General features: G+C 46.4%; 5 protein-coding genes across 7 annotated transcripts; 3 read left to right on the top strand and 2 right to left on the bottom strand.

Moving 5' to 3' along the window:
- The first annotated feature begins 57,072 nt into the window (after nt 1–57,072).
- LOC141098292 (beta-microseminoprotein E1-like) lies at nt 57,073–89,956 on the top strand. The gene is made up of 4 exons (XM_073585948.1): nt 57,073–57,163; nt 69,000–69,108; nt 87,567–87,672; nt 89,602–89,956. The coding sequence occupies exons 1-4, from the start codon at nt 57,161–57,163 to the stop codon at nt 89,723–89,725; spliced, it is 342 nt and encodes a 113-aa protein (XP_073442049.1). The 5' UTR covers nt 57,073–57,160; the 3' UTR covers nt 89,726–89,956.
- Nucleotides 89,957–108,707: 18,751 nt separating this feature from the next.
- Nucleotides 108,708–111,293, bottom strand: AP5Z1 (adaptor related protein complex 5 subunit zeta 1). Its single transcript, XM_073585831.1, has one exon. The coding sequence runs from the start codon at nt 111,291–111,293 to the stop codon at nt 108,879–108,881; it is 2,415 nt and encodes an 804-aa protein (XP_073441932.1). The 3' UTR covers nt 108,708–108,878.
- Nucleotides 111,294–111,345: 52 nt separating this feature from the next.
- Nucleotides 111,346–129,608, top strand: DNAJC9 (DnaJ heat shock protein family (Hsp40) member C9). The gene is made up of 5 exons (XM_073585832.1): nt 111,346–111,678; nt 114,272–114,412; nt 122,512–122,766; nt 125,622–125,708; nt 125,785–129,608. The coding sequence occupies exons 1-5, from the start codon at nt 111,496–111,498 to the stop codon at nt 125,899–125,901; spliced, it is 783 nt and encodes a 260-aa protein (XP_073441933.1). The 5' UTR covers nt 111,346–111,495; the 3' UTR covers nt 125,902–129,608.
- Nucleotides 129,609–151,328: 21,720 nt separating this feature from the next.
- FAM149B1 (family with sequence similarity 149 member B1) lies at nt 151,329–219,341 on the bottom strand. Of its 3 annotated transcripts, XM_073585828.1 has the most exons (15): nt 219,214–219,341; nt 218,066–218,150; nt 217,847–217,957; nt 214,530–214,653; nt 212,026–212,168; nt 210,343–210,459; nt 191,472–191,636; nt 184,227–184,414; nt 178,585–178,718; nt 175,652–175,764; nt 174,114–174,332; nt 167,528–167,648; nt 161,685–161,766; nt 159,794–159,913; nt 151,329–152,319 (listed from the first exon to the last, which is right to left on the bottom strand). In XM_073585828.1, the coding sequence occupies exons 2-15, from the start codon at nt 218,110–218,112 to the stop codon at nt 152,279–152,281; spliced, it is 1,725 nt and encodes a 574-aa protein (XP_073441929.1). In that variant the 5' UTR covers nt 218,113–218,150; nt 219,214–219,341; the 3' UTR covers nt 151,329–152,278. The 3 variants fall into 3 exon arrangements, 2 of the variants coding, with proteins under 2 accessions (XP_073441929.1, XP_073441931.1); XR_012234182.1 differs by lacking the exons at nt 151,329–152,319; nt 159,794–159,913 and adding an exon at nt 165,938–166,009; XM_073585830.1 differs by lacking the exons at nt 151,329–152,319; nt 159,794–159,913 and adding an exon at nt 165,955–166,009.
- On the top strand, nt 219,297–284,970 carry ECD (ecdysoneless cell cycle regulator). Its single transcript, XM_073585827.1, has 14 exons — nt 219,297–219,435; nt 221,436–221,654; nt 232,264–232,381; nt 235,305–235,392; nt 235,937–236,112; nt 238,774–238,966; nt 239,077–239,205; nt 246,618–246,743; nt 247,148–247,233; nt 247,788–247,894; nt 249,536–249,710; nt 280,906–280,973; nt 283,325–283,533; nt 283,960–284,970. The coding sequence occupies exons 2-14, from the start codon at nt 221,450–221,452 to the stop codon at nt 284,179–284,181; spliced, it is 1,902 nt and encodes a 633-aa protein (XP_073441928.1). The 5' UTR covers nt 219,297–219,435; nt 221,436–221,449; the 3' UTR covers nt 284,182–284,970.
- The last annotated feature ends 3,388 nt before the right edge of the window (nt 284,971–288,358 follow it).

Below are 288,358 nucleotides of genomic sequence, written 5' to 3'. Positions count from 1 at the left end.
AAAGGCTTTGCTCATATGTAAAGGGGGTGCTGTATGTACTATGTGCCTTTCCCTTTAATTGTTGTATATATATATATATATATATATATACAGTTGTGGCCAAAAGTATTGAACCCCTGCAATTCTGTCAGATAATACTCAGTTTCTTCCTGAAAAAGATTGCAAACACAAATTCTTTGGTATTATTATCTTCATTTGATTTGTCTTAAATGAACAAAAACACAAAAGAGAATGAAGCAAAAAGCAACACAATGATCATTTCACACAGAACTCCAAAAATGGGCCAGACAAAAGTATTGGCACCCTCAGCCTAATACTTGGTTGCACAACCTTTAGCCAAAATAACTGCGACTAACCGCTTCCGGTAACCATCAATGAGTTTCTTACAATTCTCTGCTGGAATTTTAGACCATTCTTCTTTGGCAAACTGCTCCAGGCCCCTGATATTAGAAGGGTGCCTTCTCCAAACTGTCATTTTTTAGATCTCTCCACAGGTATTCTATGGGATTCAGGTCTGGCTCATTGCTGGCCACCTTAGAAATCTCCAGTGCTTTTTCTCAAACCATTTTCTAGTGCTTTTTGAAGTGTGTTTTGGGTCATTGTCCTGCTGGAAGACCCATGACCTCTGAGGGAGACCCAGCTTTCTCACACTGGGCCCTACATTATGCTGCAAAATTTGTTGGTAGTCTTCAGACTTCATAATGCCATGCACACGGTCAAGCAGTCCAGTGCCAGAGGCAGAAAAGCAACCCCAAAACATCAGGGAACCTCCACCATGTTTGACTGTAGGGACCGTGTTTTTTTCTTTGAATGCCTCTTTTTTCTCCTGTAAACTCTATGTTGATGCCTTTGCCCAAAAAGCTCTACTTTTGTCTCATCTGACCAGAGAACATTCTTCCAAAACGTTTTAGGCTTTTTCAGGTAAGTTTTGGCAAACTCCAGCCTGGCTTTTTTATGTCTCGGGGTAAGAAGTGGGGTCTTCCTGGGTCTCCTACCATACAGTCCCTTTTCATTCAGACGCCGACGGATAGTACGGGTTGACACAGTTGTACCTTCGTACTGCAGGGCAGCTTGAACTTGTTTGGATGTTAGTCGAGGTTCTTTATCCAACATCCGCACAATCTTGCGTTGAAATCTCTTGTCAATTTTTCTTTTCCGTCCACATCTAGGGAGGTTAGCCAGTGCCATGGGCTTTAAACTTCTTGATGACACTGCGCACGGTAGACACAGGAACATTCAGGTCTTTGGAGATGGACTTGTAGCCTTGAGATTGCTCATGCTTCCTCACAATTTGGTTTCTCAAGTCCTCAGACAGTTCTTTGGTCTTCTTTCTTTTCTCCATGCTCAATGTGGTACACACAAGGACACAGGACAGAGGTTGAGTCAACTTTAATCCATGTCATCTGGCTGCAAGTGTGATTTAGTTATTGCCAACACCTGTTAGGTGCCAAAGGTAAGATACAGGTGCTGTTAATTACACAAATTAGAGAAGCATCACATGATTTTTCGAACAGTGCCAATACTTTTGTCTACCCTCTTTTTTATGTTTGGTGTGGAATTATATCCAATTTGGCTTTAGGACAATTTTGTGTTTTTTCATTTAAGACAAATTAAATGAAGATAATAATACCAAAGAATTTGTGTTTGCAATCATTTTCAGGAAGAAACTGAGTATTATCTGACAAAATTGCAGGGGTGTCAATACTTTTGGCCACAACTGTATATATATATATATATATGCATATATATATATATACACACACAGTGCCTTGCAAAAGTATTCGGCCCCCTGGAACTTTTCAACCTTTTCCCACATATCATGCTTCAAAAATAAAGATACCAAATGTAAATTTTTGGTGAAGAATCAGCAACAAGTGGTACACAATTGTGAAGTTGAATGAAATTTATTGGTTATTTTAAATTTTTTGGGAAATTCAAAAACTGAAAAGTGGGGCGTGCAATATTATTCGTCCCCTTTACTTTCAGTGCAGCAAACTCACTCCAGAAGTTCATTGTGGATCCCTGAATGATCCAATGTTGTCCTAAATGATTAATGATGATAAATATAAACCACCTGTGTGTAATCAAGTCTCCGTATAAATGCACCTGCTCTGTGATAGTCTCAGGGTTCTGTTTGAAGCGCAGAGAGCATCATGAACACCAAGAAACACAACAGGCAGGTCCTGAAACTATTGTGGAGAAGGTTAAAGCCGGATTTGGATACAAAATGATTTCCAAAACTTTAAACATCCCAAGGAGCACTGTGCAAGCGATCATATTGAAACGGAAGAAGTATCATACCACTGCAAATCTACCAAGACCCGGCCATACCTCGAAACTTTCATCTCAAACAAGAAGACTGATCAGAGATGCAGCCAAGAGACCCATGATCACTCTGGATGAACTGCAGAGATCTACAGCTGAGGTGGGACAGTCTGTCCATAGGACAACAATCAGTCGTACACTGCACAAATCTGGCCTTTATGGAGTGTCAAAAAGAAAGCCATTTCTCAAAGATATCCATAAAAAGTGTTGTTTAACGTTTGCAACAAGCCACCTGGGAGACACACCTAACATCTGGAAGAAGGTGCTCTGGTCAGATGAAGCCAAAATTGAACTTTTTGGCAACAATGCCAAACGATATGTTGGCATAAAGGCAACACAGCTCATCACCCTGAACACACCATCCCCACTGTCAAACATGGTGGTGGCAGCATCATGGTTTGGGCCTGCTTTTTTTCAGCAGGGACAGGGAAGATGGTTAAAATGTACAAAGGAATGGTTCACAGATAAACGTATCCAGGTGTTATAATGGCCAAGTCAAAGTCCAGACCAGAAAACAATCGAGAATCTGTGGAAAGAGCTGAAAACTACTGTTCACAAACGATCTCCATCAAACGTCATTGAGCTCGAGCTGTTTGCCAAGGAAGAATGGGCAAGAATTTCAGTCTCTCGATGTACCAAAACTGATAGAGACATACCCCAAGCGACTTTCAGCTGTAATCGCAGCAAAAGGTGGCGCAACAATGTATTAAGTTAAAGGGGCCCAATAATATCGCATGCCCCACTTTTCAGTTTTTGAATTTCAGCAAAAATTTAAAATAACCAATAAATTTCATTCAACTTCCCAAATGTGTCCCACTTGTTGTTGATTCTTCACCAAAAATTTACATTTGGTATCTTTATGTTTGAAGCATGATATGTGGAAAAAGGTTGAAAAGTTCCAGGGGGCCGAATACTTTCGCAAGGCACTATATATATATATATATATATATATATATACAGTATATATATATTATGTGTTGTTTTAATGACAAAGTAATGTAGGGACAGCATAGGTATGTAATTAGGACATTGGGACACTGGGGGGCACTATAGGGTTAGAATGTAAGTTGTTGCCCATAGGTATAGTGAAATAGGTTAGACTGGTGGGAGGAGCAGTTTAGTTGCAGTGAAGTGTGAAAACAGGCAAGATGTGGTACAGAGGTCTGAAGAAAGTTTGGAGTTGCCTTCTGGGGAGCACTCTCGGGGAGAGGCCAGGAAGAGAGTCTCGGGTTAGCATCTGAGGACACCGTCTGGAACTGTCAGGGACCTAAGGTCCAATTGAGGCTGCAAGCGGCAGTCTGGTTCTTTGCTGAAGATGGGAAATGTAGACGGGGAGCATCCAGTGACTGCTAATAGGAGGATTCTGCAGGCCTTGGGTTCGGAGAACATGCAGGACAAGAAGTGGCAGGGTCAGACCAGGAACTGTGCAGGAGATGTCATGTTTGTGTCTCATGAGAACGGATAGACTGTAACTATGTTGAGAGAACTTGTTCCAATTAAAGCCTTACAGAAAACGTACAAGAATTCTGAGGACATTTCTGTGTGTTCACAGTCCCATAGAACACTGTAACCTGATGAGACTCCGGTCTCGCAGGTGGGTGACAAAATGCACACATACCACACCAATGCAAAGGAACACTCTAAAGTTGTAGTAACGGAGCGTCCGGGTGCTGAAGAGTTAAAGCCCCTCATCACAGCTGGCACCCGGGGCCCCTTACACATAAATAATTTGTATGCCAGCTACCACCACGTTTAGGAGTTTTAACTCTCTATGCCAAAAAAACTGAAGCTATCCAATTTCCACTCATGCTGTTCTAAAAAATGTCTGACGGCTCCTGAATACGTAATATTGATGTTATAAATGTGTTCAGAAATTCTTTTTTTCAATTTACGGCCAGTGCACCCTATATATTTGATTTTACAAAGAGTACATTTAATACAATATACTGCATGGCATGTTTCATAGTTTATGAAGGAATTAATATTATGGCAATCATCTAATTTTACAGTTTTTTTAGCATATTGACACATTGCATTTTTTGCAAAAACATTTGAAAAGCCCCTTTACTGTCAACCATGTTGCGTTATTTGTTATTTGTATGTTAACTCTCTGACCGAGCACTCCACCCTTCAACATGTGGTGATTTTAACTATAGCAGGATCCTACCTACCCATAAATATTGGATTTGCTAAGAGAGGTATCCACATTCACCCAGGAATTCAGACTTCAGCCTAAGAGAGGTATTCACACTAGACATGCAGGGTCCCAGCAGCGTGAGACTACATTGTCGTTGGTTGCTCGGCGTGCATGAATTGGCCAAATTATGTGCTAAGTGTCTCAATTTTTTCTTATTATCCAGAGCAGAATTGCTATTCATATTTCATATATTCCATGCCTACATGCTTTAGCACGATAGAGTGCAACTTTTTGTGTATATTGTATATATGGTGTGAAAAGGGTGGCAGCTGTCTGCACGTAACGGCGTGTTGCCACTGACTGGTTTACGAAAAAAGCAGCATGTCCCTTTTTTGTTTTTACATCACGCCTGAGGGCAATATCAAGAAATTCTATGATGTTGCCAGGACCAATGAAAGTAAAACCCAAATTATGGTCATTGCGATTAAGATAGTGGATGAAATCTGGTATGGTCGCCACGTCACCGGACCACACGAGGAGCATATCACCCACGTAGCGACCATACCAGACCAAATCATCAAAAAAAGGATTTCAATGAGGAAAAAATGTAATGTTCTTCCCACCAAGCAACATACAATATTGCTAAAGAGGGGGGAAAGCACGACCCCTCAGGGGCTCCTCTAGTCTGGAAAAAAATTCTCTGTTGAAAACAAAAAAGTTATGTTTCAACAAAAAATCTGTAGCCATGTGAATGAATTCTTTGAGTTCTGCCGGATATGTGCTATATCGATCTAGATGAAAAGAAGTGGCTTGTAATGCTAACTCATGTGGGATACAGGAGCATAAATTCTCTATGTTACAAGATATAAAGATGCAATTGTCTTCCTATACCGTATTATCAAAGGCTTGCAAAACTGCGGCACTATCACGTTGAAAACCAGGTGTTCATAATACTAGGGGTTGGAGATGTTGGTCAACCCATGGACTTAAACCTTCACTTAATGAATTAATATGTGAAATAATAGGGTGACGGAAAGGTGGAAATATTTGTTTGTGTAGTTTTGGCAAGTCATGAAATATGGTAATCATACGATGATCTCTGATGATAACGTTTTTGATTTTACCATCAATTACTCCACTGCTTTCCCCATCTTGGATTAAATGCATTAATTTATTCTTGCAAATACTTGTGGGATCCGTGGGTACTCTCATATAAATGCTGTTATCATCCAAAACAGAATAAACCTGATTCTCATATAGAGTCACATCTATAATCGCAACACAGCCTCCCTTGTCAGAGTTTCTGACTATAAAATTGGAATTGCTGTTTAGATTTTTGATAGCCATCTGTTCAGACTTGTTAGGTTGCTGCGCTGTGGTTTGGATGAGGCAGTGGTAGAGATTAGAGTTGAGCGAAACGGGTCGAAAAATTTCAAAAGTCGCCGACTTTTGGCAAAGTCGGGTTTCATGAAACGAAACCCGACCCTAGGATGAGGTCGGCCACGAGGTCGGCGACTTACGCGCCAAAGTGGCGTTTCAAAAGTTTGTTTTGCGCTCATTTTCAGCCAATCAGGATCCACGGAAACTGTGGGCAACGTGATGACATAGGCACGGGTCACCACCATCTTTCAGAAGGGCATGCAAGTGATTGGCTTGCTTTGGTGGGCGTCACAGGGGGTATAAAAGGGCGTGCACGCCGACCGCCATCTTACTTCTGCCGATCTTAGCATAGGGAGAGGTTGCTGCTGATTCTGTAGGGAGAGCGTTAGGCAGGGAAGAAGAAAAAAAAACTGCTTCTGCTGCTAGCGATTGTGCCTGTACAACACACCAGTCACTGTGTGTGCAATGCAAGGGGAGGCTATATTGTGGTGTATCAGTGGTGTTGGTTGTTGGGCTGCCTTCTAAGGCTTCCTGACAGCTGCATTGCTGTTTACCCACTGCTCTGCAAACTGCTTTTTTAAAAGCAATCCCAAATTTTTTTTTTTGTCCTGCTGAGGTACTGAGCTGCAAACTGCTTTTCTAAAAGCAATCCCAATTTTTTTTTTTGTCCTGCTGAGGTACTGAGCGTGCATTTTTTCACACCATACAGCGGTGTACGCTCCTCACACAGTACCGTGTAACGGCTGTTATCACAGCCACAGTGAAGCTATCTGTGTCACTCTGTGACAATAAGTCGAGGACATGTTCCGTTCTTACAGACCTGCACTCTAGGGAGATTCCTACTCTGCCCAATTCTACATACACCTTGTAGTTTGTGATACACTAGCGAATTTCTGCCTGTGACATAGCGCTGTGATATTCAGTGGGCCTCACACAATCCAAAAGTGTCCAGTGTCCACAAGTGTCTGCAGAAATTCAAAATCTCCCTTATCCTCTAGTCAATTTGGTCACAGCTGTGCCATCGACCCTGTGACATAGCGCTCAGATATTCAGTGGGCCTCACACAATCCAAAAGTGTCCAGTGTCCACTAGTGTGAGCAGAAATTCAAAATCTCACTTATCCTCTAGTCACTTTGGTCACAGCTGTGCCATCGAGCCTGTGACATAGCGCTCAGATATTCAGTGGGCCTCACACAATCCAAAAGTGTCCAGTGTCCACAAGTGTCTGCAGAAATTCAAAATCTCACTTATCCTCTAGTCACTTTGGTCACAGCTGTGCCATCGAGCCTGTTACATAGCGCTCAGATATTCAGTGGGCCTCACACAATCCAAAAGTGTCCAGTGTCTGCAGAAATTCAAAATCTCACTTATCCTCTAGTCACTTTGGTCACAGCTGTGCCATCGAGCCTGTGACATAGTGCTCAGATATTCAGTGGGCCTCACACAATCCAAAAGTGTCCAGTGTCCACAAGTGTCTGCAGAAATTCAAAATCTCCCTTATCCTCTAGTCACTTTGGTCACAGCTGTGCCATCGACCCTGTGACATAGCGCTCAGATATTCAGTGGGCCTCACACAATCCAAAAGTGTCCAGTGTAAACTAGTGTGAGCAGAAATTCAAAATCTCACTTATCCTCTAGTCACTTTGGTCACAGCTGTGCCATCGAGCCTGTGACATAGCGCTCAGATATTCAGTGGGCCTCACACAATCCAAAAGTGTCCAGTGTCCACTAGTGTGAGCAGAAATTCAAAATCTCACTTATCCTCTAGTCACTTTGGTGACAACTGTGCCATCGAGCCTGTGACATAACGCTCAGATATTAAGTGGGCCTCACACAATCCAAAAGTGTCCAGTGTCTGCAGAAATTCAAAATCTCACTTATCCTCTAGTCACTTTGGTCACAGCTGTGCCATCGAGCCTGTGACATAGCGCTCAGATATTCAGTGGGCCTCACACAATCCAAAAGTGTCCAGTGTCCACTAGTGTGAGCAGAAATTCAAAATCTCACTTATCCTCTAGTCACTTTGGTCACAGCTGTGCCATCGAGCCTGTGACATAGCGCTCAGATATTCAGTGGGCCTCACACAATCCAAAAGTGTCCAGTGTCCACAAGTGTCTGCAGAAATTCAAAATCTCCCTTATCCTCTAGTCACTTTGGTCACAGCTGTGCCATCGAGCCTGTGACATAGCGCTCAGACATTCAGTGAGCCTCACACAATCCAAAAGTGTCCAGTGTCCACTAGTATGAACAGAAATTCAAAATCTCACTTATCCTCTAGTCACTTTGGTCACAGCTGTGCCATCGAGCCTGTGACATAGCGCTCAGATATTCAGTGGGCCTCACACAATCCAAAAGTGTCCAGTGTCCACAAGTGTCTGCAGAAATTCAAGATCTCCCTTATCCTCTAGTCACTTTGGTCACAGCTGTGCCATCGAGCCTGTGACATAGCGCTCAGATATTCAGTGGGCCTAACACAATCCAAAAGTGTCCAGTGTCCACTGGTGTGAGCAGAAATTCAAAATCTCACTTATCCTCTAGTCACTTTGGTCACAGCTGTGCCATCGAGCCTGTGACATAGCGCTCAGATATTCAGTGGGCCTCACACAATCCAAAAGTGTCCAGTGTCCACAAGTGTCTGCAGAAATTCAAAATCTCACTTATCCTCTAGTCACTTTGGTCACAGCTGTGCCATCGAGCCTGTGACATAGCACTCAGATATTCAGTGGGCCTCACACAATCCAAAAGTGTCCAGTGTCTGCAGAAATTCAAAATCTCACTTATCCTCTAGTCACTTTGGTCACAGCTGTGCCATCGAGCCTGTGACATAGCGCTCAGATATTCCGTGGGCCTCACACAATCCAAAAGTGTCCAGTGTCCACTAGTGTGAGCAGAAATTCAAAATCTGACTTATCCTCTAGTCACTTTGGTCACAGCTGTGCCATCAAGCCTGTGACATAGCGCTCAGATATTCAGTGGGCCTCACACAATCCAAAAGTGTCCAGTGTCCACAAGTGTCTGCAGAAATTCAAAATCTCCCTTATCCTCTAGTCACTTTGGTCACAGCTGTGCCATCGAGCCTGTGACATAGCGCTCAGATATTCAGTGGGCCTCACACAATCCAAAAGTGTCCAGTGTCTGCAGAAATTCAAAATCTCACTTATCCTCTAGTCACTTTGGTCACAGCTGTGCCATCGAGCCTGTGACATAGCGCTAAGATATTCAGTGGGCCTCACACAATCCAAAAGTGTCCAGTGTCCACAAGTGTCTGCAGAAATTCAAAATCTCCCTTATCCTCTAGTCACTTTGGTCACAGTTGTGCCATCGAGCCTGTGACATAGCGCTCAGATATTCAGTGGGCCTCACACAATCCAAAAGTGTCCAGTGTCCACTAGTGTGAGCAGAAATTCAAAATCTCACTTATCCTCTAGTCACTTTGGTCACAGCTGTGCCATCGAGCCTGTTACATAGCGCTCAGATATTCAGTGGGCCTCACACAATCCAAAAGTGTCCAGTGTCTGCAGAAATTCAAAATCTCACTTATCCTCTAGTCACTTTGGTCACAGCTGTGCCATCGAGCCTGTGACATAGCGCTCAGATATTCAGTGGGCCTCACACAATCCAAAAGTGTCCAGTGTCCACAAGTGTCTGCAGAAATTCAAAATCTCCCTTATCCTCTAGTCACTTTGGTCACAGCTGTGCCATCGAGCCTGTGACATAGCGCTCAGATATTCAGTGGGCCTCACACAATCCAAAAGTGTCCAGTGTCCACTAGTGTGAGCAGAAATTCAAAATCTCACTTATCCTCTAGTCACTTTGGTCACAGGTGTGCCATCGAGCCTGTGACATAGCGCTCAGATATTCAGTGGGCCTCACACAATCCAAAAGTGTCCAGTGTCCACAAGTGTCTGCAGAAATTCAAAATCTCACTTATCCTCTAGTCACTTTGGTCACAGCTGTGCCATCGAGCCTGTGACATAGCGCTCAGATATTCAGTGGGCCTCACACAATCCAAAAGTGTCCAGTGTCTGCAGAAATTCAAAATCTCACTTATCCTCTAGTCACTTTGGTCACAGCTGTGCCATCGAGCCTGTGACATAGCGCTCAGATATTCAGTGGGCCTCACACAATCCAAAAGTGTCCAGTGTCCACTAGTGTGAGCAGAAATTCAAAATCTCACTTATCCTCTAGTCACTTTGGTCACAGCTGTGCCATCGAGCCTGTGACATAGCGCTCAGATATTCAGTGGGCCTCACACAATCCAAAAGTGTCCAGTGTCCACAAGTGTCTGCAGAAATTCAAAATCTCCCTTATCCTCTAGTCACTTTGGTCACAGCTGTACCATCGAGCCTGTGACATAGCGCTCAGATATTCAGTGGGCCTCACACAATCCAAAAGTGTCCAGAGTCCACAAGTGTCTGCAGAAATTCAAAATCTCCCTTATGCTCTAGTCACTTTGGTCACAGCTGTGCCATCGAGCCTGTGACATAGCGCTCAGATATTCAGTGGGCCTCACACAATCCAAAAGTGTCCAGTGTCCACTAGTGTGAGCAGAAATTCAAAATCTCACTTATCCTCTAGTCACTTTGGTCACAGCTGTGCCATCGAGCCTGTGACATAGCACTCAGATATTCAGTGGGCCTCACACAATCCAAAAGTGTCCAGTGTCCACAAGTGTCTGCAGAAATTCAAAATCTCACTTATCCTCTAGTCACTTTGGTCACAGCTGTGCCATCGAGCCTGTGACATAGCGCTCAGATATTCAGTGGGCCTCACACAATCCAAAAGTGTCCAGTGTCTGCAGAAATTCAAAATCTCACTTATCCTCTAGTCACTTTGGTCACAGCTGTGCCATCGAGCCTGTGACATAGCGCTCAGATATTCCGTGGGCCTCACACAATCCAAAAGTGTCCAGTGTCCACTAGTGTGAGCAGAAATTCAAAATCTCACTTATCCTCTAGTCACTTTGGTCACAGCTGTGCCATCAAGCCTGTGACATAGCGCTCAGATATTCAGTGGGCCTCACACAATCCAAAAGTGTCCAGTGTCCACAAGTGTCTGCAGAAATTCAAAATCTCCCTTATCCTCTAGTCACTTTGGTCACAGCTGTGCCATCGAGCCTGTGACATAGCGCTCAGATATTCAGTGGGCCTCACACAATCCAAAAGTGTCCAGTGTCTGCAGAAATTCAAAATCTCACTTATCCTCTAGTCACTTTGGTCACAGCTGTGCCATCGAGCCTGTGACATAGCGCTAAGATATTCAGTGGGCCTCACACAATCCAAAAGTGTCCAGTGTCCACAAGTGTCTGCAGAAATTCAAAATCTCCCTTATCCTCTAGTCACTTTGGTCACAGCTGTGCCATCGAGCCTGTGACATAGCGCTCAGATATTCAGTGGGCCTCACACAATCCAAAAGTGTCCAGTGTCCACTAGTGTGAGCAGAAATTCAAAATCTCACTTATCCTCTAGTCACTTTGGTCACAGCTGTGCCATCGAGCCTGTTACATAGCGCTCAGATATTCAGTGGGCCTCACACAATCCAAAAGTGTCCAGTGTCTGCAGAAATTCAAAATCTCACTTATCCTCTAGTCACTTTGGTCACAGCTGTGCCATCGAGCCTGTGACATAGCGCTCAGATATTCAGTGGGCCTCACACAATCCAAAAGTGTCCAGTGTCCACAAGTGTCTGCAGAAATTCAAAATCTCCCTTATCCTCTAGTCACTTTGGTCACAGCTGTGCCATCGAGCCTGTGACATAGCGCTCAGATATTCAGTGGGCCTCACACAATCCAAAAGTGTCCAGTGTCCACTAGTGTGAGCAGAAATTCAAAATCTCACTTATCCTCTAGTCACTTTGGTCACAGCTGTGCCATCGAGCCTGTGACATAGCGCTCAGATATTCAGTGGGCCTCACACAATCCAAAAGTGTCCAGTGTCCACAAGTGTCTGCAGAAATTCAAAATCTCACTTATCCTCTAGTCACTTTGGTCACAGCTGTGCCATCGAGCCTGTGACATAGCGCTCAGATATTCAGTGGACCTCACACAATCCAAAAGTGTCCAGTGTCCACAAGTGTCTGCAGAAATTCAAAATCTCACTTATCCTCTAGTCACTTTGGTCACAGCTGTGCCATCGAGCCTGTGACATAGCGCTCAGATATTCAGTGGGCCTCACACAATCCAAAAGTGTCCAGTGTCTGCAGAAATTCAAAATCTCACTTATCCTCTAGTCACTTTGGTCACAGCTGTGCCATCGAGCCTGTGACATAGCGCTCAGATATTCCGTGGGCCTCACACAATCCAAAAGTGTCCAGTGTCCACTAGTGTGAGCAGAAATTCAAAATCTCACTTATCCTCTAGTCACTTTGGTCACAGCTGTGCCATCAAGCCTGTGACATAGCGCTCAGATATTCAGTGGGCCTCACACAATCCAAAAGTGTCCAGTGTCCACAAGTGTCTGCAGAAATTCAAAATCTCCCTTATCCTCTAGTCACTTTGGTCACAGCTGTGCCATCGAGCCTGTGACATAGCGCTCAGATATTCAGTGGGCCTCACACAATCCAAAAGTGTCCAGTGTCTGCAGAAATTCAAAATCTCACTTATCCTCTAGTCACTTTGGTCACAGCTGTGCCATCGAGCCTGTGACATAGCGCTAAGATATTCAGTGGGCCTCACACAATCCAAAAGTGTCCAGTGTCCACAAGTGTCTGCAGAAATTCAAAATCTCCCTTATCCTCTAGTCACTTTGGTCACAGCTGTGCCATCGAGCCTGTGACATAGCGCTCAGATATTCAGTGGGCCTCACACAAACCAAAAGTGTCCAGTGTCCACTAGTGTGAGCAGAAATTCAAAATCTCACTTATCCTCTAGTCACTTTGGTCACAGCTGTGCCATCGAGCCTGTTACATAGCGCTCAGATATTCAGTGGGCCTCACACAATCCAAAAGTGTCCAGTGTCTGCAGAAATTCAAAATCTCACTTATCCTCTAGTCACTTTGGTCACAGCTGTGCCATCGAGCCTGTGACATAGCGCTCAGATATTCAGTGGGCCTCATACAATCCAAAAGTGTCCAGTGTCCACAAGTGTCTGCAGAAATTCAAAATCTCCCTTATCCTCTAGTCACTTTGGTCACAGCTGTGCCATCGAGCCTGTGACATAGCGCTCAGATATTCAGTGGGCCTCACACAATCCAAAAGTGTCCAGTGTCCACTAGTGTGAGCAGAAATTCAAAATCTCACTTATCCTCTAGTCACTTTCGTCACAGCTGTGCCATCGAGCCTGTGACATAGCGCTCAGATATTCAGTGGGCCTCACACAATCCAAAAGTGTCCAGTGTCCACAAGTGTCTGCAGAAATTCAAAATCTCACTTATCCTCTAGTCACTTTGGTCACAGCTGTGCCATCGAGCCTGTGACATAGCGCTCAGATATTCAGTGGGCCTCACACAATCCAAAAGTGTCCAGTGTCTGCAGAAATTCAAAATCTCACTTATCCTCTAGTCACTTTGGTCACAGCTGTGCCATCGAGCCTGTGACATAGCGCTCAGATATTCAGTGGGCCTCACACAATCCAAAAGTGTCCAGTGTCCACTAGTGTGAGCAGAAATTCAAAATCTCACTTATCCTCTAGTCACTTTGGTCACAGCTGTGCCATCGAGCCTGTGACATAGCGCTCAGATATTCAGTGGGCCTCACACAATCCAAAAGTGTCCAGTGTCCACAAGTGTCTGCAGAAATTCAAAATCTCCCTTATCCTCTAGTCACTTTGGTCACAGCTGTGCCATCGAGCCTGTGACATAGCGCTCAGATATTCAGTGGGCCTCACACAATCCAAAAGTGTCCAGAGTCCACAAGTGTCTGCAGAAATTCAAAATCTCCCTTATCCTCTAGTCACTTTGGTCACAGCTGTGCCATCGAGCCTGTGACATAGCGCTCAGATATTCAGTGGGCCTCACACAATCCAAAAGTGTCCAGTGTCCACTAGTGTGAGCAGAAATTCAAAATCTCACTTATCCTCTAGTCACTTTGGTCACAGCTGTGCCATCGAGCCTGTGACATAGCACTCAGATATTCAGTGGGCCTCACACAATCCAAAAGTGTCCAGTGTCCACAAGTGTCTGCAGAAATTCAAAATCTCACTTATCCTCTAGTCACTTTGGTCACAGCTGTGCCATCGAGCCTGTTACATAGCGCTCAGATATTCAGTGGGCCTCACACAATCCAAAAGTGTCCAGTGTCTGCAGAAATTCAAAATCTCACTTGTCCTCTAGTCACTTTAGTCACAGCTGTGCCATCGAGCCTGTGACATAGCGCTCAGATATTCAGTGGGCCTCACACAATCCAAAAGTGTCCAGTGTCCACAAGTGTCTGCAGAAATTCAAAATCTCCCTTATCCTCTAGTCACTTTGGTCACAGCTGTGCCATCGAGCCTGTGACATAGCGCTCAGACATTCAGTGAGCCTCACACAATCCAAAAGTGTCCAGTGTCCACTAGTATGAACAGAAATTCAAAATCTCACTTATCCTCTAGTCACTTTGGTCACAGCTGTGCCATCGAGCCTGTGACATAGCGCTCAGATATTCAGTGGGCCTCACACAATCCAAAAGTGTCCAGTGTCCACAAGTGTCTGCAGAAATTCAAAATCTCCCTTATCCTCTAGTCACTTTGGTCACAGCTGTGCCATCGAGCCTGTGACATAGCGCTCAGATATTCAGTGGGCCTAACACAATCCAAAAGTGTCCAGTGTCCACTGGTGTGAGCAGAAATTCAAAATCTCACTTATCCTCTAGTCACTTTGGTCACAGCTGTGCCATCGAGCCTGTGACATAGCGCTCAGATATTCAGTGGGCCTCACACAATCCAAAAGTGTCCAGTGTCCACAAGTGTCTGCAGAAATTCAAAATCTCACTTATCCTCTAGTCACTTTGGTCACAGCTGTGCCATCGAACCTGTGACATAGCGCTCAGATATTCAGTGGGCCTCACACAATCCAAAAGTGTCCAGTGTCTGCAGAAATTCAAAATCTCACTTATCCTCTAGTCACTTTGGTCACAGCTGTGCCATCGAGCCTATGACATAGCGCTCAGATATTCCGTGGGCCTCACACAATCCAAAAGTGTCCAGTGTCCACTAGTGTGAGCAGAAATTCAAAATCTCACTTATCCTCTAGTCACTTTGGTCACAGCTGTGCCATCAAGCCTGTGACATAGCGGTCAGATATTCAGTGGGCCTCACACAATCCAAAAGTGTCCAGTGTCCACAAGTGTCTGCAGAAATTCAAAATCTCACTTATCCTCTAGTCACTTTGGTCACAGCTGTGCCATCGAGCCTGTGACATAGCGCTCAGATATTCAGTGGGCCTCACACAATCCAAAAGTGTCCAGTGTCTGCAGAAATTCAAAATCTCACTTATCCTCTAGTCACTTTGGTCACAGCTGTGCCATCGAGCCTGTGACATAGCGCTAAGATATTCAGTGGGCCTCACACAATCCAAAAGTGTCCAGTGTCCACAAGTGTCTGCAGAAATTCAAAATCTCCCTTATCCTCTAGTCACTTTGGTCACAGTTGTGCCATCGAGCCTGTGACATAGCGCTCAGATATTCAGTGGGCCTCACACAATCCAAAAGTGTCCAGTGTCCACTAGTGTGAGCAGAAATTCAAAATCTCACTTATCCTCTAGTCACTTTGGTCACAGCTGTGCCATCGAGCCTGTTACATAGCGCTCAGATATTCAGTGGGCCTCACACAATCCAAAAGTGTCCAGTGTCTGCAGAAATTCAAAATCTCACTTATCCTCTAGTCACTTTGGTCACAGCTGTGCCATCGAGCCTGTGACATAGCGCTCAGATATTCAGTGGGCCTCACACAATCCAAAAGTGTCCAGTGTCCACAAGTGTCTGCAGAAATTCAAAATCTCCCTTATCCTCTAGTCACTTTGGTCACAGCTGTGCCATCGAGCCTGTGACATAGCGCTCAGATATTCAGTGGGCCTCACACAATCCAAAAGTGTCCAGTGTCCACTAGTGTGAGCAGAAATTCAAAATCTCACTTATCCTCTAGTCACTTTGGTCACAGCTGTGCCATCGAGCCTGTGACATAGCGCTCAGATATTCAGTGGGCCTCACACAATCCAAAAGTGTCCAGTGTCCACAAGTGTCTGCAGAAATTCAAAATCTCACTTATCCTCTAGTCACTTTGGTCACAGCTGTGCCATCGAGCCTGTGACATAGCGCTCAGATATTCAGTGGGCCTCACACAATCCAAAAGTGTCCAGTGTCTGCAGAAATTCAAAATCTCACTTATCCTCTAGTCACTTTGGTCACAGCTGTGCCATCGAACCTGTGACATAGCGCTCAGATATCCAGTGGGCCTCACACAATCCAAAAGTGTCCAGTGTCCACTAGTGTGAGCAGAAATTCAAAATCTCACTTATCCTCTAGTCACTTTGGTCACAGCTGTGCCATCGAGCCTGTGACATAGCGCTCAGATATTCAGTGGGCCTCACACAATCCAAAAGTGTCCAGTGTCCACAAGTGTCTGCAGAAATTCAAAATCTCCCTTATCCTCTAGTCACTTTGGTCACAGCTGTACCATCGAGCCTGTGACATAGCGCTCAGATATTCAGTGGGCCTCACACAATCCAAAAGTGTCCAGAGTCCACAAGTGTCTGCAGAAATTCAAAATCTCCCTTATCCTCTAGTCACTTTGGTCACAGCTGTGCCATCGAGCCTGTGACATAGCGCTCAGATATTCAGTGGGCCTCACACAATCCAAAAGTGTCCAGTGTCCACTAGTGTGAGCAGAAATTCAAAATCTCACTTATCCTCTAGTCACTTTGGTCACAGCTGTGCCATCGAGCCTGTGACATAGCACTCAGATCTTCAGTGGGCCTCACACAATCCAAAAGTGTCCAGTGTCCACAAGTGTCTGCAGAAATTCAAAATCTCACTTATCCTCTAGTCACTTTGGTCACAGCTGTGCCATCGAGCCTGTGACATAGCGCTCCGATATTCAGTGGGCCTCACGCAATCCAAAAGTGTCCAGTGTCTGCAGAAATTCAAAATCTCACTTATCCTCTAGTCACTTTGGTCACAGCTGTGCCATCGAGCCGGTGACATAGCGCTCAGATATTCCGTGGGCCTCACACAATCCAAAAGTGTCCAGTGTCCACTAGTGTGAGCAGAAATTCAAAATCTCACTTATCCTCTAGTCACTTTGGTCACAGCTGTGCCATCAAGCCTGTGACATAGCGCTCAGATATTCAGTGGGCCTCACACAATCCAAAAGTGTCCAGTGTCCACAAGTGTCTGCAGAAATTCAAAATCTCCCTTATCCTCTAGTCACTTTGGTCACAGCTGTGCCATCGAGCCTGTGACATAGCGCTCAGATATTCAGTGGGCCTCACACAATCCAAAAGTGTCCAGTGTCTGCAGAAATTCAAAATCTCACTTATCCTCTAGTCACTTTGGTCACAGCTGTGCCATCGAGCCTGTGACATAGCGCTAAGATATTCAGTGGGCCTCACACAATCCAAAAGTGTCCAGTGTCCACAAGTGTCTGCAGAAATTCAAAATCTCCCTTATCCTCTAGTCACTTTGGTCACAGCTGTGCCATCGAGCCTGTGACATAGCGCTCAGATATTCAGTGGGCCTCACACAATCCAAAAGTGTCCAGTGTCCACTAGTGTGAGCAGAAATTCAAAATCTCACTTATCCTCTAGTCACTTTGGTCACAGCTGTGCCATCGAGCCTGTTACATAGCGCTCAGATATTCAGTGGGCCTCACACAATCCAAAAGTGTCCAGTGTCTGCAGAAATTCAAAATCTCACTTATCCTCTAGTCACTTTGGTCACAGCTGTGCCATCGAGCCTGTGACATAGCGCTCAGATATTCAGTGGGCCTCACACAATCCAAAAGTGTCCAGTGTCCACAAGTGTCTGCAGAAATTCAAAATCTCCCTTATCCTCTAGTCACTTTGGTCACAGCTGTGCCATCGAGCCTGTGACATAGCGCTCAGATATACAGTGGGCCTCACACAATCCAAAAGTGTCCAGTGTCCACTAGTGTGAGCAGAAATTCAAAATCTCACTTATCCTCTAGTCACTTTGGTCACAGCTGTGCCATCGAGCCTGTGACATAGCGCTCAGATATTCAGTGGGCCTCACACAATCCAAAAGTGTCCAGTGTCCACAAGTGTCTGCAGAAATTCAAAATCTCACTTATCCTCTAGTCACTTTGGTCACAGCTGTGCCATCGAGCCTGTGACATAGCGCTCAGATATTCAGTGGGCCTCACACAATCCAAAAGTGTCCAGTGTCCACAAGTGTCTGCAGAAATTCAAAATCTCACTTATCCTCTAGTCACTTTGGTCACAGCTGTGCCATCGAGCCTGTGACATAGCGCTCAGATATTCAGTGGGCCTCACACAATCCAAAAGTGTCCAGTGTCTGCAGAAATTCAAAATCTCACTTATCCTCTAGTCACTTTGGTCACAGCTGTGCCATCGAGCCTGTGACATAGCGCTCAGATATTCCGTGGGCCTCACACAATCCAAAAGTGTCCAGTGTCCACTAGTGTGAGCAGAAATTCAAAATCTCACTTATCCTCTAGTCACTTTGGTCACAGCTGTGCCATCAAGCCTGTGACATAGCGCTCAGATATTCAGTGGGCCTCACACAATCCAAAAGTGTCCAGTGTCCACAATTGTCTGCAGAAATTCAAAATCTCCCTTATCCTCTAGTCACTTTGGTCACAGCTGTGCCATCGAGCCTGTGACATAGCGCTCAGATATTCAGTGGGCCTCACACAATCCAAAAGTGTCCAGTGTCTGCAGAAATTCAAAATCTCACTTATCCTCTAGTCACTTTGGTCACAGCTGTGCCATCGAGCCTGTGACATAGCGCTAAGATATTCAGTGGGCCTCACACAATCCAAAAGTGTCCAGTGTCCACAAGTGTCTGCAGAAATTCAAAATCTCCCTTATCCTCTAGTCACTTTGGTCACAGTTGTGCCATCGAGCCTGTGACATAGCGCTCAGATATTCAGTGGGCCTCACACAATCCAAAAGTGTCCAGTGTCCACTAGTGTGAGCAGAAATTCAAAATCTCACTTATCCTCTAGTCACTTTGGTCACAGCTGTGCCATCGAGCCTGTTACATAGCGCTCAGATATTCAGTGGGCCTCACACAATCCAAAAGTGTCCAGTGTCTGCAGAAATTCAAAATCTCACTTATCCTCTAGTCACTTTGGTCACAGCTGTGCCATCGAGCCTGTGACATAGCGCTCAGATATTCAGTGGGCCTCACACAATCCAAAAGTGTCCAGTGTCCACAAGTGTCTGCAGAAATTCAAAATCTCCCTTATCCTCTAGTCACTTTGGTCACAGCTGTGCCATCGAGCCTGTGACATAGCGCTCAGATATTCAGTGGGCCTCACACAATCCAAAAGTGTCCAGTGTCCACTAGTGTGAGCAGAAATTCAAAATCTCACTTATCCTCTAGTCACTTTGGTCACAGCTGTGCCATCGAGCCTGTGACATAGCGCTCAGATATTCAGTGGGCCTCACACAATCCAAAAGTGTCCAGTGTCCACAAGTGTCTGCAGAAATTCAAAATCTCACTTATCCTCTAGTCACTTTGGTCACAGCTGTGCCATCGAGCCTGTGACATAGCGCTCAGATATTCAGTGGGCCTCACACAATCCAAAAGTGTCCAGTGTCTGCAGAAATTCAAAATCTCACTTATCCTCTAGTCACTTTGGTCACAGCTGTGCCATCGAGCCTGTGACATAGCGCTCAGATATTCAGTGGGCCTCACACAATCCAAAAGTGTCCAGTGTCCACTAGTGTGAGCAGAAATTCAAAATCTCACTTATCCTCTAGTCACTTTGGTCACAGCTGTGCCATCGAGCCTGTGACATAGCGCTCAGATATTCAGTGGGCCTCACACAATCCAAAAGTGTCCAGTGTCCACAAGTGTCTGCAGAAATTCAAAATCTCCCTTATCCTCTAGTCACTTTGGTCACAGCTGTACCATCGAGCCTGTGACATAGCGCTCAGATATTCAGTGGGCCTCACACAATCCAAAAGTGTCCAGAGTCCACAAGTGTCTGCAGAAATTCAAAATCTCCCTTATCCTCTAGTCACTTTGGTCACAGCTGTGCCATCGAGCCTGTGACATAGCGCTCAGATATTCAGTGGGCCTCACACAATCCAAAAGTGTCCAGTGTCCACTAGTGTGAGCAGAAATTCAAAATCTCACTTATCCTCTAGTCACTTTGGTCACAGCTGTGCCATCGAGCCTGTGACATAGCACTCAGATATTCAGTGGGCCTCACACAATCCAAAAGTGTCCAGTGTCCACAAGTGTCTGCAGAAATTCAAAATCTCCCTTATCCTCTAGTCACTTTGGTCACAGCTGTGCCATCGAGCCTGTGACATAGCGCTCAGATATTCAGTGGGCCTCACACAATCCAAAAGTGTCCAGTGTCTGCAGAAATTCAAAATCTCACTTATCCTCTAGTCACTTTGGTCACAGCTGTGCCATCGAGCCTGTGACATAGCGCTCAGATATTCAGTGGGCCTCACACAATCCAAAAGTGTCCAGTGTCCACAAGTGTCTGCAGAAATTCAAAATCTCCCTTATCCTCTAGTCACTTTGGTCACAGCTGTGCCATCGAGCCTGTGACATAGCGCTCAGATATTCAGTGGGCCTCACACAATCCAAAAGTGTCCAGTGTCCACTAGTGTGAGCAGAAATTCAAAATCTCACTTATCCTCTAGTCACTTTGGTCACAGCTGTGCCATCGAGCCTGTGACATAGCGCTCAGATATTCAGTGGGCCTCACACAATCCAAAAGTGTCCAGTGTCCACAAGTGTCTGCAGAAATTCAAAATCTCACTTATCCTCTAGTCACTTTGGTCACAGCTGTGCCATCGAGCCTGTGACATAGCGCTCAGATATTCAGTGGGCCTCACACAATCCAAAAGTGTCCAGTGTCTGCAGAAATTCAAAATCTCACTTATCCTCTAGTCACTTTGGTCACAGCTGTGCCATCGAGCCTGTGACATAGCGCTCAGATATTCAGTGGGCCTCACACAATCCAAAAGTGTCCAGTGTCCACTAGTGTGAGCAGAAATTCAAAATCTCACTTATCCTCTAGTCACTTTGGTCACAGCTGTGCCATCGAGCCTGTGACATAGCGCTCAGATATTCAGTGGGCCTCACACAATCCAAAAGTGTCCAGTGTCCACAAGTGTCTGCAGAAATTCAAAATCTCCCTTATCCTCTAGTCACTTTGGTCACAGCTGTGCCATCGAGCCTGTGACATAGCGCTCAGATATTCAGTGGGCCTCACACAATCCAAAAGTGTCCAGAGTCCACAAGTGTCTGCAGAAATTCAAAATCTCCCTTATCCTCTAGTCACTTTGGTCACAGCTGTGCCATCGAGCCTGTGACATAGCGCTCAGATATTCAGTGGGCCTCACACAATCCAAAAGTGTCCAGTGTCCACTAGTGTGAGCAGAAATTCAAAATCTCACTTATCCTCTAGTCACTTTGGTCACAGCTGTGCCATCGAGCCTGTGACATAGCACTCAGATATTCAGTGGGCCTCACACAATCCAAAAGTGTCCAGTGTCCACAAGTGTCTGCAGAAATTCAAAATCTCACTTATCCTCTAGTCACTTTGGTCACAGCTGTGCCATCGAGCCTGTTACATAGCGCTCAGATATTCAGTGGGCCTCACACAATCCAAAAGTGTCCAGTGTCTGCAGAAATTCAAAATCTCACTTATCCTCTAGTCACTTTGGTCACAGCTGTGCCATCGAGCCTGTGACATAGCGCTCAGATATTCAGTGGGCCTCACACAATCCAAAAGTGTCCAGTGTCCACAAGTGTCTGCAGAAATTCAAAATCTCCCTTATCCTCTAGTCACTTTGGTCACAGCTGTGCCATCGAGCCTGTGACATAGCGCTCAGATATTCAGTGGGCCTCACACAATCCAAAAGTGTCCAGTGTCCACTAGTGTGAGCAGAAATTCAAAATCTCACTTATCCTCTAGTCACTTTGGTCACAGCTGTGCCATCGAGCCTGTGACATAGCGCTCAGATATTCAGTGGGCCTCACACAATCCAAAAGTGTCCAGTGTCCACAAGTGTCTGCAGAAATTCAAAATCTCACTTATCCTCTAGTCACTTTGGTCACAGCTGTGCCATCGAGCCTGTGACATAGCGCTCAGAAATTCAGTGGGCCTCACACAATCCAAAAGTGTCCAGTGTCTGCAGAAATTCAAAATCTCACTTATCCTCTAGTCACTTTGGTCACAGCTGTGCCATCGAGCCTGTGACATAGCGCTCAGATATTCAGTGGGCCTCACACAATCCAAAAGTGTCCAGTGTCCACTAGTGTGAGCAGAAATTCAAAATCTCACTTATCCTCTAGTCACTTTGGTCACAGCTGTGCCATCGAGCCTGTGACATAGCGCTCAGATATTCAGTGGGCCTCACACAATCCAAAAGTGTCCAGTGTCCACAAGTGTCTGCAGAAATTCAAAATCTCCCTTATCCTCTAGTCACTTTGGTCACAGCTGTGCCATCGAGCCTGTGACATAGCGCTCAGATATTCAGTGGGCCTCACACAATCCAAAAGTGTCCAGAGTCCACAAGTGTCTGCAGAAATTCAAAAACTCCCTTATCCTCTAGTCACTTTGGTCACAGCTGTGCCATCGAGCCTGTGACATAGCGCTCAGATATTCAGTGGGCCTCACACAATCCAAAAGTGTCCAGTGTCCACTAGTGTGAGCAGAAATTCAAAATCTCACTTATCCTCTAGTCACTTTGGTCACAGCTGTGCCATGGAGCCTGTGACATAGCACTCAGATATTCAGTGGGCCTCACACAATCCAAAAGTGTCCAGTGTCCACAAGTGTCTGCAGAAATTCAAAATCTCACTTATCCTCTAGTCACTTTGGTCACAGCTGTGCCATCGAGCCTGTTACATAGCGCTCAGATATTCAGTGGGCCTCACACAATCCAAAAGTGTCCAGTGTCTGCAGAAATTCAAAATCTCACTTATCCTCTAGTCACTTTGGTCACAGCTGTGCCATCGAGCCTGTGACATAGCGCTCAGATATTCAGTGGGCCTCACACAATCCAAAAGTGTCCAGTGTCCACAAGTGTCTGCAGAAATTCAAAATCTCCCTTATCCTCTAGTCACTTTGGTCACAGCTGTGCCATCGACCCTGTGACATAGCGCTCAGATATTCAGTGGGCCTCACACAATCCAAAAGTGTCCAGTGTAAACTAGTGTGAGCAGAAATTCAAAATCTCACTTATCCTCTAGTCACTTTGGTCACAGCTGTGCCATCGAGCCTGTGACATAGCGCTCAGATATTCAGTGGGCCTCACACAATCCAAAAGTGTCCAGTGTCCACTAGTGTGAGAAGAAAATCAAAATCTCACTTATCCTCTAGTCATTTTGGTCACAGCTGTGCCATCGAGCCTGTGACATAGCGCTCAGATATTCAGTGGGCCTCACACAATCCAAAAGTGTCCAGTGTCCACAAGTGTCTGCAGAAATTCAAAATCTCCCTTATCCTCTAGTCACTTTGGTCACAGCTGTGCCATCGAGCCTGTGACATAGCGCTCAGACATTCAGTGGGCCTCACACAATCCAAAAGTGTCCAGTGTCCACTAGTGTAAGCAGAAATTCAAAATCTCACTTATCCTCTAGTCACTTTGGTCACAGCTGTGCCATCGAGCCTGTGACATAGCGCTCAGATATTCAGTGGGCCTCACACAATCCAAAATTGTCCAGTGTCCACAAGTGTCTGCAGAAATTCAAAATCTCCCTTATCCTCTAGTCACTTTGGTCACAGCTGTGCCATCGAGCCTGTGACATAGCGCTCAGATATTCAGTGGGCCTCACACAATCCAAAAGTGTCCAGTGTCCACTAGTGTGAGCAGAAATTCAAAATCTCACTTATCCTCTAGTCACTTTGGTCACAGCTGTGCCATCGAGCCTGCGACATAGCGCTCAGATATTCAGTGGGCCTCACACAATCCAAAAGTGTCCAGTGTCCACAAGTGTCTGCAGAAATTCAAAATCTCCCTTATCCTCTAGTCACTTTGGTCACAGCTGTGCCATCGAGCCTGTGACATAGCGCTCAGATATTCAGTGGGCCTCACACAATCCAAAAGTGTCCAGTGTCCACTAGTGTGAGCAGAAATTCAAAATCTCACTTATCCTCTAGTCACTTTGGTCACAGCTGTGCCATCGAGCCTGTGACATAGCGCTCAGATATTCAGTGGGCCTCACACAATCCAAAAGTGTCCAGTGTCCACAAGTGTCTGCAGAAATTCAAAATCTCACTTATCCTCTAGTCACTTTGGTCACAGCTGTGCCATCGAGCCTGTGACATAGCGCTCAGATATTCAGTGGGCCTCACACAATCCAAAAGTGTCCAGTGTCTGCAGAAATTCAAAATCTCACTTATCCTCTAGTCACTTTGGTCACAGCTGTGCTATCAAGCCTGTGACATAGCGCTCAGATATTCAGTGGGCCTCACACAATCCAAAAGTGTCCAGTGTCCACTAGTGTGAGCAGAAATTCAAAATCTCACTTATCCTCTAGTCACTTTGGTCACAGCTGTGCCATCGAGCCTGTGACATAGCGCTCAGATATTCAGTGGGCCTCACACAATCCAAAAGTGTCCAGTGTCCACAAGTGTCTGCAGAAATTCAAAATCTCCCTTATCCTCTAGTCACTTTGGTCACAGCTGTGCCATCGAGCCTGTGACATAGCGCTCAGATATTCAGTGGGCCTCACACAATCCAAAAGTGTCCAGTGTCCACTAGTGTGAGCAGAAATTCAAAATCTCACTTATCCTCTAGTCACTTTAGTCACAGCTGTGCCATCGAGCCTGTGACATAGCGCTCAGATATTCAGTGGGCCTCACACAATCCAAAAGTGTCCAGTGTCCACAAGTGTCTGCAGAAATTCAAAATCTCCCTTATCCTCTAGTCACTTTGGTCACAGCTGTGCCATCGAGCCTGTGACATAGCGCTCAGATATTCAGTGGGCCTCACACAATCCAAAAGTGTCCAGTGTCCACTAGTGTGAGCAGAAATTCAAAATCTCACTTATCCTCTAGTCACTTTGGTAACAGCTGTGCCATCGAGCCTGTGACATAGCGCTCAGATATTCAGTGGGCCTCACACAATCCAAAAGTGTCCAGTGTCAACAAGTGTCTGCAGAAATTCAAAATCTCACTTATCCTCTTGTCACTTTGGTCACAGCTGTGCCATCGAGCCTGTGACATAGCGCTCAGATATTCAGTGGGCCTCACACAATCCAAAAGTGTCCAGTGTCTGCAGAAATTCAAAATCTCACTTATCCTCTAGTCACTTTGGTCACAGCTGTGCCATCGAGCCTGTGACATAGCGCTCAGATATTCAGTGGGCCTCACACAATCCAAAAGTGTCCAGTGTCCACTAGTGTGAGCAGAAATTCAAAATCTCACTTATCCTCTAGTCACTTTGGTCACAGCTGTGCCATCGAGCCTGTGACATAGCGCTCAGATATTCAGTGGGCCTCACACAATCCAAAAGTGTCCAGTGTCCACAAGTGTCTGCAGAAATTCAAAATCTCCCTTATCCTCCAGTCACTTTGGTCACAGCTGTGCCATCGAGCCTGTGACATAGCGCTCAGATATTCAGTGGGCCTCACACAATCCAAAAGTGTCCAGAGTCCACAAGTGTCTGCAGAAATTCAAAATCTCCCTTATCCTCTAGTCACTTTGGTCACAGCTGTGCCATCGAGCCTGTGACATAGCGCTCAGATATTCAGTGGGCCTCACACAATCCAAAAGTGTCCAGTGTCCACTAGTGTGAGCAGAAATTCAAAATCTCACTTATCCTCTAGTCACTTTGGTCACAGCTGTGCCATCGAGCCTGTGACATAGCACTCAGATATTCAGTGGGCCTCACACAATCCAAAAGTGTCCAGTGTCCACAAGTGTCTGCAGAAATTCAAAATCTCACTTATCCTCTAGTCACTTTGGTCACAGCTGTGCCATCGAGCCTGTTACATAGCGCTCAGATATTCAGTGGGCCTCACACAATCCAAAAGTGTCCAGTGTCTGCAGAAATTCAAAATCTCACTTATCCTCTAGTCACTTTGGTCACAGCTGTGCCATCGAGCCTGTGACATAGCGCTCAGATATTCAGTGGGCCTCACACAATCCAAAAGTGTCCAGTGTCCACAAGTGTCTGCAGAAATTCAAAATCTCCCTTATCCTCTAGTCACTTTGGTCACAGCTGTGCCATCGAGCCTGTGACATAGCGCTCAGATATTCAGTGGGCCTCACACAATCCAAAAGTGTCCAGTGTCCACTAGTGTGAGCAGAAATTCAAAATCTCACTTATCCTCTAGTCACTTTGGTCACAGCTGTGCCATCGAGCCTGTGACATAGCGCTCAGATATTCAGTGGGCCTCACACAATCCAAAAGTGTCCAGTGTCCACAAGTGTCTGCAGAAATTCAAAATCTCACTTATCCTCTAGTCACTTTGGTCACAGCTGTGCCATCGAGCCTGTGACATAGCGTTCAGATATTCAGTGGGCCTCACACAATCCAAAAGTGTCCAGTGTCTGCAGAAATTCAAAATCTCACTTATCCTCTAGTCACTTTGGTCACAGCTGTGCCATCGAGCCTGTGACATAGCGCTCAGATATTCAGTGGGCCTCACACAATCCAAAAGTGTCCAGTGTCCACTAGTGTGAGCAGAAATTCAAAATCTCACTTATCCTCTAGTCACTTTGGTCACAGCTGTGCCATCGAGCCTGTGACATAGCGCTCAGATATTCAGTGGGCCTCACACAATCCAAAAGTGTCCAGTGTCCACAAGTGTCTGCAGAAATTCAAAATCTCCCTTATCCTCTAGTCACTTTGGTCACAGCTGTGCCATCGAGCCTGTGACATAGCGCTCAGATATTCAGTGGGCCTCACACAATCCAAAAGTGTCCAGAGTCCACAAGTGTCTGCAGAAATTCAAAAACTCCCTTATCCTCTAGTCACTTTGGTCACAGCTGTGCCATCGAGCCTGTGACATAGCGCTCAGATATTCAGTGGGCCTCACACAATCCAAAAGTGTCCAGTGTCCACTAGTGTGAGCAGAAATTCAAAATCTCACTTATCCTCTAGTCACTTTGGTCACAGCTGTGCCATCGAGCCTGTGACATAGCACTCAGATATTCAGTGGGCCTCACACAATCCAAAAGTGTCCAGTGTCCACAAGTGTCTGCAGAAATTCAAAATCTCACTTATCCTCTAGTCACTTTGGTCACAGCTGTGCCATCGAGCCTGTTACATAGCGCTCAGATATTCAGTGGGCCTCACACAATCCAAAAGTGTCCAGTGTCTGCAGAAATTCAAAATCTCACTTATCCTCTAGTCACTTTGGTCACAGCTGTGCCATCGAGCCTGTGACATAGCGCTCAGATATTCAGTGGGCCTCACACAATCCAAAAGTGTCCAGTGTCCACAAGTGTCTGCAGAAATTCAAAATCTCCCTTATCCTCTAGTCACTTTGGTCACAGCTGTGCCATCGACCCTGTGACATAGCGCTCAGATATTCAGTGGGCCTCACACAATCCAAAAGTGTCCAGTGTAAACTAGTGTGAGCAGAAATTCAAAATCTCACTTATCCTCTAGTCACTTTGGTCACAGCTGTGCCATCGAGCCTGTGACATAGCGCTCAGATATTCAGTGGGCCTCACACAATCCAAAAGTGTCCAGTGTCCACTAGTGTGAGAAGAAATTCAAAATCTCACTTATCCTCTAGTCATTTTGGTCACAGCTGTGCCATCGAGCCTGTGACATAGCGCTCAGATATTCTGTGGGCCTCACACAATCCAAAAGTGTCCAGTGTCCACAAGTGTCTGCAGAAATTCAAAATCTCCCTTATCCTCTAGTCACTTTGGTCACAGCTGTGCCATCGAGCCTGTGACATAGCGCTCAGACATTCAGTGGGCCTCACACAATCCAAAAGTGTCCAGTGTCCACTAGTGTGAGCAGAAATTCAAAATCTCACTTATCCTCTAGTCACTTTGGTCACAGCTGTGCCATCGAGCCTGTGACATAGCGCTCAGATATTCAGTGGGCCTCACACAATCCAAAAGTGTCCAGTGTCCACAAGTGTCTGCAGAAATTCAAAATCTCCCTTATCCTCTAGTCACTTTGGTCACAGCTGTGCCATCGAGCCTGTGACATAGCGCTCAGATATTCAGTGGGCCTCACACAATCCAAAAGTGTCCAGTGTCCACTAGTGTGAGCAGAAATTCAAAATCTCACTTATCCTCTAGTCACTTTGGTCACAGCTGTGCCATCGAGCCTGCGACATAGCGCTCAGATATTCAGTGGGCCTCACACAATCCAAAAGTGTCCAGTGTCCACAAGTGTCTGCAGAAATTCAAAATCTCCCTTATCCTCTAGTCACTTTGGTCACAGCTGTGCCATCGAGCCTGTGACATAGCGCTCAGATATTCAGTGGGCCTCACACAATCCAAAAGTGTCCAGTGTCCACTAGTGTGAGCAGAAATTCAAAATCTCACTTATCCTCTAGTCACTTTGGTCACAGCTGTGCCATCGAGCCTGTGACATAGCGCTCAGATATTCAGTGGGCCTCACACAATCCAAAAGTGTCCAGTGTCCACAAGTGTCTGCAGAAATTCAAAATCTCACTTATCCTCTAGTCACTTTGGTCACAGCTGTGCCATCGAGCCTGTGACATAGCGCTCAGATATTCAGTGGGCCTCACACAATCCAAAAGTGTCCAGTGTCTGCAGAAATTCAAAATCTCACTTATCCTCTAGTCACTTTGGTCACAGCTGTGCTATCAAGCCTGTGACATAGCGCTCAGATATTCAGTGGGCCTCACACAATCCAAAAGTGTCCAGTGTCCACTAGTGTGAGCAGAAATTCAAAATCTCACTTATCCTCTAGTCACTTTGGTCACAGCTGTGCCATCGAGCCTGTGACATAGCGCTCAGATATTCAGTGGGCCTCACACAATCCAAAAGTGTCCAGTGTCCACAAGTGTCTGCAGAAATTCAAAATCTCCCTTATCCTCTAGTCACTTTGGTCACAGCTGTGCCATCGAGCCTGTGACATAGCGCTCAGATATTCAGTGGGCCTCACACAATCCAAAAGTGTCCAGTGTCCACTAGTGTGAGCAGAAATTCAAAATCTCACTTATCCTCTAGTCACTTTAGTCACAGCTGTGCCATCGAGCCTGTGACATAGCGCTCAGATATTCAGTGGGCCTCACACAATCCAAAAGTGTCCAGTGTCCACAAGTGTCTGCAGAAATTCAAAATCTCCCTTATCCTCTAGTCACTTTGGTCACAGCTGTGCCATCGAGCCTGTGACATAGCGCTCAGATATTCAGTGGGCCTCACACAATCCAAAAGTGTCCAGTGTCCACTAGTGTGAGCAGAAATTCAAAATCTCACTTATCCTCTAGTCACTTTGGTAACAGCTGTGCCATCGAGCCTGTGACATAGCGCTCAGATATTCAGTGGGCCTCACACAATCCAAAAGTGTCCAGTGTCAACAAGTGTCTGCAGAAATTCAAAATCTCACTTATCCTCTAGTCACTTTGGTCACAGCTGTGCCATCGAGCCTGTGACATAGCGCTCAGATATTCAGTGGGCCTCACACAATCCAAAAGTGTCCAGTGTCTGCAGAAATTCAAAATCTCACTTATCCTCTAGTCACTTTGGTCACAGCTGTGCCATCGAGCCTGTGACATAGCGCTCAGATATTCAGTGGGCCTCACACAATCCAAAAGTGTCCAGTGTCCACTAGTGTGAGCAGAAATTCAAAATCTCACTTATCCTCTAGTCACTTTGGTCACAGCTGTGCCATCGAGCCTGTGACATAGCGCTCAGATATTCAGTGGGCCTCACACAATCCAAAAGTGTCCAGTGTCCACAAGTGTCTGCAGAAATTCAAAATCTCCCTTATCCTCTAGTCACTTTGGTCACAGCTGTGCCATCGAGCCTGTGACATAGCGCTCAGATATTCAGTGGGCCTCACACAATCCAAAAGTGTCCAGTTTCCACTAGTGTGAGCAGAAATTCAAAATCTCACTTATCCTCTAGTCACTTTGGTCACAGCTGTGCCATCAAGCCTGTGACATAGCGCTCAGATATTGAGTGGGCCTCACACAATCCAAAAGTGTCCAGTGTCCACAAGTGTCTGCAGAAATTCAAAATCTCCCTTATCCTCTAGTCACTTTGGTCAAAGCTGTTCCATCGAGCCTGTGACATAGCGCTCAGATATTCAGTGGGCCTCACACAATCCAAAAGTGTCCAGTGTCTGCAGAAATTCAAAATCTCACTTATCCTCTAGTCACTTTGGTCACAGCTGTGCCATCGAGCCTGTGACATAGCGCTCAGATATTCAGTGGGCCTCACACAATTCAAAAGTGTCCAGTGTCCACTAGTGTGAGCAGAAATTCAAAATCTCACTTATCCTCTAGTCACTTTGGTCACAGCTGTGCCATCGAGCCTGTGACATAGCGCTCAGATATTCAGTGGGCCTCACACAATCCAAAAGTGTCCAGTGTCCACAAGTGTCTGCAGAAATTCAAAATCTCACTTATCCTCTAGTCACTTTGGTCACAGCTGTGCCATCGAGCCTGTGACATAGCGCTCAGATATTCAGTGGGCCTCACACAATCCAAAAGTGTCCAGTGTCTGCAGAAATTCAAAATCTCACTTATCCTCTAGTCACTTTGGTCACAGCTGTGCCATCGAGCCTGTGACATAGCGCTCAGATATTCAGTGGGCCTCACACAATCCAAAAGTGTCCAGTGACCACTAGTGTGAGCAGAAATTCAAAATCTCACTTATCCTCTAGTCACTTTGGTCACAGCTGTGCCATCGAGCCTGTGACATAGCGCTCAGATATTCAGTGGGCCTCACACAATCCAAAAGTGTCCAGTGTCCACTAGTGTGAGCAGAAATTCAAAATCTCACTTATCCTCTAGTCACTTTGGTCACAGCTGTGCCATCGAGCCTGTGACATAGCGCTCAGATATTCAGTGGGCCTCACACAATCCAAAAGTGTCCAGTGTCCACAAGTGTCTGCAGAAATTCAAAATCTCACTTATCCTCTAGTCACTTTGGTCACAGCTGTGCCATCAAGCCTGTGACATAGCACTCAGATATTCAGTGGGCCTCACACAATCCAAAAGTGTCCAGTGTCCACAAGTGTCTGCAGAAATTCAAAATCTCCCTTATCCTCTAGTCACTTTGGTCACAGCTGTGCCATCGAGCCTGTGACATAGCGCTCAGATATTCAGTGGGCCTCACATAATCCAAAAGTGTCCAGTGTCTGCAGAAATTCAAAATCTCACTTATCCTCTAGTCACTTTGGTCACAGCTGTGCCATCGAGCCTGTGACATAGCGCTCAGATATTCAGTGGGCCTCACACAATCCAAAAGTGTCCAGTGTCCACAATTGTCTGCAGAAATTCAAAATCTCCCTTATTCTCTAGTCACTTTGGTCACAGATGTGCCATCGAGCCTGTGACATAGCGCTCAGATATTCAGTGGGCCTCACACAATCCAAAAGTGTCCAGTGTCCACTAGTGTGAGCAGAAATTCAAAATCTCCCCTGTTCTATAGACACCTTGTACCTTGTTTTACATTACTATACAGTTTGTTGGATTTTGTCTACATTTCTACCAAAAATGAGGAAGGCTGGTGGAAGAGGCCGTGGAATTGGGCGGGGGTTGGCAGCTGTCACGCCGTGCTCACCTGGGGGCGGGACCTCGGTCCCGACGTCATCTCTTCCGGAGCTGCGGTCACTCCGGGGGTCCCGTAGGGTGCGCACGCGCAGCTCTCGTCCCCGGGCCTCCTCCTACATGTCACGTTTGCGCTTGCGCGCTCCTGTCAGTGCTGTATAGGGCTCGGTCCTCTCTATGGTAATGGAGGACCTGACCCGGAACCTGTAGTGGTCATGTGCTTTCTGGCTAGGTCCTGACCCGGAACCAGTAATAGTCATGTGCTATATCAGACGACCTCCCCCTAGGGGAGGTGCCTGATTATTGTTGTGCTTCCTGGCTTGGTCTGCCGTGTCCCTGCCTGGCTGTGCGCTGTTCTCAGGTCCTCTGCCTTGCACTCTGTTGTGCCTCTTGGCACACGCTCTGAATCTGCACTCTGCTTTGTACTTGGTTGTGCCTCCTGGCACACGCTCTGACCCTGTGTTCTGTCTCGTACTCGGTTGTGCCTCCTGGCACATGCTCTGACACTGTACTCTGTCTCATACTCGGTTGTGCCTCCTGGCACACGCTCTTACCCTGTACTCTGTCTTATACTCAGTCGTGCCTCCTGGCACACACTCCGATTCCGTGCTCTGTCTTATACTCAGTTGTGCCTCTGGGCACACACTCTGATCCTGTACTCAGTCTCTTACTCTGTTACACCTCCTGGCACACCTGCTGCCTGACTCAGTGCTCTGACGTGCTCCTTGCACGCTTCCTGCTTCAGTCACACCCGGACGAACGAAGTCTCTGTATACCACGTGTTCCCGTGTCCACACTTTACATGTTCCTGCAGACACTCTCACCCACTCGTGTCTCCTGTGAGCCGGCCGCCTGGTGCCAGCAGTCGTGGTGCCTCACCCCCTGGGGCTTGCCCCTGACACTCCCTGTATAGGGGGTGGTCTTCACTAGGTCAGCTCGCCCTGGGAGGGTTGGTGTCACGACCCAGAGGGTCCACTCCAGGAGTCGTCACAGTATAATCAGGCCATGGACCCCGCTGGTGCCACCACCTCCATCCAAAAGGAACTGGTGTTCCTACGGGAGAGTCAGACCAGGATTATGGTCTTTTTGAAATCCATGGAGTCTCGTTTGTCGGCCATACAATCCGTTTCTGCCCAGTCCTCGGCCCTGCACCCGATGCCGCGCCTCGGCAAGCCACCCCGATATAGCGGGGACCCTAAGTTTTGTCGAGGATTTCTGAACCAATGCCGGTTACATTTTGAGCTTTTGCCGCAGCACTATCCCACTGAGCGCGCCCAAATTGCCTTTATTGTTTCACACTTAGAGGGGGAGGCATTAGCATGGGTGAACCCCCTCTGGGAGCGCAATGACCCACTCGTCTCTCGGCTTTCCACCTTTTTGGACACCTTCCGCAAGGTGTTCGATGAGCCGGGTCGGTTGGCCTCTATCACCGAGTCCCTCTTTAACCTCCATCAGGGTACGCTACCGGTAGGACAGTATGCCATCCGTTTTCGTACCTTGGCCTCCGAACTCGGTTGGAACAACGAGGCTCTCATAGGGATCTTTTGGCGTGGCCTGTCCAGTCGGATCAAAGACGTACTGTCAGGTCGGGATACTCCCACCTCTTTAGAGGATCTCATCTCACTGGCGACACGCATCGACCTGCGGTTTCAGGAACGTGCCCGTGAATTAGCCAGAGAGAGGAGCTCCTCTCACCTCCTCCGTTCCTGCTCCAAGAAGCCGGGAAACTTCTCCGCCTAGGGTTGATAGGAGAGGCCTCCCTAGGTGTACGTGATTCCTCTCCCCCCCTGCTCGTGTCCGTATTATTGAATCTCGGTGCCAAGCGTTATTCTGAGGAGGCTTTCCTGGATTCTGGCTCGGAGGGGAATTTTATCACACTCGAGGCGGTTAAAAAATACCGGATTCCTGTCAGATCCCTGGAGACTCCTCGGTCGATTGTTTCGGTCAATGGTACGTCCGTGCTGGAGTCCGTTACCCAGGCCACCGAAGAGATCGAGCTGCAGATCGGAGCCCTGCACCTGGAGAAGATCTCCTTCCTCGTCTTGTCCACCATGTCTCACGCACTTCTTCTAGGCCTCCCTTGGCTACGGACTCATGAGCCAACCCTGGACTGGCGGTCGGGCGAGATACTCCGGTGGGGACCGTTCTGTCAGGAGAAGTGCCTGTTGCCCGTCCGTCTGATGAACTCTGCCAGTCCATCCCCGGCACCTACAGGTCTGCCGTCGGCTTACTGGTCCTTTGCAGATGTTTTCGACAAGAAGGAGGCCGAGACTCTGCCCCCCCATCGGCCATATGACTGTCCGATTGACCTCATTCCTGGTTCTACGCCACCCAGGGGTAGGATATACCCACTATCCCCTGCTGAGACCCAAGCTATGTCTGACTATATCCAGGAGAACCTTGCTAGAGGTTTCATCCGTAAGTCCTCCTCGCCCGCGGGAGCGGGATTTTTCTTTGTAAAAAAGAAGGACGGCTCCCTCCGTCCTTGCATAGTCTACCGAGGCCTGAACAATATCACGGTCAAGAACAAGTACCCATTGCCATTGATCCCGGAGCTCTTTGACCGACTTAGAGGAGCTCGAATTTTCACCAAACTGGATCTTCGTGGGGCCTACAACTTGATCCGCATTCGTTCCGGGGATGAGTGGAAGACCGCCTTTAACACCAGAGACGGTCACTACGAGTACTTGGTCATGCCCTTCGGCCTCTGCAATGCCCCAGCGGTTTTCCAGGAGTTCGTGAATGACGTCTTCCGGGATATGCTGTATTCCTGCGTGGTAGTGGTAGTCTATCTGGATGACATCCTCGTTTTTTCTCCAGACCTCTCCGCCCACAGAAAGAACGTGCGTCAAGTCCTCCAGCGCCTGAGGGAGAACCGCCTTTATGCCAAGCTCGAGAAATGTGCCTTCAAGCAAACGTCCCTGCCATTCTTGGGGTACATTATCTCAGAATCAGGTCTATGCATGGATCCGGCAAAAGTGTCCGCCGTCCTCGATTGGCCACAGCCCCATGGGGTGAAGGCAATCCAACGCTTCCTTGGTTTTGCGAACTACTACCGACAGTTCGTTCCTCATTTTTCCTCGTTGGTTCGCCCCATCTCGTCCCTTATCTGCAAGGGAGCTAACCCAAAGGCTTGGCCCTCTGAGGCTGAAGAGGCCTTCCAGTCGTTGAAACAAGCCTTCGCCGCTGCTCCGGCGCTTCACCGACCTGAGGTTAGTAGACCTTTCACTCTCGAGGTAGACGCATCCTCTACTGGGGCTGGCGCAGTCCTTCTGCAGAAATCCTCTTCTGGACGTTTTGTCACCTGTGGCTTCTTTTCTAAAGTATTTTCCTCCACTGAGCAGAACTACTCCATTGGCGACAAAGAGCTATTGGCCATTAAGTTGGCCTTGGAGGAGTGGAGGTACTTACTGGAGGGTGCCATACATCCATTCAAGATCTTCACAGACCATAAGAACCTGGCGTACATCCAGTCCGCACAGAGGCTCAATCCTCGGCAAGCCAGGTGGTCCCTATTCTTCGCCCGCTTTGACTTTGAGCTACATTTTCGGCCCGGCGATAAGAACGTTAGAGCGGATGCGTTGTCAAGATCATTCCTGTCGTCTGATGCAGAGGAAGAACCCTCTCATATCATTGATATATCCAAAGTAATTACTGTGGCTCCTGTCAAGTTAACCACGTTACCTCCGGGAAGAACCTTTGTGGCTGAGAATAACCGAAAACGAGTGCTAAATTGGGGACATTCGTCCAAGATTGCCGGCCACGTTGGTGTCAAAAAGACTTTGGACTTAATCTCTCGCCATTATTGGTGGCCTTCACTCTCCCAGGATGTTAAAGACTTTGTAGCATCTTGCCCGTCCTGTGCCCAGAACAAGATACCCAGACAACCACCCTCCGGTCTTCTGTTCCCGCTTCCCATTCCGTCGACTCCATGGCAGCACATAGCCATGGATTTCATTACTGATCTGCCTTGTTCTTCCGGTTGTACTGTGGTCTTGGTGGTTGTAGACCGATTTTCAAAGATGGCTCACTTCATTCCTCTTCCCGGACTACCCTCTGCTCCTGACTTGGCGAAGATCTTCATTTCCCATATCTTCAGGATTCACGGCTTCCCCCAGCACGTCGTGTCGGATAGAGGGGTCCAATTCACCTCCCGGTTCTGGAGAGCTCTATGCGGACTCATGAAAGTGTCATTGGATTTCTCTTCCGCCTATCACCCCCAAACCAATGGGCAGGTGGAACGTACCAACCAGATCCTTACATCCTATCTCCGGCATTTTTCTAATGCTCATCAGAATGACTGGGTCGGTCTACTTCCTTGGGCTGAGTTCGCCTACAATAATCACTCCAGTGAATCGTCTACCAAGTCTCCTTTCTTCATCGTCTTTGGACAGCATCTCAATGTGCCTCTACCGGTACTTCCTGTCTCGGGGGTACCTGCTGCCGATTCTCAGTCTGTGGAGTTCTCCAGGGTATGGCAGGAGACCAAAACCGCTCTCGAGAAAGCACGGGACAGAATGAAATTACACGCTGACAAGAGGCGCCTGGACGTTCCTCCATTTCTCCCTGGTGACAAGGTGTGGCTCTCCACCAAATACGTCCGCCTTAAGGTACCATCTTACAAACTGGGTCCCCGTTACATTGGTCCTTTTGAGGTCCTTAGGCGGATTAATGATGTTGCTTACAAATTGAAGCTGCCTCCTTCACTCCGTATTCCCAATTCCTTCCATGTGTCTCTCCTAAAACCTGTGGTTCTTAACCGATTTCATCCTTCTCCAGGCCACACACCCCAGCCTGTTGGCTTGGGGGATGAGTTTGAGGTGAATGACATTTTGGCCATGTGGAAGGTAAGAGGGAGAACCATGTTCCTGGTCGATTGGAAGGGTTTTGGCCCCGAGGAGAGGTCATGGGAACCCAGGGAGAATATCCACGCACCCCAGATTTTGTCTAAGTTCCTCTCCAGTTTTAGAAAGAGGGGGCGTAAAGGGGGGGTACTGTCACGCCGTGCTCACCTGGGGGCGGGACCTCGGTCCCGACGTCATCTCTTCCGGAGCTGAGGTCACTCTGGGGGTCCCGTAGGGTGCGCACGCGCAGCTCTCGTCCCCGGGCCTCCTCCTACATGTCACGTTTGCGCTTGCGCGCTCCTGTCAGTGCTGTATAGGGCTCGGTCCTCTCTATGGTAATGGAGGACCTGACCCGGAACCTGTAGTGGTCATGTGCTTTCTGGCTAGGTCCTGACCCGGAACCAGTAGTAGTCATGTGCTATATCAGACGACCTCCCCCTAGGGGAGGTGCCTGATTATTGTTGTGCTTCCTGGCTTGGTCTGCCGTGTCCCTGCCTGGCTGTGCGCTGTACTCAGGTCCTCTGCCTTGCACTCTGTTGTGCCTCTTGGCACACGCTCTGAATCTGCACTCTGCTTTGTACTTGGTTGTGCCTCCTGGCACACGCTCTGACCCTGTGTTCTGTCTCGTACTCGGTTGTGCCTCCTGGCACATGCTCTGACACTGTACTCTGTCTCATACTCGGTTGTGCCTCCTGGCACACGCTCTTACCCTGTACTCTGTCTTATACTCAGTCGTGCCTCCTGGCACACACTCCGATTCCGTGCTCTGTCTTATACTCAGTTGTGCCTCCGGGCACACACTCTGATACTGTACTCAGTCTCTTACTCTGTTACACCTCCTGGCACACCTGCTGCCTGACTCAGTGCTCTGACGTGCTCCTTGCACGCTTCCTGCTTCACTCACACCCGGACGAACGAAGTCTCTGTATACCACGTGTTCCCGTGTCCACACTTTACACGTTCCTGCAGACACTCTCACCCACTCGTGTCTCCTGTGAGCCGGCCGCCTGGTGCCAGCAGTCGTGGTGCCTCACCCCCTGGGGCTTGCCCCTGACACTCCCTGTATAGGGGGTGGTCTTCACTAGGTCAGCTCGCCCTGGGAGTGTTGGTGTCACGACCCAGAGGGTCCACTCCAGGAGTCGTCACAGCAGCTGGTAATTATGGTGTTGGTGGTGGATCTGATGGTAGTGGCAAGAGCAAAATAGGACCGAATGCAGGAGGTGTTGAGCCTGCGTCATCTTCTGGCTCCATAAGGCCTCGAAGGCTTAGTTTTCTAGGAGTTGGCAAACCGCTTTTAAAGCCAGAGCATCAGGAAAAAGTTTTGTCTTACATTGCTGACTCAGCCTCCAGCTCTATCGCCTCCTCTTCTTCAGTTGTAAAAAGTAAAAGCACTGAGTCGTAATTGGAGGCTCATGTTCATGAACCACACCTTTCCTTGTGTCCTTCACCCCAACCAAGATTGAAGGATGACGCAGGCCATACTACTGATTACTCCATGGAGCTGTTTTCACATACCATGCCTGGATTATCAAGTCAAATGGTGAATTACCCAGGCCAAGATGAATCTGACATGGAGTGCACTGATGCACAGCCGCTGATGGATGATTCTGCTGGTACATTCACTCAGAGCACTACATTGTCCTCGCAGTGTACAGAGCCAGATTCTGACCCTGATGAGACTCAGGTGCCCCTTCCCACACACTATACCACCATACACGGTGACACAGAGGAAGGTGCACATGACATTGAAGAGGAGGTGATGGATGACCCAGTTGTTGACCCAGATTGGCATCCATTGGGGGAAGAGGGTGCTGCTTCCAATAGCTCAGATGAGGAGCATCCACAGCAGACATCGACATCGCAACAGCTGTTATCTGGCAGGCCCGGAACACTCCAAAGACAGGTTCCAAAAATCAAAAGAGTTGCTGGACAGCTTGTCCAGAGGGTCAAAACATCACAGCGTGCTAGGCCGCAAAATGTCTGCCAAAGTAGGAAGAGTGCAGTGTGGCACTTTTTTGAACAAAATCCTCATGATCAGGCCAAGGTTATCTGTAAGAAGTGCGCAAAGACCTTTAGCCGAGGGAAAAATCTGAAAAATTTGAATACCAGTTGCATGCTTAGACATTTAACCAGCATGCACTTGCAAGCGTGGACACAACACCAAACCTCAAGTGCCACATGTGCAACTGATCACAACGAAGGTAGTCAGCAACGCTACATTGTTTCCCCCACTGTAAGCCCACCGGTTAGCACAGCAGCAAATGTTGAGGTGTCGTTGCAAGACCACAGCAGTCAGGGAATCCCACTGTTATATCAACGAAAGACTGATTCTAGGCCATCAGAAAGAACACCAACTCCATCACCATCATCAACCCTCTCTCAGTCCGCCCTGTCCACCGCTACTTCCACCATATGCAGCTCTCAAGTCCAGCTCACCCTCCCAGACACTATGAGTAGGTCAAGAAAGTACTCAGTCTCTCATCCGCGTACACTGGGTTTGAACGCCCACATTGCCAAACTAATCTCGTTTGAGATGATGCCCATTCGGTTGGTGGAAAGCGCAGCTTTCCGCGAACTCATGGCCTATGCAGTACCATGCTATGACCTACCCAGTCGCCACTTCTTCTCTCGCCAAGCCATCCCAGCCCTCCACCATCATGTGAAAGACCGCATTGTCCATGCACTCAAGCAGTCAGTGAGCGGAAAGGTGCACCTCACAACTGATGCATGGTCCAGTCGGCATGGCCAGGGCCGTTACGTGTCCATCACTGTGCACTGGGTTAATGTGGTGGATGCAGGGTCCACAGGGGACAGCAGTGGTGGGACAGTGCTGCCTAGCCCACGGTATAGGAAACAGTTGGCTGTAGGCGTTCGACCCTCCTCCTCCTCCTCTAGAAGCAAAAGCTCGTCCACAGAGCACAGTCGTACGAGCACTCCATCTGCAGCTGCCACTGTTGCACACGAGGTGTCCCCCTATCGAGCAGCTAGTGGAAAGCGTCAGCAGGCTGTGTTGCAGATGATGTGTTTGGGCGACAGACACACCGCCGAGGTGCTGGCCGAGTACTTGAAGCGACAAACTGAGTCATGGCTGGGCAGTGTACATCTTGAGGCAGGCAAGGTAGTTAGTGATAACGGCCGTAATTTTGTGGCAGCCATAGCCCTTTCAAAACTCAGCCACATAACTTGCTTGGCTCACACCTTGAACCTGGTGGTGCAGTGCTTCCTCAAAAATTATCCGGCGTTAACAGCCCTGCTCCAGAAGGTGCGAAGACTGTGCGCGCACATCCGCCGGTCGCCTGTACACTCCGTTCGTATGCAGAAGCTGCACGATTGCTCCACCTTCCCAACCACCGCCTCATTATCGACATTGCAACAAGGTGGAACTCCACCCTGCACATGGTGGAGCGGCTGTGCGAGCAGAGGCAGGCCATAATGCATTTGTGGGAGGATACACGGCCAGGCACTTTGAGAGCAGACATGGAGTTGACAGGTGTGCAGTGGTCGAAGCTGAAAGACCTTTGTAAAGTCCTTCAGTGTTTTGAGGAATGCACACGGCTGGTAAGCGCAGACGACGCCATCCTAAGCATGAGCATCCCACTTATGCGTCTGCTCATGCAAACTTTGACGCACCTTAAGGAGCAGGCTTCTGCAGCCAATGTTGATGAGGAGGAAGAGGAGGAGGGAATCCTTGATGACATTCAGCCATTGTCTGCTCAGGGACCTCTCCTGGACGAGGTGGAGGAAGAGGAGGAGGAGGATGATGGGGATGATTACTTAGGGGAGGAGGATGCATCTCGTGGGGCAAGTGAAAATGTTGGCGTGGCAAGGTCTGGTACAGGGTTTGTGCGTGACTGGAGGGATGTGGATTTGCCAGAAAGTGCTCCTCCAACCAGCACTCGCAGTGCATCATTGACACCGGGAACATTGGCCCACATGTCAGATTATGCCTTGCAGATCCTAAAAAGGGACCCCCGCATTGCGAAAATGATGAACGATGACGACTACTGGTTGACCAGCATCCTGGATCCACGCTATAAAGGCAAATTACAAAACATCATGCCTCAGGAGAACCTTGACCTAATATTGGCTAATAAACAAGCAACTCTGGTAAATCGGTTGCTTGAGGCATTCCCAGCACACAGCAGCGATGATGGTTCTCACACGAGCCGTACGGGCCGGGGTCAGCTTGTAAGAGGTGTTCGTGGTGCACACAGCAGAAGTGGCGTTGGAGACAGGGGTTTCATGACAATGTTGTGGACTGATTTTTCAAGTACCGCTCACACAACTGGTAATACTGCATCGATGGAAAGTGACAGGAGACAGCAGTTGTCAACTATGGTTACAAACTACTTTTCCTCCCATATCGATGTTCTCCCACACAGGTCATTCCCCTTTGACTATTGGGCCGCTAAACTGGACACCTGGCCTGAATTGGCACAATATGCCTTACAGGAGCTCGCTTGCCCAGCTGCAAGTGTGCTATCGGAAAGAGTCTTCAGTGCAGCTGGATCAATCCTGACAGAAAAAAGGACCCATCTGTCAACCCAAAATGTGGATGATCTAACCTTCATTAAAATGAACCACGCATGGGTTTCCAAGGATTTTGTCCCACCTTCCCCTGATGACACATAGGGTGACAGAAAAATGGCTTGCTTTGGTCCACCTCTTCCTGGGACTTGACTTATTTCACCTTTTGCATCAGCTGAATGTCCAACATCAACATATGCCACTTTCTAAAACTCCCTAACTGTGCTGCCTCCCCCCCATGGCCGGGGTCACCACCTAGCGCACGACACCGTGCGAGTGCCGTTGCCCTGGACAGGTGGGTAGGCCGACTCTTGGGCGTGGGCACTGGCACAGGGTCCCTCACAGTGCAATCAAGTGTCTCTGACGGTGGTGGTGCACACCCGCCGTCAGACACACCGCCGTACTATGAGGGGCCCAGTGCCAGTACCGACGCCCACGAGTGGGCCCCCCTTGCTTGGGCAGGGCCCCAGCATTTGCAATCTTTACCTCTCCCTGCTCCTCCGCTGTGTAGTCTGGGCCATCAAATCCATACTGTGCCTGACACCGTTTGAGCCTGCCTCCTGATGTATAGACATATATTTTGAATGTGTACACTATCCATACATGTTATCTGGGGATACGGTACCCTTTCTAACCTTTGTGCAATCACGTGCAATCCATACTGGGCCTAACACCGTCTGAGCCTGCCTCCTGATGTATAGACATATATTTTGAATGTGTACGCTATCCATACATGTTATCTGGGGATACGGTACCCTTTCTAACCTTTGTGCAATCACGTGCAATCCATACTGGGCCTAACACCGTCTGAGCCTGCCTCCTGATGTATAGACATATATTTTGAATGTGTACGCTATCCATACATGTTATCCGGGAATACGGTACCCTTTCTAACCTTTGTGCAATCACGTGCAATCCATACTGGGCCTAACACCGTCTGAGCCTGCCTCCTGATGTATAGACATATATTTTGAATGTGTACGCTATCCATACATGTTATCTGGGGATACGGTACCCTTTCTAACCTTTGTGCAATCACGTGCAATCCATACTGGGCCTAACACCGTCTGAGCCTGCCTCCTGATGTATAGACATATATTTTGAATGTGCACGCTATCCATACATGTTATCCGGGGATACGGTACCCTTTCTAACCTTTGTGCAATCACGTGCAATCCATACTGGGCCTAACACCGTCTGAGCCTGCCTCCTGATGTATAGACATATATTTTGAATGTGTACGCTATCCATACATGTTATCTGGGGATACGGTACCCTTTCTAACCTTTGTGCAATCACGTGCAATCCATACTGGGACTAACACCGTCTGAGCCTGCCTCCTGATGTATAGACATATATTTTGAATGTGTACGCTATCCATACATGTTATCTGGGGATACGGTACCCTTTCTAACCTTTGTGCAATCACGTTCAATCCATACTGGGCCTAACACCGTCTGAGCCTGCCTCCTGATGTATAGACATATATTTTGAATGTGTACGCTATCCATATATGTTATCTGGGGATACGGTACCCTTTCTAACCTTTGTGCAATCACGTGCAATCCATACTGGGCCTAACACCATCTGAGCCTGCCTCCTGATGTATAGACATATATTTTGAATATTTTGAATGTGTACGCTATCCATACATGTTATCTGGGGATACGGTACCCTTTCTAACCTTTGTGCAATCACGTGCAATCCATACTGGGCCTAGCACCGTCTGAGCCTGCCTCCTGATGTATAGACATATATTTTGAATGTGTACGCTATCCATACATGTTATCCGGGGATACGGTACCCTTTCTAACCTTTGTGCAATCACGTGCAATCCATACTGGGCCTAACACCGTCTGAGCCTGCCTCCTGATGTATAGACATATATTTTGAATGTGTACGCTATCCATACATGTTATCTGGGGATACGGTACCCTTTCTAACCTTTGTGCAATCACGTGCAATCCATACTGGGCCTAACACCGTCTGAGCCTGCCTCCTGATGTATAGACATATATTTTGAATGTGTACGCTATCCATACATGTTATCTGGGGATACGGTACCCTTTCTAACCTTTGTGCAATCACGTGCAATCCATACTGGGCCTAACACCATCTGAGCCTGCCTCCTGATGTATAGACATATATTTTGAATGTGTACGCTATTCATACATGTTATCTGGGGATACGGTACCCTTTCTCACCTTTGTGCAATCACGTGTAATCCATACTGGGCATGAGAACGGCTGGCGAGCTGTTAAGCAAGCTACAGCACCTGTGGTTTGCACACGTAAGTTTTTCATTTTTTCAGGAATGACGGTTAGGCCTAATTCCGGAACTGCGGTTGACCTGCACTTACTGGGAAATCATTGTTCGCGGGTAATAATTGTAATCAGTGATCCCCATCACTAACGTTGTTCAGCGGGTTATCTGCACCTGTAAGCGACAAACGCTGGCCTTTTCAGTGTAGCGCACATGCAGCCACGGACATGTAAGGGCATTACACACCAGTTATTGGCCAATCTCATGTGCCAGAGCCTCACGTGTCCCTCTAGTAAGCCGGACTCGGACCGCGGGGCATGACGGAGTCTCGTTCGTTAACGGAATTAAGCTTGCAATGTGTGCATCTGTTCTGTAGCTGGCATAGTTGAGGTTTCCCAGGTGGAGTCGAATTTAACCGTAGGCTCCACTCCTGGTGGTGCCCTTCTGGACATTCCTTTAAGGTTCAGCTTTGCAACCATACTGCCCACGTAAAACAAACACTTTGCCTTCATGAACGCTGTTTGGAGGGTCATGACTCGTGGGAATAACGCCGCCCAATCAGTTAACCTGCTAGAGAGATCGTTCGTTGCTCCCAAGCATGACATCACACTCCCTAGGAAGAAGGTAATGCCACTGTGGCGACCGTACTCCTGGGGGAGACACAAGTGCACTGATGCCCAGCCACTGCTCGATGAATCTGCTGGTACATTGACCCAGACCACTACATTCCCCTCGCACGCTACACGGCCTGAATCTGACCCTGATGAAACTCAGGTTACCCTTCCCATATACAGTTCCATCTTACACGGTGACAAAGAGGAAGTTGCAGATGAAACTGCAGGTTCGGCCCACCCGCCATCAGACACACCACCGTACTATCAGGGGCCCTGTGCCAGTGCCGTCGCCAACGAGTGGGCCCCCCTGCTTGCTCAGGATCACAGCACTTGCAAAGTTGAAATACTGTGCAGTGAGATGGAAGATGGGGACGACGAGGAGTCCAGACATATACAGGGATTCCCTAGCGAGGAGACTTATTTGATTGTTTTCAATGTTGGGACAGCAATTTTTGGGGAGCACTATACTCTGGAGAACGATAGATGGGGCCCACCATACACTGGAACATTCCAAAGGTGGACATCAGACACTGGAGCAGCATTTACAGGGCCCATTATACACTAGAGCATTAGAAATGGGGCCCATTATGTTTGGAGCATTATTTGGGCCCATAAGACAGTGGAGCTTCATCCATGGGGACCAACATATACTGTAGCATTATGTGGAGCTCATCATATACTGTTTCAAACATTATATGGGACCAATGATTCTGTATGGAGAAATACAGTTGTGGCCAAAAGTATTGACACCCCTGCAATTCTGTCAGATAATACTCAGTTTCTTCCTGAAAATTATTGCAAACACAAATTCTTTGGTATTATTATCTTCATTTAATTTGTCTTAAATGAAAAAACACAAAAAGAATTGTCCTAAAGCCAAATTGGATATAATTCCACACCAAACATAAAAAAGAGGGTGGACAAAAGTATTGGCACTGTTCGAAAAATCATGTGATGCTTCTCTAATTTGTGTAATTATCAGCACCTGTAACTTACCTGTGGCACCTAACAGGTGTTGACAATAACTAAATCACACTTGCAGCCAGTTGACATGGATTGAAGTTGACTCAACCTCTGTCCTATATCCTTGTGTGTACCACATTGAGCATGGAGAAAAGAAAGAAGACCAAGGAACTGTCTGAGGACTTGAGAAACCAAATTGTGAGGAAGCATGAGCAATCTCAAGGCTACAAGTCCATCTCCAAAGACCTGAATGTTCCTGTGTCTACCGTGCGCAGTGTCATCAAGAAGTTTAAAGCCCACGGCACTGTGGCTAACCTCCCTAGATGTGGACGGAAAAGAAATATTGACAAGAGATTTCAACGCAAGATTGTGCGGATGTTGGATAAAGAACCTCGACTAACATCCAAACAAGCTCAAGCTGCCCTGCAGTCCGAGGGTACAACAGTGTCAACCCGTACTATCTGTCTGCGTCTGAATGAAAAGAGACTGTATGGTAGGAGACCAAGGAAGACCCCACTTCTTACCCTGAGACATAAAAAAGCCAGGCTGGAGTTTGCCAAAACTTACCTGAAAAAGCCTAAAACGTTTTGGAAGAATGTTCTCTGGTCAGATAAGACAAAAGTAGAGCTTTTTGGGCAAAGGCATCAACATAGAGTTTACAGGAGAAAAAAAGAGGCATTCAAAGAAAAGAACACGGTCCCTACAGTCAAACATGGCGGAAGTTCCCTGATGTTTTGGGGTTGATTTGCTGCCTCTGGCACTGGACTGCTTGAAAGTGTGCATGGCATTATGAAGTCAGAAGACTACCAACAAATTTTGCAGCATAATGTAGGGCCCAGTGTGAGAAAGCTGGGTCTCCCTCAGAGGTCATGGGTCTTCCAGCAGGACAATGACCCAAAACACACTTCAAAAAGCACTAGAAAATGGTTTGAGAGAAAGCACTGGAGACTTCTAAGGTGGCCAGCAATGATTCCAGACCTGAATCCCATAGAACACCTGTGGAGAGATCTAAAAATGGCAGTTTGGAGAAGGCACCCTTCAAATATCAGGGACCTGGAGCAGTTTGCCAAAGAAGAATGGTCTAAAATTCTAGCAGAGCATTGTAAGAAACTCATTGATTGTTACCGGAAGCGGTTGGTCGCAGTTATTTTGGCTAAAGGTTGTGCAACTAAGTATTAGGCTGAGGGTGCCAATACTTTTGTCTGGCCCATTTTTGGAGTTTTGTGTGAAATGATCAATGTTTTGCTTTTTGCTTCCTTCTCTTTTGTGTTTTTTCATTTAAGACAAATTAAATGAAGATAATAATACCAAAGAATTTGTGTTTGCAATCATTTTCAGGAAGAAACTGAGTATTATCTGACAGAATTGCAGGGGTGTCAATACTTTTTGCCACAATTGTAGATGGGCCTCGTCAAGAGATGTAAAAAGTGAAGTATTTTTCATTGTACTATACCGCTATTTCTCTGCCGTATCGGAGCATTATGAGTTGTGGTATGTGTTAAAGGGGCGCTCTTTCGCCCAGGGCTCATGAAAACCTGGAGCCAGCCCTCCCCCCCCACAGTCTGTAGCCAAATAACCCCCATTTTTCAGTGCGTAACTTGTATTATGAAGTTAATTAAGGTTGACAAGCTTAAGTAAGAAGAATTGATGCTTTTGGCATTCAAATGGGCACTGTAGGTGTGTTTCCTGTCCTCTTCTCACTGCCGACTTTTATTCCCCATTGACTTACATTGCGTTTCGTGCTTCGGGACGACCCCGACTTTTCCCTATAATCGGACGATCTTGCTCGACCCGACTTTTGGAAAAGTCGGGTTTCACGAAACGAAACGCGACCCTAAAAAACCAAAAGTCGCTCAACTCTAGTAGAGATTAAATTTCTTAAATCTTTCTCCACAAGGGAATGAAAAAGATCCAAAGTAGGAACTCACAATTTTGGGGGGTAATATTGTGGATTAGTTGTTTTAACATTTGAGACAGATCGTTTTTATCAGTGTTCTCCCTTAATAGATCATCCGAAATCTATATGGCATATTGCTCTTTGAACAAAATATCAGGGTGAACATTTTCCTGCAAAGAAAAAAGGTTAGTATTATTGTCAGTCTGAGTTGTAATGCCATTAGTGGTGAAAAAATGTCTTTTGATCGTCTGGGCTCAGGCAAAATTATTCACATCCAAAAATGTCTGAAACAATTTCTGGGTAGGAACACAGTTCAGACCTTTGGATAATATGCAATCTGCTGGCTGGTCAGGATAGTGGGAGTAAGAACTACTATATCATCTTGTGCAGACATTGAGCTAATATCAATATTTCCTCCTCCGTCATGGATATCTCCTTCTGAAAAGTCGTCTAGATTTGTAGTACTTGCCTTGGAAGCCTAATGTAATAATGTGCAGGTGCTTGGTATGTCACCACGGAACAGAGACAGACCAAAAGTTAAAGGGTTTATTTACAAGGGTCTAAACCTCCTCACAGGGCCAAAACAGTGGGGGTTAAACTGGCAAGAGAATAATGAAATAACGATTTATGAAAACTAGGCAAAGTTATCAAACAGTCAAGGAAAAATAACTGTAATTAACGGGTATTCGTGAAACTTATCAGTCTGAAGAAATCTTGCTTGAAGGGTCGTATTCTTCCACATAGGTGCCGACAGCAGTGGCACTTGTAGTCTCTGTAAATGCTGTAGTCTCTGTTAGATGGTAACCAGGTCTCCAGGGTTAAGGTGGAAGGCTGGAGGACACTGGGACAGATTGGGTCTCCTCTGCTCTGAGTCTCTGCTTCCAAACTAACAGTCTCTCCGTCGGAACAATGTTCAGTCTTTTGTTAACCCTAGAACGCTTGACCATAAAAATCTACACTTTTACACACCTGGGGCCTTTTAGGCCCGTGTTCAAATAACATGGAATAACTCAAACAAAAATAATTTTCAAAGTTTATTTGAAAATTGCAAATAAGGATGCATTCCCACTAGTGCTGGTGTCTGCCAGGAGGAGATCTGTAATGGATCTGACCTCCTGGTGACCCCAGCTAAGGCTGGCAGAATCCCGGCATTCCAGCAGCCTTAACTGGAGTTACCAAGAGATCAGATCCATTACGGATCACCTCCTGGCAGACCCCAGCGCCAGTGGGAACACAGGCTAAGATGTGAATAATTCAAAACATTACTATGTGCAAAAAAAAACAAAAGAGTAACTGAACGGGCTTAAAACGCCCAATATACGCATTCGATATAACTCTTTATAATAATGTTTTTTTGTCTAAAAGTTTTTTATATAAAAGTTGCAGCAAACATGCTGCAGGAATATCTCTTTTCAAATGTTCCTTTTCTACTTTACTAATGACCGCAACAACTGACAGGACGAGTTCTCTTGTCATCAAAACGAAGGCTTCACCGAATATCCTCAAATCTATTGACTGACATTGTAGCTTTGTAATGTGGATCTGAAAAAGGGTTCATAAAGAGTTCTCTGATAGGAACATCGTATGATTTTGTACTCCCTGCCAAAAGAGTAAGGCCAATATAAGCATACAGTTCCTCTTTTGTTATATTTTTGCATGTTTTTTTTCTTCCTGAAGCGATATGTTTTCCTTCTAAGTTAGTACACAAAACTACCTCATCTACAATATCATCTGAAAAAAATTTACAGAACATATCTCTTTTGGACAAGAATTGTGGAATTCCTACAGTTCCTTGAGCAACTCTTACAATATTATGTGATGGGTTCGTCCAAAAAAATCAGCAGTACTGTTCCAATAAACATTAGTTTTGGATGTTCTATTTGTACGTTCTGCTGGATCCATTACTTCTTCATCATCTGAAGAATCACTGGACGATGAAGTAGAGACATTAGCTGGTGGCATGTACTCTTCATCAGACAAAGAAAGTTCACTGTCTTCATCACTATCAAAAACGATTGCTTCGATTTCTTGGTCAGTCAAACCCCTGGATGTAGACTGTGCCATTGTAACCTTAGAAGTCAGTAAACTAAAATGAAAAAAAAAAAAATTACAATCAGGGATGTACACTCTTTGTTAGTGTGTGTGCTAAGGGTAAAGCGCAGACCCCTCCTCTCACCTTCAGCAGGTCACCACTTTCTTTTAGTTGCAGTAGAAGCTTTTGGATTTTTGGAACTCAGAAAGTTTCTTTTTCAAGAAACAAGAAAGCTTCCTCCAAAGTCTCTTCAGCAAGTAGCACACAATGAACAGTGTTCAGGACCTATGATGATGTCAGAGACGCATGAAGTTGTGAGGGAGCCTCCTTCCCAAGATCACATGACCATGTAGTCAGGCAGAATTCACACTCTTCATAGCAACAGCAGAGTCATAAAGACTGAGTCAAAGTCTTCCCCAGCAACAGTGAAGACAAAAAGACTTAGGATCACATGTAAACCTAGTACGGGCCTAAAAGGCCCCAGGTATGTGAATATGGGGTATTCACAAAAATGAGTTGTTATACCGAAATGCCTGTAACATAAAAATAAATGAACAACTGGAAATGACAAACAACTATATACCTGAGGAATACCTAGAGTTTCAAAATTCTAACTAAAGTAATCTTGCAGAAGATATAAAACAATTAACAGGGCGGGCCTGCGAGGCCCAAGGTATGCGTTCTAGGGTTAAGCTTCTCTGCTGGAACGTTCCTCAGTCTTTTGTCAAGTCTCTCTGCCGCAATCAGGGGCTCTGACCTGTCACCGCGGCCACCGTGACTATGTGTGCGGTTCTCTGTCAGTAGGACGTCTTCCTCTAATCACTGGGGACTCTGCATTCACATACTCACAGACAGCAGTCAGTATGTCCCGTCCTCCTGTCTTATCTCTCTGGACGGGAGTTCTCTCTCCTCTCCTGCATGCAGCTGTGACCTGCTCTTTCTCCTGCACACGCTGCTCTGACCTGCGCACTCTCTCTTCACACCTGCTGTGCAGCTATATGGTTCCGGACACGGAGCAGAGGAGGTAACCGCTTTCTGGTTCTTCTTGTGCTTCACCCCCTTACACTAACACCATCCCAACTGTGAAACATGATTGTGGCAGCATCATGTTGTGGGGTTGTTTTGCTGCAAGAGGGACTGTTGCACTACACAAAATAGATGGCATCATGAGAAAAGAAGATTATGTGGCAATACTGAAGTAATATCTCAAGACATCGGCCAGGAAGTTAAAGCTTGGGCGAAAATGGGTCTTCCAAATGGACAATGACCCGAAGCATACTGCCAAAATGGTAACAAAGTGGCTTAAGGATAGCAAAGTCAATGTTTTGGAGTGGCCATCACAAAGCCCTGATGTCAATCCTATTGAAAATTTATGGACAATGCTAAAAAGGCCAGTGCGAGCAAGATGACCTACAAACCTGGATCAGTTACACCAGATTGTCAGGAGGAATGGGCCCAAGTTCCAACCTTCTATTGTGAGAAAATTGAAAAAGGGTATCCCAAATGTTTGACCCAAGTCATTCAGTTTAAGGGCAATGGTACCAAATACTAATGAAATATATGTAAACTTTTACTTTGCAGTAATAAAAATGCCTTAAAATATTCTCTCTCTCTCATTATTCTGGCATTTGGCAAATATTAATAATTATGGTAATCCTAATTGACGTAAAATGGGAAAAGTTTAATCTGATTTCATGTCAGATATTGAGAAAAACACGCACATGTGTCTTTTTATATAGAGTATGCAAACTTCTTGTTTCAACTGTATGTGTGTGGCAATATATATACGTATATATAAGTAGCTTTGTTGCCATAAAAGGAGGGGGGCCCAAACACATATCTTGCACAAGGGCCCCAAGCTGTCAGTGTCCGCCCTTGCTATTCATAGCACATGGATTGCCATATGATATAATCTTGCCTCATGAAACTAACAGTGAGCACATGTTCTGTTGCAATTAAAGCTATTGTAACACAAGTTATATAGATTTCTTGTTCTGTGTTTCCTCTGTTAGAATGAAGGTATTCACAACAGATAAGTATAAAATAGAATATATTGCACACTCTTAAAAAACTCAGTCTATAATTTTCAGTATAAAGACAGTGCTTATAACCAGCGTGAAGAATCTAAGGGATTTTGAAGTTTCAGGATGTTAAGGGGGTTTTTAAGTATACACACATGGTCAAAATTGTTGGTAACCCTCGTTTAATGACAGAAAAAAGCACAATGATCACAGAAATAACTTGAATCTGACAAAAGTAATAATAAATAAAAAATCTATGAAAATGAACACATGAAAGTCAGACATTGCTTTTCAACCATGCTTCCAAAGAAATTTAAAAAAAAATAAAACTAATGAAATAGGCCTGGACAGACATGATGGCACCCTTAACTCAACATGTTGTTGCACAACCTTTTGAGGCAATCACTGCAGTCAAACGATTCCTGTAACTGTCAATGAGACTTCGACACCTCTCGACAGGTATTTTGGCCAACTCCTCAAGAGCAAACTGCTCCAGTTGTCTTGTGTTTGAAGGTTGCCTTTTCCAGATGGCATGTTTCAGCTCTTTCCAAAGATGCTCAATAGGATTTAGGTCAGGGCTCATAGAAGGCAACTTCAAAATAGTCCAATGTTTTCCTCTTAGCCATTTTTGGGTGTTTTTAGCTGTGTTTTTTGGGTTATTATCCTGTTGCAAGACTCATGACCTGCAACTGAGACCAAGCTTTCTGACACTGGGAAGCACATTTGTCTCTAGAATCCCTTGATAGTCTTAAGATTTCATTGTACCCTGCACAGATTCTAGACATCCTGTTCCAGATGCAGCAAAGCAGCCCCAGAAAATAACAGAGCCTCCTCCATGTTTCACAGTAGGGACAGTGTTCTTTTCTTGATGTGCTTTATTTTTCCATCTGTGAACATAGAGCTGATGTGCCTTGCCAAAAAGTTCAATTTTTCTCTCATCTGTCCTTAGGACATTCTCCCAGAAGCTTTGTTGCTTGTCAGCATGTAGTTTAGCAAATTCCAGTCTGGTTTTTTTATGATTTCTTTTCAACAATGGTGTCCTCCTTGGTCGTCTCCCATGAAGTCCACTTTGGCTCATACAACGACAGATGGTGCCATCTGACACTGAGGTTCCTTGACCTTCAAGTTCACCTTTAATCTGTTTAGAAGTTTTTCTGGGCTCTTTTGTTACCATTCGTATTATAAATCTCTTCGAATTGTCATCAATTTTCCTCCTGCGGCCACATCCAGGGAGGTTGATACAGTCCCATGGAGCTATAATTTCTGAATAATATGTGCAACTGTAGTCACAGGAACATCAAGCTGCTTGGAGATGGTCTTATAGCTTTTACCTTTAACATGTTTTTTCTTTCTAATCTTCTGAGACAACTCTTTCCTTCGCTTCCTCTGGTCCATGTTGAGTGTGATACACACCATGTCACCAAACAGCACAGTGAGTATCTGTAGCCCTCTATACAGGCCCACTCACTGATTCCAAGATTGTAGACACATGTGATGCTAATTAGTGGACACACATTGATTTATCATGTCCCTTTTGTCACATTATTTTCAGGGGTAACCATCATTTCTGTCCAGACCTATTTCATTAGTTTTATTTTTTTTAAAATTCTGTGGAAGCATGGTTGGAAAGCAATGTCTGACTTTCATTTGTTCATTTTCATAGATTTTTCATTTATTATTACTTTTGTCAGATTCAAGTTATTTCTGTGACCATTGTGGGTTTTTCTGTAATTAAACTAGGAGTACCAACAATTTTGACCACGTGTGTAATTATTTTAGGCCAACGTGTTTCCTCTAGGTGAAAACAATAAATGTAATTGTTACTCACCTTTGCTTGCTTTGTTTCTCTGGCACTGCATTCATCATTTTTGATAGGCATCACAACTACATCACATGTGACCACTGAAGCTAATCACTGGGCCTTGCAGTCATGCCGATGTAGACCACATGAGACCACTGATTGACCTGCCCAAAATACATTAAATTTAAATTGTTTAAACCCACTAACTTGAAAACATAGAATGTGTGGTGGAGCCTATCAATTCTCCCCCTTTGGTTTTGGGGAAGATAAACAATGGTCAGGGGTGTCTCTAAGTGACTTTTACCACTCTCACCATTGAAAAGATGACTGCTGAACCAAGAAGAATGTTCATATGTATGGGGAAATTGGGAGAGACAGCTGCCAGACAGTTATCTAAGGTGTTTGGTTATTTTTATTCAGAAATGGAAGATATTTTATTCTAGCACCTTTTCGTCAAGACCAGAAAGATTTTTTGAAAAGGGAAACTTGGCCTAGATAAAAGTAAGGAGCAACTACAAAACTCTACATGAAATGAGATGAAAAACTTTTAACTGGAATACTATCCATTTTGATTCAACATACTATATTCTAATTTGCATTGAATAGATTTGTGTTTCCGTTTGGATAATTACATCTATAAACAATAACATGTCTCTGCCCAGCCATTTTGTTCCCCAAAACCAGTTGCACAAGTAAAGAGAGGGCAAGAATTTGTGTTACTCACTCTGGGCTGAATGTACAGAATGAATTTTAAGACCAATCGTTTATGCTAATTTTATTGTTATATGACTCAGATTTATCACATTTTTACAAGTATTAAATGTGCATAAAATATTTGTAGGTGTCAAAATTTTCTACCTAAAGAACCTTATTCAGGGTTAAACTCCGGTAAACCAGCACTTGTAGGAGCAGGGCCGTATTTGCCATTAGGCACTCGTGGGCACGTGCCTAGGGTGGGACTCTGCGGGGGGCGGCACCTGAGCAAGGTATTTTTTCTTTTTTTTTTTAGTCCGGGGTTGGCCCTCCTTCTCGTTCCCCCCATCATACTCACCTCCTCCAGCGGTGCCTGTGCTGCAGCTCCGATGGTCCTGCGTTGATATCTGTTCTTCCTGTGTGAGTGCGCGGTCACACATGGTACCGCTCATTAAGATCATGAATATGGAAGCCACTGCACTCTCATAGGCGTGGCGCCCATATTCATGACCTTAATGAGCGGTATCACGTGACCGCGCACTCACACAAACAGAAAGAACTAAAGATACCGGCGCCTGGCTAGACTAGAGACATGCAGCAGCAGCATGGAATGGACCAAGCCACGGCACAGGTGAGCCGGATGGAGAATGAGCGGCGGAAGGGGAAGAATGAGCGGAGCCTGCACTGGGGAGATGGCTGCACTAGGGAGATGGGTGCACTGGGGAAATGGGTGCACTGAGGAGATGGGTGCACTGAGGAGATGGGTGCACTAGGGAGATGGCTGCACTGAGGAGATGGCTGCACTAAGGAGATGGCTGCACTGGGTAGATGGCTGCACTGGGTAGATGGGTGCACTGGGGAAATGGGTGCACTGAGGAGATGGGTGCACTGGGAAGATGGCTGCACTGGGGAGATGACTGCACTGGGGAGATGACTGCACTGGGGAGATGACTGCACTGAGGAGATGGCTGCACTGGGGAGATGGCTGCACTGGGGAGATGGCTGCACTGGGGAGATGGCTGCACTGGGGAGACGGCTGCACTGGGGAGACGGCTGCACTGGGGAGACGGCTGCACTGGGGAGACGGCTGCATTGGGGAGACTGCTGCACTGGGAAGATGGCTGCACTGAGGAGATGGCTGCAATGGGGAAATGGCTGCACTAGGGAGAAAGGCTACTTTCACATCAGCGATTTTTGCCAAAGTGTCTGCATTAGTCATACTCGCCAATGGGGGAGGCAGCACTTAAAGTGCCTAGGGCAGCATAAACTCTAAATACGGCACTGTGTAGGAGGATTCTGTACAAATATGGGGATAACAACTTCTGGATATCCTTGTATACATATATACGTATTACAGTATTTGATTGTGGATATACAGCTCCCGATCCACTGTACATTTATTAGAGGATTTGTCACTGGATCCTATTCTCAGGAGCACACTGTTCCCCTGCCTTCCAGGTTTCTGCTTGCTGCAGGCTCCTGAAGATTGACAGTTTTGCTCGGCAGCATGGCTGAGCCTTTAGCCCAAACTTTGCAGGCTGTGATGCATTAGAGAAGTGCAGGGGCACTGAAGCAATTCAGCAATCCGGGAAGCTTCAGACCAGTGCTTGCAAGCACACTGTAATTGCTCACGAAACTGGCCACGTCCGGTAGACGGCAGAAGTGGCAGGTAATCTTGCCTAAGAGCTATAAGGTATAAATTACCGTATATACAGTAATTCAGTAATTAAAAATCCCTCCATTCTTAAAAACAGAGATTTTTAATGAAGGGTAGAATGAAAAATCGCTCATCTTTTACAAGCACTTGCAATTTTATCAATTTAAATAAAAAAAATTATCAGCAGGTTTTTTACTAACTCATCTGAGAGCAGCATTATGTAGGGCAGCGCCTCCGGTGTGGTACCACTGATGCGGACCAATGAAAAAGTGTACAATATTATATACTACATACCTCCAAGCAGTTTTCCTCTGGGCACAACACCACAAGGGAGTCCTTCATGCACTTCTGCTTTTCATGCCAGAATTCTGGTGTGAAAGCTCTGACCTATTGGGTCCATACTTATCTTTGCTGCAGATCTAGCAGATCTTAGTTGTTGAGCTGTGCACAATCTTGCTCACACCACAGCTTTCTGTGTACATTGTACAGTGACAGAGCTGCTAATCAGTGCTAGGATTGGGGTTGGACTAAAATGCACAAGTCCAGTTGTCCTGTAGTTATAATCTCCTGCTGATAAAACACTATTTTTATTAAAATAACAAAACACTCTGATCCTACATCATGGTGATCTCAGTTTGCATATCAAAAACCTGCTGACTTAGGGTACCGTTACACCTAGCGATGCACCAGCGATCCCCACCAGCGATATGACACGGTCAGGATCGCTGGTACATCGCTAAGTGGTCGCTAGTGAGCTGCCACACAGGCAGATCTCACCAGCGACATCGCTGGGGACGGGGGTCGCTACTTACCTGTCAGACGCGGCGATCCTGCGTCCTCCCGCCCGGCTCCATGCGTCGCTCGTCGGCGCCGCAGGAAGCGCCCGACGAGAAACGGCCCAGGAGCTTCTCGCACAATCAGCGATAACCAGCGGGGGAGCCGGTCGGAGGTAAGTATCACATGTAGCGATATCGCTAGCAATATCGCTGCTACGTCACAAAATCGGTGACTTTACAGCGATATTGCTAGCGATATTGCAGTGTGTGACGGGGGCTTTATTCTCTTCAATAAATTAGTTTAAAAGATAACATTCTGGCTCACAATCTAAATTCCCTATCAGTATGTCTTTGGAGTATGGGAGAAAACAAAAAGTACTCATACTAACACTAGTATTATGCTGTACATTGAAATTCTGCCATTAAGGCCAGGGTCACGCAAGTCTATCGCATCAATACCCGGCACTGCAGCCAGCACTCAGGATCGGAGTGTGCGGCTACATGTATTTCTATGCAGGTGCCCGCTCCGGTCCCGAGTGCCGGCGGCAGTGCCGTGTATTGATGCGAGAGACTTGCGTGAGTTTCTCGCATCACACTCGCAAGTGTGACCACAGCCTAATGCATTCACTCAGGAGAAGAAACACGCCATGGGCCTTTTAATATTTAGGCTGTGTTCACATGATCTCCCAAAAAAATGATCTCCCACCCACCAAGTGGACATCCCCTGAGGAAGGAAGATCAATCCGAAACGTACGTCAGGGTTTGCTGAGTCTGGGGTCCAGTGTCCTCCTCCCTGGTATGTGTCTGTAAAATTCCCGGTCTATGTAACTTTACTCCTTGGAACATGGCTGTCCACTTGGGGATTATACCCCTTACTATATCTTAAACTGGCCTGCTAGCTCTTCTTAGTGGTGGCTGGGAGATCATTTTAATCTGATTCTAGGCAAATAGATAATTTTTCCATCTTTATTACCAGGAGTTATAATACGTGATTTTGGTTATTGGGGCCTTTTAGACACTGTATACCTTGCAGCTCTGTTTTTTGTATTGTGTCACCCTTTTGCCTGCCATTTGTGCCAATTTTAACCTGTGCTGTTTAATAAAAATACTTGTGATTTAACACCATATTTTGGACGTCTATGCACTGATTTCTCTTCTCTTTGTATATTCTTTTTGGTTTGCTTTGGTTGTGCTTTAACATATATTAAACAATGAAAGCTCTTTCCATGAGTAATGCACAAATGATCACCTACCTCTAAGAATCATAGGCGTGCCACAATTCTGCGTCTTAAAGCCACACCTTTTATCTGTTGCTCATAATCACATTATAAATACTATTCACGTTGCAAACCTCAAGAACAGAAACCTGTTTCCCTTCTGTAGGATACTAGTGTCATCTTTTAGTCGTGTACCAGAAATTGGCAATGGTAAGTACGGTAACTTATTTTCTTTTTTCTTCAAGAAAAACTAATGTTATAATGTGTGACTTCATACAGAAAGTGCATGAAGATTTAGATACCTGGATCAAGATTTGTGATGATCTTGTGGTTTATCAATTATACTCAAAGTTTGGATTTGCATATTGCAATGGTATGTAAATATTGCTAACTGAAAAGCTTCATGATATGGTTGGTGGGACGGCAAATAGCAAATTGTCTATAGGGGGATGATTGATGTAAAAAGGGCTGTAATGGGTCAAATTTGAAAAGTTTTTGTTCTTCTCTTCCTCTGGCTACTTTCTTGAATATGCTGTTTCTTTGTTTTGTTTGTTTATTATAACTCCGCAGTATGGATTCAAATATATGGGCCTTTAAAGTTAGTGCTGGTTTTTATGGTCTTTACAAAGAGCGTGTGGATAGGGTAATTATGCAACTCCACAGAGGCTCATTGTAAAGACCATAAAGATTAGTAGTTTAAAAGAATCATATTTCTAGTAATAGCAGATTTTAAAAAAATGACAGCAGCGTGAATATGATAAGAGCAAAAACTGGCCACTGTTGACTTAGCAACATTTCATCTCTAAAGAAGCACTATTATATTTTCTTTTCCTTATAGAGTGGAGACAATTATTAAAGAATAATGTAGAGCCTTTTTGTATGACTTATGTGTAACTGTTTTGGTTGATGCACCATGTCTGAGTTGCCTGCCATATTGATTTGTTATTTCCCTCTGATATGATTCCACTAATGCTCTTCCTCTTATATAATGGTAGTCAATGATAGATAGTAATATATCAGGAATATTGAGCTACTGTGCCCAAATGTGTACAGTATACTCTCAATAAATCTTGTGTCATGTATACAACAAAGTGTCAGTGTATATTATGTGATTTATAGAGCAGAGTTTTAGTGCATCCCATGTGATGTCTATACAGCAGTCTCAGTGTATCCTCTGTGATGTATATACAGCAGTATCAGTATATTATATGTGATGTATTTGTAAGGAGGAAGACCAGGCTGCAGGTGCCTGTACTGAGCTGGGTCCGGAACTGTCGAGGCTGCATCTCATGTTGCCCGGGGGCAGCAATAGGTGTCACGGGGGCTTAGTTCAACTAAGGCTGTAATTCCCGGGCCCCTGTGATGTCCCTATAACTAGGGAAAACCCTGTCTGACCCTCAACCCAGGGTTTTTGCTGAAGGTGCAAATGCCTGAGCCTCCGACCTTTCCTTATCTCCTGCTCAGCCCTGCACTTAACCCTCCACCCAGTGAGGAGTCACACCACCAAAGCTCCCACACAAATAATGACAGACAGGGAGAACTTAAACTGCACTGCGCCGCACACACACAGGAATATACAGTAATGTGAACAGGGCACAACTAAACACAAATATGGGAAGGAGAAAGGATAACGACGGATCATACGACACCAGATACGAATCTCTCTCTCTCTGCAACACCTCCACTCCAGACCGGAACCACTTGGTATGAAACACAAGCTATAATCGGCGACGCCCATATGCCAGTATGACTATTTAAAGACCGTGGGCGTGACTAACCTTCCAACCTGGTCTCCAGCAGGATTAACCCCCGAGAGCCTGAAGATCAAGCCGGCGCCACTGAGGCTATAGTGGCTGGAGGTGGAACTACCTCTGCCTGCCGGACGCTGTGGTGTGAACAGCGTCCGACATGACAGTACCCCGTCTTCTGCGAGGGACCCCAGGGCCCTCAAGACTCATAGGACCCGGCTTGTCCGGATGACGACGGTGAAAAGAACTGACCAGCCGATCCGCATGTATGTCTGAGGCTGGAACCCAAGACCTCTCCTCCGGACCATACCCCCGCCAGTGCCCCAAATACTGAAGAGTACGGCGTACTACTCGAGAGTCCACTACCTTGGCGACCTCGAACTCTAAATCGCCATCCACCATGACTGGAGGTGGCATCGGCGTCGTGTCCACCAAGCCTACCACCTTTTTCAATAAAGCCCTGTGAAAAACGTTATGTATTCTGTACACCGCAGGAAGTTCCAACCGATAAGCCACTGGGTTAATGATGGCAGAAATCCTAAAAGGCCCAATAAACCTTGGACCCAGTTTTAAAGATGGGATTTTGAGTTTTATGTTCTTCGTAGCTAACCACACCCATTCACCCACACACAGGTCCGGACCTGGCACGCGTCTACTGTCAGCCACCCGTTTGTACCTGGCACTCATGCTCAACAAACGCTGTTTCACCCGCCTCCAGACTGATGACAATTGGGCTCCTAGCTGATCCTCCTCCGGGACACCCCCGGAGTCACCCTGACGTAAGGTACAAAACTGAGGATGTTGACCGTACACACAAAAGAATGGAGACTCTCCTGATGACTCTTGGCGGTGATTATTTAACGCGAATTTGGCCAGAGGAAGGAAAGTAGACCACTCCTCCTGGTTGTCGGACACAAAGCATCGTAAATACTGTTCTAGATTTTGGTTCATGCGCTCAGTTTGTCCATTAGACTGTGGATGAAACGCCGATGAATGTGACAACTTGATCCCCAACCTTGAGCAAAAAGCTTTCCAAAACCTCGCCACAAATTGCGTACCCCTATCAGATACTATGTCAGACGGTACTCCGTGGAGTCTGACCACCTCCTTCACAAATAACTGAGCCAACGTCTTAGCATTGGGCAAAGAAGACAACGCCACAAAATGCGCCATCTTTGAAAAACGGTCAACCACCACCAGGATGACCGTGTTCCCTGCCGAGGCTGGCAAGTCAGTGATAAAATCCATGGAGATTTCTGTCCATGGCCTATTGGGTACCCCCAGAGGCTGTAGCGTGCCAGCAGGACGGGTTCGGGGTGACTTAGCCCTAGCGCACGTGATGCAAGCTGCCACGTACGAGACCACGTCCTGCCGGATTTTGGGCCACCAGAAACGACGCGATACCAGCTCTAAGGTGCCCTTCACCCCTGGGTGACCAGCCAGTACCGAATCGTGGTGTTCCTTCAACACCTTAAGCCGAAGATGCAGGGGTACAAATGATTTGTTGGCGGGAAGACCTGGTGGTACCTCCTCTTGGGCCTCGGCAATCTCCGCCTCTACCTCAGTCGTGAGAGCCGAGACCACTACCCCTTTCTGGAGGATGGGTACCGGCTCTTCCCGAGGTTCTCCCCCCGGAAAACACCTAGACAAAGCATCCGCCTTGGTGTTTTTAGCCCCGGGACGGTACGTCACAAGAAAATTGAAACGAGTAAAAAACAATGCCCAGCGAGCCTGCCTAGGAGACAGACGCTTGGCCGACTCCAGGTAGAGCAGATTCTTATGGTCGGTGATAACTGTGACATGGTGAGCCGCCCCCTCCAAGAAGTGTCGCCATTCCTCAAAAGCCAGTTTGATGGCCAACAACTCCCTGTTGCCGATATCATAATTCCGTTCGGCCGGCGACAGCTTATTGGAGAAGTAGGCGCATGGATGCATCTCGCTCAAGGACGAGCCTTGAGACAGTACTGCCCCCACTCCCACCTCCGACGCATCAACCTCTACCACAAAAGGTTTAGACACGTCTGGTTGCACCAGAATGGGGGCTGAAGCAAAACTATTCTTCAGACGCTCAAATGCACGTATAGCCACCTCAGGCCAGTTCGCCAGATCGGCACCCTTTTTTGTCATGTCCGTGAGCGGTTTGGCGACAGTCGAAAAGTGTTTTATAAATTTCCTATAATAATTCGCAAACCCAAGGAACCGCTGGAGTGCTTTCAGACTCTCTGGCCTCTCCCATTGCAGCACCGCTTGCACCTTAGCGGTGTCCATTTTAAAACCGGCTGCGGACACAATATATCCCAAAAAGGGCAACTCCTGGACAAAAAATAAACATTTTTCCAGCTTAGCATAGAGCTGGTTCTCCCAGAGCAACTGTAACACCTGCCTAACATGCTCCAAATGAGTGTCCCGATCGCTAGAATAAATGAGGATATCATCCAGGTATACAATCACAAATCTCCCCAGGACATGAGCAAATACATCATTAATAAAATGTTGGAAAACGGCAGGCGCGGTGGTCAACCCAAACGGCATAACCAGACTCTCAAAATGACCCTCAGGAGTGTTAAACGCCGTCTTCCACTCATCCCCCTGACGGACCCTTATGAGGTTATACGCCCCCCCTGAGGTCCAGCTTAGAAAACCATTTCACCCCCGCTACCTGGTTGAACAAATCCGGGATCAACGGCATTGGGTAGGGATCACGGATAGTAATCTGGTTTAACTCTCGGAAATCCAGACACGGGCGTAACCCCCCATCTTTCTTCTTAATGAAGAAAAACCCCGCGGCTACAGGCGAGGACGAAGGCCGGATGTGACCTTTGCTCAGACTCTCCGCGATGTAGTCTTTCAGAGCTTGTCTCTCAGGACCAGAAATATTAAACATCCTGGCCTTAGTTAATTTGGCCCCGGGTTTTAACCTAATCGCACAGTCATAGGCTCTATGTGGAGGCAGTTCTGAGCAACCCTTCTCAGAGAAAACATCCGCGAAATCCTGCAAAGCCTCCGGCAGGCTGGGCGTCACGGCGGACACACATGTGGCCAAGCAATTGTCTTGGCAGAAACCACTCCATTGTACTATGTCCTGAGTTTTCCAATCAATTACCGGGTTGTGCCAGGACAGCCATGGAAAACCCAGGACCATTTGAGCTGGGAGATTACGGAGGACCCTACATGTAACCGACTCAGAATGTAGGACCCCAATGTGGAGTTTCACCTCTGCCACAAACTCAGTAATCTCCCCTTGAGGGAGGGGAACAGCATTAATGGTCACCACCTGTATGGGGTGAGGAAGTTTTTCGATCTTAAACCCGGCGGTGTGTGCAAACTCCTCATCTATGAGATTGGTGGCGGAACCGCTATCCACAAACACTGATATAGGTAGCTCTCTGCCGGCGATAATAACCTTGGCAGGGAGCATACATTGAGATACCATCATGGAGGATATGCATACGCTCAGTTGGGTCTCCTCCATACCCTCTGAGCTTAACAGTTTTCCGCCGGTGTGACCCTCTTGGGTAGTACCGGGCAAACGTTAACATAATGACCTCCTTTACCACAGTAGAAACATGCTCCGGGCTTCCGGAATCCCGGAGCACGAGGCTGAACCTGTGCCACGCCAGCAATCTGCATAGGTTCAGGGGACTCATCTACTTCAACCACACCTGCACCTCTGTTTTCCCCCAGAGGTAGCGTCTCCTGTGCCCCCTGACGAAAACGGCGATCAATACGTATCACCAAACTCATGGCAGACTCCAATGATGCCGGAGTCTCATACATCAGGAGGGCTTGTTTCACCCTCCCTGATACCCCATGAATAAACTGGCTCCGCAGTGCTGGGTCATTCCACTGTGTGTCTACAGCCCAGCGGCGAAATTCCGAACAATAGTCTTCTGCCAAGCGCTCCCCCTGGCGGAGGGCGTGGATTTTAGATTCCGCTAGAGCCAGTCGGTCAGGGTCATCGTAAATGAGCCCGAGGGCAGAAAAAACATTATCGACCGAATGAAATGTAGCAGAGTCAGCTGGTAAGGAAAATGCCCATGCTTGGGGGTCACCACTCAGTAATGACAACACCAGCCCTACTCGCTGGGCCTCATTACCTGAGGATATTGGCCGCATGCGGAAGTATAATTTGCAGGCCTCCCGAAATACGACAAATTTGCTGCGATCGCCTGAAAATCGTTCTGGCAGCGGAAACTTCGGCTCTGCACCGATACCTGCAGATGCCGTTTGCACCTTTGCTACTACCAGGCCCTGCTGCTGAACTGCCCCTTTCAACTCGGAGACCTGTAAGGACAGCGCCGCCAACTGGCGGGTTATGGAATCTAATGGATCCATGGACTCCTGAAAAAATGTGGGCCGATTATAATGTCACGGGGGCTTAGTTCAACTAAGGCTGTAATTCCCGGGCCCCTGTGATGTCCCTATAACTAGGGAAAACCCTGTCTGACCCTCAACCCAGGGTTTTTGCTGAAGGTGCAAATGCCTGAGCCTCCGACCTTTCCTTATCTCCTGCTCAGCCCTGCACTTAACCCTCCACCCTCCACCCAGTGAGGAGTCACACCACCAAAGCTCCCACACAAATAATGACAGACAGGGAGAACTTAAACTGCACTGCGCCGCACACACACAGGAATATACAGTAATGTGAACAGGGCACAACTAAACACAAATATGGGAAGGAGAAAGGATAACGACGGATCATACGACACCAGATACGAATCTCTCTCTCTCTGCAACACCTCCACTCCAGACCGGAACCACTTGGTATGAAACACAAGCTATAATCGGCGACGCCCATATGCCAGTATGACTATTTAAAGACCGTGGGTGTGACTAACCTTCCAACCTGGTCTCCAGCAGGATTAACCCCCGAGAGCCTGAAGATCAAGCCGGCGCCACTGAGGCTATAGTGGCTGGAGGTGGAACTACCTCTGCCTGCCGGACGCTGTGGTGTGAACAGCGTCCGACATGACAATAGGGGACCGGACAGTTTCCATGACCCGGAAGGAGGGGGCCCGGGTGAACCGGAAGCTAAGGGGAAGGCACGCAAAGGCAGACAGTTTCCCACCATCAGGGAGAGTGCAGAAGGGTGAGCAGCGCGCACCGCACCCCCAAGCGCCAGTGTTGTGATGAATTGCAGTTGACAGCTCCCGATACCGCTAGTGAGACAGTGTAAAGAGCGCAGTGTACCCAGTGACAGTTAATACCGAGTCTCAGAGTATCCTATGCAATGTATAAGGCCAGGATCACACGGTTGTCAAACTTTATCAGAGTTTGATCCGAGTGTCAGTGCACTGTGCTCCGATTTTCTAACATCGTAATTTCACAATTTTCTCTATTGCTTGTGTCCGCAGTAATTGCACTGCACTCGGATGGCATCCTAGTCCAGTCCGATGTTTTGCACACAACCATAAACTTGTATGTGTGCGTTGGAACCAAGTCTCAAAGCCACTTGCAACATGCTGTGATTGTTTTCTCATGTCGGATCGACATGAGGAAAAAATGGCAGATCTTAGCTGCCCCATAGAATAACATAGTGCTATCTGATAAAACATCGGATTGTACTCAGCCTTGTTATATTCTCATGTGAGCGAGCCCACAGCAGTCTCAGTGTCTCCTATATGTTGTATCCAGCAGTCTCATTGTATACTATGTGATTTACAGTATATCCTTAGTTTTACATAAACAGATGATTAGTGTATCCTATGCAATGTATATACAGCAGTGTATTCTGTGTGATGTATTGAGCAGTTTCAGTGTATGCTATCTGATATCAATATTTTTTAAACGCAGTCTTTTTTTTATTTCTTATACTTTAATATGAGTGCAGCCATCTTGCCTGAGATATTGTTAGCAATATTCACAGCCACAGATATTAAACATTTAGGTATTTAAAGGATGTCACAGCTGGTGTGTGAGCCAGAGACCATCAGCCCACTATGATGCAATCGTGGGGTGCTGATGAGTTACTGTGCCAGCCGAGTGCCCCCATCACTGCCATCTTGGTACTCCAATGAAAGTTCAGCTATTTGCACAGTTTCAAAGAAGATCCTGATTTACAGTGTATTCTGCAATACTGTGACATTGCTGTATAGAGAATAAGCGATTAAACAATCGCAATTTCAAGTTGTTAAAGAGAAATAAAAAATAAAGTTAAAAAATTATGTATTTAAAACATTTAAAAAAAAGGCAAAAATTCAAATCACCCACTTATTTACATTAAAAATAAAGATTAAAAAAAAAATCTTTGATCTCGGTATGTCCGTAAAGGTTTGATCCATAAAAATATAAAATTAATTAACTTGATCCAAAAATGCCATAAAATTTAAAATATAATAACAGTGGTTTTTCAGTCACCACACTTTCTAAAAAAAAATACAATAAAAGTAATCAAAACGTCTTTTGGATCTCATAACGGTATCAATCAAAACTTCAATTTGTCACCCAAAAAAACAAGTTCTTACTCAGCTTCAGTGATGAAGAAGTAAAAATGTTACGGTCGTATATTCAGACTACGCTCCAGCACGGTGAGACACAGACATTACACAGTACACAGCGGGAGAACATTTACAAGATTATCCTAGCACAGAAACATTTTTTAAACACAGCCAATTGTAGAAATTTTTATTATTCTAAGGCTAGTTTCACACTTGCTTTTTTTTGCAGCGCGTTTTTCCCGCAAAAAAACGCATTGAAAAAACGCATACAAAAGCATACAACTGCTGCGTTTTTTTCAAGCATTTTTATGAGCATGCATGAAAAAAACGCAGCGTTTTTATGCGTTTGTATGCGTTTTTAGTGCGTTTTTACCGCGTTTGCGTTTTTTTCCAACATTAGGTGGCCCCTCACACTAACCCAAACCATGACTTTACTAACCCTAACCCTGACCCTAACCCTAACCCTAACCCTAACCCTGACCCTAACCCTAACCCTGACCCTAACCCTTAACCAAACCATACTTAACCCTAACCCTGACCCTAACCCCAACCCTAACCCTGACCCTGACCCTAACCCTAACCCTAAACCCCCTTAACTAACCCTAACTCTAACCCAAACCCCTAAATTCCATGGTTAAAAAAAAAAACGCATGTGCAAAAAAACGCATACATGAGCATGCCAGTGCGCATGTATGTGCATCCCTAGGCTATAATGGCCATTTTTAGCGCAAAACGTGCGCATATGTGCGCATGCGCTTTTTTGCAGGGCCAAAAAATGCAACATGCTGCGTCTGGAAAATCCAAATGCACACCCCAAAAAAACGCAGCGCATGAAAATCGCATACATGCGCTTACCAGCGCGCAGGTATGCGCACCCATGTTAAATATAGGGGAAAAAACGCATGCGCAGGTATGCGTTTTTTTCCAGCGCTAAAAAACGCAAATGTGCAACCAGCCTAAGATCTATTGAGTAAAATGCAGTTTAAGTAAAGTCTAACTGCATATTTAGCTGATCAGAAAGTCAAAGGTAGTCTGTCACCTTGAAAATGCTTTCCATACTACTGGCAGTATGTTACAGTGCAGGAGAGGCTGAGAAATTGATTGATATTATTTAGAGGGAAAAGACGTTCTATACTTAGGAGTCCAGTGGGCGGTCTCACTCAATGACTGACCACCTTCCATGTGTAAGTGTACATACACAGATAAATGTATATCACTGATGAAGAGCACTAACTGGATTTCAAAGCTTAGGAATATAAATGAATAAACTCAATAAAAATATTTATTAGTATTCCAAATATTTCCTACTCTGTGCAGTCATGGTCGAAAGTGTTGGCACCTTTGAACATGTTCAAGATCATGAAGTATTTATTCTAGAAAATTATTGCAATTACACGTGTTTTGCTACACATGCTTATTTCCTTTGTGTGTATTGGAACAACAGAAATAAAAAAGAGAAGGCAAATTGGACATAATTTCGCATAAAACCCCCCAAAAAGAGCAGGACAAAATAGTTGGCACCCTCAACTTAATATTTTGTTGCACACCCTTTGGAATTAATAAATGAAACCAATTGCTTCCTATAACCATCAACAAACTTCTTACACCTCTGAGCTGGAATTTTGGACCACACTTTAAAAACTCTCCACAGGTGTTCAACGGGATTTAGACCCAGACTCATTGCTGCCACTTCAGAACTCTCCTGTTTCCATCAATCCAGGGTGCTTCTTGAATTCTAAGCCTTGCAGCTGCTTCTTTCCATGGACCCATTGACCGATTTATGTTTGTTGCGGCTTTTTGTATGCAAAAATTCTGCAAAGCAGGCAAAAATAATGGATTTAATGTGTCCATTCACAGATTCTCTCTACCATCTGTATGTAAGAGGTAACAGTGTGACACTTGATGCTACTGCAGCTGGAATTACCACTTCTGAACTCTCGAGTGCATTGTTTCCAACTATTTCTGATCTCCTGGAAGACCCATGACCTAGAAAACTCAGCTTTCTGACAAAGGGTACTACAGAGTGACCCAAAATCCTTTCAGATCTTCAGATTTCATGATTCACACAATCAAGGCACCCGGTGCCAGAGGCAGCAAAACAACACCAACATATGTATATTTGACTGTAAGCAGGGCCGTATATGGCATTCATTCTGCCCTAGGTACTTTAAGTGATCACTCCCCTTACTGATAAGTCAAACTATGAGTATGAGCACACAACATCTATTAAAGGCAGATCTGCTATGTAATTCACCTGATAAAGTGCCAATTAAAAGCTAAAAAAATGAATATCTGCACATTCTGCACATATGCAACCAGCAGACGCTTCCTCCCCCATCATTCTGCCTCAGCGTCTGACGAATCAGAGCAGCAGGTGCGATGATGTCATTACAACGCCCCCGCTCTCCTGAGATGTGGGGCACTTCACACCACATGCCCAGGAGACCGAAGCATCGGGTGCAATGAGGAGAGGTGAGTATTGTAATTTATTTTTTTTAAATCAGTGACTGGTGGCCATAAAAGAGCATGGGGGACCATGAGGGGTGCATTATATCATATGGAAGAACATGGGAGTGCATTATATTTTATGGAAGACCATGGGGAATTCATGATATTGTATGGAGAACCATGGGGAGTGCCAACGCTACTACTTCTGGAGTCAATCAGCTCCCTGTGTCCATGGTTTACTTGTATTTACGTCTTAAAGATGCAAATACAAATGAATGGAGTTGCATTCTGCCCTTCCTCCAAAAAAGACAGCGGATTTATCACACTGTCTAATGGAGGAGGCGAGAGGTAAAAATATATATTTTCCCTCCCCCTCTGTGCCGCCCCCTGCAACACGGTCTTCCGGTGCTTAATGGCAAATACAGGCCTGACTTTAGGTACCATGTTCTTTTCTTTGTAGGCCTCATTCCGTCAACAGTAGAATGATGTGCTTTACCAAAAAGCTCTATCTTGGTCTCATCTGTCCACAATACACTTTCCCAGAAGGATTTTGGCTTACTCAGATACATTTTTGAAAATTGCAGTCTAGCTTTGTTATGTCTCTGTATCAGCAGTGGTGTCCTCCTCAGTCTCCTGCTATAGCATTTCATTTCAGTAACATATCAACAGATACTTTGTGCTGATACTAATGCACCCTGAGCCTGCAGGACAGCTTGAATCTTTTTGGAACTTACTGACCATACTGCATTGCAACCTTTCATCAAATTTTCTCTGCCATCCATGTCCAGTGAGATTAGCTACAGTATCATGGGTTGTAAACCTCTTGATTATGTTGCACACTCTGGAGATGGATTTGTAATCTTAAGATTGTTGATATTTTTCAACAATTTTTGGTTCTGAAGTCTTCAGACAGTGCTCTTCTCCTCTGTCTGTTCTTTGTGTTTAATGTGGGACATACAGGCACACAATGCAAAGATTTAGTCAACTTCTCCCCTTTTTATCTGGTTTCAGGTGTGATTTTCATATTGCCCACACCATTTATTTGCCACAGGTGAGTTTGAACGAGCATTACATTAGCATCCCTAATTTTTGGACAGGGGCCAACATTTTTATGCAGCCTATTTTGGGGATTTTGTGTAAAATGATGTCCAATTTGCTTTTTTATCTGTTTTTCTGTTGTTCCGATGCACAAAGGAAATAAACATGTGTATAGCAAAACATGTGTAATTGCAATAATTTTCTGGGAGAAATACTTCATTTTCTGGAACAATTTCAAGGGCGCCAACACTTTTGGCCATGACTATAACTTGATGCCCAAACAGATTGTTCAATATAATAGGTTCCCTTTTAAATGTCATGTATCTGTTATTTTGCAGCATTAAAAGTCTTTCACTCTTTTACTTAATTTTTCAGAGCTGTCTGGTGTCTTTTCTACTTGGTTACAGCTTCCTGGTGACTTTATCCAATGGAGCATGTATTGACAAAGAACCAAGACTTTCAAGTACAGGCGAAAAACCAGATGGTAAGTATTAAAGGAAAGTTTACTTAGATAAATGGTTAAGGCTTCGAATACATGTCCATACAAAAAATTATTGGCGCTACATTCCCAACCGGTGGCCTAGATCACACATTTGATGAACAAAACTGTTCTGTCCTATGTCTTTAATTACACATTGTGATCCTGCAAGGTTTGCCTAGTGGTTTCCCTAAACATAGTTAAGATTTTTAAAACATGGCTGAAATTGAAAAAAAATAGTTGGGTGCCCCAACACTAGTTGTGTACCCATTTATGCTGTTAAATCTCTCATTCATGGCAGATTTCTACCTCTATGCTAATAGGGCACCGTATCAGTTTTCCATCCTATTGGCATTTTGAAATGCTAACGGTGAAAGGCATAAACAGTTTTGTGCAAAACAATAGCAGTCTAGCATTATTAATGTGTTTAATTACTGTTTTTTTGCCAGAAAAGTTCATACAACAAGGTAAACAATACATGACTAGGTGTAGTCATGTATGGGCAACCAACAGAATCAACACTCATGTCATACATTCTGCTAATTAGGTGTAATTGACTCTTTAATGAAACAGGGTGTTCTAATTAATAGCAACGCTTCAATTAGTTAGGTAATTCATTCAGTGAAGAAACGTGTCAATTATGCTCCTTATTAAAGAAGGAGGGTAGCAAATGTTGTACCTGCTGATTTTAGCCCTTGCTTAATGAGTAAAATGGGTCCTTCCAGACATTGTACCAAAGGAGAAAGAACTTTGATCATAAAGTTGATTGGAGAAGGGGAAACATATAAAGATTTGCAGACAATAATACACTGCTCAGCTAAAAAGATTTCCAATGCTTAGCGATCTCGAACTGTATTGTTTTTGTTTCGTACCCAACACCTAGTGTCCATGCACAGACCCCGAACACAGACTTTTCCTTGGAAGCCCATCATAATGTTCGAGTTCACCAGTCAAATACTGGCATGGCTGTGATTGGCTGGTGCACCGTGTGACCCTGCCTGTATAAAGGCCAGGTCACAGGTTGGCGGCCATTCTGTACCTCGTGCGATGTCAGTGTGATTCTCTGTGCCATATCAGCCTCATGTTGTGTGCCATATACCGTATTTTTCTAACTATAAGGGGTACCGGACCAAAAGACGCACCCCAAATTTTCAGAATGAAAATAAGGAAAAAAAATAATGTGTCAAATGGTGGTCCGTCTTACAGTCCGAATTCAGCTTACCAGGGGGATTGGCACAGGTGGAGGAGTGGTCACAGGGGTTGTTCGGTGGTCCATCCCAGACTGGTGCGGCGGTGGTGCTCTGGGGTTGCCGGTGGTTCTGCCGGTATTTTGCGACAGGTGCAGTGGTGGTGCTCTGTGGTGCAGCGGGGCTCCGCCGGCATTGTGCGACAGGTGCAGCGGTGATTCTCTGTGGTGCGGCGGGGCTCCGCCGGCATTTTGTGAAAGCCCAGAGGCCCCTGCAAATCCAATGCTGCAATGCGGTGGCCTCCGGGAAAATGGCCGCAGGGAACGGCACATGCTCAGATTGAGATCTCGGCAATGAGATCTCGTCCCAAGATCAATCTGAGCATGCGCCGCCCCCAGCAGCCATTTTCTGGGAGGCCACCACATTGAAGCAATGGGCCTCCGGGCTTTCAGAAAATGCCGGCTGAGCCCCCCCTTCCCCCGCACCACAGAGCACGACTGCCACACCAAAGAGCACGAGTGCCGAGGGCTGGATTCAAGAGGTGGGTGGCCCGGGGCCCATTTTGGAGGGAGGCCCATTTTTCAAGGTGTTGCAATGTGTAATGCAAAAATACAAAATGAAACGAATGCAAGTTTATTTACAAAAATCATTTACGCAGAGTAATTCAGGTAAAATCATTCATTTTTTACAATCCAGGCACTTTCCTTGATTTTCGTGCTGCAAAATCACTAATGATGTCAATAAAGTCCAATTCACGCAGTATATCTGACTTGATGCTCATGATAGCCAGATTTACAAGTCGTTCCTGCTTCATGAATGTCCTTAATTGGTTTTCAACTAATTTGAGTTTTGAGAAGGAACGCTCAGCACAGCAGTTTGTTACCATCAAACACTGCTGCTGGGCTCTATATGCTGCTGAGCTGTATATGTATGAGAGGCTTCTGCTGGGCTGTATATGTATGAGAGGCTTTTGCTGGGTTGTATATGGGTCACCCTCACACCCAGGGCTGTGGGGTACTCGGTACCGGGCCGGTGTCAGGGGGAAAGTATCACGGCAGCTGCGACCCGGTCCGTGGCCCTGGGCGCCCAATGTCAATGGTGGTGTGTGGTTAATGGAATTGAATAGTTTGTGACGGAGCTGTTAAGCCGACGCTGCAGACAGATCCTCTGGGACAGATGGTGGGATGCAGCAATGGTGGTATAGCCCTCCACAGGCAGGGCTGTTGTCCCAGGGCTGTGTAGATGTGGGGACACCTTGATGGTGTAGTGTCAGGCGCAGGGAATGTAGCAGTGCTGGCGGACACAAGAAGGAATGGAGGACACCAGGGCTTGCAGTTTCAATGCTTTACTCACAGTTCTTGGTAACCACTGGTGCCCGCTTCCGTGCCGTGTCATCCGGGGCAGAGACTCAATCAGCCTCCCGGGCAAGTCAGGCATCTCCTCTCCAACACTCCGCCAACATGTACCTGTCCTGAACGACTCCGCTATTGCGCCTTTTAGTGTGAAGCACTCCAGTACCGTGGTTACTCTGAAGTTCCTCCTGTCAGATGTTCCTAACAACTCTACTTGTACGACAGACAGCTGTAGCCTAATCAGGGACCTCCTGGATCCCGGCTCTCTATCCGTGTTGCTGTTGTGTCCCAAGTCTTGAATGGGAGTAGTGCATTTACAGCCAACTACTCCACCGGTGTCTGCTGCAGAACCATAAGTGTCCATACAACCTCGGAGACTGGGCCCCAGCCTTGCGCTGAGAACCTATAGGCAGGGTTCCTCTTCCAACCCACAACTCCTCTCTGTTCTCCTACTCCTTCATTCCGTGCTGTTCCTTCTCTCTCTTATGGAAGCTTAGGTTGCAGTTCTATGTCTTTCTCCTTCTGTTCCTTTCCCGTGCCAGCTGGCTCAGGTCACTGAGGCAGTTGCAGCACTCCTTCCTCCATCCTTCCTTCTAGGGCTCCGTCCTCAGTCTCTCCTGACTGACCCCCTTGTCTCCTCTCTCTCCACTGACTTCCCATCAGACTGACCTGTAACTCTCAACTTTCCCACTCTTTTATACCTAACTACACCCACCTCCCAGCACATCTCGTGTTACGAAGCAAGGACCCAAGAAAGGTTCTCTGCTACCCTCTAAGCATGGAGCCGCAATCTGGTCCATTGCTGAACTATCCTGTGTGTGGGTGCAGGTGTTGGAGTGTGGAAAGGAGTTCCCAACTTACCTAGTTGGTGGGGCACTACACCTTAGGAGAAGGTGCAGTACCTCTGTGGCGACTGAGCCTCAGGGGCGCCACATATATGTATGACAGGCTTCTGATGCGCTGTATATATATACAAGCTGAAGAGCCCGGAGTTGCCTGGGCATAGTAACCAACTGTGGTTAGTTATAACAAATTATAATGATTATATTGCACATAAAAACATTTCACATCATATATTCAACAATACAGATTTGCAACACAAATTAACTAAACGATTACCCAAGTATTGATAGCATTTTATTTTCAACTCATTCAAGAGCCTTTTGCTAAAAAACATGTTTGGTTTTTCCTTTTGGTGCAAAGATGAACAGATTTTTTGGCAGTTCCAACTCTTGAACAGATCACGTAAAGTTGACCATGAGAAAAGCATGAAGATTGCAAATCGATCCCTACTACTTAAATCGATCCCTACTACTTTCAAGAACTGTCCCTTAGCATTGTTAATGGACATTGCAAATAGCAGTTGAACTGGAAAATGAAGGCGTTTAAAATCAAAAAACAAATCAGATGAAATGAGTGGAATTCTTGGAATGAAAATGTCCTCTCCTTTGGCACATCTTGTTTCTGAGCTGTGTATCTAACCCTATCCTGTGTGATAATGTCTGCTGAGCTGTGTACCTAATCCTCTCCTGTGTGATACTTTCTGCTGAGCTGTGTATCTAATCCTATCGTGTGTGATACAGACTGCTGAGCAGTGTATGTAATCCTATCCTATGTGATACCGTCTGCTCAGCCGTGTATCTAATCCTATCCTGTGTGATACTGACTGCTGAGCAGTGTATTTAATCCTATCCTGTGTGGTACTGACTGCTGAGCCGTGTATCTAATCCTATCCTGTGTGATACTGACTGCTGAGCCGTGTATCTAATACTATTCTGTGTGATACTGACTGCTGAGCCATGTGTCTAATCCTCTCCTGTGTGATACTGACTGCTCAGCCGTGTATCTAATCCTATCCTGTGTGATACTGATTGCTTAGCCTTGTATCTAATCCTATCCTGTGTGGTACTGACTGCTGAACCGTGTATCTAATCCTATCCTGTGTGATACTGACTGCTGAGCCGTGTATCTAATACTATTCTCAGAATAGTATTAGATACACGGCTAAGCAGTCAGTATCACACAGGATAGGATTAGATACACGGCTGAGCAGTCAGTAACACACAGGAGAGGATTAGACACATGGCTCAGCAGTCAGTATCACACAGAATAGTATTCTGTGATACTGACTGCTGAGCCGTGTATCTAATACTATTCTGTGTGATACTGACTGCTGAGCCATGTGTCTAATCCTCTCTTGTGTGATACTGACTGCTGAGCTGTGTATCTAATCCTATCCTGTGTGATACTGGGCTCCCCCTGCAGTCTGTGTCAGAGGATGGTCTGTGTTGGCACGGTAATAAATTGTGTTATTTCCAGCTTTACAGAAGGATGATAACACCATAGAAATGATAAGAATAATAGGCCTCAGTTACCACAACTGTCTACAAAGAAAACTGTTGCTGATAGTAACCAATCACAGCTCATTTTTCATCTTTTATACAGCTCTGGGACAGCGTGGCGAGCTTTGAGTGGCGACTTTTGTGTTTGACTTTTATGTGGCGAGGTTGGTGTATGTGTGGTGAAACGTGTGCTGAGGGTGGTATATGTGTTGAAGCACATGGTAGTGTGTGGCGAATTTTGTGTGTGTGTTCATATCCCTGTGTGTGGTGAGTATCCCATGTCAGGGCCCCACCTTAGCAACTGTATGGTATATACTGTTTGGCGAAATCGCTCTCATTCTTTAAGTCCCCCTTGTTCACATCTGGCAGCTGTCAATTTGCCTCCAACACTTTTCCTTTCACTTTTTCCTCATTATGTACCTAGGGGCAAAATTGTTTGGTGAATTGGAACGCGCGGGGTTAAAATTTTGCCTCACAACATAGCCTATGATGCTCTCGGGGTCCAGACGTGTGACTGTGCAAAATTTTGTGGCTGTAGCTGCAACGGTGCAGATGCCAATCCCGGACATATACACACACACACACACACACACACACACACATTGAGGCTTTATATATTAGATTTGGGACTGCTGCTGGGCTGTATATATTAGAAGCTTCTGCCGGGCTGTATATATCAGAGGCTGTTTACCTGGCTGTATATATCAGAGGTTGTTGCTGTGCTGGCTGTATATAAAATAGAGGCTGAGGGGCTGTATAAAGTGTATATGGGTCGCCCTCCCAGGGCTGTGGGGTACTCGGTACCGGGCCGGTGTCAGTGGGATGTGTCACAGCAGCGGTGACCCGGACCGTGGCCCTGGGCGCCAAGTAATGGGGGAATGTAGTTAATGGAATGGAATAGTTTGTGACGCCACCTGTGTTGTTCGGCAAGGGAGGTGTTAAGCCGACGCTGCAAACAGATCCTCCGGGACAGATGGTGTGGTGCAGCAATGATGGTATAGCCCTCCACAGGCAGGGCTGTTGTCCCAGGGCAGTGTAGATGTGGTTGGCACAGGAATGTAGCGGTGCCGGAAAGGTAGGAAGCAGACAAGACACAGCGGGGTGCAATTTCTGTACCTTTACTTGATAACTGCAGTCCAGGGTCCTGATTACAGATGGTATTCGAGTAGGCTAGCCTGGAAGCAATTCAGGGATTCTCTCTCAGCAGACGGGCTGTGCAGTCTCCTTCCTAGCGCCTATTTGAATGAAGTACTCCAAGCACTGAGTTACACTGAAGTTCCTCCTGTCAGATGTTCCCAAGAACCTTACTTGCACGGCAGACAGCTGTAGCCTATCTCGAGGGCTCCTTTCTCCTGAGTCCCAGCTCTCTATCCAAGCTGCTGTTGTGCCCTCAAGTCTTAGATGGGAGTAAGGCATTTACAGCCTCCTACTCCTCTGGTATCTGTTGTAGGACCGTTAGTATCCGTACAACCGTGGAGACCAGGCTCCTGTTCATGCGCTCTCACTGTGAGGGAGCTCTCCTTTCCTAGCTCAACCTTCAGCTTCTCTCTACACGTCTGCACACTTCACCCTCCGCAGACTAACTGACCACTCCTTTCTCTTAGCCCTCAGAGAGCACTCCTCCCCTTAAGCCCGGTTCAGAGTTCCCCCTGCTGGCCTGAAGTGGAACTGTGTTGCATGTATGGATTGACTGCGAGAGAGACCCATCATTGCCTCCAAGCCTGGCATTACCCTCCCCTGGAGGAAGGCAAAACCACTGTGGCGGCCATACTCCTGGGGGCGCCACATATACACAGCACTATACTGTAAACAGGTCCTCACAATATACATACAGTGTACACAGACACACTGTAATGTAGGATATAGTATGGACCTGTATATACAGTATGGTACTGTGTAGGACAGGAGCTGCAAGAAAGATACACAGACAGACACACAGAGAGACAGAGATCATACTCACCCACCGCGACACTGTGAAGACATAAATAAGAAAGAAATAGAGTAAAGCCAGCTCACCTGTTGTGGTGTGTTGTCAGCATGGACTGCAAGGACACTGCTTGAAAGCAATATAGAAAAAGGAAATGTCCGGCTGATAAAAAAGGCTATTTATTGAAAAAATTCAAGTTAAGATCAGCATCCCGCAGACAGTTAACGGTAACGCAGCTACGCGTTTCGAACACTGCATGCGTTCTTTGTCAGAGCTCAGTGCTGACAAAGAACACATGCAGTGTTGGAAACGTGTAGCTGCATTACCGCTAATTGTCTGCGGATGCTGATCTTAACTTGAATTTTCAATAAATAGCCTTTTTTATCAGCTGGACTTTTCCTTTTTCTCTACTGTGAAGACATGACATGCTTAGCATGTCATTCTCCTCAAGGAGAAATGATACTTCTTGGATAACTGTGAAGACTGAACCACTTCACTCTGGATCTTTAGTGACTGAAGATCCAGAGTGAAGTCCTGCTGCGCTCCGTGGTGGAGAATCCTCTTCTCGCGCCGACATCGTGGCTCAGCCTCCTTCCTCGAAGGGAGCTGAACTGAACAAACTCTCATCTGATCTAATTCGAGAAGCTTCTGTTGGGATCGGAGAAGGCTGCCGCATGCCATAAGCAAAGCATTAGGTACAGGAACTAAGGAAGTCTGGCTAGCCAGGTCAGTGGATGCTGACGCAGGTGCCATGACTCTGCCGCTCTGCGCCAGCCACTGAGATATAGGACCGTAGCCAGGTCCCTACACTTTCAATAGTTTCTCTTTTGTTAAATGTTCCTTATCATTAGAAACAGGTCATAGCAAAGAGAGACGTGTATTTTACATGTTTTGAGACATTTATCCCTATATTGGTGGGTGATCCAGGGCCCGGGCCCCTTGGCCCCCCCTAAATCCGGGCCTGTGAGTGCCACACCACAGAGCACAACCGCCGCACCAGCCTGGGAAGGGAGGCTACATCACCCTGCAGTGTCGGACCGGGACCGCCGCCACAGTATTTTGTATGTATATGCCGACTATAACGCAACCCCATTTTTCCCCAAAATTTTTGGTGAATAAAGTGCGTCTTATGGTCTGAAAAATGTGGTAAACCTTGTGCTCTGTGCTCGAAAAGACTGTTCCCCCATAGGAGTATATTGCAGCCCCTCATAGGAGTATAATGCCGCCTCCACAGTAGAATAATGCAGCCCCATAGGTGTATAATGCAGCCCCCCATAGAGTATAATACAGCTCCCCTATAGGTGTATACTGCAGCCCCCATAGAAATAATAGAAGTATAGTGCAGCCTCATAGACTATAATGCAGCCCCCACAGGAATATAATGCAGACCCACAGGCTACAATGCAGCCCCATAGACTATAATGCAGCCCCCATAAGAGTATAATGCTGCCTCCACAGTAGTACAATGCAGCACCATAGGTGTATAATGCAGCTTCCCCATAGGAGTATAATGCAGCCCCATAGACTATAATGCAGCCCCCATAGGTGAGAAATGCAGTCCCCCATATGTATATACTGCAGCCCCCCATTGGAGTATAATGCAGCCACATAGGAGTATAATACAGCAACCACAGGAGTGCAATGCAACCCCATAGGAGAACAACCTCATAGGAGTATAATGCAGCCCCCCTAATAGAGTATTATGCAGCACCCATAGGAGCATAAAGCAGCCTCATAGAGTATAATGCAGCCCCATAGAGTATAATGCAGCCACCCCATAGAGTATAATTCAGCTGCCCCATAGAGTAATAATAATAATAAATTTTATTTCTATAGTGCCAACATATTCCGCAGCACTTTACATTTCAGAGGGGACTTCTACAGACAATAGACATTACAGCATAACAATAATCACATAGATCATAACAGATACCAAGTGGAATGAGGGCCCTGCTCGCAAGCTTACAGTCTATGAGGAAAAAGGTAGACACGAAAGGTGGGTGGTAACAATTGCCCTGATTGTATGGACCAGCCAGACACAGAGGGCTAATGGATGCATAAAGCATGTGGGAACATGATGTGGGGAACCTGGTTATGGTAAAACTTTTGGCTGTGCCACACAGGGATAGATTAGGTTAATGTGTTAAGGCAGTAGGCCAGTCTGAATAAATGCGTTTTCAGGGCACGTTTAAAATTGTGGGGATTGGGGACTAATCGTATTGACCTGGGAAGTGCATTCCAAAGAATTGGCGCAGCACGTGTAAAGTCTTGGAGACGCGAGTGAGAGGTGCTGATTATTGAGGATGCTAACCTCAGGTCATCAGCAGAACGAGGGGCGCGGATAGGGTGGTATACTGAAACAAGGGAGGATATGTAGGGTGGTTAGCCATGGAGAGGTATGTGGGTGAGGGTAATAAGTTTATACTGAATTCTGGAGTGGATGGTAGCCAGTGTAATGACTGGCACAAGGTAGAGGCATCGGTGTAACGATTGGCGAGGAATATGATCCTGGCAGCAGCATTCAAGACAGATTGGAGGGGGGAGAGTTTGGTAAGAGGGAGACCGATTAGAAGAGAGTGTTAGGGTGCCCAAGGGTGAACCCACTGGACCACGGCAACGAACCTCCCCTGGGCGAGTGGACCAGGTGGACCACCCCCTATACAGGGAGTGTTAGGGACAGGCCCAGGGAAGACTATTACCGCGGCAGCTGGTACCCAGACAGCCGAAGACACAGGGTAGAATGGCCAGGTGACCGGATACTGGACCGGGGTAGCACGGCAGGAACACAGGAGACTGGACCAGGGTAGGACGGCAGGAACACAGGAGACTGGACCAGGGTAGGACGGTAGGAACACAGAAGACTGGACCAGGGTAGGACGGCAGGAACACAGGAGACTGGACCAAGGTAGGACGGCAGGAACACAGCAGACTGGACCAGGGTAGGACGGCAGGAACACAGGAGACTGGACCAGGGTAGGACGGTAGGAACAAAGGAGATTGGACCAGGGTAGGACGGTAGGAACACAGGAGACTGGACCAAGGTAGGACGGCAGGAACAGAGCAGACTGGACCAGGGTAGGACGGCACACTGCAAACACAGGAAATAGAAGGTAACAGCGCCGGGAGAAGGTAGGCAGGCGCCACACAGAGGAATCAGAAGAGGACGCCAGCAAGCGTGGGGCCAGAGTCACGGGGAGTACCAATGACGATCAGGCAATGTCACTAGGGAGCGACGGCCTGATGTAGGAGAGTGGGGAGGGCTTCCGGGTCAGGGACCTCCTACCAGCAAGAGAGGCGACGGTTCAGAGAGGCAGTGCGCGCGCCCGTCGGGACCCACGGGGAGCGCGCGCCCGGGAGGCCACAAGCGCCACCAGAGGAGCAGAGGCACCGACGGGAACGCGCCGGGGAGCGGTGGCCCGGTGAGACGGATGGGACGCGGGCGGCGGTGAGGTGACAGTACCCCCCCTTACGCGCCGCCCTCCCAAGGTTGGAAAGAAATCTTGCCAAAATCCGGGGAGCCTGAATGTTCTCCCGAGGTTCCCAAGATCTCTCTTCAGGGCCGAAACCCTTCCAATCGACCAAGAAAACGGTTTTTCCCCTAAGCCTCTTCATGGCGAGAATGTCTTTAACCTCAAAGACATCATCGGCGGAAACAGGCTGTGGAGTGCGGGTGGTAGAGGCATGGAACTGGTTGAGGACCACAGGTTTCAAAAGAGAAACATGAAACGAATTGGGGATGTGAAGCGAGGCAGGGAGCTTTAACTTGTAAGAGACATCGTTGATGCGGGACAGGACCTCGAAGGGTCCAATAAACCGGGGACCAAATTTGTGTGAAGGAAGCCTAAGGTGGATGAACCTGGAGGATAACCACACTCTATCGCCAGGATGGTAGAGAGGTGGGTCCAAGCGCCTCTTGTCTGCGTGTCTCTTCATCTTAACCTGAGCTTGTTCGAGGGCGGTTTTGGTCTCCTGCCAGATCCTGGAGAACTCCCCAGACAGAAGATCAGCGGCTGGCACACCCGAGACAGGAGGAACCGGTAGCGGTACGCCTGGATGTAGACCATAGACAATAAAGAAGGGAGATTTGGCTGAAGATTCGTTAGCATGGTTGTTGTATGCAAATTCGGCCCAAGGGAGCAAGTCTGACCAGTCATTCTGGTGAGCGTTGGAAAAGTGACGGAGGTAATTGACCAAAATTTGGTTGGTACGCTCTGCTTGACCGTTAGTTTGAGGGTGATATGCGGAGGAGAAATCCAGTGTGACGTCCATAAACTTGCAGATCGCCCTCCAAAATCGGGAGGTGAACTAGACTCCTCTATCAGAGACAATACGTAGAGGAAGCCCGTGGAGACGAAAAATATGGTGGACAAAAATCTTCGCCAATTCAGGAGCCGAGGGTAATCCAGACAGAGGAACGAAATGAGCCATCTTGGAGAACCTGTCCACGACGACTAAGATGACCGCATATCCAGAGGAACGAGGCAGGTCAGTGACGAAATCCATGGCAATGTGCTGCCAGGGTGCCGAAGGGACTGGTAGCGGGTGCAGAAGACCAGAAGGTAATTGCCTGGGGACCTTGTTTTTGGCACAGGATGGACACGAGGCTAAAAAATTACGAACATCCTGGAGAAGAGTAGGCCACCAATAGTAGCGCGAGACCAGAAGAAGAGTCTTTTTCAACCCCACATGGCCTGCAATCTTAGAAGAGTGGCCCCAATGCAAGACTCGTTTCCTGTTGGATAGCGGAACGAAGGTCTTACCCGGTGGCAGGGTAGACAGAGTGAGAGGAGCCACCGTGATGATCTTGGAGGGATCCAGGATGTGCGCAGGGGCCTCCTCAGTGTCGACGGCAAGAAAGGATCTGGACAATGCATCAGCCTTAAGGTTCTTCCTACCCGGGCAGAAGTGCAGTTCGAAATTGAAACGGGCGAAAAACAAGGACCATCTTGCCTGTCGTGGGTTATGTCTCTGTGCCGATCGGATGTAGGCCAGATTTTTATGGTCCATGTAGACTTTAAAAGAATGCACTGCTCCCTCCAAAAGGTATCGCCATTCCTGCAATGCCATCTTAATGGCCAAAAGCTCCCTGTCACCAATAGAGTAGTTCCGTTCGGGAGCAGAAAACGTTTTCGAGAAGAAGCCACAGGTGACAAGATGCCCGGAGGGGGATCTCTGAGAGAGTACGGCTCCAACGCCGATGGCAGAGGCGTCCACCTCCAAAATGAAAGGTTTGTTAGTCTCTGGGCGGTGAAGGACTGGAGCAGAAGCAAAGGCTCGCTTTAGGGCTAAGAAGGACTCCTCGGCCTCAGACGACCAGACGTGCGGGTTGGCCCCCTTACGAATCAGACAGGTGATGGGAGCAGTCAAGGAAGAAAAATGGGGGATGAATTGCCGGTAGTAGTTGGCAAAACCCAGGAATTGTTGGATTGCCTTGACTCCATGCGGTTGTGGCCAGTTGAGTACGGCTGACACCTTCTGTGGATCCATGCTCAGGCCGGAATATGAAACAATCTACCCCAGGAACGGAAGAGAGGTCTGTTCAAAGGAGCATTTCTCCAGTTTTGCATAAAGGTGATTCTCCCGTAGGCAAGAGAGGACCAGATGAACACTCCTCCTATGGGCCGCCAGATCCGAGGAAAAGACAAGAATATCGTCCAGATATACCACCACACAAGAGTAAAGGAGGTCTCGGAAAATGTCATTCACGAATTCTTGGAACACTGCGGGAGCATTGCAGAGGCCAAAGGGCATGACCAAATATTCATAGTGACCGTCCCTGGTGTTGAACGCGGTCTTCCATTCGTCACCAGGGCGAATGCGGATAAGATTGTAGGCCCCACGCAGGTCTAGTTTGGTGAAGATTCGTGCCCCCCGCAACAGATCAAACAGCTCAGGAATGAGAGGAAGCGGGTACTTGTTCTTGATAGTGATGTCATTCACTGTCGATGCACGGGCGAAGAGTCCCATCCTTCTTCTTCACAAAAAAGAAGCCCGCACCTGCGGGTGAAGTAGACTTCCAAATAAAGCCTTTATCCAGGGCCTCCTGGACGTACTCGGACATGGCTTGAGTCTCCAGAGGATTCAACGGATAAATTCGGCCCCGGGGTGGAGAAGAGCCCGGAACGAGGCTGATGGAGCAGTCATAGGGACGATGGGGTGGCAGGCATTCGGCACCCTTCTTGTTGAAAACGTCAGCGAAGGACCAATAGGCAGAAGGCAAGCCCACGGGCGCCACTGGAGTTCTAGGAGACTTGATGGGCAGAACGGGAAGAAGACACGAAGAGTGGCACGACTGACCCCACCGAAGGACGTCTCCGGATCGCCAATCAAGAACGGGTTCATGGGTCCTTAACCATGGGAGGCCTAAGAGTAACGTGTGAGAGAGCGAGGGCAATACCAGGAAGGTTATCTTCTCCCGATGTAGAGCTCCGACTTGTAACTCCACTTCTCCGGTGACCAATGTTACGACCTCCCGCAGGGGAGCACCGTCGACAGAAGCTAACTGCTGAGGAGACGCCAAGGATCTGACAGGTATCCGCAACTTTTCGACCGCCTCGAGCTGGATGAAGTTCCCGGCAGCTCCCGGATCAATGTAAGCCAGAGCGGACATGCGGGAGGTACCCAGATGGAGTAGGACAGATAGAGTCAAGGGTGGAGAGGTATCTCTAACACCTAGGAGGGCCTCTCTTACCTGTCCTAGGCGGAGCCATTTCCCGGCCTCACGGGACATGAACGCAGAAGATGGGAAGAGCTGCCGCAGTAGAGACAGAGACCTTTGTCGAACCTCTCCTGGCGACGTTGCTCTGCCGGTTTGAGACGATCTACCTGCATGGGTTCCGAAGCCAGGGCAGCGGAGGTAGAGGCAAACCGTGGAACGGAAGGACTGCGGGTTGCTAGGGAAACACGGGGAAATCTTCTCTCCCTGGCGGACTCGCGGGAGCGCTCCTGGAAGCGCAAGTCAATGCATGTCGCCAAGGAAATGAGATCCTCCAGGGTCGTGGGAGTGTCGTGACCCGCTATCTCATCCTTAATGCGAGGGGATAGGCCGCACCAGAATGCTCCCACCAACGCCTCATTGTTCCAGCCGAGCTCCGAGGACAAGGTGCAAAACTGGATAGCATATTGCCCTACAGAAAGAGTACCCTGGCGAAGATTAAAAAGGGACTCCGTAGTTGAGGCCAGGCGTCCAGGTTCGTCAAAGACCTTGCGAAAGGTCTTGAGGAACGTGGAGAGCTGGGAGACGACCGGGTCATCCCGCTCCCAGAGAGGGTTTACCCAGGCCAATGCCTCACCCTCCAAGTGGGATATGACAAAGGCCACCTTGGCACGGTCCGTAGGATATTGGTGAGGCAGCAATTCGAAGTGCAATTGGCACTGATTGAGGAACTCCCTGCATAATCGGGGGTCACCGCCATACCGCGGAGGCTTAGCTAACCGGGGGGCTGGATGTGGAGACGGGGCCGAAGCAGGGACAGCCGCAGCAGACTGGAGCGCAAGGAGTCGGTTATCCACCGAAGCCATATAGTTTAAAATATGACCCTGGGTATCGCGTTGCTGGGCGAGCTCCTGCTGGAGACTGGCCAGCTGCGACGCACTTCCGGGATCCGAGGGCTGTAGGGCTGATAACCGGGACTCCATGGATTTTAGGAAGGTCATGATCCGGGCCTGATTGTCTCGGAGGGTTGCTAGCTCCTTCTGGGTGGTTGCTGAGGTACCAGCGGGATTCATGGCCTGATCGTACTGTTAGGGTGCCCGAGGGTGAACCCACTGGACCACGGCAACGAACCCCCCTGGGCGAGTGGACCAGGTGGACCACCCCCTATACAGGGAGTGTTAGGGACAGGCCCAGGGAAGACTATTACCGCGGCAGCTGGTACCCAGACAGCCGAAGACACAGGGTAGAACGGCCAGGTGACCGGATAATGGACCGGGGTAGCACGGCAGGAACCAGGAGACTGGACCAGGGTAGGACGGCAGGAACACAGGAGACTGGACCAGGGTAGGACGGTAGGAACACATGAGACTGGACCAGGGTAGGACGGTAGGAACACAGGAGACTGGACCAAGGTAGGACGGCAGGAACACAGGAGACTGGACCAAGGTAGGATGGCAGGAACACAGCAGACTGGACCAGGGTAGGACGGCAGGAACACAGGAGACTGGACCAAGGTAGGACGGCAGGAACACAGCAGACTGGACCAGGGTAGGACGGCAGGAACACAGGAGACTGGACCAGGGTAGGACGGTAGGAACAAAGGAGACTGGACCAGGGTATGACGGTAGGAACACAGGAGACTGGACCAAGGTAGGACGGCAGGAACACAGCAGACTGGACCAGGGTAGGACGGCACACTGAAAACACAGGAGATAGAAGGTAACAGCGCCGGGAGAAGGTAGGCAAGCGCCACACAGAGGAATCAGAAGAGGACGCCAGCAAGCGTGGGGCCAGAGTCACGGGGAGTACCAATGACGATCAGGCAACGTCACTAGGGAGTGACGGCCTGATGTAGGAGAGTGGGGAGGGCTTCCGGGTCAGGGACCTCCTACCAGCAAGAGAGGCGACGGTTCAGAGAGGCAGTGCGCGCGCCCGTCGGGACCCACGGGGAGCGCGCGCCCGGGAGGCCGCAAGCGCCGCCAGAGGAGCAGAGGCACCGACGGGAACGCGCCGGGGAGCGGTGGCCCAGTGAGACGGATGGGACGCGGGCGGCGGTGAGGTGACAGAGAGTTACAATAGTCGAGACGAGAATGAATAAGAGAAACAGTAAGAGTTTTTGCGGAGTCAAAAGTAAGAAAAGGTCGAATTCTACAAATGTTTTTGAGGTTCAGATAGCAAGAGCGAGCCAGTGATCGGATGTGGAGGGCAAAGGAAAGCTCAGAGTCAAGTATGACCCCAAGACAGCAGGCATGTTGCTGGGGAGTAATAGTGGAACCACACATGAAAATGGCAAAGTCGGGTATAGGTACATTAGTAGCGGGAGAAAACACAAGGAGTTCAGTCTTTGACAGGTTCAGTTTCAGATATAGTGAGGACATGATGTTAGATACAGCATTTAGACAATTGCTGGTGTTTTCTAGAAAGGCTGGCATGATGTCATTAGAAGAAGCGTAATATTAGGTTTCATCAGCATAGAGATGGTACTGGAAACCAAATCTACTGATTGTTTGACCAATAGGGTCAGTGTACAAAGAGATCCTTGAGGAACCCCAACAGTAAGGGGAAGATGAGAGGAGGAGGAACCAGTAAAAGACACAGTAAAGGAGCGGTCAGAGAGATAGGAGAACCAGAAGAGAAACAGTGTCCTTGAGGCTGAGGCCAATGGAACAGAGCATAGTGAGGAGGAGCTGATGATCCACAGTGTCGAATGCCGCAGAGAGATCCAAAAGAATTAACATGGAGTGATGACCATTTGATTTAGCTGTTAGTAGATCATTAGAGACTTTAGTGAGGGCAGTTTCAGTAGAGTTTAAAGAGCGGAAACCGGATTGGAGACGGTCGAGAAGAGAGTTATCAAAGATATAGCAGATAAGACGGGAGTGGACCAGGTGTTCCAGGAGTTTAGAGATGAAGGGAAGGTTAGAGACAGGTCTATAGTTAGCGGCACAGTTTTGGTCGAGGAATGGTTTTCTAAGTAGTGGATGTATGATGGCATGTTTAAATAAGGAGGGAAATGTACCAGAATAGAGAGAGAGGTTAAATATTTTAGTTAGGTGAGGGGTGACAGCACGGGAAAGGGACTGGAGAAGATGTGATGGAAATGGGTCACTGGTGCAAGTGGTTGGGCAAGAAGATGCAAGGAGCCTGTTTACTTCTTCTTCTGTGACTGGTTCAAGATCAGAGTGTCACGTCGCCATCGGATGCAGGGACTGCTGTTCCTGCTTCAGCCACTAGGAGGCACTAGACTGGCACGTCGCCATCAGACCCGAGCTCTGCTATTCCGGTCTCGGCCTCTGGGAGGCGCCGGACTGTCATGTCATGGTCAAACTCGGGGACGGCTGTTCCTGCTCGGCCACTGGGAGGCGCTGTGGTCCGCCCGTGGGTACTGCTAACAGGGAGGAGGCTCCTCCGCAGGCATCTGGCGGCCGCAGGCTGCGCTCCTCTGTCGGTCATGAAGGGGTTGGTGCATCACCATCTGGCCTGGTCCTGGGGGCGGTCCTAATGACGTTATCAGACCGTGAACCTGTGAGGGATGATCTGATCCCTCAAATACCTTGGGACTGGTCTTGCAGAACGCCAGATATAGTCTTGGTTTCCCCAGTGTGCTAGTTTGTTATTTGCTATCTTTGATTCTGACCTTTGCCTGGATTTCTGACTCTGCTCTTGCCTGACGATTTTGTACCTCTGCCTCCCTCCCGGTTTATGACTCTGACCTTGGCCTGGATTTGACTGCTACTGTCTGCCGTTTTTGTACCTCTGCTGCCTGCCTGGTTTAAACTTGGATTCCTGACTATGCTTTTGGTCCCGTTTTTTAACCCCTTTCTGGCGACCGTCCTGCTCTGGTCCGCTGCTCTTATTCAGACAGCTACCTCCTGGGCTCTGCTGTAAATCCAGATCCCTGTATAGGGGTAAAGGGTATCGGGGTTGCTCGGGGAGCTGTCTTACTGCAGCCGAGACTCGCAGACGGACGTCACACAAAGAGTGAGCTAGATGCAGTGGGGGAGTGCATAGTATAAGGTGACTGGGAGATAATTTCCTGTAGGATCTGGTCAATTTTTTCTTTGAAGTAATAGGCCAGATCATCAGCTTGAAGCTCCGTGGTTGGGGCCTGTACTCTTGGGTTGAGTAGAGAATCAAAAGTGTCAAAGAGACGTTTAGGGTTATTGGACAGTGAGGTGATGAGGGTGTTGAAATAGGTTTGTTTTGAGAGGTGAAGGGCAGTGTTGTATGTTCTAAGCATAAACTTATAATGGATGAAATCTTCGTGTAGATTGGATTTTCTCCACAGACGTTCGGGGCACCTGGAGCACCGCTGCAGGAAACGTGTTTGCAGGGTGTGCCAGGGTTGTCGCCGTCTGTGTTGTGGTGTTCTATTTATAGGAGGGGCAAATTCATCCAGGGCACTTTGAAGTGTTTCATTGTAATGCTTCAATGCAGAATCAGATTTCAAAAACTGACCGTCACATCCAAGCATAAGCATAGTGTGAACAGGTGCTTAACCTAGAGTCACCAACTCACATACATTCAAGCATTTTTGCTTCAATGCAGAATCAGAACATGAGAGGGAGGAGATAGGGGCCAATGAAGACTGCAAGTTCTGTGCTCTGAACTACACACTTCGAAAAGGTTGTTACAGCAATCAATCAGGGTCTTAGGATCCTGACTCCCACTGATCTGCTCAGAATAAAATTGTCCTAAAACACGTAAAAAAAAACTCCCAAAAGTTTAGGCACTAGGGTTTATTTCTATCTTTACGACTTGTACTTATTAAGGTTAGGGTGGTTCAACATGACTAACCGCCCCACCTTTCTCTTTCCAGACAGTTTCTTCCAGGTGTGGCCCAAATATGTACAAGATGATATTGAGCAAAAATAATTATTACTCATAAGAGGATCTGAATGTAAATAGCAAAATGGCAATCTTTGGGTCATGGCTAGTTTTTCTTCAGGATTCCACTGGTAAAAACATTCCACTCATTCCAATGTTCTTCCTTGACCATAGGGTGCATGGATGAGGACATCAAAAGAGCTTTAAACTCAACCTGGTTTAAGGAAGAATGCTTGATGTGTACTTGTGACTTGGATGGCAATATGGACTGCTGCAGCAGGTGAGGCTGTATATTCTCATTCATAAATAAGTGAAGATCAGTTGTGGACCACAATCACGACCAAAAGTTTTGAGACTGAAATATAATTTGGTTTTCACAAAGTTTGTTGCTTCAATGTTTTTTTTTTTTAGATCTTTTAGTCATATGTTTCTAGAGTCACTGAAGTACAATTATATGCATTTCATAAGTTTTTAAACTTTTCTTCACAAATACATCAAGTTTATGCAAAGACTCAATATTTTACGGTGTTGACCCTTATTATTAACCCCTTGGTGACCGGGTCAGTTTTTTTAAAAGCTGACATGTGTAACTATGTGTAGTAATAACTCTAAAACGCATCAACATATCCCATTGATTTTGAGATTGTTCTTTTTTTGTGACACACCATACTTTATGATAATGGTAAATTTAGGTTGATATATTTTGCATTAATTTATATAAATATTGGACATTTGACAAGCTTTTAAAAAATGTTGCAATTTTCAAACTTTGAACGATTATTTCTTTAATCCAGATAGTCATATCACTGAAAAACATTTCCCTCATGTCTACTTATATTAGCACTATTGGTAAAATGTTGGGGTTTTTTTAGCATTTTAGAAGGTTTCAAAATGGAGCAGTCATTTTTCATTTTTTCAATTTACAAAACTTATTTTTTTAGGGACCTGTTAAGTTTTGAACTGTGCTTTGGGGGTCCTATATATTATAAGCCCCCAAAAGTGACACCATTTTAAAAACCACACCCCTCAACATATTCATAATTACGGGCTCACTAACACTTTTGCCTAACAACACTACTGTGAATAAAGAATGGGATCTAAACATCCTAGAACAGTAAATTCGCCCAATGATCCAGGAAAAATTTAGTGATGAATATTGCCTTCTCCAGCATGATGGAGCACCATGTCCCAAGGAAAAAGTGATAACTAAGTGGCTCGATGAACAAAGCAATTAGAGCATCGGATGCGATATGCTAATGACCCTCGGCTCCTGCTCTGCTGCGAGTGGGAGCCGAGTGTCAAGCGTCTATGCTCCGCGCCCCTCGCACAGTGCGGATCGGAGCACAGCTGCGGAGGAGGCGGAGAAATTAATTTCTCCATCTCCACCATTGCCGGGGTCAGCGTATAGTGCACAGCACTTGGATGATATCTGAGTGATGTGCGCTGTGTCACTCTCACCCATAGACTTATATGCGTGCGAGTGAGCTGAGACTCGGCCGAGTGTTGGTGACAATCTCAGCATGCTGCGATTACACTCTATAATGGAAGTCTTCAAACAGAGGCTGAACAGACATCTGACTGGGATGATTTAGCGAATCCTGCTTTGAGCAGGGGGTTGGACCAGATGGCCCAGGAGGTCCCTTCCAACTCTACGATTCTATGATTCTATAATGTTGAAAACGGCCGAGAAAAAGAGCGCTGATGGGAGCTGCCCCATAAATGAATATTGTTCCGCGTGCTATACGATGTTTTATCACATAGCACTTGTACGTATTCATTGCAAGTGTGACCCTGGCCTTAGGTGATTTGAACTTGAGCGAACCAGTTCATTAAAACTAAATGTGTTCAATCTTCACCCTCGAAGCCTTATTACTGATAGCTGCAGCTTGTACAGAACAGCATGAGATCTTATCAGCAGCAGGGCAGAAGGGTGACGCTGAGGAGCTTGTCAATCAGGCCGGATAGGCAAAGCAGCAGTAGGAAGGAAAGACTCTGACGAGCTGTCAATCAGATTAAGACGAGTTTAAGCTTTCAAAAAGAACATTTGGACATAAATTTTCAAAGTACACCAACCTCATCATGTTTGTTAAATCTAGTTTATGGTCTATTTCAAATATTTTAGCAATTAGTATAGATATCCTCAAGAAGAGCAGTATGTTGCTTGCAATTGTAAGATTACATGACTCACTAACCATTCATTTCTCCATAGGACGCTGAAGCCAGTCCTGAAAGACCCGGCTTGTAAAGCCAATCTGAATAAAACTTCTTGCACATACATTATTCACAGAACAGACAACTCTGCTGCACCATGTGAGACGATGGCTTTAATGTGATCACGCGGAACATCAAGGTCAAGCTGATTTGTGCTCAGATGGATTTTTTTTGACCAGTTATATATTGAATAAATGTGACATATTACACCGCGCTCAGAGCAGCACTGTTCTTACCTTCATTGTACTGTATATGTGAACTGCAACATTTGTACAGTGGTTTATTGAATGTCCTACAAGTTGTCCTGGACTCTGTGCACCATTTTATAATAAATCTAGCAGTTTGTAAAAGTTCTCATTAATTGGATTTACATTATTATTATTATTATTATAAAGTTTGTGAACCTGTCAGAATTTTCTGCATTTCTGCATTAATATGACCTAACACTACATCAGATTTTTACACAGTCATAAAAGTAGATACAGAGAACCAAATAAGACAAATGAATAAAAAATTAGACTATTTATATCTTTTTTTGAAATAAGGAAAATGATAAAATATTACATGTGTGTGAGTGGCAAAAGTATGTAAAGCTTTGCTTTTAGTATCCGGTGTGAACCCCTTGTGCAGCAATACGTGAATCTAAATGCTGCCAACAAGTGTTGATGGCCCCTAAACATCGGCTTGAAGGAATTTTAGCTTGTTCTTCCTTATATCAACTTCAGCTTTTATGTTGGCGGGTTTGCTCCCATGAACTGCTGTTTTCTGGTCCTTCTACAACATTTTTATAAGATTAAGGCCAGTGTTTTCACTTGGCCATTCCAAAACTTTAAAGGGCTTGTCTGGTATTAAACTACAAGTGTGCAGTTAGGGTGAGTGCACACGTTGTGGATGGGGCTGCGGATTTTTCCGCGCGGATTTGCCTAAATCCGCAGGTAAATCCGCAGGCCAAAAGACCTGCGTTTTACCTGCGGATTAGCCTGCGGTTTTCCCCTGCGGTTTGACACCTGTACAATGGAGCAGGTGTAAAACCGCTGTGGATTCCGCACAAAGAATTGACATGCTGCGTATTTGAAACCGCAGCAAATCTGCGCGGAAAAATCCGCAGCATGTGCACTGCGGTTTTTAACTTCCATTGATTTTAAAGATACTGTACCAGGCAGCAAAATCTGCTGTGGATCCGCAGGGCCAAAAACGCTGCAGATCCGCAGCAGAATCCGCAACGTGTGCACACAGCCTTACTCTATGTGACTGCAGACTTGTGACGCCTCACACCGCACGCACTGTACATTGTTAAGATTCCTTGGTTCCGGTAACAGGCGGTCATGTGACCTGCAAGTATGCAATATGCATACTCCCTGCCACAACCTGATTAGATTGGTGTGGTCTCACTCATACACTTTGCTGAAAAAAAGAGAGAGGACAGCACCTCCAAAAATTATACAATGATCTAATGCCGCTAGGCAAAATTATATAACTGAACAGAAATGGGAGAAATGGGCTAGACCCATTATTTTGCAGTCTCCTGCTATTTAAAATCACCTGTGCCAAATGGGAGGAGTGCACATCCAAAGAATAAAAAAGGACAGATCATGCAATATGCTAAAAAAAAGAAAGATAACAGCACCTCCAAAATCATACAATGTTCTAATGCCACTATGCCGCAAAATTAATGGGTCTAGCCCATTTCTGCTCTCACTGAAGAGCTTGATGGAGGTGAGTTTCTTTGTCCCTTACATTTGATGTGGTGCTGTGCGGTGGCCATTGTGGTTCTGTGCTGGTGGGGCGGCACGGACTGGAGTCATGGGAACTCTGTCTTGCAGCATGGTTACTGTGAGACATCAGGACGTCTACCTTGCCGCTGCCTTTCCACGGTGGCGGTGGTCGGCGTGTGGCTCCATTCCGTGGGAGCGATGGGGACTCCTTTCATTTGGTGTTGGTGTGATGGAAATATATATTTATTTCTATATGTATTGCTGTGTGGCGGCCATTGTTGCTGTGGTTTTGTGCTGGTGGAGCACCATTATGGTGCAGATACAATCTTTTGATCACCTGTTATTGCATTTTAATGCAATGTCACGGCGACCAAAAAAACCTAATTTTGGCGTTTTGACTTTTTTATCGCTAAGCCGTTTAGCGATCAAGTTAATCTTTTTTTTTTGTTGATAAATTAGGCGATTCAGAACACGGTGATACCAAATATGTGTATGTTTGATTTTATTTTTATTGTTTTATTTTAAATGGGGCGAAAAGGGGGTGATTTGAACTTTTTTTTTTTTATATTTTTATAAACATTTTCTTTTTACTTTGGCCATGCTTCAATAGTCTCCATGGGAGTGGGAGCAGGTTGCGGGATACAGTAACGGAGAAGAGGCAGAGCAAGGGTTAACAGTTTTTACTATGAAAAGATTTGTACTCCACGCAGGGAGAAGAAAAGTAAATGGGGTGATGCAAGGTATGGGTATGCAAAAGTAGAATATGATGCAGGTAGACAGGAGAGCAACAAACAGTTATTAAACGTGTAACTTATCCGATCCAGGAGACTGCCAGAATGGAATGTCCACAAGCACAAGATGGCGCCAACAGCAGTCAGCATGCAGTGAATCCGGTGTAGTCCTCCAGACGTGGATGAGCAGGGTCCTGAGGGAGCGGCGAGTCCTTGCTGTCTATCGCGGGTTCCAGGTTCCGGGAAAGCAGGGTTGGAAGAGGAATACAGTTCAGCATCTGGCCGGAGCTCAGTGTGGCCTGACTGGTATGGACCGAGGTTTCAGGGTACCGATAGCGGGCCCAATCTTTTTTAAGTGGAAAGCTCGCGGCACTTACGGGCCTGGAGTCTCTGTCACTTCGCATTTCGGGAGGCAGCGGACATCTCCCTACAGCATCTGTGGAGCTCAGTCACAGTGATCTTGAGGTTCTTCTTTACCTCTCTCACCAAGGCTCTTCTCCCATGATTGCTCAGTTTGGATGGACAGCCAGGTCTAGGAAGACTTCTGGTGGTCCCAAACTTCTTCCATTCAAGGATTATGGAGGTCACTGTGCTGTTAGGAACCTTGAGTACTGCAGAAATTCTTTTGCAACCTTGGCCAGATGTGTGCCTTGCCACAATTCTGTCTCTGAGCTTCTTGGCCAGTTCCTTTGACCTCATAATTCTCATTTGATCTGACATGTGTGGCGCCCCTGAGGGATCAGTCGCCACAGAGGTACTGCACCTCCTCCTGAGGTGTGGTACCCCACCATCCAGGTAAGGTGGAGACACCTGACCACGCTCCAACACCTGCATCCCACACAACATAGTAGTGTAGCAAAGCACCCTTTGGTGGCTCCCTGCTTGGAAAACGAAGCCTGCTGAGAGGCAGGTGGAGTTTAGTCTGCACCAAAAGAGCGGGAAGAGTTTAGGATTTAGTCAGTCTGACAGAGTTGGTGGAGGAGTGAAGATCCCCTGAGTGGGATGGAGGAAGGAAGTGCTGCAGCCGACCTCAGTGACCTGGGTCTGCAGGCACAGGAAAGAGACATTGATGGGAAGCCTGACTCTCTCCATAAGAAAGAAGGATTAGTACGGAACGTAAGGAAAGGAGGACTAAGGTTCAGGGTTAGAGCAGAACCCTTCCCAAGTTCACAGCGCAAGGCCGGGGTCCGGTCCCCGAGGTTGTACGGATACTAATGGTCCTGCAGCAGACACCGGAGGAATAGAAGTTGTCACCACTTTATTCCCACACAAGACTTGGGGCACAACAGCAACGATAGTGAGCTGGGACTTGGTAGCAAGAAGTCCCCGAAGCAGGCAACAGCTGTCTGCCGTACAAGTAGAGTTCATAGGAACATCTGACAGGAGGAACTCCAGTGTAACTCAGTACTGAGAGTACTTCACTATAGGCGCAAAAGGGAGACGTTCAGGAAAGGCACTTATGTTGGCAGAGTGTTGGAACGGAGTACTTCATCTTGCCTGGTGGTTGGCTGAGCCCCTGACCTGGAAGACACGGCACCGAGGCGGGCACCTGTATGCATCACAGACTGTGAGTAAAGCTTTGGAACTATATGCCCTGGTGTCCTCCACTTATTCCTGCGCCAACATACTCAGTACTGCTACATCGCTGTGCCTGACACCGCACCATCTACGTCTCCTCCCTATCTCTTCACCTACACTGCCCTGGGACTACTGCCCTACCTGTGGAGGGCCACAACATCATTGCTGCACCACATCATCTGTCCCAGAGGATCTGTCTGCAGCGTCGGCTTAACATCTTCATTGCCGAACATCACAGGTGGCGTCACGAATCACTCACTACTAAACTTTAATCATCATCCACACACTCTACATTCCCCTTTTACAATGGACGCCCAGGGCCACGGACCGGGTCACAGCTACCGTGACAACTCCCATTGAAATCCACCGGGCCCGGCTCCGAGTACCCCGCCGACCTGGCGAGACCCTGAAGTCGCTCCATTTCTGGTGTCACGAACAGGATGACGAAGCCCAGTGCCACCGGGTTTTGTGTGCCTGAATGCTATTGGACTTAAACATTGCTGAAAATGTGCAGAGTAACCAAATTGATAGACTGTAAAATGGACTCTCAAAATGGCCGCCAGCGCGGTGAAGAAGGGCGTGACAACATGGGTGGTCCTAAGAAAAGACTGCGTACTGTCCTGGGCCTCCCCTGCCTGAACTTCTATGCAACTGCAACATGGCCCACCCCCCGAGGGGTTCGGATACTGGCCTGGTATGGAGGAGTAGGAAGAAGACGCCGCCCCCACAAGGAGGAGCGAGAGCCGGTGGCGGGAAAAGAGGCTGTGAAGAAGGAGGAAGAGAGCGAGAATGCCATATTGGGAGAAGGAAGGAGGCCCGAAGAGCGCGAGGAGGTTGAGTTGAACTTCCCCGGCACAATGGCTGAAGGCTCCGAACTTGCTTCCACGATGGACCGCCGGCAGCTGGAGGACGAGATTGCCCAGCTGACACACTGCCTGCGGCTGAGACAGGAGGCTCTCTGGACTCTGAACTGGCAGCGCGCCCAGGAGGGGCCTAAACCATCGGTACCTCCATTACCGGTACCCTCACCATTGGTACCCGCCGCCGCTGCTATATCACCGGTACCTAGCCCACGGTACCTGCACCACCGGTACCCACCGAGGATGCCCGGGTCCTCCCTCCGGTAGCACTTGAGGAACCGGAGGCTGCTGTGATGCCATCGGCAGCGCCTGTCACCATCTCCCTGCTGCAACCGCCACTGAGCACCGCCTGCACGGAAGAGGCACCGGAGGGCCCGGGAGCCGGGCAGGAAGAAGCTGGACTCCTGCCTGGACCTAGCGCGGCTGCGCAGGTCCCACCGGGAGCCCCTGCGGACCCTAAGACGCCATCGGTTCCACCACCTTCTCCCGCCTCTGACCGGGCAGCTCAAGCCACCACTGCTGCCAACGGCCGCCACCCGATGCCTGAACCGGAGTAGACACAACAACACCGGGAAGCTACATGTATGTCCGCCGCCCCTGCAGCTGGGAAGGCCTCAGGGTGCACAGTTGCTACAGCGTCCGGGCAGGTCGTGTTGGACCTGGTCTGGGACCGGGATTCGAGTCCCTGGGGGGAAACACCTGAACCCCTAGCGGTAGTGCCCCTGTCCACTGTGGGTAGAGGCTGGTCCTGGGAGGAGGAGACGGAGGCCAGATGCCAACAGACTATCCGCCAGCTGGCAGCCAAGCAGAGGGAACGGGAACAGCGGAGGCTGGCAGTGCTGGGCCCTGACATGGACCGGAAAGAAAGGGTCCATGCCGGTCACTATGGTGGGACTCAGCAGGATGGGGTCAGGTCCTGAATGTTAACCAGGAGCGGGGGTTTGGATTTATCTCAGACTCCCAGAGGATCTCTGACCTCTTCTTTAGCAGGAGGGATGTTGAGTCTCACCTCCGGAGGGGTCACCCTGCTCGAGACTTGCACCTGGGGGAGTATGTAACTTTCACCCGACATGAGGGACTCCGTGGCTGGTACTCCATGAATGTGCGTCACATCCCAGAAGACTTTATTGCGGCCTACAAAAAGGAGAAAGTGTACGTTCCCCGGCAGGATTACCTCCCACCGAGGTAGTTGTTCCTGCAAAAGTCTGGCAGGTCACGGCCATTGAAGTGCAACACCCCAAGATACCAGCAGCTGCCCCTGCGGTACCACAAGCAGTCATCCCCAAAATTCCTGCTGACTACCGACAATTCATTAATCCGCCAGGAGGTGGACATCCAAATCTTATCCCCTGGAAGCAGCCAAAGCGACCTGCTTCTACCACCCCAGGAGGGGATCCCCAATAAAGAAACACTAACTGACTAATTGTTACCCAGGAGGGTATTTGCACCGTTGCACCTTCTTTTTGTTATCATGTTTTCTTTGGTTTTACAAGTTTTTGCCTAGCTGCGTTGGCAGCATATTTTTCATTGAACTGCAGAGATCATGGACAGTGAATGATCCACAAACTGTGTTTGTAAATAGTTGCACCTCTTAAGGTGCCCTCTCTTGGTTTTACATAGATCTTTTATGAATAAGAACTACCTCATCATGGAGCATAGCTCCAATCCAAGGACACTGCAAGAAATCCCGGCTGGGAGCAGTGTCCAGCACGTGCAAGAATTATTGATGTCTTAATGTGAAGTATTGTGTGATGTGTCTTGTAAAAATGTTGACAGATTTTATAGAGAGCTTACTTGATAGTAGTATTTAGGTATTTGATTAGGAATGGATATTTTACAGAATTTGATAATGTTGAATAAAGATTTGAATGCAGGTGACGAACCAGGCATCAGTGGTTGTCACCCATGTCTAACAGAGACAGTAAAAGAAAATGTCAAAGATAAAAAGAAAATTGTGTTGATGATAGTACTTGAACTGGTAGTAAGTTTATTCATAGCACTTTAAAATTAGGTAATTATGGATAGTATGTTAAGTTGTTTTGCAACGTTCAAGATTGAGTGCCTCTCACATTGGGAAGTTTAGATAAGAATTGTTTATCAGCATTCAAAAATGTTTGTATGTTCCTTTGTTTGTCTAACTTTGTTTCACTTGCAGCCCGCGGACGTGCTGTGTTTAACGGGGGGGTATGTGGCGCCCCTGAGGGTTCAGACGCCACAGAGGTACTGCACCTCCTCCTGAGGTGTGGTACCCCACCAGCCAGGTAAGGTGGAGACACCTGACCACGCTCCAACACCTGCATCCCACACAACATAGTAGTGTAGCAAAGCACCCTTTGGTGGCTCCCTGCTTGGAACACGAAGCGTGCTGGGAGGCGGGTGGAGTTTAGTCTGCACCAAAAGAGCGGGAAGAGTTTAGGATTTAGTCAGTCTGACAGAGTCGGTGGAGGACTGAAGATCCCCTGAGTGAGATGGAGGAAGGAAGTGCTGCAGCCGACCTCAGTGACCTGGGTCCGCTAGCACAGGAAAGAGACATTGATGGGAAGCCTGACTCTCTCCATAAGAAAGAAGGATTAGTACGGAACGTAAGGAAAGGAGGACTAAGGTTCAGGGTTAGAGCAGAACCCTTCCCAAGTTCACAGCGCAAGGCCGGGGTCCAGTCCCCGAGGTTGTACGGATACTAATGGTCCTGCAGCAGACACCGGAGGAATAGAAGTTGTCACCACTTTATTCCCACACAAGACTTGGGGCACAACAGCAACGATAGTGAGCCGGGATTGGTAGCAAGAAGTCCCCGAAGCAGGCAACAGCTGTCTGCCGTACAAGCAGAGTTCATAGGAACATCTGACAGGAGGAACTCCAGTGTAACTCAGTACTGAGAGTACTTCACTATAGGCGCAAAAGGGAGACATTCAGGAAAGGCACTTATGTTGGCGGAGTGTTGGAACGGAGTACTTCATCTTGCCTGCTGGTTGGTTGAGCCCCTGACCTGGAGGACACGGCACCGAGGTGGGCACCTGTATGAATCGCTGTGCCTGACACCGCACCATCTACGTCTCCTCCCTATCTCTTCACCTACACTGCCCCGGGACTATTGCCCTACCTGTGGAGGGCCACAACATCATTGCTGCACCACACCATCTGTCCCAGAGGATCTGTCTGCAGCGTCGGCTTAACATCTTCATTGCCGAACACCACAGGTGGCGTCACGAATCACTCACTAATAAACTTTAATCATCATCCACACACTCTATATTACCCTTTTACAATGGACGCCCAGGGCCATGGACCGGGTCACAGCTACCGTGACAACTCCCATTGAAATCCACCGGGCCCGGCTCCGAGTACCCCGCCGGCCTGGCGAGACCCTGGGGGGCGCTCCACATGCACTGTGAGCTCTTATATAGACAGGTGTGTGCCTTTACAAATCAAGTCCTATCAGTTTAGTTAAACACAGCTGGACTCCCATCAAGGAGTAGAACCATCTCAAAGAGGATCACAGGGAAATGGACAGTATGTGACTTAAATATGAGTGTGTGAGCAAAGGAATACTTATGACCATATGATATTTCAGTTTTTCTTTTTTAATACATTTTCAAAAATTTCTTAATTTCTGTTTTTTTTATTCAGTCAAGATGGGGTGCAGAGTGTACATTAATGAGAAAAAAATGAACTTTTTTGAATTTACCAAATGGCTGGAATCAAACAAGAAGTGACAAATTTAAAGGGGTCTGAATACTTTCTGTACCCACTGTACACTGTGAGCCTCATATAGTATTTTATATAAACCCTGAGTCCTCACATAGTCTCCTATATACAGTATACGCCCCTGGAAGAAGCAACTAGCGAAACGGCGCTCGTTGGGCAGGGGAGAGCATTGCCAGCTCCCATTGCCTTGTGCACAACACTCTACAGCACGGTGGCTCAGTGGATAGCACTACAGCCTTGGAGTCCTGGGTTCAAATCCCACCAAGGACAACATCCTCCAGGTACTCCGGTTTCCTCCCACACTCCAAAGACATACTGATAGGGAATTTAGATTGTGAGCCCCATCGGGGACAGTGATGATAATGTGTGCAAACTGTAAAGCGCTGCGGAATATGTTAGCGCTATATAAAAAATAAAGATTATTATTATACAGTACTTGTCTCCAACCTCATCCATAAGAAAATTTGAATATACCTCCAATATATATTTATTCCATCTTTACCTCTTTGGATTGTGCCCCTTTCCCCTAGGCAGTTTCTTTAATGGTATATGTCAAAATAGTGGTTCTTAGCCCAATAAGCAAAAATTTGCTATTGCTAAGTTTGCATTGCACCAGCCTATAATTGAAGGGTTTTAGGAATTTGGAACACTAAGATCCTGTTTTTTCTTTGGGATATAACTCACTGTGCACCTTAATTATTTATCTATTTATTGATTAATTAACATCAATATTGCATTATCTCTATTTCCTATTGTTACATACTGTATATTGTGGTCATCCTCCCCTTTCTATTGGAGGTCCCTTTGCCCTGTCTTTTCATATTAATTTTTTTTAAATTATTAATTAATAAAGATTCCATTTTTTTATCATATCCTTTGTTTTACTTCACTTTTCTATCCTTTATGGCACCGTTTTCCATAACAGATTATGCTTATGATGTATAATTGAAGTGACCTCTGCCATCATTAAAATAGGACTATGGGAATAATGAGCACCACATAGCCTACTATATAGTGTGAGCAACACTGCCCCCTTGTATACAACATTAGAACCCAAACAGCCACCTATATACAGCATGAGCTCTCACATAGTCTCCTATATACAGCATGGGCCCCATATAGCCCCCTTATACAGTTTGAGTCCCCACATAACCTCATATACACAATATGAGCCCCAACATAGCCTCCTATATACAGCATGAGGCCTCAAACCGCCTCCTATATACAGTATAAGCCCCCACATAGCCTTTTATATACAGCATGAGGCTTCATATAGCCTAGTATATGCAGTATTAGCCTTCAGATAGCCTCACATATATAGTGTGACCCCCACATAGCCCACAAAGTACAGCATGAGCCTCCATACAGCCTTCTAATCTATATACAGTATGAGCTCTCACATAGCTTCCCTATATAGAGAAAGAGCCCTCACATAGCCTACTATAGAAAGTGTGAGTCTCATATAGCCTCCTATATACAATATGAGACCTAATGTAGCATACTATATACAGTGTGAGCCCAACATAGCCCCCATATTTAGTATTAGCCCCCACACCGCCTCCTATGTACAGTGTGAGCCCCATTTACCCTATTATATATAGAATGTACCCCCACAAAGCCTCCTATTTACAGTATGAGCCCGCATATAGCCTCATATATACAGTGTGAGCACCACATAGCCCTCTATATACAGCATGAGCCCCCACAGAGCCTCCTATATACACTTTGAGCCCCACATGGCCCCTTTTTACTGTATGAGCCCATTCATAGCCTCATAAATGCAGTGTGAGCACCACATAGCCCCTAATATACAGCATGAGCCCCCTATATACAGTATGAGTCCTCACATTGCCTCCTATATACAGTATGAGCCCTCATATAGCCACTCTATATACAGTATGAGCCACCACATAGCCTGCTATACACAGTATGAGCACCCAAATAGCCTCCTATATACAGCAAGAGGCCTCACACAGCCTCCTATACTTGGGTGAAAAAGTGTTTGCCCCCTTCCTGATTTCCTATTATTTTGTATGTTTTTCACACTTAAATGTTTCAGATCACCAAATAAATTTAAATATTATACAAAGATAACACAAGTAAGCACAAAATGCAGTTTTTAAGTTAAGATCTATTATTATTATTATTATTATTATTAAGGGACCCTGTGTGAAAAAAGTGATTGCCCCGTTAAAACATAAATTAACTTTGGGAAGCTGAGTTCAAATTCCCTAGCCACACCCAGACCTGATTACTGCCACAGTCACACCTGTTCTCAATCAAGAAATCACTTAAATAGGACCTGCCTGACAAAGTGAAGTAGGCTACAAGATCCTCCCAAGCTAGATATCATGCTGCGATCCAAAGAAAGTCTGGAACAAATGAACATATCTGCTATGCCAAGACTACAAATCCAATTACAATAAAATCTAGTTCTTTTAAATCAAAAGAAATTGACATCTGTCACTCTAATGACAATAAAAAATTTCCACTTTCGATATGCCAGCTATTGATGCTCTTGCAACAAAAGAATATCTAAGGAACTCCTGCTCCACTGCCGCCTCCCAGATAAGCTAAATTCGGACTGTAAGAGGGAATCCCATTTGTCACATTAAACTGTTTTCTTCATAGTATCCTCCTCAAAATTTGGAGTGCGTCTTTTGGTCTGATGAGTCTTTTAGCCAGCAAAATACAAAACTTAGTGTTTCCTCCCCCCTCTTTCCCCCATCTATGCATCCCTCCAGGCCCGGATTGCTAATCTGCCCATCCGGGTAGATGCCCGGTGGCTCTGTAATACATAGTGGGCCGCTGCTGCCGGTCCTTTAAAACAGGGGTGGGGAACCTCCGGAGCATTGCGACTCGCAGGCAGGTCCTCGGAGTCTGCAATGCTCCGGGGGGGTAGCCCTGCCAGCTGCCGGCCATTTAACCCCCAAGTGCACGCAGCGTTCATTACAGAACACTGCTTGCACATGAATGATTATGTCTTTGGGGTGGGCGGGGTTAGCGCCCAATGCTCTCCCATCCTCCTGTCCCAGAAGAGGAACTGCTGCAGTACAAGAGAATCCAGAGCGATCTCTGTGCTGGCAGCTCAGTGCCTGTCTGGCTGTCTCCTGGTAATTTCTGTGACTTTCTGTTGGTGATCTTTGCCCCCCAGCTATGTGCCCAAGTATAATCTCTGCCCCCAACTATATGCCCCCCTGTGATCTGTGCCCCCCAGCTATGTGCACCCCTGTGATCTCTGTGGCTCCCAGCTTTCTGCCCCCTGTGATCTATGTGCCCCTCTGCTATGTACCTTCTGTGATATTTGTACTCCCATGTGATCTGTTCCCCCAGCTATGTGCCCCCCCTCCATGATCTCTGTGCCCCCCAGCTATGTTCCCCTCCGTGATCTCTGTGTGCTCCAGCTATGTGCACCCCTGTCTTCGTGCCACCCCCGGTGATCTCTATGCCCCCCAGCTATGTGTCCCCTTGTGATCTTCATGCTCCCCCTGTGCTCTCTGTACCTCCTCCTGTGATCTTTGTGCCACCCCCCGTTGACCTCTATGCCCCCCAGCTATGTGTCCCCTTATGATCTCTGTACCCCTCCAAATGATCTTCATGCCACCCCCCCCCCCCCCCGGTGAACGCTGTGTCCCCCAGCTATGTGCCCCCGTTATCTCTGTGCCACCCCCCGGTGATCTCTATGCCCCCCAGCTATGTGCCCCCCTGTAATCTTTGTGCTCCCTCTGTGATCTCTGTGTCCCCCAGATATGTACCCCCCTGTGATCTTTGTGTCCCCCCCAGTGCTGTATATCCCACTTTTTTGTTTTCTGCTCTACTTACCGCCCGAGCCAGGGACCCGCTCCTGTGCATGCCCGACGATGGACATGCCACAGCTGTTCATCCTCCCCGCCATCTCCATACCCGGGTGAGTCTCAATATGGAAACTTGGTTTTATGTATGTACAGTACTTGCACTGAATACTGTATATAGACTGCTGTGTATACAATATATAGGTGATACTGGCTGCTAAATCTGTGTAATCACAGTATCACCTATATAATGCATATACAGCAGTCTATATACATCGTATAGAGGATACTGTGACTTAGGCCAGTTTCACACTAGCGTGTGTGATGCGAGAAACTCGCACGAGCCTTTCGCATTAACACTCGGCACTGCCGTTGGCACTCGGACCGGATTGTGCGGCTGCATAGAAATACATGCAGCCGCACGCTCCGTTCCAAGTGCCGGATGTTGATGCGAGGCACTCGTGCGAGTTTCTTGCATCACACACGCTAGTGTGAAACCGACCTTATAAATACAATATATGGGTGATACTGCTGTATATATGTTACATAGGTGATACTGCGACTATACACCACAGTCACAGTATCACCTATATAATGTACTAGCTGAAGAGCCCGGCGCTGTCCGGGAATAGTGACTAACTAGGGTTAGTTAGAACAAATTATGATTATATCTATACATATAAAACTGAGTGTATAGCCCCGCCCACTCCTCATAGCCACATTCACTATAATATCCCACATCATCCCGTCAGCCAGAGCCACCGGACTACTACCACTAATATCCCACATCATCCCTTCAGCCAGAGCTACCGGACTACTACCCCTAATATCCCACATTGTCCCGTCACAGCCGCCGGACTACTACCACTAATATTCTGCATCATCCCGTCAGAGCCACCGGACAACTACCCCTAATATCCCACATCATTCCGTCAGAGCCACCGGACTACTACCCGTAATATCCCACATCATCCCATCAGAGCCGCCGGACTACTACCCAATATCCCACATCATCCCGGCAGCCAGAGCCACCGGACTTCTACCCCTAATATCCCACATCATCCCGGCAGCCAGAGCCACCTGACTACTACCCCTAGTATCCCACATCATCCCATCAGCCAGGGCCACCGGACTACTACCTCTAACATCCCACATTATCCCATCAGCCAGAGCCACCGGACTACTAACCCTAATATCCAACATCATCCCATCAGCCCAGGGTCAGAACCAGAGCGCTGAGTGGAATGGTCCTAACTTCCATACCGGGGATCCCTTTAAGAGAGGCCTGGCGTCAGAACCAGAGCGCTGAGTGGATTTGCCCTGACTTCCATACCAATGATCCCATTAATAGAAGCCTGGGGTCGGAACCAGAGCGCTGAGTGGATTTGCCCTGACTTCCATACCAATGATCCCTTTAAGAGAGGCCTGGGGTGAGAATCAGAGCACTGAGGGATTTGCCCTAACTTCCATACCGGGGATCCCTTTAAGAGAGGCCTGGGGTCAATACCAAAGTGCAGAGTGGATTTTCCCTCACTTCCATACCGGGGATCCCTTTAAGTGGGGCCTGGGGTCAGAAACAGAGCGCTGAGTGGAATTGCCCTAACTTCCATACCAATGATCCCTTTACGAGAGACTGTGGTCAGAACCAGAGCACTGAGTGGATTTGCCTTTACTTGCATACCAATGATCCCTTTAATAGAATCATGGGGTCAGAACCACAGTGCTGAGTGGAACGGTCTTAACTTCCATAAAGGGAATCCCTTTAAGAGAGCCTGGGGTCAATACCAGAGAATTTGAAGGCAATTGCCCTGACTTCCATACCGGTTATCCCTTTAAGAGAGCCTGGGATCAGAACCAGAACGCTTGAGTGGAATTGCCCTAGCTTCCATACTGGGGATCCCTTTAAGAGAGGCCTGGGGTCAGAACCAAAGTGCTGGATGTATTTGCCCTGACTTCCATACCAATGATCCCTTTAGTAGAAGCCTGGGTTCAGAATCAGAGCGCTGAGGCATTTGCCCTATCTTCCATACCGGAGATCCCTTTAAGAGAGGCCTGAGGTCAGCACCAAAGCGCAGAGCGGTTTTGCCCTCACTTCCGTACCAGGGATCCATTTATGAGACCCTGGGGTCAGAACCAGAGCGCTTAGTGGAATTGCCCTAACTTCCATACTAATGATCCCTTTAAGAGACCCTGGGGTCAGAACCACAGTGCTGAGTGGAACGGTCCTAATTCCATATCAGAGATCCCTTTAAGAGAGGCCTGGGGTCAGAACCAGAGCGCTGAATGGATTTGCCCTCACTTCCATACCGGGGATTCCTTTAAGAAGGAAGATGTGCCTATGGTATGGAGATTGTGTGATGGGGATATGGGCAGGGAGGGGGTGATTCATTTCTGTCCTGTGCTCTCTGCTCCTTTCTGGGGGGCAGACAATGGCTGGGAGCTTATGTTCCCGGGGATGCTAGATTTCTCCCACCATGTCAGTGTCTGCTGAGGTGTTGTCGAGTGGGAAAACTGTTGCTCATAGCAACCAATCACAGCTCAACTTCTTTTAAACAGCTCTGGTGAAATGAAAGATGCTTAGTGATTGGTTGCAAGGAAAACTGTTGCTCATAGCAACCAATCACAGCTCAGCTTCTTTTGAACGGCTCTGGTGAAATGAAAGATGCTTCGTTATTGGTTGGTGATACACACATACAGTACATACATTTAAATATATATATATATATATATATATATAAAAATATACGGCAGTCACCTATATGATGTATGCAACATAATATACTGCTCAAAAACATAAAGGGAACACTTAAACAAAAGAATATAACTCCAAGTAAATCAAATTGTCCACTAAAGCGGGAGTCACACATAGCAATCTCGCTAGCGAGATCGCTGCTGAGTCACAAGTTTTGTGACACAACAGCGATCTCACCAGCGAGAAAGCTGTGTGTGACAGCGATCAGCGACCGGCCCCCCTGCGGGGATCGCTGCAAGAAACCTCTGGACATATTTTTCGTCGCTGGTCTCCCGCTGGCCAGCACGCATCGCTGCCTGTGACAGGCGGGAGACCAGCGATCAGCTGTAAAAAATAATAAAAATTAAAAATATTGTTATTCTCACCTTCCGACGTCCCGCACAGCCATCCCGCCTCTCTCCACGCTCCGGTCCCAGTGATCCTTTGCACGAATGGCCGCGAGACGTCGCGCTGCCGCGAGACCGTGACATTCTCACGGTCATTCTCGCAAAAGATTACTGGGACCGGAACATGGAGAGAGGCAGGATGGCTGCGCGGGACATTGGAAGGTGAGAATAACTATATTTTTTATTTTAATTCTATTTTTTTTACAGGGATATGGCATCAGCGCTAACGAACACAGCGATGCCACACGCTCGGCGTCTCTGATGCTGATCGCTGGTGAAGCTGTCTGTTTGACAGCTCACCAGCGATCACATAGTGACTTACCAGCAATCCTGACACGTTGATATCGTTGTCGGGATCGCTGGTAAGTCGCTATGTGTGACTCCAGCTTTAGGAAGCAACACTGATTGACAATCAATTTCACATGCTGTTGTGCAAATGGAATAGACAACAGATGGAAATTATTGGCAATTATCAAGACGCCCTCACAGGTTGTAGAGTCCGTCTCATGCTACCACGAGTGTGAAAGCACAACCAACATTCAAAAGTGACCAAAACATCAGCCAGAAAGCATTGGTTCTGAGATGTGGTCCCCACCTGCAGTCCCACTCCTTTAGGCTGTGTGCACACGCTGCGGAATAGGTGCGGATTCATCCGCGCGTATTTTGTAAAATCCGCACGTGAAACCGCAGGTCAAAATACCTGCGGTTTTACCTGTGGATTGCTCTGCGGTTTTGCCCTGCGGTTTTTCATCTCCACAATGGAGATGGCAAACCGCAGGAGAATCCGCAGAAAGAATTGACATGTCAATTCTTTCTGCGGATTGAAAACCGCAGATAATCCGCGCGGAAAATTCTGCACCGTCTGCATTGCGGTTTTTGATTCCCATAGGGAATCATGCTACTGTACACCGCAGCAGAAACTGCTGCGGAACCGCAGCAAAATCCGCAGCGTGTGCACACAGCCTTATTGAGGGTGTCTTGATAATTGCTAACAATTTCCATCTGTTGTCTATTCCATTTGCACAACAGCATGTGAAATTGATTGTCAATCAGTGTTGCTTCCTAAGTGGACAATTTGATTTCACAGAAGTTTGATTTACTTGGAGTTATATTCTGATATTCTTAAGTGTTCCCTTTATTTTTTTTGAGCAGTGTGTATATATATATATATATATATATATGTGACAGGATCCCTGATAACGTATTACAGGAGGAGGTATGCATCACAGGTTAAGGGGTATGATTTTTCTGTATTTATTCAGAACCCCTCTGTGAACCGATTAACCCTTTAGGCATTTGTATCTATGCATCTATCTTAGCCTCTCTGCATGTATGTTTGCCCTTTACCTGCATTACTACTTTAGTATGCACAGTATCTGGAACTGTGGCGCCACCTTGTGGTTTCCCACTTAAATTTTCTATGTTGTACGTTTCTGTATTTTGATATACTATTAAAATTGCGAGTTAATTTGTTACACACTTTGGTCCTTATGTACATTTTTTCTATATATGATTGGATCTGGGCATGTACTGCACCAGGTATAAATGCCCATGCAGAAATGTTTTCTGGCATAATTTTGGGGCTTTATGTATTATGATTAAAGATGCTGTGCTTGTGAACCTACTATATAGCGAGAAAAGTGGGAGCAATCACAGCAGAATCTAAGATACCTGTGGAGCGGCTGGGCCCCCATGCAGCTAAAGGGTTGCACATTTACTATGTCTATCCCTGTCTCTTCTAGTATGGCAGAAACATAGCAGTGCAACTCCGGAACGCCAGCACTAGTGTGCCAACCATACATGAAGATGTACCACCCCATAGATTAGTGCCTGTAGAGTGATCCAGTCACAAGGAAAAAAAATTGTTTGTTTTCCTGAAATTAGTTTTCTGAAATTCCACTGAACAGAAAACTGCTTTGACAAAAAAAAAAAAGGAATTGCTTTGTTCCACTGACCTTAAATAAAAAACAGGAACAGAAACATTTACTGGAATGCAGTCTTTCACTATGGTATGGAAGAAAAACACCAGACAGACGACATTATGATTAAAGTGATTCCAAAATTTAAATTTGTATTTATTTCACAGCTTGAGAAGCCAATATGATCCACTAAAACCAGAAGGATGGATATAAAGGGCAGCATATAAAATGTGCATAACATAAATGACCTCCAGGAGAACAGACTATTAGAAGAATGGAGGTCCCTTTAGTCTGCAGAAAGCAAGAGAGTACAGCCCCGATTCATCAAGACTGGCATTTTTTAATGGAGGGACATGGTGAAGTCAGACGCTCCTGATTCACGAGTAGGTGCATGGCTCTCCATGAATCTGGAGTGTCTGTTGGTTGATGGGCGTCTCCAGGGATTGGGATGAGGTTTCCAGCATAGGGAACACCACAGCTTGTCATGAATTAGATGACCTGATGACCTGTGGTGTCATAACCCGATGCGCCATAGTCCCATCCCAGCTCCACCCACATTCCAGCGGAGCTGAAAGTACCGGTTAAATGCTTAACGTTGCAACATGTTTGGCTTAAAGCAAACCTACTGCTCCATTCACAGTGAATCCCCTCATTATTTTGATTGGGGCCCTTCGGTCAGACCCTCAGTGACCATACGTTTATCACCAATCCTATGGCTGGGAGATGCAAAGTTGTTTACGGCGAAAACCCGATCCATAAACTTTTCACTTTAAAGGCTTTTATGAATCGGGTTTGCGCCATAAACAACTTGCATCACCCAGCCACAGGATGAGTGATAAACGTATGGTCACTGAGGGTCTGACTGAGGGACCTCCACCAATCACAAGAATGAATGGGACGTGGGGGGGTTCATTGTGTGAATGGAGCAGTAGTGAGCATATTCAAGGCCATGCTTTATTTAACGTCAATAGGAGTGGTGGTTAACATGCTTACTAGCATTCCATCCACACAGGGGACTTTGGAGGTCTAAGTAGCCAGAACTCTAACAATCATACTCTTACTACCGATCCTGTGAATGAGTGATACATGTTTGTTGTTTTCTGACTTTTTTATGACTAAGGATAATTAAACTTGTTATTCCACCTGAAAGGGACCCCCGTCTGCAGTTTAGTGTGCACCACCAGCATGTTGTCACACCGCTGAAGTCAAAAGTCTGTCTTTGTGTTAGTGTGCAAAACCTACGCTACCCTGTGCATCTAGTTCTCTGGTAAAGCCAACGTATTGTGTCAGCACGTCAAGAGTTTTCCAGGATTTTGATAGTCTATTCTTAAAATAGGTGATGAATATCTGCTTGGTGGGTGGAAGCCGCTGGGCACCGACAAAGAACAGCTGTAGGCCTAAGGCAGGCAGAGGAAAAGTTTAGATAGAACACCACTATGTACTTTTAGTGGACATGGTAACAACTGATCGGCTGACGAGCCTGATGTTTGACCTCCACAAATCTGATACTACTGACCTATGGAAAAAGGCCATAAATAACCCGTACAACTCCTGCTTCATCTGCAATTTCTTAGTCCTTCCAGAAACTACAATTCATTTTCATATCAATCCATTTTCACCAAGAATGATATTTCTGCCACCTCTAAAAACAAAGACAAAGCCATTAATGTAGATATCATGTTTAATACATAGCAGATTTCCAAAAATAAAGTATTAACTTTCAAAACTTTTTTTTGTCTTTGTCATATTTGCAAGAAAAAAAGTCTACCCGTGATGCCCAATAAATGGTGATTGGAATACGAGGACAAATGTATGGTCACCATCACAGTTCCAATCACTCATCCAGGTAATGTCCGCTCTCTTAGCAACATATAACTCGAGGTACGAATAGCAAGTGGCAGAGAGGAAGTTGGGTCATGGTGAAAACTCGGCTTGGAAACCTCAAGAGGAGGAGTGAGAACAAACTGTGCCACACTGGGCACCTTCAATAGGTTCAGAAGCTCTGTGGCCCGTATAAGAATCTGTTCGCTGTCCTCCTCCCCGTATGTAGAGATCATGGCTGAACTCTGTACACACGATCTCATCTTGGACAAGTAGAGAGAAACCCTTGGGATGAGGTCCTGGCTGCGGGATGCTAGTTTGGCAAGGGTAGTCATAAGAGTTGTTATAACACGAGGTGAAGAGATTGGTGCACTGGAAGAACCACGGAGTTGTGTGATCTCAAATAATAACGCTTCTAAAACCTCAAAGAACCGATTGATTTGTTCTACGGTGCACCTCTTGTCATAGGATACCGACAAGTATTCTCCCATAGCCCAGACCACATGAACAAATAATGGTTCCCTGTTTTGGATGTTACCGACTGTACTTATAAAGTCTAACAACTCACGGGAAAGTTCTACAATAACAGAAGGGTACAGGCGGCACAGATTAGGAAGCTGATCGCCGAGGACTCTCTGGACCTCAGTTTGGAATGAAGGAGAGTCATATAAGTGAACACTGCGCTCCAGGAAAGTTAGAACTACTCTACTTACAAGACCACCATCCGCAAATTTTGAGACAACATTGACGTAAAGCTGGAGAAGGCATGGAACAATCTGGGAACATTTTTGGACACGGGGTGACGCGTTCCTGTCCGCAAGGACCTGGCGGAGTTTGACAAATCCTTCTGGAGGTGTCCCATTCCAAGCCTCAATACGTAACAGATAATGGAAGAGAGCACTGTAAACGGGATGACGATAAGCCTCTAAAGAAGATGAAGGCAACACAGAAGCATCTAGATTATACTTCTCTACAGAAGATGCAACAATAACGTGGACCTCCATTGCTGCTGTAAGGCAAGGCAGATCCAACAATGCATGCAGAATCTCAATAGCAGATTCTGGAATGATAAGCACAGGAAGAAGAGTCACAAAGTCTGATATCAGTGATGCAGCATGCCATGCCAGGAGCTTCAGTATGCTGGGAAAGCTTCCTCTGAATGCCTCAGCGTTCTCTGCCAGAAAGGAGCCGTTAATTGTGCAGAATCGGACAAACTGAAAAGCAAACAGCGGCTGATCAAACATGTCCGAGGGCACTTTGGTGAACAGATGCCGGTACACTGCCTCCGATTCCACTGCAGCAGCTTCACTGTGGTTGAGATAGAACTGAGCAACTGGGAGGAGCACGGGGGCCAAAGGTAGGTCCGAACAAATCCTTGTGTGCAGGACCTTCATGAGAGGTAAGGTGCGGTACAGGAAGGACACGTCCTGCTTACATAGGACATCTATCACAGACACCGCTTCTACCAGGCACGCCTTCTGCAGGTCCACATCGGACCTCTTCTGGGGTTTTCGGCTGCATTGCTCTATTAGCCTCAGACAGTATTCAAATCCCTTCTCCCTCAGCCGCTCTCTTGGCGGCAGGAGGCGACTTGACGTTGAAGAAGCAGAGACCATGGAGACCACAGAACCCTCCACTTCGGACTTGTCCTCAGAGCCGGCAGTACCGTTTGTGCCGTAATGAAGAAGCCACTGACGCAGGACGGAGAAGCCCTGGATATTCATCCATTGGTCCTCGGTATAGCTCTGGCTGTGGTTAAGGACGGTGAAGAAGTCTGTTGCCATGGTACCGTCCACCTCCGAGATTAGACTGGGCTGCTTCACTCGTGGGCTGGAGAAGAAGCCTCCGGAGGCAGTGGCGCCCACTTGTGGGACGGTGGCGTATCGCAGCCAGTCTGTCAGCTTCTTGTTCACTATGCTGACCTGTTCTTCCTGCAAGCTCTCAGCACTGACACCAACTACCCTCAGCAGTGCTGGCAGGAGGGCTCTCAGGCTGTGGCCCTCAGGGGCCCGCATCTCCAAGGCTCGGCAAATACGTGGACCTAGTTCCATCACGTCACTGGTAGAGGCCTGGGCCAGCAGGATGGAGAACACGGGGCCACAGGACTGCTCTGTGGGAGCCCACGACACTGTCACCAGCGGGCAGGGGCACAGCTGGCACAGGATGGCAGCACACACAGTCTGAACCTGAGCTGAAGTCTGCTGGCAGCACAGAGCTTCTTGTATTTGCTTCACCAGAGCAGAATCCAAACGGCGGCGACCCCTGCTGGCAGAGAGGATGAGGTGCAGCCTCCGCAGACTGTCTAAGCTCTCCACGTCCGCGCTGAGCAGCTGACTCAGAGCACGGGAGCAGAATTTCTCCAGCTCCCCGTCACCGAGCTCCCGGGCCTGCCGGAGCAGATTGTCCGCGGCCGTGGTGGTGAACGCCGCCATGTCTGGCAGAGGAGCTGCTTGTACACAGGCAGCTGGATGGGCTGACGGGAAGTGACGTAAGGGGTGAGAACGCCACCGATGACAGGCAGTGACGTAACACCGGATTAGCCAATGAGCGCCGCTCTCCTCTAGACGCGCCAAAATCTGTCACGTGCGCGTGTTATTATCGCGGCTCCTTCTGGTGCGCGGACTACTCATCATCATGCCCGGCCTGCTGCAGGACTGTGAGCGCCACTTCGGCAGCTCGGACCTGTACACTGTCCTGGGGGTGAGGAGGACGGCGGGAGAGGCGGAGATTCGCCGCGGGTATCACAAATCCTCACTAAAGGTGCACCCGGACCGGGTAGCGGAAGAGGAGAAGGCGCAGGCCACGGCCAAGTTCCAGGTAAGGCTGAGGGGAGGCTCGTACCACGTATAGGGAGGGTGTGTGTGTGTGTGTGGCTCGTGCCACGTATAGGGAGGGTGTGTGTGTGTGTGTGTGTGTGTCTCGTGTCGCGTATAGGGAGGGTGTGTGTGTGTGTGGCTCGTGCCACGTATAGGGAGGCTGTGTGTGGGGGGGCTCGTGTCGCGTATAGGGAGGCTGTGTGTGGGGGGGCTCGTGTCGCGTATAGGGAGGCTGTGTGGGGGGGGGCTCGTGTCGCGTATAGGGAGGCTGTGTGTGGGGGGGGGCTCGTGTCGCGTATAGGGAGGGTGTGTGTGTGTGTGGCTCGTGTCGCGTATAGGGAGGCTGTGTGTGGGTGGGCTCGTGTCGCGTATAGGGAGGCTGTGTGTGGGGGGGCTCGTGTCGCGTATAGGGAGGCTGTGTGTGGGGGGGCTCGTGTCGCGTATAGGGAGGCTGTGTGTGGGGGGGCTCGTGTCGCGTATAGGGAGGCTGTGTGTGGGGGGGCTCGTGTCGCGTATAGGGAGGCTGTGTGTGGGGGGGCTCGTGTCGCGTATAGGGAGGCTGTGTGTGGGGGGGCTCGTGTCGCGTATAGGGAGGCTGTGTGTGGGGGGGCTCGTGTCGCGTATAGGGAGGCTGTGTGTGGGGGGGCTCGTGTCGCGTATAGGGAGGCTGTGTGTGGGGGGGCTCGTGTCGCGTATAGGGAGGCTGTGTGTGGGGGGGCTCGTGTCGCGTGTGGGGGGGCTCGTGTCGCGTATAGGGAGGCTGTGTGTGGGGGGGCTCGTGTCGCGTATAGGGAGGCTGTGTGTGGGGGGGCTCGTGTCGCGTATAGGGAGGCTGTGTGTGGGGGGGCTCGTGTCGCGTATAGGGAGGCTGTGTGTGGGGGGGCTCGTGTCGCGTATAGGGAGGCTGTGTGTGGGGGGGCTCGTGTCGAGTATAGGGAGGCTGTGTGTGGGGGGGCTCGTGTCGCGTATAGGGAGGCTGTGTGTGGGGGGGCTCGTGTCGCGTATAGGGAGGCTGTGTGTGGGGGGGCTCGTGTCGCGTATAGGGAGGCTGTGTGTGGGGGGCTCGTGTCGCGTATAGGGAGGCTGTGTGTGGGGGGCTCGTGTCGCGTATAGGGAGGCTGTGTGTGGGGGGGGCTCGTGTCGCGTATAGGGAGGCTGTGTGTGGGGGGGCTCGTGTCGCGTATAGGGAGGCTGTGTGTGGGGGGGGGGCTCGTGTCGCGTATAGGGAGGCTGTGTGTGGGGGGGGGCTCGTGTCGCGTATAGGGAGGCTGTGTGTGGGGGGGCTCGTGTCGCGTATAGGGAGGCTGTGTGTGGGGAGGCTCGTGTCGCGTATAGGGAGGCTGTGTGTGGGGGGGCTCGTGTCGCGTATAGGGAGGCTGTGTGTGTGTGTGGGGGGGGGGCTCGTGCCGCATATAGGGATGCTGTGTGTGTGTGTGTGTGGGGGGGGGGGGGGGGGGACTCGTGCCGCATATAGGGAGGCTGTGTGTGTGGGGGGGGGACTCGTGCCGCATATAGGGAGGCTGTGAGGGGGGGCTCGTGTCGCGTATAGGGAGGCTGTGTGTGTGGGGGGCTCCTGCCGCGTGTGGGGGGCTCTTGCCACGTATAGGGAGGCTGTATGTGGGGGGGGAGGGGGTCGTGCCGCGTATAGGGAGGCTGTCTGTGGGGGGGGAGGGGGTCGTGCCGCGTATAGGGAGGCTGTCTGTGGGGGGGGGGGGGGCTCGTGCCGCGTATAGGGAGGCTGTGTGTGTGGGGGTGCTCGTGCCGCGTATAGGGAGGCTGTGTGCGTGGGGGGGCACGTGCCGCGTATAGGGAGGCTGTGTGTGTGGGGGGGGGCTCGTGCCGTATGTAGGGAGGCTGTGGGGGGGGGGGGCTCGTGCCGCGTATAGGGTGGCTGTGTGGGGAGGCTCGTGCCGTGCATGAGGAGGCTGTGTGGGGGCTATCAGCATATTTAATTTTCCTCAATATTAAGTGATACAATTAATATTAACATAATTCTGTTGAGCAACATGAATTTCAGCCTATTGGTTTGGCCTCCACAACAGTTGCGGTCTCATGTGGCCCCTTGGGATAATTGTCCATCCCTCTCTAGTTACTTCAGTGGGTCACAGGCTGCAGCACTCTACAAAGTTTCACAACTTATGGTAAATGACTGACCACCTCTGATCATTAACAGCCAGACTCTCCACAGCACTTTAGATTTTGAAAGGATTGGGTACCGATTTATCACTGCTAGTGATGAGCGAGTATACTCGTTGCTCAGGCTTTCCTGAGCATGCTCGGGTGTCCTGGAAGTATTTTGGCGTGCTCAGAGATTTCGTTTTCGTCATCTCAGCTGCATGATTTGTGGCTGCTGGACTGGCTGAATACATGTGTGGAATGCCTGTTTGTTAGGGAATTCCCACATGTATTCAGCCTGTCTACAAGTCGCAAATCATGCAGCTGAGACGACGAAAACGAAATCTCCGAGCACGCCAAAATACTCGGGAGATCACCCGAGCAACGAGTATACTCGTTCATCACTAACCACTTCTCTTCCATGTGTGTCAGTGTTCTTTTTATTATCCTAACCTAAAATCTTCTGTTTCTGTGTGCAGGTTCTTGGAAAAGTGTATTCAGTTCTGAATGACAAAGATCAAAGAGCTTTGTATGATGAGCAAGGAATTGTCGATGATGAGTCTGACACAGTCTCCGAAGACCAGAACTGGGAAAAGTTCTGGCAGCTGCTGTTTAAGAAGGTATTTTTTACCCATGGTTTCTCCCTGCATAGTATATAATCAGTATTTGTGCAAGTCTTGCTTGGATGGTGTTGAATACCATCATTTGTTCATCAAGCACACATGATTTATAATAAGTCATATGTAAAGGAATATGCAGCTGAATTAATAATGTCAAAAACAGATCTCACCTATTGTGTTGCCTTATCCCCTTAATGTCCAATGACGTGCACAGTCCGTCATCAGACATCTCCCCTGCTTTGATGAAGGCTCCAGCGCTGAGCCCGCGTCAAAGTTGGGACATGTCAGCTGTTATGAACAGCTGACATGTGCCCGCAATAGGCGTGAGTGGAATCGCCCTCCGTCAGCGCCTATTAACTAGTTAAATCCCGCTGTCAAAGCTGACAGCGGGCATTTCCGGCCGCCGGGCCGGAAATGACCTCATCGCCGACTCCCGTCACGTGATCGGGGGGGTCGGCGTCATGTTGCCTGGACAACCAGAGGTCTCTATGAGCCCTCTATGGTTGTTGCAGGCATATGGCTTTCAGTGCCACCCGGTGGTCGGCGCTGAAAGCACAGCAGTAAATCTGCTACATATGGGCAATCTGCTCATCGCCCATATGTAGCAGAGCCAATCGGGTTGCGCATGCTTCTAGCCTCCGCTTTTGAAGCATGCCAAAAGTAAAAAAAAAATGTTTAAAAATAAAAAAAAATTTAAAATAACCTAAAAGTTCAAATCACCCCCCTTTCCAGGACGTCCACCTGACAGCTCCATGGAGGACGTCCTCCTCCTCCTTACAGGGACAGGAAAGCACACGAGAGGTTAAAAGGCCATGTCCCACCCCCTTTCCCTCAGTGTTTTTCCTGTCCCTGCACGGAGGGACACACGAGAGCTTACCGGAGGGGCTCAGGGGATCGTGCGGCCAGTTCCTTCCCCTGTCAAGAGGTCCTGGGGCCGAAACTCCCCGATGGGGAGTCCCTCGGCTCCAAAGGCCAGGAGCAGGACGACGCTCCTGGGGGGAGCCGTTCCTCCCGGTGGGGGGCTCTCGGCTCCAGGACGTGTCGGCTCCCCGCAGGCGGCTGGCCGAGCGGGCACCGACAGAAGAGGCAATCGGGGCTGCCAGGCGGGCCGAGTACCCGCAGGACGGCGCCGACAGCTGGCGAGGTCAGCACTGGGAGGCCTCCAGCGGAACACCATAGCAGGCGGGGAGGCGGCTCCCTGCAGGCGGCGGCATCGGGGAACCGAGCGCGGTCGCGCGCAGAAGCCCGGCAGGAAATGGAGGCGCGGCTTACCAGCGTCACATCCGGTGACGTCAGACGCCGGTTTCAAATCCAGGGCGCGCGCGCTCCTGGACCACAGCGCTCTCCAGAGTCGCCACAGGTCGTTCTAGGCTGTGTGACTGCATTGGTCGCCTGGAGCAGGATGGAAGGCAACGCTGCAGCTGGTGGAGGGGTAAGTGTGCATAGCGCAGACCACCCTCCCCACCCATCCCCACAGCCCAGATCTGAATAGGTGCCCCTTATGTTATTAGGAAAAGGGAATCCCGGCAGAGTCCCCCTCGGGGAAGGACCCGGCAAAAGCCACCTCCAAATCGGTCAGATGTCCGGTGTGCAGAGCAAAGCTGCCAGACACCTATAGCAAGACCCTATGCGGTCCCTGTACCTCCAGGGTCATAGACGAGGAACAGCCATCTCTCCTTTCCGAAATGAGGTCGCTGATAAGGGAAGAGATTCAGGCCTCTACAGCCCGGCGTCAGTCCCCCAGCCCTGGGCCAAGTCGCAAGCGTCCAAGGTGGGAACCAGACCCAGTATCAGAAGCGAGCCCTAGCGAGGAATCCGATTTCCGGGACTCAGACCAGGAGGAAGAAGGTGAGATCCTGGGGGATAGACAGGATCAGAGCAGGAAGTACCTATTCAGACTGGAGGATACGGACGAGCTGGTACACACGGTCAGAAATACCATGCAGATGGAAGAAGTCCATAAGCCACAGTCCAGACAGGACTTAATGTTTGGAGGACTGGTGTCCCGCAAACAGGTGGTGTTCCCTGTAAGCGAACACATCAAAGCAATGATCCAGGAGGAGTGGAAGGAAGCAGAGCGTCGGTTGACACTCTCCCGAGACTTTAAAAATAGACTGCCCTTCGATCCCGAGGAAACTCGGGCGTGGGAAGAAGTCCCTAAAATCGACGTCCCAGTCGCCAAAGTTACTAAAAAGACGGCTAACCCATCCGAGGACTCATCAGGTCTTCGAGACCCGATGGATAGAAAGGCGGACGTCTTGTTAAAAAGAGCATGGGAGACGTCGGCGGCCCTGATTAGAGCCAACATAGCAGCCACCTCGGTGGCCAGGTCTATGTTCTTGTGGTTGGGGCAGTTGGAGGAACACCTAACCAACAAGACCCTGAGGTCAGAGATACTAGCATCTCTTCCTCTCTTGAAATCAGCCACGGCGTTCCTGTCGGATACGTCGGCAGAATCAGTAAGGTTTGCGGCCAGAAACAGCTCCCTCTCTAATGCGGCCCGGAGAGCAGTCTGGCTTAGATCCTAGTCGGGGGATAACCCTTCTAAAGCAAAGCTATGTGCCATCCCTTTCTCGGGCCAGAGGGTGTTTGGTCCAGCCCTTGATAATATCCTTGAGCTGGTGTCCGATAAGAATAAGGGATTCCCGGAAGGAAAACCCAGGCGGCCCCAGTCCTTTCGGAGAGGCTCCTTCAGAGGACAGACGGAGTTTAGGGGTCGGGCGAGGTCTAATAGAAGCTCCTACAAAGGCTCCTTCAGCCAAAGTGGGAGGAACAGAGGTCCCCCATTTGCATCAACATCTAGATCGAGGAGACAATGACGCCATAGGCATTGGGGGGAGACTTCGCCACTTTGCAGCAAACTGGTCCCGAGTCACCAACAATCAGTGGGTCCTCAGAACCATCAGGGAAGGCTACAGGATAGAGCTCTATTCTCCTCCCCCCGACAGATATATTGCCCCCACCGTCGTCCGGGAGGACTCCGCAATGTGGTCGGATCTTCAGGACATGTTAGACTCAGGGGTCATAATACCAGTTTCACCGTCAGAAAGAGGGAGAGGGCACTACTCTTCCCTGTTTGCAATCACAAAGAAATCAGGCGAGACCCGCACCATCATAAACCTGAAGCCACTAAATACTTGGGTCAGATACAGGAGGTTCCGGATGGAATCAATCCGATCCGCAATTCCCCTAATAGACAGGGACGCAGTTATGTGCACCCTAGACCTAAAAAAGGCATACTATCAGGTTCCTATCCATCCCTCATCCCAAAGCCTACTAAGGTTCGCGATCAGCTCACCAGCCCGGACCTGCCATTTCCAGTTCCAGGGTCTTCCATTCGGGTTGGCCTCAGCTACCAGGATCTTTACGAAACTGGTGGTAGAGGTGGTGGCCTACCTGAGAGATCAGGGTATTGTGATTGTTCCGTACCTGGACGACTTCTTACTGGTGGCAAGATCCAAAGAAGCGCTCATCCGAGACAGGATCCGAACAACTACCGTAATGGAGTTCCTGGGCTGGGTGATCAACTGGGAGAAGTCGGACCTCACACCAGACACCAGAAAGGTATTCCTGGGAGTCCTCCTAGACTCAGCCGACAGAATATCCTTGCTACCCGAGCAGAAGCAGAAGTCCATTCAGGCCAGAACCAGAGGCCTGTTGAAGCGTCAATGCTCTATAAGGGAAGCAATGGAGGTCCTGGGCCTCATGACGGCCTGCATCCAGTGCGTCCGATGGGCCCAATTCCACTCGCGATTGTTACAAAGAGAAATCCTCGCGAGGTGGGACAGGAGTCAGGCGTCGCTAGACAAACCCCTAAGGCTCTCAGGACGAGTAAAGGAGTCCCTTCGCTGGTGGTCACAGTCCAGGAACCTTAAGGTGGGCGTGCATTGGACAACCTCTCCATACGTGGTAGTCGCCACAGACGCAAGTGCGTGGGGATGGGGAGCCCACATAGAAGGGAAGATCTTCCAGGGGAAGTGGCCAGCAAGCATCAATGCCAGATCCTCCAATTTCAAGGAACTCTTCGCGGTCTGGGAAGCGTTGCGGAGAAACCGGTCGGTACTAAAGAGTCGTCATGTCCGCATATTATCTGACAATACAACGACAGTGGCATTCCTGAAACACCAGGGAGGAACCAGACATCAACCACTACAATGAAGAGGAGGATGAATGAACTCATGGAGATCAACATCCAACACTGCGGAGACACCATCACGTGTTTCTCAACGCAGTGATTCTAGAGCACTGCCCCCATCCCTTATGGGAAATATGTAAAACATGCAAAACAGAAGCCGCGGAGACACCATCACGTGTTTCTCAACGCAAGCAATGACCAGCCAGGTCTTTGCCCAGGAAGGAACAACCACGGGAAGGGCAGTCTCCAATGAAGGAAACCACCTATGCCAAAACATGGTATCCATCCACATACAGCTGTTTCGGGGTATTGCCCCTCATCAGTGTGGAGTAGGAAACTGGCTGGTAGGAGCAATGCCTAGTAAAAAGACTATGAAGAGGAGGATGAATGAACTCATGGAGATCAACATCCAACACTGCGGAGACACCATCACGTGTTTCTCAACGCAGTGATTCTAGAGCACTGCCCCCATCCCTTATGGGAAATATGTAAAACATGCAAAACAGAAGCCGCGGAGACACGATCACGTGTTTCTCAACGCAAGCAATGACCAGCCAGGTTTTGGCATAGGTGGTTTCCTTCATTGGAGACTGCCCTTCCCGTGGTTGTTCCTTCCCGGGCTAAGACCTGGCTGGTCATTGCTTGCGTTGAGAAACACGTGATGGTGTCTCCGCGGCTTCTGTTTTGCATGTTTTACATATTTCCCATAAGGGATGGGGGCAGTGCTCTAGAATCGCTGCGTTGAGAAACACGTGATGGTGTCTCCGCAGTGTTGGATGTTGATCTCCATGAGTTCATTCATCCTCCTCTTCATAGTCTTTTTACTAGGCATTGCTCCTACCAGCCAGTTTCCTACTCCACACTGATGAGGGGCAATACCCCGAAACAGCTGTATGTGGATGGATACCATGTTTTGGCATAGGTGGTTTCCTTCATTGGAGACTGCCCTTCCCGTGGTTGTTCCTTCCCGGGCAAAGACCTGGCTGGTCATTGCTTGCGTTGAGAAACACGTGATGGTGTCTCCGCGGCTTCTGTTTTGCATGATCAACCACTACAGGCACTGGCGGAAAAGATATTCACGTGGGCAGAACGAACAGTCCAATCCGTGACCGCGGTACATCTAGAGGGTTCCCAAAACGAAGTGGCAGACTACCTGAGCAGACAACACATCCACCCGACAGAGTGGGAATTGAACGTAGAAATCTTCGACCAGCTTTGTCAGCGCTGGGGGACCCCCAGTATAGATCTCTTCGCAAGCCGGAAGAACTCGAAGGTTCCCAGATTCTACTCCCTAAATCCGATGGACCACCCAGAAGGCGTAGACGCCCTGAGTCAGACTTGGGGAGAATCCCTCTCTTATGCGTTCCCACCACTGGCCCTCATACCGGCAGTGCTCAGGAAGATACGCGAGGACCACGCAAGAGTGATATTCATAGTGCCATACTGGCCGAGGAGAAGCTGGTTTCCCCTTCTAGGAGCCATGGCAGTAGAAGATCCAGTCGAACTGCCCCTGTGGGAGAACATCATCCACCAGGGCCCGATCCACCACCCGGACCCAGCAAGACTCCATCTATCGGCTTGGATCCTAAGAGGGACATCCTGAAGGCAAAAGGATTGTCGGAGCAGGTCATATCCACCCTACAGGCCAGCAGGAAGCCGGTGACGTCGGCAATTTATCGGAAGATATGGAAAAGATTCTGTCTGGAGGGGGGCAGGTCCGAGCTCGTGGCAGGCACCCCTGATCTCCCTAACATACTAGGGTTCCTGCAGGCAGGTTTTAATAAAGGCCTCAAGCCCAGCACTCTAAAAGTCCAGGTTTCAGCCTTGAGCGCCTTCTTTGATTACCAGTTAGCTGCACATCCCTGGGTGATGAGGTTTATAAAAGCCACACAGCGCCTGCGCCCAACGATTAGGCAGCTCACCCCGCCATGGGACCTGGGCCTGGTACTTCGGTTCCTCTGCTCGGACACTTTCGCCCTTAGTGAGAAGATAGCCATCCCTGCTCTCACTCGTAAAACGGCCTTCCTAGTAGCCATTACCACGGCCAAAAGAATAGGGGAGATCCAGGCCCTATCCACGAAGGACCCATACCTCCAGATAAGAGAGGACCGTATAATCCTAAGGTTAGACCCGGCATTTACCCCGAAGGTAGCCTCTACAAGAAATCTGAACCAGGAGGTAGTGTTACTCTCTTTCTGCGATAATCCCCGAAATGAGAAGGAGCGGCGGCTCCACTCGCTAGACGTGAGGCGCGCAGTTATAGAATACCTAGAGGCCACCAATAGTTGGCGTGTCGACCCGAACCTGTTCGTCCTCTTTGGAGGTAGGAATAAAGGGAAGAAGGCCTCTAAGGCGTCCATCGCGCGTTGGATTACCTCAGTAATCTCGGATGCCTACAAGGCTGAAGGCGCCAGCCCGCCAGATTCCTTAAAAGCCCACTCTACGAGGGCGGTATCGGCCTCATGGGCCGAGCGGGCGGGAGCGTCAGTTGATCAGATATGTCGATCGGCAACCTGGGCTAGTCTTAATACATTCTGCAAACACTACAAACTAGATGTGTTAGGTGGTCAACAAACCGCATTTGGGAGAAAAGTTCTCCAGGCGGTAATCCCACCCTGAGGAGGTGCTTTGGTACTCTCCATGGTGCTGTCAAGTGGATGTCCTGGAAAATAGGTATTAGACCTACCGGTAATGATTCCAGGAGTCCATCCTGACAGCACGGGTAGTTCCCTCCCGGTTGTGTTATACTGCAATGTATTATGTCATGTCATATGCTGTAATATGATCGTTTCATTAAACCGTTTCTAGTATCATCCACCTTGTGGTACTTGTCAAATCACTGAGGGAAAGGGGGTGGGACATGGCCTTTTAACCTCTCGTGTGCTTTCCTGTCCCTGTAAGGAGGAGGAGGACGTCCTCCATGGTGCTGTCAGGATGGACTCCTGGAAACATCATTACCGGTAGGTCTAATACCTATTTTTGCCCCAATCAAAATAAAACCGTAAAAAGAAAATCCCACATACACATATTGGGTATCGCCACGTTCAGAATCGCCCGATCTATCAATAATAAATAAAAAAAAAAAGCATTAACCCAATCGCTAAACGGCGTAGCGATAAAAAATTCAAAACGCCAGAATTACGTTTTTTTGGTCGCCAAAACATTGCATTAAAATGCAATAACGGGCGATCAAAAGAACGTATCTGCACAAACGTGGTATCATTAAAAACGTCAGCCTGGCACGGAAAAAATAAGCCCTCACCCGACCCAAGATCATGAAAAATTGAGACGCTACGAGTCTCGGAAAATTGCGCACTCTTTTTTTTTTTTTTTTTTTTTTTTAAGCAAACTTTGGAATTTTTTTTCACCACTTAGATAAGAGGACATAGACATGTTTGGTGTCTATGAACTCGTAATGACCTGGAGAATCATAATGGCAGATAAGATTTAGCATATAGTGAACCTAGCAAAAAACAAGTGTGGGATTGCACTTTTTTTGCAATTTCACCGCACTTGGAATTTTTTTCCCGTTTTCGAGTACACGACATGGTAAAGCCAATGGTGTCATTTAAAAGTACAACTCGTCCCGCAAAAAAGCCCTCACGTGGCCATATAGACGAAAAAATAAAAAAGTTATGGCTCTGGAAAGAAGGGGAGGGAAAAATGAAAATGCAAAACCAAAAATACCCCTGGTCATTAAGGGGTTAATAAATGGCACATGGCTGTCTAATATGTGGAGTTTGGGGTCCCCACTGATCCTGAACAAAGACCTAACCGCTGCTGTATCTGCCTAGTACAACACAGAAATGAAGGGGCTCTCTTTATTTGCCCATTGGCTAATGTCTGGAGATGTGTGTAGGTAAAAATAAAAACACTTCAGTGGTGTTACTGATTTACACCATATTGCCTACAATTTTAAAGGTCTTTGCATATAGAATGAACAATATCCTATTTTTTATTTTAGATAACTGTAGAAGACATAAAAGAATATGAAAAAAAATATAAAGGAAGCGAGGAGGAACGAGCTGATATAATACAAGCTTATATGGACTTTGAAGGAGACATGGATAAGATAATGGACTCTGTTATGTTTGCGGGAATTGATGATGAACCGAGGATCAAGGAGATTATTCAGAAAGCTATTAATAAGAAAGAGGTTCCAGCTTATGATGCCTTTGTGAAAGAATCCAAAAAGAAACGTGAACGGCGCAAGAAAAGGGTGAGACTCCAAATATAGAATGGTAGCACCAAAATTCTGGAAATATTAGGCATAGCCCAACTGATGTACTGAAATATTATCTCCCGTTTCTTCAATGCCAAGCATTAATTCTCTTATGACTGCATCTGTTGACTTGCAAAATGTCTTGCCTGTCTCTTCAAGTAGAGGTCATGTAAGCAGGATTGTATGGGTGTGTTCACACGTTGCGGTTTTTGCTGCGGCTTTTTCCGCAGAAACCGCAGGGTGAAATATTCCTGTGGGGGAGAGATTTTGTATGTCCCGGAATGCAGCTGCGGTTCCGCAAAAAAGTGACATGCAGCGGAAAATAAACCGCAGCGAATCTGCGCTTAATTTTCCGCAGCATGTGCACAGCAGATTTGGTTTTCCATAGGTTTACATGGTACTGTAAGCCGCATGGAAACTGCTGCGGATCCGCAGGACCAAATCCGCTGCGGATCCGCAGCAAAAACCGCAGCGTGTGCACACACCCTAATACTGATGTCCATAGACTTGGGCCACTTCATATTGGTCTCTCCATGTAGTAAATACAACTGTCACCAGCTTGTGTGCATGATGCATTTGCTGTTGTAAAATATTAGTTTTATTAAAGAAAATTCCCAGCTAAAACGCTTACCTACTGAATAGTTGCAGGTCCCACATCAGTGTGATGAAACAGTCTCCTTGTGAGGCGATGCTGTGTGTGTCATGGGACTTGGGGAAACAGCTGACCAAATATGCCCTGCTGTTTTTGTAACTTTAACTGAAGTTTTTGGAAGGTGGGTGGGGTTACCGCTACCTCTTCACCTGAATGAAGCAGCCATCGGCCACCTCAGGAGATGGGTCAAGGGGCCCTAGTGGGCTTTTGTAAAGGACCCACAACTGTATCTTGTGGATGTGCTATGAGATTAAGCCTTTAAAGCTCTATCAATAAGGGCTGTCTAATATTTTGACAAACGAGGATAATGAAGCACCTATACAAATGGACTAGGGCAAGTCAAATATAATTTATAGATCACTACATTTTTTTTTTTTTAAATCCGTCAATAAAACACATCAAACTGGAACTTAAAAAAAATCACTGCAATGATATGAAAACCTTACCCAGGGTCACAAGTACATAAAGAGCATGACATTCACAACACTTTAAAAGGAACCTGTCAAATAAAAAAAAAAATCTATTAACCTGTATCTATGGGGTTAATAGTTTTGTTAACCTGCTCGGCGTTTGCACTTAGACCCACGCTGCCGGGGAGAAAATAAATGTAATTCTTCCCAGCAGCGCTCGGGCTCCAGTCAGAGAGGCAGAGCCGGCGCAGGTTCAGTCATCACACTGTGCGAGGAGAACGTCGGCTGTAACCATGCCCCTCGTACTGACAGTAGCTCAGCATTAGAGCTTAATGTCAGTCAGTGCAGGGTGTGCCGTTAGTATAGAGAGCGGTGACTGAACCTTCGCCGGCTCTGCCCTTATGACTGGAATCCGAACACTGCCGGGAAAAATAAGGAATAAAGCTAATTTCCTCCCAGCAGCGTGTGTCTTAAGTGCCCGGGCAAGTTCACAATGCTATTATCCTGCAGATTAATACCATATATGCAGGTGACAGGTTCCTTAAAGGGAATCTGTCACCCCTTTTTTCAAAAATGAGCTGCCGGCCAGCCATCAGGTGAGTTAGATTATACTCACCCAGGGGCATTCCAGGTTCAGTCCGGAAGGAGTCGCGGTCCGGCGCCTCCCATCTTGCAGCGATGACGTCCTCTTCATTCCTGCCAGTTGTGGCTCCGGCGCACTGCTCTGCCCTGTTAAGGGCAGAGCAGAATACTGCAGTGCGCAAGCGCTGGACCTCTCCCGGCGCCTGCGCACTGCAGGATTCTGCTCTGCCCTCAACAGGGCAGAGCATTGTGCCTGTGCAGGAGCCACGACAGGAAGGAAAGAAGAGGACGGCATCGTATGAAGATGGGAGGCGCCAAACCGAACGCTGGGGTGAGTATAATCTAATTCTTTTCTTATCTTTCAGGTTACATCGGGGCTTATCTACAGCATTACAGAATGCTGTAGATAATCCCCTGATGGCGGTGCCGGCAGCTCATATGCGAAAAAAGGGGTGACAGATTCCCTTTAAATGCTGCAAAAGTGCATGAATCTGAAGTCTCTCCAGAGATAATGGTAGCCATCAATTATAGATTGCAAACACTTTGTACTGAGTGATCTTTACAGAACATACAGGATGCCTGATGTACGCTGGCAATTTGACCCCAGAAGTAACTATTACTACTCCTTTTGCTTAATTTCTGTTCTTCAGTTGAAGGCTCCTTTCAGCACCTGGATGAGATATGTAAACATGGTAGAGTGGTGACTTTTGCTTCCAGTGACATGTTACCCTATGTGTTTGCCTTCTTGGCTTTCTCCCCCTGCATCCATTGTATTCAGAGCAGATGCAGGATTTGGTATGGGCAGTAGTGGGCATTGAGCTGAAGTGCCGTGTCATCAGGAGCCCTATCCCCATGAAAAATCCAATCTGCAGGCATCATGTTGTAGAGCAGATTGATATATAATTTTGTGGGAAAAGATTCAGTGTAACCTCTCATCATATTACCTCTGCTCTTTTTGTAATTTTTTTTTCCCACTGAATGGTCCTACGAGTGACTGACAGTTATCTTTTTATGAGCGTGCATACAGAGAGCTGTCGGTCACTGGAAAAAAGAATTGCAGAAGTGATTTCAGTTTATAGTGGGATGGTACCACGGCTTTGTCAGCCAGGTGTTCCACAAAGAATGAATTTAGCCCCTGCCCATGGGATTAAAATATTGCAATATAGTCACTGGGATAGAGCGCTGCTTACAACTTATTTTTATTGCAGGCTCATGAAGAAGCCGTGGAAGCGGAAGCATTAAATAAAGAAATGGGGCTTGGTGATGGAGAGGATGATTTAAAAGCTTTGATACAAGTAAGAATGTATCCATATCATGCAATTTCTTATTACATTGCTTGCTTTTTATAGCTGATTGTGCTTTACCTTTCAGAAAAGGAACCAGGAGGAGGAGTTTGATGGCTTTATGGCACAGCTGGAAGCAAAGTACTGCAACAATACCAAAAAGGGAGGGAAAAAGTCTACAACATCAAAAAAAGGAAAAAAGTGACCGGGTGATTAAAAGGGTCGAAAACTGTCCATTCCCAGTGTTTTGTCCTGATTTATAAATGTATTCTTTGAGGAGATGGCTCTGCAGTCCTGAAGATATATACTGTAGTAGGAGATGCTACTATTCCCTCTGTTTGCCTTTTTTTTAGCCAAGGGGATCTATCAGCATGATTTAACTTTCCAAATGTAGCTTTTTCCAAAACAAGTCCAACAATACCTTTACACTTTTGAATGGATATGAAATTGAGGCTGAAGTTATTTGTAGATCTGAAGCGTCTGTCACTCCACCTCTATTCCCTGCCAGTACCGCCATCTGCTTGACTGACTGCTCCTTTGCCTGAAGTCGCACACCATTTGACTGTCAGTCAAGGAGAGAGGGAGGCATGGGACTAGAGCTGGAGTGATAGAGACTTTAGATATACAAATAGTTTTTCAGCCTCATTTACATATCCATAAAAACTGATCTCTCAGTAATGGAGGATCAGACTGGCCATGTACCGGTATGGCTGGACATGTCTTTGAAGGAGCTACATGCACATATAAATAGTTTCAGAAGTGAAATCCTGCTGACATTTTTTTTTTTTTGTCTTGTGGTATGTAACCTTTTCGCAAATTCTTCAAATTGGCTCATGTGGTTCATGAATTTTGGGCAAAGCTGGTTTAAATTTGTTTAAATTGTGCAAGTTTTTAAAGGGTAGCAATTGATGAATCACTCAACAATATTGGGAAACCCCACCCTCAATAGCAAGCATAATTGAAAAAAAGGTGAAAACCTAAAATAGCCTGGTAAAAAATCGGTGGGAAAATGGCACAAATAAAACCTTTTCATCTGACCCTTTTCTGAATATTTTCTGCCTATTGTAGTAGTTAACAAAAAAAACAAAGAATAACCAATAGCGCTGCTAAGTTATAATGGGCAGAATATTAATATCAGGTTTATTCGGGCACCATGTTTTAACACTGAATTGGCCTGAGGAAGGAACTCATCTGGTGCCAACAGATGTAGCCTGCTTTAGCCTAAATAAACCTGATTTTGCTATTCTGCCCATTGTAGGTCACCAGCGCCAATACTTTCCACATTGTTTATAAAACAAATATTGTCCAGTTGGCACTTTTGACTGGTAAAATGATCGCAGCTTGACACAATCCCAAACCGGGACCGACCTCTGCCATCACCAGTTAGCAAGAAAAGTTCATTCATATGGCTGCAGCTTATTTGCCTTCATGTCAAATTTTCTTTACGCTTAAATTTTAAAGTATTGCATTATATTGCACACTTATCTTATTTTAATGTTGTGCTTTCAAGGGAGTCTGACCCTAAAAATAGTGATCGCACCAGACAGGTGTTAAGCATACCTTTCTTAGGCTATGTGTGCACGTAGTTTTTTGGGTCTGCGGATTTTGTAGAGAAAACCACAGGTAAATCCGCAGGACAAAAGTCCTGCGGTTTATCTGCGGTTTTGCCTGCGGTTTTACACCTCATAATGGATGAGGTGTAAAACTGCAGCATTTCTGCACCAAACAATTGACATGCTGCGGTTTAGCAAAACCGCACGGAAAAAACCGCAGCATGTGCACAGCTTTTTTTTATTTCCATAGGAAATAAAGGTACTGTACAACACAGCAGAATCTGCTGCGGACCCGCAGGTGCAGAACCGCAGCAGAATCCGCACCATATGCACATACCCTTAAGGGTTTTGGTAGCAGCTTTTATTTTGTACATGCTGTGTCCCCAAAGGCTATCGAGGTAATCTCTAAGGGTTTGACACGTTGCGGTTTTTGCTGTGGGGAAAAAAACGCAATGTGCTAGCAAAATGAAGGAGATTTCTGAAATTTTGTGCACATGCTGTTTAAGTTTTTCCTTGCAGATTTGAGCCTTCAAAATATTTTACATCTGCAGCAATGTCAATTCCATCAGTGTTTTTCACGCACTCAAATGAATAGGAAAAAACACTCACATTTTATGCAGTGTTTTTCTTGCCAACTCTCTACCATTTGCAGCACATTTTTCTTCTGCAAAAAACAAACGCGTACACAAACCCTAAAGCAGCTTCACGCGTCACTGTTTCGCAGTCCAGACCATGATGTATGGTCTGGCGGCAGCTCTCATGATCCAAGGACTATAGCCATAGGCATATTTGAGGGTGCAGAGTTCGGGTCAGGAAACCTGCTGCCAGGGCGCATACATCATGGTTCAGATGTGGACTGCGAAACGCTGAAACCCACTGAAGTGCTCTTTACAGTAAGTGCTCCAACCCCTATTTTTGCTCTTAAAAGGGGTTTCCCAAGATCAAAGTTAATTTATTCAATATTTAAATTAATAGAACTTTAAAACAATAACAACTTCCTCTATTGCATGTGTTTACAAAAAAAAATATATATATATATATATATATATATATATATATATATATATATATATATATATATATATATATATATATATATATATATAAAAAACATCCAATTGTGGGACTTATTTATTCCAAAATCTATTTGTTTGTGGAAAACCTCCATAAGGGCTGGCTATAGTGGGCTCCTGGTTGGCCACTGAAGTGCAGAGGGAGAAGGTGGTGTTCAGCGCTTTTTTGAAAAGCGTCAAGAGCACTTTAGCTTTAGTGTTACTACATGAATAACACATGCCAGATTATGCTATACACATTAATGCAGCTTCTAAAATCCTGTAAAGTTATTTTAAATGTCTGTACACCTTTCCTATTGAGAGCAGTCGTTCTTACAGATGCAATACTGCTGAACAGCTGATCCATTTGACTAGAAGTGATCTTGTAGTCAAAGTTGGGCTAAGTACACGCTGCTTTTGTGCCCGCTGTCAGTTGTATACACCACCCAGTGGTGATTTTTGATTGCTGTGTCCTAGCATTGATATCCATTCTAAAAATCTGTACACTTGTACCCAGCTATACACAGGTCAATTTATAACACTTTTGGCCTCCACATAAGTGCACTTAGCATGATCAACTTTGTATAATGTAAGCTATTTGACGGCTGACTTAAAGGGAATCTGTCACCCCATTTTTCGAGTATCAGCTGCCAGCACTGCCATCAGGGGCTTATCTACAGCATTCTGTAATGCTGTAGATAATCCCCCGATGTAACCTGAAAAATGAGTTAAATTAAACTTACCGGGGCGACGGTTCGGTCTTGGGCCGATGGATATTGCGGTCCGGTGCCTCCCATCTTCTAACGGTGACGCCCTCTTTGCTGCCTGTTGTGGCTCCTGTACAGGCGCACTGCTCTGCCCTGTTGAGGGCAGAGCAGTGTCCTGCAGTGCGCAGGCGGCAGGAGAGGTCTGGCGCCTGCGCACTGCAGTATTCTGCTCTGCCCTCAACAGGGCAGAGCAGTGCGCCTGCGCAGGAGCCACGACAGGCAGCAAAGAGGGCGTCACCGTTAGAAGATAGGAGGCGCCGGACCGCAATGCTGTAGATAAGCCCCTGATGGTGGTGCCGGCAGCTGATACTCAAAAAATGGGGTGACAGATTCCCTTTAAAAAAGGAATTCTTATGCGGACCTTGTTTTTTTTTTTTTTGTTTTTTTTTTCCTTTTTTTGAGATTCTGTTGAATTTTTTATTTGCCATAACTTTGTAGTTACCTAAGCAAGAGTTTATTAACCCTCTACCCCTCAATGTTTTGCAGTGTAACTTTGCTTGTTTGTTAGACTTTTCAATAAAGTAACAAAAACACTTCTAATTTTTACTTTGTATTTTCAAGTCTAAAAGTACATGTTGTAGTAAAACTGGTTCAAAAAAGTGTTTGCCATGGGCATCTATTGCAGTCAGATGCTATTATTTTAAATCAAATTTGAATGGCAAAAAAAGTCCAGCCTCCAAATTACTGTATCTTCTTTAAAAGTCCTATTGGTAGCTTGGGTGGAGAGGGGTCCAAAATCTTTGACCCCTTCCAAGGCTATTAATAACCCACAGCAGTCTGTTTAGCCTTTGCTGGCTTGAATTTATAGGGGGATCCTGCGTAACTTTTTTTTTTTTTTTTTCCTCCCTCCCCCCTTCACCCATGACAGCACACCTGAGAGGGATCTGCCCTGCCAGGACAGGAACCTACTGACCTCTCCCCCGCTACAGTTGGGTTCCTGTCCTGGATAGGAATCCCGTAACGGTGGTGGTGCCGGTCATAGGCGAAACAAACAGTATTTTTCTCACAGCAGAACATTTTCTGTCCCTGACGGCACTACACATAAAGGGGGCGGAAAACATTGAAGCAGATTCCCTGAGCCACAACAGACTAAGATTGGGGGAAATGGGCCTTAAATTGCAGAATCTTTCAGCAGATAGTGCACCTGTGGGGAAAACCAGAAATAGATTTGTTTGCCAACAGGGGCAACAAGCAGGTAGAAAAGTTTTGCTTGTTAAACCCAAGAGAGGCCGTTTGCGGTAGACTCCCTGCAAATTCCTTGGGACTTCAAGATGGCTTACTCATTCTCTCCAGTAACTCTAATTCCAGCAGTGGTGAGGAAAGTCAAAAGGGAGCAAGCAAGAGTGATTTTTGATTGCCCCATTCTGGCCAAAAAGACCCTGGTTTTTCCTGTTGCGGACAATGTCGCTATCAGAACCATGGATCTTGTCAGAGATCTCAGACTTTCTCAGTCAGGGTCCAATATTCCATGCACAAGTGAAGGATTTCCATCTTGCAGCATGGAATTTGAAAGGTCAGGGGGCCAGGAAGGGTTACGGAGGGTCAAAGGGGACCATTGCCAGATGGATTAGGATTAGTGTAGCATACTCGGCTAGTGGTATTCCAATTCCTGATGGCATCAAGGGTCATTCCACCAGAGCTGTGGCGACCTCCTGGGCAGAGAAAGCGGAGGTATCAATTGACCAAATTTGTAAGGTTGCTAACTGGGCCTCACCATCAACCTCATTTAGGCACTATAGGTTGAACCTATCCTCAGCTGACTTGACCTTTTGGTAGAAGGGTGCTGCAAGCGGTGGTCCCTCCCTAAGGTGTTTCGAAGTCTCCAAAAGTCTCTCAGGTGTGCGGTCATGGGAGAAGGGAAAACTGCCAAGGTTACTTACCGGTAGCTGGTTTTTCCAGAACCCATGACAGCACCAGTATATCCCCCCTCCTTTTCACCATATGGGTGTGCACGATAGTTGGGTGTATTTGTGATGTGGTGTTGGATTAAATCTGTAACAAACCTGGAAATCCTCTCATACTCTGTAACCAACTGAAGCAGGGGAGAGGTACCGCCCCTTATATTTCAGTAGGGTCCTGGCAGGGGCGGATCCCTCTCTCAGGTGTGCTGTCATGGGTTCTGGAAAAACCAGCTACCGGTAAGTAACCTTGGTGGTTTTTCTGGCATCTTTCGTAATTCACCAGTAAAAGCTAAACAAACAGCTGTGAGCTGTTAATAACCTGGGAACCTTTTGGGATATTGCTCTTTTCCCAGATTGACATCAGTCCCCAGCAGTGGGCTTTCCCTCTGCTGGTTATGAAAATTACATAGCAGCCCATGCCTGTTTTTTTTTTTTTTGTTTTCTTTAATTCTTTATTTTACACAGCTGCACCTGAATACAACTCCCATCATTGTTGCCTGGTTGCGCTGATCTTACTGTAACCAGGAGCTAATGATGCGAGCTGCCTCAGCAGCCATTGCCTGAGATCAGCACGAACTGTACCACTTCTTCCCAGGCGCCGGTACATGTCACCCTGATGATACACGAATGTCATCAGCACATTTTGTCTGTGCTGATAAACTGACGTGTATGCAAGTTTTTCACTCGTGACTAGTGATGAGCGAATTTGTTTGGAAAACTATTGCCAACATAATTTGGCACAAATATGGCACATCTGGCTTTGTGATCAGAAACACGAGCAAAATTTTATAAAATCTTAGAAATTCGGTAAAAGTGTGGGAATATTCACTGCTCAAAAAATAAAGGGAACACTTAAACAACAGAGTATAACTCCAAGTAAATCAAACTTCTGTGAAATTAAACTGTTCACATGCTGTTGTGCAAATGGAATAGACAACAGATTGAAATTATTGGCAATTATCAAGACACCCTCTTGTGTGAGGTGGCATTTCTTTGGAGGGCTGCACAGTGTTGGGCTGTGAGCACAACCCCCATCTGTGGACGTCGGGCACTCAGACCATCCTCATGGAGTCAGTTTCTAACAGTTTGTGCAGACACATGCACATTTGTGGCCTGCTAGAGGTCATTTTGCAGGGCTCTGGCAGTGCTCCTGTTCCTCCTTGCACAAAGGCCTAGGTAGCGGTCCTGCTGCTGGGTTGTTGCCCTCCTACGGCCCCCTCTGGCTCCTGGTGTATTGGCCTGTCTCCTGGTAGCGCCTCTAGCCTCTGGACACTACGCTGACAGACACAGCAAACCTTCTTGCCACAGCTCGCATTGATGTGACATCCTGGATGAGCCACTTGTGTGGGTTGTAGAGTCCGTCTCATGCTACCACGAGTGTGAAAGCACAACCAACATTCAAAACTGACCAAAACATCAGCCAGAAAGCATTAGTACTGAGATGTGGTCCCCACCTGCAGAACCACTCCTTTATTGAGGGTGTCTTGATCATTGCCAATAATTTCCATCTGTTTTCTATTTCATTTGCACAACAGCATGTGAAAATGATTGACAATCAGTGATGCTTCCTAAGTGGACAGTTTGATTTCACAGAAGCTTGATTTACTTGGAGTTATATTCTGTTTTGTGTTCCCTTTATTTTTTGAGCAGTGTATTTGCATTGCTACAAAAGTATTTTCAGCACTTTAGCAACGATAATGGTGTGTCATGAGCATTTGGCACGTGTTTAATGAACGGGGTTGCAGAGCTTAAGAGGCCCGGCGTTCTCGTAAATCTTTATTTCTGAACTTTGGCTAGCTGCAATGTGCACACAATGTCCTGACACAACGAGTAGCGTCAATGGCTGCTGAAATCACATGTCCTCCATATAAATAGCGGACATCTTGTGCCATTTTGACACTAAGCACAGAGAGGCTGGCACTGTTAACAGCAAGATTTTAGCTAGTTATAACAGGAAGATGGTGTAGGGAGCTGGTGTCCAATGTGGCTGTTAAATTTACCTTCCAGCACTTTTTTTTTTTTTTGCCATTACTGAGGTCCACAGACAAAGCCAGCAGGGCACAAGGGTGTTGTGCAAGGGTGTTGTGCACTGCTTCAATTGTGTTCCATGCAACAGTATGGCATTCTAAATAATATTACTTCACTAGCTAAATGTGAAACAGCCTGCTGTATCCCACTTTGTCATTTAGTGCTGTGGTGAAATGAAACAGTCCCATTGCGCAAAAATGCGAACCTCAACAACCATAAGCTGCCCAATCAATCGCATCTGCTGCTTCCTCCTCTGTTACCGTGCCAACTATTGAGATGCAGGTCTACAACCGCAGAACCTCGGGTTCTTTACCTGCTCCAGTCACGCTGACTGTGAGCCTGCCGTCAGTTGTAACGGAAGTGGACATGCCTGCTGTTTTTCACAGATCTCAGAGAACGAGTACACCACAAGTTTCTCGATCCACCGTAACATCTCTGCATGCACCTCTGTCCAGCAGTTTGCCCGGTTCACTGTACTCCGCCCTCTCTCAGCACTGCAGCCAGCCCACGGTTCTGCAGTTGTGGTCACATAAAAGTTTGTTTCCTTCTACGCATAACAAACCTAAGAGGTTGAACTCCACCATCTCCAATCTGTTGGCCCCGGAAATTATGCCTTTACGCCTGGTAGATACAGGCGGTTTCCGAAAGCTGAAGGCTGTCGCAATCCCTCAGTACCAGTTGTCCAGTTGCCATTACTTTTCTAAGAAAGCTGTGCCTGCACTACACCAGCATGTTGCAGACAACATCACCCGTTCCTTGACTAAGTCTCTGCCAGGGTGCATTTCACCACAGACACTTGGATGAGTAAGCATGGCCAGGGGCGTTACATCTTGCTGACTGGGCACTGGGTGACTCTGGTGGCTGTGGGGACAGGCGCTGCTACACAAGTCTTGGAATCCCGAAGGCTTGCAGGACAAACCTCTACATTTAACACTTCCTCTACTGCTTCTGCCTCCTCTAGGACCTGCACCCTCAACCTCTGCCTTAACGAGACGTGCGTTCCAACAGTGCAGAGGGAATCCCCACCACCTCCGTACTGTGCAGCCAGGGCTCACTGCAATCAGGCAGTAAAAAAAAATGATATGCCTTGGACATCACAGTCATACAGCTGAAGAGTTGTGGACAGCTCTCCAGGCTGTTTGATCAATGGCTATCTCCGCTGAACCTGCATCCAGGAAAAGCTGTGTCCGATAACGGTGCAAACCTGGTGGCGGCCCTATGGCGAGGCAAGCGCGCACACGTGCCTTGCATGGCTCACGTCCTCAACCTGGTGGTTTTCTCCGCCACTATCCTGGCCTGGGACACTCATACTGTACTGTATGGTGGTATAGTATGCGGGAGGGGGCAACTGAGTTTCATCAGGGTCAGATTCTGGCTCAGTACACTGCGAGCACAAGTAGTGCTCTGAGTGAATGTACCAGTAGATAAATCTAGTAGTGGCTGTGCATCAGTGCACTCCATGTCAGTTTCATCTTGGCCTGGGTAATTCACGATTTGACTTGATAACCCAGGCATGGTATGTGAAAACAGCTCCATGGAGTAATCTGTAGTGTGGCCTACCGCATCCTTCAATTTTGGTAGGGGTGAAGGATACAAGGAAAGGTGTGGTTCTTGACCATGAGCCTCCAATGACGACTCAGTGCTTTTTTTTTTAAAACTTCAGAAGAGGAGGCGATAGAGCTGGAGGCTGAGTCAGCAATGTAAGCCAAAACTTGTTCTTGAAGCTCCGACTTTAGAAGCGGTTTATCTACTCCCAGAAAAGGGAGCCTTCAAGGCCTTGTGGAGCCAGACGATGACGCAGCCTCAACACCTCCAGTATTAGGTGCTATTTTGCTTTTGCCACTACCAGCAGATCCAACACCAACACCATCATTACCAGCTGCCAACCCCCGCCCACTTCCACCACACTTCCTCATTTTTTGGAAAAATTTACCCAAATTTACACCAACTCTCTGGTACTGTAAAATAAGGTACAAGGTGTATATAGTACTGGGGAGAATTGGAATGTCTCTACACTTCAGGACACTGCGGGATTCAGTCAGGCCCAGTTTATTTAACACCGCAATATGACAGTCAGATTCTCTATGCTGTTAGAAAGGTTTATAGAGGACTGTGGAGAATTGGAATGTCTCTATACTTCAGGACACTGTGGGATTCAGTCAGGCCCTGTTTATTTACCACCGTAATATGACAGGCAGATTCTCTATGCTGTCAGAAGGGTGTATAGAGGACTGTGGAGAATTGGAATGTCTCTACACTTCAGGACCCTGTGGGATTCAGTCAGGCCCTGTTTATTTAACACCGCAATATGACAGGCAGATTATCTATGCTGTTAGAAGGGTGTATAGAGGACTGTGTAGAGTTGGAAAGTCTCTACACTTCAGGACACTGGGATTCAGTCAGGCCCTGTTTATTTAACACCGCAATATGACAGGCAGATTCTCTATGCTGCTAGAAGGGTGTATAGAGGACTGTGTAGAATTGGAATGTCTCTACACTTCAGGACACTGTGGGATTCAGTCAGGCCCTGTTTATTTAACACCGCAATATGACAGGCAGATTCTCTATGCTGTTAGACGGGTGTATAGAGGACTGTGGATAATTGGAATGTCTCTACACTTCAGGACACTGTGGGATTCAGTCAGGCCCTGTTTATTTAACACCGCAATGTGACCGGCAGAATTTGCCTAGTGTATGACAAACTACAAGGTGTATATAGAATTGGGCAAAACTGGAATTTCCCAACAGTGTAGGTCTGTAAGAATGGAACAACTCCTCGAGTTATCCTTACAGAGTCACACTCAGATAGCTTCACTGTGGCCGTGATAACAGCCGTTACACGGTACTGAGAGAGGAGCATACACGGCTGTACGGTGTGTGAAAAATGAACGCTCAGTAACTCACAAGGACAAAACAATAAAATCTGGATTGCTTTGAAAAAAGCTGTTTGCTCAGCAGTGGGCACACAGCAATGCAGCTACCAGGTAGCCTTAAAAGGCAGCCTAATAACCAACAGAGCTGATGCACCAAAATATAGCCTCCCCTTGCACTGCACAGTGACTGGTGTGTTGTACAGGCAAAATCGCTAGCAGCAGAATCAGTTTTTGGTATCCTCTTCCCTGCCTAATGCTCTCCCTACAGAATCAGCAGCAGCTCTCCCTACTCAGAGATCAGCATGAGTAACATGGCGGTCGGTGCCCCCGCCCTTTTATACCCCCTGTGATGCCCCACAAAGCAAGCCAATCACTTGCATGCCCTTCTCCAAGATGGTGGTGACCGCTGCCTATGTCATCATCACGATGCCCACAGTGTCCGTTCTTCCTGATTGGCTGCAAAAAGGGCGCTCAAGCATCTTTTGAAACACGGCTTTGGCCCTAAAATCGCTGACCTCGTGGCCGACCTCACGCTAAGGTCGGGTTTCGTTTCATGAAACCCGACTTTGGCGAAAGTCGGCGACTTTTCAATTTTTTTCGACCCGTTTTGCTCAACTCTAGTTACTAGTGCTTTTATCTGTCATAATCCAGCATGGATCATGACACTGGCGCTGCCCGGTACCTGGAGCCTGGCTGGACCTGCTTGATGTTCTGCCGGTTTCCCTGATGTCCTGCCGTTCTCTGTCTGGAGCCCACATATCCTGTTTTCTTCCTAGATGTCCAGCCTGTGTCCAGATATCCAGTCCGTGGTCCTGGTGGTGCATCCTGTGTTTCAGTCGGTCCCACTTGTGTTCCTGGATGAGCGACATCAGCGGAATATGCAGAATTGCCGGCATGAATGCTTTGTGACCTCTGTGTGCCAGCAGAGATCGGCGGCAGGTAGAGCAAGCAGGTTAGCAACTACTTGCCTGTTTGTGCTTATGCCCACAGTAACAAAATAATGATAGTCCTGAATAACCCCTTTAAGGTCCCCTATACACAGTAGACTAACGTTGGCTGCACTCGCTGATATCAACGGACAGCTCACAGTCTAAGGCTACATTCACACTTAGCGATGTACCAGCGATCCCGACCAGCGATATGACGCGGTCAGGATCGCTGGTACATCGCTAAGTGGTCGCTAGTGAGCTGCCACACAGGCAGATCTCACTAGCGACATCGCTGGGGTCGGGGGTCGCTACTTATCTATCACACCAGGCGATCCTGCGTCCTCCCGCCCAGCTCCACGCGTCGCTCGTCGTCACAGCAGGAAGCACCGCATGAAGCTGACGACGAGAAACAGTCCAGGACGTTCTCGCGCGATCAGCGATAATCAGCGGGGGAGCGGGTTGCTGGTAAGTATCAGACACAGCGATATCGCTAGCAATATCGCTATAATGTCACTAGTTATAGCGATATTGCTAGCGATATCTCTTAGTGTGACAGGCGCTTAAGGCTACGTTCAAACATCTGTGTGAGTTACAATTAGAGATAAATGGATCACTTTTCTCATGTATCCTCCTAGTTGTATCCTAGTTGCTTAGTCACTTCTGTCTGTAGAGGTGCTTCCTTTCAAGCCAATAATAAAATCTTTTGGAAGATCATGTTTTCTTTCAAGTTCATCACTAAGCAACAAATCTGTGGTACAAAATGGAAACAAATCTGAAGTCTCTGATCTGTATCTCTGCCTCACAGATCCGTATAGACTAGAGTGGCCAAGTCTGATCCACAAATCAGATCAGAATAGGACATGCTCTGAGCAGAGGTATATCTAGGTTTTCTGGCACCCGTGGCAAGAATTCAATTTGGTGCCCCCCCACCCCCAAACACATACGCGATTTGTACACTTTGGCCGGAGTCACACTAAACACACTAAATGTATGAAAAATCGGTCCGAGTCTCCCTGCCGATAGTCGCAAAAGTGTAATACAAGCGTCATGTGAGTACAATCTGATTTTTCACACCTAGCATCCGATTTACATCCGAATGTAGTGTGATTGCTAGCTGACTGCAATGTGATTTTAAAATGAGCTTCTACATAGAGAAATTCTCTGTCATTTACACATCGTTTTCAAAGGAAATACTCGAAAAGCCGGCAATTCATGTGTTACAGTAAAATCAGAGTAACAGGTTAGAAAAGATATATACACATAGAATACATAGATATATATATGTCAGTGATATGTGTATGTATATATATTGTGGTGCAGTGACCACTGTGTCCGCTAGGGGGCGCTGTGTGGGTGTCCCAGGACAGCCGTATAAACATTTCCATTGCCCTGATAGGTGTAGGATACTGAAAGATCATAATGATCAGCAGAGGTACTGCTGACTAGTACGTTCTGTTACAATGTGTCAGGGAAGCCTGTGTGTGGTTGTCTGCAATAGGACCTTGGGTGAGGTCATAGCCATGTGATCACCTGTGGGTGTGGTTATGGACCATATAAGGTACCTGAGGTCTGGTCACATGTGGGTGAATGCTGGGACCTGATTGGTCCAGTTTGGAAGGTCCCGTGAGGAGAAGGATCGCCTCACTAACAGCAGCCTGTGGAGCGGCTGTGTGTGTAATGGCGGCCAGTATCTGAGAGTCCCTGAGGAGTGAGTGGACTTCTGCGGCCTGGAGAAACAGCCATATGGGAACCCTGACGTGGGTGAGATAACCCTGGGGCTAAATAGCCTGTATAATGGACGCTCTCCTGTAATGCTGTGTATATTGCTGCTGGAGGTTTATGAAGGATGAATAAACCTCATAGACTATGATTTGTTGGAAAATCCTGTGCCGGATGTGTTTTCGATCGCTGCAAGCGAGAACCCCTTACTTACATGACAGCGCTACCTCACAAATGGTGGAGAATGCAGGCAATATAGGAGCCTTGTTGCTGGGGGCAACGGAAAAGGACTGCCAAAAAAAAAAAAAAAAAAAAAAAACTTTGTTGCTAAGGGCTGCGGTTCCAACAGCACATGTTGCTAGGGCGCCTCTGCGGATAAGAGGTACCCGAGGACCTGTGTGGCCGACACAGGTAACGACAGGTGTTCGTTGTTGTACTGACCTGGGTTAGTGAGCAAGGTCCTGGAGGGTCAGTGTTGGGAAGTTCTGGGAGAGGAATCGGATCCCTGGAACACGTGATATGACCTTGGACCTGGTGAAGCCGGTGTGTTGGGAGACCCTGGGAGGAGGGTTGGCTCCCTGAATAGCACCCGGTGTGCCCTGTGTGTTGGCCGGTCTCAGGCGGAGACGGTACGTCCTGGATAGCGCACAGACAGGATACGTGAGGTTTTTTTGGAGTTTTTTCGTGCATGTGTTTTTTCTTTTTTTCCTCTGCAAAACCTGAAGGTGCTTGCTGTGGCTCAGTGGGGTCACGAAGATCTCGCAGCACAGGGACCTGGTGTTTTTTCTTTTTTTTGGGATCTCCTCTTTCAGCATTGGTAGCAGACGCTGTCTGTCTACACCATCCTGCTGCAGCTTTATTGCATATGACTAAGCGGATACGGTAGTTGTGGCTTTACACAACTATTAAGGGTGAGTACCCTGTATTATTTCTTTATACCCATTATACCTGCACTGGTAAGGCCCTATGGGCGCGCTTTTGTGGTTTCTTTTATCTTCGAGGGTGACAAGCGGCTTCCGGTAACCCGGCGGGGTTACGAAGGGGACAAGCGGCTTCCGGTGGATCGGCGGGTCCACGAAGATGGTGCAGCAGGAGCTGCAGTGACACCAGCAGCTGTGTGTGAACAGCCGCCGGTGGTGCCGGTGATCGGTGACAGCAGGAGCTGTGGTGGTGCCAACAAATACTTGTGTGGTATCGGAAGAGACACAAACTGTGTGGTGTGAACTGTGGTCTGAGAAGACCAGTATAACAGACATGGGGAGATCCTGAAAGGGGGTGGAGTCCCAAAAGGGGGAGGTGACCCAAATCGGGGTAGTAGCACAAAAGGGGGTGGAGTCCCAAATTGGCACGGTAACCCAAAAAGGGGTGAAGTCCCGGGAGGGGGCGGCAACCCAAAGTGGGGTGGTGGTCCAGAAAAGGGCCAAGTTTGAAGAAATGACAGAACTAGATGACTCAGTGGGTATGTCTGGAGTACCGCAGTGTGTGTATGACTTGGTCAGAATGTGGGATATCCTTTCCGGATAGTGATGATGGGCCGCAGGTGTGTACCGTGATGCTGCATCGGGAAGGAGTCCCTGGCAGGCTGGACTCAAAGAGTCAGGTGACTCTCACAGGAACTCCGCTCGTTTTAGATCTGACCGAGGAAAACGTCAGAGTTCGCTGCCTCCACGGGGTCATCGTGAATTATAAGGTGGACAGAGTCCTAATTGAGATGACAAAGGGGGAGTGCCAAGGTGGTAGTATGCCACCAAACTTAGTGCATACCTTTGAGAGGCGCCGGGACTTTGTCATGTTTAAAGATGTGGGGCAGGAGGATAGAGACGTTTTTACTGTAGGGCTAGCAGACACTGAGACGCTGACGCCTCCTAACGTGGACAGGCCAGACGTAAGGGCGACCGGAGAAAGAATTGCGTCAGACGAATTTACTGACCTGATGTCACCTGAAGCGTTCCACAGTGTGAATCAGAATGGTGTGGTAAACAAAAAGAGCGGAGCTGACACATGGATAGAGAGTGTCTTGGGGGTTCACCGTACGGTGTGGTGTGACTGTGACATGTTATTGCCAGTAGCCACCACTAGGACAGAATCTAATGCTGTGCTGACTGAACCTCATGACAGGACTGGTGGTAACCTGTTCGAGAGGATAACGGGAATAGAAACACAGTCAAGGGTAACCGGGAGGTTCACTCGACTGATAGGACTGACTCAGTGGTACCCTTTGACGATATAGTTAAAGAATTAGTGGTGCGACATGTGCTGGCCAAAAGAGAACAAGATCAGGAGATACAACTAATAAAAGAGACAGTGGAAGAACATGTCAAACAAGAGAGAATCTTGAGACAATTGGCCGAGCACAAGGTGGATGGGCTCGAGAAAGAAGTCTTGGAGCTCAGAGGTCACCTGTCCACCTGGCAAAGTGTGAACAAGAGCCTTAAGGAAGAGATTGAGGAACTCAGAGGAGTAGTAGAAGGTCTTCTGCGGGAGAAGAGCTTGGACGGAGATGTGCAACGGATGGGTCCGAGTGATAACAAGACGGAACTGCCGGTACCTATCTTGGCAAAGGCTCGCGAGGAGGTAAAATCTAAAGTTGGTGAGCAAAGAGCCGAAGAAGACAGTCACCCGGTCGGGTCAACTGTAGTGAGGGAAGTGCCCGTGGTAAAGCCAGAGTCTTCTGTCCAGGAAGAGAGCAAGACCACGACCTTCAAATCTGTGATCGAGGTACCCGAAGACATGCAAGAAGCCTGTGCGGAGGAAGGTGTACATGAGGCTTTCAAAGAGGCAGTCAAAGCGTGTGAGGTGCACTGGGCACCTGAGACTCGGCAGCTGGTGACAGTATCAGCCAGGGAAGATACATCAAACCGAGTAGCTGTCCTGAAAGAGATGCATTTGCAGTGTCTGCGTGTCAAACAAATGGTTAGGCAGAGTAATATGAAGGCTGCTCGACGCCTAGAGATAGCAAGAGAGGCTATGGATCGGTTGGGTTTGAGGAAAGATGTGGTTCCGGTACCCAAAGCTCTGATTGGGAGAATCATTGGAAGGTCCGGGAAGGTAATGCAAGACCTTGTGAATATCTCTGGTGTGGTGAGGGTGAGGATCCCTCCTGATGATGAAGGCCAGGTATCCAGGGAAGTGGATAGGATTTCCATCATGGTGGTTGGCTCCGTGGAAAGCCTGAGAGAATTTCGGATGCTCGTGGAGTATCGAGTGGAGTACCTGCAAGAAATTGAGCAGTTGAGGCTGGACCGTCGGCGAATTAATAAAGAAATACAGAATACCAGGTGGCGGCCGCCTCCAACCTAAGATGTAAGGACCCGAACGGTTCCTCCAAGAAGCGACAGGGCAGAGGGCAGAAGAGTGTCAGCAAAAGGTAGTTCGACTGGCAGGATGACGTTGAAAGACCATACTTCCTGTGAGACGCTGACTGAGTCAGACTCAGACCAGACAGCAGGCTCTACTATGACTTATGACCGCACCAACCGAGAGAGACGGTCAGTGAGAGAAAGATCAGGTGACGAAGCGTACTGCAGACAGGTGGAGACTAGAGAGTGTCTGATGATGCAGACAAACCGTGACTGGAGGGTCAAAGACAATGACCGGTATTATGACCGCTGGGAGCGGAGGCCGTATGACAAATGGAGACGGTTCTCTCGACCTGGTGGGCAAGGTGTAGTGAGTGCCCAGTCTCGAGAGCCGGGGGTTATGCTGTGTGTTCAACCCCACAGGTTTGAACATAGGGGGGAGGTATGTGGTGCAGTGACCACTGTGTCCGCTAGGGGGCGCTGTGTGGGTGTCCCAGGACAGCCGTATAAACATTTCCATTGCCCTGATAGGTGTAGGATACTGAAAGATCATAATGATCAGCAGAGGTACTGCTGACTAGTACGTTCTGTTACAATGTGTCAGGGAAGCCTGTGTGTGGTTGTCTGCAATAGGACCTTGGGTGAGGTCATAGCCATGTGATCACCTGTGGGTGTGGTTATGGACCATATAAGGTACCTGAGGTCTGGTCACATGTGGGTGAATGCTGGGACCTGATTGGTCCAGTTTGGAAGGTCCCGTGAGGAGAAGGATCTCCTCACTAAGGCCGGTTTCACATTAGCGCTTTTTCAGCGCGCGCACGGCCGGGGGTAGCTCCGCCCCCGAGCCGGCTCTCTGCCCGGCGTGCCCGCCCCTTGCTTGTAGCGCCGCCTACTAGCGGACAGCGGCGCCTGCGATCGGCGCACCCTATCTTTAGCATAGGGTGCGCAGATCGTGCGCAGGCCGTGCGCTAGTTGCGCTTTGACCTGCGCTGCGCACTTTTGACGGTGCGCCGTGCGCGCCAAAATCAAACTTTTCGGATTTTGGCGCGCACGGCGCACCGTCAAAAGTGCGCAGCGCAGGTCAAAGCGCAACTAGCGCACGGCCTGCGCACGATCTGCGCACCCTATGCTAAAGATAGGGTGCGCCGATCGCAGGCGCCGCTGTCCGCTAGTAGGCGGCGCTACAAGCAAGGGGCGGGCACGCCGGGCAGAGAGCCGGCTCGGGGGCGGAGCTACCCCCGGCCGTGCGCGCGCTGAAAAAGCGCTAATGTGAAACCGGCCTAACAGCAGCCTGTGGAGCGGCTGTGTGTGTAATGGCGGCCAGTATCTGAGAGTCCCTGAGGAGTGAGTGGACTTCTGCGGCCTGGAGAAACAGCCATATGGGAACCCTGACGTGGGTGAGATAACCCTGGGGCTAAATAGCCTGTATAATGGACGCTCTCCTGTAATGCTGTGTATATTGCTGCTGGAGGTTTATGAAGGATGAATAAACCTCATAGACTATAATTTGTTGGAAAATCCTGTGCCGGATGTGTTTTCGATCGCTGCAAGCGAGAACCCCTTACTTACATGACAGCGCTACCTCACAATATATATATATATATATATATATATATCTGTCACATGAACTACTAACAGCTAAATCTAATGGTCTTTACTCCATGCTAATTCTCTTGGATCTCTCTACAGCATTCGACACTGTGGATCATCAGCTCCTCCTCACTATGCTCCGCTCCATTGGCCTCAAGGACACTGTTCTCTCCTGGTTCTCCTCCTATCTCTCTGACCGCTCCTTTACTGTATCTTTTGCCGGTTCCTCCTCCTCTCACCTTCCCCTTACTGTTGGGGTTCCTCAAGGATCGGTTCTAGGCCCCCTCCTCTTCGCCTTGTACACTGCCCCTGTTGGTCAAACAATCAGTAGATTTGGTTTCCAGTACCATCTCTATGCTGATGACACCCAATTATATGCTTCTTCTACTGACATCACGCCAGCCTTTCTAGAAAACACCGGCGATTGTCTAAATGCTGTGTCCAACATCATGTCCTCACTATATCTGAAACTGAACCTGTCAAAGACTCAACTCCTTGTGTTTCCTCCCTCTACTAATGTACCTATACCCGACATTGCCATTTCTGTGTGTGGTTCCACAATTACTCCCCAGCCACATGCCCGCTGTCTTGGGGTCATACTTGACTCTGAGCTTTCCTTTGCCCCCCACATTCGATCACTGGCTCGCTCTTGTCATCTGCACCTCAAAAACATTTCTAGAATTCGACCTTTTCTTACTTTTCACTCCGCAAAAACTCTTACTGTTTCTCTTATTCATTCTCGTCTCGACTACTGTAACTCTCTTCTAATCGGTATCCCTCTTACCAAACTCTCCCCTCTCCAATCTGTCTTGAATGCTGCAGCCAGGATCATATTCCTCACCAATCGTTACACCGATGCCTCTACCTTGTGCCAGTCATTACACTGTCTACCCATCCACTCCAAAATTCAGTATAAACTTATTACCCTCACCCACAAAACCCTCCATGGCTCAGCACCACCCTACATCTCCTCCCTTGTTTTAGTATACCACCCTACCCACGCCCTCCGTTCTGCTGATGACCTGAGGTTAGCATCCTCAATAATAAGAACCTCCCACTCCCGTCTCCAAGACTTTACACGTGCTGCGCCAATTCTTTGGAATGCACTTCCCAGGTCAATACGATTAGTCCCCAATCCCCACAATTTTAAGCGTGCCCTGAAAATGCATTTATTCAGACTGGCCTATCGCCTCAACACATTAACCTAATCTATCCCTGGGTGGCACAGTCAAAAGTTTTACCATAACCAGGTTCCCCGCATCATGTTCCCACATGCTTTATGCATCCATTAGCCCTCTGTGTCTGTACTGTTACACACTTAATATTATGGCTGGTCCAAACAATCAGGGCAAATGATGCCACCCACCTTTCGTGTCTACCTCTTTCCTCATAGAGTGTAAGCTTGCTAGCAGGGCTCTCATTCCTCTTGGTATTTGTTATAATCTATGTGATTATTGTTATGCTGTAATGTCTATTGTCTGTACAAATCCCCTCTGAAATGTAAAGTGCTGTGGAATATGTCGGCGCTATAGAAATAAAATGTATTATATACACTCACTGGCCACTTTATTAGGTACACCATGCTAGTAACGGGTTGGACCCCCTTTTGCCTTCAGAACTGCCTCAATTCTTCGTGGCAGAGATTCAACAAGGTGCTGGAAGCATTCCTCAGAGATTTTGGACCATATTGACATGATGGCATCACACAGTTGGCGCAGATTTGTCGGCTGCACATCCCTGATGCGAATCTCCCGTTCCACCACATCCCAAAGATGCTCTATTGGATTGAGATCTGGTGACTGAGGAGGCCATTTGAGTACAGTGAACTCATTGTCATGTTCAAGAAACCAATCTGAGATGATTCGAGCTTTATGACATGGCGCATTATCCTGCTGAAAGTAGCCATCAGATGCCTGTTCTTAGCTGAGAGGAGTGGTACCCAGTGTGGTCTTCTGCTGCTGTAGCCCATCTGCCTCAAAGTTCGACGCACTGTGCGTTCAGAGATGCTCTTCTGCCTACCTTGGTTGTAACGGGTGGCAATTTGAGTCACTGTTGCCTTTCTATCAGCTCGAACCAGTCTGCCCATTCTCCTCTGACCTCTGGCATCAACAAGGCATTTCCGGCCACAGAACTGCCGCTCACTGGATTTTTTTTCTTTTTCGGACCATTCTCTGTAAACCCTAGAGATGGTTGTGTGTGAAAATCCCAGTAGATCAGCAGTTTCTGAAATACTCAGACCAGCCCTTCTGGCACCAACAATCATGCCACGTTCAAAGGCACTCAAATCACCTTTCTTCCCCATACTGATGCTCGGTTTGAACTGCAGGAGATTGTCTTGACCATGTCTACATGCCTAAATGCACTGAGTTGCCGCCATGTGATTGGCTGATTAGAAATTAAGTCTTAACACACAGTTGGACAGGTGTACCTAATAAAGTGGCCAGTGAGTGTATATGTATGTATATACAGTGGGTACAGAAAGTATTCAGACCCCTTTATATTTTTCACTCTTTGTTTCATTGCAGCCATTTGGTAAATTCACAAAAGTACATTTTTTTTTTTTCTCATTAATGTACACTCTGCACCCCATCTTGACTGGGTAAAAAAAAACCCAGAAAAGTAGACATTTTTGCAAATTTATTAAAAAAGAAAAACTGAAATATCACATGGTCATAAGTATTCATACCCTTTGCTCAGACACTCATATTTAAGTCACATGCTGTTCATTTTCTTGTGATCCTCCTTGAGATGGTTCTACTCCTTCATTGGAGTCCAGCTGTGTTTAATTAAGCTAATAGGACTTGATTTGTAAAGGCACACACCTGTCTATATAAGACCTCACAGGTCACAGTGCATGTCAGAGCAAATGAGAATCATAAGGTCAAAGGAACTGGCCAAGGAGCTCAGAGACAAAATTGTGGCTCGGCACAGATCTGGCCAAGGTTACAAAAGAATTTCTGCAGTACTCAGGGTTCCTAAGAGCACAGTGGTCTCCATAATCTTTAAATGGAAGAAGTTTGGGACCACCAGAAGTCTTCCTATACCAGGCCGTCAAGCCAACTGAGCAATCGTGGGAGAAGAGCCTTGGTGAGAGAAGTAAAGTAGAACCCTAAGATCACTGTGGCTGAGCTCCACAGATGCAGTAGGCTGGGGTCACACTGCGTTAAGGCAGTCCGTTTAATGGATTGCGTTACACCGTGGCATAACGTGGTGTAACGCAATCCGTTAACGCTGCCATTCATTTCCATTAGGAGCGCATCGCTAGTGCATGCCAAAAATCGGCATGCGCTAGCGATGTGCTGTCATTCTGTGATGAACCCTCAGACACGGGGAGCATCTGCGCTAGCGGGCTCTCATAACGCGATCGCGTTATGTGAGTAGTGTTAATGCAGTCCGTCAGCGCAATGCATTGACAGAATGGCAGAGGATCTCGAAATCCAGGTGTGAAAAACTTGTTGCATCATTCCCAAGAAAACTCATGACTGTACTAGCTCAAAAGGCTGCTTCAACTCAATACTGAGCAAAGGGTCTGAATACTTATGACCATTATGACCATGTGATATTTAAGTTTTACCTTTAATAAATTTGCAAAAATGTCTACATTTCTGGGTTTTTTCAGTCAAGATGGGGTGCAGAGTGTACATTAATGAGAAAAAAATGAACTTTTTTTTAATTTACCAAATGGCTGCAATGAAACAGAGTGAAAAATTTAAAGGGGTCTGAATACTTTCCGTACCTACTGTATATACAGTGTGAACCCCCACATACAGTTGTGGCCAAAAGTATTGACACCCCTGCAATTTTGTCAGATAATACTCAGTTTCTTCCTGAAAATTATTGCAAACACAAATTCTTTGGTATTATTATCTTCATTTAATTTGTCTTAAATGAAAAAACACAAAAAGAATTGTCCTAAAGCCAAATTGGATATAATTCCACACCAAACATAAAAAAGAGGGTGGACAAAAGTATTGGCACTGTTCAAAAAATCATGTGATGCTTCTCTAATTCGTGTAATTAACAGCACCTGTAACTTACCTGTGGCACCTAACAGGTGTTGGCAATAACTAAATCACACTTGCAGCCAGTTGACATGGATTAAAGTTGACTCAACCTCTGTCCTGTGTCCTTGTGTGTACTTTACCTGTTGAGGGCAGAGTAAAGTACTGCAGTGCGCAGGCGCCGGGAAAGGTCAGAGAGGTCCGGAGCCTGCGTACTGCAGTACTCTGCTCTGCCCTCGACAGGGCCGATAAAGTACGCGTGCGCAGGAGCCGAGGGAGAAGCAAGGAGGAGGACGTCATCGTATGAAGATGGGAGGCGCCGGACGGGACGCCGGGGTGAGTATAATCTAACTCTTTTTTTCTTATCTTTCAGGTTTCATCGGGGATGGGCAGCCAGCATCGGGATCTGGCGTGTGTAGTCAGGCGGCGGGTCCTGGCGGCGATCCGGCTGCCAATTCGCGGCAATACTGCGCCTGTCACTGATTGGTCGAGCCCGGCCGGCCGCGACCAATCAGCGTCGCGGGATTTCCGTTACAAACAGACAGAATTAGACGATTATATACAGTGTGAGCCCCCACATAGTTCCTTAGATACAGTATGAGGCCGCACATCTGCCTATATACAGCAGGAGCCCGTACATAACCTCCTATATACAGTATGAGCCCCCATATACAGTATGAGCTTGTATATGGCTGCCTATATACAGTATGAGCCCTTACAAAGTCCATATATACAGGCACACATCCCATACACATATTAATAAAAGAAGAAACACAGTCATCTTGCTCCCTGGCGGTCCCAGAGACTCCACTTGTCCTTGATCTCATCGTGCTGCACATCACAGCAGAGGCATCGGCTCTCCCCTGGGGCTGTGCTGCTATTCTGTATAGTCAGCAGAGGAGTTCCAGGAAAGCTCCATGTTGGTGGCGCACAAAACATTGTAGTGAGGGCAATCTCACCATGGGCCCCCTGGAGCCTCGAGCCCTGGTAGGTAGCCAAGATCGCCCTCTTTATAATCCACCTATGGATGGATCACTTCGTTTAACCACTTTGCATCTTTGGAAACCTGAAGCGGTTAAAAGAAGCTCAAAAGAATGAACATGATTGGCAAATTATTTTTACAGAGTAGTGCATATATTCAGTCTTTTTAGATTTTATTTAGCACTTTTCAGACAGGTTACGGATCGAATACACCTGAAAAAGGGGCATAACAATAAAGTGCCTAGGGCTGCATGAACACCAAATACGGCCCTGTGTCTGTATATAGTATGTTGTGTGGACCTCCCATCCAGCATCAGTGTCTACTGTCGCAAATGCTATTCTGAATGAAGAGGCAAAAATACCCACAGACACCTCCAAAATCTTGTGGAAAAAAACTCCACATTACTGCCTATGAATTTAGAATGAGATGTTATGAAATTCTGTATCCCTACACTTATGTCCATATGGTGTATAAGTATAATAACAATATAAAAAAGATTATAAGATGCTTCTTCGGATATGTGTTCGTGTGTGTGTGGGGGAGCGGGGTGTTGTTTTCTATAATTTACTGTATCACAGTATTTACATATATTTATAAATTCTCCAATACTTTATTATACAGGATTATACTGTCCTCTCATTGGCTGCAAGGACATTCTAGAATTCTGTGACCTCACAAGGTCGGCGCTATGGGCAACCGCTCTACCGGAACTCCTTTGAGGGCTACAGTAGACGAGGAGAGTGAGTATGCGTGTCTTATGCTCCTGCCCTGTCCTTATTATTTCCCATTTCCAAGCTATATAAGTTTGTGATTTCTTGTAATAAGTTTCCCCTATTTCCCAATTCTCATGTCCCGTACATTTTTAAATAGAAAACCTTATATTTGTTAATTAGTTACAGCAATATTTACCATTGATAAAATTGGCATTGGAGATTAGTCTTTTTATAAGGAAACTTCTCTATTTGTCCTATTCAGGATTGTGCGATTATTTCTACTATAGAAATGGCGAGCAAAAAAATCGGCTCCCTGTGATCACATCACGCTTAAAGGGAACCTGTCATGTCCTTTTTCGCATGTAAACTGTCCCCAGTGCATTATTAGTAATGCAATGTGCATCACTAACATGTTTTTCATTAAAAATGGCGCTGTAATGATGTCCGAAAGGCACTTTATACAGTTAGATTGTACCTGCTCAATTAGTCATAGGGGTGTGCTTCGTTTAATTCAGTCATGGTTGTCGCCGCCCACACAATCTGAATGATGCTCCCGGAGTTGCGCTGACGTCACTCAAATCCACTTTGGAAAATCCCGCGCTTGCGCAGTTTTTAGTAGAGCAGCGCTTATGCAGCGTTGATCATGGACTTGCGCATGCGCCATGACGAGCGGCTCCCTGCGCTTAAGCCTTAATATAACATAATGTGCATAAGCCGGTCCCATCACCAGCTGATGTAAATCTGCACACAGACGCCGAATATTCCGGCAGCGTGTACGCTTCCTGGCTTTAGAGACGCACATGGTGCATGACCGGAAGACCGGCAATGTGGTGGCTCGTGCAAATTATGTTATCAAGCCTACAGGGGTGTGATAACATGGAAAGATGGCTGAGTAGCCTGAGGAAATAACGCCCCACCGACTAATCAAAGCCCTCAATAGTATAGGAAAAGCTGTGGTTATACATGATTTTTTTAAAGCATTTATTTAACCCCTTCCCAACATTGGAAGTATCCATATGGCATGGTTGGCTGGTACTTACCAACCTTTGACGGATGGATAAGTCATGGTGGTCTTCTGAGCACAGCGACTGTGAGCGCACTATAGCTGATTCTGACAGCTGACACCCAGCACTCAGTACAGGATCAGTGATTGCACCGCTCCCAGCGCTTTATCCCACTATACCCTATATCGATCACAGTATTTAGCAGGCATGCAGAGAGAGGGAGCCTCCTCTGCTCTTTGATCAGCGCCCTGTTGCCATGGTGATCTGATGTCATCATGACGACATCAGGTCGCCAGAGCTTTCAAACTAGCCACTTCAAGCTCAGAGCATGGTGCAGCAAGTTTGTCTGCCAGTGCAGCGCTGACAGTTTGTAAAGCATGGCAAAGCTCCTGCATCCCCATGCTTTACAAGTGATCAGACTGCAAAAAGTGAAAGTCCCATAGTAAGACAAAGTAAAATAATGAATTATTTTGGCCTGGTCATGAAGGTGAAAACAGGCTTGGGAGCTGAAGGGGTTAACTGAATGATATTACCCAGGGCTGGTTAGGCATAGAGTTTAATCACACATAGCATAGTGACCCTCTCTAAGCTCAATGTGGCTGTCAAGGTTAGCAATGTTGGGTCCAACAGATCTAGAGACTCGCACAGACTGTTAGAGAAATTAAAAACTCTATTATCAGACTAACCTATTGCTTCTTTGGGGGACACAGGAAACCATGTGTGTATGCTGCTGCTGCCACTAGGGGGGGTTTTTAATTTTCCTGCATCACCTCTCAGCCTCTGTGTTTAGGCATAGCCCCCTTTATTGCCTTGAATGTTCCTTTAGCAAATCTTTATACATATAGGGGTTGTTGTCTATTCTTAGGATAGGTCATTGGTATCGCATCTACTGGGATCTGACAGCTGGCATTCTCCCACTGATGAGCTCCTTGCGGCACATGCTGGATAAACTACCCCTGTACAGTTGTAGAGGAGAGATTTTTTTTTTTTTTTCCCCCCAAAGTTTCTGCACTAAATCTGCCACATAAGAACATCCTTTTACTGCTCCGTATTCAGTATATAAGCCTTGTTATGGAATGCTGCAGGAGTCAAATCTCTGCAAGAAACTAAATAAAAAGTTAAGGAACATCAAGAGCAATACATTCTCAAGGTTGAACATAATATGGAATAAAAATTGACCTGTAGGTGTACATGAGGCCATTTGTCAAGACACACCTAATATACAATAAATATTAAAGTATTTATTAGGTCATATAAAAATACATATTTACACAAGGCTAAACGCAGTCAATGAACAAAAACCTGGCTAAATATGCCAAGCTATTAGGTAGTGTGCCAGCTCTGACAGTCCTGCTCATCTCTGAAAATGTGACATGGTTGTGATGAGATCTGAGAGCATGGCTGGTCCCATGGACACATGCTGGTCCTTACAGCAGCTGGGTCTATGACTGCACTACAGGTATTGCTTTAGAACATGAAATATATGGTAAAGTGCTCTGGTGGCTGCACACTTATTAGTACAGTCAAATATAGTCTTTAGAATAGTGCATCTAGGGGCACATCACTAATATCCCTCAGGTGCATATAATCCAAGCAGAATGTGAACAGTGTCTTAAAACAGAAAACCTGCAATCAGGCCAAGCTTTTAGGATTTGTATACCCACCCTAAGTGCTAGAGACCCACATACATGCCACCAATAGTCTAATTTGGATTGTGGCATCCTGACTCCCCTGTCCTCTCACAACAGAGGATATCAGTGGTGAGAAGGATCCAGGGTGTTTGATCTCCATGAGTGTCGATCCTTTTGTCCTGTGTGAGCACTGGAGTGTGGATTCTGGCAGCAGCTCTTTCATGGAGTAGACAGGAGAGATTAGACCAGCCCAACATCCCTGTGTATGGGGGATTCGGGGAGATGGTCAGCAGGAAGCAGCTCTCTGTGAGTGGAAGTCTTAAACTAAGCTAATAAAGACTGAGATGAGCAATTCTTTCTTGCATAGATATTTTTACATGCTGTCAATTGTTTTCGTAATGTATAGGTAAGTGATCACACATCCATTCTTTAGCTGTGGGGGCAGATAATATGGATCCAAAAAACCACTGGTTGTGACTGACAGAGATGTAGAAGTTTGGCGTCTTTTGGGTTCGATCACACATTAGTCTGATACAGTCCTCATCGGTTATGAAACTTCATCAGAAAATGCAGTGGGGTTCCTGAACACAAAGGGAGGAAAAACACAAAACAGTTTACTGTTTATCAGCAAGTTGAATGTGCATTATTTTATTTCAAAATTCATGTATTTTGTGCAAGAATGTGTATTTTTAGTTGGTTTTCAACCACATTACATCAGCTCCCTGACTTTTCATGTCCTATTGGACATATCACATTCTGATTAAGACATGAAAACCAGTGACGGGCCGTGATTCTGGGGCTACCACTGCCTCACAGCATTCAATACCCCACTAACAGAGCAGAGGGAATTGAGCAACATCAGTGTTTTGCAGCAGCTCAATTAACTTGTTACATGCCACAGTCAATAGCTATCATAGCATGTCAGGAGTATGACAGAGGGAGACCATGGTCACTCCACTGGATCCTTGTAGCAGCGATGGTTTGCCATAGAGCAAAGATTTCTAGATTGTGCCTGAGGCATGGTCTACTAGGCTGCCTGGCTGTATACGGATACATTCACCAGGGCTGAGGAGTCGGTAAGCCAAACCTCCAACTCCTCAATTTCCAAGACTCCGACTCCACAGCCCTGACATTCCCATGACTATTTTTGGTCAGAATGTGGTCCGTAAAAAAAAATAAATAGCATGCACTATATCTTGTGAAATGTAAAAAAAAAAAAAAAAATTAGTATTTAGGCATCACTGTAATCATATCAACCTGTACTATAAAACTATCATTTGTTGTGGGGAATGCAAAAAAACAATGGCAGAATTGTAGCTTTTTTTCTTCATCTCCTCCACAAAAAAAGTTATCAAATGATACCAGTCTGACTACAGAAAAATAAATTTACAGATCTCAGAAAAATGACCCCAAAAATTTTACTCGTGTTTTTTTTGTTGCAAGAGTAGTAAAATGAAAAAAATAAATTAATTTTGTAGTCTCATTATTGTATCTACCACCAGGAAAACAGCACGTAGGTTACATTCAGGCTGTGTGCCCATGCTGCGCTTTTTTTAAGCGTTTCCGCAGCGTTTGTGCCGGCTCAGACGCTGCAGAAACGCTTAAAAGAAGAAGCTTCACATTAATTTGTATGTTTTTGGCTTTTTGTGCCAATGCATGCGTTTTTAAACGCTCAGGAATCGCTTAGCGGCTAAAAACGCAGCATGCTTATTAATTTCCGCATTGCTGAGCGTTTTTAGCCTTTTCCAATGTTCCCAGGAAACGCGCGGAAAAAAACGCGACAAATACGTGCGTCTTTTGTTCAAAAAACGTGCAAGAAATGCGCGGAAAAAAGACGCGCGGTTTCTGGGAAAGGGATCAGTTTCCTGAGCGTTTAAAAACGCTAACGTGGGCACATAAGCCTGAATAATACGAGATGCATTGAAAAAAAATCCAGAATTACTACTTTTTTTTTTTTTGTACATTCCACCTGCCAAAAAGTACAATAAAAGTCTTCATAGTAAGATAATCCAAAAAATGGGACCAATAGAAACCTTATCTTGTCACACAAAAATAACGAATATACTTCCATTGCCAGAAAATTGATAAACTTATGACTTTCTGAACTTGACCACATAAAAATATATATATATATTATTTTATTTTTTTTCAAACATGGTATATTATAAAGAACTAATGATACATAAAACTGCATAAATTCAGTATAGTCATCATGCTAAACCACTGAATAAAGTTAACACTATTTGTGCAGCAGATGAAAAGCATAAAACAAAAAATTGCAGATTTTTTTTTTTAATTCTCTCCTCATAAAGAGTTAATAAAAAGTAGGTATTAGGATGTATATACCCCAAAATGGAAAATTTCAACCCTAAAATTGCCAGATACCAATAGCTGTAAGCTCATAAATACCAATGCTAATCAACCAAATTTTGGCTCAGTCAGAGCCCCCAAAGAAACATGAGCATTAACCATTAATTCCAATATATCAATTTTATTAATTCTTAAAATTTTTTGCATAATTACATTATAAAGTACAGGAACAAGAATTAGTGACAAAACTGGCTCCTCAATGACATGGAGAGCTCCTTTGACCGCGATTTCCTTCACAGCAAAACCTTCCAAATGCAAGCACCACACTTCAAATCAACTCCAGGCCTTTTATCTGCTTAATTGAGAATGACATAATGAAGGGATTGCCCACACCTGTCCATGAAATAGCCTTGGAGTCAATTGTCCAATTACTTTTGGTCCCTTTAAAAACAGGGTGGCACATGTTAAGGAGCTGAAACTCCTAAACCCTTCATCCAATTTTAATGTGGATACCCTCAAATGAAAGCTGAAAGTCTGAACTTCAACTGCATCTGAATTGTTTTGTTTAAAATTCATTGTGGTAATGTCTAGAACCAAAATTAGAAAAATGTTGTCTCTGTCCAAATATATATGGACCTAACTGTATTAATGCAAAGAAAGGACAAGGGAGTGTGTCATCAGAACATGACTTAAAAGGACAGCAGACCCTATTCCGCCTCCCTTCACATTGACCTTTGAGCAGGCTCATTAGACACTTCAATTCAAAAGATAGGGTTGAAATCTAAGAGCCCCGTCACACATAGCGATCTCGCTAGCGAGATCACTGCTGAGTCACAAGTTTTGTGTGACAGTGATCAGCGACCGGCCCCCCTGCCGGTATCGCTGATCGCTGTAAGAAACCGCTGGACATTTCTTTTGTCGCTTGTCTCCCGCTGGCCAGCACGCATCGCCGCGTGACAGGCGGGAGACCAGCGATCAGCTGGTAACTAACGTACACATCGGGTATCCAAGGGACGTGCGTCCCTTAGATACCCGATGTGTACCTTAGTTACCAGCTCCCAGCATCAGCGCGCTGGTAACTAATGAACACAGCGATGCCGCGCGCTGGGCGTCGCTGTGCTGATCGCTTGTGAAGCTGTCTGTTTGACAGCTCACCGGCGATCACATAGCGACTCACCAGCGATCCTGACACATTGATATCGTTGTCGGGATCGCTGGTGAGTCGCTATGTGTGACTCCAGCTTAACTTTATCATAAAAACAAGCCCCCATGGCCACAGTGAATTTTTTTTTTTTTATTATTATTTTCAATACAGACATGTAAAAAAAAGCCCCCAAATTTTCAAAAATACATTAAATACAAAAACATTCTCATGAAGGACATCTCGATTTTTGTATTTTAGATGTAGTAAAAATTTGAGATGTCCTTCATGAGAATGTTTTTGTTTTGTATTGTGTACAACACACAGGGTATTGTAATTGGATCCCACCAATTAGTGCGTCTTGTATAAAGGAAAATACTATGTGGTGGAAAAAATCTACATAAAAATCGTACAGGGTTTTTTTTTTTTCAAAAGTAAAATTTGTCTGTTCTACCTTTTGTGGATCTTCAAATTCTCCGTACTAGCTTTGTCGAAACTTGCACTTTATGGTATGGATAAAACCGCAGATCTATCTTCCGTCTGACTTCTAACATTTCAAGCAATCACAAATCTGTCAGGCTCCTCCACAATGTTAGATCTGTGTCTAGTCTTATGGTGATTAAAGGGAATGTCCCACAAACAGAGTACATGGTAATCAATACATCTTGGAATAAAATTAAGTTCCACAACTGGATGTGTTAACCCCTTCTAGTTTTTTCCTCCCCTTGCTCCAAGAGCCATATCTTTATTCTGTCCAAGTATCCATATGAGGAAAAAACTTGGACAAAGATCACCTATTGTGATCGAAACGCGTCGCTTTGTCATCTTGTCTCATTTGTCTGACCTGTCCCAGAGCAATGATGTTTTTAATGGAAGAAATGTTTTCAATAAAGAATTTGTAGTTTAAGGAGCTGGAACATTTTCTTTTTTTTCTCAAGGATTCAGTCGTCTGACCAGGACGGAGTTCCCTGCACCTGATCTTCATTGTTGGTGAGCTGGCTCTTTTTCTTATTCTCTAGCTATATGAGGGCTTGCTTTTTGCAGGATGAATTGTACTTTTGAATGACACCATTTACATTATGTGTTGCAGTGGAAAGCGGGGAAAAAATTTCAAGTGCGTTAAAATTGCAAAAAAAAGTACAATTCCAATACTGTTTTTGGGGTTTTCTACTTGCAATGTTCGTTACACGGTAAAACTGACGTGTCAATATGATTCTCTAGGTTAGTACAATTACACAGATGCCAAACAAGCATAATTTTAGAAGAAAAAAAAAATCAAACTTGTAGAACTAAAAAAAAAAAAAAAAAAAAAAAATTTTGGTTGTGTTGCTATTTTCCTAGGCCTGTAACATTTTCAATTTTCGGGATAGGGGGCTGTGAGGAATGTTTTTTGGAGCCCTGAGGTGACTGACGTTTTTAACGATACCTTGTTGGGGTAGATACAATGTTTGATCGCCTTTTATTACAAAAAACATTATCCTGGCTTTAATTTTTTTTTTTTCTTGTTAAGTCATTTACCAATCGGATTGATTTATTTTATATTTTGATCAGAGTTTTACGAACACAGTGATACCAAATATAGCGTGTGCAATAAGTATTGAACATGTCACCAATTTTCTAAATAAATATATTTCTATAGGAGCTATTGACATGAAATTCTCACCAGATGTCGGCAACAACCCATCCGATCCACAGGCAAAGAAATCAAACCATGGATGTCCATAAATTCTGTATAACAGTGTGAAATGACACAGGAAATAGTATTAGGCATATTTCAATAAATAAGTTTATGCGGATAGGATGGGTTGTTATGGATATCTGGTGAGAATTTCATGTCAATAGCACGTTTACACGCATATTTACTTAAATAAGTATTGAACACATCGCCAATATTTTCACCGGCTGAATGTAAAAAGAGGGGGTGATTTAAACTTTTATATTTTTTCATTCTTAAAAACATTTTTTTTTACTTTTTACTGTACTTTATGTCCACTTAGGGGACTTCAACCTGCGATCATCTGAGCGCTAGTACTATTCACAGCAATACCACGGTATTGCTATGAATAACCAAAAAAATAACCAAAAAAAAAAAAAAGATGTGCCGGGAACAAAATAAAATTCATGTTTTTACTGATATTGTATTAGATAAATTAAAATCCTCCATGAAACTTTTGTGGTAGTTCAACTCACGTGACGGTATATGGAGGTAGAAAATGGGAACACTGTCTCTTTAAATCCTTGTTGGTTTATTTTTAAGGCAGCATAAAACAACAAGTGTGGAAAATAAACTTAGCCTTTCCGGCTAAAACAGGAAAAACAACAAAGAAAATAAAACGCTGCAACACAGTCCATACGTTGCGGGAGGCACCCCGCTCTAGAGCAACACAGGTTCAGTCTATGCTCGACAAGCCACAAAGACACTGGAGACTCCTCTCTCCAGGTCAGCTGAACCCAGACTGCTGTAGAGACCATTTACTTAAACCATAGACCATATGACTATTCCCATCATGTGACTGATCACAGGATCATGACACCACACAGGTCCTGGCAGCTCTGCCAGTGGGGATAAAGTGGACCTCCTCCCACCGGCTCTATGAAGGTCCACATGAAACCAGCCCTTTATGCAACTTTAACTTAACGCCATTAAGCTCAATGACACATATCTTCCCCTCTATTACCTTACCAGTGACTGTCACACTTTGTATTCCATCAATTTGATGGTGCATAGGTAATTCCTTTTCTGGTATGTAAAATCAAAGTATGTATATAATCATATCCAATAATTAAACCACATGGTTATATACAGACGTACACACAAAGGAAGAATGAGATTAATCAGCTCACCCACCAGTAGCCCCGACAGGTGGTTAACCACTGCTTCATCAATTACCTATGCACCATCAAATTGATTGAACACAAAGTTTCATGTACATGCATTATTAGGATTAACCAGTTTACACATTGTCTTTGCATGGTAACCTATAAACAGTGCAATCATGTACACATGTACTTGTGTTAGGCATCAGGTTTCTGCGTCTGCTCTGCAGGAATCCAGAGCCTCACATTTTGCGGTCTCCTGCTGTCTACTGCAGAGAAGATTACTTTGCAGCAGACCACTCCAGAGACTAAGTTCCTCTGTGCTCATACTGGGCATGCTCATAAGACGATCTCCCATTGGAGATCGGGAGTCATGTGCCCAGGTCCTGCTCCAGATCTCATTGGTCCATCTCGGAGATCTGGAAGGTCCCGCACGGCTATAAAAAACGCGCATGACCATTCGGCTGGGCGCTAGTATAGACTATACTTGCTATGTGTGAATGGTGATGGATGTATGATTCTGGTGACTGACTCATTAAGAAACCCCTTCCATCTGATATTACGCATGTGGATAGGGAATTAGTTCAGCAGTCAGCGCCTGTCAGTGGCAAGCCTTAGGCCACTGTGCACACCGCACCTCTGCGCTAGCGTCCGACATTGCGCCTGCTTTGTAGCTGTGTCGTCCTGCGGCAGTGTTCTACGCCGCGCTGCAGTTGCAGCCCTTCTTGGCGCTCGCAGTAGCGACGCCGCACACATGGTAGGTCTAGATGGACACAGCTCCTCTGTCTTAGGTCCTGCTCCTGTGACCTTATACCGTGTGTGCATTTACCTGAGGCCTGTGATACTAACAGGCTCAGTGTTTTTGTATGTTTATGTTGCGGCGCCTCTGTGTGTGAACAGAGCCCGCTCTGCGCACTTTGGGTGAAGTCTAACCTGTGCGCATTATATCGCCATATTGCTTGTCTGTCATCACCTAGCAGTGGTGTAACATCTACTGCACGGTGGACCCCGAGCGGCGAACGCACTTTATTATTTATTTTTATTTAGTGCATTCCGCCGTTCCTAACAACTTGTGAAACTTTTTTGATGAGCTCACCCACAAATTTTTAGTTATCCGTGTCTGTCTTTTTCGGCTTTTGTTTAATAGTATTGCTTATATAAATTTTAATTTATCTAATAAAATTAATTTTGTACGGATGTTGTATTTTGTTCTTGGCACATATCTTTCTTTTTCGGTTATTTATTCATGTGTCCTATGGGAACCCGTAATTAAATTGGGTTATTGGAGATGGAAATATGTATAACAAAAATCACTGTCTCCTATGAACGCCAGTTACAGGAGTACTGTAATGACAGGCACGAGGGTGTTCAGCAGACCCCACCTTTCATGGTTCGCCATCTGAGCCCTGAGATCGCACCGATGGGTGCATAAAATGATCTCCTCCTGTCAGCATGCATTAAATGCCAATGTCAGTGACTGACAGCAGCATTTAACAGGCTGCTCCACCCACTGCTGAATAATGCAGCCATCATCTGCCGGGAATGATGCGGGCTCTGCTTGCGAGCCTGCATCACAGTCAGAGACTCAGGACAGCATAGGATTACATGATTATTTCTTTGAGGAAAAACACTTACCTCACAAAAAGCAGCAGCTGTGATCCAGTGCTGTAATGTCTGTATAATGTGTGGAAATTATTATTATTCCAAGATCTATTGTACAAAATGTACTTTGTGGAAACAACCCTTTTAATGGTCCAGAGTTATTGCAGTGCTGTCATTTTACTGACCTGAGAGTGAATCATCCCTGTCTTCGTTTTTCTCATGTATGGATTGTCCCATTTGTAGTGAAATGGCTGAGGAGCTTGCAATACTTAATCCAATGCCAGTTACTCCAATACCAATGGAATCTGTAGGCAGAAGAAGAATCAGAAGCGCATTCTAGTTACCTAATCCACTCCCCCCTCAGGCTACATCCGGAGTTTTTCCCATCGTATACTCTAACGTTCCCCTTAGACTCCCATTCACCAGACAGAGGCACAAAGTGACTGTTCGGCCTCCGGCGGGCCGGTCTGTGACTACAAACAATTTGCTTTACTATAGGAAAGAGCAGCAGACTGTTCTTTCTAATAGAAAAGGACACTGCAGGGAAATATATAATATTCAGTATATAGGACCTACAATGGATCGTTTATGAATATTCGACTTGACAGTGACCACTGTTGGGCACATACCTTCTGAGTGCGTGCACCCGACATGGACCACAAACACAGTGTGAGTGGTGCGGCAAATAGCTACTCTAGCGGACTAAAGCCATCTATGTGCTCCTGCATTTTTCCATGAAGAAGAGGACATGTGTGACTGCAGTTTCTCCATGTAAAATAATTTGTATCCCATGGTGGTGGTGGTGGTGGGGGGGTTAAGCTGATTTTAATTGGTGGAGATCCAACTTGGTGCTTTCACACTGCTTTTTGGCACCCATTCATTAGTCTTGTTGGGGATTATGTAGAAAATGGGATTCGGGAATTTGCGCCAAAGGAGGCCATAGAAAATAATGGTGGCGACACAATGAATGCGTGCTCTGTAGTGCATCGTTCTTGGGCTTATACAACTACTGGGGACAGACACCCAGAATGCAGTCTACTACGTCTGGGGGTCTGCCTCCAGTAGGCATATACGCCCTAAAATGATGTATGACAGAGCATCAATTCACTGTCTGCTTCATTATAGACTATGGCCCACATCGGCATGTATGCCCAAATCCCATTTTGCGGGAGGGGTCGAACATACAGGTTCAAAAATGCAGTGTGAAAGCACCCTATGGGTATATGCACAAAGTTTTGTGTCAGTAGGTAGTGGAAATCACTTTAGGAAGTGCTGCTTTTGGTAGGTTTTATGTGAATACAGAGGGTTTTTTTTGTTTCCTTAGGTGATCTTGAAGAGTTTGTGGGTTTTTTTAAAGCGTTTTTTTTTGCAGTCATTTGATTGGACAGTGCCCAGTTTACAGGGGATCCCATGAGGCGCTGCTTCACAGAAATACATACTTTTTTTTTCCCACTAGGTGTTTTTGCAAACCTACAAAGGACTGAACATATGAACAGCAAAGTGGATTTATAGTAGAAATAAATAGAGAAGAGTCTTTCAAGTGTTTTTGTAAATGGCCATTTCAGAGAGGGAGAGGACTGGACCACTACTTCAATCTTTTGGATGTAGCAATCCTAACAGTCAATACTAACCCTTTAACAAGCTTTCCTAAGCAGAAACTCCATTTGCAGACACGTTTCGTGGGGTTTGCCTCTCATCAGTGCTAAGCAGTAGGTTTGATTTAGTTAGGTTATCAGCTTCTGATAATCGTTATAATGGGCAACGCTTATCCTTGTGTAGAGTGCCAAGTCCAAGTAAGGAGACTTACAGGTCATGCAGTGCTCTTCTGGAGACTAAAATATGCAAATAGTCTTGATATTTCAAGCATTTTTTAAGTAGAGCCTCTCAAAAAATGCCATCTGCACATACCTTTGCTGACCAAAGCCAAAGGTATCACAATGCGTCCCTGGCTTCACTAACAATTAATTGGAAGACACAGAGATGGGGGAAAATCATTTAAGTCCCACTTCTAACTAATGTCAACCATTAAGAACTGTGGACATATTATTCAAACAGAAAACAGAATTTTTACATCACCTATTCCTTCAGAGCCTCTTCTGGATTGAAGTGGATTTAGGCGTTTAGAAATGATAAAGGACCTTCCCATAACATCATCTGGCTGCGGAAATAAATAGTATGTTACTGTCCCCTGACAATAAAACAAAATTATCACTTATAAGTATACAAAGACAGCAGAGACAGGAGATCATACACATGCATGGACACACATTCAAGCACCTTTGAAATGAAAAATGACCTCAACATATAAAAATAAAGGGGTTGGGCACATTATTTTACCAATAGCTAATGAGAAAATTGTTTTTTTCAATTGGATAAGGTTGATAGAATAGATAAAAGTCACCAACCCCTTTAAGGGCACCTCTCAGAACGATTGTACTAATCAAACTTTATATGCTGTAGCGCAGACCTGGGTAAAGTGCAACCCATGGGCCACAGCCAACCCTTTGGCTTTTACTATCCAGCCTAAACCTCTCCCAGTCCGGCGTTTCAATTTCACCGGTATCTGCATCCTCAGAATGCAAACACCGGTGATGAAAATGGTGGAAAGGAGCCGTTGGCTCTGTCTTTCACCATTCGGGCGAGTCTCCGTGCAGCAGGTGCGAAGACGTTACAAGACCGTGCAAGAGGTAAGGAGTCGGTGTCCTCATACTGCAAAGACTGGAGTAATGTATCGGGAAGCGCGGCTAGGCAAGAAGATCTATTTTCTTTTATTTGTCAATAGTTGGTGGAAACTGTGGGCCATCATACCGTGTGTGTGGCAGGCTTTGGGAGGCCATCATACCGAGTGTGTGGCAGGCTTTGGGAGGCCATCATACCGTGTGTGTGGCAGGTTTTGGGGGCCATCATCACGTGTGTGTGTGTGTCAGGCTTTGGGGGCCATCATACCGTGTGTGTGGCAGGCTTTGGGGGGCCATCATACCGTGTGTGTGGCAGGCTTTGGGGGCCATCATCACGTGTGTGTGTGTCAGGCTTTGGGGGCCATCATCACGTGTGTGTGTGTCAGGCTTTGGGGGCCATCATACCGTGTGTGTGTCAGGCTTTGGGGGGCCATCATACCGTGTGTGGCAGGCTTTGGGGGGCCATCATACCGTGTGTGGCAGGCTTTGGGGGGCCATCATACCGTGTGTGGCAGGCTTTGGGGGGCCATCATACCGTGTGTGGCAGGCTTTGGGGGGCCATCATACCGTGTGTGTGGAAGGCTTTGGGGGCCATCATACCATGTGTGGCAGGCTTTGGGGGGCCATCATACTGTGTGTGGCAGGCTTTGGGGGGCCATCATACCGTGTGTGTGGCAGGCTTTGGGGGGCCATCATACAGTGTGTGTGGCAGGCTTTGGGGGCCATCATACCATGTGTGGGTGGTTGTGGGGTTGTTAGACTGTGTGGGGAGGGGGGTGCTGTGGGCTTTACACTGTGCATAGGGACTGTGGTGTTTATCATTGGGGGCCATTATACGGTGTAGGGGACATCATCCTGTGCATGGAGGCTGTGAGGTCCAGTATACTATGCAGGGGATTTGGGGGCTATAATACTGTGTAGAGGACTATGGTGACATGATACGGTGTGTGGAGAGCTGTAGGGTCTATCATACTGTGTGGTGGGGGGCTGTATAACCATCAAACTGTGTGGGGGAATCATTCTCTGGATGGTGGCCTAGGGGCAGCACACTGTGTGTGTGAGTGGGGGGGGACATTATACTAGGCAGGAGCTATTAATCATGGTACAAGGGCTGAATAACAGGAGCAGCATGATTTACTGCTTTTATAACTTTTTTTTAAAGAAGTAGATTTGCTGCTACAAGTAAGAATACATGTACATAGCAATACAAATGATACCGGTCTTGTAGTAATCTGTTGTGCTATTGCAAAGAATTTGGCTTTTTAAATCACATGCAAAGCCTGGAAGTGCGTTGGTGGCCTGCTGATGCAGTCAGAGTACTTTGGCACCTCCTCAGTGCATTTTCAGGCTATTTTGTAGGTGGCCTCAAGCTACATTTTCTTCAGCAATGTTACATCAAATTACTAAAAGACAGGTATCATTTTTACTACTGCTCTATGACCCATAGAGCCACCACTAGCTGGATAAGTAATATCTTCCAGACAAGTTCCCTATACATCTACATATGTATCTCGCTCTGTGACCATGGAGCAAAGAGATTAGTACCAGATACTGGTTAACTGCTCTGCCATTTTGTGTGATAACGCCTTTAGGGCCTCATTAAAATATGTGATTTTTATATACAACGTACACCCTGGGGTTTTCTTTAGTGTTTTTTTGAGCAGAGACTCCCCAAATACCTCCTTGACAATGCAAAGCTCCTCAAAAACTTGGAGGTTTAGCTCAGAAAACGCTGCACAAAGACTCCATGTACAAATAAACAGCTCAACTGTGTTTTTCTGGAGCGAAAACGTTCTCATTTATAGTGTAGGGGGTTGTTCACATGTGTGGGTTTTATAGACCGTATGTCTGACTTTTTTTTTGCATACGACAAAAGCAAGTGCCGTTCTGGTGTTGAAAACAGACACAAAGAGCAAAAATGGCTGAAAATCAGATCCAACACAATGATGAAAAATGGTCAATTTTTCAGGGATGCAAAAAAGCAGACGTGTGAATGAGGCCTGAGAAGTATTAAAGTTTTCTCTAACCAAAATATCACAGTATCTAGTGCCAAAGTAATGATGTGATCACATGGTGTTTTCATGGCTTAGAAGATTCTCCTTCATCCTACTGATTTCTATGATTGCTCCTTTATGATCTAGTTACAAGTCTTCCCAGTCTGTATCAATGGTTTTACAACAGATTTGCTACAGATTTAGACTTGATGTAGCATAACTTGAGAAAAAAGTGGGTTTCTGGCCATATTCAGATATCAGTGATTTTTCTTGTAGGCAAAAAAAAAAGGTCTGATTTTCAATAGAGTTCGGTCCGTATGTTACTTCCTACCATCAGTGTTTCATGAGTGATTTTTTTTAATATATATTCATCATTAATAACTATGTACATTTTCTCTCTCCTATACATTACAGTGTCAGAAACTGCATTGGGGGTAGTGTTTCTCCTTGTGGAGAGTGGCCTAGCATGTCAGAGTGAGGAGACTTATATGCCATGCATGCTGCCCTTAGAAATTAAATATGCAAAATGCCTCTTCAGAGAGAAAGAGGAGTAGAACTCTACTGCCACCTATGGGAAGTAGCGATCATACAAGTCAATATCGATCCTTTACCAAGGATGCATAGACTTGTATGGTTCATTTTGACCTATGATTTGGATTAAAAATGGACGTTTCTTATTTTTTTTCTGTGCAGACACCTGGCTGTAAAAAAAAAAAAATAAAATGTACATGTGAACCACACACTGGGCATAATGGGTAGGTGTTCTGTTCGGGAAAAAAAAGAACACATCCATGAAAAACGGACACATAACCCTTAAGTGAGGCATCAGACTTGTTCACTTATCCCCCTTCTCCCGCTGATTGTGAGAAGCATGCTCGCCTGGTGGAGCTTGCATGTTTATGGTCTCGGCAGGAATAGCTGTCAGCCCAGCGAGCATGTGCACGGTCAGAAGAAGTTTGGCCCTGTGTAAGATGAGTGGTTTCCAATTATGTGAAAATGAAGTATTGGTCTTTAATGTCATCTAGTGATCACAAGATTTATACCGTAATGATTGATTACATTTTTGATTTAGACACTGGAATGGACAACACTAAACTAAAAAAAAAAAAAAAAAGAAACATTGTCAATAGTCATAAATACAGAGATGAAATGAGTTTAAAGGCTAGTTTCACTTTTTCAACCATTTTTATTGCTGCAATACATCCAAGATATAAAAGATAAAGCAGCTTTCCAAATTGTCATCTAAATATTCTCTTTTACGTACTCAGCTAATCTGCAGACCTATGCATCTCCATGGATACAGACTACAAACAAGCTGTATGTTGGCTTCTGCATTCCTGTCTTACCGTAATTTGTCTCAAACTCTACTGTACATGATTTGGCTAAAAGAGGGGGCAGAGGAGAGCAAAGAACACATTACCACGCCATCAGACCACACGGAGGGTTTGTTTGTAGTCTGTAACCACGGAGACACACAGATCTGAAAAAGAGCTGCATACACAAAATGGGAGGATTTTTTTTTAACCGAGCCTGTTTGTATAATTGTTTTGTTTTAGATGCACTTACGGAATAAAATCTGGTGGTAAAAGTGCACATAGCATTCTAACTGAAAAAGGAAAATGCTGCACATGACAGTATCACACAGGATTGTACTCACATGCCAGTGCAGCATACCTAAGGGGAGCTGCTGCTATACTTTGCCACTGTGTCACACAATAACTCATACCATCTGTAGAAGTAAAACATTTCAGGGACTTAACAGATCAGAACTTGGAAGCTACTGCTATTACATGCAATCAGGAGACAGAGATGGCGACTCCAGGTAGGGGTGGTGAAAACTGATTTGCAAGACTTGGTTCTTCTGTTCGGTCAGTAATCTGTGGCCGTCAGACGGGCGCCCTGTGAACTCTAGCCTCCTACTTCCCAGCTCTTCTTTTAGCACGACGTTATGTGATGAGGTTGCGGCAAGACAGCTAATCAAAAGAGGATCTGAGGATGCCATCAAGTAAAAAGCGGTTCTCAGGACTCCCATCCAGAGGCCACAGACTACTGACCCCTGGCCACTGCAAATCCATCCACACTACCTCTGCATCAATGCCAATAGTAATGGAGACACAGCAGGGGAACATTGCTGACAGTGGAGATCAGTGTTACGGTATATGTTCCAATGTAACACCTATAATTGCGCTGCGTTATGAAGGGAAAAGGTGATCATGTGAATACTGCAGATTTTTTCTTTTTCGGTGACAAGTTTAATACTGAATGTAGTCCAGCATGGCCCCAAACTCCTGACCAATCCATAATGTAGCCTGTCATGTCAGCAAGTATTAGATCATTATATGGACCTGCAGGAAATGCGTTTGGCTCCCTGTAAGGCATTGGTTTTTCTTTTTTTTTTTTTTTTTTTTTTTTTTTTTTTAATTAAAAATTAAACCCAAACCCAATCATGCCCTTGATAATAGTTCACAATTGTACAAAAATGTGCACAATAAAATTAGCGGTACTCTGCCCGGCTTCAACAGCCTGCATACAGTGCTAACAGGGTGCGTTTCTGTCCATGATTATACAGTTAGTGATCTCCCATTCATTTCCTACGGTACAAGAGTAACTCTACTTTTGAGTGCATCTCGATAGCTATTCCCATCACGGCTTCCCAGACTGCATACTGTGCTATCAGGACAGGTTCCTCCCTACAGGATCATGGGTCAAAGTCAGGTTTTTCAACGCGACATTTAGACTGAAAGGTTTCCATGTATCCCTACCGGCTCAATGCTCTTCTCTCACAGAGGACTTCAAGGAGAAAAAAAGGATCAGGCATAGTGAATTTCAACATGCCTGATCCTTTATGGTATCTTGCAGCAGTGTATTCCCTTCTTTCCACTGAGAACACAGAAGTTATTATGTAATGGAGACACACCATTGAGAACATAAATGTAGACACGTCACAATTTGGTGTGCCACGTTTGTTTGGCGTGCCAATGATTTCTAGGTAAAGCAGCATCTACAGTACACTGCGCAGTTGGCACAGGCACAGTACGGCAATCTGTATTCACAACGATGACATCCATTTCACTCTAATATATATATATATATATATATACACACACATACTGATGAAAAAATATTAGTTCCCGAGTGCTATCCGAAAGACACGTCCCCCCCTACCACTACCATGGCCGTGCACTATTCCAGGATTTTATCTATGCTCATCATGAAATGTCCAGAAAGTGAGACATCCTGCACTTACCGTTTGTCTCTGCGATCCAGGCAAGTTGTGGTAGTCGGTATCTGAGGTTCCTATTGGTGGTAGGAGATTATTCCGGTTAAATGGAACAGGAGAGCAGGGCAGCTGGTCATTGGCGGTCTGACTGTTCTCCCCAAAATACACAAGAACCTGTTATTAGGTACACAACAAACGGCGGGCAACCTCACCAATGGGGATTTACAAGAATGGGACACTTAGCCAAGCTCAGGGGGCGATTCCTAGTACTCAGAAAAGTGAATTAAAAGGAAACTGGCACAAGGATTTTACCACCTTATCTGAGAGCAGCATAATGTAGATACAGAGACCCTGATTCCAGCAATATGTCACATACTGGGCTGCCTGTGGTAGTTTTGATAAAATCACTGTTTTATCAGCAGGAAATTATTACTCGCTGACAAGTAAACTTGCAGCCATGTTGTCCTCCATGTTCATGAGCTCTATATAACTCCACCCGCACAACTGATTGGTAGCTTTATGCCTATGCACAATGTACACATATCACTGATTGGCAGCTTTATTGGCAGGGTTATACAGAGCTCAGCATTCAGAGAACTGGTAGATCTGCAGCAGATAAAACAGGGATTTTGGTAAAACTACAGCAAGTAGCTCAGCAAGTGACATGACTGGAATCAGGGTCTATACCTCTACATTATGATGCTCTCAGATGAAACAAAAAACTGGCGACAGATTCCCTTTAACACAATTATTCAGAAGGGCTGAGTCCTTCATTCTTTGGAAGGTATAGGACACCATAGGTCAGAGGTCACTAGCAATCATAGTGATGTCATTTATTTGTGATATGACATCACTTTATCAGAATCCTTTAAGGGAAATGCAATTTCTTACTTAATGTTAGAAAAACACCAAGGTTACTTACCGGTAGCCGGTTTTTCCGGAGCCCATGACGGCACAAATGAGAGAGGGGATCCGCCCAGCCAGGACAGGAACCCTACTGAAGATAAAAAGGGGCGGTACCTCTCCCTCGCTTCAGTTGGTTTACAGAGCATGAGAGGCCTCCGCGGGTTAGTGCACATGGTAAAACTATCACCACATTATATCTTACTAAAAATAAAGCACCCATACTATAGTGCACACCAAAGGAGTGATAAGGGTGGGAATATACAGGTGCCGTCATGGGCTCCAGAAAAACCGGCTACCGGTAAGTAACCTTGGTGTTTTCCCGTCTCCCATGACGGCACACATGACTTTTGTAGAATAAGACACCTTAGGGAGGGACCACTGCTTGCAGCACCCTTCTACCAAAGGTTAGGTCAGTAGAGGAAGATAGATCAAGCCGGTAGTGCTTAAAAAAGGTCGAAGGTGAGGACCAAGTAGCGGCTTTACAAATCTGCTCAATCGATACCTCAGCCTTCTCTGCCCAGGAGGCAGCCACGGCTCTGGTGGAGTGAGCCTTGATTTCTTCTGGAACCGGAGCGCCACTTGCAGAGTAGGATAACACAATGGCCTCCCTGATCCATCTGGCAATGTTACTCTTAGCTACCCCGTACCCTTTTCTACTACCCTGAAAAGCTACAAACAGGGACTGATCTTTCCTCCACTGACTAGTTATTGACATATATTGTAATATGGCTCTCTTTACGTCCAATGTATGGAACTTTTGCTCCCCAGGGTTTTTAGGATTATTACAGAAAGATGGCAAGGAGATCTCTTGAGTCCTATGAAAGTTTTGGACCACCTTAGGGAGATAGGCCGGGTCTGGTCTTAGAACCACTCTGTCATCCAAGATCTGTGTATATGGAGGGCATATAGATAGAGCTTGTAGGTCACTCACTCTACGGGCCAATGTTAAGGCTACCAATAATACAGTTTTAAATGTGAGTAGTTTTGGTGACAGTTCATGTAATGGTTCAAAGGGATCTTTGGTTAAAGCCTCTAAGACTAGATTCAGGTCCCAGGGTGTTATCTTTGGGATAATGACCGGCCTCCATCTGCCACAAGACTTTATGAACCAGGGCACCCACCTATTGGCCGCTAGGCCGCAGCCATACAGGGCCCCCAGAGCTGAGACCTGGACCCCGAGGGTGCCAGTGGCCAACCCGAGTTGCATCCCCGACTGAAGGAACTCTAGGATAGGTCCCACTGGAGCTACATCCCCCAAAGGCTCCCCCAGGAAGCCTAGGAACTTTTTCCACGTTTACCGTAGATTTGGGATGTTATAGGTTTCCTACTTTTCAACAGGGTGGAGACTAACCCTGGTGAGAATCCCTGGTGACTCAGTAGCGCCCTCTCAAAATCCAGGCTGCCAGATGGAAGCCCTCCACCTGAGAGTGGACCACTGGTCCCTGGGAGAGTAGGTCTGGAACCTCTGGTAAGATCCATGGATCTGTCACTGACATGAGACCCAGAAGGGAGAACCAAGGTCTCCTCGGCCAAAACGGAGCTATAAGAATTATTCTTGCTCGATCCTCCCTGATTTTCCGGACTACTACGGGGATCTTTGTTATCAGGGGGGAACGTATAGGCCAGGGAGAACTTCCAGGGTATTTGTAGGGCATCTACTGCGAAGGGATTTTCTTTTGAATTCAGTGAGCAGAACTTCCTGACCCCGCTGTTGCGTGAGGTGACGAACAGGTCTATTTCCGGTTTTCCCCAAGTCTGAACTATGTGTTGGAAAACTTGGGGGTTTAGGGACCATTCCCCCTGTCTTAGGTGCCTGCGACTCAGGAAGTCTGCTTGTGTATTTTCGACACTCCTTATATGCAGTGCCGTGATGGACAACAGATGTTGTCCAGGTAACTGGAAAAGTAGATTTGATATTTCCATGGGGCCCCGAGATCTCTTCCTCCCCCCCCCCCGGTGGTTGATGTAAGCTACCACTGCACGATTGCCCGTCATGACTCGGGTGTGGCGGCCCCGAAGCAAGGGGAGAAAAAGTTTCACGGCTTTCTCTACTGCCCATAGTTCTTTTACATTTGAACCGTGATCCTTTTCTAGCGAGGACCAGGTTCCCTGTATCGAGTGGGATCTCAGGTGTGCTCCCCACCCTGTGGCACTTGTGTCGGTTATAATGAGGTCCTCAACTGGTTTCTGCCATGGGACACCGGCTGTTAGATGCTCTTCTACAGTCCACCAGAGTAGGAAGTTTCTTACCTCCATGGAGGGACATAGTTCACCCTCTAAACGCCCTTTCAATTGTTTCTGCGCTGACAGAACTTCCCACTGCAGTTGTCTTAAGTGGTACTGTGCCCATGCTACCGCGAGTATGCATGATGTCAACGAGCCTAACAAGGACATTGCATTCCTCAGTGTCATAGCTGGCCTTTGTATTGCTGTGCGAGCTAGGCCCCTTATTTTGGTCACATTGTTTTCTGGTAGGAGGCAGCGCTGTCGCTCAGAGTCCAGTATTAGCGCTAGGAAAGATTGCACCTTTACTGGTGTTAGTCTCCACTTGGGGATGTTTACTATCCATCCTAGCCTTAGTAACGTTAATATCACTTCCTTCACTTGGTGTGTGCAATGGGTCTCCGACCTCCCTATGACAAGAAAGTCGTCCAGGTATGGGACGATCACTATGTCCCGGGAACGAAGAAATGACATTACCTCAGCCATCACCTTGGTGAAGACTCTGGGGGCTGTAGACAGGCCGAACGGAAGAGCTGCGTATTGATAGTGTTTGACCTGACCTTGGACATAGAGCGCTACTCTCAAGTACTTTTGATACTCCTGATGGATTGGGATATGATAGTAGGCATCTTTTAAGTCTATCACTGCCATGAGGCAGTGCTGGAACAGGATTTTTGTGACCGTATTGATTGACTCCATTTTGAAGAAGCAATTGTCTACCCACTAATTGAGCCTCCTCAGATTAACTATGGTCCTCCAAGAGCCGTCTGGTTTTTGTATTAAAAAGAGGGGGGAGTAGAACCCCTTTCCTTCTTCTTGAACTGGGACCTCCTGTAGGACTCGTTTTTGCACTAGTCCCAAAACTTCCGTCTCCAGGGCCAGTTGTTGCTCTGGGGCTTTCCTTTGGAGTGTCATTATAAAGGTTCGCCTGGGCGGACGGGTGAATTTTATTTTTAAACCGTCCTTGATTATGCTCAGGACCCATGTACTAGGGGAGATATTTTGGCCAGGCGGAAAGGAAGAGAAAAAGTCCTCCCCTTACCTCCAACCTGATGTCATTGGGGAGATTTTTTGGAGGAAGTACAGGGCCCTTTAAACATATAGCCCGATCCTCTCCTTCTTTTAAAGTTCTAATTTTTCCTATCTCCCGTGGGATGACCCCTGCCACATGCTCCAAAATTTCCTCTAGTTTTTTCCCGAAGAGGAACTGGCCGTCACATGGAATGGAACACAGTCTATGTTTTGATGGCAAATCCCCCGGACACCCTTTAAGCCACAGGGTTCGCCTTGTTGCATTTGATAAGCTTGCGCTCTAGCTGTTAACCTCGCAGCATCTGCTGAGGTATCTGCTAGGAAAGCCACTGCTCCGTGTACCAGTGTCAGATTAGACAGTATTTCGTCCCTAGGAATTTTATCCCTGATCTGGTCCTCTATTTGTTGTAGCCAGACCATGAGGGCATGAGCGGTACAAGTACCAGCTATTGCTGGTTTTTATCCACCTGCCAATGCTTCCCGGATATGCTTCAGGAAACCATCTGCTTTTTTATCAAGCGGGTCTTTCAGCACGCCAGAGTCCTCGAATGGTAGAAATACCTTTTTTGAGGATTTAGCTACGGCACCATCAATCTTTGGGATTTTTTCCCAAGTTTCTGAGTCTTTTTTAAATGGGTACCACCTTTTTGATGTAGAAGGTAAGGCACCCGACCTCTCAGGGTTTTTCCCATTCCCTGTCAATTAATGCCTTTATCTTATTTACAGGGAAGGTGCGTTTTTTTTTTTCCCCTTTCCTCCTGTCCTCCAAACATAACCTCCTCCAATGATTTAGGAGTCTTTTCCTCCTTAAGGCCCATTGTAGACCTGACAGTTTTGACCAGCTTTTCCACGTCCTCTGTTTGGGAAACACAGACGGCCCCATATATCGCTGTCTGAGGAGGCTTCTGAGGAGTGAGTAGAGGAAGAGGAGGTGGAGGGGGACAGGGATTTTTCACGACCTTTTTGCACTAGCGAGGCCTCTGAATCCCTTTTACGGCTTCTTTTATTCGCCCTTTTAAGGGCTGCCTTTAGGGAGCCTTTCACCTCCTCTTGTATTATAGCCCTAAGGCTACTCACCAAATCAGGGATTTCATCCCGTATGGCTTTGCTTATACAGTCAGCGCAGAGATCTTTCTGCCACTGATCTGCCAGCGGGTGTCTGCATAGGGTGCATGCTCTATTTTTGCCGCTAGCAACCCCTAGTGATCAAACAGAAAAAAATGGAACCCCGTTACTATAAGGGTGACATTCAAGTAGATCACTCACCACCGCTGTCAATCAAGGGTACCGATCTCGGAGGCTCCGCAGATGCACTCGTGACGTTTTTGCTGGACGTCTCAGAGTCATGCCGGTCGTGTTTACAACTGCCGCTCCCACCACATGAGCGGCTACTTCTGGTATGCTGGCGGCTCGGCACTGCATCTGGCGAGAGCTCTTGCTACTGCTGCCGCTGCTCTCTTGCCCCACTTCCCTTGTGAAGTTTTTTGGGCATGAGTGCGTCTTCTGTGGTAATCCCTCTATCCGAGAGGGATCCACTGCACTCTCAAGCCTCCTCCGGTGCCCATTCACAGCCCCTCACCCCTCCTGCCACGCCGCCGGGATGATCTTTTGCCGGCCAGCGTTTTTCCCATGGGTGCCGCCATCTTGGATTCCGGCGCCGCTCCCTACGTCACACGGGCACACCCATTCCCAGCATGCCTTGCGCGTGATGTCAGAGGGGCGCGACCCGGGAGAGGCCGCCCCTCCTGGAGCTCCTGGACATCGGCAGAGGGGGGAGCGCGGCGCGGCAGCCACGGAAGAGCCCCTGGACCCCTGACCATGCTACGCTGACGCCCTCTCGGACGCTGAGCCCCCGGGGGACCCGCGGACGGCGCTTCCACCCCCGACGCCCAGCGCACAGGCTCTGCCTGATCTTCCACGCTGGCACGGGGGTGGGCAGGTACAGACATCTTGACACGCCGTCTTCAGCACACGGGTCCCTGTCAGGACAGGAAACCCAACTGAAGCGAGGGAGCGGTACCGTCCCTTTTTATCTTCAGTAGGGTTCCTGTCCTGGCTGGGTGGATCCCCTCTCTCATGTGTGCCGTCATGGGAGACGGGAAAACAGAGCTCTGAAGAATTGTTTTACCTATTTAGATTAGGGAAACAAAATGTTGAACCATAGCTCTCCAAGATCACCATGGTTTAAACCAGTACCCCTTCCCTCATCCCCGAACATAAAATATAATGGGTCATACCAATAAACACCACCAGGAATACTGCCCTGTTTACACTGCAGTGTTTCTGGGGTCTCCATCTGAATCCCCAATAAAAAGGATTCAGACTGAAAACCCGACGAGGCCATAGGTTATGAGGACACAAACAGAGATCAAACGGACTTGGTGATTTTTTTTGCAGTGTTTCTTGTCAAACATCCAAAAAGAACATAGTACTGTATATGTATCAGACTCACAGTCGTGTCCCTCTGATGACCTCTTCCATCTTTGGGGTCCCTGACCTGGAGGGATTATTATTGATGGGATGGAGTGTGCGAGGAGGGTTACGTCTCCTGGCAGAAGGAACGTTGTGAGATAGTGACGAGGAGCTGTGCTCCAGTGAGCGGCCTGGCCTTGGTTTCCCAGAGATCAGTGCAGCAGACGTCGGTCTCATGGGGGATTTCTCATCCGAATCCCTACAAATAAAAAAAAGTAAAGAGCATTTTTAGCCAGGTTTAGAGAGGGCAAGTCACTTGCCATTAAGGTGTAACTCTTGTATCTGGTGTAAAAGTTCTCTGCTCCCAAATCTGGTGTTTTGTTTTGTTTGTTTTTTTAAAAGACACTTCAAGAAGAACTGAGGATCAAACCCAGTTGGCTGATCCCAAGAAATTAATAGGAGGGAGTTGTCTCTTCATGTTAAAAGACGCCATATTCCTAAAAGATATACTTTCCTCTGCCAGTGTACACTTATTTTCACAACCAAACTTACAAATAAAGGGCACAGTATGCATAATGGTGGGCACTGTTCAAGAGACTCTTCAAAAGAGGAGTAGGAAATGAAAACATTTTGGATGAGAATGGCTAAATTAATGTTCCTTAAAAATCAAATGTATTTAAAAGGAACCAGTCAGAAAAACAAAAAAAACAGTATATACCTGCAAATATAGTGTTAATCTGAATGTAAATACCATTTTAAGCATGTGCAACAAATGTAATTGTAAGTGCGGCTACAGGAAGAAAATAAAGGTCTATTCTCCCTGCAGCTCCTCGCTTCCAGTTATCAGGGGAATCCAGGCAGTGATCAGTCAGCACTCAGTACACAGAGAGAGAATGCTGTAATCTCTGCCTGAGACCGACACCCTGCTCTGCAGACATCCTGCAAATACAACGCACAGCAGGATGTCAGTCATCAAGCAGAGGGCGTGATTGCACCGCATTCACTGTGTAGCGAGTGCTGACCATTCTCTACCGGTTTTTCTCTGACAGGTTCCCTTTGAAGGGGTTGTCCACTACGTTGATACTGATGGCCCTAGCTTATCAATATCAGATGAGAGGGAGAAACACACCTGAAACCCCTTGAGATCAGCAGTTATTAGCTGTGGTGGTGGCCAGATGTAGTGTATGAAGCAGAACAGCACAGCTCTGTAACACTGCAGATCAGATCCTATTCAATGCAGCTCTGGCATTTCAGAGATTAACAGATTCCTCCTTATGTATGGGAAAGTTCAGCCAATCATATGGAGCCGGGTAGGGAGAAGATGGCAACAAGTCACGCTGGACTACTCAGATCTCGCCCTATAGTTTCCGGCCACCTTTTCAATCTACAATAGCCAGGCTATGATTCACTCCTCCCGTAGTTCAGGCAGCATGAATCTAATGGCAGGTTCACTAGATAGATTCACTTATCAGTTGGTAATATTTTTAGAGAAAGTCTGTAGCTCAGACCTGAACACTGGGCTACAAGAGAGCTAGCAGTTCAGCTCTGATGGAGGTTTCACTGTCATGTCATACTTACAGGACTTTCTCCATCAGATGTGTATTCCTCTGCTGTAGTGGGAGTCCGTGAATCATCATTAAATCATTCAGATTCCTTGGATGAATGATACTTCCCACTTGAGAACGATTCGCCTGCAAAAAGTTCCAAACAATATTTTAGTCTTAGGTTTAAGTGGGCACTCTGTGCTGACTATGCATTTGCTATTTTAACCCCTAAAAGCAAAATGACATACATGAACATCAGCACTAATGTTATCATGTGTGGAGGGGACTCAGGAGATGGGCTCCCCCGCATACACTGTACATGCCGGCTGTTACACGTAGCCCTTTCTTAGGAATCTTTAACAACCGAGGACGAAGTTGCGCTCCTCTCACTGCAGTTAACCATTTATATGCTGCTGTCAATACATGCACTGGCTCCATTGGGTTCTGCGGTGCGCTCGCAAGGCACTGATGGGTAACCATGGTAGTCATTGACCAGCTTAAAGGTCCCCATAGCCGTTCTCTTGATACACCTGTGAATTTCAGCCACAGGATGAGCTTCATGGAAGACCGAGATTTACACTATGTACTGCAATACTGTTGTATAGCATTGTATGGTAGAAGCAAGCAGATGATTACTGGTTCAATCCCCCTACACCCACTAAAAAAAAAAAAATAAGTAAAAAAAAGGTATGTATAAAAAATTTGAATCATCCCCCTTTTCCCTCATTAAAAAAAATAAATAAATAAATAAAAAAAAACAAAAAAAAACAACTTATTTTGTAATATCACATCCATAAAAGTCTAGTCAATGAAAATGAAAATTAATTAACCCATATAGCAAATGTTGTAATAGAATTTAAATCCCATGCAGCGGCTTGTCTTGCCATGGTGCTTCAGGCTCCTGTTTTTCCTTCCAGATCTGTTGTTGTTGCTGCCTTGCTGCAGATTATTTAGAGATAGATATATAGAGATAGAGATATCTATCTATCTATCTATCTCAGATCACCCCCACTCCTCACCCAGTAAAAATAAGGAACTATGGAATAAAAAAAAAAAAAAAAACATATTTGGTATTGCAGAGTTCGTGTAAGTCTGGTCTATGAAAATATAAAATCGAAACACCAGAATGGCAGTTTTTCATGGACCACACTTCCCTATCTAATACAAAAGATCAAGATATCAAATCTCGGAAAATGACAACAGAAACCAATTTTTTGTTTAACTTCTGATTTTTTTTTTTTCTCCACTTAAATAAAAAAAAAAAATCTTTAAGTTTCGTATTTTCATAATCGTACTGGCCTGGAGAATAATGTTTCCAGGGCATTATTACAGCATAATCAAAAACAAAACCCCTAAAATCCCCAAATTATGACAGAATGGCATTTTCTTTTTCACCATTTCATCCCACTCTTTTTTCCCATTATTCTGTACATCATATATTGAAATCAATTATGCATTTCAAAGCTACAACTCGTTCCACTAAAACAAGCCCTAATACTGCTATAATCGGTAAAAAAATTTTTAAAAAAACTTACGGCTCTTGGAAGGATGGGAGGAAAATATGAAAGCACAAAAATGAAAAATCGCCCTGGAGTTAAGGGGTTAAACAATATCTTGCCGACTGTCTGCAGTCACCACCAGGAGGAGCTTCATGCTGTTTTCTTACTGAGTTCTATGTATGTAACAATGTTCAGTAAGCTCCCTCTAGTGGTAGCTGCAAGCAGCCAAAATATCTTGGGGTCATATGTATCACAACTTTGTAATTCTTAGCACAAACTTAGGCTAGACAGTCTTCCAGTGCGCCAAATCAGATCATAGATTGTTTTACTAAAAACTGATTTTAAGACTGAAAGTTGGTTTACTTTGTGCCAGAAATGTGTGCCAAATTTTGGGTACATTCTTTGGCGCATTGGGCAACACACAAAAAATGTCAAAAAACACATCATACCCATGGTGCAGGTCATGAAAGACAGCCATTTTGGTGAAAATAATGCCAGAATTCTGGCGTATTTGAAAAATATGCCTCCATGTTTTATATTTGAATCCATGCAGGGGAACGTTCTGTGCTTTAAAAAAAAAAAAAAAAAAAATCTCTGACCTCTATAAAAGTTTGTTAAGAAATGGTCATAGAATTTAAACCAACTTACAGGAAAAAAAAAAATGACATATCCCAGCAAGTCCTCCCTTAATCTTCTCTTTCTTTATCCTATTTTGTCTGATATTACAAATTTTTGTCCAATTGCCGTAGGAAATTTTGCCGTAGGAAATTTTTTCTGCAAAGGCACTCCCCCTTGGCTAAGAGGGCATGGAGTCAGTCAGCAAGCAGCTGGAAATGAAACGGATTAACCCCTTCGTACCTTGCAGGATTTCAATTAAAATGACCGAGGATCATGCAGAAAATGTGGCAGACTGACAAACCATAGGGGTAATTATATTTCCTGCTTCATTGAATTGTTAATCTTTGGATTTAAAAGATCATCTAAGGGAAGTTACATCACCGATCATCAGTTAGATATAGGAGGTTAGTAAGACTCAGTGAAGAACAAATCATGAGTAATCTTCTTTCAGTATACACTTACATGGGGCAGACCAAGTTTTAGTATATTCCTGAAAAACCTAACACTGCCAGGACGGAGGCCAGATAGTGTCCACAGTGGCTCCATATTAAGGAATGGCTACATTGGGTCTCTTTTGGGTTTTCTGGCTGAATCCTGCTTTTCAGGGGTCATGACGGAAATACCATACACAGTGCTCAGCGGAGGGCAATGAGTGTGCACCTAGTATAATGCTTACAATAGCAACACAATTTCAACATGCCGATCGAGGGGTAGATAGAGTAAGTGCTGCCACAGGTGTCCGCAAGTGGCTTATCTACTTTTTCCTAATGCATAGTCAGAGTGGTTTCTGACCGTACAGTTGATTTATGCTTACGGCCATCCTGGAGGCTCAAAGGGTAAATTCTCTTACCAGATTAGGGGAGATAGGGGGAATTTTGGAATGTGAGACAGGAGGGAGAACCAATGGAAGACGCTGGAGTGGAGCATAGGGGTTGAGCGTTTCTACTTTTGTAGTCTTAATGGCTATAACGTGCCGGTCGTCATCTGAAAAAATATTCAAGACAAGAAGAATTATTGTGCAGGCAAATAATACATGCAATATGATATACAGTGTAGAAGTTTGGGCACCCCTGGTCAAAATTACTGTTATTGTGAACAGCTAAGCAAGTTAAAAATGAAATGATCTCTAAAAGGCCTAAAGTTAAAGGCTACACATTTCCTTTGTGTATTAGGCAAAAAACTATATACAGTCTTTTTTTTTTTTTTTTTTCATTTTAAAAATGACAAAAAGGGAATTTGGCTGATGCAAAACTTTGGGAACACTAGATTTCTGTGCTCAAATAAGTTTGACCAAGGTATCAGACCTTAATTAGCCTGTTAGGGTTATGACTTGTTCACTATCATTGTTAGGAAAGGCCATGTGATGCAAACTTCCCAGCTTTACAAAAACCCAGCCTCCTCTAACCTTGTGTTTAAAAGAAAAAAATAAATCAGCAGCCATGGGTTTTTCTAAGCAGCTGCCTAGCACTCTGAAAATGGTGGAGGCCCACAGAGCAGGAGAAGGCTACAAGAAGATAGCAAAGTGTTTTCAAGTTGCCTTTTCCTCAGTTCGAAATGTAATAAAGAAATGGGAGGTCAAGATAAGGTCTGGAAGACCAAGCAAAATTTCAGTGAGAGCTGCTCGTAGGATAGCTAGAGAAGCAAATCAGAACCCCGGCTTGAATGCAAATGACCTTCATAAAGATTTAGCAGACTCTGGAGTTGTGGTACATTGTTCTACTGTTCAGAGTCACCTGCACAAATATGGCCTTCATGGAAGAGTCATCAGAAGAAAACCTTCTCCTGCATCCTTACCATAAAATTCAGCGTCAGAAATATGCAAAAGAACATTTAAACAAACCTGATGCATTTTGGAAACAAGTCCCATGGACCGATCAGGTTAAAATAGAACCCTTCGGTCACAATAATTAATGTGTGGAGAAAAATGGGCACAGAATTTCAGGAAAAGAACATCTCGACAACCATTAAGCATGGGGGTGGATCAATTATGCTTTGGGGTTGTGTTGCAGCCAATGGCACGGGGAACATTTCACGGGAAGTATGAATTCAATGGGATTTCAACAAATTCTTGATGCAAACATAACACCATCTGTAAAAAAAAAACAGACGTTGAAAAGAGGATGGTGTTGTGAATTCGCTTTCTGGCCTACCGCTGGCTACTAGTGAAGGTAGTGGAGCTGGTTATATTGACAGAGGAGTCGCGAGTTCTCTTTCCGGGCTCCCTCTGGTGGTTACTGGAGGTAGTGGAGCTGATCTAATTAACAGAGGCCTGCCACCTGATAATGAGGAGGATGACTGGAGATCTGGAGTTTCTGACTGGATTTAAGACAGTCGACTCCCTCTATCCCTGCTGATTTTTCCTGCCTCCTGAGGTCTTAGTTTCCAGCGCAGTCCCTGCATGCTCAGCTAAGTGTTCTTTTGCTATTGTTCACATTTGATCTGGTTTTGTCTATTTCAGTTTTGTGTGATCAGCCAGCTCCGGCTGGGGCTCTGCTGAATTTCTATCCTTATGTTACTGCTTGTGCCAGTTTGTTTTTGTCCCTTATTAGATTGGCCTCTTTTTGCTCTGCTTTCAGAATATACCAGAGTGCTGATATAGTGGGCGAAGTCTAGTGACTTAAGTATTTTTCTATCAGACGTGTTGGACATTTTTTGCAGGGTTTTTAGCGTGATTGCAGACAGAGCCTTTCCTTTCCTGTCCTGTCTAGTCAGTGTGGGCCCCATTGTTTGCTCAGTCTATTTTCCTACCTGCGTTTGTGTTTTCATCTTGTCTCACCGACAATATATGTTTGGGGGCTATCTATTCCTTTGGGGTCTGCTCTGGGGCAGTTTAGATTTCTCCTTTCTTGCTTTAGGCTTATTTAGTTCTCCGGCTGTGTCGAGGCGTCTAGGATCATCGTAGGTACGCTCCACGGCTACTGCTAGTTGTGTGGATAGGATCAGGGGTCTGCAATCCGCCTAATTACCAACCTCTATGGTTTTCTATGGCTTACCTTGGTTTTGCTTTCCTCCTCCGTGACCCAATCATAACAGGATGGCGTCTGCAAATGGATAATGATCCTAAACACACAACAAATCCACAACAGACTACCTCAAAAGGCGCAAGCTGAATATTTTATGACGGCTCGCAGTCTCCTGATCTGAACATCATTGAAAATCTGTGACTAAACGTCAAAATAGCAGTGCATGCAGGACGACCCAGGAATCTCACAGAACTTTCCAAGGAAGAATGGATGAAAATCCCTCAAACAAAAATTGAAAACCTCTTGGCTGGCTACAAAATCATTTACCAGCCCATTTTCCTTTTTGTAATTTTTAAAATGTAAAAGATGTATACACACATACACTGCTCAAAAATAAAGGGAACACTAAAATACCACATCCTACAGTGCCTTGCAAAAGTATTCGGCCCCCTGGAACCTTTGAAACTTTTCCCACATATCATGCTTCAAACATAAAGATACCAAATGTAAACTTTTGGTGAAGAATCAACAACAAGTGGGACACAATTGTGAAGCTGAATGAAATTTATTGGTTATTTTACATTTTTGTGGATATACAAAAACTGAAAAGTGGGGCGTGCAATATTATTTGGCCCCTTTAACTAAATACTTTGTTGCGCCAACATTACGATTACAGCTGCAAGTCGCTTGGGGTATGTCTCTATCAGTTTTGTACATCGAGAGACTGAAATTTTTGCCCATTCTTCCTTGGCAAGCTGCTCGAGCTCAGTGAGGTTTGATGGAGATCGTTTGTGAACAGCAGTTTTCAGCTCTTTCCACAGATTCTCGATTGGATTCCGGTCTGGACTTTGACTTGGCCATTCTAACACCTGGATACATTTATTTGTGAACCATTCCACTGTAGATTTTGCTTTATGTTTGGGATCATTGTCTTGTTGGAAGACAAATCTCTGTCCCAGTCTCAGGCCTTGTGCTCAGTGTGAATCTGCTCTCATCCGTGAAGAGCACAGTGTGCCAATGTCGAATCTGCCAATCTTGGTGTTCTCAGGCAAATGCTAATTTGCCCTGCACAGTGTTGGGTTGTAAGCAAAACCCCCACTTGTGGACCTCATAACACCCTCATGGAGACTCTTTCTGATAGTTTGAGCAGAGGCATGGATTTTAGTGGTCTCCTGTAGGTTATTTTGCAGGGCTCTGACATTGCTACTCCTGTTCCTCCTTGCACACGGAGGAGGTAGCAGTTCTGCTGCTAGGTTTTGGCCGTCCTACGGCCCCCTCCACCTCTCCTGGTGTACTGACCTGTCTCCTGGTATCTGCACCAAGCTTCAGTTTTATGCTCCCCTTCTTCCCAGAGCCATAACTTTTTTATTTTTCCGGCAATATGGCCATGTAAGGGCGCTTTTTGCGGGACGAGTTGTACTTTTGAATGACACCATTGGTTTTCCCATACGGTGAAATTGCAAAAAAAAGTGCAATTCCACAATAGTTTTTTTTTTTTTTTTTTTCTTTACCATGTTCACTAAATGCTAAAACTGACCTGCCATTATGATTCCCCAGGTCATTGGAGTTCCTAGATACCAAACAAGTATAGGTTCCTTTTTATTTAAATGGTAAAAAAAAATCCAAAGTTTCTAAGAAAAAAAAAAAGGTCACCAATTTCCGAGACCCGTAGTGTCTCCAGTTTTCGAGATCTGGGGCTGGATGAGGGCATATTTTTTGCGTGCCAAGCTGTCGTTTTGATTGATACAATTTTGATGTTGATATGATCTTTTGATCACTTGCATTTTAATGCATTGGTGTGGCGACCAAAAATTTTTTTTCTTCATTTACCGATTGGATTAATTCTTTTTATATATTGCTACATCAGGCGATTCTGAAAGCGGCAATACCTAATATTTGTATTTATTTTTATGGTTTTATTTTGAATGGGCGGGCGATTTGAAATTATTTTTTATTTATTTTTAAAAACTTTTTTTTTTTTTTACTTTACACATGCTTCAATAGTCTCCATGGGAAACTAGAAGCTGCAATTATCCAATCGCTTGTGCTACACAGAGCGGGGCTTCAGCCAGGCTCTAAGTAGCAGAAATGATCACTTGCAATGAGCACCGACCGCTGAGCGGCGCTCATAGCTATCTGGCTATGACAACCACAGGGGTCTCTTGCAGACCCCAGGTTGTCAAGCCAACCCATCGGCGACCCACGGTCATGTGACACTGGCGGGATTAGTGACACAATTCCAGCGCAAGTTAAATGCCGCTGCCAGAGGTTGACAGCGGCATTTAACATGTTTACAGCCGTGGGTGGATCACGATTTCACTGCGGCTGTTAGGGGCACATGTCAGCAGTTTAAATCAGCTGACATGTACCATAAAAGTTGCAGGCTCAGCACCGGAGCCCGCAGCAAACAGGGGGAGCTCACCTTGGATGTACCTATACATCCAAAGTCGTAAAAGGGTTAACTTTAGGCCTTTTAGAGATCATTTCATCTTCAACTTGCTCAACTGTTCATAACAACATTAATTTTGACAAGGAGTGCCCAAAATAAATATATATTAATTCTATCTCTGGCAAAACTTAAGAGACCACCACATCAAAACCCTGTCATGTGCAGCCCATTCTCCAGACCTGAACCCCATTGAAAACCTCTGGAATGTAATCAAAAGGAAGATGGATAGTCACAAGCCATCAAACAAAGAAGAACTGCTTACATTTTTTGCACCAGAAGCAGTGTGAAAGACTGATGGAAAACATGCCAAGACGCATGAAAGCTGTTTTTAAAAATCATAGATATTCCACAAAATATTGATTTCTGAACTCTTCCTGAGTTAAAACATTAGTATTGTGGTTTTTAAATGATTATGAACTTGTTTTCTTTGCATTATTTGAGGTCTGAAAGCACTGGGGGTTTTTTTTAGTTTTGAACATTTCTCCTTTTCAGAAAAAAAAATAAAATTTATTGCTTGGAAATTCGGAGACATGTCAGAAGTTTATAGACTAAAAGAACAATTTACATTTTACCCAAAAATATACCCATAAAGAGAGAAATCAGACAAACTGAACATTTGGAAGTGGTCTCTTAATTTTTGCCAGAGCTGTGTATATATATCTCCTTCCTTTCCCATACTTGAACATTGCGTGTATATATTATTGCCATGCTCCAAGTAAGTCCATAATGTATAAATGGCATTAAAAACCATATGCTTCTCCATTTTAGGCTTTGGGGTCTTAGGTTTGTATCCAATTAAAAACAACACCATCATTAGTTTGTATGTTCTCACCATGTTTGTGTGGATTTTCTCCAGATACTTCGGTCTCCTCCCACACTCCCAAAATACTCTAAAAGGCCAATTTGTTTCCTATGTATTGCTCTGTATTTGAGTGTGTGTCTAATATTGGAAAAACTAGATTGACCAATGTTGGAAATAAGGGCTGATGTGAATGGTGACAATGTCTGTACAGTGCTACGGAATATGTTGGAAACGTTAGCCATTTCGATACTTAGCCGATTTTGTTTCACTTTACTTACCAGTGATGGATTCTTCCCAATGCCGGCAAACAAGTTCCTCCAGACACGCCACCGCTTCCTTCCACACATCATCAAACAGGCAAGCCAGCACGGCTACCTTCTTGCAGTACTGAGGGGAAATTGGGGGGTAGCCCATCTTCAAGCTGTCCAAGGACGTCACTCTGTGCCATTCAAAGAATTCATCATCCCTAAGGGACAAAATCAACCATCAAACATGCAAAGTTTCTTTTAGGGACATTTCTTTGGTTGACATATTTACAAATGGAAATCCGCAGCATATTATAGTAGCAGTAAAGTGGTCGTCCACACTCTGCCGAAAAATATCCATGTGTAACTAGACATACGGTGCGGATTATAGTTCTACAGCACATCAATTGATGGTATAGTACCTTCAGTCTGATTTTCCCCATTGAGTTAAATGGAAAAGTAAATATCTTCTACAAAACCCAATCATTACGGGGTTCTTTCTATGGATTAGGCTGGTTTCACATTTGCGCTTTTGTGCGCAGCGCATCGTGCGCATGCGCACTGCGCACCTATGTTTAACATGACGTGCGCATGGTCTTGCGCACACTTGCGTTTTCGTGCGCATGCGTTTGTCTTTCGTGCCAGGCGCGCCAGACGCAACATGTTGCATTTTTTGGTGCGGCAAAAAAACGCTTGCGCACGGAATGCGCAAAAACAACACATTGAAGTCTATGGGAACGCATGGGTGCGCATGGTCTTGCGCACGGTTGCGTTTTTTTGCGCATGCGTTTTTGAGTTAAACAAGTCTAGAATGTTCTCTAGACAATGGAAAAAATGACACACCTAAAAACGCATGAGCATAAAAAAACGCAAACGCATGTAAAACGCAAGAAACGCTGCGGTTTTTTTTACGCATCAGCGTGCGCATGACGTTAAAAAAACGCGCGTTTGTTTTGTGTTTTTCTTTGCGTTTTTTATGCGCCCGATGCGCTGCGCAAAAAAACGCTAATGTGAAACTAGCCTTACCTGCAACTTTACAGAAAATCTGAACATTGTTTGGATTTGAACTAAATATTTTTACAGTTAAACTTAATGAAATACTAAGTACATTATAAAGTTGTAAACTGTTCTTCGTACAAAGATTATATTAGATTTACAAACATTAATTTCTCGTTCGCCTTATTGGGGGACACAGAGACCATGGGTGTATGCTGCTGCCACTAGGAGGCTGACACTATGCACAAAAAAAGGTTAGCCCCTCCTCCGCCGTATACACCCCACCGACCGGCAGGAAGTTCCTCAGTTTAGCTTAGTGTCAGTAGGAGGTGGACACGGGTCTTTGATTAGACCCATATCTACCTCGATGTGCGTCGTTTCTTTTCAGGTTTTTCCGGAGGGATACAGTGTGAATAGTCACATCTGTAGTCCCACAAAGAGACTATGAGTACGGCGTGTACTGCCACCCCGTATCCTCATAAGTCTACAGCAGGACCAAGACCCCTAACATGGATGTGGCGTTCCAGATGGTCCTCGCTCCCCGTCTCCCACCCACTCGCCTACCAGAGCCGGTCGGTCGGTTGAGGCGCAGGATACTCTCCTTGAAACAGTACGCTGGATGAAACGGATCAGGAGGGTAAGTATGAGACCTGAGTCCCATTCTCCCCTGCGGGTTCCACGCCAGGCCACTCCATGGATTCTTCGGCAGCGGTCGCTGTGACAGTGCTGCGACGCCTCCGCTGCAGCTATTTAGGCCCTGGCTGGTTATCGGACAGCTCTTCCCCCCCCCCTCTGCCGGGTCCTAGCTGTCCTCAGTAGCAGCCACCGCGGCGGTTCTGCGACGCCTCCGCGCCGCCCTGTGCTGACAGGCGGCCGCCTCTTCTAATCCAGGCCCCGGCTTCATCTGGGGCCTTGTCCGGCGTCGCGGCCACGCCCCCCTTCTCCATTCTCGGGCGGGCTTCCCTCCCGCCCGCTCTAAGCCCGCCCACGGCCTTCTCCCCTCAGGTTGAGCGTCCCGGAGGCGGCGCCGTCCCTCCCACCCTACCATCTTAGCGGGCGGCACCATTTTTATCATCGGCGCCTAGCCCCGCCTACCTCCCTCCTCTGCATCTGCAGGAAAGCGCGCGCTTCCTGCTCGGCTCCTCTCTGGCTGCCGCCATTTTCGCAGCCTGTCAGCCGGACGCTGTTCCCTCAGCCGTGCCCCTGCAAGCCGGACGAACCGTGCATCTCCATTTATTGGAAGCTGCGATAGGACACCGGACGGTGAGTAGCTCTGCATACTGCAGACTGACACCCTCCTCTGCCTCCTGTCCCCCAACCTTCCGGCAAGGCTTCAGTGACTGTCCGTCAGTATGTCTAATTCTAAGTCTGACCGCGCTCGTCCCCCTGCCTCCTCTGGCACCTTAGTCAAGTACTTTGCGTGCTCTTCTTGCAATCGCAAGCTTCCCTCAGGTCAGTCCACTCCCCTCTGCCTGGACTGTAGCAATCCAATCCAGCCCGGCGCCGCTCAGGAGCCATCCATAGCCCCAGTGGTGAGTGAGCCCCCCATGCCGGGCTGGGCCTCCTCTCTATCACAGTCAGTGGCAGACCTCACCAAGGTGTCTCAGTCCCTAGTAGCCGTTCTGGACAAGTTGGCCTTGGGAGCTTCGGCGGGACCCAGCACGTCTCAGGACGTCCCATCTGAGCCAGCCAGCAGCGGTCGCAAGAGGCCCAGGCAGGACCTCCAGGCGGAGTCCTCCCCTCGTCCTACCTCACCCCATAGTCCCCAGCAGTCTCCCTCTCGGGCCTCCTCTCCCGAGTCAGGCGAAGCGCTTTCGGAATCGGAAGGGGTCTTAGAGCTGGATTCGGACCAGGATGCGAACATGAAGGTTACGGTGCAAAACCTCATTGCCGCGATTCACCATACCTTTGACATCGCTGACGCCCCTGCGAAATCCTCAGATCAGGAGGTTTCGTTCAGACGGGCGGAAACACCATCCAGGGTGTTTCCCTTCCATTCTGAGTTTGGAAAGATTTTTACAAAGGAGAGAGAAGATCCGACCAGACGCTTTCAAAGAGGAAAGCGTCTCGGCGTACTGTACCCGTTTGCTAAAGAGCTCACGGACAACTGGGCCGCTTCTCCCTCGGACCCTCCCGTGTCCAGACTTTCTAATAATACGGTCCTTCCGCTGTCAGGTGTGGCATCTCTAAAAGATTCTAATGATAGGATCATAGAATCTCTAGCAAAATCTGCCTTCGAAGCGGCATCAGCAGCGGTATGTCCAGTCTTTGCTTCTTCTTGGGCAGCAAAGGCCATATCCACTTGGGCAGACGACCTTCGGCAGGGCATTCTGGATAAGGCACGACCAGAGCATTTGGCCGATCTCGCCAATCAGATTTCCCATGCGGGGGATTATCTGCTTTCTGCCTCCCTGGATGCCGCATCTTGCGCAGTTCAGGCGTCAAGTAACATCGTGGCAATCCGACGTACAATTTGGCTCAAGGCCTGGCAGGCGGACTTGTCCTCTAAAAAGTCCCTGACCAATCTGCCTTTTTAGGGAGTGCGTCTCTTCGGATCACAATTGGATCAGATTATTAAGGACGCTACCGGAGGTACGAGTTCTCTTCTCCCCTCCAAGCCTCGCAGACCTCCTCCAAGGCGTCAGTTTCGTCCCTTTCGGACTTTCCGCCGTTTCAATACGGAGGAAAACCCTTCCAACCAGCAAAGGCCACAGGCACGTCAGGAAAGAAAGAATGTTTCCTTCAGGCCCACTCCGTCCTGGCGGTCCCACTCTTCCCAGGGAAGACCGTCCAGATCTAGATCTGGACGGTCTACATCCGCATGACTACCATCGGTCTCCCGTGGGTCCCTTCCAATTGGGAGGTCGACTTCTTTTCTTCAGCGACGTCTGGCTCGCCTCAGTAGAGGACGCTTGGGTCAGAGAGGTTGTATCAACAGGATACAAAATAGAGTTCATTTCTCTTCCACGGGATCGCTTCTTCCAATCCCGTCCGCCGAGGGATCCGGCCTTGGTCCCGGGGTTCTGTTCGGCCATCGCCTCTCTTCTCAGTTCCGGGGTGATTGTGCCCGTTCCCGAATCGGAACGCTTCACAGGGTTTTATTCAAACCTGTTTGTGGTGCCGAAGAAGGACGGGGCAGTTCGGCCCATTTTGGATCTCAAGTTACTCAACAAGAGAGTTCGCCTTCGCCACTTCCGGATGGAGTCTGTACGCTCGGTAATTGCTTCCATGGAGGAGCAGGAATTCATGGGTTCCATAGACATCCAAGATGCCTATCTACATGTGCCCATATTTCCCGGACATCAGAAGTTCCTGCGGTTTGCGATTCACCACGAACATTACCAGTTCGTCGCGCTTCCTTTCGGGCTCGCCACCGCTCCCAGAGTCTTCACGAAGATTATGGCGGCGTTGATGGCCTTGTTGAGGATCAGAGGTCTCGTTCTTTTTCCGTACCTCGACGATATCCTGATCAAGGCTCCCTCCTTTCAACAGGCCCGCCTAAGTGTGGCGATCGTTCTAGACACCCTGTCCAGTTTTGGGTGGATCGTCAACCGGAAAAAGTCCTGTCTGGTCCCTACTCAACGCCTTGTGTTTCTGGGCCTTCTGTTCGACACTCGTCGGTCAAGGGTATTTCTCCCACAAGACAAGATCCTTTCCCTGCAGCAGGGCGTGCGATCATTACAGATCACACGATTTCCATCCCTCAGGACAGCCATGAGGGTCCTGGGGAAGATGGTGGCGGCGATAGAGGCAGTTCCCTTTGCCCAATTTCACGCCAGGCCACTCCAGCAGGCCATTTTGTCCAGGTGGAACAGGTCAGCTCTGTCTCTGGATCGTCCGGTTCGCCTTTCATGCCGGATCAAGCGGTCTCTCAACTGGTGGTTGACGTCTCCCCTCATTCTCTTGGGGCGGTCTTTTCTTCCCGTTCACTGGCAGATTGTCACTACGGACGCCAGCCTCATCGGCTGGGGTGCAGTGTTCCGCAATCACACTGTTCAGGGTCGATGGTCGACTCAGGAATCAGCTCTGCAGATCAATGTCCTAGAGATACGAGCGATCCATCTAGCTCTCGTCCACTGGGAAAGGCGCCTCAAGGGCCTGCCTGTCAGGATTCAGACAGACAATGCCACAGCGGTGGCGTATATCAACCGCCAAGGGGGGACACGGAGTGTCTCAGCTCTGGCGGAAGTGTCCAGAATTCTTCAATGGGCAGAGACCTTTGTTCCAACGATTTCTGCGGTTCACATTCCCGGCGTGGACAACTGGGCCGCCGATTTCCTCAGCCGCGAGGGTCTCGCGGCAGGGGAATGGTCCCTACATCCGGAGGTGTTTCATCTGCTCTGCCGTCGGTGGGGAACTCCGGATGTAGACCTCATGGCATCTCGCCTCAACAGGAAAGTCCCACAATTCGTGTCCAGGTCTCGGGACCCTCTGGCAGTGGGCGCCGACGCTCTGGCCGTCACTTGGTCACAGTTCGAGCTCCCCTACCTGTTCCCTCCTCTGCCTCTTCTTCCCCAAGTTGTTGAAGAAAATCAAAGCAGAGGGGATTCCAGTCATCCTCATCGCCCCGAATTGGCCCAGAAGGTCTTGGTTCGCGGACATTGTCAACCTTCTCGCGGACGCCCCCTGGAAGCTTCCAGACAGGGCAGATCTGCTGTCTCAAGGCCCGATTTGCCACCCCAATTCTCGGTCGCTCAATTTAATGGCGTGGCTGTTGAGACCGAGGTTTTGAGACGGGCAGGATTCTCTGATCGGGTGATTCATACCATGATCCGCGCCAGAAAGCCTTCTTCGAAGATCTATTACCGTACTTGGAAAGCCTATTTCTCCTGGTGTGAGACCAATGACATCGCGCCCTTGGTTTTTTCGCTCCCTTCTATTCTGGCGTTTCTGCAGGCAGGGCTGGATGCGGGGCTTGCTCTCAGTTCCTTGAAGGGTCAAGTTTCGGCACTGTCCATTTTATTTCAGAAAACGCTGGCCTCCCGGCCCCAGGTCAAAACCTTCCTCCAGGGTGTGGCTCACACGGTTCCTCCGTACCGAGCGCCCGTGGATCCTTGGGATCTTAATTTGGTTCTTCAGGTTCTGCAGGGTCCTCCTTTTGAACCTCTCAGGGACGTTTCCCTTTCCCTCCTTTCTTGGAAAGTGGCCTTTCTGGTGGCCATTACCTCCATCCGGCGCGTGTCGGAATTAGCAGCACTTTCTTGCCGCTCTCCTTTTTTGGTCCTTCATCAGGACAAGGTAGTTCTGCGGCCTCCGCCCTCTTTTCTTCCGAAGGTGGTATCTTCGTTTCACCTCAATGAGGACATTGTTCTGCCATCCTTCTGCCCGAGCCCAGCTCACCCTCGGGAGCGGTCCTTGAACAAGCTGGACCTAGTCAGGGCATTGAGAGTCTATCTAGCCCGGACGACTTCCTTGCGGAAGTCAGACTCTGTTCATCATTCCTGATGGGGCGAGGAAAGGTCACCCAGCCTCAAAGGCCACTATTGCGCGCTGGATCAGATCAGCAATTTTGGAGGCATACTGGGTCAAGCATCGAGTGGCCCCTCCAGGGGTCAGAGCGCACTCTACCCGGGCGGTTGGTGCCTCCTGGGCGGTGCGCCACAGAGCTTCCGCGCTGCAGCTTTGCAAGGCTGCAACGTGGTCATCGGTTCACACCTTTGTGAAATTCTACAGGGTCCACACCTATGCTTCGGCGGACGCCAGCCTAGGTAGAAGGATTCTGCAGGCTGCGGTGGCGAGTCCACTGGCCTGATGGAAGTTTGTTTCCCACCCCAGGGACTGCTTTGGGACGTCCCATGGTCTCTGTGTCCCCCAATAAGGCGAACGAGAAAACAGGATTTTTTGGGTTGCTTACCGTAAAATCTGTTTCTCGGAGCCTTCATTGGGGGACACAGCACCCTCCCATGTTCTACAACTCCTGTTCTTATGTTTGTCGGTTTGTTACAGTTGAGTTGTTTGTTCTGTTCTCAATCTATTCTGTTACTTCTCCTACTGCTTTCTGACTAACTGAGGAACTTCCTGCCGGTCGGTGGGGTGTATACGGCGGAGGAGGGGCTAACCTTTTTTTGTGCATAGTGTCAGCCTCCTAGTGGCAGCAGCATACACCCATGGTCTCTGTGTCCCCCAATGAAGGCTCCGAGAAACAGATTTTACGGTAAGCAACCCAAAAAATCCTGTTTTTAATCCATCATCCACCATTCGAGTAAATTACATATGAAGAGAATACCAATGCCAAATGTCCTTCTTCTTCACCCACCGTATGTCACTCTTATAAATACTCACTTATCTCGACTGTCAAAAGCCAAGTATTCCTCCATTGTACCGTCTGACATTATTACCCCCACATCATTGTCGTTTTCATCCTCATCAGTACAAAATGAAAAAGACACAAAGGCATTGGTGTCGCTACGGGTGGAGATAGGAAACCCGATGCCGAAAATACCCAACCTGGAATATACAATACACCATAAATGCAGACATGCCTCTTCATTGTCCATACATATAAAGATCTACTTAGGCAAGAAAATAATCAGCAAATCAGCGTTTTTTGATCCACGCAAACATGCCAACAATCATGATCATAAAAAAAGACATATTTATCATCAGAATCCACCTCAGCTCCAACGTTGCCACTCCCGACAGATCGGAAATGGTGATCACATGACAACCAACCAACTGACTCTGCAGCCAGTCAGTGGTCAGGTCCCTGGTAGTTTTCACACCATCACTTCCAGTCCAGCAGAGGCCATTGGGATCAGTATCTTTCTTTGATAGGGGCAGCTTTCCACTTGTAGTTTGGATACCACAGTGGAAAACCCCTTTAAAATAACATATGTACACGTCATTTTTGGATAACCCTGAAAGAATGTGTTACAAAAAAAAAAATTAAGGGGTTGTCCACTACTCAGATAAGGGGAATTAGACCTACTGGTAATTCTGTTTCCAGTAGTCCCTCAGGACAGCAACATGGAGGTAGTCCTCCCTTGACCAATAGCGGGACAGGAGCACAGAGAGGTTAAAAGGCCCCTCCCACACATCCACCCTCCAGTGTTTTTTCAAAGTACCACCGAGGATGGATGAAATGGTCTACACACGCCCTTACAAACGCGTATATAAGAGACCATTTAACAGCTTCATCTTAAGGTACTGTCATACTAAGCAATATCGCTAGCAATATCGCTATAACTTGTGACGTTATAGCGATATTGCTAGCGATATCGCTGTGTCTGATACTTACCTACAACCCGCTCCCCCACTGGTTATCGCTGATCGCGCGAGAACGTCCAGTTTCTCGTCGTCAGCTTCCTGCGGCGCTTCCTGTGGAGAGACGAACGTGGAGCCGGGCAGGAGGACATCAGGATCGCCTAGTGTGACAGGTAAATAGCGACCCCCGTCCCCAGCGATGTCGCTGGTGAGATCTGCCTGTGTGGCAGCTCACTAGCGACCACTTAGCGATGTACCAGCGATCCTGACCGCGTCATATCGCTGGTACATCGCTAAGTGTGACAGTACCTTTAGTCTCGAACCATGGCGACCTGACGGACAAACGATCTGCCGGAAGATTGATCCAGTGCAAGCCTAAAAACAAAATAAGGGAGGGAATTAAGGGTGCTGTCCTGAGGGACTACTGGAAACAGAATTACCGGTAGGTCTAATTCCCCTTTTCCATTTCGTCCCTCCGGACAGCACCATGGAGAATACCAAAGGAAAGATCCCAGGGTGGGTACAGAAACCCAAGGACCAAAGTCCTAGGCAAGAACCAGGCCAGACATAGAAATGATCTGAAAGATCAAAAAAAAAAAATATAGATATCTAAAGAAATCCGCAAAGATAAACACCATAGTGAGTGTCTGATCTATGTCTATAATGGCCAATTTCAGTATGAATGTGGTAAACAAGGTATGCAGCAGAAACAGAGTGAAACACACCCCTTGTATCCCAATACCAAAAATGAACCACAGTGAATTATAGTTGTTGTGACAGATACTTATAACACCGCCGCCACAGAATAGGTTTAAAAACCTTATTGCCCAGCAAAGTATGGTGATAGCCACAGCCACAACACCATGAGGACTGTACAGACCAGTAATCCACTGCATGTGGTTAACAACAAAAGACTGTTCCTTCATCAGTCCTCCTGGGCTCAGGTTAAACCCTGGTTAGAGATCAGCTTACCATAGTACAAGGAAACCTGCAAGACAGAGACCCTGGACTGCGGGAAGATCAAACCAATAACAATTAGTACATGGATCATGGGCAGAGCATTGGGATGCACATACATTACTCAGGAGATCACGCCTATTCCGAATCCTTTGATGTCTAAACCCCAAGTAAGGGTTTTATATAGTATAGAAACTAAGGAAATACACTATCTGGCAGGTAACATCTCCTGCCATTACCAACATCGGCCTTCTCATTAGAAGCACGGAAAGGGAAACGTGGATCATCACTCCTGTTTTACCTACAGTATGTTAGACACAGGGAGTCTGGACTCTGGAATCGATGAAAGTGGTGTTGATGGGGGGTTGTCGGTAAAAATCCTCTGATACGAGAGATTATTTCGAACTGCCTCTAAACGAGTCATTAGTCCGGACATTATATATAAGTCAACTTATCTACCTATCTATAAACACATATATACCCGCATGGCCTAAAAGGCAATCTTCTCAGTGATATTTATACACCCAGACTGCCATGGTGGGAGTAACCATACCCTATAGCTAGAGAGAGTAGTTTTCTCCCCATCACAGAGGGGGATTATCTACTGTGAGGCAATGGGACTATGGACTGTGAGGCTGAGTTCACATGTGGCGTTTTTTTCGCGTTTCCACGGCGGTTTTAACCGCGCGATTTTGCAGCGAAAACGCAAAAAATAAGCATCCCATGCATTCATATGGGATTCCGCAATGCTGTGTTAATGCTGCGGAATCGCTTTGCGGTAGAAAACGCAGCATGCTCACTAATTTTGCGGAATCGCAGCGATCCAGCACCCATAGGAATGCATTGTTCTGCTTACTTTCCGCATGTGGCTGTGCACACCATGCGAAAAGTAAGCAGAACAATTGCGGATGGTACCCACGGTCCGGAGGAGAGGAGACTGTCCTCCGGGCTTTGGGTACCATATCCCTGCAAAAAATAGAATTTAAAATAAAAAATATTGTTATTCTCACCTTCCGACGTCCCACGCAGCCTTCCCGCCTCTCTCCACGCTCCTGTTCCCAGTAATCCTTTGCGAAAATGCCTGCGATGACGTCCGTTCTCGCGGGATCGCGAAGTCTCGCGGTCATTCGCGAGACGTCGCGATCCCGCGAGAACGTACGTCCATCGCAGGCATTTTCGCAAAGGATTACTGGGAACGAGAGCGTGGAGAGAGGCGGGAAGGCTGCGCGGGACGTCGGAAGGTAAGAAGAACACCATTTTTTATTTTTTTTTATTATTTTTTACATTTTATCTTTTACTACTGATGCTGCATAGGCGGCCTCAGTAGTAAAAAGTTGGTCACACTTGTCAAACACTATGTTTGACGAGTGTGACCAACCTGTCAATCAGTTCTCCAAGCGACGCTACAGATTGCTTGGAAAAGGCTAGCATTTTGCAAGCTAATTACGCTTGCAAAATGCTCGTTTTTCAGCGGGAAAATCGCGGGAATTTAAAATGCGATTTTCCCGCGGAATGGAATTCCGGAACTCTCGCTGTAATTTCCGCAAGAGTTCCGCTACGTGTGAACTTAGCCTAAGAGTGCTGGTTACCAATTCTTTATCTTCAGAGCCCTGACTGCTGTAAGAACAGTGGGTGTGGGATCATCTGCCACCTGACGCAGTGCTGCTGTTTCGCCACAGGGTACAAAGGCAGTGATGCAGTCCCTGGTAAACATAATACAACAGACTTATGTGACAAGAATCTGTCTACTGGATGTTGATCAAGGCAACTAGTCTGATTGCTGTATGTGGAGCTGGGAAGGATTCTGTCCTCCCTCCTGGGATTTACTGCTCCCAGGACAGTAGCATGTTCCTTGTAGGATAAACCCAAAGATGTATATCTCCCTTTAAAGCTAATTATGAAATAGACTTGCCTTTAGCAGTCAAGGCAGTAGCTCCCTGAGAGTTCTGTTCCAGACGGAAGAAATGCTATCATACTAGGCCAATTCAAGCATAGGTGGTTTTTTTTTTTTTTGGCTATCCCGGATGCCAAGAGTGAAGCAACAGAAGTTGGATCTGGGCTCAAAACTCAAGGACTCTGGGCCCGAGACAAAATGTAAAGTGGTAGGCCAACAATACAGGGTGTGGCCACACAACAAGGCACAAGTCAGATGGTCCAAGTCAGAGGCCCCAGCCAGAGGCACAAAGACACAACGCCCAAAGTACTATGAAGCACCATGATGTACTATGAAGCACTGTGAAACACTAATGATACACCATGAGGCACGGCGGCACCAAAGCACTATGATGCCATCTGATGCACCGAAGCATTATGACGCAATCTGATGCATAGAGACACTATGAAGCACTATGATGCCATATGAAGCAAAAAGGCACTTATGAAGCGCTATGATGCAATATGATGCATAAAGCCACTAGAAAGCACTCTGATGCAATATGATGCACAAAGGCTCGATGAAGCACTCTGATGGAATATGATGCACAAAAGTACTATGATGCAATATGATGTAATATGATGCAATATGATGCAGTGGCACTGTGAAGCGCTATGATGCAGTGGCACTGTGAAGCGCTATGATGCAGTGGCACTGTGAAGCGCTATGATGCAGTGGCACTGTGAAGCACTATGATGCAGTGGCACTGTGAAGCACTATGATGCAGTGGCACTGTGAAGCACTATGATGCAATATGATGCGGAGGCACTGTGAAGCACTATGATGCAATATGATGCGGAGGCACTGTGAAGCACTATGATGCAATATGATGCCGAGGCACTGTGAAGCACTATGATTCAAATATACGCAGAGGCACTATGAAGCACTATGATGCAATATGGTGCAGAGGCACTGTGAAACACTATGGTGCAATATGCTGCACAAAGGCACTATGATGCACTATGATGCAATATGATGCGCAGAGGCAGTATGATGCAATATGATGCGCAGAGGCACTATGTTGCCATATGATGTATAGAGGCACTATGACGCCATATGGTGCAACCTGATGCACTCAATATAATGCCTAGAGGTACTATGATGCATTCTGATGTACTATGATGCGATATGATGCAGAGGCACTGTGAAGCACTATGATGCAATATGGTGCAGAGGCACTATGAAGCCCTCTGATGCAATATGATGCATAGAAGAACCATGCTTCAATATGATGCAACGTGATGCACTCAATATAATGCATAGAGGCACTTTGATGCAATATGATGTACAGAGGCACTATGCTGACCTATGATGCCCCAAGGCACTATGGATGCAATATGATGCACTATGAAGCAATATAATGCAGAGGCACCATGAAGCAATCTGATCCATAGAGGCACTCAATATGAAGCATAGAAGCACTATGATGCAGAGGCACCATGAAGCAATATGATGCATGAAGGCACTCAACATAAAGCATAGAAGCACGATAATGCCATATGAAGCAGCAATATGATGCATAAAGGCACTCAACATAAAGCATAGAAGCACTATAATGCAATATGAAGCATAGAGGCACTCAATATAATGCATAGAAGCAATAAGATGCAATATGAAGTGCAGAGGCACAGACAGACTACGGCTCTGCTTGAAAGTGCCAAACAAGAGACCAGGCCCCCAGTTACATCCAAGAGACTCTGAATGGAACATCTCACTTGTCAGACTGACCCCACCCGAAGGAGGTAATTACTGAGCTGCAGCTGGTGGGCCGTCTTCATAAAGACACTGTGCTGCATTAACTCCATGTGTCCTCCTACGGATGGAGTAGTTAAGTCGAATCATGGGATGTAACCTGGACATATGGCCTTATTATAGCCCAGAGGTACAAGACTTAGATGCATATATGTGAAAATATACCTCAGCACATGAGCAGCTTCGGCACAAAGGCATGAGACTAGCATCAGCCCAGAGGCCTAGGCCATCAACATAGCATTCCACCGTGCACTTACCTGTGCTGGCTCCATACCTGCTAGAAAACCAGTGGGAGCTGGTAACGCCAGGAGTCCACCATAGAGAGGGAAGCGGCGTCCCGTCAGGAATGCTGCATTACTGCCAATGATTTCCTCTCCTGTGCCCCACGAGATCCAGGAAACCAGCCTGTTGCCTGTCTCGTTCTGCACTTCTGCGTTCTACCGTGGAACGCACGCCGACCTGCTCTGGCTTCACCAGAGGAGCGACAACCTTCTCCACCACACGATTTCCAGAAGTAGCAGTGGCTTGCAAGCCAGCGTCAGAGCCGAGAGCCTCTACTGCGAGAGGAAGCGGCTCTACCCAGAGGCCTCGTCCGCACCCTGGTCTCTGTGGCTGAGGGACCCCCACCAGGAGGGTTTCAGCCCCGGGCTACTTGACAGGGGGAAGGTTTGGACCAACCGCCCAATCCTCCTGGCCCTGGTCTCTGTGGCTGAGGGACCCCCACCCAGGAGGGTTTCAGCCCCGGGCTACTTGACATGGGGAAGGTTTGGACCAGCCGCCCGATCCCCCTGGGCCCCGTAAAACATTCACCTTCTATCTTCACTCTTCATGGAGCAACCTCTCATACAACCGTCCCCTTTGGGATAGGAAAAACACTGGAGGGTGGAGGTGGGAGGGGCCTTTTAACCTCTCTGTGATCCTGTCCCGCTATAGGTCAAGGGAGGACTACCTTCATGGTGCTGTCCGGAGGGACGAAATGGAAAATCCCTTCTCAATCACCATAGTTAAGCCATGTAAAATAATAACATCTATACTCACCCCCGTGCAGGCTCTGTCCAACAACATAATAAACCCGTCCGTTACACCATATTAAAAGGTAAACAGAAAAAGCACAATTAGCAACCAAGTAAAAATAAAAGTTTTTATTACATACATATTAAAAAATAACAATAGAAAATTAATAAAAAATAGCAACCTCTATTTTGGGACATAAAAGGCTAATCACCCCTTTAAACACACAAATATGAAGAAGAGAACGAAACGTGCGTCGGGGTGAGGGACGCGGCTTTCATTCCACACAATTATAGTGGGCTAGGTGAGATATTTCTGCAGCTATTATTTCACTTGCAGCTTAGGTAACAATTTTGGTGGAGAGTTATCTGTATGTGGGCAGTTCTTTTCTATGGCTTACAGCCGAGAATTAGTGCACTTGTTTCTTTCAGCGCTATATAAGCTATGGCTAATGCTGGGCTTTTTATAATTGCGGCTTTGTCCGAGCGCATCTAATGAGAGGGAACTTTGCCCTATATTATTAACATAATTCATGTCAGCTGCTATAGTATAATTGTCTCTACCTTTGCCCATATTTGTGTGTTTAAAGGGGTGATTAGCCTTTTAAGTCCCACAATAGAGGTTGCTATTTTTTATTAATTTTCTTTTGTTATTTTTTAATATGTGTTAGAGTGTTAGCGACTCCTGGAGTGGACCCTCTGGGTCGCGGCACCAACCCTCCCAGGGCGAGCTAGCCTAGTGAGGACCACCCCCTATACAGGGAGTGTCAGGAGCAAGCCCCAGGGGATACGATACCACGACTGCTGGCACCAGGCGGCCGGCTCACAGGAGATACGAGACTGTGTGACTGGAGGGTGCAGGATACTAGGGAACACAGGAGAGTACACGGGAGTGCGCTGAGTACAGGGTAGTGCTAGACGGGTACACGTGGGCACATAAGGCGTGTAGCAAGTAACAGAACACAGGAATAGAGTGAATGCCAGGAGGCACGGCGGAGCATGAAGAAACAAGGGTTCAGAGCAAGTGCTAGGAGCACCACAGAATAGCAGACAGAGCAGAGGACCTGAGAACAGCGCACAGCCAGGCTGGGACACCGCTGACCCAGCCAGGAAGCACAACAATAATCAGGCACCTCCCCTAGGGGGAGGTCGTCTGATATAGCACATGACTACTACTGGTTCCGGGTCAGGACCTAGCCAGAAAGCACATGACCACTAGTGGTTCCGGGTCAGGTCCTCCAATACCATAGAGAGGACCGAGCCCTATACAGCACTGACAGGAGCGCGCAAGCGCAAACGTGGCATGGAGGAGGAGACCCGGGGACGAGAGTTGCGCGTGCGCACCCGACGGGGACCCCTGAGGGACCGCCGTACCGGAGGGAGTGACGTCGGGGCCGAAGCCCCGCCTCCTTGTGAGCGCGGCATAACAATATATATGTATGTAATAAAAACTATTTTATTTTTACTTGGTTGCTAATTGTGCTTTTTCTGTTTACCTTTTAATATGGTGTAACGGACGGGTTTATTATGATTGTAGATGGCACATTTATTTGTTGGATTATATAGTGATTATAATTCTGTTCCAACAACGCCTGAGCCTGCTCTCTCGGGGCTAGCATGACATTGTTGTGTCAAGCGAGCCCTGCTGCAAATCAGCGACAGCTTCCCTCACAGTTCCTTCGGACGTAACTGATGTTCAGAGGAAGTCAGAGGGCAGCAACAGGTCTTCCTTCTGGGTGTCAGTTTCTTCCGAATGAAGTGAAAGTGAAGCAGCCGCTTATTGGCTGCAGGGCTCATGTGATACAATGCCGTCATTAGAGCCCCAGGAGAGCAGGCGCTGAAGTTGCTGGAACGGGGGGGGGGGCGTGGCTATGTAGCGGCGAGCGAGGACGTGTTTCTCGGGAGCTCCAGTCATCCTGTATACATTCGACCGGCAGACCCTTACCCCTGCAGCGTCTTTGCCCGTCCTCTGACCCCTCTGGACTTGGGGGCGCTCCTGGACCCCCGCGGGAGAGCAGAGCTGGATTTTTGAGAGGCCGCGGCTGCAGAGATCTGGGCGGCCGGCGGGGCCTGCACAGGGCGGAGGCCATATTGGAGGCGCGCGCTCAGCCTGTGAGAGACGCGGCGCCGGGCTCCCTCGCTGCAGTGCTGGAGGAGCAGCAGGACGGTGAGAGCACATTTTGACTTATTGAGGGGAGCAGGCGGTGTGTGCCCTGGAAGATTGGGCCCCGTGTTCCCCTCTGCCATATTGCCTGCCCTGCCAGCACCATCATTATAGGGACCTTGATCCCTTTTCTGGCTGTTGTCAACCGTGGGGTCCAGGGGGGTCTCTCCCTGGGCTATAGTGGCCCTTGTCTGCCGCTCCAGGCTGGACACTGCCTTCCTGAGTGACGCTGCGGGTCTGCGCTGCTCCTGAGACCCTGCAGCCACCATTTCATCATTATACCCTCTGTAGCCCTAACTCAGGGGGGCCTTGAGTGCACTGTTTCTACTGCCCGACTGTGCCCTATTGTGCTAAAATAAGCCGCTCTAAGGGATCTGGAACAGCGGCCGAAAGGCTAAAGGAATATGCCAGATTAGACCATGCTGAGGGCTCAAGATCTAATAAAAATAATCCTTCACAAGCTCAGCGTAAAATTCGCCCCTCTGAGGGTGGGGAGGAGAAATTAACCCTTAAGCAGGCATCTGAACAACTCATGCAGGCCATCGCCCTAACCAGGACATCTCTGTCTGGGAAAATAGAGGATGTATACACCGAGGTGGGACGCCTCCGACAAGATATGCAAGCCATGAAGGGCCGCATTACGGAGGTGGAGACGCGGGTATCCCAGGTAGAGGGCACCATCACACCCATGGAAGCTAAACAAAAGTGGCGGGCTCCATGAACGCGTGGAGGCAGAAAGCTGAAGACCTGGAAAATAGGATGCGTCGGAACAATATCCGAATTATCGGCCTGCCGGAGCGATCGGAGGGACAGCACCCGGAGCAATTCCTGGAAGAATGGCTTAAAATCACTTTGGGTGATGAGTTCTCCCCGATCTTTGCGGTGGAAAGGGCTCACAGAGTCCCTACTAGGCCTCTTCCTCCTGGAGCCCCACCTAGACCCTTTCTGGCGCGCCTCCTCAACTGCAGGGATAGAGACGTGGCTTTACATCTGGCGCGGCATAGGAGTCCTATCAAGTTTGACAATGCCACAATCTCGATTTTCCCAGATTTTTCAATGGAACTCCAGAAGAAGCGGGCACAGTTCACGGAAGTCAGAAGACATCTGCGGGAGAGAAATGTCGTGTACTCGATGTTTTACCCGGCCCGGCTCCGGGTGGTCTACGGGGGTTCTACTTTGTTTTTTGGATCCAGTGGAGGCGGCAGAGTGGCTGCGATCCCATGGAGGGTCTGCTGAAAAAGAGTCCTAACGCATCTATGCTAGTTGGTATTTTTCTATTAATTGGATTGGAGCTTTCCTCGAAGACGTCCAGGTTATCAACAATACCGGACACTGGGCTCAGTGATGGTATCCCCTTGTTTGTTCTGTGATGGGAGTACAGGACTCTGCTCCCACGTTGTTTGCTGTTTATTCACTTTGTTTTTTTTCCGTAGTGGTTTTTGGTATTTTTTAGGCTATAATCGCAGTCGACAACAATTTCAGTCTCTAGGTGATGTCCTTAGATTTTGCCCGGGTAATACTATGCACCATGTTCAGTGGAGTAAAATATAGGGTCGGCGTTAATATGTATGACATGGAATGTGAGGGGAATAAAAACTCCTCGTAAAAAGATCAAGGTCTTCTCACAGGTCAGACAGTACCGTCCTCACATTGTGGCCTTGGTGGAGACGCACCTGACTAGGGATACAGCGCGGTGTGTGCAGAAGCCCTGGGTACAATGGTCTGCCCATACATTCCATACCAGCTACTCGAGGGGGGTCTCGCTGTTGGTACATAAAGACGTCAGATGGGAAGCGAGGGAGACTCTGAGGGATTCTGAGGGTCGTTTTATTTTTGTCCATGCATTGATAAACACCAGGAAATATGTGGGCTTATGTATTTATAATCCTCCCCGGCTCGTATAGCCATTCTGCAGAAGGCAGGGCTGTGGAGTCGGTAAGCCACAGTTGCGACTCCGACTCCTGGATTTTATCAGGCTCCGACTCCAACTCCGGCTCCGACTCCTTCATAAATGGCCAATTCATAACAACAAATTTACTGTTGTAAAATATTAAACATCGTGCTTATTCAGTTTCTCACCATCATATAAGTAATCAGACCACTTAGAGCAAAAACTACATTTATTAGAATACAATTAGAATATAGCAAATAACTTTTATAAACTTTTCTAAACTGTAAGTAAATATGCAATAAACACTTTTATGCAGTTAATAAGAAGAAATCTATAAATTTGTCCTCAGAAAAAGTATTGCCTCTGTCAGATCCTCCTTCATGGATGCCCTCAAATCTGATCTAATTATTTTGAGAGCAGAGAACAACCTCTCTACACTAACTTGTGTTGGTGGCAAAGCAGTAACCACTCGGGTAACATCTCTGACAATGTCAGGATACAGAGGAATCGCTTGTTGCACTGTTATTTTTGATGAACGGTCAAATTTCTCAATTTCTTTTAGTGCACATGAAAAATTCTGCTGAAATGTACTGGCTGTGTTCCTTGATGGGGATGACTCTTCTTCTATGCGGGAACGCTTTGCACGGTCCTTGTGATCCAAATATTTTTTGAAATTAAATTCTTCATCAGTTGATGATGAGGGTGAAGATGTGGCAGGACGACCAAATTCTTCTTGTTCCTCCTGACTGTTCTGCAACCCTTTCATCCTTACTGCTATTTCAAACAGAGCTTCTTTTCCTTTACTTAGCTGTTGATCATCTAGAAGAATCCGATGCATTGGGTCTACATAAACAGCTGCCAAAAGAATGTTATTTTGTAATAGTAGCTCCTCTCTCCGTTTCATTGATGTAGCAATTCCACTTGCAATTAACCCTCCTCTTTGGGACAGGCGAAACATCAGGTTCTTCCACTCCTTTAAGAAAATACCTGGAGTTAAGTCCTCTGCTTGTAATTTTTTAGTCACTGTAAATGGGTGCTCTAGCAATTTTTCCAGCTCAGTCACCTGATTCCACTGACTTTCATTTAGCGTCAGTTGAGGGTTAGCCATGTCTACAAGAAAGGTTTTCAGTTCAACCAAGAGCTGAATCATTAAGTAAGTACTGCCCCATCGTGTGGCTTGATCAATAATTGCCCCTTTTCCAGCACGTCTCTTCAAAATTGAGTCACCTTTAGGGGTTCTAGCAACAGTAGCCAATTTTCTCACCTTGCCAATCAGTGCAGCAGCATGTCCTTCTTGCAGACTGTCTCTTATAGCCAGCTGTAGCGTATGCACAACACAGCGCATGTGATGAATGAAAGAACATATTGACACAGTTTCAACAAGATCATCTAAACTATCATGTTGCCGTTCATCTGAAGCAACTTCAGTTTGCTCCTCAGTTACAATACTGTGTTCCTCTATTTCAAACATTTCTGTGTCTGTGGACCCAGAATGTTCTTCTAGCTGCTGGTCACCATCATTACTCTCATTCATTAGCTTAATAGTACTTATCATATTTGAAGCATTGTCAGTTACGACAGAAAGAACTTGCTCTTTTTTAAGTTCATAGTCTTGCAGAACCTTTTCCACCAAGACCTGGAGAAACTCACTGGTGTGATGAGCTTTGGTGTCTTTTACTGCCAATGTCTTGGTAACTATTTCATTTTTGTCACAAACAAATCGGACATTGATGGCAAAATAGTTCACTCTGTGACGTGTGCAGGCATCCATTTTAAGAAACAGAAAGCGTCCCTTGAGAGATTTTTTAAGTTCTTCCTTTTGTTTAAAAGCTTCTTCGATTACTAATTTTCTAATACTCTCTCTCTCCAGAGAAACACCAAGCTTGCGGGCCATTTCCCCAGACACATAAAAGCTGGTCGTGAAAATAATGAAATAGGCACACTATCCTTTACAACAAGCTCTATGATCTGTTTTTTAAATGTATCTACTGTCATTGTCACAGTAACTTTGTCACTGACAAAATATCTTGCAACTGATGGCTGCAAAGTTCTCTGCTCCTTTGTTTGGCTGGAAGAGCTTGGCACTGGTTCATTGGTTTGGATGCAGTCTTTCTCATCCACTGCTTTCAGTACTTCTGGATGAAAGCGCTGTAAATGTCTCTTTAGATTAGAAGCTCTGGTAGGAGCATTTTTATCTTTGCCTGAATATGCACTCATCTTGGCTTCACAGCATTTGTTTTCGTCTGGATCATTTGTCATACACTGACAGACATAATGTTTTCTATCTTGAGTGATGGTGAAATGTTCAAATACAGCTGATTTAATGTGATGCTTCTTTGACATTCTCAGGTTTTTAATTCTGCATTCACAATCCAAATGACAATTGTTTTTCCTAAAAACAATTGTACAAAATTATTGCCAGGTCGTACAACTGATATAGCGGTCAGTAATACTGTTATTATTCCTCATGTACTCACAGTTAACTGATGCAAAGTTTGTTGAAAGGATAATACTTCTTACAGTCTTCCTCTTCTGAGTAGCAGGCAGCTGTGAGATGCTTGGAAGACGCACACCTAGTATGATCTAGTCTAGAGGAGGAGCTTTACTACTAAGAATTTGCAACACATTTTGACTTTCAGTTTCATACATTGTAAGTAGGGGGGTTGGGGCAGCATGAGGTTAACCAAGTATAAGATTAGATAAGGGCAGTGGAGAACAGTGACACACAAGAAGTAAGAAATGTCTATCTCCAGCAGAACTGCTTATCACTGTTGTTCATAGTTTGATAGAACATATACACTCACTGGCCACTTTATTAGGTACACCATGCTAGTAACGGGTTGGACCCCCTTTTGCCTTCAGAACTGCCTCAATTCTTCGTGGCAGAGATTCAACAAGGTGCTGGAAGCATTCCTCAGAGATTTTGGACCATATTGACATGATGGCATCACACAGTTGGCGCAGATTTGTCGGCTGCACATCCCTGATGCGAATCTCCCGTTCCACCACATCCCAAAGATGCTCTATTGGATTGAGATCTGGTGACTGAGGAGGCCATTTGAGTACAGTAAACTCATTGTCATGTTCAAGAAACCAATCTGAGATGATTCGAGCTTTATGACATGGCGCATTATCCTGCTGAAAGTAGCCATCAGATGTTGGGTACATTGTGGTCATAAAGGGATGGACATGGTCAGCAACAATACTCAGGTAGGCTGTGGCGTTGCAACGATGCTCAATTGGTACCAAGGGGCCCAAAGAGTGCCCAGAAAAAATTCCCCACACCATGACACCACCACCACCAGCCTGAACCGTTGATACAAGGCAGGATGGATCCATGCTTTCATGTTGTTTACGCCAAATTCTGACCCTACCATCCGAATGTCGCAGCAGAAATCGAGACTCATCAGACCAGGCAACGTTTTTCCAATCTTCTACTGTCCAATTTCGATGAGCTTGTGCAAATTGTAGCCTCAGTTTCCTGTTCTTAGCTGAGAGGAGTGGTACCCAGTGTGGTCTTCTGCTGCTGTAGCCCATCTGCCTCAAAGTTCGACGCACTGTGCGTTCAGAGATGCTCTTCTGCCTACCTTGGTTGTAACGGGTGGCAATTTGAGTCACTGTTGCCTTTCTATCAGCTCGAACCAGTCTGCCCATTCTCCTCTGACCTCTGGCATCAACATGGCATTTCCGGCCACAGAACTGCCGCTCACTGGATTTTTTTTCTTTTTCGGACCATTCTCTGTAAACCCTAGAGATGGTTGTGCGTGAAAATCCCAGTAGATCAGCAGTTTCTGAAATACTCAGACCAGCCCTTCTGGCACCAACAATCATGCCACGTTCAAAGGCACTCAAATCACCTTTCTTCCCCATACTGATGCTCGGTTTGAACTGCAGGAGATTGTCTTGACCATGTCTACATGCCTAAATGCACTGAGTTGCCGCCATGTGATTGGCTGATTAGAAATTAAGTCTTAACACACAGTTGGACAGGTGTACCTAATAAAGTGGCCAGTGAGTGTATATTTGAGTAACATTTATAAAATTCATATGAAAGTTCAATTATGAAATATTAATACATTTTTTTTAAAGCTGGAGTCGGAGTTGGTACATTTCTACCGACTCCGACTCCAACCAAAACTAACTCCGACTCCACAGCCCTGGCAGAAGGCAATGAGTTTTGCCCTAAACTACCCAGACGCAGATGTTATTTGTATGGGAGACTTTAATATGGTCATGAACAACCGCCTTGACAAATTGAGGTTGCATGATGAAGCGACTGGGGGGTCCTCTCCACCGACTACAACTCCGTTGTCATCATTTATGGGGGGTGGCGGGTGGTTGGATTTGTGGAGGGTGTGTCACCCTGAGTTAAGGGAATACACTTGCCACTCATCCACTAAACGCTCTCTATCATGCATAGACTATATATTTGGTTCCAGCGGTCTGGCAATGTGGGTGGCTGATATAGAGCATGGCAGTAGGGGGATCTCAGACCATAGTCCGGTCATTCTTAAACTCAAATATGGGCGGGTAAACAGTGGGATAGCTTGGAAGTTGAATCCTTTCTGGTTAAAATTAATAGGGTCTCCTGACAGAACGATTGATCCGTTGAATTGCTTCATCGCGTCCCACCCGGAACCTCAAGATATTAATTTATTTTGGGATGCCCTTAAGGCATACCTGAGGGGCTGTTTGTCCTCCACAATCTCTTATATTAAGCGGGTAACAGCAAGAATGGATGACGAGGTGGAGCAACGACTTAAAGACGCAGAGGCAACATATGTATCTAACCAAACTAGCGGGAACAGGACTGAGTGGCTGGCTGCCCAGAGGCTATATACTCAACATGTGGATACTAAGTCTAAGCGCAAATTATTCTTCACCCGAAAATCCCATTTTAAATTGGGGAACCAGACGGGCAAATTCTTGGCCTATCTGGTGTGCCAACATAACACCTCTAATACAATATTACAGATTCACAGGGTGGACGGTACACTGGTGTCTTCGACCGAGGAGATTCTTGGTTGTTTTCAGGACTACTACAGGTCACTATATGAATCTAAAAGTGACTTTGACACTTTGGGATGTCTAGACTATTTGTCAGATATATCATTCCCCACATTGGATTCTGAGCAACGGGCCCTTATGGACGCTGTGTTCACCGCAGAAGAGATAGATAATGATATAGCAGATATGGCCTCTGGGAAGGCCCCTGGACCAGATGGGTTCCCTATTGAACTATATAGGAAGTATCGGGATATATTGACGCCACTTTTGGTGAAGGTATTTCAGGGAATATGGGAATTCTATGCCTGAGTCCTTTTATAGGGCTAATATCATAGTGCTTCGGAAGGAGGGGAAGGACCCTTTAGAATGTGGATCCTATCGTCCCACTTCGCTAGTAAATGTGGACTATAAAATTTTCACCAAGATTCTAGCTACCAGACTGAATTCAACTATATTGAATCTCATACATCCAGATAAAACGGGTTTTATGCCTGGTAAAAGCACTTCCATTAACATCAGAAGAGTCCAGTCAATAGTCCAATATAGCTCCCTGGTGCCAGATAACAAATGGGCATTGGCATCGTTAGATGCTGCCAAGGCTTTTGACTCTCTTGAATGGCCTTTCCTCTCCGCATGTTTGCAGAGGTATGGCTTTGGCAGTAGATTTATAACATGGATCAAAATATTATATATGAAACCTAAGGCCCGTATTATAATAAATAATTCTATATCTGAGTCTTTCACGTTGCATAGGGGAACCCGTCAGGGTTGCCCTCTTTCCCCGGCCCTCTTCGCCCTTGCGATTGAGGCACTAGCAATACGTATAAGATCCTTCCCTAATATCGGAGGTATAGATATAGCAGGTCGGGTAGATACCATAGGCCTATATGCCGATGACATGGTGATATCCTTGAATGATGTGGAGGAAACTTTGCCACAGGTGATATCCCTTATAGATAGATTCAGTAAATATTCAAGTTCACATATAAATTGGGAAAAATCTGCCCTGTTACCCCTTTCCCATGCACCGATGCCCCAGCTGGAGGCTCTCTCCTCACTGTCTATTGTATCTAGTTTTAAATATTTGGGTATCCACGTCTCTAACAATAGTACGCTTGATCTACAACTTAATGTCCACCCGTTGCTGGAACTAGTTAAAGCTAAATTTGTGTCCTGAAGTAGGCTCCCATTATCTGTGGGTGGACGCATTAACCTGATTAAAATGATATTACTCCCTAAATTTAGCTATTCGCTTCAGCACAGTGCGGTAGCGGTGCCCAAGTTCTTTTTTGTCAATCTTAATTCTTTGGTCACATCCTTTATTTGGGGGAAAACTAGACCCAAACTTAAATTGTCCACGTTACCAAAGAAGGGAGGTGGGGCGGCGTTGCCAGATTTTTTCCTATACTACTTAACTGGGCAGGCTAAAGCTTTAAATAATTGGATGCCGGGTAATTGCCTCCCTAATAATGAAAGCCACCTGCTTCACGCTGCACAAGCGGATTGCCCGTTAGGTTTCCTTGAGTTGGAAAAAACCAATGCTCCACGTCTGTTACCCCTGCTCCGGCTGGCACGATTAATATGGAGACAAATTAAGAAGGTAATAGGGTTTAAAGATGTTGTAGCTGAAATGCCCCTGTGGGAGTAATAACTATTTTCCGGAGCTACTGAATCACCCATCCGCCGTTTTTTGGACTCAGCGTGGCGTTTCTTCAGTGAGAGACTTGTATGACCAGGGGACCTTAAAGTCTTTTGAACAATTACAGGTCACACATGATATTCCGAGATCTCAATTTTTCCGCTATCTGCAGCTGAGATCGGCTCTTCAATCACATATGAGGGATAGGGGTGTGGATCGTACTATTTCATCTTTACCTCTGATAGGAATCCTTAATTCGCAGGGTCCCCAGGGTCTCATATTCTCTTTGTACACATATATGCTGTCAGTAGGGGCAGAATCGGCCATAAGCTCTATTAAAAGGAAGTGGGAACGACTCATCCCTAATACGCAAGGAGAGGAGTGGGAGGAGATTCTGGAGTCTCCGACTGGAGTATCACCATCTATTAATAACAAAATGATACAATTATATATAATAAATCAATCATATTTGACTCCGGTGCGACTCTTTAGGATGGGTCGGCTTCAATCACCAGAATGTATGCGATGTCACTCGCCAGATGCTAATTTTATTCATATGGTGTGGCAATGTCCAACTATCCTACACTACTGGAAAGAGGTGACTACACTACTGATGTCCCTGGTGCAGGCCCCTGTCCCTCTAGAGCCATTGGTCTGCTTGTTTGGGGTGTGGGAGGAGGAGATTTGGGATCTCTATGCTGGGGTCTTCTTGCGCGAGACGCTGTTTATGGTACGGAAGGTGCTGGCACGGAGGTGGATGGGGAGCATAGGTCCTTCCCTTAGATTTTGGATCAAGTGAATTCAATTGTTCCATACGAGCGCACGTTATACCAAAACAGGGGATGCCCGGGTAAATTTGAAAAGATCTGGGAGAGGTGGAATTCCTCTCACCTCACTTTTCAAGACTGAGACATCACATGCGACACAATATGATAGCGGAAACTAGGCTGCGGAAATAGTGGGTATTAGTTGACGTAGTGGTAGTTGTAGTTTAGGAGTTATAGTTAGTTCCTACTGTTGCATGATATGACAAGGTTTGTGAAATTGGATTGATATACATGTGGGGAAATACATAAACAATTATCCTTTACATATTCTTGGAAAGAAATGTACATATTACCTTGTTTACCTATAAGAGTGTGCAATTTCTTTGTATTATATTTTACTATGGACGGAAACATGTGTGCTATGTATAATGCCTGTTATCATAAGCCATTGCGTATGTTGTACATTCGTTGTACTCTTATGTTTAATAAACGAATTAAAAAAAAAAAAAAAAGAAGTTGCTGGAACGGCGCCCGCACCAGAGTTGAATATAGGTGTTGTTATTTTACATGAGATAAATACGGTGATGTTGAGAAGAGGTTTTCTGAGTAGTGGACACCCCCTTTAACTGTTTGCAGGCCCTAATGAACACAACTAATGAGAATCTCAATGATTTCACTTCAAGGTACTCAGGGTTTTCTGTCATCCACACGCACTAATACAGATTCTCACACCGTGATGAAAAGTGGTCAGTGCAGCAATGATAGACATACTGTTTCCATGTACTCAAACACATATCATATATTACTTTTTGTGTGCAATTTATACTTACTCACTGGATTCTTTTGTGAGGGTAGTACTAAAGGGTGTTGTAGCAGCAGCTTCAGAATGACTGCAGTACCAGCTGTATCCATCATCTGCAGGGGGCACTACCTGTTTGCCTTGTATTCTGCAAGAACCAGATGAACACATTAAAGCAACAGATAATAAACACGTTTTTTCATACTACAGTAAGTTATTCAATAAGTAATGTACATTGGTTGTATACTTTAAGATAATTCCTTAAAGGGAATCAGTCACCAGGTTTTTGACCCCTAATCTGGTAGGAGTAAAACAGAGACAGAGACCCTGATTCCAGCGATGTGTCACTTTAATGGGTTGCTTGCTGTAGTCTTGATAAAAATCACTGTTTTATCAGCCATAAATTATCACTAGAGGATTAGTAAACCTGCTGTCAGGTAGTCCTCCATATTCATTAATTCTGTATAATCCTGCCCCACCACTGATTGGCAGCTTACATGCTGCTTTCAGATTACATGGCTAAACCTGCTGACATATTCCCTTTAAGGTGTGAAATTGGTTATTAAGGGTGACAACTCTTTGGCTGCTTTTGCACTAGCAAATATAGTAATCCACGTAATCTCTCTTATAAGATTTATTGAAGGGAATCTGTTAGTAGGATCAGCCCTCCTAAGCGGTTTATAGAAAGCTCAATAAAATGATACCTTTATATCTGTAATCTGATGCCTTATTCCTAAGAAATTCACATTTTTATTAACATTTAAGTGAACTGTTAAGATCTATGGGATGGGTCGGACATGGATCTCCTTGAGAATCTGCCTCCTAACATTAAATTAAATGAAAGGGGCGTTATCAGTGTGAGACATGTAATGACTGACAGTCTGCTCTTCTGATCTACATGTCTCACACTGGTAATACCACAATTCATTTATAATAATCTCTGGAGACAGATTCCCCGGGAGATCTATGTCCGGCCCATAGATCTTAAGAGCTCCTTTACATATTAAGAAAAATGTGGATTTCTCTGGAATAAGACATCAGATCAAATATATCAAGGTATCATGTTATTCAGATTCCTATGACCTGTGTGCCCATTTAGACAGCTTAGGAGTGCTGATCCTACTGATTCTCTTTAACCTAAATATGCCAGAAACTCAGCGAACCAGTCATGCACAAAATTTATTAAATCATTTAAATACATTTTGTATCTTACTTTCCAAAGAATGTGGCTTAAAAATGTGATGCTGTGCACCCAAATTTTGGTGTCAACTAATGGCACCAAATAAGATAATCTATAGATGTGTAAAGATGCAACAAATATGTCATCTAGCATGAGCCAATGTGATGAATTTGATGCATCTGAAGGCTGTCTTTTTATGCCAGGTTCACAGACGATGGTATCTCAAGGTATACGGATCGTTGGCAGAGGTTGACCACGGGTCTCCTGATCCGAAATTATACCCTCATTGGCATATATGAGGCTGTCAATCCAGGTAGGAAAACCAGTGGTCAGTCCGTACATTCAGGTTCATATATAGATGATGAAATATGACCCGTGTAAGGTTACATTAAGTAGGATTAGCACACCACCTCCATTATCCGCACATATCGCTGACCATGTAAGAAATATAGCAGGGGTGTAAGCACATTTCTCTTCACAGATTTAATGTTCTAGAGGACACAAGAAACAATCAGCTTGTAGTGAGTGAAATACCGCAGATGTGGGAAGGACGACGTCCATTGATGGCACTCTTCTTGAAGACCTTCCACAAGAGTACTGGCTTTCTGCTCATAGAGCAGCTCATCAATCTGCTTAAAAATCTTCTGCACTTGTCTTGTTGCGGCCTGGTCAAACTCCTGCCAAATGAGACAATACAGGATCAGAATGTAAAACAGCATGGCGTCTTAATCTCATTACTGTCTGGTTATCTGCATAATGAAGGTAAGATAAAGCTTTGTCCCAGAAGGTAGAAGGTGTAAAGGGCCCGTTACACATAGCGATATCGCTAGCAATATCGCTGTAACATCACTGGTTTTGTGACGTAGCAGCGATATTGCTAGCGATATCGCTATGTCTGATACTTACCTCCGACCAGCTCCCCCGCTGATTATCGCTGATCGCGCGAGAACGGCCTGGGCCGTTTCTCGTTGGGCGCTTCCTGTGGCGCCGACGCGCGACGCGGGCGGGAGGACGTCAGGATCGCCTCGTCTGACAGGTAAGTAGCGACCCCCGTCCTCTGCTATGTCGCTGGTGAGACCTGCCTGTGTGGCAGCTCACTAGCGACCACTTAGCGATGCACCAGCGATCCATATCGTTGTCGGGATCGCTGGTGCATCGCTTAGTGTAACGGTACCCTTAGAATAAAGGCAAAGACATCAGATTGACTTTTTGGGGTTGTCATTAGTGATGAGAGAATGTGCTCGGATAAGGTGTTATATGAGCATGCTTGGGTGCTAACAGTATCTAGGGCGTGCTCGAAAAATATGTTAGAGTCCATGCGGCTGCATTTCTCACAAACAGGCAATCCCTGCAACTGTTGCAGCTGTCAAACAGCCATGAGACATGCAGCCGTGGGGACTCGAACATATTTTTCGAGCATGGTGAAGACATGCAGCTAGCACAAGAGCATGATCGGATAACACCTTTTCGGAGGACGTTCGCTTATCATTAGTTGTCATCCTCACAGACAGACAAATGGTTCAAATACGTTTTACGATTCCAAAAGAACAAAAAAAAAAAAAAAAAAAGGAAATAACGTGAAATCGTCAGAACTGGTTTACTTGAGATTAATAGAAAAAACATTTAATGGTAAAGTTGAAAATCAGCAAACCTGAGCTCTGCATAAATTCTGTAAAATATGGGAGGACTGCAAAATTCACCAAGGCACGGAGATTATGTCCTTACTTGGGGGTGCTGGGCAATATTATTACTTGTGTCGAACGAGATATGTCCGATTAAGGTCCTAGGAGTGATGCATATAAAATCTGTTTCCATAATGTCCTTCCTGTTTCAGGTGAAAACTAAAGAACTAGGAATCTTGGGACTTATCTTTCATAATCTGTATTTGCACATGAGTGGACAGACTGCCTTATTTACCTTAAATACGTTGATATAATGAGATACTTGCTATTTTCTATGTGGTCCGGAACAAGGAGGGGGGGGTTTGGATGGGTGTTGTCTTTCGTTGTATGTTAAAAAATTCAATAAAAAAATATATCCGATTTAGAAAATGGTCAGACCTAGTAATGCTCTCCAGGTTGGAGATGTGAGAAGCGTCTGAATGATGAAGGGATCCCTTTTCCTGCAGAAATAAACCTTCTGGATATTTCTGCTAAGCTACATACACACACATGTGTGACACGTCAATGTGTTGTCCGATTCTTTCTAGGACAGCACCCAGGCTCATAAGAGTTTCACAGATCTGCTCACACATCTGGAAAAATTATGAATCCAGGTGTGAGATCCAAGCGAATCAATGCATGCCTTATTCTCTGTCTTTGCGGATCAGAATCAGCCATACAAGGCAACGAGGATCCAAGAGACACAGATGCAAATCAGAAAGCCGATATGATCCAGTTTTGCTTCCATGTCACACAGACCTGTTCCATAGTGATAAATTTGACTAAAAACATAGGACCTTCCAGGGGTCTTTTTATTGACTTGGAAACACATACACCTCTTTAGTGCAAAAAAAAAAAAAAATATAGAAGCAACTAGGAAATTCATCTTTTCTTATGGATGGTCACACGGATGAGTGAATATAGACTTATCCACTAACAGCTGATTATTGCCAATAGAAAAAAAGCCTGAGCAGCGTTCCTCCTTCTAGAATATTAACATAGCCACAGAAGATCATTTCAGCTCCATCTTCTCCATCCTGCATAGTGGATTCAGTGGTGTGACAATAGCCCAATCCACTGCATAATCTACAAGCCACTGCCCCAATGAGTGGCAATAATCCCCTATTTCCTGATAGGAATGCTTCTATGGTTTTACATTCATTTTTATTCAGGGTACACTCTTGGATACAATGCTTTGGTCTCAATGGTTTGTCCACAGCGTGCCTGGTCATACTATGCCTAGTCCTACAAAATGTTTGGTGGTATTTTGGATGCAGGAAAACAAAGCTGCACCTAAAGACCTGATGTTCTTGTAATGTAATGTCAGATTACTAATGAAACCGTATGCTCTGTATACACAAAGCTTTTATTTCTTACATCGAAGCCCCACGACAAAACGGAGCTGTTGTCTGTAGAAAGGCCGGCACCACTCTGAAATTCCGACCATGAAACCTCGGTGTCATCCCTGGGGGGCCCAGAATCTCCAGAAACATCGGATTTACTGAAAATATAATTATAAAAGATAGATCTTTATGGTTGCATCACAAGGAACGTCAAACATATAATATAACAGGGTTATTCCAATGTTCTTTACAGGTAAAATTGTAAATTGTTATTAATATTTTTCTCGGTTGTCAAGAATGGTGAGATTTTCCATTTTATCGTTACTCACCTGATGCCTCCTGTAGGTTTTCTGCCACCGCAGTGGTGGCCGAACATGCGCAGTACTTCCAAATTCTTTCCAATAAAGGCGCTATGCACTGCTCTAAGTCCGGACAGATCGCTGGAGCGCACTTTTAGCTCCCGATTCGGCCAACTTCAGTGTCACTGTGCTTCTGCTGTTGCTTAGGCAAAGCTGGCCTATAGAGCAGCATCAGAGAGCGCACAGCTTGTGATGTGATTCACGGCTCAGGCACCGTGCTGCCTGCATCCTCCACTGCGCCACCAATGATCCTTTGGCATATCTCTACTATTTCAGCTCCACTGAAACCAGGACCACCAGCCATATTGGTATTTGGATAACCTTCAATCCTTGAAATATTGCCTAGCAGTGACACTAATTATCCGGTGACTACAGACCCTCTACTTTTAAAGGGCGACTATGCGATAAAGGCCGCTATCAGGCCGAAACGTCAGCTGTCACTTCTTCACCGTCAACCAATTAATAAATACTCACCTTAAGCATATTTTACGTGTGCAGTGATTCTATTGAACTTATGATTAAGAGACCGCTGGCTCCTTTTCACTAGCACCGTGCATTCAACCCTTAAGTCGAGTGCTAACCATTTCGATTATCTAGTGGAGCAACTATGTCAGTGTAGCAGGAGCGCGCCCCTTACCCAGCAAGAAAGAAGCCCAGAGACCGGGAGCAGGGAGCTCATATTTGGCAAAATGGAACAACCCATTTAATTCATATCATATAAGATATTATCTGAAAATTGTCTATTACAAGGCATTGCCCATTGTATTTTTTGCCTATGGCTCAGAATAGTCAAAAAAGTTAAAAAAGCAATATTCATATTACTGATCTCCCAATTGCTTCCATTCCAATGCTGCTTGGTCCTCCATTAATTTATACTTTCTGATTTCATCTCGAAAATCAATGAATGTCCAACCACTGCACCGGGGATTATTTATAACATATCCTGTGTAATCACACTGGATCAGCCAAGCTTTTCTAATCCTGTGCAACTCTTTAATGTCTGCACATTGCAGTAACTTGAATTACTAGTTCTTCTGAGCATAACTTAATTTTAGCCTTCTATACCTGTTCTATAAAGATGGTGGCATTTATTATGGTCGCCATCTGTTGGAATTCACTCACTTCAAAGCTTGATATCATGCGATGCTCTCCTATAAACCACTGGTGTAGTGCCTGGCATTTTACATTACCTTACCATCTTAGATAAAACTAGTCAATTTTCATCTAACTTCATTCACTTAAATGCATTCACCCACAGAGCTAACACTCTACACCAAAACAAGTAACGGAGAGTTCTTCTCAAGTCCAATATTTTGTTTATACAAGAAGAGACTATCCTGAGGATGTCTGCACGCTTTTACCTATGTTGCATTCACAAAAGTTGTATAGGTTTACCTAACAAGGTGGACAATGAGGCCCTGATTCGTCAAGCCCAGCGCTGGTTGTAATGAGCGGTCGAGGTGGAGCGCGAGGCTCCTGTCTCACTAAGAGGCGCATGCCACCTCATGAATCAGTCCATGCTGGAGTAAGATTTGTGGCATAGCGAATGCCACCGATTGTCATGAATTTGATGAGCGGTGGTCTGCACGCCCCCAACCGGGGACCAAGTTGCACCAACATTTTGTGCCTTTTCACAGCTTTTTTTACCACTGAATTCTGGCATAAAAACTTTGATGAATCAGGACATGAGTGTATACGAGGGTGACTGGACATGTTGTAATAAAGGGCCAAGTGGCGAAAAACTCTGCAGCAGGAAGAGAGGTTTTAAGACTGACTATGGATTAGACACATTACAGCAGAACATAAGGTTAAAAAAACCTAGACTTTACCTATGTGCTTCAGATCCAATCATTTGGAGAAGAATACACTAACAACCATTTCCTAACATAGCAATATTACCAGCATCAGAGAAGCTGTCAGGGACATTTATAGAATTAGTCATGGAGTCTAAAGTTAAGTTCCCACAATGAGTTTTTGATACTGGGTATATTCACTGCACAAAAAACGCAGCATCTTAAGGTATGTGCCCACAATGCAGAGTAGCTGCAGGTTTGACGTGTGTGCTAGTGCTGCGTCAAACTCGCAGTGGCAAGATGTTACAGCATAATGGATGGGATTTCCACAAATCCCATGTCCACTATGCGTCCACAGACGCCCGTGGATCACCCGAGGAGACGGACATGCGGCGCATCTTTCCAGACTGCTGCATGTCAATACAATGTATTGGACCTGGTGTTCTGCACGGTTCAGTGATCACATGCAGATTCACCTGCGTTCAATAGCCGGCAGCGCTTTGGATGCAGCGAACATGCGCTGCGTCCAAAGAGCTGCTAGTTCCGGATCGTGGGCACCCAGCCTTACAGTTCCAGCAAAGTGGAGGGGATTTATAGAAATCTCACACCCACTGTGCTTCTTATTTAAGCTGTGTTAACTGACCTGAAATCCTCAAAATCTCAATTTCTCATGCAGTATATATGTGTTTTATTTGCAGATTTTTCCCCCCCAAAAAAACGCATGTAATCCACACGATTGTATCAATAAAGTTTTAGCAAAGCCAAGTAACATGGAGTATCCAATAAAAAGAGACAAAACCCGCAGCAGAAAAAAGGAGCAAAATCACACGTAAAAAAAAAAAAAAAAACGCATTCAAAAACGCAATAAAAAAAAATGCAAGTAACTTAATTGAGCTAATTGGTGCAGAAAATCTACAGTAGGAAACTCACCAAATACTTATGGTGGGAATATAGCCTAACACTGGGAACCCCAGCAGTGGGACATATCTCTGTCCGCAGTGTCACGCTTTGGGCACTCGTTATGTGACCGCTTACACACAGTTCACATGCCAAATTTTTTCCATTACCCATTGACTCGCTTTTTAAACATGATTATTCCGACTGATCAAGCTATAACATCACAGGTAACATCTGAGTCCTTTGATCCCACTTATTAGAAATGCTGAACAATTATACAATCTATCCCACATGACAAGCACCTTTCACACTCAGAAGCCACATCGTATCTTTCACTGCTGAGAGACCCAGAAAATCCTTCTCCTTTGTCTGGATGGGGGTAATTTTCTCCAGCTTTCGGGATCGTCTGTTTACTAGAAATACAGATATCAGTAGGATTATTAGATGAAGATGCTGAAAGTAAGGACATTTATACAAGAGACAGATGGCCGTACGGATGTGTAAACGGGCAGAGAACTTACATTTGTGACGTCTGTGATACTGGTTTCCTTTTGTATCTGGAAATCATCCTAGTACACAAGTCACTGTGACATTTCCTCCTGATGCCTGTGATCCACAAAGATGGAGAAATATTCACATAAGGTTTTGTGACTATCATCATTTACCCTGTAAACAATCAGGCACCCCCCTCTCCCAGACTCCTGAATGACAGATCTGTGCGGCCATACATTCCTCCCTCCCATGTCATTATCTGGGTGACTGCAAACAGGTATTGCCTAAACCGTGAGCAGCATGGATCACAGTCAGATATATTAGTCACTGACAAGCTGGCCATAGTTTTTGTCGGGTGAGGTTGGGGGGTAAAATGGGAGGGATTTTTGTGGGCTTCTGTCGTGTTTATGTTATACACTATTTGGGAACTATCCTGTATCTGATTATCTGTTTTTTCAGTTTTTGAAAATGTTTAATAAAAAATTACCTGATAAAAAAAAAAAAGAAAAGCTGGCCATAGCCAGAGAGCAGACAGGTCCGGCTGTGCGGCTATTCCCAGCATCGCTGCAGACGACTGTCAGGTCTATTGCTACATACACAAAAGGAAAAGAGCAGGAATCTCATGACAGGTTCTCCTTATCCAAACAACCTGATCCAACAAGGACCACCCGGGGACCCTGGAGGGAATCTGCCCCTGTGTCTAAGCTTCTCTATCTGATAGCAGCATAAGATAGGGGCAGAGACCCTGATGGCAGTGTATTGCCCCCATGTGTTACACCCCACAGTGTGCACACACTGTACACAGCCCCCTACCCAGGGATATAATCAGATCTCCCAGCTGTCAGGCCACGTTCACACGGTCAGTATTTTCCATCAGTATTTGAAACCCAGAACCAGAAGTGGTGACATGTCTCTATTATACTTTTCCTCTGATTGTTCCTCTCCTGGTTTTGGTTACAAATACTGAGGTAAAATACTGACCAAATACCTCCGCAGAAATGGGGCAGGTGACCACCTCTCCCGCCACACCAGGAGCAGGACCCCAGGAGAGCAAAGCCTGAGCCCTAACATCCCCCGTGTTCCGGCACGCGTGTTTATCCCACCACAGCGCCCCTTATTTCCGCCTCCTCGGCACAGTGACACGGATCCCCGCTGCCGCCCGCGCCCGTGTTCGCACCTGCGGAAAAGGTCCCTGCTGTCCGCCGCTGTCAGGCCGCCGTGAGGACGCTCTGTAGTCGTCATGACTCCCGCCCCCGTCATTCCCGGCGACGGCCTCCTGTCACATGTTCCCGCTGGAGGCGCCTTATAATGACGTCACCACAGGCTTTTCGCTTCCTCTGGAAGTTTGACAGGACTGGCTGCTTGGTGAGGAAAGAAACAGAGGATTGTTCAAACTGAGGTAACCCGCCATCCTGCTGCTGAGCTGTGAGCTGCTGTGGCGGCACGGAGGGGCCTGTAGCGCTGGCGTGGGCAGTGGCGGTGCGCAGACCGCCATTGTACAGGCACTGGAGCTCATGGTCACACTGTGGGGATTGTTCAGTGTCACCAACATTTCCATCAGAAATGCCAGGGGTGAATGTGAGCAAGTGTTCATGCAAGGATTTATTTTCCTACCTACCTGGGGTCTAGGGTGGCGAATGGGTTAACGTCAGCATGTCTAGTAATGTATGGCATTGGAGGAGTTAACTGGTTTGTACCAGGCATGGAAACTATCCTCTGCCCCTGGGATGTGAGGGGGGTGACTGCTGGGACCCCTCCAGTCCCTCAGTGGAGCGGTGCCTGCGCTTGGGGGTGACCACGCCATTGATTCTCAGCGACACAGTGGAAGATAATTGAGGTTAGCAGAAGCCCCCTCCTCAGTGCGATGAGGACGCCGTCTCCTCTCCTACAGATGGGGCTAAAGTCCAAACTTGGTAAATACCCCTATGGGACTTGTGCAGACCACAGTATTATTGGTCCGAGTATGATCTGACAAAGCGCATGAGCCAATGTTATTCTATGGGGCCGTCTGCACGCAAGATAGTTTTTAGATAAAAATCGCTACATAACAGAGTTTGATCTGATGTTCGCATTGCACTTAGTCAATGAGTCTGTGAAAAATATCAGACTGCACTCAGATGGCATCAGAGTGTAGTCAGATTTCCAAAAAGTGATAGAATGGAGAAGATTGAGACTTTTTTTTTTCTCATCTGAGACAATTGTATCACACTGTGATCAGCGATCCGTGTGATTTGCATAATCTAGCTGATTCTCTCAGACGGCGAAATATACAGGCATCTGCCCTTAATGTCGCCATCCATGAAGAAGAAATATGAAAGTGGTAATAACGGTCTCCGTGGTTGTGTGCGTCAGTGCAAGGATCAATGGTCGCATCTATAGTGGTGTAGGTGATGAAGGGACAATGGCAACATCCATGGGAAACTGTCAGCAACCAAGGTGGGCTAGGGGGCAGTAAAGGGTCTGTGGTCTGGTGCATTAAGAGAGTTAGTGATGTGCTAATAAGCAGTTCAAGCATTTGTAGTGGTCTGTGTGATTGTCCCCTCCCAAGACTGTAGTGATGCTTTTCTCTGGCAGATAGATGAACATGATGTGCTGATCTCTTGTCTTCTCTTCTCTTTGAAAGCATAAAATGATGGCTACTCTGTGGCTGTAAAGTTCCCTAAGCGTTTGGGTTGAGTGACGCGCTGTGCACATCTTTATAGGGGCTCCCTCAGAGAGGAGGTGTGGGGAGCATTTGCATGGACAGGTGACCAGTGGAAAAATCATATAAGCCATTACATACTGTGGGGGCACTGTATTGGGGACTCCGGCATCTGGAAACACTTTTCCAGGACTGCAGCAAACTATTAGTTGCTAAGGAAGTCTTAAGAAAATATTATGAATATCTGCTCTCCCCACCGCCACAAAAGTTTAAAGGGAACGTGTTGACAAGGTTTTTGCTTACCAATTTAAGAGCAGTATGATGTAGAGAAAGAGACCCTGATTCCAGCAATGTTTCACTTGCTGGACTGTTTGCTGTAGCTTTGATGATCACTATTTTATCAGCAGGAGATTATCACTAAGGGCCTAGTAAACCTGCTGCCATGTAGTCCTCCATAATCATGAGCACCGTATAACCCCTGGCAACTTTCTGCCTATGCACAGTGAAAGCTGCCAGTGAGTGGTGTGGGGTGGGTTATAATCAGAGAAGCGGAAGCGCTGTACAAGAGAGGGGAAAAAAAGAATATTTAAAAATAAAAAAAAATCTGCAATGAGCAAAGTAAGTGGCACAACACTCGATTTGAGTTCTCTTCCCCTACATCATGCTGCTTTTAGATGGGGTAGAAATAATCACAGTAAATTGAGGGAAAAGTGTTATGAATATTGTTTAAGGCCCATCCATTTTTTTTTTCCTCTTAGAAATCTTGCACACCATGGAGAAGCCAAAGAAAATGCTGGTTGTGGAAGACTTTGTAGAATATCACCTTTTTCTGGTGCCTGAGGAGCCAAGTGACCCTGCAAAGCTAAAACTGATTTTGCAGCAGTACATAGAAGAAATAGTTGCTAAACTTGCTCCGTTACTGGCTGATTACATCTGGCAAAACCAGGCATTTAATCTTAAGTATACATCAAGGAAAGGTACAAGGATACACATTAATGTAATGAAAAGCTGCATCTTTAATATTCTCATTCAACTACTTACTGTTTTTTAAGATTACGGTATTTATTTTTATGCATTAGTAAATGGAATTGTTATCAATAAGCTGAAACTTTTTTTTTTTTTTTCTCATCAGCCAAAATTTCCTCTGTACAGGGCTCGGAGTGTTATGTCATTTCTGTCTGTATGGATGTGATCTGTAAGGTATTTCAGCCTTTGGATGTAAACAATTGCTTCCAGAAGTTGAGAAATGAAGTGTAGCGGTTCAATTTATAATCCCTTTATGCATCGGAGATAAGAATTGCTAGTTTTGTGCTTTGCAATTAAACAGAATCTGTCACTGTCACTTTTTTTTTTTTTTCTTCTCCATCTGAGAGCAGCATGAGGCACTAGTGGCAGAGACACTGATTTCAGTGATGTATCACTTAGTTTAATGAGTGCTGCCCGTTTTTGTCCCTGTAGTGGAACAGGGAGACAGTGGCTCTCTGGTCCTCAATCGTTCTGAACTAAATATGTGTCTTTGGACACACCTCATGTTGACGATGGCTCTAGCCCCGATGGCCATATACAGCTCTGGCAAAAATTAAGAGGCCACTGAACAGTTTTATAAAAATCAGCTTCTCCATAATTCCCCAGTGTGGATTCCGAAACACTGGTTCAAAAAAATGCATAACATTTTTAGAGATTTAGTGTGGAAGAAAGGGGTACCTAGAATAAAATTGGAGAAATTACAGTTACCAAAGGATCAGTGTGGATTGGCATTACCTCATGCGTGGTGATACTTTCTGGCTTCGCAACTGCAACATTTTTAAGGGATGGGTTCTGGAGGAACATAATGAAGCAGGGGCATTGGTCATTAAATTTATGGGGGGGTGGCAATAATATTTTAGACCTTTTGGAATCAGATGGCCTTAGGGACAGGTTCTGTAGTGCCCCAACGCTGTTCCTTATTCATAAGATATGGTGGACTTGCAAAAAATTATGGGAAATGGGAACTTCTTCTCAATACACCCCTCTATGGAATAACATACACTTGAGAGAATTATACCATTTGGAGGGATTTGGAGAGTGGAAAAAGCAAGGGTTGAGATATTTGCGTCAGCTGTATATAGGGGGGAATATTTGTTCCTTTGACCATTTAAAACAAACTTATCGGATAAAAAATTCGGAATTCTATAAGTATTTACAATTGCGGCATGCCTTGAGGGCCCGGGATAATATAACACCGATTAGAATATCTACTAACTGGTTACTGGACCATGTTGTCAAAGCAAAAAGGATGAACGGGTTGATTTTACTCTTCGCCACGACAGCACCCACTTGGAGAGAGGGATCCGCCCATAGGAACAGGAAACCTACAGAGATAAGAGGGCGGTCCGCCTCTCCCCCTCAGTTGGTTTCCTGTTCCTAAGGGGAACCGCAGGATACGCTACAGCTTACCTGGGCCAAGGAACCGCCTGTGCAGTGTCTGCGAGAACGGCAGGGGTTCCGGTCCGGAGGCAGCAGCGGGGGAGTGCTGGAATCCGGCTCCCTCCTCGGCTGATATAGATGAATGCGGCAGAAACACCGGTACCAGGTGGCGCCGACCGGGGTTCTTCTGAAAATGACATGGCACCGGCGGGAGGATCCATTCCGGTCCATGTGGGGGCGCAGGAACCGGAGAAAACGGCAGCCTCCGGCGTTCCTAAGGGGCTTCAGCGTCCAGGAGGACGCAGATACAGCGCAGCAGGAAGTGGTAAGGAGGAACTTCCGGGTTACCGGAGGTTCCTCGGCTCACAGCGCACGCGCGGCTGGGCGGCACCACAGACGTAGAGGCGCTCCCCGCCCCCTCCAGAAGAAGAAAGAAAAAGGGGGTTTATCCTGCAGAGCGCGGGCGGCTAAAGTCAGCGCTGAAAGGGCATACTAATGAGCCGCAAATAGGCGCACCTGGAGGGAGAGGTACCAGGTATGATGGGGCTTACAAAAGGCCGGGGGCAGAGGGAGACAGCGTGCAATCATGTCTTCACCAAGGCAGGACACGCATCCCCAGGCAGGCGATACAGCAGCCAAGGACCACGCAAGACGGGATTCCTCCGGATCGTAGCCACAGAAGCCACGCCAACAAGCCTCCTTCTCAGCCTCCTGAGCCGGTACCTACAGCTTCTCTGGGTGAGTGGATGACGCTCTGCCTATCAAGCTGATATGTCCCTCTCCCCCTCTCCCCATATCAGACTAAGAGGAAGGAAAAATCAAAAAATAAAGAATGTGCCCTGTGTACACGTCCGCTACCGGACTCTTACACAAAAAGGCTGTGCAAAAGGTGCATTAATGAAACGGCAAAACAGGCATCAACATCAGCCGCAGATATAAGGGCCATAATTAGGGAAGAACTACAGGCCTTAAACCAGTCTAGCAGGCCTACTAATATCGAAACTACTAAGGCTGGTTTCACATTCGGGTTAAAACAACGCTGCGCACTGCGTCGTTAAGCCCCGCCCCATCCTGGATCACCCCCTACTTTCGCATTTGCACGCATGTGATCGGCGCACCCTATCTTTAGCATAGGGTGCGCAGATCATGCGCTGCCAGTGTGAAAGTAGCGTGCTGCGCACTTTTGACGGTGCGCCGTGCGCGCCGAAATGCAGCATGTTGCATTTCGGCGCGCACCGTCGAAAGTGCGCAGCACGCTACTTTCACACTGGCAGCGCATGATCTGCGCACCCTATGCTAAAGATAGGGTGCGCTGATCGCATGCGTGCAAATGCGAAAGTAGGCGGTGATCCCGGATGGGGCGGGCAGGGAGCCTGCTCGGGGCGGGGCTTAACGACGCAGTGCGCAGCGTTGTTTTAACGCGAATGTGAAACCAGCCTAAGCCAGCAGGGGCCGTAGACACCGATGAAGGCGAAGTAGCCTCAGATAGTTCAAATGCATCCACTTCAGCATCCTCCTCAGATATGGAGGGCCGTTGCTGTTTTCCTTTAGATCATATGGATAATTTGGTTAAATCCGTGAGAAATACAATGGGATGCACAGACACAAAGGAGCCACAAACGACTCAAGAAATTATGTTTGCAGGTCTGACAGACAGAAAGAGGAGAGTTTTTCCGGTTATTCCAGCGATAAAAGCTCTGGTTAAGAAGGAATGGGAGAGACAGGACCAGAGAGGGTATCTTCCCTCAACCTCAAAGAGAAGGTACCCCTTTAGCGACGAAGAATTGTCGACATGGGTTAAGGTCCCGAAGGTGGATGCGGCAGTAGCCTCCGCCTCAAAGCAAACGGTCTTACCAGTGGAGGACACAGGGGTTCTAAAAGACCCTCTTGACCGCAAAGCTGACGCCTCATTGAAGAGAGCATGGGAGGCAGCTACCGGCAGGTTTAAACCGGCAATAGCTAGTACATGCACAGCTCGTTCTATGCTGGTCTGGATCGATCAACTAGACCAGCAAATAGACCAGAAGATCTCCAGAGACAAGCTACGAGCCGCCATACCACTAATCCGTGGCGCGGCAGCATATATAGCAGACGCTTCGGCTGATTCCTTACGCATGGCAGCCAGAACAGCAGGGTTGGCTAATAACGCCAGACGTAGCCTATGGCTTAAAAGCTGGAGAGGTGACACCCAGTCCAAAGCAAAGCTTTGTACCATTCCTTGCGAGGGTGAGTTCTTATTTGGCAAAGCCTTAGATGAAATCCTTACGAAGGCAAAGGAAAGGAAAAAAGGATTCCCTAACCCTCCTCTCCCATTTTATAGGAGGGCGTTTAGGAGAAGACCATTTGGCTGAGGAAGACCAGCAGAAAATCAGAACCGCTGGGCCACAAAGGAAGGAAAGGGCAAAGGTGCCATGTATAGGGGATCCTCCTTCCGCAGGGACAGGAACTGAGGAGCCAGTCCCTCCAGTAGGAGGAAGGCTAAAAAATTTTTTTCGAGAATGGGAGAAAATTACCGCTAGCCCTTGGGTTCTGGGCATTATTAAAGAAGGGTTAAAGATAGAATTCCATCATGTACCCCGTAATTCATTAATCATAACATCCTTCGGCTCACCAATCCAACAGCAGGCCCTGGAGGCTGAGATTTGGAACCTACTGGACAAAAAAGTTTTGGTCCATGTACCTAAAGGGCAGGAAGGGAGAGGATTTTAATCCCCTCTCTTTTTGATATCTAAACCAGACGGATCATTCCGAACGATAATCAACTTGAAGAAATTAAACTCATTTATAATAAATCATAAATTTAAGATGGAATCCATAAGATCCACGATTAAGCTCCTCTTTCCCAATTGTATGATGGCAGGCTTGGATCTGAAGGATGCTTATTATCACATTCCCATCCATTGCAGATATCAGAGATACCTCAGAGTGGCGGTCCTCCTCGATGGCAAGATACAGCATCTCCAGTTCACAGCCATGCCATTCGGCATTTCCATCGCACCACGAGTATTTACAAAGGTGATGCTGGAAGTGATGGCTTTTTTACGCCAGAAGGACACACTAATAGTACCCGATCTGGATGATTTCTTGATAGTAGGGAATTCAATTTGGCAATGTAATGAGCGAGTTGCTGATACAATCTTGTCCCTACAGGCCCTAGGGTGGATAATAAACTTCAAGAAGTCCAGAATCAAGCCGCAGTCGGTTCAGTCCTTCCTGGGTCTCCAGCTAGACTCCATATACCAAAAATGTCTGCTGCCACAGGTGAAAATTTCAGCAATTAAAAAGGTTAGGATAGCAATAGATCGGCCACACTTTTCTTTAAGGGAAGCAATGTCCCTCCTGGGATCCCTTACTGCCTGCATCCCGGCAGTTCGGTGGGCCCAGTTCCACACGAGGGAGCTACAACACCAAATTCTCTTAGAGGAGTCCCATGACCGAGGGAATCTAACAAAGAAAATCACGCTATCACCCTGGCGTGGTGGCTAAGGGACGAAAACCTAGCGGGAGGAGTACCTTGGGTTATAACACCCTCCCGTATATAATTATCACGGACGCTAGCCCCACAGGTTGGGGAGCCCATATGGGGTAAAATTTTGCCCAAGGCCTATGGGATATAGGCGAAGATAAGGATTCCTCAAATTTAAAAGAGCTAAAGGCAGTCTATCATGCATTATATCATTTTCTTCCACAGTTGCAAGGGGAAAACGTGAGAATCCTTTCGGACAACACCACAGTAGTCGCATATCTGAACAGACAAGGCGGAACTCGATCAGTCACCTTAATGTCTTCTGCAAGAAGGATTTTATCCCTAGCAGAAAAACATTTTTTGTCTCTCTTAGGCTGGTTTCACATTAGCGCTTTTTAAGCGCACGCACGGCCGGGGTAGCTCCGCCCCCGAGCCGGCTCTCTGCCCGGCGTGCCCGCCCCTTGCTTGTAGCGCCGCCTCCTAGCGCACAGCGGCGCCTGCGATTGGTGCACCCTATCTTTAACATAGGGTGCGCAGATCGTGCGCTAGTTGCGCTTTGACCTGCGATGCACACCTTTGACGGTGCGCCGTGCGCGCCAAAATCAAACTTTTCGGATTTCGGCGTGCTCGGCGCACCGTCAAAAGTGCGCAGCGCAGGTCAAAGCGCAACTAGCGCACGGCCTGCGCACCCTATGCTAAAGATAGGGTGCACCGATCGCAGGCGCCGCTGTGCGCTAGGAGGCGGCGCTACAAGCAAGGGGCGGGCACGCCGGGCAGAGAGCCGGCTCGGGGGCGGAGCTACCCCCGGCCGTGCGTGCGCTTAAAAAGCGCTAATGTGAAACCAGCCTCAGCCCTCCACATAAGGGGAAGAGACAATTTGGAGGCAGATTTCCTAAGCCGCCATACACTGCGGCAAGGAGAGTGGTGTTTAAGCCGGGGGATATTCACACGCATCGTGTCACTATGGGGTCTTCCCCAAATAGATCTCTTCGCCACCAGAGAGAACAGGCAAGTGCGAAGGTTCGCCTCTCTAAACATGACAGACAATCTGGAAATTCTGGATGCCCTCCAGGCCCCGTGGCAATTCAAACTGGCATATGCTTTTCCACCAATCATACTACTGCCGCAGGTGATCAGGAAGATCAGAGCAGAGGAAGCACGAATAATCTTAATAGCACCATTCTGGCCCAGAAGGCCATGGTTTTTGTGCCTACAAGCAATGTCAGTGACAGACCCGTGGGTGCTTCCCTCAACCCCCAGGCTCTTCTCACAGGGGCCATTCTTCCATCCTCAAGTGGACAATCTCCACTTGACGGCCTGGAACTTGAAAGGGAATTGTTGAGATCAAGAGGATTCTCGGAGGGATTAGTCAATACACTTCTACAAAGTCGGAAAGTGACAACGACAAAAATTTACACCAGAGTTTGGAGAAAATTCCTAGAGTCCCACACAGGCCCTGATTCTGGAGAAATTCCGATTACAGCGATCCTAGAGTTCCTACAGAAAGTCCTAATTCCTTTCCTATCTGTTAACACACTAAAAGTCCAGGTGTCTGCTCTAGGAGCCCTCTATAGTTATAACGTGGCAGGCAATAGATGGATAGGCAGATTCATCTCGGCCTGTGAGCGGAGCGAGCCGGTGCACATACCTAGAGTTCCTCCTTGGGACTTAAACCTGGTTCTGCAGGCCCTAACACGTCCTCCTTTTGAACCTTTAGATTCAATATCCCTTAAACACCTATCCTTCAAAACAGTACTTCTAGTTGCACTAACCTCAGCCAGAAGAGTTAGCGACATACAAGCACTTTCAATAGAACCCCCTTTTCTGTTGACATTCCAGGATCAGCTAATATTAAAACCAGACCCCTTATACTTGCCAAAGGTAGCAGGGAAGTTTCATAGATCACAAGAGATCCACCTCCCTTCATTTTTTAGTAACCCTTCTACTCCAGAGGAAGAAAAGTTCCATACACTAGACGTTAGAAGAGCTGTATTACAATACATTGAGAGGTCTAGCAGCTGGAGGAAGAGTAGGGCTCTGTTTATTTCCTTCCAGGGCCAAAAGAAGGGATATGAAGTTACAAGGAGTACTCTGTCTCGGTGGATCAGAGACGCGATTGGGCTGGCATACTCCGAGAGCAATGAGAATCCTCCAGAGGGTATCGGAGCACATTCCGCCAGAGCTATGGCTTCCTCTTGGGCAGAGAGGGGAGACGTCGCAATCGAGTCTATATGTAAGGCGGCAACCTGGTCTACACCCTCTACCTTTTATAATCACTATAGGCTTGATTTATCATGCTCGTCTGACCTAGCCTTTGGTAGAGCGGTCCTCAGCACGGTGGTCCCTCCCAGGTGAAAGTCTCTGAAAGTCTCTCCAAGTGGGTGCTGTCGTGGCGAAGAGTAAAAAGTCGGATTACTTACCGGTAATGCTCTTTTAATGAGTCCACGACAGCACCCGTTCACTAACCCTCCCTAGAAGTTAACATGTTGTGTATATACACCTTCTTAGTTGTAAAGTTAATAAATTTAGAATATTGGATAATATAATGGCCTAATAATTGGCGGTCCTCCTGGTACTCTGAAATCCAACTGAGGGGGAGAGGCGGACCGCCCTCTTTTATCTCTGTAGGTTTCCTGTTCCTATGGGCGGATCCCTCTCTCCAAGTGGGTGCTGTCGTGGACTCATTAAAAGAGCATTACCGGTAAGTAATCCGGCTTTTCTTTAATATATCAATCTCTATTGAGTACAATTTTGTGAGACCCTATGGCACTCACTAAGGCCCGGTGGGAAGGGGAGGTGGGACAGATATCTTCTGAAGAGTGGGAGGACATACTGGAAACTACAGGTAAACTGGCAGAGAAGATCCCAGTTGTTCCTTATTCATAGGGCTTACAGGACACCAAAGATGATGAAAAAAATGAAGTTGAAAAGTGAAGATGAATGCCCGAGATGTAGTAGAGAAGAAGCTGACCTATTACATATGTTTTGGTCATGCCCCAAGCTTGGAGGCCTATGGGAGGATGTGGATAAATTGGTCGGAGAGGGGTTTATTGTACATTTGGACATGAAACCAAAAACGTGTATCCTGGGGGATTGTGGTATTAATGCATCCATTCAATTGGGAATAGGCAAAATCTTGTATTATACAAGGAAGTGTATTGCCGGGCAATGGCTCTCGTGCAGTCCGCCTGGGATTGAACAGATAATTGGAGACTTGAATAACACCATTCTAATGGTGAAAAAGCTATATATTAAGAGAGGTGCTGTTAAAAAATTTGGGGAACAATGGGGAAAATGGATCAAATGTACCCGGGCTGTACCAGAGGCCCTCGCTGGAGATGTGATATTTAATGTTTTCAGGTTAGAGTAGGATATAGAAGAGCATATGAATTATATAATCTGAATGAATGTATTAGTGAATATTGCAGAAACAAACACATAGGAAAAGACATACCAGTCAAGGGGAGGGGGGGGGTATTTTGGTGGAAGAGTTTGAGTTTAATTGGGGGTTTAAAGTTTTGTTAATTGGTTTACAATAACATTTTAAGTTTATACCATGATACAATACAGGTATGATTATAACATTGTCTTGAAGATGGATGGATTTACAGTGTTATGTAATACAAGAATGTTATATATATTGCTAGGCAGTTGTAATTGTCACAATAAAAATGGTTTTGATAAAAAAAAAAAAAAAATCAGCTTCTCTACATGTCTGACTTCCATTCCAGTGTCATGTGAATTCCAACCAGAGTACACCTCATTCTACTTAATGTGCTTCTGATTAGGTGATCACCTGAACCAAATCTTATTTAACAAAGGAAAGTATAAAAAAAAAATCCAGCTGTGGTGTTCACAATCCTCTTGCAATAGGACAATCTGGATGGCAAAACAAGTGCTAGTAATATCCCAAAAGTAATAGGAATGAAAAAATAACTTTTAACCATGCCAAAGGAGTTTAAAAGAAAAGCCTTCAGTGAGGAAAAGGGCTCAATTCTGGCTTTACTAGCAGAGGGGTACAGTGAGCGTCATGTTGACTCCATCCTTAAAAATTTCTAAGGTGGCAGTCCATTACAATAAGGTCAAGCAGCAGACATGGGGGACAACAAAGCTACAGACTGCCAGAGGGTGAAAACGACTCCCCACTGACCGGGATGACCGTCATCTTATTTGAATGTCACTCAGCAACCGCAGGATGACATCAAGTGACCTACAAAAGGAATGGCAAATGGCAGCTGGGGTGAAGTGCACGGCAAGAACAGTTTGTAACAGGCTCCTAGAGGCAGGGCTCAAGTCATGTAAAGCTAGAAAAAAGCCTTTCATCAATGTGAAGCAAAGGAGAACCAGGCTGACGTTTGCCAAAGACCATAAGGATTGGACCATAGAGGACTGGAGTAAGGTAATCTTCTCTAGTGAGTCTAATTTTCATCATTGCCCAACACCTGGTCGTCTAATGGTTAGATGGAGACCTGGAGAGGCGTACAAGGCATAGTGTCTTGCATCCACTGTGAAATTTGGTGGAGGATCGGTGATGATCTAGGGATGCTTCAGCAAGGCTGGAATTGGGCAGGTTAATCTTTGCGAAGGATGTATGAATCAAGCCGCATACAAGTTTATCCTGGAGAAACAGTTGATTCCTTCTGCTCAGGCAATGTTCCCCAACTCTGAGGACTGTTTTTTCCAACAGGACAATGCGCCATGCCACACAGCTAATGCAATCAATGTGTGGAGGAAGGACCACCACATCAAATCCCTGTCATGGCCAGCCCAATCTCTAGACCGGAGCCCTATTGAAAACCTCTGGAATGTAATCAAGAGTAAGATGGATAGTCACAAACAAAGAAGAACTGCTTACATTTTTGTACCAGGAGTGGCATAGGGTCATCCAAAAACAGTGTGAAAGACTGGAGGAAAGCATGCCAAGACGCATGAAAGCTGTGATTAAAAATCATGGTTATTCCACAAAATATTGATTTCTTTAATCTTCCTGAGTAGTGATGAGTGAGTATACTCGTTACTTGGGTGTCCTGAGTGTTTTGGCGTGCTCAGAGATTTAGTTTTAATCGCCTCAGCTGCAAGATTTACGGCTGCTAGACAGGCTGAATACATGTGGGGGTTGCCTGTTGGGGAATTCCCACATGTATTCAGCCTGTCTAGCAGCCGTAAATCTTCCAGCTGAGGCGATGAAAACTAAATCTCTGAGCACGCCAAAATACTCAGAGGACACCCGAGTAACGAGTATACTCTCTCATCACTATTCCTGAGTTAAAACATTAGTATTGTTGTTTCTAAATGATTATGAACTTGCTTTGTTAGCATTATTTGAGGTCTGCAAGCACTCTGCTTTTTTTTTTTTTTTTTTTTTTTTTTTTTTTTTTATTTATTTTGAACACTTCTCATTTTCTAAAGATAAATACAAAATTTAGTGCTTGGAAATTTGGAGACATGTTGTCAGTAGTTTTATAGAATAAAAGATCAATTTATATTTTACTCAAAAATATACCTATAGAGAAAAATCAGACAAACACAAACTGAACATTTTGCAGTGGTCTTTTAATTTTTGCCAGAGCTGTAATAATGATTGAAGCGTGTAATGTTCTATCTGGTGATGGATCCTTTGTATGATGTTGTTTTTTTATGACTTGTGTGTACAATGGCTTTTGTTGACCACAGACTAAATGTAAGTTCTTTCTTTTTTCTTCCCTCTTCATTAGGTGATGTTCCTGCTCATATTAGGGGAATGACATGTTTTGGTGACAATATAGAAGATGAGTGGTTTATAGTTTACCTTCTTCAACACATCACAAAGGACTTTCCTGAACTGGCAGCCAGGTACCTTGGTCCCTACTACATGTATGCGGGGGTACTTCACTTCTAGTGAATGCATGCCACAAATAGGATTTAACAAGGCACAAAAAAAACATTTACTAGTTGTGACATTTGGTTATTTGGAAATTAAACATTATATATTGCTGAAATTCTGAACAATGAACCCGCAGCACAAGTCCTCTTAAGCGTACCTATTTAGTGTACAGACAAAGTCTTTATACGGCCCAATGGTCTGTGACTTATAACATGTAACTACCCTTTTATATGTGTTGGACGCTGAAATACTCAGTGTGTGTATAATATATATATACAGTCATGGCCAAAAGTATTGACACCCCTGAAATTCTGTCAGATAATATTCAGTTTCTTCCTGAAAATGATTGCAAACACAAATTCTTTGGTATTATTATCTTCATTTAATTTGTCTTAAATGAAAAAACACAAAACAGAAGGAAGCAAAAAGCAAAACATTGATCATTTCACACAAAACTCCAAAAATGGGCCGGACAAAAGTATTGGCACCCTCAGCCTAATACTTGGTTGCACAACCTTTAGCCAAAATAACTGCGACCAACCGCTTCCGGTAACCATCAATGAGTTTCTTACAATGCTCTGCTGGAATTTTAGACCATTCTTCTTTGGCAAACTGCTCCAGGTCCCTGATATTTGAAGGGTGCCTTCTCCAAACTGCCATTTTTAGATCTCTCCACAGGTGTTCTATGGGATTCAGGTCTGGACTCATTGCTGGCCACCTTCGAAGTCTCCAGTGCTTTCTCGCAAACCATTTTCTAGTGCTTTTTGAAGTGTGTTTTGGGTTATTGTCCTGCTGGAAGACCCATGACCTCTGAGGTAGACCCAGCTTTCTCACACTGGGCCCTAAATTATGCTGCAAAATTTGTTGGTAGGCTTCTGACTTCATAATGCCATGCACACGGTCAAGCAGTCCAGTGCCAGAGGCAGCAAAGCAACCCCAAAACATCAGGGAACCTCCGCCATGTTTGACTGTAGGGACCGTGTACTTTTCTTTGAATGCCTCTTTTTTCTCCTGTAAACTCTGATGCTTTTGCCCTAAAAGCTCTACTTTTGTCTCATCTGACCAAAGCACATTCTTCCAAAATGTTTTAGGCTTTTTCAGGTAAGTTTTGGCAAACTCCAGCCTGGCTTTTTTATGTCTCGGGGTAAGAAGTGGAGTCTTCCTGGGTCTCCTACCATACAGTCCCTTTTCATTCAGATGCCGACGGATAGTACGGTTTGACACCGTTGTACCCTCGGACTGCAGGGCAGCTTGAACTTGTTTGGATGTTAGTGGAGGTTCTTTATCCAACATCCGCACAATCTTGCGTTGAAATCTCTTGTCAATTTTTCTTTTCCGTCCACATCTAGGGAGATTAGCCACAGTGCCAGGGGCTTTAAACTTCTTGATGACACTGCGCACGGTAGACACAGGAACATTCAGGTCTTTGGAGATGGACTTGTAGCCTTGAGATTGCTCATGCTTCCTCACAATTTGGTTTCTCAAGTCCTCAGACAGTTCTTTGGTCTTCTTTCTTTTCTCCATGCTCAATGTGGTACACACAAGGACACAGGACAGAGGTTGAGTCAACTTTAATCCATCTCAACTGGCTGCAAGTGTGATTTAGTTATTGCCAACACCTGTTAGGTGCCATAGGTAAGTTACAGGTGCTGTTAATTACACAAACTAGAGAAGCATCACATGATTTTTCGCACAGTGCCAATACTTTTGTCCACCCTCTTTTTTTTATGTTTGGTGTGGAATTATATCCAATTTGGCTTTAGGACAATTCTTTTTGTGTTCTTTCATTTAAGACAAATTAAATGAAGATAATAATACCAAAGAATTTGTGTTTGCAATCATTTTCAGGAAGAAACTGAGTATTATCTGACAGAATTGCAGGGGTGTCAATACTTTTGGCCATGTATGTGTGTGTGTGTATGTATATATATATATATTATGGGTGGGGAGGGTGGTCTGTCGTGGGACTCCCGCTGATCACCCAAAATCCTTTTACATATGCTGCCCAGCAGAAAGAAGTGCTCGCTTACTTCATGAGCTCGTGCAAGTGGCGGCGTACAGACTTAACACAAACTCTTGGTTTTTGCTATCTCATCTGAGAGCAGCTTTATGTAGGCAAAGAGACCCTGGATCCAACAATGTATCGCTTAGATTACTGAGTGCAGCCATTCTGACACAGAGTTGTTAGATTTAGCAATGCAGCAGAGCTGAAAAAGCTGCACCCATCCACACCAGGGTCTGTGTGTACATGGTCTATAGAAAGTGAGCTGCTTATCACAGGCGGTGCGGAGTCAGACGAGAGCCCATGTGTCAGATAGTCACAGTAAGGCTGGGATCACACTACCGTGTGTGATGCGACAAACTCGCACAAGTCTCTCGCATCAACACCTGGCGCTACCGCCAGCACTTGGGACCGGAGCTGCGGCTGCATAGAAATACTTGAAGCCGCAGTTCCGGTCCTGAGTGCCAGCGACAATGACGGGTGTTGATGCAAGAGACTCGTGCAAGTTTCTCGCATCACACGCGGTAGTGTGATCCCAGCCTAATGATGATCTAGTGGTAAAACCTTCATTTTAAGTAAATGACAAGTGACACGTGGTTGATGTCAGTGTTTTAACCCCCTACCTCTTGCTGTCCTCAGATTACTTGCAAAGACCTGCTGACAGATTCCTTTTAAGACCCTGTGCGCGTGCTCACTGGCCTGTGCCAACTGAGCTGCATATTTTTTTATCTTTTGAAGAGTTTTCAGCGATCAGTGAGGCTCTCAGGGCTAAGACCCCCTTCAGTACGCAGGGAGTTCTGGCATCTACCACATTATTCAACAGAATACATGTCTGTACACAAATCCAGTTATTGTTAGTTTCTTACATTCCTCTTACATTTGTCATACAGGGTTGAGGACAACGATGGAGAATTTTTACTGATAGAAGCAGCCGATTTTTTGCCTAAGTGGTTAAAGCCAGAGAATAGCTCGAATCGGGTAAGTACATTACTTTATGGACAACCCCTTTAAGACCACGTTGGGTGAAATGTGTAAGGTGGGCTGTGCTGTTGGAGTAAATCGATTCTTCAAGATAGGTTTTTATATCAAGTGAGTAAAAAAACTTTTTTTTTTTTTTTTTTTTTTTAATTATTATTGAAGAATCCGTTCCCTCCAGCAGTGCAGCCCACCTAACGTATTTCATCCAACTGGATCCGATATTTCCTGGAGTGTTTATCCACACACACACACACACACACACACACACACACACACACACACAGCGGCAGCTGATTTTTCTTCATGCCTACCTAGGAGTGGGGCCTGTCACAACTCCATCAGGTAAATGTAACCAGCCCTTCCCTATGGAGGGAGAGTGGATAGTGCCCAATTATGCACTCTGGTCCCCATATCTACACTTATGTAAGACCATGATAACACACTAAAGGCCTTCTTGAGCTTTCTCATAAAGAATAGAGCAGCTCTGTAATCTGAAGCCCAACTGTGAAGAGATTCTCCTGCGTGACTCTGACTTTCTCACCAGGTCTTTTTCTACCATGGAAAGCTGTGCATGATACCAATGCATCAAGATGAGGGCAATCTGCCGGGCCCGGCTTCCGGTATAACCATATCGCAAGCCCTGCGGTTACTCTCTGCTCATCCAGAGGCCTTTACAGCATCTGATTCTATTACTAAAGCTACCAAACGACGAATTAAAGGGTATTTACTTCAGTCTCGTAAATGCATTATTTCTTCAAAAACATATTACTTCAAGAATCAAAGTATATTGCAAAATTAAGGGGTTGTCTCAAAATAACAACCCCTGTCCCTATGTCCTATTGAGGTTTATGGCAATCCCAAAATTTTGGTCCCCGTGTTACAAAAGCCCCCGTGTTAATTAACGGCACTGCGGAAAAATTGTATAGCACCCCCCAGAGTCGGAATTTCTCCAGGGTTTTGGCTGCTGGGGGTAGCAGAGACCCCAGAGAACATGATTCTGTTCAGTTTTTACTGACCCCGGGGGTTGCGATTGCCATTATTAACCGTATAACTGCGACCGCAAAAAAAGTCTGATTCCCATGTAATTTCTCTCTCCTCTGATGTGATCACACATCAGAGGATAGAGAAATAGGGTTCTCTGTCCCCCCTGGTACCTCCCGTTGTCCCTGGGCCCTCCTGCTTCCCCTCCCCACGGCCGCCAGCGTCTTCTTCCAGTAAGTCCAGTAAGAAAATGGCAGAGATCTGCCGGCCAGCACCCGACAACAATAGATTTTTCCTATTGGTTCATTTTGATCACTGTGATAGGCCCTATCACAGTGATCAAAATAAAAAAAATTGTAAATAAACACCCCCCCCTTTATCACTCTCTTAGTTAGGGGAAAAATAATAAAATAAAAATTGTGGTGTGTTGTTGTTTTTTTTTTTTTTTTTTTTTTTTTTTTTTAAATCCATTTTTCCCATTAGGGTTAAAGTTACGATTGGGGCTAGGGATTGCGGTCGGGGTTGGGATTAGGGGTTTCCACTGTTTAGGCACATCAGGGGGTCTCCAAACAAGACATGGCTTCCGATCTCAATTCCAGCCAATTCTGAGTTGAAAAAGTCAAATGGTGCTCCTTCCCTTCCAAACTCTGCCATGCTCCCAAACAGTGGTTTGCCCCCACATATGGGGTATCTGCGTACTCAGGACAAACTGCACAACATCTTTGGGGGGTCTAACTTCTCCTGTTACCCTTGTGAAAATAAAAAATTGGGGTTTATTTTTTTTTTATTTTTTTTTTTTTTTGTGGGGAAAAAATGATTTTTTATTTTCACGGCTCTGCATTATAAACCTTAGTGAAACACTTGGTGGTTCAAAGTTCTAACGACACATCTAGATAAGTTACTTGGGTGGGGTCTACTTTCCAAAATGGGGTCACTTGTGGGGGGTTTCTACTGTTTAGGCACATCAGGGGCTCTGCAAACGCAACGTGATGCCCGCAGACCATTCCATCAAAGTCTGCATTCCAAAACGACGCTGCTTCCCTTCCGAGCCCCGACGTGTGCCCAAACAGTAGTTTTCTCCCACATATGGGGTATCGGCGTACTCAGGACAAATTTGGCAACAACTTTTGGTGTCCAAATTCACCGGATACCCTTGGGGAAATTAAATAATTAGGGGCTAAAAGATCTTTTTTTTTTTTGTGGAAAAATAAATAAATAAATATTTCCATGGCTCTACATTATAAACTTTAGCGGAACACTTGGGGGTTCAAAGTTCTCTCAACACATCTAGATAAGTTCCTTGGGGGGGGTCTAGTTTCCAAAATGGAGAGACAAGTGGGGGGTTTCTACTGTTTAGGCACATCAGGGGCATGGCAACATGGTGTCCGATCTCATTTTCAGCCAATTCTGCATTGAAAAAGTCAAACGGCGCTCCCTCCCTTCTGAGCTCTGTAGTGCGCCGAAACAGTGGTTTCCCCCACATATGGGGTATCTGCGTATTCAGGAGAATTTGCGCAACAAATTTTGTGGTTCATTTTCTCTTTTTACACTTGTGAAATTAAAAAAAAACTGGTTCAGAAGTAAAGTTTGTGAAAAAAAGTTAAATGTTAATTTTTTTCCTTCCACATTGCTTCAGTTACTGTGAAGCACGTAAAGGGTTAATAGACTTCCTGAATGTGGTTTTGAGCACCTTGAGGGGTGCAGTTTTTAGAATGGTGTCATTTTTGGGTATTTTCTGTCATATTGACCCCTCAAAGTGAGTTCAAATGTGAGGTGGTCCCTAAAAAAAAAAAAAAAAAAAAAAAAGTTTTGTAAATTTTGTTGTAAAAAGAGATCGCTGGTCAACTTTAACCCTTATAACTTCCTAACAAAAAAATTTTGTTTACAAAATTTTGCTGCTGTAAAGTAGATATATGGGAAATGTTGTTTATTAACTATTTTGTATGACACATCTCTCTGATTTAAGAGCATAAAAATTAAGTTTGAAAATTGTGAAATTTTAAGAATTTTAGCCATATTTCTATGTTTTCATAAACTCAAGTCATATTAAATAAATTTTACCACTAACATGAAGTACAATATGTCGCGAAAAAACATTATCAAAATCAGCGGGATCCGTTAAAGCGTTCCAGAGTTATAACCTCATAAAGTTACAGTGGTCAGAATTGTAAAAATTGGCCTGCTCATTAAGCTGCAAATTGGCTGTCACTAAGGGGTTAAATGCTTCTGCTGCTGTAAACTTGGAATTATTACACCAAATGGGTGTCATGATGAGGGGATCCTGGTCTGTCCTCTATTACAGTGCACTTTGGGGCACCCCATGTGATTCACAAAATGTGACAAACTTTTAATGACGTGTTAATTGTTTTTTAACAATTGACTTAATTTTATAATATTCAGGTATCCTGAAAAAATTAAGGATTCCTTCCATCGAGCTCATTGTCTGGTTCCTGCTGAGATAGCAGCTATATTAAAGGAGCGTCCGCAGTTGGTATCAGCAGCCGTCCAAGCATTTTACCTCCGAGACTCTATTGACCTAAAAACCTGCCGCACATTTCGTCATTTCAAACCGGAAAGGTGCATATACACATCGGTAAGCACACGCCATGTAGTCTGTACTCTGCCCCATTCATCCACCTGATGACCATCATGCCTTAGACATGCTTGTATGGATAATTATTAATTATGATCTGTTATTTCCAGGTTACCTTTACAAAGTGTTTATATGCTCAGCTCCACCAACAGAGGTTCCATCCCGACAAACGCAGCGGCTTCGCCCTTCCTGCTGTCTCGCATCCCAAGTACAAGGCACATGATCTGGGAATGAAGCTGGTAAACGCTGCTTACTTGGTTGTAATACCTATCAGGCACATGAAAGTACTTCAATTTAATTTATATCAGCTATTACACTATATATCTCCCCCGTACTGCGGCCATCCTGGTCGAGAGGGGCAGGTTTCCCCACTCTAGCATTCATAAGTCATTTTAGGTATCTGGCTGCATGTGAGTAAAGTTTTTTTCCATTAGAAAATGAAAAATTCTGAGTTTGACAATCTGTGCTTCAAATCCTCCCTCTCTTCAGGATCTTTGTTTGCAGACAGTGAATGGAAATATTAAAGATGACTAGTGATGAGCGAATATACTCGTTGCTCGGGTGTCCTATGAGTATTTTGGTGTGCTCGGAGATTTAGTTTTCGTCGTCTCATCTGCATGATTTGCGACTTGCAGACAGGCTGAATACATTTGGGGATTCTCTAACAAACAGGCATTCCACACACATATTCAGGCTGTCTAGCAGCCGCAAGTCATGCAGCTGAGACGACGAAAACTAAATCTCCGAGCACGCCAAAAAACTGAGGACACCTGAGCAGCGAGTATACTCACTCATCACTAAAGATAACCTGTCACTAGTTACGCTGCTCAAACAACTTGGTTTGGGCAACATGAATCAATTGGTAGTTTACCCTTTTAGTGGTTCATGTCCACAGGCTGAAAATTGACAATGTCTGTCTTCCATGTGCATAGTTTAAGAATGCAGATTTCCTCTTCAGACTCTAGGGTGAAGAGTAGCAATCCTAAAAGTCAATATTGAGCCTTGCCATAAGACTGAGGCCTGATTCAGACTCGCGTACTAAGAGTGTGGCCCGAGCATCATAAGCTTTTCTAGCAGTCTATGAAAATTGGTATCAGAGTGCCGTCTGATTTCTTCCACCACCTCCTTCCCCACGGAACCATAGACTTGCATTGTCTTTTTTTTTTTTTATCCGAAATTGGACATCTGTGACTTTCCACTGACTACTCTGTCCATGAAAAATCACCGACACGTGAGTGGCCTCGTGGACAATCACATATACGAATGCTATCTGTTAAAGGGTCAGTATTGAATTTTAGGATTGCTACTTCCAATAGATGGCTGAAGTCCTGTTCCTCTCTGAAGAGGCAGCATGCATATTTAATTTCCCAAAGGAGCATTACATGGCCTATAAGTCTTATTCTGGCATGTCACTATTAATAAAGAGACATTACCCTTTAGATGAGACCTGGGCAAAGTGCAGGCCACATTTGGCCCTCTGGCTGTTCAAGTCCGGCCCCCCGACAGACAGCTGAGGGGCTCAGGACGGTGTGTCGCGCCGTCTTCTGCCCGCTGTCATCACTATCTGTATCCGATGCATACAGCGGTGAATACATTGGTAGAGGAGGGACCACCAGCCCCTTCCTCCACCAACCAGCATGTGAGCCAGCAGTCGCAGTAACGTCATTTCATCACATCGGCTGTTCACTGCAGAGGCAGCGCACCAGGAGAACTGGAGCGAGGAGTGTATGTGTGGACATGGGAAGTTATGAGACTTATACTGTATTTGGGGGGGGGAATCCAGCTGTATATAGGGGCAATGCGAGGATCATGCCGTTTATGGGTGACTGTAATACTTAATTCTGCTCAATATGAAGTGATACAATATAAAATAATACGTTAATATTGAGCAGAATGAATTTTCAGCCTATTCGTTCGGCCCTCCCTACAACAGTCACAGTCCTTCATGTGGCCTGTCGGGAAAATGAATTGTCACCCCTGTCTTAGACCCTTGTTTAACAGAATTAATCAAGACTGCAGTCTCATACATTTGATCAAAACCTAATGCATTAAGACATCCCCCAAATTTTTTTTTTTTTTTTTCTTTTCTGGAGGCTCCTCTTTGGGCAGCTTAGGCCTGTTTCACACTTCAGTTTTTTTACGTCAGTCAAAATACGCTGGTTTATAAAAAAAAAAAAAAAAAAACTGATCCGCCATTTTTTTGGCGGATCCGTCTTTTCCCCCATAGACTTGCATTAGAGGTGGATTTTGACTGATGGTCGTCCGTTGCATCCGGTTTTTGACGGATCCGTTTGAATTTTAGCGTCCGCCGGCTGGAGTAGACTGACAACGTAACTTTTTTTTCCAGCGGCGAACAGCTATTTTAAACTGCACATGCCCAGAAGATTTTCCCTTTCAGGCATTTTAACCCTAAACGGCATTCTGGAAGCTCTGTCTGTCGCTCTGTCTGTCGCTCTGTCTGTCGCTCTGTCTGTCGCTCTGTCTGTCGCTCTGTCTGTCGCTCTGTCTGTCGCTCTGTCTGTCGCGCACCCTTGATCAAAATTACTGTTATTTTGAACAGTTAAGCAAGTTGAAAATTAAATAATCTCTGAAAGGTCTAACGTTAAACATGACACATTTCCTTTGTATTTTAGGCAAAAAATATCTAACATTTTTTAACATTTTAAAAAATGATAAATAGTAAAATGGGTAAATGCAAAAGTTTGGGCACCCTTTGAGATGTGTGCACTCAGATAAAGTTGACTAAGGTTTCAGACCTTAATTAGCCTGTGTGGGTTATGGCTTGTCGTTGAGTAAGGCCAGATAATGCAAATTTTCCAGCTTCGTAAAAACCCAGCCTCCTCTAACCTTTTGCCAAAAAACAGCAGCCATGGGTTCTTCTAAGCAGCTGCCTAGCAGTCTGAAAATGGTGGAGGCCCACAAAGCTGGAAAAGGCTATAAGAAAATGGCAAAAGAATTTTCAAGTTGCCCTTTCCGCCGTTAGAAATGTAATAAAGAAATGGCAGTTAACAGGAACAGTGGAGGTCAACATGAGGTCCGGAAAACCAAGCAAAATTTCAGTGAGAGCTGCTTGTAGGATTACTAGAGGCAAACCTGAGCCTCCATTTGACTGCAAAAGACCTTCAGAAAAATTGAGCAGTCTGTGGAGTCGTGGTACATTGTTCTACTGTTCAGAGACACTTCACAAATATGGCCTTCATGGAAGATTCATCAGAAGAAAACCTCTCCTGCATCTTCACCATAAAATTCAGCGTCAGACATATGCAAAAGGACATCTAAACAAGCCTGATGCATTTTGGAAACAAGTCCTGTGGACCGATCAGGTTAAAGTAGAATTCTTTGACCACAATGATCAAAGATCTGAGTGGAGAAAAAAAGAACAGAGTTCCAGGAAAAGAACATTTCGTGAACTGTTAAGCTGGGGAGTGGATAAATCATGTTTTAGGGTTGTGTTGCAGCTATTTGCACAGGGAACATTTCACGGGTAGTGGGAACGATTCAATGAAATTTTTAACAAATTCTTGATGCAAATATAACACCATTTGTAAAAAAGCTGAATTTGAAAGGAGGATGGCTTCTACACATGGATAATGATTTAGTGATGAGCGAGTATACTTGTTGCTCGGGTTTTCCCGAGCATGCTCCGGTGATCTCCGAGTATTTTGGCGTGCTCAGAGATTTAGCATTTGTCGACGTAGCTGCATGATCTGCGGCTCCTAGACATACTGAATACTTGTGGGGATTGCCTGTTTGTTATGAATTCCACACATGTATTCAGGCTGTCTAGCAGCCGCAAATCATGCAGCTGCGTCGGAAAACACTAAATCTCCGAGCACCCCAAAATACTCGGAGATCACCTGAGCATGCTCTAGAAAACCTGAGCAACAAGTATACGCGCTCATCACTAATAATGATCCAAAACACACTTCAAAATCCACAATATACTACCCCAAAAGGCGCAAGCTGAAGATTTTACAATGGCCCTCAAAGTCCTCTGATCGGAACATCATTGAAAATCGTGGCTAGACCTCAAAATAGCAATGCATGCAAGAAAACCCTAGAATCTCACGGGACTGGAAGAATGGATGAAAATCCCTCAAACAAGAATTGAATTGAAAGGATCTTGGCTGGCTACAAAAAACATTTACAAGCTGTGATACTTTTAACACCTTAGTGACAGAGCCAAATTTTTTAAATCTGACCAGTGTCACTTTGAGGTAATAACTCTGCAACGCTTCAACAAATCCCAGTGATTTTGAGATTGTTTTTTTTCCTGACACATTGTACTTTATGATAATGGTAAATTTAGGTCAATATGTTTTGTTTTTATTTATAAAAAAATATCAGAAATTTGAGAAAAATGTTAAAAAATTAGCAATTTTCAATCTTTGATTATCCCTTTAATCCAGATTGTCACACCACACAAAAACATTCATAAAGAACATTTCCCACATGTCGGCTTTACATCAGCATCATCTGTAAAATGTTCTTCTATTATTTTTTTTTTTTTTTTTTTTTTTTTTTTTTTTTTTTTGTGACATATCCAGGTTTCAAGTGACTTTGGGGGTCCTATATTGGAAACCACCCAAAAGTGACACCATTTTAAAAAAAACAGCACCCCCTGACACATTGAAAACTGCAGTCAGGTAGTTTATTAATAATAATAATAATAATAAATTTTATTTTTATAGCGCCGTCCTATTCCGCAGCACTTTACATTTCAGAGGGGATTTGTACAGACAATAGACATTACAGCATAACAATAATCACATACAGTAGATTATAACAAATAACAAGAGGAGTGAGGGCCCTGCTCGCAAGCTTACAGTCTATGAGGAAAGAGGGAGACACGAAAGGTGGGTGGTAACAGTTGCTCTGATTGTATGGACCAGCCATAATGTTAAGTGTGTAACAGTACAGACACAGAGGGCTAATGGATGCATAAAGCATGTGGGAACATGATGCTGGGAACCTGGTTATGGTAAAACTTTTGGCTCTGCCACACAGGGATAGGTTAGGTTAATGTGTTGAGGCGATAGGCCAGTCTGAATAAATGCGTTTTCAGGACACGCTTAAAATTGTGGGGATTGGGGATTAATCGTATTGACCTGGGAAGTGCATTCCAAAGAATTGGCGCGGCACGTGTAAAGTCTTTGAGACGGGAGTGGGAGGTTCTGACTATTGAGGATACTAACCTCAGGTCATCAGCAGAACGGAGGGCGCGGGTAGGGTGGTATACTGAAACAAGGGAGGAGATGTAGGGTGGTGCTGAGCCATGGAGGGCTTTGTGGGTGAGGGTAATAAGTTTATACTGAATTCTGGAGTGGATGGGTAGCCAGTGTAATGACTGGCACAAGGTAGAGGCATCGGTGTAACGATTGGTGAGGAATATGATCCTGGCTGCAGCATTCAAGACAGATTGGAGAGGGGAGAGTTTGGTAAGTGGGAGTTACAATAGTCGAGACGAGAATGAATAAGAGAAACAGTAAGAGTTTTTGCAGAGTCAAAAGTAAGAAAAGGTCGAATTCTAGAAATGTTTTTGAGGTGCAGATGACAAGAGCGAGCCAGTGATCGAATGTGGGGGGCAAAGGAAAGCTCGGAATCAAGTATGACCCCAAGACAGCGGGCATGTTGCTGGGGAGTAATAGTGGAACCACACACAAAAATAGCAATGTCGGGTATAGGTACATTAGTAGCGGGAGGAAACACAAGGAGTTCAGTCTTTGACAGGTTCAGTTTCAGATATAGTGAGGACATGATATTAGACACAGCGCTTAGACAATCGCCAGTGTTTTCTAGAAAGGCTGGCGTGATGTCAGGAGAAGAAGCGTATAATTGGGTGTCATCAGCATAGAGATGGTACTGGAAACCAAATCTACTGATTGTTTGACCAATAGGGGCAGTGTACAAGGAGAAGAGGAGGGGGCCTAGAACCGATCCTTGAGGAACCCCAACAGTAAGGGGAAGGTGAGAGGAGGAGGAACCGGCAAAAGAAACAGTAAAGGAGCGGTAGGAGAGATAGGAGGAGAACCAGGAGAGAACGGTGTCCTTGAGGCTAATGTAATGGAGCATAGTGAGGAGGAGCTGATGATCCACAGTGTCGAATGCTGCAGAGAGATCCAAGAGAATTAGCATGGAGTAATGACCATTTGATTTAGCTGTTAGCAGATCATTAGAGACTTTAGTGAGGGCAGTTTCGGTGGAGTGTAAAGAGCGGAAACCGGATTGGAGAGGGTCGAGAACAGAGTTTTCTGAGAGATAGCGGATAAGACTGGAGTGGACCAGGCGTTCCAGGAGTTTAGAGATGAAGGGAAGATTAGAGACAGGTCTATAGTTAGCGGCACAGTTTTGGTCGAGGGATGGTTTTTTAAGTAGTGGATGTATGATGGCATGCTTAAATGAGGAGTGAAAAATACCAGAAGAGAGAGAGAGGTTAAATATTTTAGTTAGGTGAGGGGTGACAGCAGGGGAAAGGGACTGGAGGAGATGTGACGGAAATGGGTCACTGGTGCAAGTAGTTGGGCGAGAAGATGCAAGGAGCCTGCTTACTTCTTCTTCTGTGACTGGTTCAAAATCAGAGAGTGAGTTAGATGCAGTGGGGGAGGGAGGACAGTGCATGGTATTAACCCTTCAGGTGACTTTCAGGAATTGATGCAAAGTGGCATGACAGAAATGAAAATGTGTATTTTTACCACCTAAATGCCACTAACTTCTGAACAGGTTACAACAGCCGTCAGACTCTAAGGCCGCTATTTGGGCGTGAATTGCCATGGCAAACATCAGGACCACACAATCAAGATCTCAGGGTGCCAATGAGAATAAAGAGGAAGCCCCCACACTCTGTTAACCATTTATATGATGTCACTATTGACGGCAGCATCTAAGGGGTTAAAAAGATTTGGACGGTGCAAACACTGATCGTGGCTGATGCAGCAAGTTGTCACCTGTATGGGGATGCTATTCTCTTGTATCTCTCGTCAGTTAAAAGACGTATTGGCGGTCATGAGTTTAAAAAGGGGTGCTACTAAGTACTAACCATTGAGGGTGCACAAACTTTTGCATCTGCCCGTTTGGTTTTTTTCTTTTTGGAATTTTTTTTTTAAAATGTCATATTTTTTTTTTTTTTTTTTGCCTAAAATACAAGTGTTATCTTCAGCTTGCTCCACTGTTCACAATAACAGTAATTTTGACCAGGGATGTCCAAACTTTTACGTGCCACTGTGTATTTTAGACCCATTATGTTGTAAATTTGTTGGGCCAAGGTTGCCCAGACCTTTCTCCAACTAGGCATCACCAAAAACGTTTTGTGCAACTGCTGGTTGCGTTTTTTAAACTAGAAAAGAGCCGAACAGTATTGTGATGAATACAGAAGCAAGTGACATCTTGGCTCCTTTTCCTACTCCTTTCATACACATGGTGAAGAATTTTTTCACAATGGGAAACATTTATCAACACTGCCACCTGATTTTTAGACCGCACAACCTTTAAATTAGTCAGTCTTAAAATGCACCAGATTTATTGACGTGGTTATGCCAAATGTACAGCAGGAATGCAAACCTTCTAAAGGCTCATGAAATGTGTGGGGGTTTTTTGTTTATGAATTTGGTGTCTTTGGATGTTGCTCAGCTTCGTTTATCTGTTTATTCATTAGGCACATGGTTTTGAGATCTTGTGTTCCAAATGTGCTGGGTCTGACGGATCGGCCACCGCACTTCCTTCACAGAGCCCGCTCTGGACTGGATTTTTAAATAACTTGAAGAAAAACGATTTCTTTAAGGTAGGGCTAGCGTCATTCACATTATGCTGCATTTGCCAAGGATCATCTTGAACACCCAGTGCAATAAAATGAGCGCGTAATAATGTAGTAAAATATGGCATAGTTTCTTTAATATGTTCTGGTGGATTCTGCTCATAATGGTATGTAAAGTTTACAGTTACATTATTTTATACTTGAGTGTAAAAATGACCATGCCCTAAATAATTTGGCATAAGTGAAATTCTCAGTGAAGGGCAATAGCCCCCTCTATGACTGGCAATGCTTTTCAATAACCTACCCTGTATGCGCTAAAATGGGAAAGGAAAATACAAGGAATGGCCACTGTTCAATAGTCAGAGTTTACGTAATGGTGTAAAGGAAGATTGTGTTTTTGTGAATTCTCAGAAAGACTGCTTCACTTTTAGGGTGAAATGGAAGGATCGGCAAAGTATTGTCAACTTATGAGGAGAGCAGAGATTTATTTCCAGCAATCAGTATTCCAACCAGATGGGTAAGATCGTTATCAAAACGAGAACTGACACCGAGAATAGCCTAACCTTCCCCCAATGACTTGTGACAACTGCTGATGTTCATGGGGAGGGGAGTACCTGGCACCCATAGCAATCTCTGTGCCCACACCATCAGTGTCATCACCTCTGCTCTGTGGAGTTCCCTCCAATCCTTGGGACCAGTAAGGGATCACTGTGAAACCTATGAATGTGTGGTATGATGCTGTACTACTCTCTGGGAGACGTGGTCCTTCTATATGTTACAAGGACAGCCCACAGATTTCAACAAAACTTGTGCAATGCTGCATTGCTCCTATACTGCCAGGTTTCCCACAGACGGCTGATTGCTGTGGGTTTCTGCAGCAAAACACTCTTGTGATTAGACTCTAAGGGTTGTTCCCACTAGAGGTAAAAAAAGATTCTAAAGCTTTTCCTTTTTTCAAACTTGGACATAAATGTGAGAGTTGTGTAACACTTAATGTAATGGTGATTTGACCCTGCCTTGTTGTTTTGTTTGTTTTTTTTTTTGTTTTGTTTTCTTTTTTCCCCAACCTAGGTCCAAAAGCTTGAGCCCTGGTGATGAAGTCCTAAGGTTACTGGGCACCCTGACTGTTAACATGGAGGAGCTGAAGAAAGCAGAAGCTCAACTTCCTCCAGATGATGGTAAATCTTAGTGGTATTCTTCTCCACTCACTTTGCCGTTGGTGATGAGTGGGCCAGCAACTTGTCTTCTGATCTTTCGTGACTGAGCACACAATTGGCCAGTATTGTGCACCTGTCCAATTTAGTGGATTACTGGTCTAGTCTTAAAATAAGGGAATACCAAAATGCAATGATATTAGCTGCGCTTGTATATAGGTAATGAGTCAGCTGCAAGTACCAAAAAACCCCTACCACAATGGAGTTATTGTTTGGTAAATGCATAAATAAGATAGTACTCGCGCTATGAGACAAACACCAAAACCATTACTGATTAATTATGGTACATACCTGCAATAATTCCGAAGGAACCTGGTATAATCTGAATGAGATGAGGCAAATGTCTTCCAGAAGATCAGTATGAGAAACTAAAGGATAAAAGGTATAAATTCTGCCAGATCCGTATATAAAAATGGCAGCAAATCAGTGACCTTTTGTTTTTTGTGCAAATAAGCAAAAGGTTTACAGTACTAATACCCTATGGGTTGTGCAAATAAGCACATTTTCAATAAAAAACATTAAAATGCAGAGACAGGACCTGCAGCACAGAAGGCGTATTATTATTACTAACAATAGCGTCAGAAAATAAGGTGTTCAGTGATATCAGAAATATTCTGAGACTGTGCCGTTGGACGCAATAAACCTTGTCCACGATAAGTGCTATGGGTTCTCAGAGCAAATGAGAAACTGCTGATGTTATGCTGTTCATAAATAATAACAATAATAGTGGCCCAAGAGACAAGTGCTGGGGGTGTCCAGGAAAATGTCCGGTACCTGCGCTTTGCGGAATTGAAAGAATCCACCAATGAATTGAGTTGTACTTAGCTTGTGTCTCGATGTGGAGACCCTCCAAGGTAGCGGTGAGCTCTGGAGCGTTGTCCTGGCCGGTGACTAGCTCCCTGGTTGTGCTGTGTTTAGAGCGCGGGCAGCTGCCTGGAACACTGTCTGGGCTTGTCAAAGCCTACGGTAGCACAGGACCTGTGTGACATAATTCGGGTCACGTGACTAGCAGAGTCACGTGGTGCCCAGCAGAAAATGTACCTTTTATCCTTTACTTTCTCATACTGATCTTCTGGGAGACATTTGCCTCATCTCGTTCAGATTATACCAGGTTCCTTCTGTATTATTGCAGGTATTTACCATAATTAATCAATAATGGTTTTGGTGTTTGTCTCATAGCGCGAGTACTAGCTTATTTATGCATTTATTAGTCTTAAGATGTTATCCGAGCATGCTTGGCTGCTAGCAGTATCTTCGGCGTGATCGAATGCTATGTTCAAGTCGCCGCGGTTGCATGTCTCACCGCTTCTCGACAGCCCAAACACATGCAGGGATTGCCTATTTGTTAGGCATTTACCTTTACAATCAGATTTGTAATATACATATATTAGATCTCCCACCTGTCTACGCTACTTCTAAACGAGGTAAAGCTATGATAAATGGCAGTCTGCTGATGTAGTTGACTGTTATCCAATTGACTTCTTGAAAGACTGCCACAGACCCTTACACTCATGCACATCTTCTGATTATTGATGGTTATTATCAGTGGGACTTGCACGAAGATCATCTACCTTCTATTCTTGTAACATGCTTATCTGTTTGAAGATGACAGCTGGTTGGACTTGACACCCGAGAAGTTGGAGCAAATATTACAGTATGCTGCAGGCTCAAAGGACGTTGCCACTGAGAATGAGGAGAAATACAACATGTCAGAAGTGACTGAGAGCATGAAGGCTTTTATCACAAATGTGTCTTCACATGAAGGAGCGGAGGTGCCCTGGTATGTATCATATATTCAATAAAATTCTATAGTATATTGTTTTTTTTCATATATTGCTCAAAATGCTGAACCTTCTATACTCTCCAGTACTCTCCATATTGTTGACATGCCATTGACTATAACTGACACCTGTCTCAGCCATACACTATTTCGTAGTGTGGAGTATATTTCTGTGATGTGTGTAAAGCTGAGAAAAGGTTTTTAAAAATTTTTTTGCAGGATTCCATTTCTCAGCCATACAGTATTACGTGGTCTGGGTACATTTCTGTCATCTATAAAACTGAAAAAACCCAAAGCATTGAAACATATTTTTCTGGATTTAATTTGTCTTCCAAACACTTATGCATACTTTCTGTTACATTATGGTGAAGTAAACTCCCAAAAACTACTTTAACCCCTTCACCCCCAAGGGTGGTTTGCACGTTCATGACCGGGCCAATTTTTACAATTCTGACCACTGTACCTTTATGAGGTCATAACTCTGGAACGCTTCCATTGATCCCGGTGATTCTGACATTGTTTTCTCGTGACATATTGTACTTCATGTTAGTGGTAAAATTTCATTCAAATAACTTGCGTTTATTTGTGAAAAAAATGGAAATTTGGCAAAAATTTTGAAAATTTTGCAATTTTCCAACTTTGAATTTTTATGCCCTTAAATCACAGAGATACGGCACACAAAAAACTTGATAACTAACATTTCCCACATGTTTACTTTACATCAGCACAATTTTGGAACCAAAATTTTTTTTTTTTAGGAAGTTATAAGGGTTAAAAGTTGACCAGCGATTTCTCATTTTTACAACACCATTTTATTTTTAGGACCACATCACATTTGAAGCCACTTTGAGGGGTCTATATGATAGAAAATACCCAAAACTGACACCATTCTAAAAACTGAACCCCTTAAGGTGCTCAAAACCACATTCAAGAAGTTTATTAACCCATTAGGTGCGTCACAGGAATTTTTTTGAATATTTAAAAAGAAATGAACATCTAACTTTTTTTCACCAAAAAATACTTCAGGTTCAATTTTTTTTATTTTACCAAGGGTAACAGGAGAAATTGTACTGCAAAAGTTATTGTGCAATTTGTCCTGAGTACGCTGATACCTGATTTGTGGGGGGGAACGACTGTTTCGGCGCATGGCAGAGCTCAGAATGGAAGGAGCGCCGTTTGACTTTTTCAATGCAAAATTGGCTGGAATTCAGATTGGACGCCATGTCACGTTTGGAGAGTCCCTGATGTACCTAAACAGTGGAAACCCCCCACAAATGACACCATTTTGGAAACTAGACCCCCTAAGGAACTTATCTAGATGTGTGGTGAGCACTTTGGTGAGCACTTTGACCCCCCCAGTGCTTCACAGAAGTTTATAATGCCCGGGCGTGAAAATAATTCGTATTTTTTCCACAAACATGATCTTTTAGTCACCATTTTTTTATTTTCCCAAGGGTACCAGGAGAAATTGGACCCCAAAAGTTGTTGTCCAATTTGTCCTGAGTATGCTGATACCCCATATGTGGGAGAAAACTACTGTATGGGCACACGTCGGGGCTCGGAAGGGAAGTAGTGACGTTTTGGAATGCAGACTTTGATGGAATGGTCTGCGGGTGTCATGTTGCCTTTGGAGAGCCCCTAATGTACCTAAACAGTGGAAACCCCCCACAAATGACACCATTTTGTAAACTAGACCCCCCAAGGAACTTATCTAGATGTGTGGTGAGCACTTTGAACCCCCCAGTGCTTCACAGAAGTTTATAACGCCCGGGCGTGAAAATAAAAAATTCGTATTTTACTCTTCGCCACGACAGCACCCACTGGAGGTATCGGATCCGCCCATTTGGAACAGGAAACCCTACAGGAAAGATAAAAGGGGCGGTCCGCCTTTCCTCCTCAGTTTTGGTTTCCTGTTCCAAATGGAGCAGGATCCTGCAGGATCTTACCTGGGCCATGCATCCGCCTGTGCGGTCTCTTCGGGAACGGCAGGGGCTGCGGTCCGGAAGCAGCGTCGGGGGAGACTCCGTTTGACAGCTCCCCCCTCGCCTGGTGGGGCCATGAGCGCGCGAGCCGCGCGTGTCAATAGCGGTGGCGCGGGAGCAGGCCGGCGCCAAACGCTCCTATACCCCGGAAGTAATGGTTGAACTTCCGGGGTAAGATGGCGATGACGCGGCGCATGCGCCCTGTGACAGGGCGACTTCCGGGGGTATGATAAGTGTACAGATAAAACAGCGCTGCAACGTTGGAACATGTCGTCCCCCGCAGAGTCGCAGACCCCAGCAGGGGATTCAGCTGGGGGCAACTCCACCAGGGACCGCAGCGCCAGGACAGAGACTGCCCGCAGGAGCGAGGCAGCAGAAACCCGATCCAAACCGTCTCAGCCATCCGAACCGGTATTAAGCTTCACTGGGTGAGTGTGCAAAGCAGATGCTCTACCTATTAAGCTAACCTCCTCTCCTCCCCCCCCCCCCTCCCCCCTCTCTTTACCTTTGACCTCCCACTTCAGTCAAAGAAAAAAGGAAAAACAAAACATAAAGAATGCGCATTATGTTCAGAGCCTCTCCCTGACTCCTACCCCAAAAAACTCTGCAAACAATGCATTAAAGAGACCAGGCAGGGGTCGACGATATCTTCTAAGGATATCCGAGCCATAATTAGGGAGGAAATACAAGCCATCAACCGCTCCAGCACTCCCGCAGAGTCCAGTCATAGAAAACAGGTCATTGTTAGTTCAGAGTCAGAGGAAGAACAGGAGTTAATCTCAGGCTCCGCATCCACGTCCTCATCATCATCCTCAGAGGTGGAAGGACGCGCATGTTTTCCACTGGACAGCGTAGATAACCTGGTAAAAGCGGTTAGAAATACTATGGGGTGTGAAGAGGAAAGGGGAGCCCAGACCGCGCAGGACATTATGTTTGCAGGATTGGCAGAGAAAAAGAGGAGATCATTTCCAGTGATACCGGCAATTAAAGATCTCATCAAAAGAGAGTGGGAAAAACACGACCAGAGGGGTTTTCTCCCATCCGCTTCAAAACGGAAGTATCCGTTCACTGATGAAGATCTATTAAAATGGACTAAAATACCAAAGGTGGACGCTGTCGTATCCTCCACTTCCAAACAAACCTCGATCCCGGTCGAGGACGCAGGGTTGTTAGCAGACCCATTGGACCGAAAGGCTGAATCTTCGCTCAAAAGGTCCTGGGAGTCCACCACCGGGGTATTCAAACCCGCAATAGCCAGCACATGTACTGCTAGGTCAATGCTGGTATGGCTAGATCAATTAGACCAGCAGATTGAGCAAAGAGTGTCAAGGGAGAAACTGCGTGCAGCCATCCCGTTGATAAGAGGGGCAGCTGCCTTTATGGCAGACGCTTCAGCAGACACCCTAAGACTGGCAGCAAGGTCGGCAGCCCTGGTGAATAACGCCAGACGCGCGCTGTGGATAAAGAGCTGGAAAGGGGATGCACAGTCAAAATCCAAAATTAGTGCAACCCCATGCGAGGGTGAGTTCCTCTTCGGAAAAGCCTTAGAAGAAATTCTCGCCAAGGCAAAAGAAAGGAAAAAGGCCTTCAGTGATTCTCCCATTCCGTTTTATAGGAAAACCTTTAAAAGACGGCCATTCGGGAGAAGAAGGCAATCGGACAGAACGAGATGGGCCACGAAAGACGAAAAGCAGAAGGGTACCATCTTCAGAGGGCCAACATATAGGAGAGAAAAAAATTAAAAGTTTAGACCCACCAGTTGGGGGTAGATTAAAAATTTTTTTTACCAAGTGGGAACAGATTACGTTAAACCCATGGATTTTGAATATAATCAAGGAAGGAATAAAGATTGAATTCCTTCGGATCCCCTATGAGTTCTTTGTTATAACTCGCCTTAATTCCTCACTTCAGCAAAAGGCTCTCGAAGACGAGATTCGAGTCCTGCTAGCTAAAAAAGTTTTAGTTGATGTCCCTGAGGAACAACAGGGTAGAGGCTTTTACTCTCCCCTGTTTTTGGTGTCTAAACCAGACGGTACATTTAGAACCATTATTAATTTAATGAAGCTAAATTCATTTATAAAAAATTATAAGTTCAAAATGGAATCAATTAGATCCACTATAAAGCTGCTTTTCCCAAATTGCGTAATGGCAGGGATTGATTTAAAAGATGCTTATTATCTCCCTATACACAACAGATTCCAGAAATACCTAAGAGTCGCAGTGGAAGTCGAGGGAAGGATTCATCATTTCCAAAACGCGGCAATGCCCTTCGGGCTTTCCACGGCACCAAGAATATTTACCAAGGTGATGGCAGAAGTGATGGCCTACCTTCGCCAAAAGGACACACTAATTGTGCCATATCTAGACGACTTCCTAGTAATTGGGAATTCAGTCAAACAATGTACTGAACGCGTGACTGACGCAATCTCCTCTTTTCAGAGCCTTGGCTGGATCATCAATATCCAAAAGTCCAGACTCGATCCGCAATCTCTCCAGACATTTCTAGGATTTCAACTAGATTCCTTGACCCAGAGATGTCTACTACCCCAGGTAAAAATCATCCTCACAAAACAAAAAATACAAGCAGCTATAGATAAACCACGTGTATCCTTAAGAGGAGCAATGTCACTATTAGGATCACTAAATTCTTGCACCCCGGCAGTCCGGTGGGCCCAGTACCATGTCCGTACGCTACAACACCAGATCCTCCAGGAGGATAAGCGACATAGTGGTCATTTACAGAGCAAAATAACCCTGTCACAAGAAGTCTTGACTTCCCTAGAGTGGTGGTTAGACGATGACCATTTATGTTCAGGAGTTCCATGGGTTATAGTTCCATCCTGTATCGTAACCACCGATGCCAGTCCCCAGGGCTGGGGAGCCCACATGGAGAATGGGTTTTATCAGGGAAGGTGGAGTAAAGAGGAATGTGATTACTCATCTAATTTAAAAGAACTGACTGCAGTGTTCTATGCTCTATACAACTTCCTTTCGCAGCTCCAACAGAAGCATGTCAGGATCCTATCGGACAACACCACCACAGTGGCCTATATAAACAGACAAGGAGGAACTCGATCAGAGACTGATGTCTTCAGCGGCAAGAATTTTAAACTTAGCAGAAAACTATTTTTTGTCCCTCTCGGCCCTTCATATAAGAGGCGAGAGCAATCAAAAGGCAGACTTCCTAAGCCGTCACACTCTACGACAAGGAGAGTGGTGCCTCAATCGGAAGGTCTTCAGGGACATAGTAGCCGCATGGGGACAACCCGAGGTGGATCTTTTCGCCACAAGAGAGAACAGGCAGATAAAAACTTTTGCCTCCCTATCTCCGTCAGATCACCCAAACATACTGGACGCCTTTCTAGTTCCATGGAATTTCAACCTAGCGTATGCGTTCCCTCCATTGATCCTCCTACCTCAAGTAATTCGGAAGATCAGAGACAACAAAGCGAGAATAATCTTAATAGCACCTTTCTGGCCAAAAAGACCGTGGTTTTCGTGGCTGCAGATTATGTCGATAACAGATCCTTGGGTCCTTCCGACTGCCAATCTACTCTCCCAAGGCCCCTTTTTCCACCCTCAAGTGCTCAGCTTGCACTTGACGGCGTGGAATTTGAGAGGCAGTTATTGAGGACAAGAGGATTCTCGGAGTCCTTAATTACTACACTACTACAAAGTAGAAAACAGTCCACAACCCAAATTTACACTAGAACATGGAAAAAATTTCTTCAATTCCATACAGTACCTCATACAACAGAAGTTCCGATAATCCCAATCTTGGAATTTCTGCAGAAGGGGAAAGACTTAGGCTTAGCAGTAAATACACTGAGAGTACAAATATCGGCATTAGGAGCACTATATGGCCATAATATAGCAGGCAACAAGTGGATAACTCGTTTTATTACAGCATGTGAACGAATAGCTCCAATCCACATACCCTCCGTCCCTACATGGGATCTAAATCTGGTCTTAGACGCCCTAACGGTAGACCCCTTTGAGCCGATCGACACAATACCCTTCAAATACTTAGCACTTAAAATGGCCCTCTTAGTATCACTGACCTCAGCTAGAAGAGTGGGTGATATTCATGCCTTGTCAATAGATCCACCTTTTTTCCAAGAATACCAAGACAGATTAGTATTAAAACCAGACCCTGCCTACCTGCCAAAAGTGGCAACAAAATACCATAGATCTCAGGAGATACTCCTCCCAACCTTCTATAAAAATCCCTCTACTCCGGAAGAGCAGAAGTTCCATACTCTGGACGTCAAAAGAACTGTCCTAAAATGTATTGAGAGGTCCAACAGTTGGAGGCAGAGCAGGGCCCTATTTGTTTCATTTCAGGGCTGTAAGAAGGGGTATGGAGTCACGAAGAGCACCATTTCCCGGTGGATCAGGGAGGCCATTCGTTTAGCCTACTCCGCAAAAAACGAAGATCCTCCAGGGAACATCAGGGCGCATTCCACCAGGGCAATGGCAACCTCTTGGGCGGAAAAGGGAGATGTTCCGATTGAAACTATATGTAAGGCGGCAGTTTGGTCATCCCCTTCTACCTTCTATAAGCACTACAGACTTGATCTTTCATCCACCTCTGACTTAAGCTTTGGCAGGACTATCCTTGACACGGTGGTCCCACCCAGGTGATGGTCTCTGGAATCTCTCCAGTGGGTGCTGTCGTGGCGAAGAGTAAAAAGCCGGATTACTTACCGGTAATGCTCTTTTAATGAGTCCACGACAGCACCCGCTCACTTCCCCCCCTAAAGATATCAATAGTTAAAGTATATTAACCAAATAATGGATAAGAAAGATGTTAAAATAAGAGAACATTGCCTAATCCTTGGCGGTCCTTCTGGTACTCTGAAACGTAAAACTGAGGAGGAAAGGCGGACCGCCCCTTTTATCTTTCCTGTAGGGTTTCCTGTTCCAAATGGGCGGATCCGATACCTCCAGTGGGTGCTGTCGTGGACTCATTAAAAGAGCATTACCGGTAAGTAATCCGGCTTTTTTTCCACAAACATGATCTTTTAGTCCCCAATTTTTTCATTTTCCCAAGGGTAACAGGAGAAATTGGACCCCCAAAAGTTGTTGTCCAATTTGGCCTGAGTACGCTGACACCCCATATGTGGGAGAAAACTACTGTATGGACACACGTCAGGGCTCGGAAGGGAAGCAGTGACGTTTTGGAATGCAGACTTTGATGGAATGGTCTGCGGGTGTCATGTGCGTTTGGAGAGCCCCTGATGTACCTAAACTATTGAAACTCCCCACAAGTGACCCCATTTTGGACACTAGACCCCCCACGGAACTTATCTAGATGTGTGGTGAGCACTTTGAACCCCCAAGTGTTTCACAGAAGTTTATAACACTCGGACGTGAAAATAAAAAAATCATTTTTTTTCCACAAAAATGATATTTTTGCCCCCAATTTTTTATTTTCCTAAGGGTAACAGGAGAAATTGGACCCCAAAAATTGTTTTGCAATTTGTCCTGGGTAGGCTGATACCCTACATGTGGGGGTAAAACACTGTTTGGGCGCATGGCAGAGCTTGGAAGGGAAGGAGCACCATTTGACTTTTTCAACTCAGAATTGGCTGGAATTGAGATCAGACGCCATGTTGCATTTGGAGAGCCCCTGATGTGCCCAAACAGTGGAAACCCCCAATTATAACCCCAACACACCCCTAGCCCTAACCCTAGGGCTGTGTGCACACGCTGTGGATTTTGCTGTGGTTCCGCAGCGGTTTTGGCTGCTGCGGACCCGTAGCAGTTTCTGCTGCGGTGTACAGTACCATGATTCCCTATGGGAATCAAAAACCGCAGTGCAGACGGTGCGGAATTTTCCGCGCGGATTATCTGCGGTTTTCAATCCGCAGAAAGAATTGACATGTCAATTCTTTCTGCGGATTCTCCTGCGGTTTGCCATCTCCTCTATTGAGGAGATGAAAAACCGCAGGACAAAACCGCAGAGCAATCCGCAGGTAAAACCGCAGGTCTTTTGACCTGCGGTTTCACCTGCGGATTTTACAAAATCCGCGGGGATGAATCCGCACCTAATCCGCAGCGTGTGCACACAGCCTTACCCTAACGGGAAAATGGAGATAAATACTTTTTTTTTTTTTTTTTAGTTTTGTTCTTTTTCCCTAACTAAGGGGGTGATATCGGGGGGTTTGGTTTACTATTTATGGCGGTTTTTATATTTGGCGGCTGTCACACGCTAAAAGACGCTTTTTATTGTAAAATAGTTTTTGCATCACCACATTTTGAGAGCTATAATTTTTCCGTATTTTGACCCACTGAGTCATGTGAGGTCTTATTTTTTGCGGGACGAGTTGACGTTTTTATTGGTACCATTTTTGGGCACGTGACATTTTTTGATCGCTTTTTATTCCAATTTTTGGGACGCAGAATGAACAAAAACCAGCGTTTCAAGAATTTCTTTTGGGGGGGTGCGTTTACACCGTTCCGCGTGAGGTAAAATTGATAAAGCGGTTTTATTCTTCGGGTCAGTACGGTTACAGCGATACCTCATTTAGGTCTTTTTTTATGTTTTTGTCGGTTTTATGCAATGAAAACTATTTTATATAAAAAATAATTATTTTTGCATCGCTTTATTCTGTGAGCTATAACTTTTTTATTTTTTCGCTGATGATGCTGTGTGGCAGCTCGTTTTTTGCGGGACAAGATGACGTTTTCAGCAGTACCATGGATATTTATATGCGTCTTTTTGATCACGCGTTTACACTTTTTGTTTGGCGGTATGATAATAAATCATTATTTTTTGCTTCGTTTTTTATTTTTTAAGGGGTTCGCTAAAAGGGTTAACTAATGTGGCAGTTTTATAGGGTGGGTCATTACGGACGCGGCGATACCTAATATGTGTACTTTTATTGTTTGGTTTTTTTTTTATTATTTCCAAAAAATGGATTTATTGAGGGAATATTTTTTTTTTTTTTTTTTTTTTTTTTTTAATTTATTTTTACATTTTTTTAAAAAAAATTTTTTTTTTACTTTATTACATAGTCCCAGGTGGGACATCACTGTCCTGTGACAGATCGCTGATCTGTCACATCACAGATCACTGTGACAGATCAGCAATCTGTCACAGGCATTGAATTAGACTTCCTCTTGCCTGCGCTTTGCAGGCACTGAGGAAGCCAGCTTCCTCAGGTCCCCGAAGGCCCCCGTCGCCATCTTGGATTCGGGGGCCTGGAGGATAGGAGCCCCCAGCAGCAGCGCTGCACATTGCGCTGCCGTGGGGGGCTCAGGGAATTACGGAGGGAGCCCCCTCCCTGCCGATGCTTCCCTTTAACTCCCGGTACACCGCGATCATGTTTGATCGCGGTGTGCAAGGGGTTAATGTGTCGGGGGCGGTCCGTGACCGCCCCTGACACATTGTGCCGGGTGTCAGCTGTGATAATCAGCTGACACCCGGCCGCGATCAGCGGCGCTCACCACGTGGGCGCCGCTGATCGCGGTAGACGTACTATCCCGTCCACGGTCATACGGGCCCGGGTACCGTGGACGGCATAGTACGTCGGATGTCAGGAAGGGGTTAACTGCTGCAGGTAACTAATTTTTTATTTTATTAAAAATAAACTTTGTTTCAAGAGACCTAGCAATTGCAAAATGTAAGGCGTGCGTTAAGGGACAGGAAAGTGGGAGTTCTGATGGTGCACAAAGGTGCCGAAGACATGGGGCAGGTGCGACCACACCTGTTGCTAGAGCACAAGAAATGTCTATCCACAACACATGGGTTCCTGTCCCACTTTTCAGGGAGGCACTGTACACCACTTCTAAAGCCAGAACAGTACGAACAGGTGGACGGTTGGATAGCAGATAAGGCTTCCAGCAGGCTTGGCGGTAGCACCCAGTCTTCCACACAGTCCAGTCTCACCAGTCTACAGTCTGGATCACTTAATCTTTACCCTGATCTTCCTTCCTCCCACCATGTTGTGTCCCAGGAGATTAGTGATCACACCCTAGGAGACACCAAGGAGCTCTTTGCAACTTTAATTTCTTGATTGTGGACTCGACCTGCATTCTCCAAGAGGGACAGGAGGACATGCTGTTTAGTGATGCACAAATCTTAGAGTGGCTAACAGAACAGTGGAGTGGCAAATTTTGGCTAAGAAAGAAGATAATGATGATGACGACACAGTTGCCACTAAATCTTGTTGGTTGTTGTCAAGTCACAAAGTCAAGAGGACCAGGGTGTGTTGGTGGAAGATGAGGTGGTGAATGACTAAGTCAGCGACCCAACCTGAGAAGCTGGCATGCTGAATGAGGCCGGCACCGCTGACGGTAAGGGATCGGTAGCACTGAAATGGATAGGAAGAGGCGGTGGGGTGACCAGAGCGACAAGGCAGGAAACTTCTGCAGAGCACCGACACTCGTGCATATCTGTCAAAGAGTTGGGTATTCCCCAGTTTGGGACTTTCTGAAAGAGCGTTCTGAGACTAAAAAGATCAGCAGGGGCATGACCACTAAGAACCTAACCAGCAGCATGATCAAACACATGTCATCCAAGCACTTGACTAGATGAGCTGAACGCCTGTGTCCACGATTGGTGCCATCCGGTGACACCATTGCCACTTCCCTTGTGCTAGGTTCATCCCAATACTCTGTCCAAAACACTGGAGCAGATGCCTCCTGCCCTGCACCTAACCTTGCACATTCCAACTTGCCATCATCAGGCACTTCCAAATCCTTGTCCCAGCCCAGCGTTCAGTTGTTCCTACCCCAGCCCTTGGAAAGAAAAAGTTCCCAGCCACCCACCCACAGGCCCAAATTCTAAACTGGCATACTTACAGACTGCTTACTGTGAAAATCATCAGAAAAGGGAAAATGGAAGCCAAGTCTTAAAAAAATCTCAAATTTTTATTATGGTATAATTTAAAAAAAAAAAAAAAAAAAAAGAAAACCAATAAGTACATAAAATATGAGGAACTGCAACAAGAAAAAGTACCGCTGCACCATGACGGTAAACAGCATAAATGACTGAAGAAAATAAACATCCCATATCATTTCATATCAACTGGGATGTTTATTTTCTTCAGTCATTTATGCTATTTACCGTCATGGTGCAGCAGTACTTTTTCTTGCTGCAGTCTCCTCATGTTTTATGTACTTATTGATTTTCTTATTTAATGGAAAAAAATTTTAAATAATACCATAATAAAAATTTGAGATTAGTCTGTCGCCTCATTGGGGGACACAGAATCATGGGTGTTATGCTGCTGTCCACTAGGAGGTGACACTATGCATAATCTGAAAAACATTAACTATGGCTCCTCCTCTGCAGTATACACCCCTGGATGGCGTTAGCCTTCTCCAGTTTTTGCTTAGTGTTGCATAGGAGGTACACCTTAATTATTTTTTTTTTTTTTTTTCCCGATGGATTACAGATAAAGAAAAGTGGGTCTCCTGTGAGACTCCCGGCATGGCTCCTTCCTCTGTCCCCTATTATGGGGTGCCCGGTTGAAGTCGAGATGGCTATTCCCCATGTCGCTCCTTCCCCAGTCCCTCAGGTGCTGGTTCGAAGTCGAGACACCCCCCCCCCTCCTTCCCCAATTCCTTTTGGGCATTAGGTTGAGACGCCTCAGGTAGGGTCTGTGCAGGCAGCACTCTGCTGCTCCCAGCAGCATGGCATCCAGGGACCCCAGCCCAGCTGCGGGCTCTTGTCGGGGCCGGGGAGGAGTGCAGGCAGGCATGGCACAATGGTGACACAGGGCTCCCTGTGCCCCTGTCTCTGCGGCAGCACCAGCTCTATAGTGCCTCAGGGGGACCCCTCACAGGGCCTTCTGTCCGCTTATAGCCCCACCGCTATCCTGCCTTTAAATCCGCGGGGGTCCGGTTCAGATCCGACCCCCCCCCCCCCCCCCTCCTGGACTATCGCGCCGGCCTGGAGCCTTTCTGGGCATCAGGCATCTAATTTAGGCCGCGGCTTCGGCCTAGCTGAAGCCGCCACCTCCTCTCTGCCCCCCGGATGACAAATGACACTCTACAGTGTCGTAGAGGGGGCGGATCGACACAGCGCGTTTCACACAGCTCTGCCGCGCTTTTTCAGCTCTCCTCCCCCTTCTTCCCCTTCCTATTCTTCTCGGCGGCCATTTCTGCTGCAGGACATCAGCAGGACCAGGCCAGCTAGTCTTCGGGGGGCACAGGACTGTGGATCTTCGGCGCTGGACCTAGGGGCAAACTGGTGGGGTAAGATCACAGCTGGGTTTTTTACTCGGCTGTGAATCCATATTCCCTATAAGGCTCCCCTATAGGGTCCTCTGCATAGCCAGCCTTTCTGCACTCTGTGCACTATGCCGGGCTCAAGGTCCAAGAGAACCAGGCAGGACTGCTTTTATGCATTCTGCACAGCCTGCAAAACCACTCTCCCCAATGGCAGCATGTACCCGCACTGCCGGGACTGTATCCAGACTACTGGGTCAGAACCCCAAGAAGCCCCTACCAATGCTTCGGTGTCTGCCACCACGCAGGAATGGGCTACTCAAATGTCACAATCTATGACGCAGTCTATAGATGACCTAACCTCCACATTGCTTCAGGCTCTGCAGGGTCATACCTCTGCTATGAACATTACCCAGCAAAGGGAGAGCTCGACTCAGGGACATGCCGTTCCGGTCACATCCAGACGTAAGCGGACCCACAGGTCGCGTTCATCTGCGTCATCCCATAGCACACTGTCATCCCCCTCTCGGGAGAGACACCGTAGTTCCAGGTCACCTAGACCATCCCCTACCAGGGACAGACTGCGCGGATCTCCACAGTGATCCCCGACCACAGAAGACCTCCACCCCAGTTCACCCACCAGGGGACGCCTCAGTGATGCACAAGATTCGGAAGGCATCTGTGACTCCGACAACGAAACGGAGGGGTCCCTGATCCCAATTCCCCCTAGCAATACAGCGCTAGTTGAGGACGTAATCTCTTCCATCCATCGGGTGCTGGATATTTCTGATCCGGAGGCCCCAGAGCACAAGATTTCATTTAAAGGTGTGCTGAAACCGCCTAAGGTCTTCTCTAATCACCCAGAATTTAAGGCGATCCTTAACAAGCAGTTTGCACAGCCTGAGAAGAAATTCACCAATCGCAAATATTTGGAGGCAAGGTACCCCTTCCCGCAGAAAGACACCAAGGAATGGACAGATCCACCTGAAGTGGACCCCCCAGTCTCTAGACTAGCAGCACAGACCCTCCTCTCACTGCCAGATGGCTCAACCCTCAGACGCAGCAGACCGGCAGGTAGAACGCATGGCTCGTTCAATTTTCTAGGCTGCAGGGGCCTCCCTGGCTCCCGCGTTCACTTCAGTTTGGGCTGCCAAGGCCATTCTGGCTTGGGCCAAAAAGTTACAAGCTGGCCTCCAAGCACCAACTCCTGAGCTGTCGGACCAAGCGGTTCAAATAGCAGTTGTAGCTGATTACATGCTTCATGCAGCTCTGGATTTCGCAAGGGGTGTAGTGGGGATAGCATCAAACGCCATCACGATTCGGCATATCCTCTGGCTGCAGGAATGGAAAGCGGACGCGGCCTCAAAGAAGTCCCTCACGCACCTCCCGTACCTCAGTGGGCGGCTTTTCGGTGAAAAGTTGGACACAATGATATCCAACGCCACCGGGGGTAAGAGTACCTCTCTCCCTCAACTAAAACCACTTACAAAAAGCGTAACCAAACACGATTCCGATCCTTTCGGAATTCTTCGGGCTGGTCCGTCCCGCGTCCAGCACAAAATCGTAACCGTTCCCCACGCAGGGACAACTCGCGGTCGACGCAAAGGCCGGACAAGACCTGGCAGTCAAAAGCAGGCCAGTCTAAACCCAAAGGAGGAAAACCTCAGACTTTCTCCTCATCATGACTCACGAACTCCGGAAGACACCCCACCCGTAGGCGGACGACTTTTGCTCTTTCAGCAAGTCTGGCTGCCTATTACAGAAGACAGGTGGGTCAGGGAAATAGTGTCTTCCGGATACAAGAGAATTCACTTCCAACCCCCCGAACCAGTTCTTCTTCTCTGTTCCCCCAAAACCGCCAGCCAAGGCTAGTGCCTTCCACCAAGCGGTTTCCTCCCTCCTTCAAGCAGGAGTCATAGTACCGGTTCCCGCGGCCGAGCGCTTCCGAGGGTTCTACTCCAATCTGTTCGTAGTCCCATAGAAAGGAGGCAGCGTACGGCCCATATTGGACCTAAAACAACTCAACAAATATGTACGGGTTTGTCATTTTCGCATAGTCCCTTCGGTCCATCATTACGTCCATGGAGCAGGGAGAATATCTCTCCTCCATAGACATACAAGACGCATACCTGCATATACCGATTGCTCCCGCCCATCAGAGATTTCTCAGGTTCGCAATCGACCTGGACCACTACCAGTTCGTGGCTCTCCCGTTCGGCCTCGCCACGGCTCCCAGAACGTTTACCAAGATCATGGCAGCCACCATGGACGTTCTACACTTCAGAGACATAGTAGTCGTTCCATACCTGGACGATCTCATCAAGGCTTCCACCTTCAAGGACTGCGAGCTCAGCGTCGCAATCACAATCGACACTGAGTCGCCTGGGCTGGTTAGTCAACCTACAAAAGCAATCAACTACCCCGAGTCAGTCTCTGACCTTCCTGGGGATGCTATTCGACACCTCCAGGGGTCTGGTGCTCTTTCCCAAGAACAAGGCACTGGCTCTCCGTCTAGAAGTTTGCATCCTCCTCCGCAGCCCCCTCCCCCCCCCCGATCTCTCCGGTTTGCCATGAGAGTCCTTGGCAGGATGGCGGCAGCAATGGAAGCGGTCCCATTTGCCCAGTTTCACCTCAGGCCTCTTCAACTAGCCATTCTCAAGTCCTGGGACAGGAATCCTTTTTCCCTCGACAGGGAGTTATAGCTAACATCGTCAACCAGGAGGTCCCTGCACTGGTGGCTCAAGCCAACCTCGCTTGCAGCGGGGAAATCCTTTCTCACAGGTCAATGGAAGGTCCTGACCACTGACGAGAGCCTGACAGGTTGGGGTGCGGTGCACCTACATCACAGGGCACAGGGCAAGTGGTCACCAGTGGAAGCGAACATGCCCATCAACATCCTGGAAATTCGGGCCATCTTCCTGGTGTTGAGAGCCTTTCGTCACTTATTGGCAGCCTCTCATACCAGAGTGCAGTCGGACAATGCCACGATGGTGGCATATGTGAACCACCAAGGCGGGACCCGCAGTACCCAGGCGATGAGAGAAGTGACACATATCCTCCACTGGGTGGAAGACACGGGGTCGGTACTCTCTGCGGTCCACATTCCGGGTGTGGACAACTGGGAAGCCGACTTCCTCAGCAGACAAGGAATGGACTCGGGAGAGTGGTCTCTCCATCCCGAAATTTTTCACCAGATCTGCCATCGCTGGGGGACCCCGGACATGGACCTAATGGCATCCCATCTCAATGCCAAGGTCTCCAATTCCATGGCCAGAACACACAATCCGCGGTCGCTCGGAGCAGATGCCCTGGTTCAGGACTGGACCCAGTTCCAGCTTCTGTACAGTTTTCCACTTCTCCCCCTGATATCCAGAGTGGTGAGGAAGATCAAAGAAGAGGGAGTTCCAACCATCCTAATCGCTCTGGACTGGCCCAGACGTACATGGTACGCCGACATCGTACAACTTACAGCAGATGCTCCCTGGCGTCTCCCCGACCGTCCCGATCTTCTGTCACAAGGCCCGTTCTACCACCAGAACTCAGGGGCTCTCAGTTTGACGGCGTGACCCTTGAGACCTGGGTCCTAACCCAGGCAGGGCTCTCACCGGACCTCATTGGAACCATGATCAGGGCACGGAAGCCAGCCTCCGCCAAAATTTATTACCGTACCTGGAGGGCCTTCTTTACCTGGTGCGAATCTCGCGGCCAGATCCCACTTATTCCTTCCCCAAAATACTTGGTTTTCTCCAATCGGGTCTGGATGTCAGGCTGTCCCTGAGCTCGCTTAACAGCCAGGTGTCGGCGCTCTCAGTGCTTTTTTAGAGACGCATTGCTAACAAGCCGCAAGTAAGGACTTTTCTTCAGGGGGGTTTCCCGATTTGGTTCCCCCCCTACAGACGTCCACTAGAAACATGGGACCTCAACCTGGTCCTGACAGTATTGCAGGGACCACCTTTCGAACCCCTTAAGGAAGTCCCACTCCGCCTTCTATCGCAGAAGGTGGTCTTTCTGGTGGCAATCACCTCGCTGCGCAGGGTGTCTGAACTGTCAGCACTCTCCTGCAGACGGTCCTTCCTGGCTTTTCACCAGGACAAGGTGGTTCTCCGTATGGTCCCATCCTTCCTTCCAAAAGTCGTGTCCAACTTCTACCTCAGGAAATTTCACTGCCATCCCTTTGCCCAGTTCCGGTTCATAGAGTGGAGAAGGCTCTGCATACGCTTGACCTCGTCAGGGCATTGCGTATGTACGTGTCTAGGACTGCGCCCTTCCAGAAGTCTGATTCCCTTTTCCTTCTTCCGGAAGGCGTCCGCAAGGGTCTGCCGGCTTCCAAAGCTACCCTTGCCACGTGGATCAAATCCACCATACAAGAGGCTTACCATCTTAAAAATTCTCCTCTCCCGGCCGGTATTACGGCACACTCTACACGGGCGGTAGGGGCCTCCTGGGCCATTCGGCACAACAAGTGTGTAAGGCGGCCACTTGGACTAGCCTACACACGTTTACGAAACAGAGTTCATACCGAGTCCTCAGTGGACGCGAGCCTGGGTAGACTGGTTCTGCAGGCGGCGGTGCCCCAAGTTTAGGGACCTGTCAGCACAATATTCGTCCATTGCTTCCCACCCAGGGACTGCTTTGGGACGTCCCATGGTTCTGTGTCCCCCAATGAGGCGACAGTGTAAAGGAGATTTTTGTGTACTCCCTGTAAAATCTTTCTCAGCCTCTAATTGGGGGGCACAGCTCCCACCCTGTTGCCCTTACGGGCCGTTGTTACTGTTGAGTTCTCATATTGTTCTTTGAGCTCGTACATAGTGGCCTTCTTACAGGCATGTTTGTTATTTCTGTTATGTTCCTCCTAATGCTTTTGCACAAAACTGGAGAAGGCTAACGCCGTCCAAGGGTGTGTACTGCGGAGGAGGAGCCATAGTTAATCTTTTTTAGATTATGCATAGCGTTGCCTCCTAGTGGACAGCAGCATAACACCCATGGTTCTGTGTCCCCCCAAATAGAGGCTAAGGCCTCTTTCACACATCCGTTTTTTGTAATCTGGCACGATGCGGCGAAATTTTTCATAACCGGATCCGGTTTTGTCCCATAAGCTTTCATGGTCGCCGCATCGTGCCGGATGGTTATGCGTCGTGTCCGGTTGTTGCCGGACACGGCAAAAAATAGCCGTCCGGCATCTGCAAAAAACGTTCTCTGCAACGTTTTTTGTCAGCGCCGGACCGGCTTTTTCCACAGCGCATGCCCGAACTCTGTGAATGTTAACCCCACAAGTGCCCGGCGAGAGAGAGGGAGATCTCTCTCTGTCACCCGGACACTTGTGAGAGATCTCTCTCGCCGGGCACTTGTGGGGTTAACACTCAGTGTCTGGGTGAGAGAGAGAGAGAGAGATCTCTCTGTGGGGTTAACCCCACAAGTGCCTGGCAAGAGATTCTCTCGCCTGGACACTGAGTGTTAACCCCACATGTCTGTCTCTCCCTCTCCCTCTCAGCGGCTGCCTCTGTCCACCTCCTCCTGCGGCTCCTTTAAATCTTGTCCAAGCCGTATCAGACACCGCACACACATCCGGTGTCACGGCTGCAGGCCGGATCCGGCGGCCCGGCTTTTCGCCGCACGCCGCCGGACCCCACACACCGGATGTGTGAAAGTAGCTTAAGAGAGATTTTACGGTGAGTACACAAAAATCTCCATTTTTTTTTTTTTAAGACTTGGCCTTCATTTTCCCTTTTTTGGATGATTTATATTTGAAGCTGTTTCCTAGGCATTTTCTCATTAGGAATTCCTGCTTACTGTGAAAATGTTGCAGCAAAAAGTGAAATCTGATAAGACAGTATTCACATAGGTATAGCTAGACACCGCTGAGATTAGCAGTGTAATCCAAGGGAAGGAAAAGGGGGAAAATAGTGTAAATTAAGTTTTAACTTTTATTAGTGATGGTTTAATTTGGTTCTTATAAAAGAATTACCATACATCTATGTAAAGATGTATATTGGATCACTGTGTTGTGTTACAACCACCACTATGACCCACTAGATCCCGATTTAGGTATTGAACTCCGAGATTGAATTAGATTTAAGTTATTAGATGGAGTCTCAACCATTGTCCCTAAAATTAAAGGTTGGAGTGCAATCTCCATTGGTAAAAGCACTGCTAAATTAATTGATTTCAGTATAGCGTTGTTATAACAATTGTTGCGCACACACTGTCTAATTAGTGCATTTGCAAAAACTAAGTATGCGATCAATGTATATAACTCCTAATAAACATAGGGCTAATGTTTGTATTAGATATTAAGTCTGTATTATAAATTGTGTTCCAACCATAGGTAGTTGGCATCAACCATTGAGCCAGCAAGCCATGTGAGGTTAATCCGCACTATGTCAGTCACCGCAATGTTAACCTGCTGATTGTTAGATTAAGCAGGTCTAAAAAAAATTACGCCGATACTCCCTAGCTTTATTCGCTACTTGTATTGTCTGCGGGAGTCATCGTCATTATGTCTCAGCCGCTATAGATGCTACGTGCGACTTGGCACAGGAGCGGCTGGAGTTAGTCTGTTATTCAGCATGTATATAGATTAACGGCATGATGCCTGTAATCTCTGAGAACATATTACTATCGGGACAAATGTCCCTGACCCACGTTTCACTGGGGGAACCAGCTTTCTCTAAGGACAGGGTCAGACACATTTTTAACCTATTTATACATCCTGTGATTGATAGGTATACCGGCCAATAGAAACACAAACGTCATTGAGATATGTACTCTAAGCAGATATAAAGCTATCAAGATCATTAAACTTAATCCTGCTGTACATCAGCTCAAGTAATATTAAGATTACCTTTTACAAAGATAATTATCCTTGGAGCACCTATTTTCACTAGTTCTCCATTAAGCTGCTTCATACATATAAACAGTTCTTTCTGAACTATTAGTAGTATATTGGTTTTATTACAGTGGAAATAAATCGATTATCACTATCTGGCCGATCAAACCTGCGTACTCCCTACTTCCGCTGCGACTTTCAACTATTGGGTCGCAAACCTGTCACACTGTGTCTTGTCTGAGTGGGTCTTTAGTGCCGCTGGGGGGTCATAAACAGACAGGCGCTTTGGCCTGTCAACAGAGAATGCAGACAGGCTCACTCTGAATTGATCAAAGCCTGGATTAGCCCACACTTTTCAACCCCACCAGATGACAGCAGCACATAGTGTTTGTAATATTCAATATTTTAATGAGGCCCCCCCAGTTGTTGCGTTTCAGGGATCTATGGATGACTCTCCTAATTTCTGTCTGGCTCTGCACTTTCTGCAACGCCTTTGACTGCTTTTTAAGTACATCAACTACACTTTCAAAATATTTTTAGTTAAAAAAAATTTTTTCTTTATCGCCTTATTGGGGGACACAGATTACCATGGGTGTATGCTGCTGCTGCTAGGAGGCTGACACTATGCAAAACAAAAAACTTAGCTCCTCCCCGGCAGTATACACCCACCGACAGGCACCAAGTACCTCAGTTTGTGCTTAGTGTCTGTAGGAGGCGGACCGGGATCTCCCAGATCCGCATTTAACTATTTCTTTTTAGGCTTAGGGGGGTGTGTGTGTGTGTGTGTGTGTGTGTGTGTGTGTGTGTGTGTGTGTGTGTGTATTAATCTTTTCCGTTTGTTTTTCAGATTCAGCAGCAGGAAACAGGGTGTAAGTTCACCCTGCTTTCCCATATCAGGCGGCTGAGTGAGCAATCTGGTAGTGCCCACATCGCATCTCTCAGGACCGCAGGCAGGACTCTTCCCCCTATCACCCTCGGGTGGTATGGGCTGATGACGGTGGCCGGTCCTAGCTAATTCCCCCTCCTCACCCCTCTCCCGGGACAGGGCTGAGAGGAAGACGTCGGTCACCAGCGGTGAAGTTCCTCCTTCCAGCAAAAAAATGGCGCTGTCTTCTGCACTATAGGGACATGATGATGCGGGTACAGAGGGCTTTCGCTCCCAGCGGCCTGCTCTCTATTCGTGGGCCCCTGTGGTCATCCTCTTCAGGGACATCAGGTAAGTTGTCTGAATGTCCCCCTCCAGCCCCGCAAATGGAGCTATGCTGACCCCTTGAGTCCCGCAGCGTTCCACAGGCACCTCTAGTAGCAGTTCACTGGGGGAGCTGGCCCCTGTTTGAATCTCCCACCCTGTGTTCTGTTCACAGGGCAGTTATCAGGACTGGCTCCTATAATAGCCAGTTTGAATTTCCCGCCCCCTTTTCTCCCGGGCACGCACCTCACCTGCCATCGCTCAGCTCTGGGAGAGTTCACCGGTGTTTTTCTCTGCGGGCAGCAGTTAACTTGTTCTTTCACATGTCTGCGGCCTCACGGCGCCGGGTACGCCGTCCAACATTAGTCCCGGGGGGAGACGCGCTTTAACTTTCACTTTCATTTTGCAAGCGCCTTCCTCCTCTCTGCGAGCGCTTTATTCGCACCTTTTTTTAGCCCATCACGGGGCTGCTTTCTCCTCGGCGCCATCAGTCTCCCCATCTAGCAGCGCAACCCCCCCCGCGGTCTTCAGCCAATCACGTGGCTCGGCTGTTAAGCTCTGCCCACCGCTAGAGTTTTGCCTGTCATTTCTGAGAGATCACTCTCTCTCCCTTCACCGGATCTCTTCTTGGGGGACACAAGGTGTTTGCTCCGCATCTGAACCTCGGTAGGTTTGGCGCTGCTATACTTTGACGCTACACTTAGGGAACTGCCGTGGGGAGCTATCAGCTTAGTGCTACTGCCGCATAGACTTATGCCTAACCCTACAAGGGCTCTCTGTTCTAGACCCACCGCTATTCATTACGCCTGCGCGCGCTGTAAAAAGAAGTGGGCATCAGGTCAGTCGTCTCCTTTCTGCCCGTCCTGCAGCCCTTCCACCATGTCTGCCCCCCAGGAGCACTCCGAGCCCCGAAATAAGAGCACGCCACCCCGAGTGGGCCGTTGCAATCTCAGTCAGTCCCTGATTTGACTAAAGTTTCTCAGTCTCTGGTCCAGGTCTTAGAACGGTTACCTCAGCTATCTACAGCCTCCTGTGCGCCGACCGCCCCTCACGGTGAGTCGCCTTCACCTGACCGCGACCTTCAAGCAGACAGGCCGGGTAGAGATTCTAGGAAGCGGGCGCTGTCTGGCTCTTCTTCCAGCTCCCAAGGTCCTTCTGCTTCACCCAGGCTACGCTCCTCTTCTCCCTCATCAGCAGACGACCATGGGTCAGACGATTATTCCCAATCCGGATCTGACTCAGAGGCGGACAACATGTCTAGAACACGGGACATGGTGGATAGTCTAATATCGTCTATCTTCCAAACCCTCAAAATAAAGGAGGATAAGGCACCCCCCCCAGGAATGCTGTTTCTTTTAAGCGAGCGAGGCCTCCCTCTCGAACCTTTCCTAATCACAAGGAGTTCGACACTTCTTTAGCCAATCACTGGGAACACCCTGAGAAATGTTTTTCAGGCCGCAAGTATTTAGATGTGCTATATCCCTTCGATGCGGATGTAGTCACGAACTGGACCAAAGTTCCTGAGGTAGATCCTCCAGTTTCCCGTCTTTCCTCTAAGACTGTTCTATCCCTCCCGGACAGAGCTTCGCTTAAAGATCCGACGGACAGGCAAATAGAATCTCTGGCTAAGTCAATTTACTCTGTCGCCTTATTGCGGGACACAGAGCCGTGGGTGTTATGCTGCTGTCCACTAGGAGGCGACACTATGCATAATCTGAAAAAGATTAACTTTGGCTCCTCCTCTGCAGTATACACCCCTGGACGGCGTCAGCCTTCTCCAGTTTATGCTTAGTGTCGCAAGGAGGCACACCTAAGATTTTTTTCTCTTCCGTTTTTTTCCTTAATTTTTTTTCAACGGATTACAGATGAAGAAAAGCGGGTCTCCAGTGAGACCCCCGGCATGGCTCCCTCCTCGGTCCCCTATTAAGGGGTACCCGGTTGAGGTCGAGATGGCTCTTCCCCATGTCGCTCCTTCCCCAGTCCCTCGGGTACTGGTTCGAAGTTGAGGCCCCCCCCTCCTTCCCCAGTTCCTTGGGCTCTGGGATGAGGTCGAGGGTAGGACAAAGCCCCCTGACGGTGACAGCAGCACCCTCCCTAATCCCCCTCTGTGGGCATTAGGTCGAGACACCGCAGGTAGGGCCTGTACCAGGCACCATTCGGCCACTTACATGTCCAGGGACCCCAGCCCAGCTGCGAGCTCCTGTTTGGACCGGGGGAGGTGCAGGCAGGCAGGGCACTTGTCAGAGACAGGGCTCCCGGCACCCCTGTCTCTGCGGCAGCATCAGCTGCATTGCGCCTCAAAGGGACCCCCCACAGGGCCCAGGTGGCGCTCATGTCCCCACCGCTAGCCTGCCGTTCAATCCGGGGGGGTCTGGTTGGAATCCGACCCTCCCCCGGACAACCGCGCCGTCCTGGAGCCCTTCTGGGCATGAGCTATCTAATTTAGGCCGCGGCTTCGGCCTAGCCGAAGTCGCCGCCTTATTCCCGCCCCCCGGATGACGAAAAATGACACTACAGTGTCATAGAAGGGGTGGATCGAGACAGGAAGGGCGCGCTTTTACATAGCTCCGCGCGCCCTTTTCAGCTCTCCGCCCCCTTCCCCCTCCACCTCAGAATCCGGTGGCCATCTTGCTGCACCTGAAGAAACTGAAGGCAGCACAGCGGTCTCTGGGGGGCACAAGAGGATTTATCAGCGCTGGACCTAGGGGGAGCACCGGTGGGGTAAGATCACAGCTGGGTTCTTTGTACTCAGCTGTGAGTTCCTGTAACCTATAACGCTCCCCTACTCCTTCTTTCCTCTGCGTAGATACACTTGTAGGGCCTCTGCGAATAGGTACTATGTCGGGCTCAAAAAAGGACCAGGCAAGACTGCTTTTACGCAGTCTGCACAGCCTGCAAGGCCATTCTCCCCAGCGGCAGCACGTACCTGCACTGCTGGGACTGTACCCAAAGAACAGCAACGCTTCTGCGTCCGCTACTGCGCCGGAATGGGCGACTCAGATGTCGCAGTCTATAACAAAGTCTATAGATAACCTGACCTCCTCACTACTGCAGGCTCTGCAGGGTCATGTCTCGACTATGAACGTTACCCAGCAAAGGGACGTCCGGTATCAGGAACAGGCCGCTTACGACAGTTCGAGACGTAAGCGGACCCACAGGTCGCGTTCATCTGCGTCCTCATAGCAACTAGGTCGTCCCCCTCCAGGGAGAGACAGTGGCTACAGGTCACCGAGACCGTCCCCTGATAGAGAGAGACAATGTGGATCTCCACAACGATCCCAGACCACACAAGACTCAGAGGGCATATGTGACTCCGACTCAGATAACGAAACAAGGAACGCTCTGCTCCCTTGTCCCCCTAGCAATACTGCGCTAGTTGAGGATATAATCTCTTCCATCCTTCGGGTGCTAGACTTTTCTGATCCAACCCCTGAAGTACCAGAACACAAGATTTCCTTTGAAAGTGTTCAGAAACCATCTGAGGTCTTTCCTGATCACCCGGAATTTTAAAAAAAAAAAAAAACTTTCTAAGCATTTTTCGCAGCCTGAGAAAACGCCAATCGCAAATACTTGAAAGCAAAGTACCCCTTCCCACAGAAGGACACTAAGGATTGGACAGATCCGCCTAAAGTGGATCCTCCAGTCTCTAGGCTGACAGCACAAACACTTCTCTCGCTGCCTGACAGCTCAACCCTCAAGGACGCAGCAGACACAGGTAGAACGCATGGCTCGTTCAATCTTCGAGGCAGCAGGTGCCTCTTTAGCTCCTGCATTTGCTTCAGTTTGGGCAGCCAAGGCCATTATGGCCTGGGCTGATCTATTACAACAGGGCCTCCAAGCTTCAAATCCTCATCTGGCGGACCAGGCAGTGCAAATTGCAGTAGTGACAGATTACATGGTCCATGCAGCGTTGGATTCTGCAAGAGGGGTAGCGGAAATAGCATCAAACGCCATCACAATCCGGCGTATTCTCTGGCTAAGACAATGGAAGGCGGATGCGGCCTTAAAAAAGTCCCTAACAAATCTCCTGTACTTCAGGGGCCGTCCTTTCGGTGAAAAGCTGGATACAATGATATCCAATGCTACCGGGGGTAAAAGTACTTCCCTCCCTCAGCTAAAACCAAAACACGTTTAAAAGACGTAATCAATCTCGTTTCCGATCCTTTCAGAATTCTTCAGGCTAGTCCGTCTCGCGCCCGGCACAAAATCATAACAGTTCCCCTCTCAGGGACAACACACGTGCGGCACAGAGGCCGGACAGAAACTGGCAGTCAAAGGAAAGCCAGGCAAAATCCAAGGGAGGGAAAGCTCAGACTTTTCATTCATCATTACTCATCCCCTCCGGAAAACACCCCACTTGTAGGCGGACGACTGCTACTCTTTCAGCAGGTCTGGCTGCCTATTACAGAAGACAGGTGGGTCAAGGAAATGGTGTCTTCAGGATACAAGATCGAGTTACTACCAGCCCACCGCACAGGTTTTTTCTCTCTGTCCCTCCAAAACCTCCACTCAAAGCTCGAGCCTTCCATCAAGCGGTTTCATCCCTCCTGCAAGCAGGAGTCATAATACCGGTTCCAGCAGACGAGCGCTTACGAGGGTTCTACTCCAACCTGTTCGTGGTGCCCAAAAAGGGAGGCAGCGTCTGACCCATACTAGACCTCAAGCAACTGAATAAGTATGTTCGAGTTTGTCACCTTCGCATGGAATCCCTCCGGTCAATCGTTGCGTCCATGGAGGAAGGAGAATATCTCGCCTCCATAGACATACAGGACGCATACCTGCATATACCGATTGCTCCGCCCATCAGAGATTTCTCAAACTCGCAATCAACCAAGACCATTACCAGTTTGTGGCCCTCCTGTTTGGTCTCGCCACGGCTCCCAGAACATTTACAAAGGACATGGCAGGTACCATGGACGTTCTGCACTTCAGAGGCATAGTAGTCGTTCCATACCTGGACGACCTCCTCATCAAGGCCCCCACCTTCAAGGACTGCGAGGTCAAAGTCTCAATCACGATCGACACTCTGAGTCGCCTGGGATGGTTAGTCAATTTACAGAAGTCCTCGACTACCCGAAATCAGTCTCTGACCTTCCTGGGGATGCTATTTGACACCTCCAGGGGTCTGGTGATCCTCCCCAGGGACAAGGCACTGGCCCTCCATTTGGGAGTTCACACTCTCCTTCGTGGTTTCCCCGATCTCTCCGGTATGCCATGAGCAGACTGGGCAGGATGGCAGCGGCAATGGAGGGGGTACCATTTGCCCAGTTTCACCGCAGACCCATCCTCAAGTCCTGGGACAGGAATCTGTTCTCCCTCAAGAGAGAGTTCCGGTTATCAGAGAAAACCAGGAGGTCCCTGCACTGGTGGCTCCAGCTAACCTCGCTTGCAATGGGAAAATCCTTTCTCCCCGGTCACTGAAAGGTTTTGACCACCGGCGCAAGCCTTACGGGTTGGAGCGTGGTGCACCTACAGCGCAAGGCAAGTGGTCACCAATGGAAGTGACCATGCCCATCAACATCCTGGAAATTCGGGCCATCTTCCTGGCATTGAAAGCCTTCCATCACTTGCTAGCAGACTCTCATATCAGAATGCAGTCGGACAATGCCACGGCGGTGGCATACGTGAACCATCAAGGCGGCACCCGCAGCATCCAGGCGATGAACGAAGTAACACTTATCCTACACTGGGCAGAGGATGCGAGGTCGGTACTCTCTGCGGTCCACATTCCGGGTGTGGACAACTGGGAAGCCGACTATCTCAGCCGTCAAGGAATGGACTCGGGGGAGTGGTCTCTCCATCCCGAAGTTTTCCATCAGATCTGCCATCGTTGGGGGTCCCCGGACGTGGTCCTGATGGCATCCCATCTCAATGCCAAAGTTCCCAATTTCATGGCCAGGACGCGCGATCCGCAGTCGCTCGGAGCAGATGCCCTGGTTCAGGACTGGACCCAGTTCCAGCTTCTGTACATTCCACCCCTTCCCCTGATTTCCAGAGTCCTGAGGAAGATCAAACAGGAGGGTGTTCCCACCATCCTATTCACTCCAGACTGGCCCAGGTGTACATGGTAGGCCGACGTAGTGCAACTCACAGCAGACGCTCCCTGGCGTCTCCCCACACGTCCCGAACTTCTGTCACAAGGCCTGTTCTTCCACCAGAAATCAGGGGCTCTCAATTTGACGGCGTGGCCATTGAGACCTGGATTTTGACCCAAGCAGGTTTTTTCATCGGACGTTGTTAAAACCACGATCAGGGCTCGAAAGCCAACTTCAGCCAAAATTTACTATCTTACCTGGAAGGCTTTCTTCACATGGTGCGAATTTCGTGGGCACATCCCACTCCCCTATTCTCTTCCAAAGGTCCTCGGTTTCCTTCAGTCAGGTCTGGACGCCGGGCTATCCCTGGGCTCGCTTAAGAGCCAAGTGTCAGCGCTTTCAGTGCTCTTTCAGAGGCATTTTGCTAACAAGCCGCAAGTGAAGACTTTTCTCCAAGGGGTTTCTCGATTGGTTCCCACCTACAAACATCCGTCGGAGACGTGGGACCTCAACCTGGTCTTGACAGCACTACAGACACCTCCTTTTGAACCCCTAAAGGAGGTCTCACTCCGCTTTCTATCACAGGAAGTGGTTTTTCCTGGTGGCAATCACCTCGCTACGCAGGGTGTCCGAACTTTCAGCTCTTTCCTGCAGACAACCCTTCCTGGTTTTTCATCAGGACAAGGTGGTTCTCTGTACAGTGCCATCCTTCCTTCTGAAGGTTGTGTCCACCTCAATGAGAAAATCTCATTACCATCTCTTTGCCCGGTTCCCGTTCATAGAGTGGAGAAGGCTCTGCATACGCTAGACCTCGTCAGGGCATTGCGTATTTACGTGTCTAGGACTTCTCCCTTCCGGAAGTCTAATTCACTTTTCCTTCTTCCAGAAGGCATTCGCAAGGGCCTACCGGCTTCCAACGCCACCCTTGCTAGGTGGATCAAGTCCAGCATTCAAGAAGCTTACCGCCTTAACAATTCTACTCTTCCGGCCGGTATCACTGCTCACTCTACGCGGGCGGTAGGGGCCTCTTGGGCCATTCAGCATCAAGCCTCGGCACATCAAGTGTGTAAGGCAGCCACTTGGACTAGCCTGCACACATTTACAAAACACTACAGAGTGCATACCCAGTCCTCGGCGTATGCGAGCCTGGGTAGACGGGTCCTGCAGGCGGCAGTACCCCAAATTTAGGGAACTGTCAGTACAATATTCATCCAATGCTTCCCACCCAGGGACTGCTTTGGGACGTCCCACGGTTCTGTGTCCCCCAATAAGGCGACAGAGTAAAGGAGATTTTTGTGTACTCACCGTAAAATCTTTCTCTTAGCCTTTAATTGGGGGACACAGCTACCACCCTGTTGCCCTTGCGGGCCATTGTTTACGTTTGGGTTCTCATATTGTTTGAGCTGGGTTCTCATATTGTTTGAGCTCGTTTATAGTAGCCTTCTTACAGGCATGGTTATGTTTCTGGTATATTCCTCCTAATGCTTTTGCACAAAACTGGAGAAGGCTGATGCCGTCCAGGGGTGTATACTGCAGAGGAGGAGCCAAGGTTAATCTTTTTCAGATTATGCATAGTGTCGCCTCCTAGTGGACAGCAGCATAACACACACGGTTCTGTGTCCCCCAATTAAAGGCTAAGAGAGAGATTTTACGGTGAGTACACAAAAATCTCCTTTTTGAGGCATCCGGCGCCTCCCTCTGTCCTATTTTCGCCTCCGCTTGGGTGGCCAAGGTCATATGAGCTTGGGCAAAAATTCTTCGCAAGGGCATCTTAGCGGCAGCACCTCAGGACGAGCTGGCAAATTTGGCATACCAAATTAATCATGCGGGTAAATACCTTTTGGCCGCCTCCTTAGACGTGGCCGGGTGTGTAGCAAGAGCTAACAGCAACATAGTAGCCATACGCCGTATCCTTTGGTTGAAGTCGTGGAGTGCGGACGCCACCTCTAAAAAGTTGCTCACCAACCTGGCTTTTCACGGCTCTAGGCTCTTTGGCGCCTAGCTGGATCAATAGTTTTGGATGCCACTGGTGGTAAAAGTACGTCCCTTCCTCTGTCCCGGCCTAGAAGGTTTTTCAACAGAAAGGCTGCTCGGCCGTATGTCCTTTCGCCCCTTCTCTTCCACAGAAGGTTCATCCCAGCAGGACTGGCCCTCCGCTTCCAGGGACCGGAGGAAACCATCATATAAACCCGCTCCCCGCTGGAGGTCAAGAGGTCAGCCCTCCATGTCTTCAGGCTCCCGGTCTGGCAGATTTTCCTCTTAAGTAACGAGTCACCCCCAGGGTGGGAGCCAGACTTTCCTCTTTCAAGGACGCTTGGCTGTCTGTTGTCGACGACGCTTGGGTCAGGGAAATCATCACTTCCGGTTCCAAAATCGAATTTTCTTTCCCCCCCCCCCCCTCCTCCCAAACAGTCGCTTCTTCCTGTCTCGACCCCCAAGACAGCGGTCCCAGATTCCAGGGTTCCTTCAGGCAGGCAGTCTCCTCCCTTCTTTCCGCCGGGGTTGTCGTTCCCGTTCCTTCAAACGAACGGTTTTCAAGGTTCTGCTCAAATCTCTTTGTAGTCCCGAAAAAAGACGGCTCTCTTCGTCCAATTTTGCACCTCAAGTTGCTCAACCGCCATATGAGGGTCCTCCACTTCAAGATGAAGCCCTGTGCTCGGTAATAGCCTCAATGGAACCCGGAGAGTTCCTCTGCTCTGTGGACATACAGGATGCCTACCGCCACATCCCTATTTGTCGGCAACATCAGAGATTCCTTCCTAAAGTGGTATCCTCGTTTCACATTAACGAGGATATCGTCCTCCCCTCATTTTGTCCTGCGCCTGTTCACCCTCTGGAAAAGTCGTTCCATAAACTGGATGTAGTGACAGCCTTGCCTGTCTACCTTGCCAGGACCGCCTCGCTTCGCCAATCCGATTCCCTGCTTGTCATCTCTGAAGGTCGCCGGAAAGGGCTTCCGGCATCCAAATCCACAATCGCTCGCTGGATTCGTTCTACCATTCTGGAAGCCTACCGACTTCAGGAAAAACGCCCCCCTCCGGGAGTGAGAGCCCACTCCACCCGGGCTGTAGGGGCTTCTTGGGCTGTGCGACACCAGGCTTCAGCCTTACAACTTTGCAGAGCCGCGACCTGGTCGTCTTTGCACACCTTTGCGAGGTTCTACAGGGTTCATACCCAGGCCTCCTCTGATGCAGCTCTTGGTAGGAAGGTTTTGCAGGCGGCGGTTGCACATCGGCCGACCTAAGCCCTTCCTTCCTTCCTTCGTTCCTTTATGGCTGTTCCCACCCTCGGGACTGCTGTGGAACGTCCCATGGTAATCTGTGTCCCCCAATAAGGCGATAAAGAAAGAGGGATTTTGGGTTCTTGCCGTAAAATCTCTTTCTTAGAGCCTTCATTGGGGGACACAGCACCCTCCCTGTTTAAGTTGTATCGTGTTGGGTCTTCGAGTCCCTTGTTGGGTTGGTACATATGTTGATAGTTTTTTGGTTGCTTCTCCTACTGCTTTCTCACCAACTGAGGTACTTGGTGCCTGTCGGTGGGTGTATACTGCCGGGGAGGAGCCAAGTTTTTTGTTTTGCATAGTGCCAGCCTCCTAGCAGCAGCAGCATACACCCATGGTAATCTGTGTCCCCCAATGAAGGCTCCAAGAAAGAGAGATTTTACAGTAAGAACCCAAAATCCCTCTTTTATGGGTTTAATGACTCCATACAGTTTAACATGGTTATTGTTGCATTACAGTGGTATGTAAAACTTACACAAAGCGTAGAAAAATAGTTCAGCATTAAATTACTCATCTATACAGTATTGCGTGCTTTCTGACACATTTTGGTGAGATGGCAAAAGAAGCATTTGTAAAATTGTTTGTTCACATTTCTTAGCCGTACACTATTGTGTTCTGGGATACAATTTTTGTGATGTATAACACTCATTGTAAAATTTTTGCTGGGTTACATTTCTCATCCATTAGTATTAAATCTTCTTGGGTACATTTTATTGCCATATAAGCCTCCAAAACACTTGTTAAAAAAGTTTAGGCTGTGTGCACACGTTGCAGATTTGGTGCATTTTCGGGTTTTTTTTTTTTTTTTTTTTTTGTTTTTTTTTTTTCTGAGCGGATTTGTGACAACCTGATGCCAGCAAGTGAACGAGAAACGTTGACTGTCATGCACATGTTGAATATTTTTGATTTGCAGACTTGGTGCAGAAAATCTGCAGCATGTCAATTTTCTGTGCGTTTTTCACCATTCACTTCACTGAAATCAATAAATGTGCATTTTTGCAGCTGCATTTTTTCCTGCCAAGAGATGGAGAAATTTTACTCAACGTGTGCACATACCCTTATCAGTATTATATTGCTCACCCATAGACTTCCATGGTCTGGAGTACATTTCCTTGGTATATAACACTTAAAAGTGCATGAGTCTAGGAGTACCAATACACAAAAATTTGAAAAAAAAAGTGTGAGCCCCTCCTTTATATCTAATACAGGTTATATCCAAGTTCCTTATTTTTGGCTGTTCTTGGTTCCTTTAAATTACACTAACCTTTCCTATTTTTTAATTAAAGTCAGTATACAGGACAAAAATGTTTACGGTAACTTTTTTTTATTCCTGTAACATGCAATTTCTCAATGTGCATGCGACTATTAGGAATTATGAACACCCGAGCATTTTGGTGCCCGCTCATACCTATTATAGCTGTGAAAGTTTACCAATGGAATACAAAACAAATGACTGATGGGACGTTCCCTGTGATATTTACGTAAAGAATTGTTTGCTTGCGTCTTTAGTCTTTATGAAAGAATGTGCAAATAAAGAATAGAAGCGCTGAAATACATCTTGATTCATTTCTATAGATTACAACTGGTTATGAGGTCATCTGCAGGAATCTCCCAGTCCCATTTATTATACAAACCTCTAAGTGACAGGTTATGCGGCACTGTTACTAATAGTTGTACATGCTTCTTGTTTTACGACATACGCAGGAATCTTCCAGAAGTACCGATTACGTTTGATGTCGATTCTTTCACAAGTGCTTTAAAAAAGATCATTGGTAATTATTTATTTATTTGTATATTTTACACATCTATGTGATGGAACTGAAATTCTCCAAGTCTCTGTAGCTCACTAAAATCTATAATGGGCAAAAGAATAAATACCATATAGACTCAAGTATAAGCCGAGGCACCTAATTTTATCACAAAAAAACTGGGAAAACCTATTGCCTCAAGTATAAGCTGGGTATGCATTGTCTCCTCATCCCTATCCTGGTATGCTTGGCCCCTATCAAAACCATAAATCATCCTACTTTACCATCCCTGCGCTGCCCTGCAGCGTCTTGTTCCAGTGCCAGCAGCTGATTTATGCCTGTAAGCAGCGTGTGGCGGTGACGTCATGTGCTGCTTACAAGCCAAGGACGGTTGCTGACATACTCACTGCTCTCCACTCCGAAACTATATGCGTAGAGGGCAGTGAGTATTAATTGCTATTTAGTAGCATGCACAGTGTCAGTCACAGTCTTCCTGCAGCGGCCAAGTGATCACGTCTGCCCGCTACTTAAGGGAATGAATATTCACCGCTCTCCACGCCCATCATTCAATAGTCTTATTAGGAGGCCTGAAGCTGTAATACTCTGCCTGTGCTACTCACAGCAGGGCTGTAGCAGAAATACTCATCTGCTATAAACGCTGGTCGCAGCAATGCAAAATTATATATATATATATATATATATATATATATATATATATATATATATATATATATATATATATATATATATATATAATGAAAAGCACCAAAATAAAAATTGTGGTATCTCTGTAATTGTGCCGGCCTGAAGAATAAAGCTGTCTTATCAATTTTAGCACACAGAGTGGCATAAAAAATCCTGAATTGCTGGTTTTTAATTCTGCCTCTCCTAAATTGGAATAGAAAGTGCTCAAAAAATTATGTACACGAAAATAGTACAATTAAAAACATCAACTTGTCCTGCATGATATGAGCACTCACACGACTGTCTGACGAAATATGGAAAAACTACAGCTCTTCAAATATGGCGCCGCAGTCTGTGTAGGGGGGGGTCGGATCTCTGTCTCCAGCCATGGCAGATGCTAGTGCAGCATCCGCCATGGCTGGATTGTAATATTTCACCAAATTTCATTGGTGAAATGTTACAAATCGCTCTGATTGGCTGTTTCACTTTTAACAGCCAATCAAAGCGATCGTGGGCACATAGGCGTCATGGGTCGGATTGGCACAGACTTTCATGATGCCTACATGGCGTCAAAGGTCGGGAAGGGGTTAAATGCCGCTGTCAAACTCTTGACAGTCATTTAACGAGTGCTTCCGGCAATCGCGCCAATGACCCCCATCGCGGGTCACCGGTGCGTTGGCATGACAACCGGAGGTCTCTTGGAAACCTCTATGCCTGTCAGTGCCAGCTTGCTGTGGGCGCCACCCAGTGGTCAGCGCTCATAGCAACTGAGTAAATCTGCTATACAGAGGCGAATCTGATCATCGCCTCTATGTAGCAGAGCTGATCAGGTTGTGGCAGCTTCTAGTCTCCCATGGAAGACTATTGAATCATGCCAAAAGTAAAAAGAAAATGTTATTAAAAAAAGTTCAAATCACCGCACTTTCGCCCCATTCAAAATAAAACCATGAAAAATAAAATCAAGTATAGACATATTTGGTATCGCCACGTTCAGAATTGCCCGATCAATAAAAAAAAATATATATATTCTGATCGCTAATTGGCAGAGTGAGGAAAAAAGTCAAAATGCCAGAATTACTTTTTTTGTTCTCTGCAACATTGCATTAAAATGCAATAACTGGCGATCAAAAGTTCGTATCTGCACCAAAATGGTATCATTAAAAGCGTCAGCTCAGCGCACAAAAAGTAAGCCCTCACCCAACCCGAGATCACAGAGTGGAGAAGCTGCGGGCATCGCAAAATGGTGCAAATTCTTTTGTTTAAAAAAAAAAAAAAAAAAAAAGTTTGGAATTTTTTTTTTCACCACTCAGATAAAAGAGAACCTAGACATGTTTGGTGTCCATGAACGCGTAATGACCTGTAGAATCATATTGGCAGGTCACTTTTAGCATTTCGTGAACCTAGTAAAAAAAAAAAACAGACAAAAAACAAGTTTGGGATTGCACTTTTTTTGCAATTTCACCGCACTTGGAATTTTTTTCCCGTTTTCTAGTACACAACATGGTAAAACCAGCGGCGTCGTTCAAAAAGTACAACTCGTCCTGCCAAAAAACAAGCCCTCACATGGCCATATTGACGGAACAATAAAAAAGTTATGGCTCTGGGAAGAAGGGAAGCGAAAACTTTAAATGCATTAAAGGGGTTTTCTATTCGCTTTAGAGGACATTGTACTTAGTTGCATATTTTCACAGGTCCAAGCCCAGAGGAACTGGATTCTGATGATCTAGTCTCAGAAGAAGATTTTGAGTTACTGAACAGTGATGATGATTATTTAGGCGACGATCAGGCCACACCACTGAACGCAGATGCCCTGCAAAGCCTTCACTCTTATATGGACGTTATGGACAAAGAATTGGCACACACAGACATAGGGAAAAGCTTCACCAAAAAGAAAAATGTGGTGAGGAATACTTTTATTCAAATCAGTCAGGTAGAATTTTCATTTTCAAGATTATTGCTCGAGTTCATTTTGGAGTAGTGTAAGGCCAGGTTCGCATATCGTTGACAGGTTGTGCTAACACTATAGCATAATGTGATGTGTTATGCTCTAGCGCTGAAGCTTCATCAGCGCTAGCAGTGACGGAGCCTCAGACGCTGCAGCCCGCGTCCAAGGCTCCGTCAGTGAATAACGGCACGTTGCGAACGCGTGCCGCTTTACAGCATACGTCGCAACGCGCTACATTATAGGGGTCTATGGCGGCGTTAACGGACTGTGTTATACCGCGGTGTAAAGCAGTCTGTCAGCGGACTGCCTTAAGCGCAGTGTGACCCCGGCCTTAGTCGCCAATACAAAACTGTTCTAATTTTTCCTTTTTTTGCCAAGCAGAGTGCAGCCCATCCCAACACAGATAAAGCTGAAGAGGTGGATGCTCATGAGGCAGACCTGGCCCCAGTGGATGTGGATTTAAATTTGGTGACAAATCTCCTTGAATCGTTCAGCTCTCAATCTGGCCTGGCTGGACCAGCTTCCAATTTATTACAAAGTTTGGGTGTCCACCTCCCTGACAATACAGATCAGGAGATGGCTGATGGAAGTTTACCACGCTAAAAAGGACAATAGACTCTGAATTTAATGTTCTGGTACTTTTAAAATATTTTACACTTTGTATCGTCAACGGATTTCCTTGCTTTGAACGATTGTTGGCAGATTCCAGGGAAAATGACAATAGAAAGGAAGTAAAGTTATTGTCCTCAGATACTCGCCTGCCTTTACTGGTAGCCTGAAAAGATTGGGAGACAAACCTCTTTTCATTAATGAACCCCCACCCAACGAAGATGTTAGATCCACAATGCCATGATGCGCTTTCTGAAGGATCTAGAATCACTTGAACTCCCTTTTGCACACATCTTTCCTGGATGGAAACCCTCCTTGAATCATGAGTATTAATGTATGTCCTATTTCTACACCTCAATTAATAATTTTGGCCTGGAACTACCCTTAGAATTAGACCACTCGCTGTGCGTTTTTTTTTTTTTTTTTTTTTTTTAAATATATATCTTGTTCCATCGTTTTCAGTGCCTTATACGTCGGAAGATCAGTGTGAGTATTTACTTATAACTGCTATTACAGGACTGGCTGAAGCCTTAGTGGGGAATGTACAGATGAGTCTGCTATTGCACACTTGGAAATCTGTAGTGTAAATGTTTGTTTTGTAGAGTTCTGACACCTGCCGCAAGTCATTTTGACTATGTATTTTTGTCAGATATCCTGAGGTTGAGTATTGCAAATGTAATTACTTGTATAGTTTTTCTAATTATCTCAATGTGCTTGACAAGATTTAAGAAGGAAAGTTATTCAGGACATGATACAATAAACGAGATGATTTTCATAAATGCATTTATTTGAATCAAATATTTTGTATGAAATCAGACTACAAAAGAATATTCTGCATTATAGAAAAACTGTATTATTTAAATATAGGGATTCATTAATGAAATTATTCTGACATTTCTACGATAAGTAAATTTCCTATTACAGAGCCACCATTTGCCTCCTATATGGACAAGGCGTTCAAAGCTAAATAAATATGTATTGTTTTTCTGTTGCCCATGGTGGCACCAACGAGAGAGGGGATCCGCCCTTCAAGGAAAGTAAACCTTCAAGATAAAAAGGAGGTGCCTCTCTCTGCATCAGTTGGCTTCTTGGCCTTGACGGGTACCAAATTGGACAACGACAGAAGACCTAAAGGGAAAAGGAAGGCAAGGTTCCCAGACCTGGCTGGTAGATTAGGGCAGGGCACAATCTCTGCTGCAACCGGCGTCGGGAAAGCTGGAAGCACCCCGGGGGGCCTGAGTGGGTCTTATCCGTCCGACTGGCAGAGGTCTGTGGCACCATCACCGCATGGAGGCCGGCAGCCTCATGTCCCAGGGTGGGGACCAGAAGTCTCGCCCTGATATGCACCTGGACCTTTTAACCTTGGTTAATACTTCAAAGGCAGGTACTGAAAGCTGCAGGAGCACGCTGGCTGGCAGATGCCCTGAAGTCTGTGTATTTTAGGGTGGATCGCTGACCAGGCAGGGGTGTGTGTATTTCACTATGGAGGCAAAGCAGCCCCCTCCACAGCAGCATACAATGCTGCAGCAATAGCAGCCACAGCATCTCCAAACCGAATGTCAATAATGCCCACAGAAGAAACAGCAGCCACACCAGGACAGGAGTTGCAGACGCTCATGCAGGGTACACAGGACCCGGAATTACAGGTCAAGTCTGCACAGCTCCAGCAGTAAAGAGAATTACGCGGTCTCCAAAGGAGAGATATCGGATGACATTCTGCCTCTCGTTTCATACCCCTTTATATCCTGAGTGATCTACGAGAAAGCTTACTGAGGTTTTCCCTCTCTTCTCTCGTCTTTACTTCTGTGGCTAGGAGCCCCTAAGAAATGTTTAGAAAAAACAAATCACAGAGCTAGTGTTCTGTGGTCAGGGAACGGCCTAAAAAATTGTGCCAGTCTTGTATTGATGAGACCATATCGGAAGAGACTCTGAATTTTACCTCCAGTTTTTAAAATCCCTCATTAGAACAGAGGTAGAGAATTAACTGAGATCCCTATTCCACTCAGGGGAGACATCACAAAGACACAAGACCAAGAGATATCCTACATTATCAGCTACAGATTCAGACAAGGGTGTTCTGGATAATTCTTCTTGTTCATCCTCATCCAAAAGCGACTCAGGGACAGGTCATTGTCTACATCTTCCAGTGAAAAAAAAAAAATCTTCTAAATGCAATAGGGTCCACAATGGGATTGCCCGACCAGAAAACAAAACAAAAAAAAATCAGTACAGGACATAATGTTTGGGACTCTGGATCAGAGAAGGCATAAAACCTTCCCTATTAATGAGAATGTACAAGGACTCCTAAATAATGGGAAAGAACTGAAAAAATGGGGCCCCTTCCATCTTCCTTCAAGAGGAAATAACCCTTTTGAAGAGGAGGTGACAATGTCCTGGAATAAATCCCCAAAACTGGATGTTGTGATTTCCAAAGCCTCAAGGAAATAATCTCTTTCCTTTTGAGGATGCAGGGTTATTTAAAAGACCCCTTAGACAGGAAAATTGATACTTTTCTTAAAGGTACCTGGTTGTTGTCGTCAGGGACACTGAAACCAGCCATAGCGGCAACTTGTACAGCCAGATCACTTGTGGTCTGGTTGACTAGAAGACGAGTTGAGGGATAACACACCCCGAGATTCCATTTTGACCACACTCCCAGTAATGGAAGGGGCGGCGGTGGCCTTCCTATTAGATGCTTTGCAGATTCAGCTAGATTGTCAGCAACACTATCTAATGCAGGAAGGAGAGATGTCTGAATTAAGTGCTGGTGGGGGACATACAGGCAAAGGGGAAGTTGTGCTCTCTTGTGAATGAGCACTTATTTGGCACAGCCCTGCCTGGACGATATTGATGAGAAGGCGGGGGATAATGAGAAGGGGTTCTCTCAAGAGCTCACTTTTCATCCTTAAAACCACTCCTTTTGAAGGAGAACGGTCAGAGATCAAAATATATGGGATCATGTGCTGCCCTGCTGGATTGGAGCAGTTGTTTGTCTCCACCGATCACCATTCTGATAATAACGACGGCTTGCAGCAATCAATAGGAGGCCATCTCCCTCCCTTGACCAAGCACAGGCTGCAGAGACTGTTACAGCAAAATCATTCAGTAACCATCATGGAGTGTAGTAGACCTGGGGAAAAATAGTGTATCTAACTCCCAAAATGATCCCCCTAGACTAAACCCAAGTATCATCCATGAGGCGGTTGAGAGTGACTATTTAGAGGGGTCCTTGAATGAGGAAAGAGAACAAATGAGCACCTTCCCTGGATAGTTTTTGGTTTTTTTTTCTAGTTTCTCCTCAAAGGAAGATTTTAAAAGCATTAATAGGTTAAAGACGCATGTAGGTCTGAAAATGCCTGTGTGCGGCAGGACTTGCAGCTTTTATTGGGCAGAATTGACTCGAGAGTGAACTTGATGTAACAGGATCTCATATGGCTGAGCTGTATCAAACATCCACTATGCAACAGAAAATGGTTAGAGAGCTGCAGGTGCAGCTAGAAGGGTGAGAGGTGTCCCTGAATCTACTGAACATGAAAATGTTAAAACTAATCCTGCAGGACATCTTTAATACCATCCTAGGAGACCCAGTTTCTGCGCTCCTTAAATTTGATTGAAGCACTCTGTGCCCTGCTGCCTAAAGGTTCATCACCATACACACGTGACATTATCTGTTGCCTGCATGACTTTGAAACCAAAGAAAAAATTGTCAAAAGTCAGGTCCCTAAAGGAAATTCTGTACCAGGATTATGCTGTTCAGTTGTTTCCGGATTTATCCCGTATCACCTTGCCAAAAAGGTGGCTCGGAATCTCCTATAGATGTGGTTTTCCTTTTGATTTAACAGCATGGAGTGAGGGTGTTTCGACAACACTGCGCACTCTGGAGGATCTACCAAACTTTTGTGACAAGTTGGGGCTTCAAGTTCCTAAGATTGCTGACTGGGACATTGCTAACCTTACAGGACCACCTCCACCTCCGGTTTAGACCCAAAAAAGACTAAATGAACATTTGAGTGGCAGAGGTGGAAGGAGAGGAAGAACCCAAACTGGCCTTTGCTGAACTGTCATACTTGATCTAATATATTTTTTTCCTTTCTTATAAGATTTTCCTTACAAAAAGTTGTTTTAAGTTTTTGGAGAAAAAGGGGAAAAAAAGTATTAGCCGCTTCAGGCT

The sequence above is a fragment of the Dendrobates tinctorius genome, unplaced genomic scaffold, assembly GCF_039654945.1.
Source record: "Dendrobates tinctorius isolate UK_male_01 unplaced genomic scaffold, ASM3965494v1 ptg000089l, whole genome shotgun sequence".
Taxonomy (NCBI): Eukaryota; Metazoa; Chordata; class Amphibia; order Anura; family Dendrobatidae; genus Dendrobates; species Dendrobates tinctorius.
Note: the sequence above shows the minus strand (reverse complement) of the source record. Positions and strands in the feature narration are given on the sequence as shown.

Bases quoted from the DNA above. Each gene is read 5' to 3' on its own strand.
- FAM149B1 (XM_073585828.1), bottom strand. From the start codon at position 218,112: ATGATTTCCAGATACAAAAGGAAACCAGTATCACAGACGTCACAAAT. The intron at 212,169-214,529 runs GTAAGAAATAAA...CTCATTTGGCAG, and splicing joins TTTTGTCGTGGGGCTTCGAT to GAGTTTGACCAGGCCGCAAC. The intron at 152,320-159,793 runs GTCAGTAAAATG...CTTTGTGTTCAG, and splicing joins CAGGGATGATTCACTCTCAG to GAACCCCACTGCATTTTCTG.
- AP5Z1 (XM_073585831.1), bottom strand. From the start codon at position 111,293: ATGGCGGCGTTCACCACCACGGCCGCGGACAATCTGCTCCGGCAGGCC.
- DNAJC9 (XM_073585832.1), top strand. From the start codon at position 111,496: ATGCCCGGCCTGCTGCAGGACTGTGAGCGCCACTTCGGCAGCTCGGAC. The intron at 111,679-114,271 runs GTAAGGCTGAGG...TTCTGTGTGCAG, and splicing joins AGGCCACGGCCAAGTTCCAG to GTTCTTGGAAAAGTGTATTC. The intron at 114,413-122,511 runs GTATTTTTTACC...TTTTTATTTTAG, and splicing joins GGCAGCTGCTGTTTAAGAAG to ATAACTGTAGAAGACATAAA.
- LOC141098292 (XM_073585948.1), top strand. The intron at 69,109-87,566 runs GTAAGTATTAAA...CCTTGACCATAG, and splicing joins TACAGGCGAAAAACCAGATG to GGTGCATGGATGAGGACATC. The intron at 87,673-89,601 runs GTGAGGCTGTAT...ATTTCTCCATAG, and splicing joins AATATGGACTGCTGCAGCAG to GACGCTGAAGCCAGTCCTGA.
- ECD (XM_073585827.1), top strand. From the start codon at position 221,450: ATGGAGAAGCCAAAGAAAATGCTGGTTGTGGAAGACTTTGTAGAATAT. The intron at 235,393-235,936 runs GTAAGTACATTA...CTTTCTCACCAG, and splicing joins CAGAGAATAGCTCGAATCGG to GTCTTTTTCTACCATGGAAA. The intron at 247,234-247,787 runs GTAAGATCGTTA...TCCCCAACCTAG, and splicing joins TCAGTATTCCAACCAGATGG to GTCCAAAAGCTTGAGCCCTG.